Below are 285,851 nucleotides of genomic sequence, written 5' to 3'. Positions count from 1 at the left end.
TACTAATTTCTCCTACAAATTCATTGAGCCGAAGCATAAACTTTAGCTTGTTTTGTCAGAGAAACTCCTCTCCCACTCCGCTACCGCTCGCTTCGTCCGCCATTACGCTCTGCCGAAAAGAATTATGGGATAGGTAGGACGGGAAAGGATCCACCACACCCATCCTTCCAATTCGGGGAAAAGGAGGACGTATTTGTGGGCCGCATTTGAAGGATCCTACGAATTTGGACAGCCTTCGTCGCGGCGCTGTGACGTAACATCCTTCAAATGAGTACTCCGAAGGATGCAGACCCTGAATTTGGACACAGCCGAGGTGTTTCAGGTCTCGGGAGACTAGTGTAAATTGACCAACAGCGCCATCTGCTGGTTTGGAAAAGAAAGTTGCTCAATTGCACTCGTGTGAGAAAATCTGCCTGTCGCATTTGTGAGAAAATCAAGCCAAGTTTCCTCATAAAAAGGCAAATGAGTCTCACAGTTGTAACACACAATACATATATTTGTCCATACCTCTGCATTTTCTCTCAAATAGAGTTTTGTATTTGAAAATCACTTTGCGTTTGTTTGAAAGTCGAGTTTTTCTTTGCAAAGCAGATTGTGTTTATTTGCAAAACACTGGATTTGTTTGATAAATATTGGCACAAAAATCCCTCCATACAGTCAGTCAAATAACCGCATTGTCTGACGACTGTTAAAATGTATATCCTTTTAGGGATTTTGCTCTGTCAGAAAGATATGGTTTGTGTGTTTTCTCCTGATTCCTTGTTGTGTGTGTTAATGACCAAAAGTAAGTGTTTCTTTATCTTGTATAGTGTTGTTAATGCTGATTAAGATTATTTGTCGAGTTGTTTATATATAAGATTAGACAGATATCGTTTATGTAAACAGTAGGGCTGTATACCAAATATTTATATGTAGAATCGTCATATTTAACTCATTAATGCGATTGCGAGATATTTCTGCCTAATTCAAATGCTAGTTAGTTCAGAAGTGTGGTTAATCTGTCAAATTTACACTTAATGTTTCTACGTTTACATATGCTGTTTAGTTTCTAAAGTTTATATGCTTAAGGATGTGCATTATATATGTCTATTGCTTTTCAATACTGCATACAGTTTTATACCTGATAATTTACATGTGATAATGTTATCCTGTTTGTTCTAAATCGCTCAATTTATGTAATTTTATTTCTCCTTTCCTTTGTTTAGACCACACACACATATAGCCACATGACCATGCACAAGTTCGTATAGACCAATGGTAATCCGTACCAATGTAACCAGTAAACATGTTGGGCATTAAAGTACATTAGCTGGAGTTCCTGTCTCCGTGTCCTTACCGACACTCCATGGCGATGACCAAGTATACTTAAGAACAAGCACAAAGCTTTAAAAGTAAGCAGGAGTATTTTAAACTTGATACGATAGGCCACTGGTAGCCAATGCAGATCAGCTAGAATAGGGGTGATGTGGGCTGAACGCTTAGTGCGGCTGAGTTTTGAATATACTGTAATCTAGCAATGGAGGTAGCTGGCAAGCCAATGAAAAGGGCATTACAGTAATCGAGACGGGATGAAACAAAAGCATGAATGAGAGTTTCTGCATCATTAGTACAAATGAAAGGACGGAGCTGGACAATTCGTCATAAGTGAAAGAATGCTAATTTAGAGAGAGAGTTAATGTGAGACTTAAATGAAAGAGAGGGGTCAAACATAACACCAAGATTTCTAACTATACTAGATGGAGCAATTAAAGTGCCAGTAATATCAGAAGTAAAGTCAGCGGGAACTTTGGTGGTAAGTGATGGAGTACCAATAATGATGATCTCAGTTTTATCCATATTTAGTTTCAGAAAATTAGAGTTAAGCCATGTTTTTATGTCCTTCACACAAACAGAAATTTTGTCAATTTGGGTGGACAGGGAAGGCCTGCATGAAGATTTGCATGTCATCAGCATAAAAATGATAGCTAAAGCAGTGACTCTGTAGTATCTGACCCAGTGGTAAAATATAAATAGTAAATAATAAAGGCCCAAGAACGGAACCTTGGGGGACACCTTGTTTCAGGGGGGCAGTAGGGGATCTAAAATCCCGAGCAGAAATGTAAAACTGTCTATCATATAGGTATGAAGAGAGCCAGGAAAGAGCAGTACCAGATTTACCCACAGATGAAAGTTGAGTGATGGGTAAATCATGAGAGATAGTGTCAAAGGCAGAACTGAGGTCTACTAACAGAAGTAAAGACAGAGAACCAGTGTCGCAAGAGAGTAATAAATCATTAACTACCTTTTCAAGGGCAGTTTCATTGCTATGTTGTGGACGGAAGCCGGACTTTAAATTGGACATTAACGGCCTTAGAGAGGCCTTATATGGACAATTTCCGACTGAAACTATTTCCGATAATTCCGATAGCACGTGAATGCAGCATAAAACACGTGTTAAAGGTTTGCTTGGAGAGCATGTTTTTACTTGTATTCACATTCAGTTTGCTCAATTCATTGTTGAACTGCCCTTTTAATCATTTATTGAAAGACATCTGACATGAAAACAGAAATAGCAATACTTTCTTAAATCCTTAGCCAAGAATTCTGAAGATGAAAGAATATGCTTTCAGAATTCAGTATTATCCAGATAAAGTGAAATGGAAAGAGAGAGAGACTCCAGTAGGATATTATCTGATGTCAAATTAGGAAGAGTAAATATTTGTTTGCTGGTTTGTTCATTTTAGTTAAGTCAAGTCAAGTCACCTTTATTTATATAGCGCTTTTTACAATGCAAATTGTGTCAAAGCACTGCACAATATCAAAAAATAATGTGTCAATAAGTTTAAATAGTGTCTTTGCAATCAGGTCGACGATATCGCTGGAAATGAAGTGTCCCCAACTAAGCAAGCCAGAGGCGACAGCGGCAAGGAACCAAAACTCCATCGGTGACAGAATGGAGAAAAAACCTTGGGAGAAACCAGGCTCAGTCGAGGGGCCAGTTCTCCTCTGGCCAAACAAACCAGCAGTTAGTCCTCAAGGACAGATTGAGTTAACTTAGATGTTTTACTCCACTATTACCATTGGTCAGTTGTTGCTTTATGTCTGTAACCTTGACATCATCCTTTGCTTTTATTATGTTTACACTGTTAGGATAGAGAAAGAGATGCTGGTCACACCCTTTTAAATAAAGTCTTTAACCTTTGAGCCCTGAGCCATGAGTCATAAACTCAGTCATGTGATACAAGGCAGACACTGCGCTGTTTTACCGACTTATTTTATTTGTTTTAGTTGTTCTAAATGATCTCTTTTTAAAAAGACAAATACTGTATAGAGAAAGCAGCTGCTGTTTGTCACACAAGGAGGTTTTTACAAATGCAAATGCAAAAACAAAATCTCAGTAATTATAAAAAATTACAAAATTAAAAGCACAAATTAATTCATGCTTGTTATGCTGTGGTTTTGTCAAATTTGTCATTTGCAGAACTTTTAAAAATTTGTATAATTCCGAATATTTTTGTGGGTTCTGACTTTCAATGAAATTCCAATATCATCTCTCTCTCTCTCTCTCTCTTTATAATAGCTTTTGGGTAAAACAGTAAACACAATAACACCAACTTGGCATTAAGACAATGCTATCAAGACAGATTTAACTCAAACTGATATTTGTTCTCAGGTTAGGTGTTAATTGCAATTGATTACAATAGCTGTTGATCCTTACCATATGCTGTTTCACAAATTGTTTTGTGCTCCATAATTGTTTATGTTATCTGTAATTATGTAACTAATAACTGTTTACATTTTGCTGAAAAACAGCAATATAATATGCTATTTAAAGACAGGTTCCCACTGACACCGCTTACCCCTATGGTCAACTATTCAATGTTGAAAAGTAGTAAAAAGTGTCAGGTTTTTTTGTTGATTATATGTATTTTATCCAGTTGTGGAATCAAGTGAATAGTTTTATATAAGGCTGATAAAACCATGATTTATAACTCCTCTAGTCGTTGATGTTTGTGTATCATAAGTGACAGTATAGCAGTATGCACTGGAAGAGTTCACTGTCTTTTGTGATTGCGTAAGAGTGAAAATGGGTTAGTCTTTGGTGGTTGATGAAATCATTAGGTGTGCGTCATCTGTTGTAGTATCTGATGAGTTAGCATCTGGTGTGTGAATGTGTGATGTCTTGATGAGTACATGACAGACCAAATCACTGAATGGTATATGTAAAAGCAGACAGATGTTTCATTTGCATGGACTTTGTACTCATAAAGTCACTCTCGCTTGCAAAGAAAATGCATACGTCCTTCTCTATACAATTTCTCATGATTATCAGATACTTTTCTAGTGAAATAAATAATTTAATCAAACCAAAACCCAGCAAAAATGTCTGTGTTCTCTTGCCAGGAAGTTTAGACAAGCTGGAGAATTATCTGCTAAGGGTGTGTCAGAATAAAGTGTGAGTAATGTGTTGTCATGAAAAAGGCTTGCGCATAGACTGAAAACACAACAAGTGGTAACAGAGCAGGTGTAGACATAGGGGTTATTTGAGCAGCCACGCCTGAATCATAGAGCAGCAGTGGGAAAGAAAGAGAGAGGCGTTGGCTCACCTCTGTGACACATCCCTAGCAATACCTGGATGTTCTGTAGAGCAGTTACTGTATAAACATATGGCTGGATAACGCAGAACTATCCATGCATGAAAGGTTGATTCAGGTCCAAATTTGTTATAATTAAAGGTGGTAGCCATGCCATCTATAAAATTTGCTTATTACTTGAGAAATAGTATTGAAATACATGTCTAAGATAGATATGGAATTTGGGTACTTATTTTTTGATGTAAGTACATAATAGTTAAGGCCACTTAATATAAAGTGTGACCGGAATTTGTGGTTGAAGTTAGAAAAATGACTGAAATCATGTTAATCCCTGCCGGCAATCTGTGTCTTAAAGGAACAGTTCACCCCAAAATAATAATTGTCATCATTTTCTCACCCTTCACTTGTTCCAAACCTGCATGAGTTTCTTTCTTCTTCTGCTGAGCACAAAATAAGCTATTGTGAAGAATTTTGGTAACTAAACAGTTGATGGTTGCCATTGACTTCCATAATACTTTTTCTATACTGTGGAAGTTAATGGCTACTGTTTGGTTATCGACATTCTTCAAAATATCTTCTTTTGTGTTCAACAGAAGAAAGGCACTCATACAGGTTAGGAACAAGTGGTGGGTGATTAATTGATGACAGAAATTTCATGGTGAGCTATGTCTTTAAGGGGCGGTTACACTATACTTTCGTTCCCTTAGGCTCATCTGATATGTCATATGCCACGCCTTGAGAGTAGACAGGAGTATAGGCGGCTACAGTCAGGGAGGAGTGAAAGTATCAAGATGAACCGTTCTTACTTCTCATAGTGGATCAGTCAGACAGATATCGTGTGAGTCATGCTCATGTGCTTTCATGCTAATACATTGGATATTATTTAAATTCTGTTGCTGTTATATGAAAATAAATGTTTTTAATTGAATTGTTTAATTTACACCCAAAGACATGTTTTCCGTTTTGTGGTAGAAATTCCCCTTCGCACCTGACTTCAGCTAAATTGTGTCTCCCAACACTGAAATGATCCTCAGGTGACTTTTCTGACCGCAAACCGTGATAGCTCTGACCGCACTGGAGAACCAGGCCTAAGACTATTCAATTAAAAATCACAGCTATCCAATGCCTGAGAGAGTCTCACTCTGAGTCGGGCGACGTCTCGCCCCCTGTGAACATTATCACTTGGGACTAAGGTCTGTAATGTTCAACTAACCTGCTGCGCAGCAGTAACCAGACAGACTCCAGACAATGCCTTTGAATATGCTTTAACCACAGCCGGGAGGATCTCATTTCAGTCATAGAGAATCTCCCAGCAACCAGGATACAACAGTTTTATAAGAAAGTGAAAGTTGGAAAATGAGCCTATTTTCAAAAATAGTGGAGTGTTCCTTTAAGACTAGTTTTACAAATTAGTCACCCAATTTTTTTTCTTTAAAACTGGTTATAATTTTTTTTAAATTCAGTTACACAAAAGTATAGATTCGTCTAAGTTGAATCCAAAAATTTGACAAAGGCTCTTTTATAAGGAGTCCAACTCCTTTCTCTACCTGCTAAATGGCCCAGCACAATCTGTGAAAGATGTCACTGCCATTCATCACTTGACCATGCAGAACGTAATCATCACTTAACCAAACGATAACACAAACAAAGTGGTGGGAAAGAGCAAGCGGGAGCTGAGATTATGTCTCCTGACTCCTACTTACCCTCTAAAGGCCACACCACCCCTGCCACATACCCCCACCGATCTACACACCCAGCCTTTGGACAATCTCAAACTTAAAGGGCTATATCCACACAATGGCATGCTCTATGCAGTGGAGCCACTGGAGTGAGGCGTGGTTGTCCCGAGAAGTAGTGGAGGGTCACCTACCCATGACCCAAGCTGAAGCCCAGAGACTTTACTTCCACTCATCCAACGGCACATTTCTGTTCGATGTAGCAATTGGTGTAACAGAGTGGTAAATGCCATCATTTCCTTGGATACTGGCATTAAGGGGAATTGCCAATATCTTATTCAATATATTCAATTATATCTTAATCAATATTTCTTATCCAGTTTCAAACTAATTTTGCTGTATTTGAGCCATTTGTAAAACCTAGGCATTGCAAAACTGCAGTTTTAGGTTCACTTCTGGTCTGAGCTCCATCCTCTCTTTGATTGTTGTCGTCAACTCCGCTTCCTCCCTTCAATGTTTTCAGGAAGTTGAGATGGTAAATTTTCCAGTCAAACCACCTCATAATCAGCCTCCCCCACTTGCTGTGTGACCTCAAAGGGCCCTTGCAACTTGGCGAGTGATTTAGAGTTTAATGCTGGCAGACACAACACCACTATTGTGAGGCTGGCTTGACTTTCTGACAAGACTGGACTCTGTCTTGTCAGGAAGTTTCACTCCGGAACTTTCACAGAAACAATAAACAGTGCAATAAAGCAAAAACCTAGCAAAGAGATCACCAAGCAAAGGCACACAAAACCATTCACCCAATAGTCTCTGCTCACTCATCCTGATCCTCTCAATAATTCCTGCCTTAAAAGAAAGATGTGACACTTGGGGCATAAAATTAGCATTTTTAATTCAGCTAAGATGTCATGAAGCGACACTTATCTTCTTTTGGTCATATATCTTGACGTGATATGTATTCACAGCGCAGAGTTTATCAGACTTGAACTTTGCAGTGAATTTCACATGAACTTGCGTTTTCTGTCTCATGCATTCATGTGCATATGAATGGAAGTCAGTAGGCTTGTTTGGGATGAGTAAAATCTGCACTAAACCAATCGCCGGTGATCACCAAGAGATGCATAACAATTAGAAACGTGTCAGAGTGTGGTCCATCGTGCTCTGATGTCATGTCAAAAGTCCACTGACTAAAGGTATGATAAAAATGATTTGCTGACAACACAGCTTAATGCTCATTGGTTTAAACAATTGTGCTGTTTTGTTCTATTCCAAAACTCTGACATTTATAAATATTCCTAAATATACACAATGTGACCTCTGTATGAAATAGGTAACTGTAGGTAAACATAGAACTAATTTTTAACGTGTTTTATTTTTACACATACTATAATATGTATGATTAGGTCCAAGATTATTCATGTCAGTGAATAAATACATAGCTACATATTAATCATTCATATTCCTAAACAATCTAGTGGTATAATTTTCATCAGATGTGCAGGTTTTGGGTTCTAATCTGTCCTCGCCAAAACAAATTCACCTTATTAAAATTAAAGATGTTCATCAGTGATCGTATAAGAGGAAGGACACGTTTGTGTGTATTTGGTTGTGTGATTTAACCGGAGTTAAGAGTCTCTGCAACATTAAGCAATAGATTTAAGCGCTCGTGTGTGAAGAGCCACAAGAGAACGTTCTGTGGCAACCAACATTCAGCATGATTTCAAAAACCACAGATTCCAGCGCCAGATCGCATCTTATTTAACAGAAAAAAATGTTTCATCTGCATTATGTACGTCCATGCCACGAGATGTTCAAAAAAGTGGTGGGGACAATATCAACCCTGGCAATAATGGTGGGGACATGTCCCACCCATAAATTATGCCTATATGCACTCAGCATGTCTGGCATGTCTTTGATGACCTTGGCAGGTCAAGGTGGCAACTTAAGTCCCATTCTAGTTATCCCCAACCATCCCCTTCAGTTTGTCCTCAGAGGCAGGATTTGGGTGGTTCTTTCAAGCTTTGACTTGGGTTGAGGCGTCTGAGGGATGACCGGCAGGCCTGCTGTTTGTTCGTAAATTGGTCTAGCCATCCGTACTCAGTCAAATCTGGGGCTGTTGAAGAAATTTGAAGGAATGACAAATAACAAACCCGACAAGAGGAGTTAAGTTAACTAGTCTAACAAGAAAAGTACTAAACGAAAATTCCTGACAAACCAAATATTATTATAAATAATAATATTATAAAAAATTGGTGAGTCAAAATAACATTTAAAGTATATAAAAAAATCATGCTAATGGGCAAACACTGTTTATAAATGAACACTATTTCACCATTATCGCCAAAACTCGAAACTGCTTTCCTCAACATATTTAACATGTTTCTTTATGGCCAATCATTGCTCAAGTTATTGAGATATTCAGTTAGGACTTGTGTGTGTGTGTGTGTGTGAGAGAGAGATAAAGAGAGAAATCAAGAGAGAGAGAGAGAGAGAGAGAGGGAGGGCGCAATAAACAAAAGAGACACAACAATACAACCTCTGAAATGACAATAGGCCTATATTTAATCAGGCATTTTTTACTAAATAAAAAAATTACAGACTGGCACATTCATATAAGTAGTGTTGGAACACTGGTACCCCAACAGACAAAAAATTCTTGAATATCCAAAGAGAAAACAACACAATAATAAAATAAATGTTTCATATTTTAGAGTAAAAGCAATTAAACCAAAGGCACTATGTTTTCCAGTCCATACGCAGAGAGAGTGTTTAATTGTTGTGTTTAGTTCTATTTTGTTGATATTCAAGAACTTTGACAGTATAGTCAAAATACAGTAAAAAGTGGTATGTGAGGCCTGGGCGATGTTCGTTTCTTGTTTTGTCATGCTTTTCAAGTGTTTACTGTATGTGAACGGTGGCAGTCTTAGTCATTACATTTATAACTTAGGCAAGTTTGTTCATGCTCAGGCTCTTTCCATAAGTGCAACAATTAACTGTACTGAAAGAAATGAATTCAGAAAATGATTAAGGGCTTGACTGGTGTGTCTGTAGGTGTGTGCCACTCTTGTTAAACGAGATTAAGAGAAACACTGTGTTCCCAGTCAGAGATAGTAATCTGCAAGTATGCACACAATGACATTCTCTGAGATTGTTACGGGGTAAAAAAAAAAAAGGTCTAGCTTTTAAGAATTTAAAATTGAAATTCAATCTGAAAACAATTATACACATTTCTAATTTGACAGAGAAGTGTTTATATAGCACTTTCTCAAAGTGGTTTACAGAAAACATCTCAGTTCCCTATAATAATATAAACAGAAAAAAAATTAAAATAAAATAGAGCTAACTCTTATCTCACTGTGCTCTTTGTCTTATCTTTGTGTTTAGTTGCAGAAAGTTAACTGACATACACACATTCATGCTCTATGCAAACCAAGATGCTGCTAATTAATTTGTGAGTATCTAGTGCTTTTGGGATCTGACAGAGCATTTCGACCCCATACAACTGAATTGAAAAGATGTTATATTGATTATCTGCACAAGCTAATTAAAATATTCACTGTGTTAAATAATAATGGGCCCAGCAGTGAGCCCTGTGGGACACCACCATATCACATGATGCCTGGAGGTGTGTACACAATGCCACATAGTTGTCCTTGTCCCCTAAGTAGGACCTAAATCAGAGAAATACAAAACAGATAATATTCTTATCTATTTTGCTAATCGTGCCTGGAGCCGAAACTATGTCAAAAGAATGAAATTTAAGAATGACATACACTCACAAGAAAATAACTCACAACATCACAAAACGACTTCTTTATAAAGTGTGAGCAAGACTTACACATTCGATGACTAAGTTGAACATTTCTTAAAAAAAAAAAAAAAAAAAAAAAGCATAGGGGCATCATAGTAACAGTTTTCTGCTAAAGATTAACAGGTAATACATACAATTATAAGGGCCAAAACTTGAGAGATCTTCAGCTGGTCTTTAAGTGTAACCGAAGATTAATCTGATTAACTGAAATTGAGTTATAATTTTATTTAATATCTTAGCATTTAAAACTATAATTATTGAAACCAGAGTTCACTGCAACATAGTAGGCTATGTAAACAATACTGTGTCAACATGCACAATAAGAACAGGTATGGAAATAAAACAACTGGTTGGTTGAGATAAACATGTGTAAGACACTGTTGCAAAATGTCATGGGTAGAATGCTACAAAAATTATATTGTGCATGTTGACACATAGTATTGCGTACATACTATGCTGCAATGAAATCTGGTTTCAATAATTATAGTTTTAAATGCTGAGATATGAAATAAAATTATGACTCAATTCAGTCTATCTCTATCTTTGCCACACCAAATGGTAAATTAATGCAATATGACATTATGCATTGTACTTTTCATTTGTCAAACCGGCTAATGGACATTTACAAACTTTTTGTGCTACCACCATTTTACACTTTTTTTCCCAAGTTTAACCTGTCAAGAACCTCCCTGTAATCACAGAGGACTGTAAAGGGTGTGTGAGGCTGGGTGAGGTGGGTGTGTCGCTCTACTGTGGACAACACACACACACACACACACACACAGACAGAGGAGAAAGTCTCTGAGTTTGAGTTTGTGTATTTGAGTCAGACAGGGCGTGCTTTAGTCAATATTATTTGTATAAATAATATTTATACTTTTTTATATTTATACTAATCTATGCTTTATGCTTCTTCTGATTCCCTGCTATCACGTGCCATTTATTGATACAATTTGACTTTTTACAGATGTGAGATGTACATATTTCCCATTTCACTGATTGTTATGATATGGGATACCTTCCACATACTGTTCAGTCTCTTTGTCCCAAGATAAATAAATAAATGACATATGAATTCTTAAAAAATGAATCAATTCATCAAAAATAAATATATAATTAATTAAAAATTATTTATAAAACAAAAAAACAAAACAAAACAAAAAACAGCTCCAGCTCTTGATAGAATGCATGTGCAGCTTGCTGGCTGAGGTTCAAGTAGTGAAGAAAAGAAAAAAAACGTAAGAAAAGAGGTGCCATTTTCATGCAACTTCATAAAAAGTAACAATTTTTAGCTTTTGAAAGTAATGAAAAATAAATAAACGTGTGTGTGTGTGTGTATACATAGGCCATACAGTAGTATAAAAACAGAGGTTAAATTCACAGGACATCTTCAGCTTTTGTAGTAAAAGTAGTAAAAAAAAACCTGTGAAAAAAAATTAAGCAGGGAAAAAAATATAAATCCTATGAAAGAAATCCGTGGGAAAGTGAGGATGACTGATATCGCGCCTCCTGAGCCGCGCCTCATGGGAACTCTCTCAGGGAGAACGCGCAGGTGTGGTCTAACTGCAAAACCGGAACTACCCAGAGCGCAGCGGCCAGTATCCGCGCAGTCACCGCCGCGCAAAGACGCGCAGCAAGAGCAGAGCAGGAGCACTTCCATAACTTTGCTTGCGCTTTCTTTGTTTGAGACCGGTCACAGAATTTGTGCTGCAGTCTGCTACAGAGATGAGTTTGTCCGGATCTCAGACCAGACTCCACATGATCGGCCGCAGATCCAACTCCCGGCCCGATCTGACCGCCGTGGGCTACAGTTTACCCCGGAATGAAGGCGCGCAGTACTACGCGAGTGGAAATGGATACCAGTCTGAGTTCAATGATGGCTATGCGCAGACAGTTACACAGACATTCTCCAGAAACTCACAAGGAGGTGGAGGAGGGGGAGTAGGACAGAGGTAAGTTTCCATTAATAAATTATCAAGTGTTTTATTGTTATTTATAAACAAAGTATGCTATTAAAAATTAAGAAAATATCTTATCAGAGCTATAGCATATAAGTTCATTGATTAACTCTATACTTACGTGAACAATTGTTATATTTGTATTAGATTTATTTTGGTGAAATTTAGTGAAACATCCGAGAGAAAGTTGATACTCCATTAAGTCCACATCTATAAAAGACTAATATTTTAACGTTAGCTAAATTGGATACGCCATACATGGCCATTGTGTATATGGGTGCATTATTGTTATGTGGTCACATATCAAACAGTGCTTTCATAAAATTGTTGTGCATGTGTATTTGCATGTGTACTTTGCATGTGCATGCATTAAAATGATTGGAATTCAAAATGTAACCTGGCTTGTTTGTTTTTAACCACAACATGTTAAATACTATTCCCCTTTGAGAATATGTTCTGATCTGTCTTTTAACTGCATGATGGTTAAATCTATTCAACAAAACATTAAACATTTAAAATACCTTAAATGATTAGTGATCTAATACATGAGCTGTAACATTTTTATAACAATGTAATATTTTTACTGTATTTTTATTGATTTCTTTTTTCTTTTAGCATGTCATCCATGTCTGTTCAAAAACGAGCTCAGATGCTTTACCAAGAGTGCATGGGCTACCTGAACCGAGCACAGAACATCCTAGAGAATGTAAGTGTCATTTTCACACATATTTTGACACAGTTTTATGCATGCAACACACACACACAGCATTTACTGCTTTCCATGTGATTCAAATGTTTTTTTTCTGTTGTTTTCCTGCAGATGGGACCAGCAGCTGAAGTGGATAAAAACATGAATGCGGCAGCGGCTCTGATGGAGCAGATGAATAAGTACGCCGTGGACTTACGCAATGCCGGTCAGCCCAATGAAATGATCAACCGAAGGTACCTGCAGCATGCGATTGTGTGTTTTCACATAAATAAATGAAATCTGTTTGTATGCTGACACATAATACACACTTTAGCACACAGCCCAGCCCACTATGAGCAAATTAAGTGTCAGTAAACAGGAATATATTGTGAAATTTGTTCAGCAGCAATGGGTGTTTCTTCAGCTGTGGACATTTTTGGGATTGTAGAGTTATAGAAAATTATGTTTCTTATGTGTAGTTACACATTTGTAATAATAAAGTTGCAGTTGAGTGCATTCAATATATATTAACTTTAAATGTTATATCAAATAACACTAGAGTTACTGTTACATGTGCTTTAGTATGTTAGTCAGCACTTCAAACTAAGTGTGCTTCTTTAAAGCACAGCAAGCACGGCATTTCCATTTCCTATTTTTTTATTCAGTTTAACTTGATATACTTGAACTAAAATTAATTTGAAAAAAAAAATATGTAGAAATATTTAGAGGACAAAAGAACTAAAACTCTAACTTAAAATGAAAAAAATATATATATATTCATAAAAACTATTATAGTATCTCAGTGGTACTAAATAACTAATAAGTAAATTATTAGTGCACATTTAATGTTTATTAAGTGGACATCTTTTTCACAAGGGAAAGCTCATTTCACAGCTAATATTTTCAAATTTTTTGCACACATTTAAAAATAAAAAACAGATTGATTTGAATTGGTACACAATTAAAACACTTGATTGCTTTTTCTTCTACACAATACAGTGCATGTCTCATAATTCATCCCAAGCATGCTAGTCACTGACACTGTTGTCCCTTTAATAATCAAGTATACACTATTTTGAACACACATGGTCTTGGCGGAAATTACATCACAACTGAGAGAAAGTCGCAATTGGTCTTAAAAAGCTATTCACAATGATAATAAAAAGTTGAAATCTCTTGAGTTAATGGGACATAAAATACCATTTGCTGAACACCCAGATATTTCTGATAAAAAAAAAAAAAGAGGATTGCAGTTTCAAAGCAAAGCATCTAATCCTCGTTCTGTCTTGCAGTCTGGACGATTGTCACGCCTTTCACGCAGAAATTCGAAGCTCCATCACGGGCACCACTCTCAGGAGGACCGCTGGTGGAGGCAATCGGGTCATCGCGTCAGAGGTCATCGCATGGGAGGACCCTACCAAGAGCTACCAGGAGGCAATGGCATGGATCAACCAGAAAAAGGTCTGTCTCTGGGCCACAGTTTAAAACAGCACACCTGCTTTTCTCTTGCACAACAGTCTGTTCAAAGCTAACATTATGTGTGAGTCATTCACTGGAAATATAAAGGAATATAAAAAAACTCAATAACCTGAGAAAAATTCTCAATCCATATACCTACTAAAAATAAAACAATTTAGCTGATGAGGAACTTAGCTGTTGCATTGTTTCATCACATGGTGCATTTATACAGAGAAAACAGTAAGATGAGGTTCATCTAATGATCTATAACCCTTAATGTTGTCGACACTAAATGTGACCCTGGACCACAAAACCAGCCGTAATGGTCAATTTTTCGAAATTGAGATTCATGCATCATCTGAAGTCTGAATAAATAATCTTTCCATTGATGTATGGTTTGTTATGATAGGACAATATTTGGCTGAGATACAACTATTTGAAAATCTGGAATCTGAGGGTGCAAAAAACTCTAAATATTGAGAAAATCGCCTTTAAAGTTGTTCAAATGAACTTCTTAGCAATGCATGTTACTAATCAAAACTTATATTTTTGCTAGGAAATTTACAAAATATCTTCATGGAACATGATCTTTACTTAATATCCTAATGATTTTGGCATAAAAGAAAAATCAATAATTTTGACCCTTACAATGTATTTTTGGCTATTGCTACAAATATACCCAGCGACTTAAGACTGCTTTTGTGCTCCAGGATCACAAATAATTCTCGCAATGCACAATTTTGGGTACAAAAAAGGACACAAAGCTAGAGATGTATAAAGCACAGCTCATACAGAAGTCCCTTTCAAACCGAGCAACATTCTGTTGGTCAGTGCACTCTGAGAAGAAAAAAAAAGGTACAAAAGCTGTTATTGTGGCTGTTACTTTTCAAAAGGTACACTTTTTTTTACCTTATTTACTGCTCAAGGGTGTATTTTAGTAACTTAAAGGTACTAAATATAACATATTAGCACCTGAAGTGCACATATTAGTATCTAAATATCTATATTTTGAAAGGTTACCATCAGAGTGAGAAGTTTTGTACTTTTTTTTCTGAAAGCGATTCGTTTAACCAACCTAAACATGAGTGTAATCTTTGCGGCAAACCTTGTTTTGCTCTCATGCAAAGCTCCTGTTGGAATGGCAAAATGTTGCTGAGCAAAGGTAAATGTAATGCAATTTAATGGCAATAATCTCAGTCTCAGCTATTTTTAGATATCAGCAGTATTGTGTGTTTTGAAAAACTAAAAACACGTGTTCATTTTGCGGTGTTTGACTACTGTAGATTGTGTTACTAGTTTGTTTGGCGTACTTTACCATCAGTTGTTGAACTTAAAGGGATGGTTCTCCCAAAAAATCAATATTCTGTCAACTATCATTTGATTAATTGCTTTTTTTCTGTTGAACTCCAAAGTAGATATTTTGAAGAATGTTGGTAACCAAATAGTTTCTAGTTCTCATTGGCTTCCACAATCCTTTTTTTCCAAGCCAGCAACTGTTTGGTTACCAAACATTCTTCAAAATGTATTCTTGTGTTGAAAAGAAGACAGCAATTCATACAGGTTTTGCACAACTTCAGGGGGAGTAAATGATGACAGAATATTTATTTTTGGGTGAACTATGACTTTATTTACACAAAAGGAAAATTTGCAGATAAATACAAGATATGCTCTACTGACATCAGCTATTTTATATGTGCACGATAAACTTCCAGTGTAAGTGCGATATCATCTCCTGTGTTCGATCTTGGCTCAAACCGTAGAGGTTTTGTTGGAGCTTCTCTTTACATGACTACCAAAGCAGATCTGTTGCCCAGTTTGTCTCCTGAGCTGTCTGGAAAACAGCAGTGAGTCGAGAAGCCTGTGATTTCTCACCCTGCTGAAAGATTTCGTACAGCCCATAATGACAGCACTTCCCTGGAATTTACTCTCACACCTCAGCCTCCTCCTCAAGTCCAGGCCGGTTCAGTGCCTGTGAGTGGAAGCAGTCAGGCTTATCTCACATTCGGATTCACTGAGATCTGACGCATTGCCAAAGAGAGAGGAGTGTATCAGACTCCCTGTGTTGACAGTAACTTGTTGTTACTTATGATGGAGTTGTTTGACGCCCACACCTACAGCAGGAAACACACCCGGCCACTTTCTGTGCCACTCCCACTACACACACACCCGTTTGAGCACTTTCCCTTTAAAGCAAATGAGTGGCAGAAAATGCAAGACAGGGCTTCTGCGGGTATTTAAAGGTCTTCATTCGCCCTTCCACAAATTAAGGCCTTAAAAGTCGTAAATCAGAGCAGAAAGTCTTAAACTTTCATGCACTGCAAAAAAAAAGAATGTCATCTTCTTTTTTTTGTTTTCAATCCAAACATCCTTAAATCAAGATATATTTACTTGAGATGCAAAAGACTTAAAAAAACTGAGCAAAATTAAGTTATATTAGTTATGCTTGAAACAACAACAAATATCTGTCAACAGGGTATGAAAACTTGTTTTAATGAACTTTAATTACTTTGTTTGGCAGATACTTGGCAGATGTGTTCTTGTTTTAATCATAATTAAAATTCCACAGGATACAAGACATGTCTTTTTGCTTCTCAAGTAAACATGTCTTGATTTAAGAATCTTTAGACGTTCGCACTGGAAAACAAGACAGAAATACTAAGAAAAACATCACTTTTTTTCAGTGTGGTCAGAAGGCACAGTAAAGTTACTCCATATTCTAATGTTTGGGAGCAGAGATGTTCAAGCCATTATTTATTTATTTATTGTTAAAATTAATTTTAGACATTTACACTAAGAGAACATATTGATGCATTTATTTCCCTTAATTGTTTTTGGGAACACTTTAATATAGGGACCAGTTCTCACTACTCACTACTTATTTTCACGCCTATTATTGGCTGTTTATTAGTGCTTATAAAGCACATCTGCATGAACATATTCTGGCTTTAACAACTACCTTACTAACTATTAATAAGCAGCAAATTCTTGAGGCCAAAGTTGTAGTTAATGGTTTGTTAATAGAGAGAATTGGAGCTTAAAACAAAGATTTAACCATTTTTCTTTTTTGCTTGGTCTTAAAAAATGACCTTCAACAAACTTGCTGAAACCTTGCAAGACTTGTTTGCACTGATTGACTGAAGTTAGATCTCTCTGCCTCTTTCTTTAGCTGGACAGACTGATAGATCCTCCTCACATTCACTCAGTGTTGTGTTATCAGGCCCACTCAGGCTCTTTGCTTGTTTATTGGTTTTATTTCTTAGTAACCAGCAATATACTGCACACAAATATTGCATGCTTATCATCTACCTATGACACACACACACACACACACACCCCTGCACAGTTCAGCACAGTTCAGCACAGAGCACGCATTGTTTCGCCCGAGCAGGAAGGAGGGAGGGAAAAAAACAGGGAGTGTCTGGAGCAAAAGAAACCAAGACAAAAGCAGTGAGAGTGACTGGTTCAGAGCGGTTTGTGTTCTTATCTGCGCTGAGCTCTGTCAGGACGAATACTTCAAACAACTCCACAGTCACCAAAACAACAGTGCGGCCCTCCTGCGGACCCTGATCCAGATTCCCAGACATTATATAAGCAGTCACAAAACTGATCTGAGATCAGCATGAAAGAGGCGCTTTAGTCCTCAGCCGACGGTAATGATTAATCACTGCCACCTAGAGGCTATAAATCACACTAATTATTAACTTTTCTTTAAACATTTACATGCTTTCAGACACAAGTGAAGAAAATCATGTTGTGATTAAACGGTGAGCTTGAAAGTGTATCATTTCTGCACCAAATGGAAATACAGAAGGAATGGCTTCCCAAAACAAGCATTGCACAATGTCTTGTTCAATCATAACCTACTGGGCTGTTGTGCAATACGTTTTTTTTTTAATCCTTTCTCTATTTTTGCTACATTAGTTCAGATGTGTCTTATGTGTGTTGTCCCAGTGTTACGAGGAGAGACATGGATCTAACTGCAGCTTTTATTGATATAATCAGGAGTACAGGAATGCGTGAGGAAACCCGTGGAAATGGAAAGAAAGACAATAACCGACAATGAGCTGAGGAAAAGGAAGGCTATATATACACATGATAATGTTAAACTATCACTAGACACAGGTGAAGGTACTCTCTAACTAGGAGTGAACAACAGGAAGAAGCACAGGAAGTGAATATTACACCAACAGAAGCTAATGTTATCTATTGTTGTGTTGTGTCTCATTTATACTATGCGCTTAAAGTATGTACTCTTTATGTGAAGAAAAAGTGGATACTTTTGAGATTTGAGACATAGGCGACTGACAGGTCATAATTGCATCTTTAAAAGTCCGTTTCACACATCTGCCATGTTTGTAGTTTGTGAGCAATTTTTATTCATGTTTGTAATTCTGAACCAAATTCTAATTCGAAGCAAAATTGTGGGCTGGAAGTAAGCCACTGGGAGTAATTTTTGTGTGTGTGTATACTCAAAGATGGAAAGTGTTGGCTTGAAGATTTATGAGGTGAAATAATGCTGACATTGCTGTCACACCCACTGGAACAGGTTAGGTTCACAGTTGCTGTGGTTTATCACATACTGTTAGTTTTTGAAACAGAAAGTTAACTTAACTAACCCTGCTTTATACTTTCATTTGCTGTTTTGACCATGTTTGACCATATGAGGAAATGTAACAGCATTTAAAATGAGGCGACTCTCCAGAGGACTGTAAATGAGTTGTGTTTGTGGGCACATGTCTGAATGGGTTTGTGTGTTTGTGTGCTGCAGAGACTCATCGAGACCGCACCCTTCGGTGAAGATGCAGAGACCATCAGCCAACAAATCCTCAATCACAACAAGTTCCAAAGTTCAGTCCAGAGAAGCCTGGAAGTGGACAGAGCTCGGGATGAACTGGTATGTTGTGTGCACCGCTAACACAGGCCTGGGTGACTGGGGGTGTTGTTGATTCACACCGCACCGACAGTCAATTCAGTGAATAAGGTAGTGCACCACTCAGAAGAGAACTGAGAATGCATTTTACCGGTACATTCAACTAAAATTTGAATTTGAATTCAAATGTCACTAAAATGGAATGACATTCAAATAAATTGACTTAATAACTGTTTCGAGTGTTGTTTTATAATATATTTCATTGTAAGAATGATAAATATGTACTAACAGAATCTTTCTGCTTCAGCTGCAGAGCAGAGAAAAGGCCGGACTCCACGCTCTGGACCAAGAATGGGACAATTTACAGGTCAGCTAATGAAACAGCTCTTATTTCTCTTTATCATCTTTAAAATGTTTCCGAATCAACCGCATGTGATTCAATGCAATTGATTATGTGTTCTGTTTTTTAGACATTTGCCCCTGATGGTCAAACGTTTTGACACACCTGCTCATTTTTTAAATTTTAGATCAATTGCAGTCATCACACTATATAATATAATATAAATGGGAATATTATGTAGTGACTATTTTAGACTGTAAATGTTTGACAGATCAGTACTCTCCAGTGTCTGTGCTTCTCTCAATCTGATCGTTTCTTCTTTCTTGCGTGTAGAAAATGTCCCATACGCGTACGGCTCAGCTGCGAGACCTGCAGAACATCATCGAGGAGATCTCCGGAGCCATCATGTGGGTCAACGACAGAGAGGAAGAGGAGCTGGTGTTTGACTGGGGCGATAAAAACATCAACAACTACATCCCACAAAAACAAGAGAGCTACTCGGTGAGGAGGCACGCACAATCATCAGAAAATAATACACAGCAATGCAAATGATCACAAATGAATATTGAATTGGTATAGTGATTTTCACAATACAGATTGTTTCAGAACAGCTTTTACAGTAAATGCATGTATCAATGAAACAATGTTCATTGCCCTACTATTTGAGCTACTTTCCTGTAGCTCAAATAGTAGAGCATGGCGCTAGCAACGCCAAGGTCATGGGTTCGATTCCCAGGGAAAGCAAGAGCTGATAAAATGTAAAAACTGTAACTTGAATGCAATGTAAGTCGCTTTGGATAAAAGCGTCTGCTAAATGTCATTTGACCCTAATGAACTGAGAATCTTTCAAAGTGTTCATTAAAAACTACTGCAAACTTTAATGTAAACCTATTTGTAAAGAGTTAGCCAGTTTACATTTCTTTATTTGTATACAATTATTAATTTAGCGGACACAAATATATGGAAAAGAGAAGAAGAATGACTTCTTCAGGTGTTGTTTTATGTCTCAAGTGATCAGGTCGACTCATTAAATTCTGAATTTTGCTCAGTTCTGAGATACATGCACTGATGAAATACAACATCAGTGTACACATGGGCAAACATAAAAAACAATCCCATTCAGTGAAATTAAGACCATGAAAAAAAATCTAGTCTTAACGATGCCAGACAGTTATTTCCTGTCATGTAAATGCCTGATGATTTTAGCTTATAAAATACATCCTTCCTGCCAGAAACTGATGAGTGATCTGGAAGAGAAAGAGAAAGAGCTGAATAAACTGAAGGCAAAGGTGGACGTCATCCTGAGGAACCAGCACCCAGCATCTGACAAGATAGAGGTGAGGAAACATTTTCAAGCTCAACTTAGAGCAATGACGAGCTCTGTGACAAACAGTGGCAGTGAAAACTTGTCTCATTCATGCTAAGACCTCAAAGAAGTGTGCTAATATGACTTTGTCTGGCACATACTAAAATTTATCAAATTTATGATATATATTTTGTTTCTGTTTAAACAATGGTTTATAATTTTGTACAAGGAATTCTGCACATCACTGCAAATAAGCACTTCTCTCTGTTTTCTGTTCAGGCTTATATGGACACACTGCAAACCCAGTGGAGCTGGTTACTGCAGATCACCAAGTGCATCCATGTTCATCTGAAGGAGAACGCTGCTTACAGCCAAGTAAGGCTTTGTCTTTTGGTGCATATAAATATATATATATATGTATATATTATTATTATAATTTTTTGTTTTAAATATTTTTCAGCTTCAGTTAATTTTATTTAAAGTTGTAGTAATTGTTTGGTGTTTTTGTTATTTTTTTAAATGACATCTATTCATTTTATTTCAAATAACTTATATTAATTATAATATTAATGTTGTTTCAGTTTGAGTTTTAGTGCATCAAGTTAAACTAAATTAAAAGGAGAAATGTTGCAAGCAACTGTTTTATTTTATTTTAAGTAACAAACATTTTTATGCTAAAAAAAACAAAAACCGCTTGTACATGCTTAAGTGTTCAAATGTATTTAAGGGATTTTTATAATGGTCAGTTTTGTTGTAAACAATTCTTAGAAAGAATCAATAAAGATAAGATTGGTTGTCTTTTAAAAAAACAAATATTTATTTATTTTAAAAGTATAGTGAATAATGCCGCCTTAAATTTCTATTTGTTTTTCACACTAAATCTTTTGGCTTCAGAGGGTTTGGAATATATAGTACACAAGGTGTATGGATTGCTTTTATGATACTGGCAGTATATGGGGATTTTTGTGTTTGAAAGCCCCGGTCCACATTATTGTAATTGCATGGAAAATAGCAACCAATCCTTTATTCAAAATTTCTCTTTTTGTGTTCTATGGAAAAAACAAATGAATACAGCTGTGGACCTGAAGGGGAGTAAAGAAGTTTTATTTTTGCTTTTGTAGTTCTTCAAGGAGGCCAGTGAGACGTACACCAGACTGCAGAAAGACCACGAGAGCATCCGTAAGTTCACCTGTGACAAGAACACACCTCTGGAGAATCTGACAGAAATGATCAAAAACCTGGAGGTGAGACCGCCACGTCTGATCAGATGATCCCAAAATCAAACACCTGTCGAGCTGAATCTACAAATATTAAACACATGATGTACTACAATGTCATTACCTGCTGTATGTAAATATGATGTGACTGCACTATGCTAATACTGTGTGCACAGAAAATGTTCCCGTTCTTCATCAGTGTGTAAATAATTGTGCGTGTAGAAAGAGAAAGAGAGGATCATGGAGAGTAAGAGGCAGGTGCAGACGCTGGTCAGCAAGTCCAGGAGCATCGTGTGTCTGAAGCCTCGTAACCCAGAGGAGAAGAGCAGCGGCCCGGTCATCGTCAAAGCCCTGTGTGACTTCAAACAGGACCAGGTCAGTCACTTTCACACACACACTGATGATGTCTCTTTCTTTATCTGACCCTGGAGCACAAAAGCAGTCTTAAGTCGCTGGGGTATATTTGTAGCAATAGCCAACAATACATTGTATTGGTCGAAATTATAGATTTTTCTTTTATGCCACAAATCATTAGGATATTAAGTAAAGATCATGTTCCATGAAGATATTTTGTAAATTTCTTACCGTAAATATATCAAAACTTCATTTTTGATTAGTAACATGCATTGCTAAGAACTTAATTTGAACAACTTTAAAGGAGATTTTCTCAATATTTAGATTTTTTTGCACCCTCAGATTCCAGATTGTCAAATAGTTGTATCTCAGCCAAATATTGTCCTATCATAACAAACCATACATCAATGGAAAGATTATTTATTCAGCTTTCAGATGATGTATTAAAAATTGACACTTAAGACTGGTTTTGTGGTGCAGGGTCACATGTAGTCATGTGTTATTCAGAAGGACTTACAGTGATGTATTTCCCAAGGCTGGAAACTTGGGAAATAAAAAACTGTCTATTTTCATTACAGATGAATGAAAAGTCTTTAACTGGTGCACAACTAGCTTCACTTTTAAGTTACACAATGCCTCTAAAGTAAAAAAAAAAAAAAAAAAAACTGTACAGTAATAAATTACAAATATGTGACCGTGTGACCGCTCATCAGTAGATTTCTATATTAACATGCCATTGCAATGTTGATTTATGCAATTTATGATGGCATTTACACTAGAAACCACATATTAACTGCCACTTTGTTGCAAATCAACATTTTGTAACTATAGTAATCTAATATGACACGTAATTTAAAAGATGATGATTAACATTTCCATTACTAAGAATTTGCACGCTGTAAAACCATTTTCTCTTTTAGCATTGTCAGCACGTGATTTCTCAACAGAGTACCAAAAAAAGTGTTGTTTTAACCAGTGGAAAGACTTAAGAAGTAGGAGGACAGTTGAAGAGTAACATCTGTTATTAAACATGATTGTCAGTCCCAAATGCTGGAAAATCACTGAATTCAATAATGAAATGCCTTTAACTGAAAATCTTTTTTTTTATCTTTTCATTTGACATTATTGACACACTATTTTCCTTTTTTGATATTGTGCAGTTGCTTTGACACAATTTACAAGCGCTATATAAATAAAGGTGACTTGACTTGACTTGACTTTGTTAAAGGGACAGTTCACCCAAAAATGAAACCCCTGTCAGCCTTTCACGACTCTCATGTTGTTCCAAAGCCTTAAGACTTTGTTTCGTCTTCAAAACACAAATGAAGTTATAAAGTTTCCGTCCCTCCATTCAAAGTCCAAGTCACCAAAAATGTAGTGAAAAAAAATGAAATTAATCCATATGAAACGAGCTGTTTAAACCAGGTTTTGTGAATAGACATGATCGCTTTATATGATGTACATAAAAGCCTAAATTATATTAGTTCAGTAAACAATAACAGACGCATACATGGAGCACATCAAATGCGGTAAATAAGCTTCTGTGTTTTCTATATTTCATGAGCTTTATGGATTTTCTAAGTTTCATTAGAGGGACAGAAACCTCCGATAGATTTCACTAAAATTATCTTAACTTGTGTTTAACCAAAGTCTAACGGGTTTGAAATGACATGAGGATGAGTAAACGATGACAGAATATTCATTTTTGGGTGAACTGTCCCTTTAACATAGCCATTGATTTGATTAATGCAGTTGCGCTACCTCAGTTTTTAGGGAGTTAATTTGGTTATAGACAATGTTTAAAGGTCTGTATTTTTACCACTTCTCATGTTAGGATGAATCACTTCCTCATTTGTAAGTCACTTTGAATAAAAGTGTCATCTAAATGAAGAAACACCATTTAATTTACCAAACTGCAGTGTCATTTTCAAGTAAACACAAATACCTTGATTAGTAGTTTCAAGTGTCATTTAAAGCTAAACCCAGAAGCAGGAACATACAGTGTATTTATGCGAAACGGTATGAAACACTGAAATGTCGTTTGACTTTTACAGAAGGGCATTCTGAAAGGGAACGAAGGTATCCTGAAAGATAACTCTCAGCGCAGTAAGTGGCTGGTGACTGGACCTGGAGGACTGGAAATGCTCATCCCGTCTGTGTGTCTGCTCATCCCACCTCCAAACCCTCTGAGCATCAGTCTGGCAAGCAAGTACGAGAAAAACACGCATGCACACAGATCATAGTGCAACAAGACATGCACTGATTAACTGCTTGCTTGACAGGAACGAGCAGTACTACGAAGCCATCATGTCCATCTGGAGTCAGCTGTACATCAACATCAAGAGTATGATCTCCTGGCAGTACTGCATGAAGGACATTCAGTACATCAACTCCCTCACACTCTCAATGGTACGGATCAGTCTTTCACTCTATGCTTTTTACTTAGCATTATGTTTCACAAATGTCTCCATCAGTTTTTGCATCTCATTCCCTGTCTGTTTTAGCTGTCCCAAATGCGTCCTGAAGAGTACCGCAACATTATTAAGAACCTGGAGCTCCACTACCAGGAGTTCATGCGTAACGGTATCGGCTCTGAGATGTTTAGCGATGAAGACAAGAGAAAGATGGAGATGCAGTACGCAGGAGCTCAGTCCCTTTATGACCGGCTGGTGATCCAGCTGCCCAACTACAGTAAGACACACGCACACAGCATCCAGACGCACTTTATAATCAATACACATGAATGTCTTGGCATGGATATCAAACCCATGTGATGTTTGCAGAGGGACTTCAGCGGTTAATGTTTATTATTAATCCAGACATTGGGTCTGTAGAAGAGATCATGTCTGATTTTGATTGCTCAAAAGTTGCTATTACTGAAGTTCATTGATTGGCTGTTTTCTACACAAATGTCAGTCTACCGAAATAATCTTTTTACTTCACTCACAAACACAAATAGACAAGTGACATAAATTATGATTTCATGCAAACATCTGCCTGAATCTGCAAACGGATGTTGGATGCATGGAAATTAATTCATCTACACAACATAACACTCATTGTTCAACTTCACTGGAATTTAGCAGATCTCCTGATAAAGCTTCAGATCACACATCTGTCTTTTTTCTTAGTTCATTATAGTTATTATAGTTAACTAAAACTGAAAATAAAATTAAAACAATGAAAGAAAAACATTTTCATTACTTGAAATAAAATGAACCTTAACTGAAATAAATAAAACACACACACACACTTTTTTCCAGCTAATTTTAATATAGCTCAGCTAATTCAATTTAGTTTAAATTAATGTAAAATAACTAAACTAAAATAAAAAACTGAAGAAACCCCTGTAAAGACATATATAAAAAAAAACTACAAAAAATTGCAAAAATGCACAACAAAATAAAAAAACTAACTAAAATTAAAATGAAATGGGAAAAATGTAAAAAAATTAAATAAAAATAAACAGAAAAAAAAAAAAAAAAAAAAATATATATATATATATATATATATATATATATATATATATATATATATATATATAATTATAAAAAATAAAATATAATTTCAAGATATTAATAAAAACTATAATAGTATCTCAGTGATACTAAAATAACAGTGGTGCAGGCAAATTGAGACCTAAAAGTCAATAATATTAGGTACTAAAACTATTAACGTACTCTTAAACAAGAACTAAAAAAGATGCTGGACATATTTCTGTGTCTCAAGTGTTTCCCTCGGGTCCTTCACCCTGCCTTCACACATATCTTTATCTTACAATTTAATTTAGGACAAAAATGAGCAACTAACCACTGTTCAGAGTTCAGCCTCATTCCTAAACATATAATTGAAAATTACAGGAGGGAGGTTTAGAGACTATATGGCCATCCCTGCTTTAGGACACCTACATTCATTCACTGTTGCTTTACAGAGGAACCAGCCTAACTGTTGTGCTATTGTTTTGTCTCGTAGGGGAGAATGGAGTAAGAACAGAGGTGGGGAAGGTGGTGGAGACAGATGGGAAGGCGGTGGTGACTAACGGGAAGCTGGTGAGCTCCGGGCTGAACGTGAGTGCCATGTCAGATGTGAGTGCTCTCAGACGCAGGATGGAGGCGGCGGAGATGGGCTTGATCCAGCACCTCCACGTGCCTCTGAAAGAGAACAGCGTAAAGGAGTGCTCCCAAAGACTGGTGCTGCTGCAGGTACAATCAAACACAAAGCATCACTGCTAATGCCCTAGTCTATTAGAACAATTACTGATGATAGTTATATATTATAGACACAATCTGACTTCAAATGAAAACTCTGTCATCATTTACTCACCTTCGAGATCTTTCAAATCTGTATTAGTTTCTTTCTTTTGCTAAACACAAAAGAAGATATTTTGAATAATGTGGGTTACTGAATGGTTGACGGTAGCCATTGACTTCAGTGGCATGGAAATAAAATACTATGGAAGTTAATGGCTAATGGCTTGTTTGGTTATCAATATTCTTCAGAATATCTTCTTTTGTGTTCAGCAGAAGAAAGAAACTCATTCAGGTTTGGAACAACTTGAGGGTGAATACATGATGACAGAACTTTGATTTTTAGGTGAACTGTCCCTTTCATGAATAACACAAACAGTTGTACTTTCCAAAATCTTACTGAAGACACCAAGTGATCATTGACAACACAGACTGGAGAAAATAAGTGAACATCTGTTAAATCTTCTTTAAAAGCTAATTAGAGTCCAAAAACCTAAATTCTGCCAACCTCATGCTCCCAGAAGACCTTAGTTTGACTTTAGAACACAAATGAAGATATTTTTGAATAATCTCTAATCATTTTTGTCTATGCATTGAAAGTCCATGCTACCTAAATGTTCAAGTTTTAAAAATGCATAAAGCATCTTTCGGACTGTAATGATTTATTATGGGGACAAAATGAAATTTCAACATATACAGGGGCTAGTCTGTGATTTATTTTTATTTTTTTTATTGGTGTCTAAATCCAAAATGTTGATTTCTTTCAACACACACAGCTGAATTCACTACTGATCTCTGAGTTTACAGGAAGGGATCAATTGGAAAATCATTTCTAAATCATTTTGGCCACTGCCACTTCATATTGCAACTGAATTTCAAAAAGTTTGTCTTCAAAAAAATCCAGTGCATTTAGTGAAGCACGTTATAACATATTAAAGAGTTTTGTTGAGAAATTCATGTTAAATGCATGAGTGTTAAAAATCAGTTTTTTGGATGTTTACCTATGAGAAATGAGAAAAGTGTCATTTTCCAAAATGGGTCGACCTTTTGCCAAAATATATTTCTATAATGGAATATCAGAAAACAGAACAGAATAATAGAATAAATGACAGAGTGGAAAGTAGTCGGCCTATTATAGTGGTATTGTTAGATTGGGGACTTTGATTAAAATATAGTTTTGTTTTCTTCTCTCGATTCATACGAGCTAGTTTTGAGTTTAATCAGTAAATTTGATCTTGAAAACGATCTGTGTCTGGTCTGTATCGTCAGGGTGTTCATCATGATCTGGACACTATCCGGGACGAGTATCAGCGTCTGAGGGAGAAGATTTTGCGAGAGCTGGAAGGAAGCACTAACACAGAGCAGGCCGTTTACCTGCGCTCTGAACTGGACCACATCAACCAGAAACTGGGCAGCCTACAAAGCTTCTCAGGCGCTTATATCCAGAGGTAAGAACAAACAACCAGTATTGCATCTATTCATTTTTTGATTTTGTTCTCTTCCTAAGCCTGCTGTGCTGAATGTCTGGTTATCTACAGGAGACACTTTACTTATATGCTTATAGTTACTTAAATTCATTCTACTAACTATAAGTAACTTTGCAACTACATGCCAAGTAACTCTCACTAGATTATTAGTTGACTGTCAGGTTATGGTCAAGGTTAGTAGAACAAGTCGGCATGTATTTACAGTTAGTAGAATGTGTGTTGGACATAAATATAAAGTGTTAGCAGATATCAAGCAGACAGTTTACTAATACTTTAATAACTGCTAGTTGACATGTATTTGCTTATAGTTAGTAGAATGTCTGAAGTGGACTAGTGGAATAAAGTCTTACCTTGCTAATCTAATGGCATAATACTCAATATTACACTCCCATCTGGCTGTACCCAAAATGCACATTGAAATGGATTAGGTAAAAAGCACAGTATGAACATAAAAAAATCTGAGACAAAAGTGGACAGGGACAGTGTGATCCTAAAGAACTGTTTTTTTTTTCCACCTGATTTGCTTTTTGCTCCACTTCTGGGGTCCGATTTTGGTGCTCATAAAATGCTATTTGACAAGTTCATAATTTTTAATGGGGTCTGCTGGAATATATTTACATGACTTAAAAATCAAAAATCATTATTCTTCTCATATTGATCATTGCTGCAGCTCCTCTTTTCATGCTCTGTCTCTTTAAAGCCAGAGTTTCTGAAAAGGTCTGCTCTGATTGGTCAGCTGATTAGAGCAACTCAGAAATATAACATCCCTTACTATAATTGGGTTTCATCTCTAGCTTCATTAGTAGCTGTAAGCAGTATTATATCTATGGTGACTATGGCGTCAGTATTGGAAATCCATAAATCCATACAATGTTTTTTTTTTGCTCTTGCAGCATAAATAAGCAGCGTCTCCTTGACATCTAAGATCCAAGAACACAATATACAATTTCTCATTCAATTGACCTATAAATGGCTTACTTATAGGTGTTTATGCCCATCAAGGTGTGACAGGAGAAGGTATTAGTATGAGAATTAATTAGCAGTAATCTCAAAGGATTTGTCTGTGTTTCCAGGCTCACTGCTCTTCAGGCTCTGTTCCAGAACCTCCTGCAGGCTGAGGACATCATTAAAGTCCATGAGGCTCGCCTCACAGAAAAAGAGACTTCTTCTCTTGATCTGAACGAAGTGGAAAAGTACCTTGTGACTCTTAAGGTGAACTTAATATTTATATTACGATTTATGTTTATATACCTGAACTCTTAATATGACCCTTTGTCTTTTTTTTCCAAAAATGGCTCATCTTGACTTCTGACTCAAAATGACTGAGCATGTCACTTATATATTTCTATTTGATTATGTCTTGTGCCGTGCAGACGATGAAAGCAGAGCTGGAGCAGAAGAAAGGTGTTTTGAAGGCTATGGAATCTGAGCTGTCCAAGGCCGTGCAGTGGAACAGTCAAATAGACAAATCTTTCCACCAGTGTGATGTTGACCTGTCCAGATACGCAGAGCTCGCTGGACAGATGACTGACCGGTGGCGCCGAATTGTGGCTCAGATTGATAGCAGGTATGGAAAAAATGCTGTTCTGGCAAGAATTTCCACATGCACTTTTGGGATGCACAATGGTGAAGAAAGAATCACCACCATAATTAGTATTTATTCTATTTTTTGTGCTTGTTTGTCAGAGCATGGGACCTTGAGAAACAGGAGAAACAGCTGAATCACTACAAGCAAACCAACTCCATGATGAACAAATGGATTCAGGAAACACGTCAGCGCCAAGATGCCCTCCAGATTACTAAATTCAACAGTCTGGACAGTTTGATGGACCACCTCAACCAGCAAAAAGTCAGTTCAACACACTCCCTATAAAATACCCACGTTTCTGTTACAAAGTCTAGTGAGGTGCTTTTCTAGATGAAATTATCACATTGGCAAGATCACTTTCCAAAAGGTACTATTATGTACTTTTAAGGTACTAATATGCACTCTTTAGGGTTAAATAAAGTAAAAAGGTGTGACAGCTTTTGAACTTTTTTTCTGAGTGTGCGACAGAGGCACTTTTCAACAGAGGCGTAAAGAATACCTGAAAAGCATACTTAAATAATAGTAGAGATACTGTACAGCGAAACTGACTCCATTATTTACCAATTCTAAAACCACTTCGGTAAAAGTCTTAAAGTCAGTATTTTACTTTTACTGAATGTAGGCTCAAAGATGCACTAGAGAAATGCCAGTGAAAAACAAGAAGCAGCTGATTTGTGAAGACAGCAATCACGTTATTTCATAAAATAGAAAAAAAACTGAACACCTCGAAGTTGAATTAAATTAAGGTTGACAGCAGCCACGTAAACACTTCATTTAGTGCTTTACACCACTATTTGAGCTCATGTTTTGTAATATGCATTGTACAGTAAGTACTTTTATTCATCTTAATTTAAGGAGGCTCTACTTCTGTTTCTTAAATTGCTTGTTAAATACCTGTTAATGGTATGAAAGAAAAGTACATTTCTGTATAAAATACTTTGCTTCTTAAACTTGGCTACTTTGCTATTTAAAGCGACACTCTTTTGAACTATGGCCTCTCAGTCGCCAAAGATAGAAATACAAAAAATGCGTAGTAGTTATTTTAAGTTAGTTGTGTCATGGAGTTAAGTCATGGAGCATCAAGTCCCTCTGACAGTAAGGATTTCCAACAAATTGTACATAAAAAGGGCCTTTTGAATAAGTATTATGTGGTTCTGTGGTTCAGATAGTGAAATGTTTGGCCGTAGCACAATTTTAAGAAAGCGAATTTTGGATTTGAGTGAAGATTGCATATAATATTTAATTGGTTAAACTGTTTTGTCAATGAACAGGCGCTGTATTCTGAGATAAAAGGAAAGAAAGAAAAAGTGGAGGTTGTGGTCAAAGATGCAGACACATGCGCTGCCTCCATAAAGGTGAGACTTTTTTATTTGGTCATTTTTTTTTATTGGTATTTTGTAACAAGTATATACAAGCAGTGGTGAAGGCTCAGATCTCATATAACTGTTTTTTCAGGACTATGAGCTCCAGCTGGCATCCTACACTGCAGGACTGGAGACGCTGCTCAACATTCCCATCAAGAGGACTATGCTGCAGTCTCCATCCACTGAACTGAGGCAGGAGGTAATCATATTACATCCAATATTTAAAGATTAGGTTCACACACAGTACAAAACATGATAAATTAACATCACAGTTCAAGTGATTTATTTTGAGTTTATGAGTGCATTTTCTATCTTCACTGACTTATAACTGTCTCACTAAAGGCGGCAGAGCTGCAGTCACACTACATAGAGCTCTTGACGCGTTCAAGCGACTACTACAAATTCCTTGGGGAAATGATGAAAAACATGGAGGAATTAAAGGTAAATTTTGTGTCTGATGTGTTGTGAATATATCTTTCCAAATAAACTTCTAAATCAGAGCTTCCCAAATTGGAAACCCCATTGGGTTCATGAGATGCCAGTGCCAAACAGCATGCACATTTATGATCAATATTAATTTAGATTTTGTAGAAATTTAAGAATAAGAAAATGGAAACATAAACATGCAAAGATGGTGTGAAATCCAAAAATTCTTTTACATTAAACGTTTAATTGCATGAAATGGGTGGTGATGGCGCAGTGGATAAGACACATGCCTTTGGTGTGAGAGACCCGGGTTCGAATCCACTGTGAGACACCAATGTGTCCCTGAGCAAGACACTTAACCCCCTAGTTGCTCCAGAGGCGTGCGACCTCTGACATATATAGCAATTGTAAGTCGCTTTGGATAAAAGCGTCAGCTAAATGAATAAATGTAAATAAAATAAACTGAAATTATATATAAATACCAGGTAGTTGACTTGGCAACATTTCTCATTTTAATTTACTTTAACTTGATGTACTAAAATAACTAAAACTGAAATAAAAAAAAATAAAAAATGACAAAAGCAACAGCAAAATTACTAAAACTTAAACTGAAAATGAACCATGTAAAAATAAAAACTTTATTAGTATCTCCAATGATACTAAAATAACACTGTTTAGGAGTTCAACAGACAGAAGGTTGTTTGGTAATCCTTGAAATATAATGTAGAATGTTTTCTTTACATTTACAAATAAATTTGTTTGAAGGTTATTTTTGTCACCTGTAACAATTTTGTCACCTTATTTAGGACACTACAGATTGTTCACTACATAGTCAAGTTAAGTTAACAGGTTTAGGATTAAAGCTGAATATTAGAGCTACACTTTATTTTGATGGTCCCCTTTAGAAATTCTGTTGACTAGAAGTAACTTTGAAACTACATGTCAACTAGCAGTCATTAGAGTATTAGTAGTCTGTTAGGTTAGGTTAGTATTAGTAGTGTTGATAGCAAGTGACGTACATATAGGAAACACAAAGGAAGCTCAATGTTCAAAATGCTTTCTTAAAAGTGAGAATTTGCAATGCTTGTAAGATACTACCACTATCTAACACTATTCAATATGACCTTTTTTTTAGATGCGGAACACTAAAATTGACCTTTTGGAGGAAGAACTAAAACGTCTCAAGGACAACTTTAAAGATCAAACACAAAAGAACAAGTCACTGGAGGATAGTCTGGCTCGCTTTCGGCTGGAGCTGACCCAGTCTAAAGAAGAGCTTATGTCTATGGAGGAGATCAAGAGAACCCAGGCAAGACAATGCAGTACTACTAAGGAAAGCCTGGACAGCACCCAGAATCAGCTGAAGAAGTTACAAGATGAGCTGTCCCGCCTCACCTTCCTCGTCGAGGAGGAGAAACGCAAACGCAGGCTGGCTGAGGAGCGATACACCAACCAGCAGGAGGAATATGAGCTCGCTGTCCGCAAGAGACAGACAGAACTGGAGGAGCTCAGTATGTCCAAAAGTCAATTTGAAAGAGCAATCAAAGAAAAAGAGCGGGAGATTGAACGGCTGAAATTAAAGCTGGAGGATGAGGCCTCCCGGCGCAATGCAGCAGAATTAGAGACCTCAAAGGTAAGAACACAGTTGAACCAGGACATTAATAGCCTAAAACAAACTTATGAATCTGAGATCCACATCACCAAGACCAGTGTGCTCAAGACAACACAACAGAAGGAGGAGGAATCGTCAACTCTGAGACTTCAGCTGGATAGGTTAACCTCTGAGAAAAGAGACCTGGAAGAGGAACTCAGAATGCTGCGGCTTTCGTTCTCCCAAGTCGAAGCGGCACGAAGGAAAGCAGAAGAGGATGCTCATCAGCACAGGTCTTCGGTAACCGAGGGGAGCAGGTTCAAGAAGGAACTCGAGTCACAGATTCAGGTCATAACGCGTCAAAGGGATGAGACTGAAACAAGACACAGGGTGGAACTGGCAGAGGCCAACAGAGCTGCTCAGGAAAAGACCCGTGAGATTACCTTGCTGACCCAGAATCTCCAAGACGAGACCAGGCGGAGGAAAGCCTTGGAAGTTGAGAATCAAAGTCTCAGACAGTCTCAGACTGAACTGCTCTCTAAGCACACTTCAACCACCGAGACCATTAACAAGCTAAAGGTCTCTGAGCAAGAGCTACTCATTATAAAGCGAGACATGGAGACGCAAAAGAAAGAAAAGAGCACGTTGGAACAGAATGCCATCCGGCTGCAGAGTCGCGTCAGTGAACTGCAGATGAAGGTGAACGAGTTGCAGGCTGAACTGGAAAAGGAGAAGAAGAGTAATCAGGATGAGCTCACAAGGAGGAAAAGGATTGAATCCGAGCTGGAGAAGGTCAATCAGATGTGCCGTGAATACACCACTACCATCAACACTCTACGGGTCCATCAAGAGCAGGAAAGTACCTCTGGACGCAGGTATGAGCAGGAGCTTCGCAATTCGAAAGATGAGTTGGAGAGAAGCCAGAAGGAATATAAAATCACAGTAGAGAATCTGAACAGAGTCAATGCCGAATTGAAGGCTTTGCAACAGCAGCTTCTGCGGGAACAAGCCCTTGTCCGTGAGGCCAATCAACGCAATGATTCCCTCTACAAGACCATAGAAGACAAGAGTCGCGTGCTAAATGAGAGCACCAGCGAGATCGAGAAGTTGCAAAGCCTCACCCAGAATCTCACCAAAGAGCGTCTGCGGCTGGAGGAGGAACTGAGGACTATGCGACTAGAGCGAGATGATGTGAAAAGAAGCCTGAGCACCATCGAGAGTGAAAGCGCTTCCCGATTGTCTGCCATTCAATTCCAGTTACAAACCAGCAATAACAGAGCACTGGAACTGCAGGGACTAATCAATGAACTGACTAAAGAGAGAGAAAATTTAAGGGTGGAAATTGCCCAAATCCAAAAGCAGTTCTCGGAGGTATTTTTTTTTCTGAGCGACATCAGTTGAATCAAAAATACATCACCAATTTAAGCTACATCAATATGGCTTTGCTGGATAACACTTTACTGCATAATGCTTTACCTTTGAAAGCACACTTTCTGCATAATACTGCATGGTTACAATCTTCCCACAAAAAGCTTTTTTAATATTTACTTTGATAACATAAATAATTTTTGTTGTTCTAACTATGTTTGAATCAGTATGGTGTTGGTGTAATAATTATTTCCTTTGTTAAATCCTCTAAATGATTTATAATGTGACACAGTTCGTCAATAAACCATTTCTCTTTTATGTTCACAGACATCCATGATGATCCAGCGATCTGATGCCAACTACAAAGAAATTGTGCAAGAAAGAGATAGTCTTCTAGTCAAACTGAAGCTGTCACAACAAGACAAAGACAAGCAGCAGCGCTCCGAAGAAGAGCTCCGGCGCATTAAATTCTCCTTGGAATCTGAGATCAAACAGAAGCAACGTCTCCAGGATGAAATTGATAAAATAACCAAGGATTTCAAGTACTGGAAAAGCCAATACGAGTTAAAGGATGGGCAGATCAGACAGAGTGAGGCAGATCGAGACAAAGTACAGAGAGACAAAGCCTCCTTGCAGAGTGAGATCCAAAGATTGACTGCCGAGCTGAGGAGTCTGGAAGAACGCTACAAGAGTCGTCTTCAGGTCTCAGACAAGGAGATTTCAGAGCTCGTAATGAAGAAGGAGACTTTGGAAAGGGAATTGAAGTTGTTGCAACAGCGTGTTGCATGTTGTCGGTGTACACAAACCAGTCAGTCTGTCTCTGATAGTAGCAGTAAGAAAATTACAGTGAAAGGTCTCCGTGGTGAGGTCTCACTCACAGAGCTTGTAGAATCCAACTTGCTTGATCAGACCGATTTGGATAAAGTAAACCGAGGACAACTAACAGGGAAAGAAATTGAGGACAGGCTCAAATCGTACCTAGGCGGCTCTGATTGCATCGCTGGTATCTACGATGAGGCCAATGATAGGGTTTTGCCCTTTTACCAGGCCATGAAAGATGGTCTGCTTCGGCGGGGAACCACCCTGGAGCTCCTGGAAGCCCAGGCGGCCTCCGGTTTCATAATCGATCCAGTCAACAATGTCTGTATGACAGTGGAAGAAGCATGGAGGAGAGCTCTTGTGGGAAAGGAATTTAAAGACAAGCTTCTGTCTGCTGAAAAGGCTGTGACAGGATACAAAGATCCTGCAACAGGAAAGATCATCTCACTCTTTCAAGCAATTGCGAAAGAGATCATAGAGAAGGGCCATGGGATTAGACTGCTGGAATCTCAGATAGCCAGTGGCGGTATTATTGATCCTAAAGGAAGTCATCGGATTGATGTGGAAGTGGCTTACAGGAAAGGTTACTTCGACCGCGAAATGAATGAGATTTTGGCATACGAGGGCGATGACACCAAAGGTTTCTTTGATCCCAACACCCATGAGAACCTCACATATCTGCAGTTGAAAAAGAGGTGCATTAAAGACCCCAAGACTGGGCTTATACTGTTGCCTTTGAAGGACAAGAAGAAGCCAAAGCAAATGACGTCTCAAAAGAACACACTGCGCAAGAGGAGAGTGGTTATTGTAGACCCTGACACCGGTAAAGAGATGACCGTACGAGAAGCGTACCATCGAGAGTTAATCGACTATGACACTTTCCTGGAGCTTTCGGAACAAGAGTGCGAGTGGGAGGAGATCACTATCGAAACATCTGACGGCAGCAAGCGTTTACTTATTGTCGACCGCAAAACCGGAACCCAGTATGACATTCAAGAATCCCTAGATAGGGGACTTATTGATAGACAAACTCTGGACAAGTACCGTGCCGGGACTCTGACACTCCACGAGTTCGCAGGTCTGATCACAAGTAAAAGAAGTGGTTCTGAGCTTTCCATCTGCACCAGCAGTCCTGAGGATGTTGCTACTTGCAGTAGTCCAACACCGATTGCGCCATCATCTCCAACCATCCGCAAACGTTTTGCTAGTGTAGCCATTACGCTCTCCCCTCCATCTGATATTTTGGATGACCAGAGCCCCGTGGGAGCCATTTTTGATACTGAGACCCTAGAGAAGATAACTATCCCCGAGGCACAGCGACGTGGAATAGTGGACAACATCACCGCTCAGCGGCTCTTGGAAGCCCAGGTTTGCACTGGAGGAATTGTCAATCCTGCTACTGGCCAGAGACTCTCCCTGACGGATGCTGTACAGCAAAGCCTTATCGATGAAGACATGTCCATCAAGCTAAAACCAGCACAGAAGGCTTATGCCGGTTTTGAGGATGTGAAGAACAAGAGGAAACTTTCCGCCGCAGAGGCCATTAAGGAGAAATGGTTGCCTTACGAGGCAGGACAGAGGTTTCTGGAGTTCCAGTACATGACGGGTGGACTCATAGAGCCAGAAACTGGCCGCCGGGTGAGCATTGAGGAGGCCATCCGAAGAGGATGGCTTGATGGCAAAGGGGCACAGAAGCTGCAGGACACGAGGAACTACATTAAGAACCTGACTTGTCCTAAAACCAAACTTAAAATCTCGTACAAAGATGCCATGGATAACTGCATGGTGGAGAACAATGGCATGAAGATGCTCCAGGCTACTTCGATGTCTACCAAAGGCATTAGCAGCCCCTACAACGTGTCCTCGGGAACAAACTCTCGTACCGGATCCAGAGCAGGGTCTCGTTCCGGCTCAAGAAGTGGATCACGCAGAGGCAGTGTTGACTACACCTCTTCGGTTGCTTACAGCTACATCTCATCTTAATTATAGTGTAATTCCTATGCTTAGAATGTACAATTTACATTTAAGAATGCTTTTCTAATCATGAGGATATAAGTAGGCCTATGGGTTTGGGATACAGAATGTAGATTAACTTCTTTTACTAGCGCTGATCAATAGTCTTGGGTGTTTAAGATGTTTTTAGATTTTTATATTGTCAGTGTATTGGATTTTTGATTATTTACACATGGGGAATCTTAGATTTATCATGACATTTAACAATGTTTTCATTATTCCTTATTTGGTTTATTCACTATATGTTTTCTAATATTTTCCTTTGCATGTTTCATTGACATTTTACATTTATTCATTTAGCAGTCACTTCTGTCTAAAACAACTTACAAATAAGAAATGTAACAAGCAATTCATCACCAGCATTATCTATAGTTTAGAAAACCATATTGAAACAAGTACTTTTTTATTTGAAACATCTACTGACTTAGTATCAACATGAATCTACTAATTTCAAAGTGGAAATCTGATATTTTTTGATATTTGCTTTTAATAATCTGATCGTGTTTATATGAAGCAATTTCAACAATAAAAACAAATTATAAACTACCATTCTCTCTATTACTTATTACTACAACAGTCTAAATTATTTTTATGACACCACATCTGAAAATTTCCCATTACTCTTAATGCATTTTTTCATAGGCATAATTTGCCTATGATACAGGTGATAGTGATACAGGTCCCAACCACTTTTTGTCACAGATGATTTTATCGCTACGTACCTCTGCCTTTCACAGTCAAGTCCTCTTAACACTTCTGTTAGAATCTGACCGCTACCTACAACCAACAGAAACAAATGAAGCATACAGAAAACCAATTCAATTACATTGGTTGCAGCTATCCTATAAGTCGCCAGAAAATAAAAGTGCAATAGAAAGCCAATCTAATTATTAATTGGACAAATTTGTAATGAACACACATCCACATGACAAGTAGGTATACATTCAACAATCAGCATGCATGTGCAATTTAACAAAAAGATCAAAAAGGAAACCAGAAAACAATGAAAAAACTCAATTCTACTAAACAATTATAAATCTTAGAGATCCCAACAATCGAGATCTCTGCTTCAGTATCATGAACACAAAGCAGCTTGCTTTTTGAGCAGAAAAATGAGCTGATATACACTGTGCAAAACAGCTCAAATATGAAGAGGATAATGACAACAGACATGAATAACATCATGAAAGCAAATAAAACAGCAAATGATTACAAAGGCAGGAAAGGAAGACTGAAAAAATAATCAATTTCATTCGTGTGCATCCATAAAATAGTCATCATCCATATTTTCATTATTTTAATTATGTATAGTGAGAGAAATGATTTGGCACCACCTGTGAATTATGTTTTAGCACCTTTCATCATGAGATTGCACCTTAAGCAAATTTGTCTGAATCATCCTTACTAATAGGATATGTTGTCAACCTATAATATTGGCATAACATAACGCACACTTAAGTAACATGAAAGGCCTATATCTGCATGTCATTTACAGTAATATATAATATATTAATTGTTACACTTTGTGTGCTATCATCATATATCCAAAATACATATTACCCAAATTCACAGTGACTCAGCTTTTATCTAAAAGGCATCTAGCGACTCATTTCAGTACAGTTCAGATTATGAGCATTAAATTTGTTCATATTGTAAATAACACTTAATATTGGGTCAATTTTGAGTTCAGACAAGACATACATACAGATACCTACCTATTTAAGCATTCATCCTCAGCTATAACATAGTAGAATGTGAAGAAATTAAACATACAAGATTATACTTCATATATTCTGAAGTTGATACAATAACATCACATGTATTAGGACTGTTCAGCTCGAGCTGTCTACAGAGGAACTGTGGAGCTTCTTGTAGTTAATGATTAATATCAGCTCCATAAAGCACAGTAATGATGCAGCAGTACAATCACTGATTATCTGCTGATTTCAGTATAGTAACTCTAGAAACAGTGCAGTACATATACATTTATCTGTCATTTGTTCAGCAGGGAAATAGCTCATACAGACTATTGAAGTGGCAATAGCTCAAAAGGTACATTAAATGCTGTAAATGTGATTACAGCACAACCTAATATGCACATATAATAACACTGAGGCCAAGATAAACTGGGTAATTTCCTGTCTGAAGATAAATGGTAAAGTACAGGATGTCTGGCACGCAAGGGTCAGGCCCCTTCTCTGAAAAGCAGTCGTTTAAAGGAAGCCTATTTCTTCAAAATAAAAGGCGTATGATTTCATACATGTATATAAATAATCAACAGTTCAATGGAACCAATTTTTATCATTTGTTACGGGATAAAATAGACAAGTTATAGTCCGAAAACGCATTGTTCTAATTGTTTGATACAACAGCTACGCTGCACAATCATTTTAAAAATACTTTTATTTTGTAAATACGCATAGCTACGTCACTCTGACGCGTGACATATTACATCACTCTGTCCGCGTGCACGCAGCCAGTCACGTAGCTCTCAACCGGCAGAGAAGGACAGCTTCACAACACCAGAAAAACTCCGAAATAGGTATGTTATAAACTTAATTTAATAGCTGATATATTAAAATGTTACAGTTTAATAACAGAGAGCGACAGTGACTTTGTGTGCTCTCAGAGACTAATGTAGCTCTTGAGGAAATGTCGGATATTTTAATTGAAAGCTGATAATAAGATGTAAACAAAAAGACAGTCATTGATGTTTATATATTATTACATATGTATATCAGGTTTTAAAGTAAGAACTGTGTGAAATCATTTATTAAGTGGCCTGTGTGCATCGTTTGACCTTCATATAACATGTCTTTAGTGTCACTTTAGTTCAACAGATTGATTTCCTTCAGCTTTTCTTTCATGTGTTCTTTAATATAACACACACATTACCTAAAATCATGATTATAACCTTTTTAAATAATAATAATAATAAAAACATCTTGTTTTACACTACAATATGGTTCAGAATTTCTTAATACCTGTGTGTCTGTAATAACTTAATACTTTACTAAGTTATTGGCCAGTTTGATAAACTGTCTGATATTAAGCCATTTATTTGATTATTTGACGTGGCAACTTACAAGCCTGTAAAATATAAGTGTGATAGAGAAAGTTTCAGAAAATATCTCTGTGGAGTTTAATTTATCACAACTAACATTTATTCAATATTGCCTTTTAGCCAAGATGACTGCCGTGGAATATGAAGACAATGAATCCAAGTTTATCAGAAAAGCCAAAGAGAATCCATTTGTCCCTGCAGGTAACATCATTCACTCACATGTGCTTTATATTAAAGTACAAAAATGTTAAACATTAACGCTTACAATGTCCTCAGACGTGTATACCCTTCTGTACATATGTAATATCACCTTAACTGTTTTATATATATCACATTTCATGTTTTTTAAGGAATGGCTGGGTTCTTTGCCATTGTGGCATACAGACTGTTCAAACTGAAGGGCAGAGGAGATACGAAGATGTCAGTCCACCTGATTCACATGCGTGTCGCTGCGCAGGGCTTCGTGGTGGGAGCGATGACTTTAGGTGAGGTGCTTTGCTAGATTCACACACACATCCCTACACTTACAGAGAAATGTACTGTTTAATGCAATATTTTGTTTCTTTGTTTGCAGGGGTGATCTATTCTATGTACAAAGAGTACATTCTGAAACCTCACCAAGCACAGAAAGCGTTAGAGCAGAAGGCATTGGAAAAAAAGTGAAGACAACCGTGTTAGATTCCTGCGATTAACCTTAATACCAACTGTTAAGGTGTCCCTTTGTATTTACTGCTAACATAATTTAGGACTTTTTTTTTTAAGGGAAAAAAAATATTTTTAAACTTTAAAGGAGGTTTGTGTTTTCATTATGTTGCCTGGCATATTTAAGAAACATTGTACAGTACGAGACAGAATTGTAGCTATATTGCTACCGCCAACTACTATTTATTTATCATATGAGTAACAAACTGATGAAAACAATCGAAGATGTTTTTTTGTTACTGAAAATACTAGTATAACTTCTGCTAAATGCTGCTGCTCTTATGTCAGTGTCGTGCCCTTATTTCAGCACAGAGGTGTGGCATTAAAACCTTTGTACCTTGAAACACAAGATTCATTCTTGTATCATTTAAGTCAATAAATGAAAGAAATTCCAGGATAGCATCCTTAACAAACCATCATCTGAAATTTTACAATGCACTGAACGTAATATGGGGACTTGACCACTGCTAAATGATTAACGGTACTAGTTCTGTGCAGATGTAGTGCTGTTGTTACAAACAGGATATTCAGCAACTCTGTTTTCGCTCTATCATTTTTAGGTGAGTGTCATGAGGAATGAGAGGAGCTTGTTCTTGTAGATTTATTGATCGATTGTGTTATCGTGTGAGATAATTATTGCACCTTTTTTCATATTTCAAAACAGACACAAATTGTACTTTTAGAGTGATGTATATTTTGAGGATCTCAGCTACCACAGTGTTTCTTTGCCAATAAAAACTATTGTAATTCCAATAAATTCTTCTGGTTATTTTACACTCAAGTGTTACTGTGATTGTGTGTGTCTCACATTTTGTCATACCATACATTATGTCAGTTTTCTGTATTTTCATTGTAATCAGTAGTGAATGAGAGAAGTTTGTTAAGATTGAACTGCACACAATGTTCTTACAGGCATTAACTAATTAATTTACTTAGTTCATATAAACCATGAAGAAATCTATTGAAACAGCCCGTCACACACATGAACTGCAGCCAATCATTTTCTGCTTTCTGTGTTTATTATATTTAATCATTTGACAAGACAACAGGTGACTAAGACGCTTGGCAGAAATGCCTGATACACCTTTGGATCTGTAAAGACCACAGAGACTCGGGGCCAGTTGAACTCAATCAAGGGACAGTGCACTAGCGCCCCCTGCTGGCCTCGATAACAAACGACGTTAGGTTTGGACCTCTCTACATAGATCATGATGCTTAGTCTGTAGTGTGTAAGGATATACTGAATGTTATTTTAAGATATTTTGGACTTGTTGGTCTTTCTTTGCTACCATCTCAATATCACTGAGATTCGGACAAAGATGAACAAACACTTTTCCAGGATCTGAGACTGATTTAGCAATAACAAAAATAAGACCAAAGCACACAGGACAAACAAAACAATGTGGAATAGATGTAACGTACAATGACGCTATGCAAACTTTAAGGACATTCTAAAGGTTCTCCAGATTCTTAATTTAATTTTTTTTTTTAAAGAACTGATCACTGAAAGTTTCTTTGGGAGCCAAAATTGGATTGGTGTGAAATCCCCCTTTGAACCTTTATTTTTAAGACTGCAATGCCATAGAAGAACAATTTGACACACTCACACATAGATTGGATTCTGAGTAACTCAATCATATCTCAGTAAAAGATGACGTGAGTATCAAAGGTACTTTCAGTGGACGGTTTATGGTGGATAATGTCATGGATTACACATCTGATAACCGGTTTAACCCGGAATCAACTGCAAATGTGAACAATGTGTTTTTTTTTTTCAAGCCCCTTTAACACAGGACCACTATTAAAATGAGAAAAACTACACATTTTTTTTGATGTAGTGTAAAATGTTTATAGCCTGAAGACGGAAAACAATTGATGAAAATCACAATCAAGATTCATGAAAAACTGCCCCATAACAAACAATATAAAATTAGTTTAGGATATTTTGGACTATTCAGAAGTGATTCATGATCCTAGCTTTATATTATTCATAGATTTCTAAAGCATTCAACACTGAGCATGAGTTCATCTTTGGTACTGCATTTTTATTTTCTACAGTGATTAAAAGTCTCTATAAAGGTGGCAGCCGTTCTATTAAGATGTTAAATAGCACTTCCCGTAGATTTAACATTTCTAACATTTCTAGGAGTTATGTGGGGATGTCCTGACTCCTGTCTCGCTTCCTGTTAGTGGGTCAGTTTTGTTCCAGACAAAAGAGAATTCAAGAGAACTCAATCAGCTGATAACACTGCACTCTTCTTTCACAATTAAAGTCAGATTCCTGTAGCTACTGAAGTAACCGATGAATCACCGAGGACATCTGGTTTCACAATATCAGTCATGTTATTATATCCTTTCATCATATGCATTGTTTTGTGTGTGTGTTTATGTGGTTTATGAGGACACATATTTGTGTAATAACATGACAGAGGTATGGGGTGATAGAAAATATGGTTTGTACAGTTTAAAAACCATTACGCCTATGGAGAGTCCCCGTAAACCATAAAAACAAAGTGTGTGTGTGTGTGTGTGTGTGTGTGTGTGCTTATATATTGCTATTTCACAGGACTGGAGGAGACCAAAAGGTTCTTCAGCCGTGATTGGTTTATGAAGGACCGAGGAGCATAAACAGGCCTAAAGAGAGAGAGCCCTGCTCATGCTTCCTGTTGAATTTCTCTGTTTGCAGAGTGTTTTTGTTGTTCTGCCGGCTTGCCTGAGTTGCATGCTGGTTTGTGTGCAACTTCTTTCCTTTGTATAAGATATGTAGGCCTACATTATTATAAATATCTAAAACTCTTTTCCACTCTTCTCTCTCTCTCTCTCTCTCTCTAATAAGGATAATTTAGTTATTTATTTTAGGCTTTTGTTGAGTGTTTTGGACTTAATAATAATAAAAAAAAAGATTTATGTTCTTTCAAAAAGGACTTTCTATGAAAAAAATAATTTTTTTAATTTCTAATATGTGTATATAGACATGCATTAAGCTCCCACTATTATACAGATGTTTGTGTTACATTCGTGTTGTTATGAATTATTTGTAAAAAGTGACCTATTATTGTACTACTAATAAAACACAGCCTAGCTAGATGTCCAGTGACTTCCTGTCTCATCACGCACTTTCCGCACGTTTAGAAAAAAGGTACAAAAGCTGTCACTCTTTCACAAGGTACACATTTGTACCTTATATATCCCTCAAGGGTGCATTTCAGTGCCTTGAAGGTACATATTAATACCTCAAGTGTACATATTAGTACCTAAATAGTACATAGTATTTGAAAAGGTATCTTTTGTACCTTTTTTCTCTGAGAGCTTGGCAACGCGTTTCCAGGGAGACGGTCTTGTTTACAAATGGACGGGAGACCACTAGCGTCTATTAAATCACGGACTGTACTCTCTTAGCTCTATTTTTGTGAATTTATTTGAACGATAACCATGTCAATGTCTTAACTAATTTGATCGTAATCTTTCTTAAGTCGTCAGGTAAGTTTTTGTTCAGGTTAGGCTTGAGAATCCTCTCCCGACTGTAACGTTAGATGTGAATAGGCTAGTTTGTACATTACGCTAATAAGGTTAAACGTCGTTAATATGTCAAAAATAATCGACATTGCTTTAATATTATACATATATGCTTTATAGGAGTAATAAATATGTTATTTCTATTGTATTGCATTTTATTTGCATGTCACAATGCAGCTCACAGGGGTTTACAGATTAGAATGTATAAACATTAACACAGAGTAAATATAATACTAAATAAAATAACATAAAAGGACAAAAAGTGCTTTTATAAACAAGCCTGCAACAGGCAACCAATGCAAATGAGCCGAAGCAGGTATAATGTGCTCTCTTTACCTGGATGTATGGATGTTTGTTTCTTTGAAGCGTGTTTGGACAGATCTCATCTATAACTGCATTAGTTTACATAATCAAGCTCTCATGCCATTTGTCAGATGTGTCATATTGTCTCTGATCTCTCAGTGATGGATGGTGACAGTGATGAAATAAAGGAGCAGCTGAGGCTTCAGTTTCAGGCTCTTCAAGAGCAGCAAGCGCAGCGCATCCAGAGAAGACTGGAGATGAAGAAGACAGACTCAAACCCTCCTCCTCTCAGCAGTCTGGACATTATAAACTTCACAGAAGAGGATGATGACATGATGGATCAATTTAACGCAAGGTGACACATGAAACATGAGTTCACAGAGCTGCTATCACAGATATAATTATTAGGGTCATTATGAGAACAACATCCTTTCAGGACAACAACACAGTCCATCCTGCCAGAAATGAGACCTAATTAAATTATTCATTGGTAATTTAGCAGTCTGCATTGAGTCCCCCCCCCATCACTTTCATTTAAAATTGTATTACCTCTGCAAGGATTTTCCTTCTCTAATTTTTAGTTATTCAGAATTACATAACTACAACCCGAATTTCGGAAATGTTGGGATGTTTTTAAATTTGAATAAAATTAAAACTAAACGACTTTTAAATTTAAAAAACGTCCCAACATTTCCGGAATTCGGGTTGTATATAACACACACAAACATGCACACATATTTACCATGTGTTAATTCAATATGCGGTGTGTATTATTGAAATAGTAATTGTACGCTATTTCAGAGTGAAGGAGAATGAAAATGAACAGCTGCATGATCATGTGAGGGAGCTGAGAGATGAGAACGGCAGACTCCATAAACTGCTGAGTGAGAAAGACTTTGAGATAAAACACCTGAAGAAGAAGAGAGAGGAGGAAAGATTGGCTTTAGCAGGTAAACAGTGCACCATTTCTATTGCTAGTGGCCCAAAAAAGTTACAACTCTTACGTCAGAATATGTATTCCACTGTATGTGGCATCTGCAAAACAAATAATATTCTAAAGTATTTCTCTTTACTCAAAGATTCTAAGAGTGCATGAAGTCAAAGTATATTACTACTATTTTTTTATAATTTTGAAAGAAGTCAAAACTCACCAAGGCTGCATTAAAGAAAGAGAAAAACAATAAGATTGTGGAATATTTTATTGCTTCAAAATGTAATTTAGTCCTGTGATGGATTCCAAAGCTGAAGTTTCAGTAGCCTGTTATGCTGATTTGATGGGTTTTATCAATGTTGAAAACCATCGTGCTGCCTGCAATTTGTGTTGAAATGGTGACCACTTTTAGTTTTAGAGTTCTTTGATGAGCAGAGCATTCATTTGAAATGTAAATCTATTGTTACATTACAAATGTATTTACTGTCACTTTTGACCAATTTAATACATCCTCGTTTAGCAAAAATATTAATTTTCTTTCAAAAACATTTAGAACTTTATTGTATAGGTATATCAAAATATATTTTGAAACATGTTACTTGTCATGCCATCCTAATGCAATGTCATTCATACATTAAATGCAGTGAACAAATATTTTTTGAATATCTGTCTGGTATATAATGAGTGTGTGACAACCTCTTTTGTGCTTTCTTTGTGAAGGTACTGCTGGTCTGGCAGGAGATGCAGCAGCAACCAAAATTGTGGAACTGTCGAAAAAGAATCGAGAATTAGCAGCTGAAATAGAACGAGAGAAGACCAAAACTAAACAAGCAAACAATCGAGTCAAAGAACTGGAGAAAGAGGTAAAGATAAAACAGAATCGCTAACTCCTTTGATTTTAGATACATTTTTTGGTGCACTGTGCACTTCTCAGTGTGGTGTTTCATCAATATCATTGCTGTTTTATTAGCTTCAGGCCACATTGTTACTTAACCCTGGCAAGAAGACAACCAAAAAGCAGGATTTAAGGACTGTGAACGACCATCTTGAAGTAATATTGTGTTAAACATGTTCATCATCATTTGGTGCATGATTAGACATTTGTAACTGTTTTGAATGACATTATTCTCAATGTGTTGAACAATGTAGAACAGCCCGTTAGTAAAATCCCTGCAGGAGAAATTATCTACAGCCCAACTCAAAATGACTGAATACCGCAACCAGATCCAGACCTTTAAACAAGAGTTAAAAATAGCTCACAAGGTTTGTTCACAATAATACCTGTCATTTTTATGAACTGGTTTCAGTAAACGTAATTTTTAATGGTGATGATTTAGTGGAACTGTTTTGTCAGGTGTTGAGCTGTGAGGTTGGTGAGGACGTCAATATTCAGCAGATACTGTGTAACCCAGGAGGCTGGAGAGGCCGTTCTCAGCAGATCCTCGCCCTTCAGAACAGAGTGAGTCCTCAGAACATGGCCGGAGCCTGCATGCTCAACTTTTAATTGACTGATTTGTTTTAGATACTGATTATTCACTCATTTGTTATACATGTTAATCAGCTTTCATGCATTGAGAATGGCTACTCTCTTTTGAACATTTTCACAAGCAAAGCAAAAGTGCTGTTTCATAATCAAAATTTATTCTAACATTTGTCATTCAAAATAGGCTTTTTTTACCTTTTCATTCAGAGTTTTGAGTCTTTTTTCTCATAATTCCCCCAAAAAAGTCAAAATTGCAAGATATTGTGAGATTTGCCAAATGTAAACTTGAACTACAAGAAAGAAGAGTTTTTATCTCACAATTCTGATTTTATATATTGCAATTTTCTCACAACTATCTCACAATTTAGACTATTTTTCTTGTGATTCAGAATTTATATCTGACTTTGTTTCTTGCAAAAAACACAGAATTGTGACATATAAACCCAAACAACTGTGTGTGCATGTATTTTCTTTTCCACCATGGAATAAAAAATTAAAGGTAACTGCAACTTTTTATTTCACTATTCTAACTTTTGTCTTGCAAATACGAATTTATATTGCAAAATTCTGACATTTTTCTTTCAATCTTTCAATTACAAAGAAATGCTGTTTTATAATAATGATAATTCTTTTATATTTATTCTAAAATTTTTCATGCAAAATGGAAATCGCTGCAAAAGTATCTAAAAAGTCGTTATCCACTAATCACAAACTTATTGATACAGAATTAATATTTGCTTGAAACAACCATTCCATATGGAAAAATATGGAATCCATATTTTGTTTCTGCTAAAGGATGAAAAAAGATAAAGATAATTGTCACTTTTTATCTCACAATTCTGTCTTTTTTTTTTCTTGCAAATGTCTGAATTGTGGGATTTATTCTCTGAATTCTCTGAAAAAGTCTGAATTGTAAGAAAAAATGTTGCAATTACCTTTTTATTTTTTAATTCCGTGGCAGAAACAGGCTTCCATGTTTTCACCCATTACTGGAATTTGCTCTGTTGTATTCATAGGTCACTTGATACTGTTAAACATTTTATACACTGAAGGTGCGAGACCTGGAACAGCAGCTGAGCCAGTCCAGGAAGAAGCTAGGTGACCTTGGCCTGGAGGAGGAGATCACGGGAACGGGAGGCCTACTGAAGACTCAAGACAGAAACCTCAGCCACATCCGTCACATAGAGAGGGAGAGGAAGGAGACACTGGAGGTTGTGCATGTTGATTAAACATCTTTATGGGTCTAATTATGCTATAACATTTCACATTTCGATAATGACTTGTCTTTGCAGAAGCTCACAGTGGATTATGAAGTTCTGCTTGAAGAGCACTCAGACATGAAGAAGAAACTGGAGGCCTCTAAATCCAGGAACAAAGTGTTGAGCACAGAAGTCAAAGCCCTGAAGAGCCAGATCAGCACTCTGCTGGATAAGGGCAAACACGACGATGAGCTGGTCGATGCCTTATTGGTAACAGATTCATGAAGTACTGTGTGATACCCTAATAAAAAAATATTACATTATATATAATGTATATAATATAAATATATACACTATTAAAAAAGAAAGCTTCCAAAAATAAAAACCCCCTTTTGGATTCTCCAAAGAAACATTCAGTGAACATTTCTTAAAGAACAATTCTTTCCTTAGTGTGAAGAACATTTAAAAATCCAATTTTGGGGACAAAACCTGACACATATGACTTGCAAGCTGCTAAAAGACACCAGGGTTCTAGATTAAACAGTTCACCCAAAAATTTGCTCAGCTGCTGCAACAATCGCTTTGCATAACCAAAGAATTTTTGCACAAACTGTCAGAAACCATCTCAGGGAAGCTCACCTGCATGCTCGTCGTCCTCATCGGGACCTGACTGCAGTTCCTCACCGTAACTGACTTGAGTGGGCAAATGCTCACATTCGATGGCGTCTGGCACTTTGGAGAGGTTTTCTCTTCATGGATGAATCTCGGTTTTCACTGTACAGGGCAGATGGCAGACAGCGTGTATGGCGCCATGTGGGTGAGCGGTTTGCTGATGTCAACATTGTGGATCGAGTGGCCCATGGTGGCGGTGGGGTTATGGTATGGGCAAGCGTATGTTATGGACAATGAACACAGGTGCATTTTATCAATGGCATTTTGAATGCACAGAGATACTGTGACGAGATCCTGAGGCCCATTGTTGTGCCATTCATCCACGACCATCACCTCATGTTGCAGCATGATAATGCACGGCCCCATGTTGCAAGGATCTGTACACAATTCCTGGAAGCTGAAAACATCCCAGTTCTTGCATGGCCAGCATACTCACCGGACATGTCACCCATTGAGCATGATTGGGATGCTCTGGATCGGCGTATACGACAGCGTGTTCCAGTTCCTGCCAATATCAGCAACTCCGCACAGCCATTGAAGAGGAGAGGACAACCTGATCAACTCTATGCAAAGGAGATATGTTGCACTGCGTGAGGCAAATGGTGGTCACACCAGATACTGACTGGTTTTCGGACCCCCCCCCGGACTCCCCCCGATACAGTAAAACTGCACATTTTAGAGTGGCCTTTTATTGTGGCCAGCCTAAAGCACACCTGTGCAATAATCATGCTGTCTAATCAGCATGTTGATATGCCACACCTGTGAGGTGGATAGATCATCTCGGCAAAGGAGAAGTGCTTTCCTCAAAAAAACTCCTAATTTGCTGCTTATTAGTAAGTAAGGTAGTTGTTATGGTAGTTATGTTTCGGTATTGGGTAGGGTTAAGGGATCCGGAATATGGTAAGGCAGAATTAAGCATTAAAGGGATAGTTCACGCAAAAATGAAAATTCTGTCATCATTTACTCACCCTCAAGTAGTTCCAAACCTGTATGAATTTCTTTGTACTGGCGAACACAAAGGAAGATATTTTGAAGAAAGTTTGTAACCAGGCTGTCTTGGGGCACCATATGGAAGTCAATAGTGCCCCAGAACTGCTCTGTTTCCGACATTCTTCAGAATATCTTCCTTTGTGTTCAGCAGAACAAAGACATTCATACAGGTTTGGAACTACTTGAGGGTGAGTAAATGATGACAGAATTTTTGCGTGAACTATCCCTTTAATATGTGCTTTATAAGTACTAATAAACTAAGTACTAATAAGTACTAATAATACATCATGCTAATAAGTAACTAGTTAATAGTGAATAGTGCTCCCTAATCTAAAGTATTATCGCATTTTTCATGAAATCTAATGTAAGACATTGAACTGACATTATTGTAAATAGTAATATACTGTAGATATTCTTGTAAATAATAGTAAACAAACAGGAATAGCAAACAATATGTATGAACCAGAAAGAACATAAAATTCCAAACAGACAAATGACCTCTTACTCCCCCTCCAACACAAGCAGGTGATATTGAATAATGATTTGGCAGGTGATATTAAATATCTGAGCAGGGCTGATCTCTGACTCACTCCTCTGACAGAAGCAACAGGCGAAGTGGCAGGCCATGCTCGGGCATCTAAGCCAGAAAGGCTCCCAGCGTGAGGAGACTCAGCAGGGCCTGGAGAGACATCTGCACAGCGAGGCCCAGCAGCACGCCTCGCTCATCCAGCAGCTCAAAGCCATGGTCTCGGAGAAGGAGAACAAGGTCAAAGAGCTGGAGCAGGAGATCCAGCAACTCGCCCTCATGGTATGACACGTCTGATCACATCATCAGCGCTGTTTTCTTTCTCCTGCTTATGCATGTTTTGTGTGTCTGGAGCAGAAGCAGTCGGAGTGGAAGAGTCAAACTAACATCAGGCCTTTGACATCACGACATGAGAACAGCAGGGAGTCAAACTCCGCCAGGTATTTTCATTCTTAGTCAACAACAAATAAACTGTGATTTTTTGACCAAACATTTTGCGGACAGACACGCACTTCCTACAGTCTGCAGTACCTCCTGCTATCTAATACAGCAACGTGAGTGAAGGCATTGCATGTTATTTCAGAGATGCACAAGCAGCCTGTCCAGAATGTGCTGCTAAAATCCCAGCGCTCCAGGCTCAGTGTGCTGAGTATAAGGCTCTTTATCAAGCTGCCAGTGTGGAGAGAGACAGACTTCTGGAGCTGACCAAAGTACAGCAAACCAGGTAGGACAGAATCAATAATTATGTTATTAATAACTTTCTTCAGAACATCTTCATTTGGGTTCCATGGATGAAAGTAAATGGTAAATGGGTTTGGAAAGGGCATACGTGTATGGTGTCCCTTTGAATGCTGTTAAAATTCACCCAGTGTTACTAATACCATCTGACTCTGCTTAATAGCAAGCAACATCGTGTTATGTTGAAATCATAAACTTAGAGCAAATAATGTACCAATAAATAAGATATAAAATGCACGTCTGTCTTTCAAAAGCTTCAACAGTACCTATGTCAGAGATTCCCAAAATGTTTTGTCAGCCAAAACCCTTAAATATTTACTTGAAGTCCCTCTGAGATTTTAAGTTAATATTTCGCATTTTCACTGTTCTCTGATGTTGGTTAATTGTCACATGACATTCCAAATTATATAAACATGACATAATCTTTTAATTTGACTTTGTAGCCTGTCTATAATAATAATAATTATTATTATTATAAATCTTCACATTCAAATTTTAAAATCCTCCAGCTTTTAACATTTCAAACCCTCAAGCTTTTTTTTTTAGCAAGATCACACTTTATTCTGCATCAAACTATACAGTTATTTAATTAAATCACAGGATTTGATTTGATACTTGCAGTAAGCTATATCTTGATTATCGTGTAGTTCCCTCACAAAACCCAACGGCAACGGGTTTTTCATGGGAATGGCTGTTTGTCTTAATTTATGCTGCAGCGAAGAAGAGGCGAAGCGCCAGTGTGCAGAAGCTGAGCAGAAACTCAGACTGGAATGGCAGCATTCAGTCTCGCTGGAGCAGCAGCTGGAGAAAGCCAAACTGGACTTAAGGAAAGAAGCGAGTCTGCAAACGTCTAATCAGAGTAGAACAGGTTCTGTATGACCTCATGTAGATTGAATTTGAATCATATTTTTCATGGTATAGGAATCTCACTGAAACCAATGTTACATTATAAAATCCAAGGTTCATTGAATATTTCATGAAAGAGCAATCTCAAACTGAAATCAATTGGATTTTCTTGGCCTGCTGTAGGAAGCTCGGGCAGCACTCTGAGTTTCCCTGACAAACAGGAGGGTTCGTCTCCCAGAAGCCCCTCTGATGTCACCCGTGATGTTCAACTTAGTGAACTCAAAGCACGGTACGCCTTTTCTTTCTAAATGTAGTATTCACATGTACTAAACATATTTCAACAACTGGAACTGGAAAGAGTGTGTCGAAATAGTGTCATTCTCCTCTGGCCAGACAAAATCCGCAGTTTAAATCTAGGCTAAAGCAGAGTCAGATTGTGCAAAGGACTTGGTTCCTGTGGTCTTGTCCCGATGGCCGTCTAGGAGACAGGGTCTTCACTGGGGATCAGTCTCTGGGGCTCATCTAGTTATCCTGGTCTCCGCTGACGTTCAGGGCTGTAGAGGTCATCTCTAGGAGCTGATCCACCATCTGATCTTGATACGGACTGGATCCATGAGGCTGCAGTGACCATCTGATCTGGATACAGTCTGGATCTGGGTGGCTACGGTGACCTCGGAATAAGAAAGAAACAGACTAATATTAGCGCAGATGCCATTCTTCTAACGATGTAACAAGTACATCGGGTGTTTTGGGAAGTGTTCCCGGTTCCGGTTGACCTAATTAATGCAGCCTAACAATCCTTTAACGGATTTGAATTATAGAAATGCGATAGTGTATTATGTGTAAGACAGGTTAAAGAGATGGGTCTTTAATCTAGATTTAAACTGACAGAGTGTGTCTGCTTCCCGAACAGTGTTAGGGAGATTGTTCCAGAGTTTGGGCGCTAAATAGGAAAACGATCTCCCGCCCAGAGTTGATTTTGATATTCTAGGTATTATCAAATGGCCAGAGTTTTGAGATCGCAGCGGACGTGAAGGACTATAATGCGATAAGAGCTCACTCAAATAATGAGGTGCCAAACCATTCAGGGCCTTATAGGTAATTAGCAAGATCTTAAAATGTATAAGATGTTTAATAGGGAGCCAGTGCAGTGTTGACAGAACCGGGCTAAAGTGGTCATACTTCCTGGTTCTAGTAAGAACTCTAGCTGCTGCATTTTGAACCAGCTGGAGTTTGTTTATTAAACGTGCAGAGCAACCACCCAATAAAGCATTACAATAATCTAACCTTGAGGTCATAAACGCATGAATTAATGTTTCTGCATTTGACATAGAGAGCATAGGTCGTAATTTAGATATATTTTTAAGATGGAAAAATGCAGTTTTACAAATGCTAGAAACATGTTTTTCGAAGGAAAGATTGCTATCAAAAAGTACGCCTAGGTTCCTAGCTGATGACGAAGAATTTACAGAGCAGCCATCAAGTATTAGACAGTGATCTAGGTTATTACATGCAAAGATTTTTGGTCCAATATTTAACACCTCTGTTTTTTCAGAGTTTAGCACTAAGAAATTACTAGTCATCCAGTTTTTGATATCAACTATACATTCTGTTAGTTTTGCAAATTGGTAAGTTTCATCAGGTCGCGAAGAAATATAGAGCTGAGTTTCATCAGCATAACAGTGAAAGCTAACACCATGTTTCCTAATGATATCTCCCAAGGGTAGCATGTAAAGCATGAAAAGTAAGGGGCCAAGTACTGAGCCTTGAGGTACTCCATACTGCACTTGTGATTGGTTTGATACCTCTTCATTTACTGCCACGGATTGATGGTGGTCAGATAAGTACGATTTGAACCATGCCAGTGCACTTCCTCTAATGCCAACATAATTTTCTAGTCTATTTAAAAGAATGCTGTGGTTGATAGTGTCAAACGCGGCGCTAAGATCCAGTAGCACTAATAGAGATATACAACCACGATCAGATGATAAAAGCAGGTCGTTTGTAACTCTAATGAGAGCAGTCTCAGTACTATGATATGGTCTAAAACCTGACTGGAAATCCTCACATATATAATTTTTCTCTAAGGATCATCTTTGTGAAGATACTACCTTCTCTAATATCTTTGACAGAAAAGGGAGATTCTGTAATTAATTAATTCTTTGGGGCCAAGTTGTGGTTTTTTAATGAGAGGCTTAATAACAGCCAGTTTGAAGGTTTTTGGGACATATCCTAATGACAATGATGAGTTAATAATATTCAGAAGAGGATCTATTATTTCTGGAAGCACCTCTTTTAGAAGCTTAGATGGAACAGGGTCTAACATACAAGTTGCTGGTTTAGATGATTTAAACTTATAGGCTATTTAACGAACAAAAATGCTCCAAATGTTTTTCTAAATTAACTTAATAAAAAAACTAAACGAAATATAATAATTTTGCCATTACACACTACTGTTTCGGCTATTAAAATAGTTCAGTTTTGTATAAACTGTTTTAGAAGGGGGAAAAAAAAGACGGGCTCGGGTCGGACTCGGGCTGGTAATTCTGATAAGCTGTCGGACGTGGGCCGGGCTAGGGCCTAAGCTTTTTGGGCCAGGGCCAGCCTAGGGCCTAAATGTTAGGCCCGTGCAGGGCTCTAGTTGACCTACAAAAAACAGTTTGGTTTCAAAATGACTTCTGCTTGAGTTGTGCTTCACACATCACAAAACTATTGACAATATATCATTGACCTTTTGGCCGTGAAATGCTTTTGAAATTTCGTTAATGTGATGGCACCTTCCTGCTGCTAGCAAAACCTTGCAGCTTTACGCTGCAAATTTACTGGACACTTGCACTCGCCTTCATTTATTGAAACTGCCTTTATGTTGAAGTGAAATGATGGTCACGCTTGACCGTTCAGTATTTACCTAGGTTTTGAAGTCAAACATAAAACAAATGCATCATGCACATTAAACAGCACACGCATCTGATGGGTCACTTTAAACTGTTGGCTTAGTTTGAAGCGCTTAATATAAAGCACATCTTATGCGTGATTAGGAAAACATGGATCATGCACTTTTCCTGCAGCAGCTCTCTCTGTACACACTTAACTTAGGTCACTTACATGATAGCACATACTAGCAACACTATTTGGGTATCATTCATGTAGGTAGAATAAATATAGTGTTTTGTCACGAAACTCTAGATGGTGTAATTGATATAATCACATTATTATTCACATGGTGCAGCTGATTGGATTCTTTTTGCATCAGCAGCCAATGAGCTTGCTGCTCAACATTCAAATACTCGGCTAGTGTTTGCTGTAACAGTTGCAGTGCATTTCAGAAACCCTCCACCTTCCCCAGCTCCACCTGTATAGATCTACTATAGTGTGATTCATGTATGCTATATGGGAGTTGCTCTTTCGCAGTAGCAGCAGCAGCAGCATAGCAGATCTATTCCGGCAAGACCTCCATGTACATTACTATGCTAAACTCTCAGAGAGTTGAAATGACAGAACTAAGCAGAATGAGCCACATGCTAAGTTAAAACCCTTATACATAATATGAACAATTGAAATAGTGATGCTCTGTCAAACTGCTTGCTCCAGACCAGTAACTAAATGCTATTTTTTGTGTGTTTTTTTGTCCATACAGGTTGGCACTGCAACTAGAAGAAAATGAAACCTTGAGAACCGCTCTGAAGAATGCCTTGAAGGAAAAGAAAGAAGGCTTGCAATTCTACAAGGACATGCTGGCGCAAGCAAAACAGGAATTCCAGCAGGCCCACAGAAAGCATGAACAGGGGACTTAGACTGGACTGATGAAGGGTTTTTGCTAACAAACACAGATCCCTGAAGGACAACACAGGTCTTAAGGGGACGCTCGCTCTGTATGTTGCCATGTTTGCTGTTGACAACACACACACACACATGCACATACAAAACAGAAGAATTGTTTCATGAGTCTGATCAGCATTGTTAAGACATGAGATATGAATGAGATATGATACATGTTTCACTTTTTAGCTAGAGGAGCACTTGTGCAAAGTATAGAATAATAATGAGATCCTGTTTGTTTATTAACGGTAGGAATATTTTAAGAAATTATCAAGGTAAACCAAGTGTTTTTTCTTTCTTTTTGGCATTCAAAAGTGGAAACAATCTTTCCTGCCTTCTTTTCTGACGCACATTGCTCATTAATATTTAATTTGTGTGTCGTGGTGTGAAACCAAAAATGAAAAGCAAACCCAAAATAAGCTCGGCAGAATGTGCACCGTCCCCTGCTCAAGCGATACATGTGCGATGACTTGACCCCTCGCTTACCGTGTCTCTCCTCTTGTTTGCATTTAGCGTATCAGCCGGCGCATTCATGCTGCCATACATGAGTTATTCTCTTTCCTATGTGGCCGGAGGGGGTTTGAGGCCTCCCCTCCCGACGCTGCTCCACCACGCTTAATTTAAACCTGTGGCTGAAGCAGTGTGCTCCTCTTGAAACAGCGCACTATTTCATCTTCCCAGAAGCCTGAGGGACACTGGCAAGCCCAAGGCTGTTGCGATTGCACGCACCACAAGACCAAAATATCATCCAGGATTGGAAATGATGGAAACAAAACCTTATTTACAGTGAAGAAATAAAAAGAACTTGTGTTTGAAATGAGATTGTAGATAACAGATGTTCAACAAGAAAAGGGACATTTGACAGCTGTAAAGGCTGGCGTGGCGCTTTAAAGGGACAGTTCACCAAAAAATGAAAATTCTGTCAAAACTTCCCTTGTTAAAGAGAAGTAAAGCATACTTTTCAAGAGTGTACTTAATATGGGAATAATATATTTTAAAAGAATATACTTGAGTGCAAGCTGAATGTTGGGTTTTCAGACATTTAATTGCATGCTGTTTGTAAAATTAAAATCTATTGTAGTTTATATTTTAAATTTATGCAGTTAGTTGAAATGAGAATTTTTTGACCCACTTAAGTAGGACGTAATCTTAACCTTTATAAGCAATTTCAGAATTACTTCTGTTGTCTTAGAAATATGGTTAATTGTATTGTCAAATGTACTGACAATCATTTATGGCAAACTAAAATATATTTAATGTCATTTCTATTGAAATTTGTATGTCTTGTATTTAAATGTATTTGTAATTATATTTGTAAATGAATTCAGGTCTTCTGAAGAGACGTAGTCGCTTTATATGATGAACAGATTAAATTATTGGCTTTTATTAATTTGTTGATTAATTTAACATTGATCAACACACAAACAAAGAGCTCGTCAAATATTGTAAAAAAGGAAGATCAGCCATGCTTGATGAAAAAGATCATTTGTTCTTGTTTTTGATGTGCCAAAGTTTTGTTTGCATGGACTTTGACAAAAACGATGAGAGAATATTACAAATATCTTACTTTGTGTTCTGAAGATGAACAAAGTCTTATGGGTTTGAAACAACACGAGAGTAAGTAAATGATGACATATGTCATTTTGGGATGAACTAATAACCCTTTTACTTTTGCAAGAAATTGCAAAGCTCATATATGTTTCTCGAGTGACCACTCAGTTGTCAACAAATGGTGTCTAATCCAATATATGAATTAATATTCACTTTTTTAGTTAAAGATTTATTTTTGGTTTCATTGTGACAGGACAGGAAGCAAAGGGGGTAGGTGGTTGGATTGGGAAAGGTCCTTGAGTTGGGACTGAAACTTGGGACGCCCATAGCACAATGACACTGTATGTCGGCGCGCTGCCCACAAGGCTATCGGCGCCAACAATATTAATTTTTCAATAATATTAAAGCTGGTAGAAATAGTGTAGTATCAGCCAGTGCAGTGACATGCCTGAAGATTTGAAGTCCACCGCAGCTGTAAAACCCACGATCAGCAGTTTCTGCATCTGGCAAAGCCATTGTGGTAGTGCCACAAGAATGTCTCAGAAACAGTAACATTTCTATAGGCCTGCATGCTCTTGCATTTCCAATTACAATGTTTTAAACATAAAAGCTCTGTTCCAGAATCGAGTGAGCTGTTGAGATGACACTTTTAAGGCATCATAGTGCCCAAATCATGTATTTTCTGTTTTGCTTGCACAAGATCTCAGGGTGTCGCTACAATAACAGACCGACATGCTATAACAGACTATTGGTATTTTCATGTTTTCCTGTATCCTGGAATAGTGAATACAACTTGACATCCACAATCCAAGCAAGCATTTATCATTGACTGCTTCAAGTTATATCAGGCCATGCTACTCTTTAAATGCATGACTAAAGAAAACCAAATCCCCTTGTTTTCTGTATATGATTGATAGGTGATAAATCAAAGAAAACTGAGTAGATAATCTGATCATAAATTTTGGTTTGACTAATATATATATATATATATATATATATATATATATATATATATATATATATATATACACATATTGGTATGAATAAGTGTTGCTCCCCCCCGAAAACATAACTGTGGCTTATCACACCTGAGTTCAGTTTCTCTAGCCACACCCAGGCCTGATTACTGCCACACCTGTTCGCAATCAAGAAATCACTTAAATAGGACCTGCCTGACAAAGTGAAGTAGACCAAAAGATCCTCAAAAGCTACACATCATGCTGAGATACAAAGAAATTCAGGAACAAATGAGAAAGAGAGCAATTGAGATCTATCAGTCTGGAAAAGGTTATAAAGTCATTTCTAAAGCTTTGGGACTCTAGCGAACCACAGTGAGAGTCATTATCCACAAATTGCAAAAACATGGAACGGTGGTGAACCTTCCCAGGAGTGGCCGGCCAACCAAAATTATCCCAAGAGCGCAGTGACTACTCATCAAAAAGGCCACAAAAGACCCCACAACAACATCTAAAGAACTGCAGGCCTCACTTGCCTCAGTTAAGGTCAGTGTTCATGACTCCATCATGAGAAAGAGACTGGGCAAAAATGGCCTGCATGGCAGAGTTTCAAGACGAAAAACGCTGCTGAGCAAAAAGAACATAAAGGCTTGTCTCAATTTTGCCAGAAAACATCTTGATGATCCCCAAGACTTTTGGGAAAATACTCTGTGGACTGACGAGACAAAAGTTGAACTTTTTGGAAGGTGTGGGTCCCATTACATCTGGCGTAAACGTAACACAGCATTTCAGAAAAAGAACATCATACCAACAGTAAAATATGGTGGTGGTAGTGTGATGGTCTGGGGCTGTTTTGCTGCTTCAGGACCTGGAAGACTTGCTGTGATAAATGAACCATGAATTCACCAAAAAAATTAATTCTACCAAAAATATCCTGAAGGACAATGTCCGGCCATCTGTTCGTAACTTCAAGCTGAAGCGAACTTGGGTTCTGTAGCAGGACAATGATCCAAAACACACCTGCAAATCCACCTCTGAATGGCTGAAGAAAAATAAAATGAAGACTTTGGAGTGGCCTAGTCAAAGTCCTGACCTGAATCCTATTGAGATGCTGTGGCATGACCTTAAAAAGGCGGTTCATGCTCGAAAACCCTCCAATGCGGCTGAATTACAACAATTCTGCCAAGATGAGTGGGCCAAAACTCCTCCACAGCGCTGTAACAGACTCATTGCAAGTTATCTCAAACGCTTGATTGCAGTTGTTGCTGCTAAGGGTGGCCCAACCAGTTATTAGGTTTAGGGGGCAAGCACTTTTTCACACAGGGCCATGTGGGTTTGGATTTTGTTTTCCCTTCATAATAAAAAACGTCATTCAAAAACTGCATGTTGTGTTTACTTGTGTTATCTTTGATTAATATTTAAATTTGTTTGATCTGAAACATTAAAGTGTGACAAATATGCAAAAAATAAAATAAAATCAGGAATGGGGCCAACACTTTTTCACACCACTGTGTATATATATATATATATATATACAGTCAAACCAAAATTTATTCAGACACCTCTCAACATTTCTCACATTATCAGTTTATTTGCTATAGTTTAGAAAATGGTAATAAAATATGACAAGAATTTAGAGTTAAACTGTGTCAGAACAAATCCATCTTGATAATGTCAGATAACTTTGATAGAAAGGTATGTAACACAACTATCAATCGGCTACTTTGTTGGCCACCCTTAGCAATGCTTAATTTTGTTCAGTCTGTGGTGTAAAAAGTTTGCATTAGCAATTAAAGAAAAAAAAAAACACTTAAGCAAAACATGGCCAAATCAAAGTGTCTGACTTATTTTTGGTCCCAATTTTTTATCAGTTTTACTGGTAGTCCACTGTATGAAGAATTTTTTGGGTATTATGTGTCACAGTTTACTTCTTGCTATCCTCACTTACATAAATGAACTATAGTATCCTGCACCCACTAGTAAAAATAAATAAATTAAATCTGGTGTTTAAATACATTTTTAGACTGTATATGTTTACGTTTATTTTTATGATGCACAAGATACACAAAAATTCTTTCATTTAAAAAAATAATAATATTAAATTTATTTTCCAAAACATTACTTTAAAAAAGTATTTTTAAAAATTGTGAAAATCAACGTCTATAAACAAGTCGTATTCCAAATTTGAGGTTGATATCTCAAAAAATGAGCTTTCAGTAAGATTTTTTTTCCCACTATATGAAATTCAAGGACCATGTAATTATTTTTAATCATGTTTTTGTTTTGTGTGTGTGTGTGTGTGTTCACATAACAAGTGCCAAAAACCCCTACTATGAAGAAAAAAAAAAAAAAAAAACGTAACATTTTTCTTTCAAACATGACCTAAGAAAATTACCGTAAGTTTTGTTTTTAGGATTAGAGTAATTCAATATTTTCATTGTCGGCCCATAAAATTATATTGACCTCTCTATATTACTTACTTCTATTATATTTTATACTATTATATTTTATGAATAAATAATAATTTAAAAAATACTTAATATTTTACTACATGACAATGTTAGTTACAAAATGATTTCAGTACTCGTTTCAAAACACTTGGTACAGTACAAAACATAAGAAGGCTTTAGGAAACCCATCACTTTGAAATATATGGCTTTAAACCAAACAGATTGGCATTGTTTTGCAGGACTCCAGTAGCCCTGAAAGGTTCAGATTTATTCCCGAATACCCAGCAATAACCCACTGAGCCAAATGCATACTTGTGTCAACAGCGTGTACGTAAACAGACTCACCTATCTGTCATTCCATCTTTGAATGGGTCCTTTCTCTGCGCCGCTCCTCCAAGGTATTCCCTCGTTCCAGACCAGTGCTTCCTCCACACCATTGACTACATCCAGGAACTTGGGTAAATAAGTCCCCGCTGTGCAGGCAGAGGTTAAAGTGGACTGTGCCAGTTTTGACAGCGTCGTGAAAAAGGTGAGAGCAAATCACAGCCGTGTGAATACATGCATTCATTTCGCACCGTGATTATGAAAGAAATCAAACTTTAGCGTGTTGGTTAACTGAAGTGTATCAGGTCACGTTTTACACGATGGTTTCCAGGCTACATTGCAATTACAGAAAACATGTAATCAGTATGCAATCATTAATTAATTAGCTTGTAATTAAAAATGATTGAATGCTGTACACATTACTGCAGTCATTAATTGTAGTCACATGCACAGTGTTTTACATGGACACTGTAATCAAGTGCTGGGAGACAAACAAATAAAAAACCTGGGCCTACGTCAAGCACTAGTTGTTGTTCTGGCATAAAAACTGCATAATGAATTAAATGTACGGTTATGCTGTTTTAAGCACAACAATGCATAAACAAAACAAACTTTTTTTTTATTATTATTTTATTTTTGTTAAGAATTTAACAGTTTATTGAACCTTAAAAAAGTTTGCATTTGTGTAACATATTACTTTTATTGTAGGCTTTTATGGCTCATATAATAGTGAGGAAAAACAGCACAGTTTATTTAGAGGCCTAAACAGAGCAAAAATATGCAATTTGGTGCAGATGCTGATATTTATAAGGCCAAAAAGTGATTGTAATTGTAGCTTATATACTGTAAATCACTGAGATCTTTATAACAGTAACTAATATTACATAAAATAACAAATATCAGTTACTGTCTTCCAATAATATGTCTTAGTGAGATTATACTGTATTTAAATGCTTAGTTTTATGATCAAAACATATTATAATACAATGCACAAATAAACAAATGAACAAATAAACGTTCCTCAAAAGCCTGATGATTATATTTGAGACTCACATGAGCATAATTTTTTTTTCTAAAAAATAATGTATGGATAATAAAATAAAATTGCTTCAAGTGTTCATCACATTACTAATAATAGGCCTATATTCTTACGTTTTAAAAATAAATAAATAAAATCAGTTAAGATTTAATTCACAGCAAAAAGACTCATGAACCATGAAGGGAGATGTTTTAAAATAATGCTAAAATGTATTTTACTTGCTAAAAAGTATAAACTGATAGTCATACGTCAGAAAGCATGTAACTATTGTGTGCAACATGTTTTTCAGCAAAGTTTTGATCATGTTGAGGCCTTAGAAATTTGCATGTCAAACATGATACAGTCAGCTTTATAGGGTTCATAGCCGTGTTGGTCATTTTAAACTGAAAAATAAGTATGCAGATCAGAAGCTTTCTTCATTTTCTGATTGATTCCTCTATTAATTTTACCAAAAATTAGCAAATGTCACTTGTCATTTGAATCGGTGCTGTGACCATTGTTCTAACCACAAGATGGCAGCGTATATCAAACGGGAGAATCGTCTATCCGGCCTATCACCGGATCCCTTAATTAGGATCAAAATAAATGATGCGCCACATTAGTGGAGACTATGGGTAAGAGCTTGCATAAATTACATCCTCCATGCATGCATTCGTCTGGCTGTTATTACTCGTTAAGCCATGAGTGAATTTGCATGAGGTTATGAAACACGAAATACACAGAGTTACCGCCAAACAAATTACTAGTACACTGTAATGTCCCATAGTAGCAGAAATGTTATTTTTCTGACCTGAAAACATGTGTAAGTAGCACAATAAACTGCCGGCGTGGTGTTTGAGAAGCTGGGCGTTCAGACGGGCACCGCGGGCTGTGATTGGGGCTCTCAGTGGCACCACAGCGCGGCCCTCGGCATTACGGTTTGGCAGCGTGTTTTATGAGGGGCCTTCTGGGTGGCAGCTTATGCACGACTTTAACGCAGATACGCTGTTTTTCCACAATCCCACGGGTGTAGCTCTTTCTTTAACTCAATTACTTTTAATGAAACCATTGAAAGAAAAGGGTCAGTTCCTATTACTAGGCAATTTAAAGGAACTGTGGAGAGCCCCTATTTTTGGACGCACGAAGCATTCTTGATTCATGTGTCTGTCCTCTCAAAGCTCCTTTCCCATCTCTCTCACGCGATTTTTCCATGACACACTTATCTCAAGATTGCTCTCTGTGGTTCCAGCGACTATGAATCTGAAATTGGCCTTGAGACACTGATTGTAAAAATAAAAGGTCCACATGAAAACTGGATTGGATCTATCGGAGAGAACGTCTGCCAGTACGTCAGTGTAGCTAACAGAGCACCAATATACAGACCGGCTGGCCTTCGTGTGTCTGTAATCCAGAATCATTCGAGTGAATTATAGTTATTAAGCACCATCTGGGTTTTCTGGGTCTGTAGCATCACGAGGACATCATGTTACAGGTGCAGCGGGTGGCCGGGAAGTGTAGATCACTGACTTTCCCTCATCTGCCAAGACTAACTCTAAAGAGTTGTTTAGAGACATGACTCTAAACAAACAGTGTCCAATCCTGCCCCTGGAGGGTCAAATATCCTGCAGCGTTTAGCTCCAACCAGTTCCAACACACTTATCTGGAAGTTTCTACTGAGTCTGAAGACCTTGATTAGCTGGTTCAAGGGTTTTTAATTAGAGTTGGGACAAAACCGCAGCACAGCGGCTCTCCAGGAACAGGTTTGAACACCCCTGCCCCAAATCAACCAGCTTCATTAAGACTGACTATAAGAGAGAGTGGGGCTAGTTATCACACGCATGCTTTAAAAGCTTCCACACATTATTAGTCACTACATCAACACTATATAGAAAAGGAAATGTACCAAAATTCACAAATCTTTGGAAGTTATCAGCTAAAGATAAAGATCGTTTTTCATCTCAGCTTTTAGCATTTATTTAAAACAAGAGAAATCTGCTATTATTTGAATCTCCAATCTGTTATAACAGTTTAAATAGTTTATCTAGAAGACATTAGTGAGGTTTGAATCCCAGATGCACAGATGGGTCATGTTGTCACACTGTGTTACTGCTAATTCACATACTGTATATAACTTTTATGAATTCTATGAAGAAACCACGAGGGACAGGTGAATAAAGACTGAGTTGAGAGCAGGAATGTTCAGAAATTATTATTTCAAGAAAGCTTTCTATATTTTTCTCCTTTTCTGAGATCGAAGTGTTGTGTGAGTTTCTGAATGTGTTTTTTCGTCTGTTTGCCCACATTGTTTTGATCTTTGCTGTATAGCTGTGTTTTGTGTTCACTGTCATACTCTTATTATTATTTTTTATTATTTACAATTAATAATCCATATGAAAAAGTTAGGGTAACACTTTATTTTAGGGTCTCTTAACTAGTTGCTAATTAGCATGCATATTACTAGAATATTAGCCATTTATTAGTACTAATTAAGCACATATTAATGCCTTATTCTACATGACCGTATTCTACATCCCTAATCTTACCCACTACCTAAACTTAACAACTACCTTACTAACTATTAATAAGCAGCAAATTAGGAATTTATCAGACAGCTTACAATGTGCCCCAACTATGCTAGTGCTCACACTTCTCTACCTTTCTTTTAGGGTCTTAAACTTATATAATTGTACCAGACATGTGTTAAATTAATGTGCAAAAAGCCAAACTTGTTGTCCCTACTTGTTCAGACTGACTAGTGTATCCTGAAAATGTGCTTATCCCAGTCTAAAAGCAGCAGCTACATTATGTGAAGCAGAATCATACGCTCTGATGTATTATCTGACCAAGATAGAATCAGTAATTCAGAAGAGGCACGACATTCATGTCTAATTCCACCCCTCCTGCACCCCTCTTTTCATAACAGCGGTGCAGGTTTGGTTATTAGCACCCATCACGTAATCCCCAGATCTTAACATTAGCATGACATTTGGCTGTGTTTATTCATTATCTTCTCTTACAGCTCTCAAAGGGAGTGGAGAAAACCTTGCCAGTCAAGCTGTGGAGATGTATAGGCTGTAACCAATAAGCCGCTGATGTATTCCTACCACATCCTCTCTGCAGCATGATCACGCTCTGAGAAGATCACAGCCCAGAAATGTCAGATCCCTTGAGAGAAGGATGGAAAATCCAAAAGTAAAGAACAAATTTGAATAGCAGATTCTCAGACTCATCAATACTTCTGAATGAACAGATGGAGATATTGCACTGGGAATCAGATAAGGAGGGATCTTTTAATAGACAGCACAATTGGTGGGATGATACATTGTTGTTTTTTGCTATTTTTATTAAACTTAATGTTACCATGAGGGTGTTCTGTGTGGTTGCTTACTGGCCAAGTCACAACTTTTATCACCCACCAGGTGAAAATAGCAACTCGGAAAAAGTAATAGCACACCTATCCTTAAGAAGAACCACAATTTGGAGGAATCATTAATGGCCATAGCACAGATGAGCGATATTCATTGTGAAGTTTGCCTTTACAAACAGCACTAATGATGAGAATAATGAGTTTCCAAACACTCATCCATCTTCCTTTATTTGACCAACAGCTCGTCTGATGTCAAACCGATGATTGACAGAGAGATGTTTTTCTGATTGGAACATGAGCAGGTATGTTTCAGATGCAGGTGCTATCTCTCAGGACACTTGTTTCAGTGATGTCTGTCACTTCATGTGTAGTATTATGTGTAGTTTTCCAAAAATAGGGTTTCTTAAGTCATCCTTGGCAGTACTTTAGTGTTTGAGACGCTTGTAAATAATGTTATGCGGCCTGCGTATCATCGCAAGCAAAATATTAACCATCTTCAACCACAGTATTTCTTGCACTTCACTGAATAAAAAATAAATAACTGCAACTTTCTCAGTCAATTTTGACTTTTTCTCTCAGAATTGCTTATAAACTTGCAATTGCAAGTTACAAAGTCAGAAATGCATAATAAACTTGCAGTTTAGAGTTATTGTGAGATAGAAACTTGCAAGTCTTTCCCCCTTCAGAATAATTAGTAATTTAGTACTTGTTATCACTCAGAATGACTCGCAATATCGAGCTTATACCTCATAATTCAGAGAAAAGAAGTCAGAATTGCCAGATAAAAAGTTGCAATTACCTTTTTTGGTCCCACATTATATTAAGTGGCCTTAACTACTATGTGCTTACATTTAAATTAATAATTTGATACAGTGCACTCATGTGCACATACATGTTTTTACATTGTACTATTTAAAAAACAAACAAAAAAAACCTTCTAATCACACTGTTGACCCATCCCTTACACCGTAACCCACCCTTAAACCTACCCATACCACCCTAACCTGTCCCTAACCTTACCCGTATCCCACCTCAATAACAGTAAAAGTGATTTACAATACAAATATGAACACAATAAGTACATTGTACCTATTTTTTCATGTAAGTACATAGCTAGTTAAGGCCACGAAATATAAAGTGAGACCCATTTTTTGTGCATTAGTTACATCTTGTATTGACTGTTGTAATTCTCTTCTCAGTGGTGTTTCAGAAAGCTTTTGTCTAGAATTCAGCAGCCCAGATCATTCCATGATCACCATTGATTGAGCAGTCCTTAGAAAAATCCACTGGCTTCCAGTTAAATGCCAGATTCAATTAAAAATGTGTATATTTACAGTAGCACCATCTCTCACTGAGCTTCTTCATGTGTAGTCACTCACCCGATCCCTATCATTAAGGTATATTACCTCTTGTTGCACTTTCTGTATGTTTGACTACCATGGGATGTAGAGCTTTTAGTTCCAAGTCATTGGACCACCTTACCTCAAGATATATGCTTATTCAGTTGGATATAGTTTTTTTTTGTATATTGTTGCATATCAATTTTTTGCTCATGTATTTTATTCCTTATAAAAAAAAATGTATTGAAAGGCATGCATAAATAAAATGTATGCTACATTTAAACATAACATTTGATCTTATAAAAAAAATCAAATATAAATTACACATGTCTCTCAGTGGTAGCAGGTAGTGTTGATGTAATATTTTTTTAGTTCATCTTATCTCAGTTAGTATGCAAAGACAGTTATAAATAAGCCATTGCATACCGAGTCCACCAACACAAAGATCCATTTAAGTATATCAGAAACCTCAATTGTATTAAACTGGAGTAGAACATTTGAGAGTGTTTTGACCAGCTGAACTATTATAAATGGAATATTATAAATATTGACATTTTTGGAAAGGCTGCTGGTGATTTATTGCTGCAAATCTTCAGACTTCATTTTTACAGGTTATCTCCATTTCTCTCTCTTTCTCTCTTTCAGTGATTCTACTCACATCAATATCTCATTTTATACTGGTTTTGTTTAAGTTGTGTATAAGTGGTAATAAATGGTAAAATACTGTTAAGCTGTGCAACTTTAGCACAGAAAATAAATTAAAAGAGCAGTCATGAGTCATATCCAGTGCTGTATGATTTAGGCTTTGCATAGAGATATGAGGCTTATAATAGAAGTATGACGTATGAATCAAGTCTGTCACAATACTCTCACACTTTTGAAGAATGGTAAATTAAATCAGCTAAATGTTTATCTGTTCCTGTGTGGGTTAAGAGCTCTGTGTACAGAATAAGGTCAAATTCAGTTGAGAAGTTTTCATTGACAATCACAGACCAGTGGCTTTTACTTTCTGTCAGGCAGGAATGATTTCTGAGTTAATCGAGTCTGTTTTTAAGTTATATACTGATCCATAAATGCATAAGGTTTTGATTGAAAGGGTGAAATAAAGCTTAACTTTTAAATCTTGTGCGGTCGTGATTTGTGTCAGGCCTATTCTCAAGAGTTTGATTGCATATAACCAGTAAACAGAGCTGGCACGTATGTGTGTGTGTATATATATATGTGTGTTAAATGCACAGAACACAATTCTTCATCAAAATCTTCATCCAATACGTGCATAATTTCATATCGAAGAAAGTGATCAACATGTTTTGTATTGAAAATGGTAAGCAAGCACTGCTTTGTTTATCCGCAGTCCTAGTTCTGGTTTCTCTGGTGAATACTGACTACTGCCACCTGCTGTGAATGTTATTTCCTCTCATGCAGGTGCAGGATGAACGTGCTAATTGGCCGTTGGCTGTAGTCTTTGCAGTGAGATCAGTTGGCTTGGTGTGTCACGGCCTTTATGAGTCAGGAGGCTTGCAGAACTACTTACACAAATGCTCATTATCATCAGGTTTCATCTGAACTTTCCTTTTGTTACATTCTAAACAAGAAATAGATGTGAATGAAACAAATGTTTGAAACAAAAATTTATAATATATTTTAAATTCAAAAAGTATATTTCATTGAGCTTTAATTTGGCCAGACAAGTTTATTTTTGCCATATGGGTTGTGTAAGAAAACATGCTAAATTAACTTAATCTACCCTCTAATAATAATTTGTGTGAAAAGGAATATACTGTAAGTTGTTGTTGTTTTACTGCCACTCGAGTTCTTTTCAGCTGGAAACTGCACTGAATTGTATGTATAGGTAGTTTTTGCAAAAATGTATGCAGAGGCATGATTTTCCAATGAACCTATGTTGGAAGAAAAAGTCAACATTTTCCAGTAAACATTTGCTTTGAGTAAACTGTCCTTATCCCAGTGGAACAACTGTGTTGACATGGTTATTGGAAAACCTGTTGCAGCAGATAAGCATATGCGTAGCAAGCATCACACATCAACATGAGTGTGTGATCAAAATACAGAGTGTGTTACACAATTCCTCTGATCCACTTGTGTCTTTCCGTGTAAGTCCCTTCCCCCCACGACTCTTGTAACCTCTCCGTGCACCGGGCGGCAGGGCTGTAAACGACACCGGGGCTATTAATTAATTAATGGCCTTTAGCTGAGCGGCTGGCTCTCTGGGTCGGGCTCAGGCAGAGAGCGTAGTATCTCTGTTTGCAAGCATTAGGACAGCAAGAGACCAGAGCAGCATTCATGTAGGGGAGCTGGTGGCCGTTTCACACTGAACGTCCATCAATCACCTGCACCATTGTGGTCCTGCGCAGTTTTCCGGGCAGAAAGAAGCAGCAGGGGGAGGGATGAGACGCGGGAGAAGAAGAGGGAAAATGGCGATGGAGGGGCCTAGGCATCAGCCGCCTACCCTCGTCCCATTGCTGATGAGCGTGACGGCTGTGTTGATCTCTCACCACATCTTCAACGCCGCTGCACAGATACCAGACCCTGAGGTAAGAGCTGCTTAGATTTTATGGCCTCTAAACTGCTCCGTCTTTTTTATTGAACAGGCGAGCGTGAACCGCTTTTAATTTTTATGGCACTGAATGCATTGAAACAACGGCAGCGTTAAAAACACATCACATCCTGCCATAGATTTCTCTATCTACACCTCTAGGTTAGTGCTTATGGTGTTTCAGAAACATTTATTAACAGTTAAATGCTGTTGTACAGTTATATAGCTATTAAAAAGCTATTTACAGTGAGTGCAGTAGTGCAAGGACCCTCTGTTGCATCTGTCAGACAAGAAGACAATACTTTGCCTGAATGAAATGGAAATTGAAAGAACCAAGGACACATATTTATGTCAACCCGCTCAGATGATAAGCAGTCCATTAAGAAGAGCGAGCGCTGTGACATTAGAGGTCAGTTTCATGAAAGGTCAATTCCATACAGTTCTCAGAATGACTGACAGATAATAAAGAAACAGATTTGTGATGTGTATAGGAAACGTAGAGGATAGTTTGTTTCTTTTATTTCGTTCAAATTGCTGAAAGAACTACTGGAATAGGGGATTTGGATAATGGCTGACTTAAACTTCAACTCTGAAGGACATTAGTCATAAAAGATCTTACCTGCAGTATCTTTCTGTAGGACAATGCTGCCGCTAGCAGAATTATAAGTGCTGGCTATTACTATTACTTACTATTAGAGATTTGGGTAACACTTAACTATTCTGTCATTAATGCACCATTACAGAGGAACAAATGAGTAACACAGCATTCTAGTAACTTCTATTAACTAACAACAGACCATGGTTAATGAATTAGTAAGTAACAGCACTCAGTTGAATCTGGAAGATCACTATTATCTCATTAATAACCACTATTTTTTCATACAGAGAATTACTATTAAAACGTGTGGTTTCATAATTAATGTGAATAATGCATTACACATAATTACTTCGGTTACACTTTAGTTTAGGGATCAGTTCTCAGGTAGCACTTTATTTTACAGCCCTGTTCTGCGTGTGCATATGTACTTATTATAGCGATGGTAATAACTAGGTACTAACCCTGAACCTACCACTACACATAACCCTAACCTGGGTACCTTGTACTACCAGTACTTTCTTGGGTAAAGTGTAAACCAAAGTGTAACCAATTCTCACTATTAACTAGTTGCTTATTAGCATGCATATTACTGGCATATTGGTAGTACTTCTAAAGCACATATTAATGCTTTATTCTGCAGGACCATATTTTAGATCCCTTAAGCAAACCCCATACCTAAACTTAACAACTACCTTAGTAACTATTAATAAGCACCAAATTATTTTTGAGGCAAATGTCATCATTAATCGTTAGTTAATAGTGAGAGTTGGACCTTGGAACCAAATCAGAAGTCTGCTTTTACCTATTGATTATGAAAGTGGTTAATGTTAAAGTAGTGGTTAAAATGTTCATTTGTCCTGCATTAGTTATTGATTAGATTCACCTTAAAGGGGTCCTATTATGCCTTTTCACTTTTTGAATTTTAGTCAGTGTGTAGTGTGTATGTTTGGGCATAAAAAGATCTACAAAGTTACAAAGTCCACTCCAAAGGGAGATATTTCGTTTTTAAAAAATCCCTTTTCAAGAACTACAACGAACGGCTTGTTTGGACTACAAAGTTTCTTTCCCGTATTTATGACATCACAAATTGTAAATCCCGCCTACAGAAATTTGAAAGGTTGGGTAACATAGTCTCATCCCAACTCGTCACATATTGACGCATGGTTTTTGCGTCGCTTTTCGACGTGAAGGGAAGGTAATTTTTTTAAATAGGAAACACTTAGCGTATATTAATCATTTTTAAATAAATTATGCCAGTACTTGCATCTGCCTCCTATATCTTTTCTTTTCTTCACAGATGGTAGGTTTAGGGGCAGGGGTTGGGTAAGTCACTATTTTGACAGTTTACATTCAAAAATCACACCTCTACATATATGCAATAATGGCAACCTTATTATGACGATAAAATTCCCAATAGCGCGTTAGCATATCGACGCCGAAAAATTACGCTTCCCTTCACGTCGAAAAGTGACGCTACAGGGGTACCTTGAGCGTCAAAAAGCGACGCCAAAACCAAAGTGTCAATATGTGACGACTTGGGATGAGACCGGGTTGGGTTGGGGGGTGGGGAGCCCTGCAGGTTTCAAAATCAAAACCCGGGGCTGATGTTTTTATATCACTGTATTTATGATGGAAACCAACTATTTTCAGAAAATTTTGGATGTCATTTTCATTTCATCTTGCATGTAATGTCTGATAAAACAGCATTTGTGAGTGGAGCTCTGCTTTGTGTACAGCCTTACCGGGGAAATCTTGATCTCTCCCGCTCCAACAGCACCTCCTGCTGGCAGAGAATTCATTTGCATATACATGCCGCCACAAATAGTGGTGGACTATGGTATAAATAAATTCACCTGTATAACAGTTTCAGTGCAATTCATGTATTAAAGAACAATAAACATAATACATATTACCGTTGCACTTATCTGTACATAGTCAATGCAGTTATTTTTAAGCTGTTGTTGACATCATATCTAAAACGTGATTTAGGCAACAAAAAAACAACAAAAACATTACCACTTTAATATGTCTTGCAATTTTCCTGCGTGCAAAGATTCTGAGCGATCCTGTTATTCAATATTCTCTGGGTCTGAACTGATATGGCAATATTGCAAGTACTCCAGAGTGCAATCTGGACGATTGGCCCCCAATTCCATATTGTTAATTTTAAGGTTTAAATATTAAGGTTTTTATTCCCATTATCCACTCATAAAACCCCAGATCACGCTGATGGGATATTTGGTATTATTGTCTTATTTGTCACCGCAGTTATTCTTTAAAATAAAACCATTTGCAGGTTTGTCCAATGTTTTACTGAACTACAGTGAATTATCATCGTTTCCTAAGTTTGTGCTTATCCACCCATCCTAAAATAATGAATATGGGCAAAGAATAATATACAAATAGGCCTATACAAAATAGACAATGTACAAAATAGCAAAACACACAATATATAATATAGACAATTATGTATAGTTATGCACATATCATAACTGTACATACATAATTGTCTATATTACATATTGTGTGTTTTGCTATTTTGTACATTGTCTATTTTGTATATTTGTATATGATTCTTTTTATTATCTGTGTCTTGTCTTCTGTTGCACTGTGGAGCTTCTGTCACTAAAATAAATTCCTTGTATGTGTAAACATACCTGCCAATTAAGCTCATTCTGATTCTGATTCTGATTACAAAACATCTAAATCTCAAAAATAGTGGATCATTTTTATCAACATCGCCCAGCTAAAACTGCTCAATGACTACTTCGTGTAGCCTACTGTGAAAAGTGCAATAATATCTGACTTCATTTAATGTGCTATAGCATAGGTAGGACTATATCATGGCCACAAATTAAGAATTTGTTCCCCAGACTTAATTTGTGAGCCGCTCATATTACACAGCTCTGTTCTGCCCGAAGTACTCGGAGATGCCGCTACCAAGTGTTTGACAGGAACTTAATCTTAATTTGTCATAAATTTTAAAAAACAACAACACACATATGCTAATTGATTCTAACTGAAATCGCTGTTGTTAGTGATATAGATATTTCTGTAGTACAGCCAAACAGCGTAGATCATTCATAAAAACGTATATAAAAGAATGCTCATGCGCAAACGTCTACACCAACAAGCTCTGCTGTATTATAAACCAATGAAATTGTGGGTGGGCGGAGCGACACGTGTCGCCCCACCTTAATGTGTCGCCCCGCCCCATCGTCCAGGGTGCACTCTGAGGAACTTGCTGTTTTGGCAAGGGGCGGGGCAGTACTAAAAGCTGTTTACCAATCACAACGCACTGGGACAGCGGACCAATCACAACACATTTAGTTTTTCGAAAGGCGGGCCTTCATCAAACCCAGAACTAATCGAGCCGTTTGTGTCAGGCTGGGGAAAAAGGTATTGTAATAATGTAAATTATGTGAAAAATAATTCCACCAAGCATGAGAGCATGTTCTAGTACACCCCCAAAACAAAATCAAGACTTTGTAAAAGAGCATAATAGGACCCCTTTAATTACAAAACTGTATGTAGTTTCTTAGTGGTTCTGGGAGTAATGAGCTAATAGAGAACTACTACATTCAGCTAAGCGTTATTATTTACTCATTCATTAATCATAGATTCTAGTTAGTAAATTGTAGAATTTTAATATTACTCATTTGTTATTTTGTAGTTATTCATCAATGATGGAACAGTTCTAAAGTGTTACAGAGATTTGAACAAACCCCTAACTGTAAACATGAAAGACAAAATGAAACAGTATTTTGACAATTTGACTGGATAAGATTTGTCTTTTATTTTTTTAGTCTAACATGAAATATAATTGTGCACAGTAAGGCCAGAAAGAGGGGTCAGTTTTGACTTTTGAGCTCATGTTCACATTTACCTTTGCCCTCTAACTCGTCCTAGACTGACATGAATGATACTTCAAGTCATTACATTAGAATTATTTACTGATTGATTGATTGCATGGCACAAAATTAAACAATCACACAGACTTGCACTGAAGATAAGACTCTGGCATAGGGACCAGAATATTTTATTTTGACTTTAGCCACTTAGCCACAACCTACATGTAACAAAAACATCCCAGATCTTTCTAGAAACCGCCTAGAATACCTAGCATTGTGACAGTGATCTCTGCATGGGTGAGATCCACTTACATTTTCTTGAAAATGTAAAATCTAGTTAGCCTAAGAATGTTAAAACCATTTTGCACTTTACATGTGATCTAATAATTTACTACTTTGCAGTGTCACGTCTCTATTACAGTGTGTGTGTTATAAATCAGGGACACATTCCAAATGCATAATACATGCTTGTTTACATTGTTCCCTGATAATGTGATATTGTCAGTATAGGAGAGGAGGAAGACAGCAGCTGTCATAAGTTTCAATGACTGCTTAAGGACATCCCGTTCATTACATCAAGTAGAGCATTACTGTTGCCACGTGAGAAATGGTCATCTTTGGAACAAATGTTAGCTGGAAACATTTACAGCTATCATTTACAGTCATCATTTCACACATTTTAGGGTCATCATTCGTGTTTTACAAAACGATAATCATTTATAAATGAGATCTAAAATGTCAGTTGACATTGTCAGTGTTTGATTTTAAATGCACAACACTGAAACAATATAACACAATGAGAATTTTAATGTAATGTTACATTTATTTAAAAATTCTAAAAAATGCTGCGTGAGGAAGCTGGGTTGATTTGACCCAGTTTGGGTTGATAATTGTTCATAATCAGTGACCCAGCAGTTCTGGGTTGGGAATGGGGTTGTAAAAAGGAGCGTGCTGATAGCACTTCACTTCTCTGTGTTCATGGCACTCATGACAGGAGTATGTCTGGAAAACAGAAGAAACTAATCGAAGTGAACAGATGACTGGTGAGCGTGAACTAAAAAAGATGGCTCTTGAGAGGAGTGATTGAAAAGGCTTTAATGCTGTCGATTCGCTACAATACATGGTTTATTCCTGAATTTCAGTTTTTTTTTCAATTTTAGTTTATTACTGGCTTTCAGTTTGTGTGTTTGTTGGCGGCACTCAAAGCCCGAGGCTTTGGCCATTGTAGGAGTATTTTCATTGGCGAAAGAAAAAATAAATGAAATAACTGGTCTGATTTGCTCTTAAATGTAAATTATTCAGTGTTTATTCAACAATGTTGAGTGGCCTTTTATTGTGGCCAGCCTAAGGCATACCTGTGCAATAATCATGCTGTCTAATCAGCATCTTGATATGCCACACCTGTGAGGTGGATGGATTATCTCGGCAAAGGAGAAGTGCTCACTAACACAGATTTAGACAGATTTGTGAACAATACTTGAGCGAAATAGGCCTTTTGTGTACATAGAAAAAGTCTTAGATCTTTGAGTTCAGCTCATGAAAAATGGGGGCAAAAACAAAAGTGTTGCGTTTATAATTTTGTTCAGTGTAAGTTACTTATAGTCAGTTGAATGTGTGTTGGGAGCATCAAAATAAAGTGTTAGCAAAAATGTATTTTAATGGTCTGTTAAATAGTTCAAATCGAATAAACCGTTGAACTATTTTTACAGTAGCCTACCTTGACGAGGCCTCTTAAAATGGTGCTTCTAATGTGAGACAACGTCTGAACAAATATTTGTCCGTCTGACAAATAGACCAACAAATAGAAAACAGTGCAGATGAACCACAAGGCATGCTAAATGCCTCTGTCAGTAAAGTCATACAAATACAACATCGGTTGTTCTTGAAGGTGCTGGCAAGCACTTAGGAGACATTTACATTCATAACTGATAATACTACAGGGTTCTTCCTAGTTGACTTTGACTGCAGGTGTCAGTCGTACCATTTTTCTACTCCCACTGCTAATTAAACACTCATTAAAGGGTCAATTATCCAGGTGCCTCCAATTTTCTCTGCTGGTACAATGTTTAACTCTAGTATGAAACAGCTTAAGGAACACAGATATGGTTTGGTGCTCCGGTGGAATCAGCAGGCAATCGAGTCAAATTGGAAAACAGGATGACATTCATTCATATTTATAGACATCTATAAAGCACCATGACCGTAGAGATTTGTTCTCGTCTGCAGGGAATCTGTGTATTGTAATACACACAATTATATAAGTCATTTCATGTTAGATCATGTCATGCTGGAAGAACAAGTGCTAAACATGAGAAAATAACAATGAATTCTCTGTTTTTATTGTCTTCATGCTATGCAATACACTATACATGAATATATGTGTAATTCATTTTACAGTGCACATGATGGATGTGCAGATGGTGTCTGATGTCTTCGGTTGCTGTTTGTCTATAGAGTTGTTAAGGATGATACATCAAATAAGAGTCAATTTTATCTATATAGGACAGAAGAGAAGGGACACGATGAAGTACATTACAAATAAATATATCAATATGTGATCTACTGCCAGCTGAACTCTCCAAACAGTCTGTGCCACTCACAATAGCGATTGCATCTCACGATTGATTGGCTGTCAGCAACATTGAATGACCCAATAAATCTTTACATCTAACAGGTCAGTTTTTTTCTGCCTTAATGCTGATATTTTACAATGTATTTTTTGTTTGTTTGTTTCTTTTCAAATACTTATTTTCACTTAAAAACGGAAAAAAGAAGGACTATATTTGTTTGTTCACATAAAAGCACCAGTTAAGTGCAGTTTTGGTGGTTTTTTTCACTTCATAAATAACGACCCAATTTCATAATTTCTGGCAAGTTTAGAGTAGATACTAAATTAAACTAAAATAAATAAATGTTAGGATTAGAATAGTCTGACTTTTGAACAACGTTTAAACATCATATGAAATCATACAAAACAGATTTTAGAGTTTTGTACATTATAGATTTTAAAAATCATGTAGATTTGGAGGGTATTATTATTTTTATTTTATTTTTATTTTAAATTGAAAAGTTAATTTTGGCAGTTGGGGAGAAGGCAGGGGCATGTTGTTGTGATAACTAAATTATTATACTTATTGGTGTTGTTATTTAATAATTCCAGGGTTTGAAATTACACTAAATTAGATTTCAGCCAAATCTTCATTATTCAACACAACATTTATGATAACTAGCTAACTAACAACCAGCAACATTTAATGTAAATTCATAGTCTATAATTATTGTGACATCTCTGCAATTAAAATACATGCATAGTTTACTGTACAAGAGATTAAATTCTTTGTAAAAGAAAAACTGTGGAAACTTCTCCACGATACTTGAACAGCCAGGTTGTTGAGGTTGTTCTATGCATCTTATAAAAGTTACCACAGATTACCATCTGAGACTCACTACTAATCTAAGACTCATTATATATTTGTATAATTAATTATTCATAATTTTCATATATATTTATAGAATATGTTACTGTAAAATACCTTTGAAATGTTTCTCCTTGTCTGGAACTAAGCTATTTGGTTTTAGCTGAAAGTATGTAATACTGAATGAAAATAAAGATTACTAAGTCACAAACTATCTGACCGATACCAATTTAGAGGCCATGCAGGTCTGAAGAACAGAAATGACTTGGTTAGTTATAGAGGGAGTAGTATGAGACGTTTATATCAGTGATATTTATTATCAGCAGGAACGGGCTCAGTACAAATCCCTGAGGTACTCTGCTCTGCTGATATTACACAGTGAGTGAAATAAAAAGGATTTCTCTGGTTGAGATATTAATCTTTTAATCAGACATATAAATCTTTGCTCCTAGGCTTATTCTTTGTACATATGTACACACTGAATCCACCAAGAGTTTCTGCATCTATATTGTTAGCTTGGTTATGCAGTTAAGTGGAGAAACACAGGTGCCAAGCTATGAATGTCTGCATGAGCTTTCAGCACACTGTGTCATAGCAGGCGACCATGTGAAAATCTTAGGCTTTATTGAATAAGACTGAAACATCAATAGTAATTCACTTTTAGCTGAAGGGACATCTGCCAACTCCAGCCTCACTGGTGGAAATGTCACCCTTTATCTAGCAAAAATAACATGCTAATCAGTCAATACTAAATACTAATGGCATGATTTTAGTGCTTTTTGCTAAGGCAAGCATCACTATTGTTTTTGGTGACACAGGGTTAGAGATTTGAACGAACCCTTTACCCTACTTTTTAAAATTTATTGTGCATCTTTCACATATAATAAGATTGTGCAGCTTGATTAGGAGAAATATGCTTTTACTTTTTTAAATGATCAGATTCTTTATATCAAGTTGAAAACTAGTTGAAAGTAGGCTTTATTGATTTCGTTCAGTAAGTAATCAGCCAGCAACCAACCAGGGCTGCATTTCCCAAAAGCATCGTAAACCTAAGTACATCGTAGGCCCATTGGCACCAATGGAGCTAAAATCAGTTTAGACTCAGGAAGCTTTTGGGAAAAGCAGCCCTGCACACTACAGAGCACAAGAGTCAGGTTCCAGAAGTAAAAATGCCACCCATTTTCCCCATAGGGAAATAGATTTTGAACAATAACTTGTAAATCTTTAAAGACAGACCTATACTGTGAGCTCCGAGGCTGTTAATAGATGATACATGCGTTTGTTGAAGTCATCAGTTTGCGTTATTTCAACTTATATTTTAAAGGTAACACTTTAGTATAGGGACCAGTTCTCACTATTAACTAGTTGCTTATTAGCATGCCTATTTTTAACATGTTGGCTGATTATTAGTATGCATAAAGCACATATTCTGCATGACCATATTCTACATCCTAATCCTACCCAATACGCAAGCTTAACAACTACGTTACTAACTACTAATAAGCAGCAAATTAGGAGTTTATTGAGGCAAAATTCTGTTAATGGTTTGTTAATTGTGAGAATTGGACCTTAAAGGGAAAGTTCACTCAAAAATGAAAACAATGTCATTAATTACTCTTCCTCATGTCGTTTATGTCGTTTAAACACGTAAGACCTTCATTCATCTTTGGAACACAAATTAAGATATTTCTGATGAAATCCAAGAGCTCTCTGTCCTTCCATAGACAGCAAGGGAACTGAAACAATGTCAGGCCCAGAAACGTAGTAAGGACTTCAATAAAATAGTCCATGTGACATCATTGTTTCAACCATACTTTTACAAAGCTGCGAGAATACTTTTTGTGCGCAAAGAAAACAAAAATAACAATATTATTCAAAAATTCTTCTCCTCCAACTCATGTCTGGATTTGGAATGGAATGACATGACGTGGAATGACATGATGGTGAGTAATTAATCAATTAATTAAAATTTTTGGGTGAACTTCCCCTTTAAAATAAAGTGTGACCGTTTGAAATAAATGTGTTTAACATAAGTATAGTGAAAAACTACATTACCCAAGATGCTGTAAAGAAAAATTGACCAATCAGAGACCAACTGTGCCGAATGAGTACTGAACTCCGCCTACCATATATGAAACATCTTGAATGCTGCAATCAAGCCGGTCTCCTTACACTCTCAAAACACATACATCTTTGAAAATCTATGCATATTTTGAAATGAATTTAAAATATAGTTTTTCTAGATTTTTCTATATTTAAAATCAACTTCAAATGGATAGTTTTATATTTCTAATTCGTTTTTAATTCGATTGTCTTTCGCAATGCTTCATTGTAGTTTTTTCCTTCCTTAAAGCTGTTAAGTACACAATCTTGTACCTTTGTCTTTTTGTCAAATTTTCTAATTCTTTTTTTTTTTTTTGTGTGCCTCAAATAAAAGTTTATAATTGTTTGATTCACCTTATTGCTGGTTGGTTTGGTTTATGGCTTTATAACAATTTTTAAATCCCCATTGGATAATTGAACAGAAAAAAATACTTCTGGAACCTGCAGGGCTGAAAAAGTGGGTAGGCAGTAATTCTTTCTATAGCATTGTGTGTGTCCTGTGCAAACACTGGATACAATACAGGTGTCAGAACCTTCACAGTGTGCATCACTATATTCATGTTTTACTTTCCACCTTCACAAACTTAGATCTGTTTGTGGGTGCACTATACAGTACTTGTTATATGCATGTGTCAAAAGGGCATGTAACTCCTTGGCAGATTAAAGTACAGTCATGTTGGTACGTGACATCTCAACATACAAGACCATCATCCAGAAACGACCATCATCTGGTTGTAACCACCAGAACTAGTAGGACCTGGTCTCCAAGCTGTCTTGAGGTGACAGACTGGAAGATATATTTTTTAAATCACAATGTGAAGACAAAGAGAGACAGTCATTGTATGACCAACCACATGAATTTTGATTTGGACAATACAATTCTCATGAACTCATGCACTGCTTCCTTCAGTCAAAAGCTTTGTATCAAGGACCTCACAGATTTATTAGCAGTGCAATATGACCTTCAGGCCTGGGCACTGGGGACAAGTGAAATGAAGTCTGTCTGCATGTATACTGCAGGTATAATAGTTCAGGAGTGCAGAATCATCAACATGTCAACACTGACCCAATCCCTGAATCCAACCTTCCACCAGTGCTTTGTACTCTATGACATAAATACTGAATTATTTACACAAAAGTAACACATTTTCACCTTAAAGCTACTGTCACACATGAAGTCTGCAGGTGTCCTGAACTTGTCAAAGCTGGAGTTAAGTATTCAAAAGTTTGGAATCACTATGTAATGTGTTTTTGAAAGGATCTGATAGTCATAATGATCAGGGATGAGGGACATTTCAAATGCTGTAAATGCACGTTTTTGTTTGCTGTTCTGCAACTTGCAGCAATGACAGCTGTGCAGAAAGCAAGTTTATTGAAATATTCATGTGAAATATTTTTAAATCCCATCCTGCTTTTCAAGAAATGTAAGCATACTTTCAGTAAAGGCACAGTTCAGTAAGCAACACAACTATTTCATATGTCCTAATAATAAGAGAGATTTCCTGGGCACTAAATTTACATAATGATTTTTAAGGATTATGTAACACAGCATTTTCTGCTGAAAAGGGGACTTTTGGATAATGGATATTCAATTTTACAACTTGTAAAACACATAAATGCAATTAAAAGTTTTTTCAAGTGATTAGTGTATTTTTTAGAAAATCCAATGCTACATTTCTGAACAGAAGCATTAATCTTAATAATCACATTTCAAACTTTTAAAACATTTTGAGAAATACAAATAGTTAGATTGAAACTTCAAGTTGCATATGTTTCAGTGCTCAGACTTTTTTTGACCAGCGGAAATCTGACTGCTTTACAATAACATACATCCCATAAAACCTTGATATATTCCCTCTGATCTCTTATTCGTAAAGACAAATATTCAATGAAACCCCACAATTAAATGATTACACAAAAATATAAAACATAAAACGCAGAAAAATAGCATAAATATTTTAAATTATTAAGTTAAAAAATAAAATTGAAAAACACATTAAAACATTGTCTTTTTTCTTTTCTTTCCTGAAGCTACACAAAAAGGTTGCTACTGAAACATATCCTGTTCTGATTCTGATTTTGTTAAATAGACTGAGATGTGCTGGTTTATCAGATAATGCAGTTTTGTGGTTTAATGCTTATTTAAAAGGAATAACTCAATGTGTGCAGGTTGAAGGCTGCAAATCAGAATTATTGGATGTGGTTAAGGGAGTTCCTCATGGTTCTATATTGGGGCCTTTGTTATTTACTATCTACATAAATTGTGTTAATGTTAACATTTACAAAGCAAGTTTCCATTTTTACGTGGATGACACTGTTATTTATTGTTCTGCACCTACAAAACAAGAAGCTTTGAGTGATTTGCAATCTGTTTTTGATATCATTCAAGCAAGATTTTATATTGTAAAGTTGAGAAAACAAAATTTATGATGTTATCAAATTCTAGATCTATGCCAGACAGTTCGATTGCCCTCCAGACATTGCAAGGAAATTTGTGTCAGAGTATAAATATCTGGGCATTATAATTGATAACACATTCAATTTTGGCTCACATATTAATTATTTGAAACAAAAATTAAGGAAAAACTTAGGGTTTTATTTTAGAAATAAGTCTTGTTTTTCATTTTATGCAAAGAAGAAACTTGTGTCTGCGACATTCTTACCAATTCTTGATTATGGGGATGTAGTGTACCAACATGCACCATCTTATCTTCTTTCCTCTTTAGATGCTGTGTATCATGGTGCCTTAAGGTTTATCACTGATTGTAAACATTTACCACATCATTGTACATTATACAGTAGGGTTGCTTGGTCCTCTCTTGCTGTTCGAAGATAAATGCATTGGTACCTAATGATATATAAGGACATTTTTTTTATTTATTTTTTTTTTTTTTTGACCACAGTATCTCTGTTGTTTGATTCAACAAAAAACAGTTGGTAATTATTCACTTTGTTCACAAATGTATTATAATCTGAATGTACCCTCTGCTAGAACTAATTTGGGTACTAAGGCTTTTAAATATGCTGCCCCTTCGGGCTGGAATTTTTAAGTGGTTAAGTGGTAAATCACTTTTAAGTGGTTTGGAGAAAGACTTGGAGATTTGCAAATGTTTCTAATGGCTGTATTTTTAGCGACTTTCTTTTTTTTGTGTAGTATTTTGTATATTGTATGTGATTGTTCGTATTTATCAATTTGTGCCGTCTATCTTGGCCAGGACACTCCTTAAAAAGAGATTGTAATCTCAGTGAGTTTTCTTTCCTGGTTAAATACAGGTTATAATAATAATATCCAGATCCTTCAAAATGCATCTGGATGCTATAGAATCTCTCTATTTTTATTTTTATTTTTATTTTGCCACATGCTTCCACTTTCCCCATCTCTTTGTCTAAAAATCACTGCAAGCAATTTACAGCCTCTCTGTTTCTACCTCTCTTCTTTCTACTCACAATCCGAAAGTGGTAGTTTAAAATCTTACTGTGGTTCTTAATCACAGCTACTGTTGCCATTTCAGTGGTGCAATTACCTGGATATTGCAAGAGATGCAGGAAAAAAATAATAATATATATATTTTCTTTTATCTCTGCAGCTTCTGCCAACAGACCCTCCAAAAAAGCCAGATCCAGTCACTTCAGAATCAGTGGTGTTTTGGGGCCTTCGATTATGGCAGGTTGTAGGCATTTTCTCCATGTTCATCCTAGCGATCAGTAAGTGTCTAAAAGAAAAATCCATCATTTACTATAACTATTTGTTCACTCTGTTGTTCCCATATTCTTTATTTTGTGCTTGGAACACAAAAGGTATATTTAGCCACTCTTTTCAATATAATAAAAAGTGAACACTGGGGCTGTCAAGCTCCAAAGTGACAAAAGAGCACTTTAACTTCAGAGGACTTGGGATATAGCACACACATATGTTTTAAAACTTAATGAAACCTATGCAGTATCGTTTCTGAAGCTCAAAAACTCCAGTCTCCATTCACTGTAATTGCATGGAAAAGAGCGACCAGTATATTATTAAAAATCCCTCTTTTTGTGTTCCACAGACGTAGTTTACATGTTATTTTTAATGATGATTATTGACATGAGTGTGAATAAATGATGACAGAATTTTAATTTGTGGGTGACCTCTTTAAAATGGCAAGCTATGCATATATTTGCATTCAGAATTAACTTGAATAGATGTCAAAATAAACACTTAATTGTTTGCACGTAGTGAATCACATTAAGCCATTTATGAAATTCTCCCAGAGCAAAATATCAATTACAGAACAAAGAGATATGAGATGCTACCTGTTGTGAAGGACAACTCTCTTTCAAATGTTTCACAGCTTTTCTTCCTCATTTCACAGTAATAACACTGTGCTGCATCTTCAAATGCCGAATTCCACGAACGAAAAAAGAGATAGAGGCTCGGCACGTACAAAGACTAGCCGCGAAAACGTATGCCAACACACTGGAGACGGTGCCCGCCCTCAACGAACTCACAGAGATGCCGGCAGGTAAGTGCTAAACAGCCTACTCTCAGATAATAGAAATCTGATCATCTTATTGTCTTATTTGTGACCGTTTTATTGTTTTTGTCTGTTATGTTGGTCCTTTAAGTTCACATTATCCCATTGTGTAAAACTCCCAGTACAATATACTATCTATTTTACGTAAATGAATCAATACACTGCTGTGAATAGTTAATTAACCTATACAGACAAATTAAAATGGAAACATACATTAAAAATATTTTAAATAAAGATATTTAGAGGCTATTTTAAGCTAAATGAATACTAATAAATACAATAGTAATATGATCTAATGGTTGATCCCTTTTGACCAATAGGTGGCGCTGCACTAAATCTAAAATGACCAGTTTTGATTTTGGGCCAAACTATTCAGAAGTTTTAATCAAAAATGTGAATTTTTCCATATCTCCCTATCACTAGGTGGCGCTGTGCTGAAACTGTACAGGTAGCCTCAGGTCATGGTTATTATAACACACATCAAGTTTGGTCTGAATACACTTAGGCGATGCGGAGAGATAGCCTCACGTCCATTTTGGCGAGCTCTTCATCACATTTGTTCATGCGTTCTGGTTTGCATGAAAATCAGACAAACGCTTAGTAGGAGGTCAAAAATGAAGAATGACCTTCAGTACTTTAAGAAAATTTGTCATTGAAACATTTTAATCCGCAAAAATTCTAATTCTGTGGAAAAACATTACTGCCTGGTATTGTCCCTTTGGTAGAACCCCCCACCCCCGTCTTGCTGGTGTATAATAGTTGTCACACTAAGCATGGCATTGGATATCTGGCCAAACAACTCTTTATTCCAGAAGTACTATTCTTTTTTTATTCCAGAAGCCGCATTATTCTTTTTACACATTTCTTCTATATTTTCCTGCATTTAATTTCAAATCTATTCTTTCAGCTGATGTGTCTGATGTCATCTGTCTTTTTCCAGTGCTATTACTCTTTCCCTTTGTTTATGTGTATTCTTTTCCTTCTTTTCACATCTCTTGTGTGTTTGCTCAGCTCTTGCGGAAGCGTCAGCTCTGCAGACAGTCTCTGAGCAGGTACAGGCTCGTGGTAGTGGACAGCTTCCTGTGGTCAGGGAAGAAGATGAACTCCTCAATCCAGTCACTTAGAGCAATGCGCTCGAGCTCTGCTGTTCTTTCTGCCTGCCTGTCCTCAGCCTGCACTCCTGGATGCCTTAGTGTAGAAAAAACTATCAAGACTATTTATGATGAAACTGGTGAAATATGCTGCTTGCAGTCTCTTTGCCTGCGATTAGAATCTGTTGTCAGTAGGTGCAAGTGTAAGATGCAAGTGTAAATGTAAGCGAATCCTTACAAAATTCAGCCTTAGGTGCATCTATATTAAGTATAAAGTAATTAATGAGTAAAAAGCACATATCTTTTCATTTTCCTTCTCTGCGTCTGTCTTTTAAAGTCAACCTGGAATCAGAATTGATCCCATTTACTTTCCTAACACACATTGCTGGTCTTATTGTACATGATTCATAGATGTACAGTTTTCCAAAGAAAAACTGTGAAGAACTTTGATGTGCCAGATCCATAAACTGGACCACTCTCACTCAACTAAGATGTTAAAGGCTCACTTAATCTGACTCTGAAGAAGACAATCAGGGATCATGAGCAAAATGAACTTTGTTGGTCATATATATGGCCAGATTTGGGAAAGCTTGACACATTCAATTCATATCCAAAGTTCTGTCATGAAACTCTAGATGTATGGAGCTATCCGATAGGTCTAACTCAGTCTGACATAATGACATCATCATCACATGGTGTAGATTTATGTTCAAAGTAAACATATTATATTAGTAAACAGGAAATAAAATAACATTGTCGATGCTGCAAAGTTCTGTGATTATGAACCGATCACATCTTGAGCAATACTGTAATAAGTGAAGCAATCCTTGACATTCTCTATACAGCCATTAAAGTGCAGCATAAGAACATAACAGCCTTACTTCAAGGATAACCCACTTATTGAAACAAATAAGGTTTCTTTGACAAATAAACTCATGAATTCCCTTGACATTAAAAAAGTGAAAATTTGAGGTATTACTGAGGTACATTTTGCAGACTGAAACCATGTAAGAATATAAGAGTTAGTTTTGCTTGTATCACTTGGCAGCTTTGTAACAGCACATAATATCTGAGTAAATAATATTAACATGTCTTGTATTTCAGCATAAATCACACTATCAATCACAGTTTTAAGCTGCACTATATTGTGGTGTCACATAGATCAATGCTAATGTCAATATTAATGATGACACACAAGCCAATGATAATGTCTCTTTTTCTGAAAATGCCTTTTGATGCATTGTCTATAAAACAAGCGCATATTGTTTTCCAAACACAAGAATGGCTTGTGAATTCTGTTTCATGTTGACTTTACTTAATCCTGTTGGTAACAATTTATTTTAAGGTCCATTTCTCACTATTAACTAATTATTAACTACGACTTTTGCCTCCATAAACTCCCAATTTGCTGTTCATTAATAGTTAGTAAGATAGTTGATAATTTTAGGCATTGGGTAGGATTATGAATGTAAAATATGGTCATGCAGAATACTGTATGTGCTCTATAAATAAACAGCAAATATACTAGTAATATAAATGTTAATTAGAAACTTGTTGATAGTGAGAATTGGTCCCTAAACTTAACTGTTACTATTCTGTGTGTCTGTCTCTGCCTTTTTCTCCTGAATAAATAATTAACCTCTATCTTTCTGACAAAGTTGGTTTATAGAGTGTATTGATGTCTCCTATAAAAAAAAAGAAAAAAAAAAAAAGAATATATATATATATAAAATATATAGTTATGAATATTGATATGTTAAGTGATGCATGTAGCTGTATGGCTCTAAGCTGTGTGTATCATGAGAGCTCTGAATGATCTGTAAGCAGTTTCAGCAGTGATTACGCATGATCTGTATTTCTGTTGACTGAACCAGCGGTGAAGATCATTCGTGAATTAATCATTCTTGTAAGTCGGTTCTTTCTTTCCAGTGAATTGGCCAAACGGATTGCAAAACAGTGTGAAGTGGTTCACGTTAGTTTGGACCGCTCTCTCACTGAATCATCTGAGGTGTTCAGTCAGTAAAACTAATAGGGAAATAGAACTGGATGAAGTGGATATTCACCTACAAACTATTACAAACTATACTGCTGTGCGTGTGAATAACGGATTTTGTGACCCTTCTTTTCAGTTGTTTTTCCAATGTGAACATGCACTAGATATACTGTACATCTTTGACCATTTTGTTGCTTTTTGCCATTTCCGAGTGGATGAATATTTTTGATTCAGTCTCCAGAAACATTCTTTATGCAACTATGCATATGTGAATCCTTGGCCGAAGCAATGCAACAAGTTTTATTTCCTTAATACATACAGTACTACTTAACATACTACCATAGCTAGCTATAAACTTGTCAACCGGTTTAATAAACCTCATCCTGCTTATTCAACTTTTCTGCCATGAGAAAATGCTAATGCTCACTACAGCGTTGCTTGCAACATTACCTTCCCCTTACTAGTCATATACAAAACTGAACTTGTACTGCTATGAATGATAAAGTTCTAAGGGCTAAAAGCCTACATATATTTGCTAAACAATAATTTTGTCGGTTTTTAGGATACTAAACTACAGACATGGAAAGCCCTCCTCAAGCATTGCACACAAGTTTTACATTGGTCCACTGTGGCACTGTCATGTTGTGGATCGTTTTTGTCAAAAAGAAGAATATCTGTAGCCTCATTATTTCAGTAGGATCATGGTTGATAATGCATTCTTTGACAGACTGTAAATAGACAAAATATTTTAACAGCTCAATGGGTCTCTGAAAACTGCAATGTGCATGAGATGGAACTCAACATTGATGTTCCACCTGCGCACATGAATGAGGTGTGGAGAACTGTACGCACACACAGTGCCAAGGATAACGCAGTATGTTTGAAACAAACAAACCCACTGATGCTCGCACTTACCCACATGAACTCTGACTTAATTATATTCATCATTAGAGCTAAAGACATTCTAATGGGATTCTCCCAGATACCACGGAGACCATTTAGCACAGGAAGAGCCCCTCGTCAGGCGCCGTACGAATGTTCCTTACGTTCATGGATGGAATGAACCACACACTTGTGGCTTGATTCTGTGGACACATGCATTTTTCACAGGCAGCTATGCAAATAATGTCAGTGGATTTCCACTGCGGCTACATCTGGATTAATTAAGTCACCCATAAAAATGTGATTTGAATATAATTTAGAGAGGAGCATCCTGATTGTGCGGTTTGCGATCAGAGTACATCTTAGTGCTTAAAGAGCACAAGGGTATATATGTGATCAAAACCTCCATTTACGCTCTTCACAGTTGTTTGTTTGTAGAAAAAAACAACAACAAACGCATTTAATATTAACTAATAGTTTTCCCTCTGTAAACTCCTACATTTTTGCTTACTGATAGTAAGTAAAGTAGTTGTTGTTGTTATTTTTAGTAAATGTAGCGTTAAATATGGTCATGCAGAATAAGGCATTAATATGTGCTTTATAAGTACTAATAAACAGCCAATATGCTAGTAATATGCATGCTAACAAGCACCTAGTCAATAGTGAATAGTTTTCCCTAATCTAAAGTGTTTTCAAAGATACTATGAATTTGAATTTGGGGAAACTCTTAGGGACACATTTTACAACGCATGCATTTTTTAATCTAAAAGTAATTCACAAAGCATTTTATTTTTGAAATTTGGTTTAAATATATCCACTAATTAGTTTAATTGATACAATAGAATTATCCATGAGTGTCTAGCCTTGATTATATTCTATTTATCTTAAACACACACACACACACACACACACACATACACACACACAAACACAAACACACACACACACACACACACACACACACACACACACAAACAAATCAAAATCTGCTATGGTGTAATTAAATGTAACAAATAATGTAACAATTTATCATCTTTACTGAAGAAATTGAACAATGTATTATCAAACTTTGATATTTGCCTTAATCTTTTAAACAACTGTGAAGATAGTGATCAAACTACATTTTATAAAATGACCTTTCAAGGTCAGTAATACATTACATCAGCATATGAGAGTCAAGCCGAATCCGTGGCAACATTCAAAAGAGCTGAAAAGTCATCTCTTCCTTGAGCACTTAACTGCATAAAAATGCTTTCAGTTTTCGTTAACCCCTCCCTGTTGTAGCTTATACTATTCTGAACTAGTGTATGTGTAAATGTCACTTACTTAACAGTATTCTATTGCCAAAATTATGAAAAAAAGGGTCAGTCAACAATATAAAACAACTGAAATTATTCAAATCAGGAATGCATAAAATTCATGCATAAAAAAATGTCCGTCAAGTAACGTACAACTTCCTGTTTCCATCGGGAACTAAAACGTTGAACTATGTTAATTAACAGTGCGGTCTTTCATTTGGATTGGTTTTTATTCTTTTTAGCATGCGGTGTGAAGTATTTCACTCTGTTCCTTGATCATTCTGATTCAATTTCAGTGATTGAAGAACAAATTTATACTCTTGTGCATTATGTATTATGTACATGACATACAGACAGCAAGCTGAAGCCACTCATGCCTCAATTTTCTCCTTCTTTTTGGAAAGCAATGACGTAGTCATCTGATAGTGTGGGTTTTCCAGGTAATGCATGCACTCGCTGTACCTCTGCTTCCCGTAAATACTACCATATGTTTTGTTCGTTACTTTTTTGACAAATTATATTCAAATTATGTGGATTTGAAAACAGATGGATCATAAGGTAATAATTATTTATTTATTAGCCAGCAAGTGTTTAGTGAAATTATTGTTTACAAGTGTTCTATATCTATGTTTCTAGTAACTATAATATCCAACTAAATTATTATTATTATTATATAATCATTACATCATCTTAAAAAAAATCTGGAATGTGTTCAAATAAGCTGAGGCTTCATAACTGTGGAGTTTCTGAAAGTCAACACTGTTGGTTTGGGTTTGTGTTTCCATTTAGAATGAAAAAAAGAAATCAAATAGTTCAGTGGTATAAATGTTTATTTTAGTTGCTTTGTCTCACTTGTCAGGCTTGTTCTTGGTATCTAAGCAGTAGATTGTTGTCACAAAACTGCATTAATATCAGTTTGAAAACTTCTAAGCTTGCAGAAGTGTTCGCAAAAGTATTTCATTATCCATGTTTACCCTCCACGCTTTTAATGAATTACCCAGAGCATGACTTTTTTCAGGCCCAGAACCACTGGAACAACTGAGAAGCAGAGACAAAGAGTCGTCTCATTAATTCTCCAAGACCGGCCTTCACACTCCTTACTAACACTGACATTCAATCTCTGACCTTTCAGCTCGGAGCCCAAATCATTAACCTCACAGATGTCTGCCCCACGCAGGTTAGACATTATTTCATAGTAAATTGAAGATATAGGAGCCATGGAATCCATTTAGGTTGTGCAAAATATTATCAACAGAAAAACTGTAGGTGCATGAAAATGTGTTTAGAGTAAGGGTGTAGGAACCATTATTATTGTTGGACCCCTGCACTTTTTTAATGTTTTCCCAAATCATTTACGTATATCCCCCTTGTTAAATAAAGTATAAAAGACTGAACTAAATTTTGCACATTCTCGCTTGGTCTGCAATAGTGTAGTCTCGCGTAGCCAGACCTTCAGACTGATGGCAGAAGGTCTGGGAACCTTGGGCGCTTTGAATGGCCAAGGCCCAACTAAGAGGCCATATGACTGACAGGTAAAGCAACCAATCGTGTTTAGTTTTGTTCCGCGTCATGTTTCGGGGTGTGGAAATGTCGCCAAAATAACAGACCAATGTGTAAAACTCTTTGACATATTTTAAAGATTCTGTGACGCAAACTTTAAATATTTCACATACTTTCACAAAATACAGCATTTAGTTGACCCTGATAAGCGCTCGTTGTCACAGTTGCAAACACGACAGCTTTCTTCTTTCGGGAGGGCGTTTGGCTTCACGACATCTTTGTTTCCAGGCGGAACGTTAAAGAATGCGACATACACATCTCCCGGAAATCCTGTATAATCTAACCAATCCGATTTCGACTTCGGCCAAGGGATATGATTAGATGAACAATTTATGATCCCATGCCTTCCACAGATGATATAAATACAGAGAAATACCACCATTTAGACCACTTAAAACTAATTGTAATTGCTATCGGGATGGGAAGAGACTTTCAAACAGCATAACAAAAAAAGTTTTTGAACCAATCCCTGCCTTTAATTATATCTAACAATGCACCAGTTTTGGAGAAGAGCAATGACTTTTAAAGATGACTTCAGTTTTCAGCTGTGATGAGTAAAGTTCTTACAGAATTAGACACTGCGACTTTTTACGTCTTATGAAACCATTTGGTTAATTGGGTCGGATTGCTTTCTCACCACAAGTGAACCACATAGTTTTTCAATTATGCCTAGATCACCTCGTTCATGCCTGTTTTTTTCTGTGGATCCTATCGTGATTGCTGTGTCCATATATGCCGAAAGAAACTGAAGTAAGGAAGAAAACACCCTGTTCTGAAACAAACAAGCCAGGTGTGAAAACGACTGGCTGTTCACTTTGAAACAGAACTTGGTTTGCAAGAACAATGTGTAGCGTGAAAACTGTCACGCAGACTCCAGAAGCGCATCGCAGCACTGAACCTGAGACTGTTTGTCTCTCTGAGTTCAGCTGCAGTGGAGCTGTGGCATGATTCACATGACTGTGAAAGCAATGCAGACTCCTGTCCTCACTTGTTCAGTAACCTACTAAGCATTTGAGCTGAAACGACATCATTAGTTCCTGGAACACATGTAGAGGATGATAGTGGTGATGATTTATCTTGCACATGAGTGTGAGTGAGCACTGTGTGTAATCAGAGAGGCAAATTAACTTGCTCATAATCAGCTGTCTAATCAAATGAGACCATTTTTGAGCAGCAGCAACTATCTACATGCAACTCAAGTGTCATTCATATTACACATTCTCTCTACTGCACACATAGCAAAAACTTATTTGATTAATGCATTTTACTGACCTTCTCTGAGTAAAACCTTCAAGCTTCAAGCTTTTATCAAAAAAAATGATATAAAGCTATATCAAAGTTTGTCTTTACTCATAGTTGTAAGATTAATATTAATGTAAGCCAAGCACACACTGAGGTTACAATTAAAGGTCATTTTTACAGCCTTGTGTTACACCAAAAGATCTTTATTTATTTTTTTCCAGTGAAGTTACTCAGCTTGTACAGTACATGTACTGTATTTGTAAAATTGTGCTTCAAAGTTGAAATAAATACGTAAATAATAATAAAAATAAAAAGTGTGGTAACACTTTAGAACACTTATGACTTTTCCCTCAATAAATTCCTAATTTGCTGCTTATTAATAGGATATTTAGGATTAATTGGAAACAATTTAGCCAGGACACAATGTTACAGTAAGAATTTGGAAATTGTGTTTCAATTTCATGAAAATAGCATTGACATAAAAAAAGTCACGATCTTCTCCTCACAATGTAATGTAAATAATCAAGAATCAGGGATAAATTATGCAAGTAACACTGTGTACACTGTATAGAGATGTAATATTTTCCATGCCTTTCACTACTCTTTCATGCTTTTTAGACATGAACTGTGGGATTTATTGTTTTGTTCTGGGTGACTGTTGCGCTAATAGCGGCTGAATGAATGGAAAATCTGTGTCAACTGCAAATTACAGTTTTCAGAGACGTGCGATGACACGTCGCATTGCATTTCTACACCTTTGTGACAGACAGAATGGACACGTTAAAAGCCAATGTGAGCTTTCAAATTGCTGCTTCTGCTCTGTGTTTGGAAATATACACACATTTTTCCATCGGAAAAAATGGTTTGAATCCAACATGTTTAAATGTGATAAATGTGATGCTCATTGAAACTTACAGTGTTTCATTCATTTGTTGAGTTCATTACTTTAGCTCAAGTTTTGGGTCGCACATCCTTTTCCTGTCTAACATGTGGATTCTATCATGTTTGGTCCAATTATAAAAGCATGCTATTAAACATTACAAACATATTATTCTTTTGAAAGGAGCATGTGTGTCTCACAGAGCTTGTACACATTGTAGTATCAATCATCTGGTAAGAATGGCCCCTCGGAGCAGGAATGCGCTGGGATTGTGTGCATAGGGTGAACGTGCGGGAGGGAAAATATTACAGTTGGAACATTTTCCCATAAAAATGTTTGATGGAATTCAGAGCAGCTGCAGAACGATTGAGACGATCTCAAATCTCTATTAGCGAGAAAAGGCTTTGTTAAAATCTGAACATACACTTGCTGAATCGTCACACTTTTGTAATATAGATCAATGTTAGCATATAGATCAGGGTTCCTCAAATCTTGCCCTGGAGGGCCAATGCGCTGCAGAGTTTAGCTCCAGCCCTGATCAAACTCACCTATCTGTGATTTTCTAATGATCCTGAAGACATTGATTAGTAGCTCAGGTGTGTTTGATTAGGGTTAGAGCTAAACTCTGCAGGAAAGTGGATCTTGTGGGCCAGATTTGAGGATCCCTGATATAGATATAAAAGGTTGAAGAAAGCTGATTGTATGTTTTTGAAAATGCTGTAAGTGCTGTAAAATCGTCCTTTTGTTGCCTGTGTATTTCTGATTAGGGCAGAAACACAATCTATCTGTCTTCAGTTCTGCTCTCAGCCGGCTGATCAAACTGAAACCAATTAACTGTCTGCTCCATTTGGAGATCTTTCTTAACATCTCTACCAGTGTTTCTCCAGTCTGCTCAATATGTTGTAGAGAGCGTTAAAGGAAAGATGTGTAGTAAAATATATTTTTAGACAGAAAGAAAGTTGGTAACACTTTATTTTAAGGTGTCCTTGTTACACAAATTACTTAATTTTATAATAACAATTAATTACGTATAATTACATACAGTTAACCCTAACCATATAGTAAGTACATGAATATTACTCAGTACTTAAATGTATAATTACACTGTATTGTAACAAGGACACCATGAAATAAAGCGTAATCATGCTGGGTTGTGGAATTTTCATTGCTGGATGCATATATCTGTATTACAAAACAGACATACTAAAATGTGACTGGCATCCAGGAGCGTAACATTGCTTCACACACAAGTAATGTAAGATCTTTACATCGTAGGACAATGGAGGGCAATTCTCACCTTTAACTAACTATTAACTATGACTTTTGCATCATTGAACTCCTAATTTGCTGCTTTTGAATAATTAGTAATACAGTTGTTAAATTTAGATATGGGGTAAGGGATAGTAAGGCATTCATTTGGGCTTCATAATTAGGCCTACTAATAAACAGCCAATATGCTAGAAATATGCATGCAAATAAGCAACTAATTTGAATAGTGAGAATTGCTCCTTAAACTAAAGTGTTAAAATATTTCATGAAATATATCAGTACTGTTGACAGAATCCTGATCTTTCTCTCTTTCTTCTTTGGTTTAGCGGCTAAGCCTGAGGAGAAGGAGGAGGTGCCAACCGTTGCAGGCAAGGTTGATGCAGAGAAGGGAAAGAAGAAAGAAAAAGAAGGCAAAAAGGAAGGCAAGGGTGCAAAAGAAGGAAAAGAAGCGAAGGGAGAAGAGAAGGATGAAACCACAAAGAAGAAAGGGGAAAAGGGGGAGAAAGGAGAGAAAGGAGCATCAAAGAAAGAGGCATCGGATGGAGGGAAAGGTAAAAAGGGAGGTGGAGAGAAAGGAGGAGAGAAAGGAGAAGACAAAGGAGGAAAAGGAGGTGGAGCCAAGGGCACTGCCAAGAAGCCTGCAAAGAAGTGAACATTATTCACCTTAATGGTGTGTGCTAAATTTTCATTAGCCATTTTTTATTTTTTGTAAGAAAATGTATGAAGCACATTTACAGCATATTTATTTTATTGTAAATTGTAAATATTGTCAATAAATGATTCTCTGTTAATTATACATTTTCATTTATTATTCACATGATACACATGATCAGCACTAAAATACACAACACCGGTGTACATAGAAAAGTTAGTTTGCATTTATGTAACATAACATATAAACATCAACAACAACAACAAATCTACTTTTCCTTTTCAAAAATATTTTAAAAGAGGTCCACTGCAGAAAGAAAGCAAGGAAGGTTTTTCAGAATATTCATTTTTGGTCAAAAACACTTCTATACTGAGGACATGAAGAATGGCGGGATGTAATAAAAATATGTAATAAAACACACGAGCAAAGCAGAGATATTCAAAGCAGTAAAATAAGATCAATTTCTCGACTGTCATGAATCCTCAATATTGAACAGAAATGCACATCCATCATTCAAGCAGTTATTTTCAAATCAATCCCTGTTAATATCTAAAACAAACAGTCTCAAATGTTATTGAGTACCAAGGCATAAAAAGTGAAAAAACAGATGACATTTTATAAATAATACAACTGAAAATTCTACATTTAATGGTAAAAATTATGAATGATTGAAATGTTGTCATTTTGATCTGACCTCAAATTCAAGTTCAAACGGTTGTTATGTAAAGAAAAGCAGAATGCATATGTATATATTTTGTTAAAGTTTATTTTGTCGAGTAATGGTTTGAATTTAGCAAACATGAATTGCTTGCAATATGAAATATGAAAAACTATCTGAATTTAGGCTTTTTTTCAGCATCTGTACTGCTGTATACTGAACTGCCAGCATATAAAATCATGGATTACAGTCTTTCCATATCAGTATTAAATTCTAAAACATATGCAGAGGAACATTTAGCTCATAACTGTGTGGACACGTGTAAACACAATATTGACATATATACATGGAGTAACATAAAGCAGCATTATATTATACATAACAGACCATGAGCCTCTAAACCTACAATACTGACTTCAGTTTGTTCTTCCTTATGGCTGTAAAAAAATGAGATTCAGCTTCTCATCTACAGTAATGCATGACACATTATGATGAAACGATTGAATGTAATGTGAGGCAGTGGAGTGAAGCATGAGCAGGTATAATAAAAGCCTTTTTCAGGATGAAGACTAGATGTCAAAAATATGACAGTCATTCATTATACGATAATGAGGATAATGTATAATAATTTATAGAGGTTTTCAGTGAACGGCTCTTATGATGCCTTTAATGGAGATCAAGAATTCCCTGAAACAGAGCATAATGATGCTGTTAATTGAATTACTCAGAATGAGAGGCGTATTTTATTCATTCATGGCCTGACACTTGAAATATGACATCTGAAAAAGAAATGAAAGTAATATACTGGGTGCTGCCAAAGGATATTTTGTAAGGCAATATAATAAACTTAATTAATGCGTTATTAAAAAAAACACTTAACAGATCAGTATATTTATGAAAATATTTAAATAATTCCCGTTGAATGCAAACTGTAATAATCTGTTAAATGTTATGCCATGCAATAATTAATAGTGCTATACTGCAGGGTTAAAGATGTGAATGCACACCTTACTTTACGTGCTAAATGTCTGCTTATGCATAACTCATCATTTATTGTTTGTGCTTCAGATATGAATGACGCCTCATATCATGAGGCTGGTTAATAATTGCTTATGTATTGCTTATGCATGATCAGACAATGTGACGATTTTCCACTTTGGATGATAAAAATGGCAGCAGTTAACAGTATTATAATCTATGCTAAATTACAATGTTAAGGCAGCCAAAAATGACCCTGAAAATGAAAAATGCCGACAGAATTGATCTTTTATGCTTAGTATAGTATGTGTTGATCCTTATAACAAAATTATTTGACGTTTCAGCACTGGCAACAATCACTTCATCATCACTGGCAATAATGCAAGCTTGTACTGTATAAATCTACACAGATTCAGAGGGAATTCACTCATGAAGAAAAAAGACAGTCTGGCAAGATTTGGCAAATCTACTGATTAAACACATTGATAAACAAGACACAACCGCTCAAGGCTTAGAGACATATAAATATCACGTTCTACTAACAAAAACCTGCTATCATAACACAAAGAGTGTCCCTACTGGCAGTTGCATCTGTAAATAACATTATGTTAGTGCTGATCAAAAGCTTTTTATATTTTTAATATTTTTTTTTTTTTAATATGAGTGTCTTATTTACAATTCATGGTCCACAGTGCCATATATTTCATATGACTTGATCCTGAAGCAAACTCACCGTTCTTCATCTAAGGAGGTGATGTGCCAGCCTGATAGCACCGGCTTTGTATGTTCACAATGCGTTCACCACAATTTTTGAAGCCAAAATCTGTTCTCATCCTCCGAATACTGCTGGTGAAGATGGCCTGGTGCCTGTAGTAGCTTCCAGTCTCGCAAGAACATTGTGGCTCATTTAAAAGACACGGATCATATCTGGTCCATTAGGTCCAACTGTACATCTGAGATGGTCCCACAACCCAAATTGTGAGGAAATCCTGAGAAACAAAGGATTTTCTAATCCTTCAACATTTTTCATTGTCTTTATTAAGGTTTGTGAAGTCACATGACTGTTTCTCTTTCCTCCTCCACCACCGGGATGGTTTTTTCCGCTTGGAAGTTCTTCGAAGGTTCTTCCTCTTGTATATGGAGCTCCTGTCCCGAGGACGGGATTGAGTTCTCAGAGACCGAGCCGTTCTTCACGTATCCCGGGAGGTTACGGTGGCCGTTGAGGGAGACGGGCCCCAGGCGGGTGTTGAGGTGCAGGGCCAGAGGGCCCCGTGCGGTCACGTTAGTGACGCTGGTGTGAGACACCATGGGTCCATAGCTATACGTGTTACTGCCACTCCGGGCTTTTCTCTTGAAGTCCAGAGCGAGCGTCCTCCGACTCCATGACTTCTTGATTTCTGCTTGGACCTAAAGAGTGATAAGAATGAGAATAAATGTGAATAAAACAATCAGATGGGAAGTAACTGATTGCATGTAATCTGGATTATGTTATCAGAGTCTAAAAATTAAATACTTAGTAGTATTACATTTTAAAATACTCATAATCAGATTACAGTTGTTTTTTTTATTGATTACATATTCACACAAAATAAATTATTTTTAATTTATTGATTCTTCCTAATTCTTCTTTTTCACCTTTTACATTTTCCTTTCTAAAATAGCCTACTGCTAATATGCATTCAGAAAATCTGTCAGTTTTGTGGACATTTACTCAAAGACCAGTCACTAGTCAGGTGGCCCCGGCATTTGACCACTGGACTAACAAAAATCGGTGTTTTTTTCAACATTTCACTGACGATTGGTTAATTTTCACATGACATGTAGGTAAGCAAATAATTTAATCTTTTTTTAATAAGTGCTTTATTTTAATTGTTGAATTATATCAATATGGTACAACATTATCCTATTAAAATCAATGTGACAAGCAAATGAAGTAAAAAATAATCTAAAAGTAATCTGATTATATTACCTAAAATGTGTTAAATAATGGATTACGTGACTAACGTCTCGGTTACGTATGTAACGTCTGAATCCGACCGAATCCAACTCCATACCGAGAAAAAAGATCCTCTGTGTCGGGGAGAGTTTGCTCTTTTCCCAGTTGACCCGAAGACCCAACTCAATGAGGTGCCGGACCACCAGGTCCCTGTGCTCGCACAACTGATCCCGAGACTGTGCTAGTATAAGCCAGTTGTCAAGATAGTTGAGGATGCGAACACCTTTCTCTCTGAGGGGAACAAGAGCCCCCTCCGCAACTTTCGTGAAGATACGGGTGGACAGGGACAGCCCGAAGGGCAGGACCCTGTACTGCTATGCAAGTCCTTCGAACGCAAACCACAGAAATGGTCTGTGGCACGGAAGGATCGACCCATGAAAGTATGTGCTCTTCAGTTCAATCGCTGCAAACCAATCTCGGGGACGGATGCACCCGAAGATGCATTTCTGCATCAACATCTTGAATGATAATCGGTGAAGGGCCCGACTCAAGACATGCAGTTAGACGCAAGACACGCAAGTAGGGGCTGTAAAACCCCCATCATCATATCGGCTGGAGGAACTGGCTCTATCACGTCCTTCGACAGTAGGACTGCGATCTCCGAAAGCAAGAAAGGAGCATCAGCCGCCTTCACTGATGTGAAGCGGATGCTGCTGAACTTGGGGGGATGCTGGACGAACTGAATCGCATAGCCGAGGCTGATGGTCCGCAGAAGCTAGTGAGACCGCCAAAGGATACTGCTGATACGCTCCTTGAAGAGGGCCCAGCATGTTCATTTGACAGCTCAACTGGTTGTGGAGTGCCAGAGGAGCGATGGTCCCTCAAGGGTCCCTGCAGCCAGGACAAGAACCAGATCGAGGCAGAGGCAATGGAGCTCTGTCCCTTTAGGGTAACAAAGTCTGGCCCGCTACTCCGAGATGATTATCTTCCCGCATGAGAACATGACTCATCCACGAACGCCACCACAGCGTGCTTAATGCCCAGGCACGTGAGGCAGCGATCGTGACAATCACCCTGCACCAGCTAACGACTGCATCCAGAAACGCACAGGTGATACGTTGTCTATAGCAACACGCTACGTCGTCTTTAAAAAGACGCACCCGTGAATGCTCTTTTAGGGAAATGTTCTTTTAGCTGCTGAAGTGCGCAACCCACTTGACACATGAACGACCACCGCTGAAGCGCCGTCCGCCAACACAAAAGTTCCTTAGAGCGCGTTGAACTCGTCGTTCATATAATTCGGAATTTGTGAGTAATCTACCCATTGCTTAAAACAAGTTGTTATACCTTTTTCTAAATTCTTAATACCTGCAAATAATAATGAAAGACAGACTCAAAGGTTCATATTCTGGTCAAGCCTAGTGATTTTTCTTCTGTAAATAGGAGATACACAATCTTGCCATTTTTAAGATACACATTTACTGCTTCTTCACAGTCACTTAAATTAACCCATTTATTTTCATTAATGTTCTTGACAACAGCACACTAGAGTACAATGAACTGCAATATGTTTATGGACAAAATAACATGATTCAGCCACAGGTAATCACAGATTATTCTTTTATAAAACAGCAGAATGTTCTTAAATAAGAGGAAAAAAAGAGTGCCTAAAAATCTCTTGTTTGCCATTGATCAAATAAATGCACCCAATAAATAAATATAGCTATTAACAACAATGCATTTACATCACCAGTGGATGCACTGTGAGCCAGAGAAAGAGAACAAAAAGAGTCATTTTTACTATTCAGTGAAGAAAAGTTAGTTTAGATTTAGTTGGGAAAGTGCATGATTTTAAAGGGTCAAATTTTGAATGATTACTTCATTTAATGTATCAGTAACACTGTAATATAGTACATTAGTTAACATGAACTAAGAATAATTGTTAATATTTTTAACACTTTATAATACTTTAGTTATGTAAATTTCTACACATACCAATTAATTTGAATATTAAAATAGTGATGTAGGATCATTAAGAAAGAAATAACATGATCTAACAAATATTTCAAGAGTGTTACCAACAGTTATGTTTAGGATTGGGGGCTGTTTAAGAGAATAAAACCCTTAAATGAAATGATCAAAGCAGTAAATTGTTTCTGGAAATTAATAAAGCAAATTGAGAATTTAATAGTAAGTGCAATAAAATTGTATAAATTGCTATTACTAACAAATAGATAGGGTCCTAGGACTGTGGTCCTGAATCTGTAGTCTCCAGTATTGCAGGCTCATGTTTTAAAAAAAATCCCCAGCACTAAAACACAAACTGACTGGGTAGTCTGTCTAGAATGTGCCAACATAAGCGAAGTGATACACACAGTGAAAATAATTAATTATAAACAATTATTTAAAAGTTCATTCTTACCTCTCCATTGCAGAAGCAATATATAATTGCAACAAAGAATCCCTGGAAAATAGAGCATCAATTTAAAATATAATTATACATGTAATAATACAATATTTTGGTGTCTTTGTACAATTTTAATTGTGTACATATTTTTTTGAAATATTACCTGGAATGAGTTAAAGAGCATTTCATAATGCATCTGGATTTGCCATGGCACCGCATACACTTCTGTATAGGGCATTGCCATGAACACAATATAGTGAACCCCAAACAACGGCATGAGGACCAGCGTCGACTTTAACAGCTTTCTGTGGCATAAAGAAAAAGAGAACACAAAGATTAATAACCAAAGTATATAGTTGGGGTCAGTAGGATTTTTTTTTTATAGTAATTGCCACTTTTATTCAGTAAGGATCATTAAATTGATAAAACAATTACAGTAAAGGCATAATAATGCTACAAAAGATTTCTATTTCAAATACAAGCTATTCATGGTTTCCACTTCAGCAAATTAGAATGATTTCTTAAGGATCATTTAACACTTTTTAAAAATATTATATATTTTTAAATATAATATAATAATAAAACTTCTATATAATAAAGATATGATATTTTTTTATATATTAAAATAGAAATCAGTTATTTTAAATATTAATATTATTACTGTACTGTATACTATATTACTGTATTTTTGATCAAATGCAGCCATGATGGACATAAGAATCATCTTTCAAAAACATAAAAAAATCTCAAATGGTAGTGTATATTTCAGATGTTGAAATGTAAACAAAATAATAATAATCTTACCTATACTGTTGTCTGGTGTCACATCTTCCTGCATTTGTTTCTCTAAGTTTTGTTGCCAAGACTCTAATTATATTCAGGAACAACAAAAAATTTACCTTTGGGGGAAAAATATATACACTAATTTAATAGATCATAACTGATACATAACTAACAGACAGATGAAATAACTGCATTAACATTAAAGCAACTGGAAGACAAATCAATATTATATTTGCAATTTACTTGAGACACACGTAAGTTCAACGGATCTTTGTCAAATTTGTACACAGTTGACAGTTACACTTCTCATGATTTTAAAATCTAAAAACATTTATCAAAATAATTATGACTACTTATGAATTTCTTTTTCATTTTTATTTACGGAAACTTACAACAATTGCTGTCAGAATAGGGATCTGCACTATCCATTTCAGGTTTCCTGCACTTAAATCCCAGCACCTGTAGATCATAAACCAGATCAGTCACTTTTAGAAGGCTCAATAATAATATTTAATATTTAATAAATAGTATACAAAGATACTGTGTTTTATTTCTAGAGTCTTTTGCAAAAGTCCTGAGCATGCATACATTATTTACCACATAGAGAATATTTTATTTGTTCTACAAGCTGAATTGATATTGCATTCCTGTATAAATGGTAATATTGATTTGAAACACTAACACTTACTCAGTGTCAGCGAGAGTGGCTCTCACACTGGCCCAGATGGCCACAAACATCGCAGGAACACCTGTTTAATGAAACTTGTTTAGTGAAATCCTTAGTGACCTTCAATTTCAAATTGCTACATACAGAAGAACCCTCAGGGCTTTGATTTCTGTATGATTTCCAGTGATTATTGCAAGTAATTAAACCAATAAATAATTGTATTAGTTTATTTGTTCTTGTATTGTAATTAATAATTAATAATAATAATACATTAAAAATATTTCATTCCATTTCATTGCATTGCATTGTATTATATTGTTGAGTTGGTGGTGGTGACAATGCTATCAAATCATTTATATAAGTCTGAAGTACTGGCCCAGCAGAAAAAACTCTATAGTTGAGCCTTGGCTCTGCAACACTGGTATTAGCAACAGAGAAGTGGCTTAGCTCCACAGCATCCACATTGTATGCGCTGTGCATGTTCAACTTTTCCACACAGTGTGTACAATGCAGGAGCCGTGGAGTCCAAAGTATATCCAGAAAAGCAGACACATTTACTGCCGTCTCCAAAAGATATAGCACATGCCACTGTTAGCAATTAGCAATACCTCAAAGTACCTGTTGCTGTTCTTCAAGAATAAAATTAAAAATCAGTTTGATACACAAATTGATAGCCCAATTGATTCAAGATTTTTTATTTGTCACATACACAATTATACAGAGTATAACCAGCAGTGAAATGTAGGTATTTTCTCAAGAGACCACGCTGGATTCTTGGCTAAAGTGTCCTGGAACAGGTTAGTGTAGCGGTTTCCAATGTCCAAAAGTGTTTCTATGTTATAGGTGATCAGTGCCGACGTGAAATGTGTAAAAAGAGAAAGTAAAAGTAAGTAAATTAAAGCAAAATCTAAGTGGAGCGGCCTGTACGGCGTCCGAACACAGCGGCGCCATTTTTGCCAATTGATAGCCAATTTCAAATTAATTGGAGAAGATGTTCAAAGAAAGCATTAATTAAATCTTTTGTATGATTTGGTGTCTGTAGCCAGAAGCCAAACAATTATGCCCTACTGTTGTGTATTAGAAATGAGTTTACATGAAGAAGATTGTTTACTCACCCCAGCCAATCAGAGTAAAGCCCCAAAGGTACTTCCTGTCTGAGAAGAAGGTCATGAAGATAAGGCTGTGCAGGTACAGGCCTTCCACCAGAATCCAGTAATAATTAGTCGCCAAGAAGTACAAGAAGAGAGTGACAGCCACCTTACAGCCAATCTTGAAGGGTAAAGAAAAATCGATTCAGCGCATATTGATTAGATGCATGTGTGCCTATTTCACCTTAATTTGGTTTTGAGATACAAGCTACGTGTAACTTGACTCGCCCTCAAAAATCTAAATGTATAGCTAATAGAGAAGGACAATTTAAAAGAGTTTCTAAAGATGATGTGAGTGGTTGCCTCTGTGCCTTGAGATGAGGAAACGAGATGTGGCGTCAGTAGCTAGTGCTATGGGAAACTACCTTTCTCCAAAAATACTGTGCCCTATTGAATCACACCCGTGTCTTGGACTGGCCAATGGCGTTCAAATCATGTCAATCCAAATGTAAGAAATGAGGAAAATAAAGCAACCTCAATAGAATGGCGCCAAAGAGACCGTTACTGCAAATACAGTAGTATACAGCAATTATTTAAAATACAGTAAGTCCCTGTATGTGGGGTCTGACGTCACAGAAAATTCCCATGATGCAAAGGGTATTACTGTTATTAACTGTAAAGGGAATTTGCAGCATCATACTGGGTGATATACAGTTAATAACTGTAGAAATGACAGAAATGTCTAACAGTGTAGTTGTTAAGTTTATGTATTGGGTAAGATTACAGGATCTAAAATATGGTCCAAGGCATTAATATGTGCTTTATAAGTACAAATAAACAGCAATATGCTACTATAAGCAACTGGTTTATAGTGAGAATTGGTCGCTATACTAAAGTGTTACCAAATTACCATAAGTGAAATCAAATAGCAAGCCAGCCAATGATGTGCAATTAAAAATGACAGCATTAAATATTTATTCAAATATTTGACACACTCCAATGCCATTGGCCAGAGTGAGACACTGGTGGGATTCAACAGGGACACAGTATTTTTGGAAAATGGTGTCTCCCCCTAGCATCAGCTACTGACACAATGCAGTGTGAACCTCCATCGAAAGGGAACTGGGCTGCTGCTGGATGACTCTCTATTATATCATAGTCTCTTTATATTCATGATATTCATGCCAAACGAGAATATCCATAATCTTTCCTGTTGCTAGGTATTGAGCAACTACCATAGTTACTATAATAGTCTTAATTATAATGTTCAATTAAAAAGGAATTTATTCACATAAAGCTTAATTGAACACCCTGTTTCCTGGTTACAAAAATATGTGAAAATTACAGGAGGGTCTTATAGTGGCAAGTCAACAACAAATGTCTTCAGAGGATAACGATGCTCCCAAACTACTACTACTATGGCAACAACACAATGTGAGTTTCCTCTGTTATGGGCTTCGTTGATAGATATGATTGTATGTGTGCTGCACTTACAAACTTGGTTTTGTTGGCAGGAGGGGCTTCTGTGATGGATTTGAGATCCTCCACAGTGATGCGCTCCATTTCCTGCAGAGCGGCACCAGAGTACAACACCACATCTTTCACAAATATACTAACGGCCCTCAACATGAACGATACAAACAGGTGCATGTGGATGTAGTTTCTGGTGCAATGTAGCCGCCTGAAGAATGAAAGATTAAAAAGAAAAATGAAGTCAAACAGGGGTTATTTCATAATTAGGTGTAAACAGTGTGAGGTATCAAGGTACATGCAATCACAGACCAGACTTTGCAGATTAGTACCATACAATAGCAGATACTTGGATACGTGTGTGTGTTTAGTTGCTCTCCATTGCCATTTCACAGAGGCTAGAAGAACAATACTGATCTTAATTAGAGCCAGATGAGTCTGCCGCTGACTGTAACACATTCTTTGGATTTAAAAGGTTCAGAAAGCACAAATGTTGAAAATGAAGGGCTCAAAAAGTAAGCTATAAAAACAAAATTGCAAGCATGTGTTTCCCAAATTCCCTTCGGTTTGTCTACACTCTCTCAAACTAGTTTGACCGGAGCAAGTCTATTAAGTAAAAGCTCCTCCAGATTTGTTGCAGTCCTCTGAAAAAATGATTTTTAAGTATTTGTAACATTACACACCAAATCCCTTATATTACACTGTAAATATATTTGTGCAGGTATATTATAGTTTGCCCTTCAGCCACCTCTACCTAATGCTAACCACATAACAATAATATAAAAAGTTATAATATAATGCACAGTTATAATGTAAATATGCACAGTGACAGATGTTTTAGTTATAATATACGCACTATTGCATGGATATTCCCAACTCAATTAAGTATTCAATGAACCTGAAAAGATCCATAAACATTTGTACATTTCTACAGTTGTTCACGTGTAAAAATGTTTGCGTTTTAAATGCTGCCAACAAATCCATCCTGTATGTTTCAATGCTTATGCTAACATACAAAACTATACATGTGCTAGAGCCAAATGCATACTGTATGGTTATTCATGAGATCACATTAGCCATCGGAGCTAATGTCAAAGGGCACTTTTGTCTCAAAAGGATACAGTATTGATGTCAACTAAAAGACTACAGGCACCTAAATGTCTGCACTAAAATGCCCCATTCATTCAACACAGAGGGCAAACAAGATCAACTCATGAGAATCACTGATCAATTTGTGCTATTAGAGAACAATTTCAAAAATGGTTTCTGAACCTCCACTGGTCAGTAATAATTGTGGGTGTTTGTTTTGGTCCAACACCAGACAATCGCCACAGATTGTGTGTGATATTTTAAAGATAGCATGGAATCAAAATTACAATTGTAATTTTCTTTTGTGATCAGTATCCATTCAGTATCAGTATCAGTATCCATGTCATTTCTTACTAATTCTCTGAAAATGCACACTTCAGGTGTTCAGTCCGGCCTCTTTTTTTTTTTCAGCCAGGCGTGTTGAAATATGAAACCTTTTGGGTTTATTTTTGTTATTCCTCTCGCTCCTCTGGAGAGGTTTAGAGCAGCTGTGTGGAATCGCTTGCCTCCTCGTCAGTAGACTAACTGCTGTTTGACCACCGTCCCATTGGGAACTATTGATCGGGAAGCTCCAGAGAGCCGATCCGTGTAGATACTGGCTTCTCAAAGCATGCCTCAAACACTGGAGCTAATGTCTGAGAGTCACCGTGCTGCATGGCTGATGTCCTGGAGCCCATGCACCTGAGACCATACTACTGACACTGTGAGCGCAGAGCATGGAAACGCTGGCAGCGGATCAGCAGCGGCCCAAACGGGCCCTTATTAAAGTCATTTTCCTGATCTGCACTTCCTGGTGCCCAGGCAATGGCTGGCTCTTAACAACACGGAGCACTGGAGCCGAGTCAAGCTAATCTGGTACCTGTCAGCAGCTCGTTCCGCACACGACCCGACCCTTTATTTGAATAAGCCCGCTGGATAAATAACGAAGGGAACCTCTTTGCATTAATTAGCAATGAATATGGAACGATTGAACGCTAAAGTAATAAATGCACTCATATGTCTTAATATTGAAAAAGGGCCAGTACACACGCTGGGTCAACTATTAGAGAAACATTCACTTGATGCAGTTCATTTGGAAAACCGATCGCTTCAGTCAAGTCAAAACACAACATTTTATTGAAGTTTTAAAAGTAAAATAGTCACTTTCAGCACACTTGCAAAAAACATTAACTCCTGAACCACTGTGCCTTATTCCTGAAACACGAGCAGGACGTGCCATTCAAAGCCATTCATACATCAAATGTGACAGTTTAGGTCAAATTTGGCATACAGCAAATACCGTATTAATTTGCAAATTATTCATTTGTAGTTAATTTACAGATAAAAAATGCATTGTTAATAAATTAATAGGATATGTACAAATAGTAATTTCTTCATTCATTGCCATTGTAATTTACAAAATCATATTAAGTGCTGTTAATCGATTAAAAATAACTAATCAAACCTTTTTTTAATTAATCATAACCTCACATAATCATAATTTCACATTATATATATGAGCTCAAATGCAAAAGCCTCTAAGTGCCATTTGAAATTTTCTTCAAAAATGCATTTTTCTCAGGCTCCTGTGTTTATGTTCAGTTACTTCACTTTAATGGCAATGCAAATAACCTATTCATTGCCATTAGAGTGAAATTACTGAACCTGATAAAAATGCTCATTTTAGAAGAAAATTAAAAAATGGCACTTAGAGGCTTTTGCATCTGAACTCTTCATATAAACTTTGCATTAATGCAATTAGCAATTAATGTCTGATAAAGATACCTTTAATGTAGTATTTTCCACGATCTAATCTACAGTGATAACTAATTACTCCTGATACCATTAACAACTGTTGTACTACTGGTTTAAATACTGTATGTCAGTTAGGTTGATGAATGAGGAACTCATTATTTGTACATACTGTAGCATAATAATGTATTAACATAGGGACAAAAGTTTATAAACTATGAATTAACTATAATAAACTAATAGTTTGCTAATGGTTTATAAGTGCTTTGTTACTATAAACCTATTAAGTATTACTAAAATGGGTTTTACAAATGTTTTACACAAAAAATTGTTCTGCTCATGTCTCATGACCATAAAAGCACACATCTCAACTCAACATTAAAAAAAAAAAAATTACTCAAAGTCATTTAGTTTATTGTAACTCATTTCTCCGTCAAACCAGAGTGTAAACATTGGCAGCTAGCAGACATTCAGCTGGAGTCTTTGATAAATGCATCTACATGAACCAAGTCTACATGTGGATATCATAAAACTTGCATCAAGTAAACAAATCTAGTCAACAAAACGGGGCATGTATATTGTATTTAGATTGTAGCCTGAGAACCCTGATTAAGACCAATTTCACACTTCTGTGGTGTTCAAGCAATCCAAATGTCTTTGTATTTATTGACAGATTGCAATATTTGCAATATATAAAAGCAACTCTGCAAAAAAGCATTTTGGCGCTGAACTCTCAATTTGCAAGACAAAAGTGAAATTGCAGGATATGAACTCATAATTAGAAGAGAAAGTCTGAACTGCAGATTATAAACTTGCAATTGTGAGGAAAAAAGTCAGCATTGTGGAATATAAACTCGCAAATGCATGAAAAAAGTCAGAATTGCAAGATATAAATGCTCAATTCTGACTTTCTCACAATTTTGAGTTTATATCTTGCGATTCTGACTTTTTCATGCATTTGCGAGTTTATATATCGCAATTATGATTTTGTCTATGGCTAATTGTTTTACAAAAAAGTACTACTTATTATTAAAAAATGACTAATTTCTGGTCTTGAATCAATGAAATTTCTGCGAAATACTTCTGTTGTTCAGCAGGAACAATAGTAGTGTTAAATCTGAAAATGCTGGCATGTTGCTGGCAAGTTCTATGCAAGAACTCTATGAATCAAAGAGAAAAATAATAAAACATGTAAAACAGAATATGTTTATGCATAGACGTCTTGTTTGATATGCCATTTTTGTCCAAGCAATATAATTTCTGCACAGCCCCCAGACTAAGGGAAACTATTGCTTTTTTAGATTCTTCATTGTGAAGGGCTTCGTCAATCCTTTCTATGAAAACAAGGAGGCGGGTTTTTCTTACCGAAAGTATCCTAGGATGACTGTCGCCACCATAAGGGATCCCAGAGAGATGGAGTAGCCCACCGTGTAGATCAGGTAAAGTCTGTCAAAAACCTCCTGAGAATAAAGACAAAAATAAGAAAGTGAGAACAAGATAACTGCACCAGGAACAGAAAGGAAAACAGCTGTAGGTCTTGGTGTTCAAGCAAGAATATCAGAATGGGCGTATAAAACAGACAATCATATCATAATCAAATCATATACTGAACATGCATCAGGACTGACAATTGAAAAAAATGTCAAATAAAAATAACAGCTGCAATTAGCATTTACATTTAGTAATTTAGCATACAATTTTATTGAAAAGCGACTTACAAATGAGGACAATGGAAGCAATCAAAATCAACAAAAGAGCAATGATATGCAAGTGCTATAACAAGTCTCAGTTACCTTAACACAGAGTTTTTTTTAATTATATAATACATAAAAAGAAAACAAATAGATAGAATACAAAAAGATTAGACAAGCTAGTGTTAGTTTTTTTTTTAAGAAAACAAGCAGTTAGTAAATTAATAGATTGCAAGTCTAAAAGGGCAAGTTTTTTTTTTTTTAAAGAATAGAATTCAAATAGAGAGTGCTAGAGTTAGAGAGTCAAATAAAGATGGAAGAGATGTGTTTTTAGCCGATTCTTGAAGATGGCTAAGGGAACATTTAATGTAAAAGTCGATGAAAGTGATTTGGTGCCTCTTTGGGATCAATAAAGCGACATTCACGCAAGCTTCTAGAGGCACATAAGTCTGAAGTAATGAAATTAGGTAAAGGGGTGCAGAGCCAGTGGCAAACATTAATGCCTTGAATTTTATACGAGCAGCTATTGGTAGCCAGTGCAAATTAATAAACAGAGGTGTGATGTGCATTGTGCATGCATTCTGGATTAGTTGCAGAGGTTTGATAGAACTGGCAGGAAGACGTGCCAAGAGAGCATTGCAATAGTCCAGCCTGGACAGAGTAAGAGCTTGAACAAAGAGTTGTGAAGCATGCTCCGAAAGAAAGGGTCTGATCTTAGCAGTGACGCCTGCACATTTTCTATTTCATTCTCTTTGCGACCTGTTTGTGCTTCTCCCCTCAGGCAGACGCTACAGATCTCTGTGCACTAGAACATCTAGGCATAAAAACTGTTTTTCCCCCATGCCATCTCCAGCCTAAACAACTAACACAGGAATTATTCCCTGTGTCCTGTAATTCATTCCCCATCTCTAATTATTGACTCTCTCCCTAGTACTTTGTAAATATATATGCATATTTTTCTAAACAGCTGTATATATAGAGTAAATGAGGCACAAATCTGTACATAAATCTTCTGTTCCAGATTCTTACACATTATTATTATTATTGTTAAGTCTTATTTAAATGTGTCTGTTCTCATGTCAGATATGCATGTATGTACCAGAGTTTCTTAAAAACCACAACAGCTTGGCGAATAAATTCTGATTCTGATTATCACTGTTTATTTTTTAACTACGTGAATTAATCATTTGTGTGTTTGGGACATTTAAATGTGCAATATTTCATAAAATAGTCGTAATTCGTCAGCAATGCTGCAAAATGTAAGCACCCTTGTTATATCTCATACAGCATAAATGCATGAATGAATGAACTGGCCAAAACATATCTGTGCTAAATACATGTTATAAACAGTGAAGCTCGATTAAATATATATTTTTAAAAGTGAAAATGTGTTAAGTTTTAATCTACATATACCAAAGTATATTTCAAAATGTATTTTTGGGGCAGGAAAATACATTTCCAATCTTGCAGTAGCCAACATTTACGTTAAAATCAAATGTGGATCAAAAACCCTACTACAGTGTGCTTTTATGATTTTAAATATATATTTATATTTTTACAAATGGGTAGAAAAAAAGACAGAAAATACATTTACATCAATAATATATTTACATATTTAATAAAAAGATTGGGCCATTTTTATTTTTGTAAATTTTGAAATATTTAAAACATATTTAAAAATATGGGTTAAACCGTGATTAAATTATTAGAAAGAAAACAAAGACACTCTCACCCAAACTCTATTATACTCAATGACACTGTCTGCACTGCTCAGTGAATCTCTTATTTATTCTTGCACTGTGTTAGTTATGATGATGCATTCATGAGAGTGCAGAAATTGAGGAAGATCATTGAATTTGTTTGCTCAACAGACATGTTTGCAATGATCTATGCTTCAGAGCAGCGACATTTTACTCAACAAGACATCTAAATATGATATCTATAAGAAGACATATTCATTTAAACTAAAATCAGGGTACAATGGGTAAAATTCTTTTTTTTTTTAATGATTTTAAATGATCAAATTATAGTTTTTGTTGTTATAAAAATCCTTCTAAAATTGTAAGTGCACCACAGGAAGTATTATGTAAAAAATTAAATTTATGACCCCATGTATTTCATAACATTCATAACACTGGCAGCCCTAACATGCTTTTAAAAGCATATCTTCTATTTTTAATTGGACTAGTTGAAAATCTGGAACCTTTTAATTATTTCTTCATCTCAACACAGTATATTATGAGCTTGTCTGAAACAATCCCAGTTTCTTTATGTTTACTGATATTTACACCACATGAAAACACATGCCAGCGGTGTCTAATTTCTGTTTGGGCTTAAACTCAAAGCTCAAGCATTCGCATCTTTTGGCGTGTAAACAATAGCAGAGCTGCTGAAGGAATTACCTATCCAATCTCTGCCTTCGGCGGTTTTTCCGCTAGAAGCGCAACTGTTTATTTGGAGAGCAAGCTGACACCCGGTGACTAAGGTGTCTGCTCTCAGCCTCTTGTGAAAATTGTTTGTCTTGAAGTTCAGAGACTCGACAAAAGCTGAGCGGTGACTCTTTCAACTGCCATTACTTCAGGCTGTAGGCAGCCGAGCAAGTTCACATCACGACCGCACTGACTGAGCGAGCTGGATCAGTGGTCTGCATTAGAGGAGAGCAATCTGGACCTGATAGAAGAAGAGATTATCCAGCTGTTAACATTTAGCATGAGATGTGATGGCCAAACCCAGCGCTGTGTTTGTGCTGTTGAGTCGCTGCACTCCAAAGCGTTTCATTTGCATGGATGAATTTCTCAATAACTGCAGAAGTGGCTCTTGGGATGTGAGAAGCAAAAAGGCATGACCTCAAAATATAGATCTCTACACTCATCCAACCGTGTTACAGATCAAAGGAAAATATATTTAAAAAAAGTGGCAAATAAAAAACTGAAAACCATAATTGACTATTTGAAAAAATACTTTTTGTGCGGTGAGCAACCAAGGATCTGGAAAGCAAATCTGGAAGACTTTTGTGAAAGAATTGTTATGAATATGAATAAATTGATCCAGAACTAATGATTGTAAATGGACAGCATGCTCAGAACTGTATGATGGATGAACAAATGAGATATGAGCAATGATGCATAACAGTAAATGTCGGAACTGAATTTTAGCTAATTACCTTAATGATCCACTTAATCAGGAAATTCACATAATACAGAAAAATTACTCATTTTGATCTATTCATGTCAAATTGTGGAACTAAAGATGAGTGGCATGACCATAAAATATGTAATATTTTAGACTTTATTATCCTGTGGTAGGTATATCAGAGCTATCACAGAGTAAATCAGTCATTAATCCGTCCAGGCCATATATTAAAACATATAAACACAAAAAGGTATATTTTATACCAATGTATTTTTAACCAATTTTGTATATTTTTAAATAGATTTAAAAAAAAATATATAACTTTTAAAATAATTTAAAAATAGATTTTGCCCTACATATATTTCTATACAAGAAAATAAATTAATGTCACATATGTCAAGGGTTTAAACTAAATATAATAATAATAATAATAATAACAACAATTAAAAATTTTTTATAGAGCTTCACTGTTTTCAATATATATTCAGCATATATTTAAAATATATCTTGGCCAGAAAAAAAGAAGGAAAAAATACCAAGTTAAAATGATTAGTATGGCCCAGACCTGTATGTGATCTTACACTGAATGCAGTTGCTGGCAAACATGATGCAGACTATGACTATGCGTGTCACGAATCCGGTGGTCTTTTGTCTAACTGCCACAAGAGGTCGACTCTCCATCATATTGGCTCTCACACCACACAGACTGTCATATATTACCCTGGACTGCATTTCCCAGCATTCATTGCGCACAAGTACACACAGCTGTTTCAATCACACACTCACACCTGAGAATTATCACACAATCCCACACCCTACTTAAACCATGGACTTCCCCTTCCTCTCTGCCGAGTATTGTTCTGCGTATAGCACTTCCCAAGTGTTGGATGCCTTACTGAGCCATTCTGTGTTCTCTAAGTTTAGTTTATTTTGTTTATAGTCTCGTTTCCTGTTCCCCGCCCTTGTATCGTGGATTTACCCTTGTCTCACCGTTTTGGACACTGTGTTTACCCTGTTTGGATTATTGCTCAGGTTATCGGTTATTACTACCCCTCTTCTCAAGCCCTCTGGATATTGTTCACTGATCGAGGACCCACGCAGGCCCTAGGATTACTCTTGTGTCTTGCCCGTGCCATACCTGTTTTGCTGGTGTTTTGACCTTGCCTGTTATTTGACTGTTTATTAAAAAAAGCTTGCAAATGGATCCACACGTCTCGCGTCTCGTTCACCCCGTTACAATGTGAATGACTATGAGAATGCAGTAATATGTTTCTAAAATTCAACATATGAGGGCACAAAATGCTCTTTGTCTTACCTTTATATAATGTGATATAATTTATCAAAATCATATGAGCAAGAGTGTTGTTTTTCTCCTGAATGTCTGCATGACTGAATCAATGTGCTATTGATTTTATACAATAGTTCAATTAACAATAAGTTAATATTTATCAATATGTTAATATTAATAAATAATGTTTTAGACACAATATTGCTGACAAAACCTTTCTGAGCAAAACAATGAATTTCGACAGAAATACCTGCATCGTATTCAAAAAATACCTGCAGTCCAGTTCAGCATGCACATTCCTCTCTGCGCACACACACTTTTCTGTGTAAATTACTCATTAAGCACAAATTCTTATTCACAATAATAATCTGGCACAATTTGCATTGTGTAATTATTACCAAATGAGGCAGTAGTTATACATGAAAAAATATGTTTGCTGCTTGTTCAGTGTACTTAATTAAAATGAGCTAAAGTAACACAATTGCTGAACATTGACAACTTAATTTTATTGTATTAAATCCATGTACAGTATAAGCAAAACTGAAGTTTACTTCAGCCACTTATGTTGTGACTGACTCATTTTTGCTGCATTAACAGAAACTGGGAATTAGATGTTTAGTTTACAGGATTCTTTGCATAGGGCTGGATCAGGACAGTACTTTTTTATGTGTTTATGTCAGGGGAAAGTTCATTTGTGCTTGATATTTAAAGGAGTATTTGTGGTTATGATTGTGCTGAAGAGTGGAGTCTGTGTTTAGATTGTGGGCAGTTCCATGATTAAAGACTATAGTGTGTGTTACTGCTCTGAATGCGCAATAGCTGTGCTAATGTTAGTATGACTTCTTACTTATTTGTTGAATTTGCATGCAAACATGTATTCTTTGTTATCTACATGTTATCGACACAGACTCTTTTAACATTACTGCACATTAAACACTAACAGGCTTCTCAGTTTATGCAAAAATATCTACTCGAATATACCAGAAACTAGTGAAGGAACTAAAAAAACATACAGAATCTATTTAAAGTAACAATTTGCACTCCGTTTGTTTGGTTTGGTTTCATGTTGAGTAAAGAGTACCTAAATTGAACAGCTTTTAACACACTAAATTAGGTCTAACTAACATATCTTAATAATTATTAACTAATTACTTATAAGAAGTAGTATTAACTCTGGATCGTTAATATGGAATTGTTACTACTAATTAAATAATATGATTAATTAAACATGAAAAAAATATTTCTGTGATCACACAAAATTAATTCATCTTAATTTTAAACATACACATTTAGTTAAATAGTCTATATATATATATTTAAAGTATCATTATTACTATATCAGCTCAAGTACATTTCCTTGATTCCAGTTTATTCAAGTCTGTAATTTTGAGGAAATGAAAAAAAAAGAAAAAGAAAAAAAGAAACTGTTTAAGTATTTAATGTTTAATTATGTGGTACATTTAGAAGAGTCTCTGCAGTTTAAATAATGCATTGAAGTAAGAAATTATTTGTCACTTGTAACCCAGTGTTTGAGTGAAAGGATATTTCAAACAAATATCATTTTAGTCATTGCCCAGGAACATTTCCCTGCATTGCATCAATTTCTATGTTTGTTTGCTTCAATGTAATAGGTCAAGTTGCCTACATAATTCCTTAGTGAATCGGATACCAGTTCAGTCAGAATGTGCAAGAAAACACTTATAGCAGACACCATGAGGAATACAACATGAGGCATATTCTGAATTAATCAGCAGATGATTAGAATTTTTAGTTTTGGGTGATGGTACTTTAAATCAAATTTACATATTCAAAATGCTTGATGATGCAAATTTGACTTCAGTTGATAACAGCAACTGTAAGGTGGATGGTCTTACCCTCTCTTGGCTCTCGTTATAATGGTTGAGGTATTTGGCGCACTCGCTGTAATTAGCCCAGGTTTTGTTGTTATTTGACGCCAGCTCCCAGGTCCCATTGATGTCACAGCGCCGGTACGCATGTCCTGTGGATACAGCACAACATATACTCTAACAAAGCAACCGTGCCTTCATTTAGGACATTCGTGTATTGAGTTCTGAATCAGACTGACAGGATAGAGCCACAGTGGATAACATTATCAATGTTTGCCACTATTAGCATCAAACAGTGCAACAAATATGGATTCAATTATTGATAAAAGGAATACAATTAAAAAAAACAGCCACCACTGAAGACATATTTGAGTAAGATGTCCAATTAGTGTTTTCATGTGCAGGTCTCTAGTGTAATTAATGGATCTCTAAAGCTCTACTGCAAACACTGTTTAGCAAGGAAGCTTGTTGTATGGAATGCAGTTTGAATCATTATTCAAATTTGCTCAAAATCTGTTATTAGCACTGTTAGAGAACCTCACCTATTACAATAGAGCGTTACATTATTGTGTTAATTCGAGAATTAACAAAATACAACCTAAAACATGTAAATGCAAACATTAGAAAATATACTTTTTTATGGAAAGTCACGTGTTAGGTGCTTTTTGCATCAAAAAGTATGAGAGTTTTTCAGCCTTTAGGATATTCGGTAACACTTTATTTAGGAACCAATTATATAAGGACCAATTAACTAGATGCTTATTAGCATTCATATTACTAGCATATTGGCTGTTTATTAGTACATATAAAGCCTATATTAATGCCTTATTCTGCATGACTATATTTTAGATCCCTTAATCCACCTCATACCTAAACTTAACAACTACTTTACTAACTATTAATAAGCAGCAAATTAGGAGTTTATTAGGTTTATTATGCTAGTTAATAGTGAGAATTGTTCCCTAAATTCTACCCATATTTCCATCTTTTGTGAGCGTTGTAAACAAATGTTTAAATCAGATTCAGACTCATTCTTCAGGTTTTGGAAATTACTCTTTGAAACAAAGGAAATAGGAAATAGGTTCCCAGGAAATAAATGAGTGAATGAATGAACTTGCAAACAGCTCTACTTGTTACTTTCCAGCTGTCTGATTGCATAACACCCATTATATGCATTGTGTTTCTTCCAACACTGATAACTGTTGTAGAATAGCAGTGTTTCCTCTAGGATTTTTCCCAGCTGTGGTGACAGGACTATTTCCCATGGGCCATGCCCCCTCCCCACCCAAGAATCACTTGCACTCAGAGTTGAATTTATTATAACTAAACAAGACAAGTAAATAGAAAATAATAAAATATTAATCAATAAATTAATGACAATCAATAGCAAAAACAAAAACAAGATACAGTTTAAATTTGTAATAATCTATTCAACTGTAAAATAACACTGACCCATACTCGGAATTTGTGCTCTGCATTTAACCCATCCAAGTGTACACACAGTAGTGAACATACACCGGGAGCAGTGGGCAGCCAATGCTGCAGCGCCCGGGGAGCAGTTGGGGGTTCGGTGCCTTGCTCAAGGGTCTCACCTCAGTCAGAGGGGGGAGAGGGTTGTTGGAGGTGGAGAGAGTGTTGGTTATTCACTCCCCCACCTACAATCCCTGCTGTACCTGAGACTCGAACCCACAACCTTCCGGTTACAAGTCCAACTCTATATCCATTATTTAAATGAGCAAGACTCAAAAGCACATGCAAATGATACATTGCGTCATCTGTCATCGCGTTATAAGCACAGAACCTGCGGGAATGAGTAGAATTATTATTACTAGCCGCAATCCTGCGCCGAAATTCAAGTCCTGCTCTGTGCTCTCTGCTAATAACCTGACTGTGAATGATGCGAGCGGCGTCAGTCACTATGATATTACTTAGAAGCTGCAGCCGTGGCGGGGATGATATTTGGTGTGGCGGCCCACCACGGCTGAATGAATTTAGCAGAAACACTGAATAGCACCACTCTACTCAGTTACAATTTTTAAAGCTACAGTAGCAATGTTTGTATCTACCCAGGCTCATTGGAAATACGTGCCTCTTCCTAATTTCAGCAAAACTAAAAAAACGTACCTATACGTACAAATTGTTGTAGTTTCAAGTTGAAATGAACACTAGCGGCAGTAAAACTCCAACAATTTTTATTCCTTTTCACACAAAGTATGATTTACAGGGCCAGAGTTTTGAATAAGAAAGCATAATTTTCACACAATTACTTGCACAATATTATGTTATGACTTCAAATCTCACAGCATGAAAACTGATAGTTTTGAACATAAGCATCACATATACAGCTTCATATATATGTGTTTTCTAATGTAGTATGTTTCCTCTGTAGCTCACGTGATGCAGCGTTGCACCTGTGAGGTCAAGCGCTTTGAACCCTGTTAAATGCCGGTTCGACATATAAGGAATTAAAATGGCAGGGTTGCATCAGCAGAATACACGCCTGTACCAATGCGTGTTTTAGTGCCACTCACTGGACATTCCACTTTGAAACTGCTGCAAAACGTGCAGTAAGGTAGTATCTGTGTTGCAGAAACGTCGCTGCAAGCACATATTTCCAATGAGCCCGGGTTGGTTTGGTACCAGTTAGCCACAGGTCAGCGGCTGCAAGCTCACCTTTGTGGTTGAAGTCATATATGTACTCTGGGCAGGCAGTGGACACCATCCTTCCAGGCAGTCCCTCGGGCCAGCAAACGATGCCATCCCACTCTGGCATGCAGTAACCCTCTATAACACAAAGCAGGATTGACATTTAGATAGAGCGAACTCCACTCCACCACTCCAGAACCTGCACCACCCACCCACTCCAGCAATACATGAATAACCTCCTCCACAATCTGTGGACAGAGTCAGAGAGGATACAGTGTAGTTGACAGAAAGCTTCTCTGGCACTTGGACACATTTAGCTGAGTGACAGTGCTACAATCTCTATCTGCTCGATATACTCAGACTGAACAGAAGGTGTCAATCTCTGTAACAATGCATAGCTTTCAAAGCACTGTTATCTTGTTTGCCCTTCACATGCATGTTTCTATTGTAGTTGAAAGCCAACATTAAACAGCATTCATAACCGATTTTATTTCAGAAATCTGATGTGAAAATAAATCATAAATCATTGAGAATTAACTGGATCGTGAAAAGCAGTCCAGTACAAGAACAAACCCTGGGTTAAAAAGTCTTTTTACCTTAAAGTTGTTACAGTTATAACATTTCATGCTAAAAGTTCATGAGGACATATTTTTTATGAAATTTTTAGTGCTGCACAAACACAAACAAAAAGGGTTTTGTGTTGCCTTTAAAGACACAGCTTCAACAAAAGCCCATTTTCCACCTTGCATTTCAAATGCATCTCTTGTGACCACTTCTGTTTGTATCATTGAGACACTCCAGTCTAATTTAGTCAGGCCTAACATTACATTTTCAAGTAGGCTATGGAGAGTGTGGCACACAAATACTATTGACTGAACAAACACGTTACATGGAATATGAGTCATTGGAAAAGGAAATGAATGGAAATTAATACAGGGGTAACGATGGTAACCACTGTATTTCTGCTTGTTCAAAAGTGCCACCTACTGTCAGAGAGTGAATTTGCATTTTTATTCATCCAGTCTGCTGATTTTGTTGCCGTCAGTGTTGTAAAACACAGTCCTAAACCACTGCCTGGATTGACATTTCATTCTGTAAAGTTAGGCAGTTTTGATTTATATGCTGTTTAATACTTTATGATCGGGTTATATGCTTACATACAGTGTGCGAAGGCTTGTGTCTGCTGCTTCTTCACTGTGTTTTGATCAAGACCTTCATTACTCGTTCAGAAGATGAGTAATAGCGCCTCCTAATGTATACCAGTGAAAACACGGAAAGTCGGAAAAAAAGTTAAATGCATTTTCCACAGTGGACAAAACCAAAAAGCTATAGACCCCATTTACATCTGTATTTAGCATTGTCCAGCAGTGAAAGGATCAACAAAAAATTTAATCTTTTTTTTTTTTTTTTTCACCAGGCCCTACAAACAGAGCATTGAAGGCATTTAAGTGTGAAATGTCTCGCACACAACCATGACCTCTCTAGTATTCCCATTTTTCTTAAAAAGTCAAAAGTTCTCAAGTCCTACAGTAAACTTATACATATATATGAATTTACATTATACATACAGTCCTATGGATGTGCCTAAAGCCGAATACCTTATTTGGAAATTTACAAAAAATGAATAATGCATGCTACAGAGCCCCTAAACGGACATTGTTAGGTTTGCTGCGGTAGTTGGTGTTACACGGTGTTCGGCCATACTGTGAAAATCCAATTAACAAAATGTTGCAAGGGCAAAAATAACAAATTTTATTGCTTGGGCTTGGTTGAGAAGACATTTTATATTAAGTCTGCACAAATATATTTTAAAAACATGAAATGAATGGTTATTTTCAAATCCAGTCAACATTCAGAATGCTAAATGTAAAAGAAAAGAGAAAGTGGATATAAGACAGGGTATGTCAAGTTCAAGTCAAGTGGCACTGAATAAATATCTGTACTTAGACTGATATTTGTATTTGTACGTTAGACTGAATTTATCAAAACGTACATTTAAAAGGTGTAAATGTTTTATTTAAAACATATATTTATACACAAATGTACAACATATATAAAAACTTTGAATAAGCGTTGTATATGTCGGAGGGAAATTTAAGTGTAGGGAAAGTGGTCTTTCACCTTGTTCAATCCATAAAACACTTAATGTCTAAAGCTATGTTACTATAATGAATTTTAGCTCATTTTGGCGTGTTGTATATTTTTTTGTGTTTCCGTGATGTGAAAAGATAATGAAGAGATTGCGCGTTCTTTCTCCATTATGCTTAATACGACTAAAGTTAACCTAAATCTATGAACCGTGTAACTAAATGTAAACCACAGTATTGTGCTCATTTGAAGTTAACATGGGCGTGTTGAATGGGTTTTTGATTGTGTAAACTTTTGCAGTGAAGTAAAAAAAAACAACATTAAACGCCACTAACAACCAGCAACGGTGAAATGTCGCTCTCCTCAAACAGGGCGGATTTCAAATTGCGTTCCTGGTCTCGTGAATGGCGCTTCGGAAGAGTAGTTTGTCGTTCCAAACGAAAATTAAGAACTAAATCGTTTCAAAGGCTGTTCAAAGCGTTTCAGTCTAGGTGCTGAATCAGTAGTTCCTGCACAGGGTCTGGGAAAGACCGTGGCTCAGTAAACAATTAAGACAACTGATCAATCAATTTGTAAAATGCCACCACTGGTATTTATCAACAACAGACAGGACCGTTATATTTTTATATTATTTTTATGCTACTTGAGGTAACTTAGCCCTATAATATGAAACATACATGTTCTATTACAAATCCAGTCAGCATCAATGCTCCCTGTTGTGCAATGGATTGTGAAAAAAAGGTTGCAACTTCTGTTTTATCACAAATTTTATTAACTTATATTGATACATTGTAAATTATGTAAAAGGCACAGATGATAACAAAGTTGCACTGTCCCAAAAGATTGTAGTATAAATGTGCTTTTTTTACTTGAAGCATATGTTCTCTTTTCCATTTATTTTGCTGTCAGAGTGCACCAGAACGCTTCATTTACATGTTCAATTAAAAAAAATTCAATTTTTGACCTCTTGTGAGTTTGCAGGTATGTGTATAAAGAGCAATATAAATAAAGGTGACTTGACTTGATTTTATATTTTATTTATTTATTTATTCATTTAGCTGACGCTTTTATCCAAAGCGACTTACAATTGCTATATATGTCAGAGGTCGCACGCCTCTGGAGCAACTAGGGGTTAAGTGTCTTGCTCAGGGACACATTGGTGTCTCACAGTGGATTCGAACCCGGGTCTCTCACACCAAAGGCATGTGTCTTATCCACTGCGCCATCACCACCCCTTATATACTGTAACACCTGGTTCAATTTTTTTTGACTTCTGCCTAATTTTAAAGATGTAATTGTGAACAGTAATAATATTTGTAAATGTTTGTTTGCTGACATTTTGTTTAGCTTGTTTTTTTTTAGTTCATTAAACAAAGTTTAAACTGAATTTTGCAGTTGTATTACAGATGTAATGTTTGTCGACTGGAGCTTTAAAGGGATAGTTCACCCACAAACGAAAATTTGTTGTTAATTGTAGGTGACTTTTTTCTTCATTCCTGTATGTTTAGTTTGTATGAAAAATGTTATAAATGGAGATTGTTATTAAATAAAGGCTATTATGTGTTATAAAGTGTGTGTTTTTAGTGATTGATAAACACCAGTTAATCATTTTTAATAATTTAGTTAAACTATAAAAATATATGTTTATGTAGTTCCCCAGCAATTTCTTATGATGCCCAAATAATAAATCTTAGTTGAGGTAACATATAAAACACAGAGTAAACGGTTAAATTTTAATTGACATAACTTGCTGTAGTCTTCTAAATGTTTGACCAATTAAAACATTTGGTAACACTTTATTTTAGGGTTTCTTAACTAGTTGCTTATTAACATGCTAGAATATTAGCCATTTATTAGTACTAATTAAGCATATTAATGCCACATGACCTTATTCTACATCCCTAATCCTACCCAATACCTAAACTTAACAACTACCTTACTAACTATTAATAAGCAGCAAATTAGGAATTTATTTAGGGAAAAGTCGTAGTTAATAGTGAATAGGTGTTCCCTATGTGTTACCAAACATTTTAGTTGAATGGACTATAAAACTAGCTCACTAAAGGTTGAGCCAACTAAAAAACACAATTCAGATAACACTTTGAAGTCAGAAATTGACTGAACGTAAAATTTCTGTGGAACTAGTTACTAAATAATAATTAGTTGAAACCGCTTGAACTTTTTTACAGTGCATGCTGTGGCCGAATTACATCATCAAAATGTGGACTTTGTGAGGTTTTAGGGTGTCGTTTTGGACAGACCCACAGAGTACGCATGATCACGAATTCAAAAACGAAAGTGAAAAGTGAGCATGCATTCAAAAATGATTTTAATACTCTGCATAATGATAGAGGCTCCTTGAAGCCCGCAAATTATATACAGCACAATTAACCAACTATATAATTGCGAGAGAATGCAAAACCATTGAAACATTTTTTTCCTCCCATCTCTCATGCCTTTCTGAATAAGGTATTGAGCTTCGGGCTCATCCTTATACAGTACATCTGCTTACAATTAGATATGTAATAATATTGTTGACCACATCCCAACTTCAATAGCAGCAAATGTGAATCTGACAGTGTTTTGCAGAATATCACGTACGTACACAATAAATACATTTTATCAAATGCTTAATTGTATAATGTAACTGTCACTGTGCGCACAATGGGGAGGAACACGAGACGAGGATGAAATGTTGACATCAGGGTAAGACAAGGCAGGGCTGACACAGACAGGAACACCGGGGAGTAACAAGTAGACCAGACCAAATCAAACTGAACAGACAGGACTATAAATACACAGGATAATCATAGATAATTACTAAAACACAGCTGGACAAGAATTAACTAATAATCACACTAAACAAGGACAGGAAACAAACGAAATATGGAAACATGAGGCGGGAACACACGACACAGGACTGACAGTAACTAGGTATCTTTAACTAATATACAAAGTAAGACTGTCTATGCATTTTGAGATCAAGTTCAGTGCGAGTCTATCAGTGAACTGAGTTCTGCATCTATTATATTCAATGATGCTAACCACAATGCTTAATGAATTTCTTATTTACATTGTTTGCACTGTTAATTATGATGAAAGCATTTGTGAGAGTGCCAAAAATTAAAGGTGAGATCATTAAATTCAACAGACATGACTGTGATCAGCTACAATGCTCAGCACTGCAACCTTTTATGGGAATAGATCTAAATATAATATTATAATCAACACTTTTCATTCTTAGTTAATCTTGGCAGGTGCAAAAGTATTCAAAAGACCTCCAAGTATAATATTTTGTTTAGATGCCAGCTAATCATAGCAGTGGGTCTTTACATTGAAGTTTTAAAATAGATCCATCCATTTAAACAGTGTTCAAATCTGAGGACTAAAATCTGGGCAGAAATTGCCATTTATTTCTATGATGGCAGTTTTTGATGAAATATGACAAATTAAATGTAAAACAAAAAGCCTGCAGTTCTATGTGGGACGACTAATCCAAGCTAATGATACTAAACTTTAGCACTGTAAAGTTAATGACAGATTGTGCATGACATATAAAGTCTTTAGCCTTATTTTATCACCCCTTGAAATGATTTATTTCTGTATTTGATGTAATTATAATTTTGGTGGATTGCATTTTAGTGTGATAATGACTTCTATTACACATGTGACACCATCTTTAAAACTGCAGAATATACAGCAAAATCTCAAACATTTATTGCAACTTCTTTTCTTTGTTTCATGACATACTTTAACTTGGATAACACCAAAAGCACAGAGCAGCTTCTATTCCAGCATAGGTAACAATGGTTCATGTCATTCAACTCTCTGAAAATGAAACAGTGTAGGAACAAAAGAATGAAGCTAAGATTTAGACCAGCTACATTATTTCCAAAGTCTGTTCTTAAATATAAGTATGAAAAATGGCCACTTTTGATTAAAAAAGTCTAAAGGTCTGGACATACATTAATGACAATATACAATATCTCAAAGTTTGGAATGAGTCTGAATAAGGGTCTCAATGATTGAAGCTAACACATTTATATGCACTTCTAAATGCTTTTCGATATTAGCAATTCTTTTTGTGCACAGGCAGAAAAATTGTCAGGGTTCTGTCCTGGCAGTAATGTCTTTATTGACTTTGTGTGTCAGTGTGTGTTTTATGTACGAGCACATGGCTTTTTGTGTTGCCCATGTGCTCCTCTTGTCTGTCCTCCTTGTTTCCCTTTACCATGCCCATTTGTTTAGTCCTTATCTAGTCCTCATTTGGTTCATTTTCACTTGTTCCTTGTGTGATTTCCTTCCTATACATTATTTTCCTGACTGTTTAGTGCCACACATTTTGTGTTGCATCCTTTGTGTCCCTTGCCGTACTCTTTTGCTTTTTAGTTTTATTGCCTTGTCCAGTTATTTTGACCTGTCTCTGTTTGTGTTCTAGCCATCAGCTCAGTTAGGCCAGTGAGCCAGCTTGTTTATCCCAGCCTTTGGACTGTCCCACCAGGCTCTGACCCCTGGATTTGCCTGTATGGACTGCCCGCTTATTTATGACCCCTGTCTGTCATCGACAAGTCCTGCTTCAGTCCCTAAAGTTTCCTCTCCACCTGACTTTCAATCACTCTGCCTGCCTGATTATCAACCTGTCTGATATCAACAGATCGCTGTCTGGACTTATCACCTGGTTTCAATTCTCATTTGGCTCTCACTCACTTACAGTTATTTCAGTTATTATTACTGTTGCAGAGCAAGTATTGAGACTTGCTACTGCTAATACATCCACAGAAATGCTCCTGTTAGCATGTAATACATTAAATAATCTGTAGCACATCTAGACAAGTGGAGCTGGGGGAGGTGGAGGATTTCTGATACAGAAAACACAGAATCAAACCATTTAACTGTTCAGTAGCAATCTCACTGGCTGCAGATGCAACTAGGGATGTAAATGGGCAGAAAATATCCTGTAAAATTTCAGCCTATTTTCCGAACGTTTCCGAAAATTTCCAAATTTTTCCTAAAGTTTCTACAAATTCCTGGCAATTTTCAAGAAAAGGACAAGAAATCTGCCCCTTTGCAACCCTAGATGCAACAGACACCAATCAGCTTGTGCCATGTAGTAAATTATGTGATAGCTATCAGATTACATGTAAAAGACTTACCAGTCTGTGCCACCTAGAAATTCATGACTGAACTAGATAATACAGAGACTTGCTACTGGAAATACATATACAAACACACTTTTGTGAAAATGCAATACATACTGCTTCTGCACAATTAACTTACATGAAAGCATCCTAAGAACATCTAGACAGGTGGAGCTGGGGGAGTTGGAGGCCTTCTGATGCAGAAAACATTGATTCAAAACATTTAATTGCTGATCAGGAAGATCTTTGGCTGTAGATGCAACAGAACCCAATCAGCTAGTGCCATGTAGTAAATTATGTAAAGCACCTATCAGTCTGCTCCATCTGGAGCTGGGGGAGGAGGAGGGTTTCAGATAGTGTGCTGCAAGAGTTATAGCAAACACCAAACCAAACCATTTAACTGTTGTGCATCAGGCTCATGGGCTGCAGACGCAACAGAGACCAATTAGCTCGTGCAATGTAGTGAATGACAGCTAGTAGATTCTAAAGGATGTAAAGGATCATCCTATAACCCTGCACTATATAGAGTTTAATGACTGAACTAGATAGTTTGGTAACACTTTAGAATAGGGAACACTTATTCACTATTAACTATGACTTTTCCCTCTATAAATTCCTAATTTGCTGCTTATTAATAGTTAGTAAGGTAGTTGTTAAGTTTAGGTATTGGGTAGGATTAGGAATGTAGAATATGGTCATGTAGAATAAGGCATTAATATGTGCTTAATTAGTACTAATAAATGGCTAATATTCTAGTAATATGCATGCTAATAAGCAACTAGTTAAGAGACCCTAAAATAAAGTGTTACCGATAGTTCTATCATGACAGCTCTCGGAATAGTTTAGCATGATGACATGAGACAATTTTAATGTATTTTGTTGTGGAGGAATAGACCTGCTATTCATGCTGGTGCTATTATTGTAAGTACAGAGACTTATCAATACATACACAGACAAGCTGCTGCTGCACAAACAGCATACATGAAATTACCCCCCAACAAAGCAGGAGAGAAAATAAAATGAAAAATACAAGCCAATATAGTATAATATATCTGAGTATATAAAACAAGCTGCTGCATCAATAGACATGCATATATCCCCACACATGGTATGGCACTAATCAGGACAGGACAGGATAATACAGCCCTCAAAAACAAGCAGATCTACTGCCAAGACATATGTACAGCCACTGCTCCGACAAGCAATGAGAATAGCATTAACGCTAGCTATGTGTGATTCGCAGCATGGTTTAATGCTACACTCTTTGAAAAAAAAAAAAAAGTACAAATCTGTTTTTGGGTGAACTATCCCTTTAAGGACCTTACAGCCTGCGCCATCTAGAGTTTCATGACAGAACTAGATATTTATACTACGTAAAGCTTTGGTTGAGAATTATCTCACTCTTGGGTCCTCTCTCCCCACAGAAATGCCTTTTTGTTTTTTTCCACATTTTCTTGGCAACGCTAGTATTTCTGGCTTTGCTTTCAGTCGCTGTTATTGAAACCAGCTGCCCCCAACTTGCCACAAATAACTAGTTAAGGATAAATCACGGCGTATGGCTTTACTGCAGATTCATTATTTTCCTATGCCTGTAATTAAAGATTTTCAGAGGGAAAATCAAAGCAAATGATGGAGCTCATTTTATATGCCTGGAGACCAGCTTGTCAATTTTTCGCGAATGTAATTAAAGGAGAGTTTCAGACAACAGGCCTGTTTTGCAGGACACTTATCCTGGAGGGAGTGCGCCGTGTGTGTTTCACATTTCCAAAATAACAATAGCCAAATGTCGAAGTTTTTTTGTCTTATATATAGAGCATTAAGCCGCAGACCGCCTCCAATAGCCCAGTGGTTTCAGATATAACTCCACACAGAAGCATCACATATACAATTTCCCAAAATCCAAGGTTACGAGGAAGCTATCATCGTCTCTGATGAGGCTGTGGCTATTGATGATGTCATTTGGGGTTTCTGAATAATATTTGTCTTCTCGCCCCCTTCTAGCATGAGATTCGGGCCTGGCCCGAATTGTGCCGGCGTTTTGATATATGAAAGCTTTTATAGCAATCTGGTGGTGTTATTTTACACCCAACCGCAAAGTTTGAGCGTCAGGCTATTTTCACACACAGGCCAGAGAGTCTCAGGGCTTGTGGAAGCCACATCCCTGCTCTGTGCGACCCAGGCTGAAACCTCAGTGTCTCTCTCAATGGGAACCTTGTTCATGCCCCGCCATGGAGACTTGGTCTTAACCGAAGCACAAACGTACAATAATAACAAATAAGAGCTGTGCAGTACAGTGAGTTCTGAGGCCAGGCCTTGACTTGAGGTTGGGCTCTGCCACCTCCAGCCTGGACTAGAATAGATAAACCGACTCAGCTAACTATTTGCTGAGCAAACAATCTCAGATACCCACGACGATGCGATGGTCTATTAATAGTTGGCTCGACGGTTAGTGAAGAATGCCACATGAATTGCATATAAAACTTCAAGGGTGGTCTCACAAAGACATGGTCAGGGGCGAGGCAAAGCCATTGCTGAATCAATCCTCGTGTCTCTCCTCGTTCAGCAAGATGGAGGGATGTAGCGGGCAGCCGTTTCCTTTTGATGACGAATTCTTGAAAATAGACTTGCTTTTACTGCTACTCCTGTAGGAAATCTCCTTAATGTGCTATGACATGCATTTATTGTACTTGGGCCAGAGATGTCTTTGGCAATTCCTCACAAAAGCAAGAGAACACTGAGCAATGCTGAGACAGTGGTGACAGTGACGAGCGCTTAGTGCATCATTTGAGACAAAAGGGAAGGGAAATTCATCCGTCTGTTCTCCGTGCTAAATGCTGTTACAATCCCAGATGCTACAAGAATTTATAACACTGTTGAGATGATAAAACTCACACAATGATCTGACCTGCTTTGAAAGACCTTAGGAAAATGAGTAAATAAACTTCAACGGATTTCCCCTGCTCAGGGAGTAGGGAGCAATGAACACTGTTTAGGGAGCATGTCAGTCAGAACACAGTTCATGCACGTAGCTCTCTTCTAACGAGCTGGTTATGTGAATCAGGTGTGTTAACTAAGCGAGACATGCAAAATATGCAGAGCTGGGAGCGCGAGGACTGGAATTGGGAACTGCTGGGCTACATCATGTGTCATTCACCGGTGAGAAAACTTCATAGCACAGTTAGTAAAAGCACTACAATACCAGGAAGGAAGATCGGGTTGTTGATGTTTGCCTGCCATTCTCGCTCTGTCTGCACAGCGTTCGTGAACGTGCTGATGACGTATCCTGTCTGTGTGAACAGGGTGCGCAGAGGTATGCAAATACATACGTTGACAAGCAGGTAGGAAAGCCAATTAAAATGCTCGGACCGAACGTTTTGATTGGACGAACATTTCTTGGTCCTACACCTTCCACAGAATATATAAATACAGATAAATACATTTAGACCACGTAACTTAATGACTGCTATCAGGATGTGAAGAGACTTTCAACCAGAATAACAAAAAATGTTTCTGAAGACAATCACCTATTGAACCTTTAAATGCACATAAAACCGATCATAGTGAAACAGGAATATCTAAAATGATGAAAAGGAAAGATCTTTTAAAAATCTAAGTTGAAAATCAAATTGGTCTCATAAGTTTTGGGGAAACTTTTCCACGCCCTTGAAAAATGTCAAATGTTTTAACCATAAATTAATGCAGTTTTTCTTACACCTTGCATTTAAAAATGCATAAATCTTCATTCTTTTTAAAATATCTTTCAAACACATTTTTCAGGTGTTTTTTTTTTTTTAATTAAACAACACTTTTAATTACACAACAAATATAAATAATCATTAAAATATGTTGAAATTTTGATGTGAATTTGCTGTGACATGACAAAACATGCCACTGCTACTTTGTTTTTCATGCATGTGAATCAGGGTTCCTCAAATCTTGCCCTGAAGGGCTAGTGCGCTGCAGAGTTTAACTTCAACCCTGATAAAACTCACCTACCTGTGATTTGCTAATGATTCTGAAGACAATGATTAGTATGCTCAGGTGTGTTTGATTAGGGTTAGAGCTAAACTCTGCAGGAAAGTGGATCTCGTGGGCCACATTTGAGGATCCCTGATGTAAATGGTTGATAGAGTTGATAGAGCTCTTCTGAACTTTCACTCAAGAATTAATAAGAAATTAATAAAAAAATATACTTTTGCTATCCAGTTCTAGGTTTTTCACTTATCCTCAACAATACAAGTGTCATATGATTCTCTGGGCTCAATATTTATCAAAATGTTGAACTTTATTATTTGGATGGCTATAACAGGGTCTTTTAAAAAATATGGGTAAGTTTATCCAAATGCCTATCATTCTTACATTTTTAAATAATGTTTAATAATGCATCTTTTTAAATATCATAAATCATCTGAAATCTGATAATCACTGCTTGCAACTGCTTGTTTTCTTTCATTTAAAAAAAATAATTAATTAATAGGCCCAGATAAAAAAGGCGAAAAGTGTGACATAATTGACCCAAATACAAAATTCTCTGCAACCATTAGCAGTCACATCTGGTCTCAGCACTCCAGAAGCAGCAAAAAGACATCATGCATGCTCTGTCTCAGAGGTTACACGCTTAGCCTAATTTCAATTGAAGTTCTATGATCAGAAAGACGTGTGCACCCTTCCAAAAGGGGTCAGAAAACAGCCACCAGAAAGAGCGCAGAGTCATCAGGTAAACAGGTCAGATCTGACTCACCCACCCAACACAGGGCCGAGAGCAAAGACCAGATCGCAGGAAATCTCACCCAAGATCCAGCACAAATAACATCACTTCACATTATTGGGATGCCTTCATAATTTTCCTTTTTTTTTCTCATGATGATTTTTGTATGCATATGTAGTATTCTGAAGATGGCACTGGTGACAACAACAACAACAACAACAACCATTTACTATTTACAACTGAACTTTATATATACTTAAATTACATAAACATATTCTGTCTATTTTCTTTTCTTTTTCATTCACATTCATTCATTCATTCTTAACTTCTATTTTGCTTCCTTCTTTATATTCTCTAACCGAATATCATGATTTAAAATCGCAGTTGAGCTATTCTATTAATTTACTGCATGAAAGTGGAATTGTTTCTAAATTCTCTGAACAATGGGTCTGAATGCAGTTACTGAACATCCTGAACAAACAAAAGTATTTGTAAGAAAATGTAAAAAAAACAACAAATAAAAAAACAAAATGCATTCATTTTCATCAATCCAAATTAATCCAAGGTTTCAGCTTCTACAAGTTTTGTTTATATGAACCCTACATTTGCAACCTGATTCACATATTTGTTTACAAGTGCATTACATGTATTCCAAACAAAACTTGATCATATAATAAAATGATCATATATTATTTTACTCCTTCAGTCATGCACCTCTGAGATGTTCAGTCACTTCAGTATACTTGACTATCCTCAAATATATTTTATAATCTCTAATGGAGTCCGAGACCATGTTAAAAAAACTGGGATTCAACATCTAATTTAAATCTGGGAATAAACTGAATATTTTAGGTTTTTGAAGAATATAAAACACAGAATAGTTATGACGTAATATAAACAAGCATTTAAGACATTAAATATTTGACAATGAGCAAAATCACAAAGGCTTCATTTTTCAAGCCCCAATTTTAAAAATGCAATATATGCAAGTGGTCTCAGACTTCTGGACCCCACTGTGTATTATAATTATTCCTGTCTGTTATTCATCATTTCATATTTCTGAAGAAATCTGCAAACCAAAGTAAATGAGACATTGGAAATGAGTGTAAAAGCACAGCTGTCCATCTTGGCAGTGAGACGAAAGAGATGTCGGGAGGCATTAGGTGTGACAGAGCTCAGAGGAGCTAACATTGACTGCATCTGAATGAGATGTCATTTGAGCGCCAGATCTCTGCTCAACATTAGCGTCCAGCTGCATTGAGACCTGTGGCCTCTAATAGAAGATTTAGGAGCATCTACTCATAAAGCCCTCGTCATAACCCTCTGCTGCTGGATTAACTCAAGACTAAGTTCTGTTGAGAACAGCTCAGCACTGAGCTGGACTGCCTGCCGTTACTGCATAAGCACAGCCGTGGCCAAATCAATCTTCACTTCCATTTCTTTTTCATTGAAATAAACCAGCTACTACTAAGAAATGTGTGAATTTAAACCGGGTTCTCACTTTTTTAACTAATGAATTTCCACGATTTTGCAGTCAGCCGTGAATACTGGATAAGTAGCAGTGTTGAGTCTAAAGCATTCCAGTAATTTAATTACTTTTCCCTTGAAAAAGTAAAGTAAGGTGTTACTTTTTATTATTCTGTAATTTAATCAGTTCTGATGTAATTGCATTAAAGGGATAGTTCACCCAAAAATGAAAATGTGATGTTTATCTGCTTACCTCCAGGGCATCCAAGATGTAGGTGACTTTGTTTCTTCAGTAGAACACAACTGAAGATTTTTAACGCAAACCGTTGCAGTCTGTCAGTCATGTAATGACAGTCAACGGGACTCACCCACCTACGTATCTCTCAAATGGACCATTGACACTCCTAATTGAGATTGCAGATAGAGTGTCAATGGTCCATTTGAGAGATAGGTGGCGGTAATGCACTTATAAGTCTGCGATCCGCTGTAAAGCAAGAAGAAGACGCGTCACGCGCCAGCTGACAGTTGGACCGTGCGGCAGATTAGAGGAAAAAACTATATAAATACTGTTCAGTTTCTTGCACAGACCGATCGTTTTGTGTCTTTAGACCTCATTGTATCGTCACGAGCCACAGGGTTTAATTTGGTTTTGTCTGTGTATGTTTTTTTTTTCTCTCAAAGCCAGAGTCCCATTGACTGACATTATATGACTGACAGACTGCAACGGTTTGAGTTAAAAATCTTCTTTGTGTTCTACTGAAGAAACAAAGTCACCTACATCTTGGATGCCCTGGGGATAAGCAGATAAACATCAAATTTTCATTTTTGGGTGAACTATCCCTTTAAATACTATAATATTTGTATATAAAACAATAATGGATTTATCATCTAAAAATGAATCACAATCTAATGTTAATGTTTGTTTTAAAGTAACTTTCGCCCATTAAATACTTTGGTCAGTTTACTGAAGTATTTATGCAATTTATATTATTTATCTGAAAGAATTAAAAGAGCAGTTTCATGTCACTCCTTGTCAAAATTGATATGGGATTTAGAACGTAACTTGTAATAAATAATGCAATACTTTTTAGAGAAATTAATTAGAACACTGTTGAACATGTAATTAGTAAGTATTACTTTTTTTTGAGTAACTTCAGAGTTTGAGACCCAAGGAGATTGAGAGAGAGAGAGATTGCACACAAAAAAAAGCAATATCCAGCTGATGATGAAATACTTGACCAAAATGTTGGGTAACACTTTATTTTAAGGACCAATTCTCACTATCAAAAAGTTGTTTATTAACATATTGGCTGTTTATAAGTACATATAAAGTACATATTCTGCATGACCATATTCTAGATCACTTAACGCTACACTATACCTAAACTTCACAGCTACCTTACTAACTATTAATAAGCAGCAAATTAGGAGTTTATTGAGGCAAATATTGTAATTAGTTAGTTAATAGAGAATTGGACCTTAAAAAAATGTTGACCAAATGTTTTATGATTTTTGAATAACTTTTTAAAATCAATTTTGTTAACACTTTGCAATAAGGTCTCATTTGTAATAATTAGTAACTCTCTTAAAACTAACAATGAACAATATATTTAATTTATTTAATTTATTTTTTTATTTAATATAAATGTCTCTTCAATGTCTGATATGCGATGGGAAAAAGAAAGACCTGCAGTCTGCAGCATGTCCTCATACCATCTGCTCACAATAATGTAATCTGCCTAGAACAAACACAAAAGCCTAAAAATAAAATAATGGCTAGTAGTTACTATCTGGCAAAATACATTACTACTTCTGAAAAAAAAAGAAATCATAAGCATATGTTAAAACATTTTATATAAATATGAAAATAAATATGACTCTTATTTGAATTTGAAATCCTTAAACACGCATAGTTATTTGAAGCACAGGATGTCTTGCAAATGTCTTGGAAAAGTACTCTTTCTGTGTGACTAATGTGCTGCAGCTTATGTCATGTTTCATTACGGCTTGAATCTGAGACTGAACACTGAAATGTCCAACACATATTCCCATTGTGTGAGAACTGACTATTGAGAGTCTGACTTCCAGATTCCTCAGCATTCACTCCGGCTCGGACATAAACATCCTTAACTGTTTCAGGCTGCGAGACAGAAGTGACTTAACGCAAGTAAAATAAGCCTGTGATGAGAAGACAATAATACAGCAGTCTGGCTATGACAATAGGCCGCCAAAACGGTTATTTAAAATGCGTTTGAGACGGGGCACCAGAGAATGAAGTGACCACAGTGAAAGGAAACTGAGGTTACCATAAAAATGAAAGCCTTTCACACACTCTATTCCCAGATCTCTATTTAGCGTGGCAAATCACCCAAAAGGGATTACACACAACTGCGCTATGCTATTTTCCAGGGAAACTTGAGGCTACATTTAGCAGCTCTTTTCTGCCAACATATCTTTCAGACAACACGACATTAGGTCATTAAGCAAGGATACGACACAGAAAACTGTGATTCAATAACTCATTTATATCACCACTGGTAACACTTTATTATCATTTTCATTCATAAATCATTAAACATTGTATAATGTGTTTGTAGATGTTCACTAATAAACTTATTGAACATTACATAATGAAGCAAGAATAGAAATGATTTTAACTAATCTTGTTTTCAGTAGTACAATAGTACAATTCCTATTAAGGTACTAAATAATTAACAGTAAATGTTTATAAACGATGAATAGATTTGACTAGATTGGGTACTGCTAAAGCAGTTAATTAATAAATGATTTGTAAACAGATGCGAGTAACAGAAAAAAATGCAAATATGTCAACTTTACAGACTCTGGTTATGAGATAATGAATCATGTTTTAATTTGATATTTGATTTGTAAAGTTTACCACATCAATATGTCAGCATAAATTGTGTTTCAATTTGGCAAGATTAAAAAAAAAAAAAAACATTTTATGCAAGTAAAGAATGTGACAATGTACCAAATACAGAACCCCGTAGATCAAACATATAACATAAGAAAAAACTAAACAAAACACTAAGTAAAGGAGGTGACAATATCTACATGTGCCAAAATGCAGAAACACAGACAAATAAACATATATACTGATGGCCAACATGACAAGAACGTTCTGATTAACTCCTATATATGCATTCATATGTCTGTGAGCATACGTGTGTGTGTGTGTGTGTGTCTGTCATTGTGTCAATGAAGAGGGCAAGTAAAAATAATAATATTAATAATATTAGTTGTGAATTATAAATTGGTGTTTAATAATTTGGGGGGGGGGGGGGGGGGGGGGTTCCGATGCCCCCGTGGCTACGGCATATCAGAACTTAACGCCCCAGCCCATGTCACGGGCCAGGGAAGGATTCTGCTGGGCAACAGGGCCCAGAGCAACCCCCCCAAACATCGGCCATCCCCGGCCACTAGTTTAATTCTTGGGTTTTTCCAGTAAAATTTGATAATAATTGAGTCTAAAGATTTAAACCAGGTGAGGGTGGGTTGTGTTGGGATCATTGAGAATAAATAGTTTAGTTTAGGGCAGCGTTTCTCAAACTGTGGGGCGCGCCCCACTGGTGGGGAATAGAGATGTGACAGGTGGGGCGCGCCAAACGGGAGGAAATTTTCCTTTTTATGCCTTATATGGTAACGTGAGATCAAATCTTCCGGAATCTGGAGCAAGACCACGCACTAGACTAGAGAGTGACTGCGCGGTGTCAACATGTCATTTCAGTTTCATTTTTGTATTCATGGTTACAAATGAAATGTTTAACCTTTTGAGCGGTATCCGGTTTGGTCCCTATATGGGATTTTTATTTCTGTGCTCCTGAGAGTACGGTCCCAGATATGGGATTTAGAATGTTCAGTGACGTGACATAACTGCCAGATTCAAATTGTGCTTTCGTGCGTTGGTTGGTGCTGAACCAGAGAGGGACGCGCTCAGCGCTGTCATATATCACAACTATGCATTGTTTTCAACCTAATAATGTTTATTTTAGGTTTCAGACATTTAAATACACATAAGCACTAGTAAAACAATACATTTGGAGTTTGTAAAATACACACTGATGTCTGTGGAAGCAGCAATAACAATCTATTCAAATATAATTTGACGACGTGTGTTATTCACATCAGACAAACATAGTGGAAGTAACTATAAAGTTTACTCTATTCTTCTCGGAGTTCACCGGACACTTTCTTGCATGTACTTCGGGAGAAACTGATGACAGACAGGACTCTCTGAACTGAGTCGCAAAGAAACATGGTGGCGCCCATCTCACGTTATAGATCAAGATTATTTATAAAGGTTTTTAAACGACCGAACACACTAACTTACACATTTTTGAGAATCGGAATATAAGATAGTTGATGACATGGTAAGCAACTTTGTGAATATTTTGAAATAAAAAAGGAAATTAAGGCGATCTGATCATACAGTGTTATTGTGGCTGCGGTGTGTCACGTGACAAATATGACGCATCGCCATGGAAACATTAAGCGGGAATGTTATAAAATAACAGTCACCTTGAAAAAAACAATTGCAGCCACTAATGCAGGGATAACCTGCCGAATGGATTTCTCTTCTTTTCTTTTTACAGATTGCAAAGTGGCACTTTTATATCTTTTCTATTTTTGAAATTAGTAAAAATTTTGACAGCTGCACTTTTATTTTCTCTATTTTTTTAATTTCATGCAAGTTATGATGACACAGCTGCACTTTTATTTTCTTTATTTTTGAACTTTCTGTTATTTTATGTATATAGTTTGTATTTTAGATACAACTTGTTACTCTGATACTACTTGTTAGTTCAATAAATTGGAACATGTTAAGCTTGTTGCGCATTTCATTAGCATTGTGTTGGGGCGATGGGGGCAGGTGGGGCTTTAAAATTCCCCCTTGTCTAAAGTGGGGAATGACCAAAAAAGTTTGAGAACCACTGGTTTAGGGAGTATAGTCATTTTGATTACTGATATTCTGCCCATAACGGATAAGGGTAAATTTATCCAGCGTTGAAGATCATCATTTATTGTTTTGAGTAATGGGGTGAAATTAAAACTAACCAGCTTTGACAGCCTGGGGGAAATATGAATGCCTAAATATGTGATGTGATTGGTGCATAGAGGGATAGGTGATGTCTGGGATGTCACATCCAAGCTATTGTGATTTAATGACAGAATGGAAGATTTACTCCAGTATTCAGAAATGTTCGAAAATGAATCAATACGTTTAATTGTTTCTTGTAATGATGATGAGGGATCTTGTAAATATAGTAATATGTCAGCTGCGTAAACACTGATTTTGTGCTGTATGTTTAATGTTTGAACTCCTTTAATGCAGCTGTTTTGGCGGATGGCTGCTGCTAACGGTTCGATAAAAATGGTGAATAATGAGGAAGAGAGTGCTTTGTCTAGTCCCGCGGTGCAGTGTGAAGATACGTGATGTTAGTCCATTAGTGATGACAGTGGCTGAAGGTGCTGTATAGAGAATTTTAAACCAATTAATGAATGACTCCCCAAAACCAAACCTCTCTAATGTGGAAAACAGGAATTTCCAGGTGACCCTGTCAAAAGCTTTTTCTGCATCCAGATGGCTTTTTGCTTTTTGAATTGAAAAATAGTACATTAAGTTGAATAGTCTGCGTGTATTGGTGGACGCTAGTCTAGCTTTAATGAAACCGGTTTGATCTGGGTGTATATACTGTGGCGATGATTTTAATGTCAGCATTGATCAGAGAAATGGGACGGTAGCCTGATGGTAATTTTGGATCTTTATTGGGTTTGAGAAGAAGTGAAATTGTGGCAGTATTCATATTATTTTTCTTTGGTGTTCATTCAGTTGTGGCAGATTGATACTGTTAAGAAATGAGTTGATGTCATTTTTATTTGGGTCTTTTTCTGAGTATAATTTGCTATAGAAATTGTGAAAAATTTGGTTGATATCTTCCGGTGAGTTGGTAGATTTTCCTTCTGGGTCTGTAATTACTGAAATCGTTGCTTTTTCCTTGTTTCGTTTGATTTGATTTGCCAAGTATTTACCAGATTTATTTCTATGATGACATTCTTCTTGTCTGAGCCTATGAATCAGGAATTGAGTATGTTTACTGATTATTGCATTTAATTTAAATATATATTCTCTTAATTTATTTTGTGTTTGGTTATTTATATTGATGTCTTGAAGTTGAATTTGGCAAGATTTTGACAACATTTGTAAATGTAAAAAGGTGCATTCGATGATTTATAAATCATTTTAATCCGTTTAAACAGTCAGTTTATTGGTATTTTTAAGCGTGCAAATGCACATTAATCAATAAGCTGTTAATTAGTGTATAACATCTGTTCAAATTATTTGTAGATTTTTAAAAACTGCATGAATTGAATTTGTAATGACATTTTAAGCATTTTATTATAAAGTTATTCATTCTTTCATGTTCAATAAGTTCATTAGTAAACATTTACAAGCATATTATTTCACAGTTATAGCTATTTGAATATATATTAACAAATGATCTGTTAAGAATTAAATCATTTTTGTTAATGACTCATTTGATTAAAATAATTTGTGTTTTTAAAATTGCATAATCATTTATGAATTAAACTTTTAATAATAACATTATTATTTTACATTAACTAATGATGCATTATGTAAGGAATAATTGACGACGGGCCGTTGAATTATTAGAAAAATAATGCACACCCGAGGTGGTGATGCGGCCACGACGCGAAGCGGAATGGCCGTTACACCTCGGGTGTGCATTATTTTTCTAATAATTCAACGGTCCGGAGTCAATTATTCCGCTTATACTACGGTTGCCACACCTCAAGACATCGATCAGATTATATATTTCAAGGGATTCGTCCGGTTTTTCTACTTAAATCGCTATTGTGAGTAGGATTATTTCTTCCGCATCTCATCCAACGACTCTTTTGCTAGTTCCAAAACGTCATTTTAAAGCTGGCAATGGAGGCTTGAGCCGTTGATAGCAGACTAATGCAGTTAATAATGAAGTTATTAGAAAGAGAGCGAGAGAGACAGAGACACAGAGAAAGAGAAACAGAGAGAGAGAGAGAGAGAGAGAGAGAGAGAGCTTGTATGAATTAGGCTACCTCTGTGTGTCCCTCAACAGTGTTCTGAAGCACCGTCTCTAAACTGTAAGTCTGCTTTAAGATGCAGCGCTGTTATTACCTCGCTAGTGAGAAATGTCATGTGTAGCCTTTAAGTTGCTACACTAGGCTAACTGATAAAATCGTCAGGGCAGCGCTGACAACAGAGAGATGGTAGTATACGTTGTGTCAGGATTATTGATTTATTACCCTCATAAAAATTCCACCCCCCTCCCATAACTGCACACCTGTTTGTACACCCCTAGCCCCCACCGTCTCTAAGCGGCCATTTTATTGACCTTATGGTGAACTTAAGAATTTATGACTGTGTGTGTGTGTGTGTGTGTGTGTGGGGCCAATGTTATGTGCTTTAAACTTTAAATGATGAATCTGTGTTAAATGGGTAAAGGGATATTTTATTAAAGTGTTTTCACATACACATCAAGAAAAAAAACCATCAAACATGTACGTAAAACGTACAAAGACTGTTTATTTCCCTACAAGTGTAGACTTAAAACAGGAAAAACGTAGAAAATAAAACCAAAAAAGCATTAGATACACTATCTTAAAACTAGTTGTTTGACAAAGTTAAATAGAAGTGAGCGCGTTCGTTTAAACCTATTTTGCGGTTTTAAAAAGTTGTGAGTTTAAAACAGATACAAAGTTAGATAATATAGATTCGTTTTTATCTTACGATGGTACGTGTGTTTTTCCCTTACAAGTGGACACTAGTCTTGTTAAAACAGTTTTAGGAAAAACTAAAACAAATAAAAAAGCATTAGATACGCTATTTCCTATCATTAGAATTTAAAACTATGTCCTTTGACAAAGTTAAATAAATAGAAGAGTTGCGAGCGCGTTCGTTTATCTATAACAAAAAAGAATCGGATGCGTTAGTTAAAACAATAAGATATTTATCAAAAAAAAAACTATGTCTTGCTCTTTTTTAAAGTTTGACTTTATAACAGACATAAAGTTAAATAATATAGAGACGAGTTCTCTTACCGTGAAGTGAAATAAAAAATATCAGACCGTTAAAACACCAGCATAAGATAGCTGTAAAATCTTCTCGCATTACAATTGAAAACCTAGCATTTGTCCCAACTTAGAAAAGTTAAACAAATGTCTATCTTACGCAGCGTCCGTTTACACAACCTCAGGCTTCTGTGTCAAAACTGAGAATGAGCTGCGGGCCGCTGTCAGGACACACCCACAGCACCGCCCTCTAACGCTGTAAGGAGAGTCTGAAGATTTGCATGTTAAAGAAATTAAAGTAATGTTTTAACATTAGAACAAAGTTATTTTATAAATATTTTACATTTCTCAATTAATGAAACCGTTCACCATTCATCATAAAACTTTTCACTTTAAAAGGTTACATAACCTTCTTGTAAACAAACGCCCCACAGGGGAAAAATGTTGTTTGTTTGTCTTATTTTATTTTAGTTATTCACACTTAACACCTTTTATTTATTTACTCTTTGATATTGTCAATCTTAAAACTTCTAGTGTGCTGCGTCGGTTAAAATACACGTGCGGGAAGAAACTGAAATGATAGCAAATGTTTTGGATTTTCAGTCATAATTAGAGGGGTGGTAAACTTTTTTTTTTTTTTTCTACAACATCTTACGAATGTAAATGTATGTCTCACACAGAGCGACCGAATGAGAAAGTGTGCTGCGCGTCTGGTCGCACGGGCACTGAAACGGTGTTATCTGATCAACGTTGTAAAATAGCTAAAGTTTCTGGGGATTCAACTCATTTGCAATCTAATGAGTTTTTGAGGGGATCTGGCGTCGTAAACTTTGTTAGAACGCGGTCCATTGATTAAAACAGACGGTGTTTCTAACATGTTCAGCGATCAAAGCATCTCTATGGCATCTATTTTACGATGTGCACCTATGCGCGTGTGTCTGTGCGTCTCTGTCGAAGGTTTAGACAAAACTTCCCAACCCGGTCAAAGGAAGTGTAGTTGAGAATTGAGTATTTATAATGTATTTATAATCTATTCGAATGGTGGGGTTTAAATTAACGTTCAGGAAGTGATGAGATAGAAAAAGAAGGCGATAACCACAAACTTAAATAAATACAGGTCCCCAAAGATGACGATTTTAATAAGACGGTCTATAGGAAAACATTCTTTAATTTACTTCATTTACCTATTATTTCTTTGTTTCACTCATATATTTTTCAACCGTCAACACAAACACACACACACACACACACACAAACATTCAACATATCTACACGTAAACATCCACATAAACAACCATACAGTTAAATATTTAAACTTATGATGTCTCATACAAACCTTTTTTAAAGAACGTTTAGAATCACACTGGGTATCTTTACAAGGTGATGAAAAGCAGCATGATTAAACAATGATACAACTTTTGTTTTAACAAATAAGTTTAACCTAAACTTATAACAAACCTAAAATCATGATCCTTTAGACCAGAGCAAGGATTAGAAGCAGTCAAACGATCCTCTGAGTAAAGCAAGACTCTTACAGAGATTTTTCTTTAGGAATCGGACCTATATTAGACTGAAAATTACTTAAGGTTGTCTGGAACAAAAGTATAAGGTCCCACAAATGCTTCTCAGGATCTTTACAACAGATTAGACTTTCTTTCTCACCTTAAAAACGGTATTATTAACCGCAGAGTTTAAATGTAGCATTTGTTCACAGTATAATGTTCTATTAAAATAAAAACAACTGGTCTATATAGGTTTATCTGACTAAGATTTGATCAAATAACTGATATAAGAAACATGCAAATATTTGATAAGTCCATCTTATCACACCACAACCTGATGTGTCTGATGGTTTATGATGATATCTTACTGATGCACATGTGTTAAGTGTCTGTAAAATAGTTTAAAAAGTCATATTTTTAGCTTTCACGTAGGATTTGTGTCCACGCTCAAGTGGTTTTGTGTAACAGAATCCTGAGACAAATGAAAACAGAATGCGTGAAAGGGTTTTCTCTTTAAGATATTTGTAATGACAGACTAAAAGCTTTATAAAACAATCGTGTGTATGCATTTCTCTCGTACATGTATACAGTAACCGATGAATACACAAAACAGTATTAATACATAACCTCATAAATTCAGCGTAATTCTATCATATCAATCAATAATAAAAGATTTAATTATATACCGTATCAGACTTTCTCTTCAAAACACAAACTTTCTTAAGACTTTTTTAAATGTGTTGAACAATCGGTTTTGGGGGAAAACAGTATAGTTTTGTGTTTCTATTTTAGGATGCTTGTAGTTAATCCCGTCTTTATCTAAAATATTTTTGTATTCAAACCGTCTCACGCACACACACACATGTTGGTTTTAATGTTTTCTGGGGACTCTCCATAGGCGTAATGGTTTTTATACTGAACAAACTGTGTGCGCTATTGCCCTACACCAACCCTACACCTAAACTTAGCCCTCACAGGAGACTTTGTCCATTTTTAGATTTTCAAAAGAACACCATTTAGTATGTTTTTTTTTTTTTTAAGCCTTTTGAATTACGGGGACATAGGCAGTGTCCTCATAAACCACCTTCATATTGTAATACCTCTGTCATACCCACGTCATTATACAAATTTGTGTCCTCATAAACCACATAAACATGCACACAGGTACACACAGCTTTCCCGGTCAGCCGCAAATTGCCAACAATATTCTTAACTTTGTTTTATCATTCAGCTGTAGCTAAAACCTATAACGGAGTTATACTATAGATGCTGAAAGAGCTCATTAACCTGTTTAACTCTAAAAATGTTAACAATGTCGCTCACGAGTAGTTTAACAAACAAGGGTACGCTCATAAAACAAGTCTGGAAGCGATTTGAAGCATTCTAACAACAAGTACAACCGCTGCAGAAAATAGCACCGCAGTAGGCTAAACTCTGGATGTGATATCGACCGACTTATCAGATGTTCAACATATTATTACAAGGTCTTGCTTATAGTTTATGATGAAGCTAGAAAAATATAAGAACACAACCAAATCCTAACGCTATTTCACGAAATAACGCAACAACGGGTGCTCCGTTTCAACATATACACGTCAAATCTGTTTTACCCTAGTATATCCTATTCTTCTTATATATATCTATCTATATATATATATATAGATATATATATATATATTTGTTTACGCTAAATAGCTACGTTTTAACAATTCTTTTTGTTTTTACAAAGATGTTATATTGAACGCGTGTAACTAATACCTCCTTCAAACGTTGCGGCCTTTCAGGTCAGCGAACCACAATACCCAGCATACACCTCAGACTACAAACGTGGCCGTCGGGGATCCATATGCCAAAATGCTCGTGCGTGACAGCGCTCTAAACCATAGGACTTCTGATTATACGGGTGCACAGATATAAAAAGACACGCATTTCCACACTTTTTGTGAAGTACACGCACCTTTCCGTGTTGTGATGATGTAAACCCTTTTTGTGGTCTCTGTTAGCGACGTGAAGTCCAATTCATTTCTGCGAAACGATTCTTTCCCACAGTTCGGTTCAGTGATTCGGTTCAAATAACCAATTCTTTGTCTCATTAAGTCGTCTCGCTGTAATCAAAATGGGTGTGAAAGGTGGGATAACATATTAACGTGATGTTTTGGTACGTGTCTTACACAACTGTGCGTTACTTAACGTTTTTATTAAGTTTTAATATAAAAGGTAATAGTCTGTTAACAATTTTGATGCTTTTATTATGAAATCGTACAAAGAACCACTAAAGTACGCACTGTTTGTTAACACGGAATACTCAAAATAATAACCTACTACGAGGTTTATTTACAGCATGCCGAATGTAATACAGTTAAACAGAAACATTACAACATTTCAAACTTGTTAAACAACAGCTTCAATACATTCCTCTTATGAAAACGATTAAAATCGAATGCTGTCAAACAGAATGTTGTCTGCAAGTTCCCGACGTGTAAATTACCAACAAGTTCTCAACATTCTCAATATGAAAATATGTTCAAAACGCATAAACATCCATCACGCATATAGTTTGTGCGTCGATTTAACACGTTCTGTACATACGATCAAAAACACGACCGACAGACAGACAAACCCTCAACGATAGCTGAGATGGATCAGGAGGGAGGACAAAATTATTATTATTCGTCACAATAACATACCGGGTCCGAGAAATTTGATACCCTTACTACAGATTTTGCGACATTCTTTATTCTAGTTGTTATTTTCCTCTTATTCAATCATAAACCTGCAAGAGTTAAATTAATTGATAACATTTGAACAAATTCTCTAAGTGAAAAAATGAAATCCTGTGTTTTACGTTCAGATTTGTCTGATCGTTTTGCGATATTGCATCATTCTGTAATTCGGGTTAACGGGGTTAAATTCTCAAAAGAAATACAACAACGATTAAATGACAGTCCTTCTACATGACACCGCTTAAGACTAAACAACACTAAAGGACATCTTTCTGGTCTGTCTACGATGTGTACGTTCACAAGACAAACCTCCACTTCAAATTATTTCCCTTGAGGCGTTTGTCCACTGAATCTTTTTCAACACAACGACATTAAACATTAAAGAGTGTTATCGGTCACTATCGCCATCTTCTGTGAGTCAAATAAAGCAACATCTCTGGCGTACCTAAGCATCTACAATGCGTGCATGCGGTAAACATCTTTGTTTCTCCACTTCTGTCATTTTTGTTAGATGTAATGCAAACAATATTTTGAGAACTATGATGTTCCACGCTTTGTAAAGGTTATAGAAAGAATTCAAACATAATTTTTACATAGGAATTATCTTTGCGCAAAGCCGATCGACTAAAAATCATTGAATTACAAAATGCAAAACTGTATACACCATTTAAGAAAAATTGCTCTAATGCCTACAGAATACAGAAATCCGCCTCTTGATCTATTGCGACTGGCATTTTACTAAGTCAGACGATCGGCATTACGGATGACGCGGCTCACATTTTGTTTGCTGGACTGCATATGCCATTACGCTGTACTGTAGGTGAGACTCTCCCTCTGAGAACCATCAGCATTCGGTGTTTATAGAAATAAATGAAAATTAAGAAAAATGTATTGTGAGTGTTTGACTAAGTCGGTATTTCTTTTTTAGGACAATTATACATCTATTTGATGTGAGACTTCATTAAGGCGTACTGTTTTACACTTACAGCTGCAACGTATCTCACCATCGTACTCAAAGTTACACATTCAGTAAAGTCTGAAGTTGTACGCGATCTTGAAAAGGCTACAGACACAAAATATTAAGGATTTTTTATGCTTCCTATGTAACTCAAGAGTCCGAGTCACTAAGAAAATTATCATATGAATACAGAAAACCCACTCATGATCATCTGGGTTTATTTTTGTAAATGTTGTTTTAAATTACTTTTTTCTTATAACAAACAACTAATACTGAAATCCTCTCTTCTAAATATATTGATACCACTCTATACTTTTTCATTGTTTTTTAGATGAAGACTATTCTCTGAATTCGGTCAATCATGTCGCGACTGCTTGCCGGAAAACATGAACAAATGCATTATAAGATAATAAAAGAATAATCCTTGTACAAGAGTTTGTTTAAACCGAGATTGTGATGTACTGCAGATCTTTTTCTGCTCTGTCTACAAAGCGGCCATCAGACACAAGCATCCCCCGATCTTACCGTTTCTCCGTTACATGTACATCTATGTCATTTAGAACACAAAGTTGCACATTACAAATTGAAGATGGTGTGGAAACACTATTTTCTTTGTACGCGTCTCTAAACAGGTCTTTAATAAATAAATCACAGACGTCATGTAGTTGAATTCATTGAAAGGTGCGCATTTTTGGCCGTTTTAGACGGTCTGCTCCAGCACACAGACGCGTTTTAGGTATTCATCTGACCAAAAGGTTTGATCCTGGGGAAACACGCACAACAGCGGCTGTGTTTTGTCACGATTGTCTTCATAATTGATCCGCTTTTATTAAAACAATGCAGTGCGAAGTTACTGTATTCAACAGCACGGTCCCTTGAAATATTTTAGTATATTTTTTCCCCCCTTCTAAATATCTTAACATGTATTTAGCTTAAATATTGTTTGTTAAGCGTTTACAAAGTTGTCATGCCTGTCGTTGAATTTTATAACATATATTTCACCAAACCTAAAGGACAGAAAATTAGGTTTAGCATAAGTCCGCGTTTCAGCTAAAACGCAAGAGAACTGAGATTTCTTCACTGAGATAATCTACAGAATGTGAAACAAACTCATTAGAGTTACATTAGAGTTTTGGATTCTAGCGCATGTCGAATATTGTTTGTTACTGTTTCACAGGTATAACACCTCATTATTTGAAGACTCATAGGCTGCTGTATAAATCACAAAGTTTTCCACTGTAGTAGGGCGACTCTGAAACCAGACCAAAAATAAATAAATTAGCTTGAGACTTAGTCGTAGCAGTATGACAATTGTTGTTTTTATCTTTCTATGATTTGTTTGTGTTGTTCCGAACCACGGTTTCATTTTACCTATTGTATCGTCATGTGTGATTGTAAAAGTTTTGTCTGTGAGTGTCTTGTTTTTTTTTTTACAAACAGTACTGCTGTAATGTTAGCGAACTCTTTGCGTTCGTCAATATTTATGCAAATTTGCTTGATGAAATAAATATACCCTCTTCATTCACAATATTGTATCAGGTATAAGATACAAGATCCTTTCTTATTAAATTGATAACAAACAAACAAAAAACGTACTATCTGTACCGCTTAAATAGTTACCTTTAAACGTTTTAAATAAAGACATTTTTATGAAGTCAGAGAACAGAATAAGGAGTTGTGACAACCTTTTATTTCAACAATATATCGTTGAGTATACAATCATACATTGACGAAAATGATCAAATTTACAAACAAGCGGTAGTAACGACATTATACCGGTGGTCTAGCCAGAAAAGAAAATCTCTGCAGACAAACATGTTTTGCTCAAATATAAAATCAACCAGCGATTCAACAATTTCACACGTTATAGAATCACAATTTTTTGCAGCCAACGACGTGCATAAATCTGTTATGCACGTACACAGACAGAGAACCTCGTTAATGTCCATTTCATCCTCACATTCGGACGTTACATCCAGAATTTTTCTGGTTATTAAAAAGGCAGACTCTTTGCCGGTGAGAAACATGCTACTCAAATCAGGCCATGGGTTATTTTTCAGGCTTCTTACAATATCCATTTCGTTCTTGAGATTTTTTACACGCTCTGTATCCCCCGCACAATCGTGATTCGGATCGCAAGCATGCTCGATGACCGTTTGCATCAGTTTGATCATCTGTCCTCGGTAATGCGGTTTAACAGCGGGATCTATGACGTCTTTTACAAGACACGTTTTTCCAGTACCGTAGTCGGACTCCAGTCGCACATCCGCAACATCGCCAGAACTCCGGTCACGATCCATTAGCTTTTGCACAGCGTCAGACGATTTTTCAGAATTCGATTCTTTCCAAGAGATACGTTTTGTCCCCTAACCGATATAGAACGTTGTCCCCGTTTCCTAAAATCTTGATTGACCGTTTTAATCCGCGACGGTCCTGTGGAATTTCGCTTTCAGTTTCCGGTTTATGGTTCAGATCCGCCGAGGCGTTATCAGTAGAAACATTGCGGGGGGGCGTCAGGCTCAGATGAATTGGATTCTTGAAGCTGATTCTGTCGATCCATGTATATAACGTTTTGATTGTTTTTGGTAGCTCCGCCGTCTGCGCTTTCAAACCTGGTAGCAACGCCGTAACTGAGTTTGTCAGGCCAGTCATCGACGGTTTTAGATTTCGGAACCGCCCTCAACCTGTTGGCTGGTGTACAGGGTGGGTGGGGTTGTCGCCAGGAATTCCTAAACATCGGTCACGGCTAAGATAAGTTTTTTTGTTTGTTTGTTATCAATTTAATAAGAAAGGATCTTGTATCTTATACCTGATACAATATTGTGAATGAAGAGGGTATATTTATTGAATAAAAAATAGCAGAAATATCGAATTATATGAACAGCACAAAACTAGCAAGCGTAAGGCCTAACAAATACAATTAGGCGGGGGAAAATAAGATAAGGATGGTGAAACTGCGGTAAACAAATTCAAGCAGAAAGAGCGCGCAAAGTCATGGAAACGTAAAAATTGTTATGGTTTCAAAGCTTAACGCTATGAAAACACTTTGCGGTTTATATCTCACAACGGCGTGAGGAGACCTAGAACAGTAGCGCCGTTAAACATGTAGGTAGATGAAAAATGTTGAATATAAACTAGAATGCAGCTCTGATGTGACTTATCTCAGTAATAAACAGTCGTGTTTGCTAACTAACTATTGGGATTTATGTCGTGTTAAAACGCATCGGTATACTGCAGATGAGGACAAAAACTGTTTACCGCACGTTTTCATAAAAAGAAGAACTAAATTTTGAGACATCTGTTTTCTGGGGTCAGGCTTAAAAGACAGACGTCGAAAACGTGGGTATCAAAGCATTGGTGTGGTCAAAATAAAAAAGACATAAATCGTCCCACCTTTTACTTAAAATGACGTATCAGCTGTATGTAAGTCATTTACCTAACTATTGTTTAGAGACATACGAAAAAGAAACACGTATCTGCGTATGTACTGTGAAACGCGTCGCTTCAAGCGTAATAGTTAGAAAAGTTTGAAGTGAAATAGTCGTATGTAGCTGACAGAAAGACACAAACCCCCGTTTTTCGTGCACGGGTTGTCTTGTGAACGCACGCATCGTAGACAGACCAGAAAGAAGTCCTTTAGTGTTGTTTAGTCTTAAGCGGTGTCATGTAGAAGGACTGTCGTTTAATCGTTGTTGTATTTCTTTTGAGAATTTAACCCTGTTAACCCGAATTACAGAATGATGCAATATCGCAAAACGATCAGACAAATCTGAACGTAAAACACAGGATTTCATTTTTTCACTTAGAGAATTTGTTCAAATGTTATCAATTAATTTAACTCTTGCAGGTTTATGATTGAATAAGAGGAAAATAACAACTAGAATAAAGAATGTCGCGAAAATCTGTAGTAAGGGTATCAAATTTCTCGGACCCGGTATGTTATTGTGACGAATAATAATAATTTTGTCCTCCCTCCTGATCCATCTCAGCTATCGTTGAGGTTTTGTCTGTCTGTCGGTCGTGTTTTTGATTGCATGTACAGAACGTGTTAAATCGACGCACAAACTATATGCGTGATGGATGTTTATGCGTTTTGAACATATTTTCATATTGAGAATATTGAGAACTTGTTGGTAATTTACACGTCGGGAACTTGCAGACAACATTCTGTTTGACAGCATTCGATTTTAATCGTTTTCATAAGAGGAATGTATTGAAGCCGTTGTTTAACAAGTTTGAAATGTTGTAATGTTTCTGTTTAACTGTATTACATTCGGCATGCTGTAAATAAACCTCGTAGTAGGTTATTATTTTGATTATTCCGTGTTAACAAACAGTGCGTACTTTAGTGGTTCTTTGTACGATTTCATAATAAAAGCATCAAAATTGTTAACAGACTATTACCTTTTATATTAAAACTTAATAAAAACGTTAAGTAACGCACAGTTGTGTAAGACACGTACCAAAACATCACGTTAATATGTTATCCCACCTTTCACACCCATTTTGATTACAGCGAGACGACTTAATGAGACAAAGAATTGGTTATTTGAACCGAATCACTGAACCGAACTGTGGAAAAGAATCGTTTCGCAGAAATGAATTGGACTTCACGTCGCTAACAGAGACCACAAAAAGGGTTTACATCATCACAACACGGAAAGGTGCGTGTACTTCACAAAAAGTGTGGAAATGCGTGTCTTTTTATATCTGTGCACCCGTATAATCAGAAGTCCTACGGTTTAGAGCGCTGTCACGCACGAGCATTTTGGCATATGGATCCCCGACGGCCACGTTTGTAGTCTGAGGTGTATGCTGGGTATTGTGGTTCGCTGACCTGAAAGGCCGCAACGTTTGAAGGAGGTATTAGTTACACGTGTTCAATATAACATCTTTGTAAAAACAAAAAGAATTGTTAAAACGTAGCTATTTAGCGTAAACAAATATATATATATCTATATATATATATATAGATAGTTATATATAAGAAGAATAGGATATACTTAGGGTAAAACAGATTTGACATGTATATGTTGAAACGGAGCACCCGTTGTTGCGTTATTTCGTGAAATAGTGTTAGGATTTGGTTGTGTTCTTATATTTTTCTAGCTTCATCATAAACTATAAGCAAGACCTTGTAATAATATGTTGAACATCTGATAAGTCGGTCGATATCACATCCAGAGTTTAGCCTACTGCGGTGCTATTTTCTGCAGCGGTTGTACTTGTTGTTAGAATGCTTCAAATCGCTTCCAGACTTGTTTTATGCGCGTACCCTTGTTTGTTAAACTACTCGTGAGCGACATTGTTAACATTTTTAGAGTTAAACAGGTTAATGAGCTCTTTCAGCATCTATAGTATAACTCCGTTATAGGTTTTAGCTACAGCTGAATGATAAAACAAAGTTAAGAATATTGTTGGCAATTTGCGGCTGACCGGGAAAGCTGTGTGTACCTGTGTACATGTTTATGTGGTTTATGAGGACACAAATTTGTATAATGACATGGGTATGACAGAGGTATTACAATATGAAGGTGGTTTATGAGGACACTGCCTATGTCCCCGTAATTCAAAAGGCTTAAAAAAAAAAAACATACTAAATGGTGTTCTTTTGAAAATCTAAAAATGGACAAAGTCTCCTGTGAGGGCTAAGTTTAGGTGTAGGATTGGTGTAGGGCAATAGTGCACACAGTTTGTTCAGTATAAAAACCATTACGCCTATGGAGAGTCCCCAGAAAACATTAAAACCAACATGTGTGTGTGTGCGTAAGAGAGTTTGAATACAAAAATATTTTAGATAAAGACGGGATTAACTACAAGCTTCCTAACTTAGAAACACAACACTATACGGTTTTCCCCCAAAACCGATTGTTCAACACATTTAAAAAAGTCGTAAGAAAGTTTATTGTGTTTTGAAGAGAAAGTCAGATATGGTATATAAATTAAATCTTTTATTATTGATTGATATGATAGAATCACACTGAATTTATCAGAATCAGAATGAGTTTTATTGGTCAAGTATGTTTACACATACAAGGAATTTGTTGTAGTGACAGAAGCTCCACAGTGCAACAGAAGGACAGTAACAGGACAGGACACAGGTAATGAAACAAAATAACAGGAAATAGCCAATAACCAGTGTACAAAGCAGCAAAAAAAAAAAAATAAATAACACAATATATAATATATAATATAGGCGACTATGTATGTACAGGTCAAGTATGTGCAATTAGAAATGAGAAAATAAAATAAGTGAGTTTGGTGAATGGATAATGTATTAGTTGTGTGTTCTACGTTTATTTATTGAGTGTTCATGAGATGTATTGACTGAGGGAAGAAACTGTTCCTGTGTCTGGTCGTTCTGGTGCTCAGAGCTCTGTAGCGTCGACCAGATGGTAAAAGTTCAAAGAGGTTGTGTGCTGGATGTGAGGGGTCCAGAGTGATTTTACCAGCCCTTTTGCTCGCTCTGGATAAGTACAGTTCTTGGAGAGTGGGGAGGGTTGTACCAATGATTCGCTCAGCAGTGCGGACTACCCTCCGTAGTCTTCTGAGGTCAGATTTGGTATGAACTGAACCAGACAGTTATTGAGGTGCAGAGGATGGATTCAATGATGGCAGAGTAGAACTGTTTCTGTAAGTCCTGTGGCAGGTTGAACTTCCTCAGCTGGCGAAGAAAGTACAACCTCTGCTGGGCCTTCCTGACAATGGAGTCAGGAAGGTTATGTATTAATGCTGTTTTGTGTATTCATCGGTTACTGTATACATGTACGAGAGAAATGCATACACACGATTGTTTTATAAAGCTTTTAGTCTGTCATTACAAATATCTTAAAGAGTAAAGCCTTTCACACATTCTGTTTTCATTTGTCTCAGGATTCTGTTACACAAAAACCACTCGAGCGTGGACACAAATCCTACGTGGAAGCTAAAAAGATGACTTTTTAAACTATTTTACAGACACTTAACACATCTGTATCAGTAAGATCTCATCATAAACCATCAGACACGTCAGGTTGTGGTGTGATAAGATGGACTTATCAAATATTTGCATGTTTCTTATATCAGTTATTTGATCAAATCTTAGTCAAATAAACCTATATAGACCAGTTGTTTTTATTTTAATAGAACATTATACTGTGAACAAATGCCACATTTAAACTCTGCGGTTAATAATACCATTTTTAAGGTGAGAAAGAAAGTCTAATCTGTTGTAAAGATTCTGAGAAGCATTTGTGGGACCTTATACTTTTGTTGCAGACAACCTTAAGTAATTTTCAGTCTAATATAAGTCAAATTCATAAAGAAAAATCTCTGTAAGAGTCTTGCGTTAATCAGAGGATCATTTGACCGCTTCTAATCCTTGCTCTAGAGCATCATGGTTTTAGGTTTGAAAGATCTAAACGTATTTGTTAAAACAAAAGTTATATCATTGTTTAATCATGCTGCTTTCCTCATCTTGTAGAGATGAAAACATAAATAGTACACATCATAATAGTCTAAATGTTTAACTGTATAGGGTTTTGTTTTAGTGTGTGTGTGTGTGTGTGTGTGTGTGTGTGTGTGTGTGTTTTATGTGTCTTTACAAGAGTGCAGAGATTTTAACATGTTCAAACTTGAATGAATGTGCAGCTTTCAGTGCAATAGTTTGATTTGCTTCGGCTGTAATAGGTTTAAGGTTAAAACAGCAAGACTTAAAGAGCTGTCTTTCGCAAAGAGCTGTCTTCAGCTAAAACATACACAATCCAAAAGATTTACAAGTTTTGTGTTCTAGGTGAGAAATTTACACCAATAAAGGTTCCCACGAACGTTAGAAAATAACATGTAACCCCTCTGGCTGTTAAACGCCTCGGGTAAATAATTTGAAACGTAGGTCTGTCAAATGAGTAAAAGTTCAGTCATACGTTTCGAAAACTTTTCTGAAGTAAAAAATTATGTGTTTGTCACAAAGACATCCAAAGAGTTATCTACTCGTGAGAAAACCACTTGGGACCCGTTATCATCAGGCTATTTTAAAGAAATTGAAGAATAAAACTAAAGTTTAATTTAAAGACAATTGACATCATGACTTACTTTAGTGACACACAAAGTGTTTAAAACTTTTTAATCATGTTTAAAACTGCCGGTGTAATTATTTTACTGAAGTTTTAAGTGAAATGTATATTTGTTCTTTTACACTACACATACTATCTACAGTGTAGATTAAAATGAAAACATTTCTTAAATGACGACAACAAGTAAAAACAATATATATGATTTTGCTCGTATTTAAAATTTAGCATACTCAGATTTGTGCGTGTGTGTGTGTTTTCTTTATCTATCTAATTTAGGTCCAATTCCTAAAGAAAAATCTCTGTAAGTGTCTTGCGTTAATCAGAGGATCGTTTGACTGGTTCTAATCCTTGCTTTAGAACATTGTGGTTTTAGGTTTGGAAGATCTAAAAACTTATTTTTTAAAACAAAAGTTATATCATTGTTTAATCATGCTGCTTTTCATCACCTTGTAAAGATACCCAGTGTGATTCTAAAAGTTTTTTATTTATAAAAGGTTTGTATGAGACATCATAAAAGTTTAAATATTTAACTGTATGGTTGTTTATGTGGATGTTTATGTGTAGGTGTGTGTGTGTTTGTGTTGACGGATGAAAAATATATGAGTGAAAAAAGAAATAAAACTAGGTAAAATGAAGTAAATTAAAGAATGTTTTCCTACAGCATTTTATTAAAACCATCATCTTTGGGGACCTCTATTTGTTTAAGTTTCTGGTTCTTCTTTTGTGGTATCTCGTCTCATTATAAATACACAATTCTCAAGTACATCTAACTTCACCAGACGTGTGTCATAAAAAGCTTCCTTTGACCGGTCGGTGAAGTTTTGCCTAACCTCCGACAGAGACGCACAGACACACAGGCAGGCGTGCCTCATAAATGCTTAAAGCGGATATCCTTTGATCGTTGAACATGTTAGAAAGACCATCTGTTTTAATCAATGGACCGCGTTCTAACGATGTTTATGATACCAGATCCCCTCAAAAACTCATTAGATTGCAAATGAGTTGAATCCCAGAAACTTTAGCTATTTTACAAGGACTCTGTTGATCAGATAACACCGTTTCAGTGCCCGTGCGACCAGACGCGCAGCGCACTTTCTCATTTGGTCACTCTGCGTGAGATGTTGTAGAAAAAAAAAGTTTACCACCCCTCTAATTATGACTGAAAATCCAAAACATTTGCTATCATTTCAGTTTCTTCCCGCACGTGTATTTTAACCGACGCAGCACACTAGAAGTTTTAAGATTGACAATATCAAAGAGTAAATAAATAAAAGGTGTTAAGTGTAAATAACTAAAATAAAATAAGACAAACAAACAACATTTTTCCCCTGTGGGGCGTTTGTTTACAAGAAGGTTATGTAACCTTTTAAAGTGAAAAGCTTTATGATGAATGGTGAACGGTTTCATTAATTGAGAAATGTAAAATATTTATAAAATAACTTTGTTCTAATGTTAAAACATTACTTTAATTTCTTTAACATGGAAATCTTCAGACCGGTCTCTCCTTACAGCATTAGAGGGCGGTGCTGTGGGTGTGTCCTGACAGCGGCCCGCAGCTCATTCTCAGTTTTGACACGGAAGGGAGCGGTTATCTCACGGAGGCCGGGTAAAATAGTCTGGTCTTTTCATTTTCTAACTTTCTGTCAGTGCAGCTAATGGTAGACCGCAAGATAGACTTCGACAAGTATCTTATGCTGGTGTTTTAACGGTCTGATATTTTTTATTTCACTTCACGGTAAGAGAACTCGTCTCTATATTATTTAACTTTATGGCTGTTATAAAGTCAAACTATTTTTTTAAAGCAAGACATAGTTTTTTGATAAATATCTTATTGTTTTAACTAACGCATCCGATTCTTTTTTGTTATAGATAAACGAACGTGCTCGCAACTCTTCTATTTATTTAACTTTGTCAAACGATCTAGTTTTAAATTCTAATGATAGGAAATAGCGTATCTAATGCTTTTTTATTTGTTTTAGTTTTTCCTAAAACTGTTTTAACAAGACTAGTGTCCACTTGTAAGGGAAAAACACACGTACCATCGTAAGATAAAAACGAATCTATATTATCTAACTTTGTATCTGTTTTAAAGTCACAACTTTTTAAAACCGCAAAATAGGTTTAAACGAACGCGCTCACTTCTATTTAACTTTGTCAAACAACTAGTTTTAAGATAGTGTATCTAATGCTTTTTTGGTTTTATTTTCTACGTTTTTCCTGTTTTAAGTCTACACTTGTAGGGAAATAAACAGTCTTTGTACGTTTTACGTACATGTTTGATGGTTTTTTTTCTTGATGTGTATGTGAAAACACTTTAATAAAATATCCCTTTACCCATTTAACACAGATTCATCATTTAAAGTTTAAAGCACATAACATTGGCCCCACACACACACACACACACACACACACACACAGTCATAAATTCTTAAGTTCACCATAAGGTCAATAAAATGGCCGCTTAGAGACGGTGGGGGCTAGGGGTGTACAAACAGGTGTGCAGTTATGGGAGGGGGGTGGAATTTTTATGAGGGTAATAAATCAATAATCCTGACACAACGTATACTACCATCTCTCTGACAACGATGCGAAGTGATATGGAACTGTAATGCGGTCAAGAAAGCTGCCTGGAACTACGTTCGCCGTGCGTTTCCCTGAAAATAATTGCACACCTCAGAACGTTCGTCAGCCAATCAGATTCAAGCATTCAACGGCCCCGTAGTATAATCATTATATAATGTTCAAGTTTATAAGTAAACATTTAGAGTACACGAGCAATATCTCATATTTGTAGCTATTTGAATATAAACTAAGGATCTTTTGAACATTATATAATGTTTATTAATGAAAGATATTATAAAGTGTTACCTCAGCACTCAACAATGTTCACAGAAGTCTCACAATGGCAAATGTTTTAGTAAAAGCATACAGAAATAAGGTAAGAAGGAACTTAGTAGGAAGACTTGAGGGCGGCATATTCCCAGTAATATATTACTTCCCAGTATTGTTCTTTCAGTACAATGACAATAAAGATATTGAATTGAATCTGAAATTGACAGGTTTTGTTACTGAATGTTTTCTAAGACAGAGAGCATTTTTCCTGTGTGTGTGTGTGTGTGTGTGTGTGTGTGTGTTTTTAAAGCAGGACGCTGACAGACAGCTGCCTATCTTGGTAAACATCTTAAATAACGATGTGTCAGGGCAGTGTAATAGAAACTAATGAATTCTGTTGGCTTTGGCTCTGTCTGAGCCAAGTGTTGCTCAGATATCCAATTTAATCAATGCCAGTTCATTTTAGCCTCATCCTGACTGCATGTGTCTCAGTCAAGCGCCTCGGCGTCGGAGGCCTGACCCCAGATCACGTCCCTACAGACACACATGTATCGACAACTGCTGCGTTTATCAGATATGTCAGTTCAGCCATGCTAAATTGACCTGAGAGTGAGTATAACTGCACTCTAGGTAGTGCTCAGTGACAGTGGACGTCTATGTTTGCCACCCTGGACAGATTAGTAGTCTGTTTCTCTCAATTTTGTTTATTTTTAATAATAGGACATTTTTTACTTACCAGTGATTTTATGTTTGGACTTGATGACTCGCTCACATTTTCGTTTTGCATTGAACAGAAGATAGATTTGTTCTTCTTTAGTGAGGACATCATCAGCATCAACCTGTACAGAACACACAAAATATATAATTTAATATATTCAGAAATGATTATCATGGGTATAATTTACATTTATGTGGGCATATTGGTTAATATTTACCTTAAAACACTCAATGTAATAATTCATTGACAAATGCTCTAAATAATTACAGTTTATGAACTCATCCTTAATTCTAACTCATATTTTATGTGAGATTATGTAAATTCATTTAATTGAATATTTGGTAACAATTTACTTAAAGCCACTATAATGCATTTAAAGGTGTTCATAATGTGTGATGTAATGCATTACATAATTTCATAAATAATTGTAACCAAAGTTAAAATGCATTAGAATATTTGAAGGTTTGTTTGTCATGTGTTTTAATGCGTCATACATTCTTAAAAGTGTACAAATAAATAGATAAGTATTATAATGTATTTTAACTGTGTATAATTCATGAGATTATATAATGCATTATAAGGTACATTACAAGGCATAATTATTGCATTAAAACTACTTTTATAATGAATTATATAAAGAGTCTTTAAGTAAAGTGTCACTGAATAAATCTATATATAATTGACAGAATGACAGAATATTATTTATGATTAAATAAAATATACACATAAAAAATCAGGAATGCATCGTTACAGGGATTTTTTTATTTTATTATTTTAAAATTGTGTTAGCGTTACACTGAAAAAAAGAAAAAGAGGGAAAGAAAAAGAAAGAAAGAAAGAAAGAAAGAAAGAAAGAAAGAAAGAAAGAAAGAAAGAAAGAAAGAAAGAAACGGCAAGTAACCTTGAATTAAATGTTACATTTTAAAGTAGAAAGACTTAAATATTTTTTTTCTTCTAAAATGGACTTCAATAATCGTATAATATACAATAAAATCAATAAACAGGTTCTATAAACAGGTTCAGTATACTTAGGTTTTAACTGCAATTTCTGAATGTGAAAAACAATACCACCCCAGAGTCATACTACATTCACAATCATTAGATATCTCACACATAATAAACAATATTAAAGCATTTTATTTAACTTATTTAAATATTTCATTAAAGACATATAGATGTGCTGGGGATATTTGTGGTTGCTTAATGGATAGCTGGGAAGTGTGTGTCACCATATTCATTAAATGAACTATAATTTCATTAACTGCATCATAAACTTCAGAATGATATGGTAAATTCAGTTTGGCCCATGATGGATACAGCAGCCCCCCAAAAAAGTATTTGGACACTTAAGTCAGACTTAAAAATGTATGACTGTATGTAGGAAAGAAAATATCACAGCAAGCCCTTTTGGGGAAAGATAGCACAAGCACATGTTTCAACAATAGATATACTGTTTATCAAAATTAAGATAAACGTATGGTGATACTTTGTGGCTGTCAAACACTAGTGGAAAATGTGATACATTACTGTAAACCTGTTCTTACTCTCCTCTCGACTTTTGAGTGAACTTGAGGGCAACTTACTACACACACTCACTGCACAAAAAGAATCAGTCACACTAGTTGATTAAAAGTAATTGCAATTCATTTTAAATGTATAATAATTTAAAATGATTAGCATCCCCATGACTCTAAACAGGTTTGGAAAATGGATAGATGAAAGGATTATTAAGTCTGGTTTAATACCAGATGCTTTCTGAGGTCACTCTGCACTTATTTGAACTGTACATTTTCTGAGAGATGTGAAAAGATATTTTGTTCCTCTAGTGATGAACAAATCCCACAGCAGTCTTATATCAGGGAGACAAACACAAAACCAACTCTAAGCTTTGAATAAATCCAGCTATTTTTATCTTTTTAATATCAGTGCACAGTCCTTGCTAACAAAAGCTTTGCCAAGTAAACAAAAAGAACAATATCTCTGTAGTTTATGCACTTCATTTCCCAGCTGGGTTTTGGTAATGGAAAGTGCTATAATATATTCTTATATCCAGTCTGTCACAAAAGTGCAAAGTTTACTTTTAAAAACTTATTAAAGATATGGTGATTATTAGAATTAAATTAGATCTTTTACTGAGCGCCTAGACAAGCGCTAAATAAGATTTACAGTGGTGTTTCAGCTGAGTAGCAGACATGATTCATCCGCACTAAGATGTGATGCCAGTGTAGGTGTGACTTGAATTTGGCTTATTTTCTCTAAAATGTCTTCTACTGTTGCCAGAAACGCCATCATTTCTACACAAGAACAACAGTTTTTCAGTGGGACACCTGGAATTATCAAGGATACCCCAGTTGGTGGAAAGTAACTAGATGGAAGTTATTGATTTTTGATTTTCAGTGCTGCATTTCAGTAATATTCAGATGTTGACCATCAGAGCTTATACTAAACTAATGCTACAGTTTTCTTTATGTTAGATATCATGTTAGGTACAGTTTATTCAGTCATGCTAATCCACTGCAACAACAGAAACAAGCGTTCTTTGTTAATATGTTTAGTTTTTTCGGCTTTTGTATTTTATTTCCTTCTTTAATGCATGACGTGTCATAATAACTGCCAACTCTGAAATATGAGTATACCAATTGCACTTAAAGGCAGCATGTCTGTCCCACTAAAACGGCCAAAAAAAACATATTTACTTGAGGGTGGAGTTTTGTTTCACAGATTTTTGTTTTTAATTTTTGTTTGGATTCCCTAGACACAGACACATCTATTTTGGTCGATCGGTAAAAGTAATTTTCACAAAAAGCTAAAAATTAATATTTTGTAAACTTTTGGACTGATTAACATGGCCCCCAAAAGTGACGTGTAGAAAAATATTGTGGTCACAAATTAAGAATTCATTCCCTCCAAATCATGGCAACATTGTATATATATATGCACACACCAGCCACTTTATAGGTACACCTGTTCAATTGCTTGGTAACACAAATTGCCAATCAGCCAATCACATGGCAGCAATTCAATGCGTTTAGGCATCTAGATGTGGTGAAGACGACTTGCTGAAGTTCAAACCGAGCATCAGAATGGGGAAGAAAGGGGATTTAAGTGACTTTGAACATGGAATGGTTGTTGGTGCCAGACGGGCTGGTCTGAGTATTTCAAAAACTGCTGATCTACTGGGATTTTCACGCACAACCATCTCTAGAGTTTACAGAGTTTCAGCTAAGAACAGGAAACGGAGGCTACAATTCGCACAGGCTCACCAAAATTGGACAATACAAGATTGGAAAAACGTTGCCTGGTCTGACGAGTCTCGATTTCTGCTACGACATTCAGATGTAGGGTCAGAATTTGGCGTAAAGAACATGAAAGCATGGATCCATCCTGCCTTGTCTCAACGGTTCAGGCTGGTGGTGGTGGTGTAATGGTGTGGGGGATATTTTCTTGGCACACTTTGAGCCCCTTAGTACCAATTGAGCATAGTGTAAACGCCACAGCCTTCCTGAGTATTGTTGCTGACCATGTCCATCCCTTTATGACTACAGTGTACCCATCTTCTGATGGCTACTTCCAGCAAGATAATGCACCATGTCACAAAGCTCAAATCATCTCAGACTGGTTTCTTGAACATGACAATGAGTTCACTTTACTCAAATGGCCTCCACAGTCACCAGATCTCAATCCAATAGAGCACCTTTGGGATGTGGTGGAACGGGAGATTCGCATCATGGATGTGCAGCCGACAAATCTGCAGCAACTGCGTGATGCTATCATGTCAATATGGACCAAAATCTCTGAGGAATGTTTCCAACACCTTGTTGAATCTATGCCACGAAGAATTAAGGCAGTTCTGAAGGCAAAAGGGGGTCCAACACGGTACTAGGTGTACCTAATAAAGTGGTGTGAAAATGGATTGTGAATACAGCTTCCAAAGATAAAAATAATATTCATTACACTTTAGATTAGGGAACACATATTCACTATAAACTAGGAGTTTTTTCCTCAAACTCCTAATCTGCTGTTTATTGATAGTACTTTATTGTATTGATAGGTACTCATGCAAAATAAGATATGTCTGATATGAATATGCTAGTAGATGCATTCTAATATGCAACATGTTAATAGAAGGGCTGACAGTCAATTAAAATTTTAAATCAAATTAGTTACATGGTGCGGCGATTAATTAATCTAATTAATCTCTTACTAAAATTGGCTGTGAAAATACCCACAAAATATTATTTAAAGCTATTATTGTGTTAAATGAGAAAGTATCAAGTAGACATAACAAATACTAACTTTAGAAATAAATATTTTATTTGATTCAACATAAAATGTATTACACATAAATGTTTAGGCTACAACGGCCTAACATAAACTATGGAATATAAAAGATATATATTCTCAGTATTTTTTGCAATGCAATGAAAGTCACTGGTAACCAAAACAGCTTTGTTACCAAGTCTTCAAAATACCTTCTTTAATGTTGCACAAAAGAAAGCAAGTCGCGTTAACACCTTAAACTGACAGCCCTAGTTAATAGTGAACAGTGTTCTCTAAACTGAAGTGTTACCAATGTTATTTTTGTTTTTTTAAAGCTGCATTCAAAATCCATTTGGCTCAAATACGTGAGGGGGCCCGTCTCTTTGAATGGGCATGAAGCCTCTGAACATTTCCAATCAAGATCTGAGCTGAGAGAATTCACCACAGCCATAATTAGACGATCTCTTTTCTTGAACAAGCTATGATTATGGGAGAACCACCTATTTAAAATCATCATCATTTACCCAAACCAAAAGAATGAGATATTTATAGATGACAAATGGCCAAATCAGGCCCTTAGAGATTATAGTATGTCGCCTGCAAAGTTTGTTAATAATGTCAGTGTCACTGCTTATAAGATCAAATTAATATTTCTTATGTTGACACGGAGAAAATGAACCCTGCATTTGATTGTCCACACTGATTACGTCCAGCTGAGTTCCAGTTACTGTTTAGATTGCAGTACATTGATTTCCTTTTGAGGGAAGGTGTCAGTGCCTGATAGACCTGCATGGCTGGAGTTTCTTTCTTTGCATGTATTCACTGGTTCTGTTTAACATAGCAGTACATGTGAAGTGTGCACAATATACAAATTTTCTGTATGCACAGAATGAATGATAACTTACTCGATTTGCTGTAATGTGCAATTAGCAGAGCTAATTTGCTGGGTACTGTATCCCGCAATACAATGTGCTCTACCTGACAATCCATGTCCAGCAAGGAGGTCAATATAATACCCAGACAAATACTATCCATTAGCCTTCACATTCACCTCAATAGGGGCTTTTGCACCGCGTAGTTCTAGAAACTAGCCAGCAGGGTAGTCCCTAGAGAACCAATCTCTCCCTCGGGCCGTTTTCCTAGTTGTATTCACACCGGCAGCAGGAACTCTGAAGTGGCTGACAGTGATGTCTTTTTGCGTGGCATTAATGAATGTCAACAACCAGTGAATGGAGGATGGCGTGATCAGAGCTGTTTTTGCTGTGTGCCGTGGGTTTCGTGATAACAGAGATGGAATGTAAATGCACAATTTACGCAAAGCCACCCAGGGCATTGAAAATTAGTCTTGGATGGGTGTTCCAGCATGACAATGACCCAAAACACATGGCCAAGGCAACAAAGGAGTGACTCCAGAAGAAGCACATAAGGTGGCCTAGCCAGTCTCCAGACCTTAATCCCATAGAAAATCTGTGGTGGGAGCTGAAGGTTCGAGTTGCCAAACGTCAGCCTCGAAACCTTAATGACTTGGAGAGGATCTGCAAAGAGGAGTGGGACAAAATCCCTCCTGAGATGTGTGCAAAGCTGGTGGCCAACTACAAGAAACGTCTGACCTCTGTGATTGCCAACAAGTGTTTTGCTACCAAGTAATGTCATGTTTTGCAAAGGGGTCAAATACTTATTTGACTCATTAAAATGCAAATCAATTTATAACTTTTTTGAAATGTGTTTTTCTGGATTTTTTTGTTGTTATTCTGTCTGTCACCCTAACCTAGCATTCAAACTATAGACTGATAATTTCTTTGTCAGTGGGCAAATGTACAAAATCATAAGGGGTTCAAAAAAAAATTTTTCCCCACTGTACATATATTTAATTTGTGACCAGCATTTTGTTTTGTTCTCTCACCAGGGTAGTCACTAATCACGCAACGCTGACGTCCTATGTCATCTGGCGGAAGGGCTTCCAGGTACCACAGTCAGCGGAAGTGAGAAAAAAGTTTATTGCGTTTTAAATATGGATATGTACCTTACAAAAACGCATGAATTCGCTACAGGAGGCCTTTTTTCTATGAAAAAACATGAATGGGATTTTTTATAGCAGCTGAACCATACTGCAGCACACTATTGAGAGAGACCTGAACAGAAAAAGTGCTGAAGGTTGAATCCGGATTCACAAGAGTGAATATTTCATTATAAGGCAGGCTTGTTTTCATTCTTCAAAGGTATGGTATATCATTTTTGGGATGATAAAGTACTTTCTTTTATCTACGCATAATATTTGAGTGGAGAAGCAAGTCATTCTTTTGGCTGATTTCTCCTGAAAAGACTAAACACTGTGGCTCTGTGGAGCTATCAAAAAACTGATGAGCCCTACACAGCGAACCTGCCTCAACCAACGCTGTTTATTCAGTGAATTGTAACTGTTATTCTAATGCTTGCAATGCAATGAAGTATGTAGTTATTTTTGCCATTCCAAAATACAGAAATGACACACTTTATTTTGAATCAGTAATGTCAGACCATAATTACTGTTTGTATCCGGGTCAATATTGGGATTGCAGTTTAAAGCAATGCAAATGTTGCTCTTATTTGTTCTGTGTATCCTGAATTGCACCTGATATTTGATATTCATGAAGAAATATAATTAAAAGTTGCATGAGTGACATTCTTACATGTCTTTAAGACATTAATCATGGTGGATAAATATGAAAATCTGAAAGTTTGACGTGCATGCAATAGCACTAATTTAGGCATTTTCTTTTTTTTTTGTCTGAAAACATTTACCTTTCACAGACAGTCAACATTTTATACTTGTATAAGCACAGTAGCCAGACAGGGTTTCATTAAATTAAATCACAATATTTTCCAAATGGCCAGGCCAAAATCCAAAACTAATGACATGAATAGCATGTCTTTTATCTTATGACTGAATGGTTGAGTGACTCTCGACTCTACTGTGCACTGTTTGGATATTATAATGAGACCACCGCCTCACAGATTTTTGTTACTGAAATTTTAAAAAGGTAGCAAAATCAGAGATGATTAAAAAAATCTATATCTTTGGAAAAGAAAAGAGGACATAAATGGAATGTGTTTAAATTGCTGAAGGTCCATTTTCATAAAATATCTTAGACTGAGAGTTAAAGGGAAATGTAATTAAAACGAGATTCGATTGAGATATATTTGTAGGAATATTGGAATGTATGGCCATTAAAGGAATAGTTCAGCCAAAAATGAAAATTCTGTCATTTATTACCCGAGAAAAAATAAATATACTAAAATGTACAGTATTTAAAATACAATTATGTCATGCTAAGCATACTACAAATGAATTTATATATTTATCTACTTTAAAAAAATACACTGGAATTGTACTTTTAGAATCAATTCTCACCATTAACTAGCTGATCTATTAAAGATCTATTAAAATATGAAAAGATATCTCATTATAACAGCAGAAAAACTGTCCACTCTTTATGTAAAAGACATCACATCATGTTCTAAAGAATGGCAGAAAAATCCAGGTTTATCAAAAATGTGAAATGGCTTCAATAAACATGTTATTACGCTTTTTCACTTATTCAACTTCAATTAATGTGTAATGTTGCTGTTTGAGCATAAAAAAGATCTGCAAGGTTACAAAGCTCAAGGTCCACTCTAAAACAAGACAGTCTCTTTAACAGAAAACACTTGTCAAGAATTACAACAAACAGCGGTTTGCCAATCACAAAACACATGGCCAGCTAACCAATCAGAGCATGTTTCATATTTTGGAAGGAGGGGCATCATCATAACAGTACCTAAACAGTGTGTTTGAGATAGACTGGGAAAGGAGGCGCTGCAATAATGTTGAATATTTAAAATGTGAAAATTCTCACTTATTCTAGTGCAACCCAAAAACAAATCAAGGCTTAGAAAAAGGGCATAATAAGACACCTTTAAAGAAAAAAATTAAATATATAGCCCATAATATGATCTATTTCTAAGATAAACAGGACATTTATCTGCAAGAAAACAAATGCGGAGCAGGACTTGATTATATTCATCAAATAACTGATTTGATAGAAAAAAAGTGGGCGTCACATATCACAACAGAGCCAGATGTTTTGAGGAAGGGCTTGTAAATGCTCAAAGTAGGCCGTTGCCCCTGCTGGTGGATGCTGTAACTACACCATGACCAGACAGTAGGGGATCAGTAAAGAAAACCTTCCTCCTACAGTAGTTTCACCAGCTTCCTCCTTTCTAACACAGACAGACTAGACACGCATGTGAATCATCCAAAATAAATAGTAGTCAGCCAACCAAAATTGTCTGCTTCACAGTGGCAATCATAGTCTCCTTCACAGCATCCTTTCCAGGCCTGTTTTTCCAGGCTGGGAATTTCTGACGCCTAAATCTCTGACCCCATTGAGTGGCAGCATTTGTAACCGTAATATTCTATCCATCAATATTTTCTCTTTTCTCAAGTATGGAGGTAAAGGGAAGTCATATTTTGGGCACTGAAAGGGTGTTCAGAGGAAAGACATGTATGGCTACGCACAGTAAACAACCACAAATGGAACAACATTTTGCCACAAGCAAACACAGGATAGACATAACTTGTTTGGTGTTCTACAGTAGATGGGGAATATAGAATATTCCAGAATCCAAACCAAACAGCTGAGGATAGAAGACCATGATATAAATTTGCTCAGTGTTGACGTAACGTTATGCAGAGGTTAGTGAGAAACAGCACACTAACACATTTCATCAAATCTACATTTAGCAAAATAGCAAATAGAGAAGCATTTAGGGTAATATTTATGCGCACATTAAGACCAATGTGCATTTACTTTTAAAATGTTACACATTTATCTAAAATTTTAAAATGTAACATTTTATTATAGGTTAGCATGTGCAGGACAAATGAGTTATTATAGGAAATAAACTGACACATTTGCTAATTTAGTTGTCATGGCACAAAATCCATCTTACTGCTGGGGTCTGGGGACAATTAACTGAATAAATGATTGACCATGTAAAGGGAAATTTATTCTGTGACTTATATACAGGCATATGAACATAAACATATTTAATTGTCCATAATTTATTTGAGGTTAAGTCTTAATAGCAACTGAATGATTTTTATTTAATTACAGGTTTTAATGAATAGTGAAGATGCCTGAAATGTCGATCTAACTCATGGAATTATTGAATATGATTTAGTATTACATTTAAAAAAAATATATCACTAGTAACAACACGCCATTCTGGGCCAATATTGAGGTAATCTTTTCATAAAAAAAAAAAAAAAAAAAATTGTTTTTACTCCACAAATCTAAAAACATTGATGTGTCCTCAGATCCCTCATTAACAAGGACACGCATAAAATAAGGAAACATTTGAAGCGTTTGGCCATTCATTTACACGGCAATGGCATTTTGGGGGCCTAAAAATGCAAAATTTTGAAAAAGGGTTTCAAAGTCTTAGAAAATTATACATTGTATGGATGTTATAGCCTCTGTGTAAATGACAAAAACAGGAATTTATGAAAACAGTGATGTCGTGTGCATACATATTACATGTTTAGTATGTAGGTGTCAGGGTTTTGGACGTGTTTTCCATGTTTCAACCCTGTCTTTGTTCCTGGTTTTCCTTATATGGTCTTTTTCCTATTCTTGTTTAGTTTGATTGCCTTATGATTCCTCCTTTACTTGAGATGATTCCTGGCACCTGTGTTTGTTAATTATCCTGTGTATTTTAGTTCCTGTCTGTCCCTTGGTTCTCTGTCGGGTCTACTTTGTCACCAGTTATGTTCATGAGTTTGAAACTTGTTCTATGTTAGATCATCCTTGTTGATCAAGAGAAAAAATTAAGGTTTCTTTCCCCATCTTACCTTCATCATAGACATAATATTGATTTTGACAAGTCACAATAAAAGAGTTCAAAGACTTCTAGAAGCAAGCTAAATGTATTGGTTGCTTAAATGTGTTTTTATCTTATTTTTCCTTTTGTTAACACTATTGGTTGGATTAGTGTAGGGTTTACAGCATAGTACATTATTTTCAAATGTGATAAACCATTAACTTTTAAGGGTAAAACTTTGGTAACACTCTAGAATAGGGGGCACTTATTCATTATTAACTATGACTTTTCCCTCAATAAATTCATAATTGGCTCCTTATTAATAGTTAGTAAGGTAGTTGTTAAATTTAGGTATTGGGTAGGATTAGGGATGTATAATAAGGTTTTGTAGAATAAGGCATTAATATGTGCTTAATTACTACTAATAAATGGCTAATGTTCTAGTAATATGCATGCTAATTAGCAACTAGTTAAGAGACCCTAAAATAAAGTGTTACCAAAACCTTAGTATAGGGACCAATTCTCACTATTAACTAGTTGCTTATTAGCATGCCTATTATGTTTATATGTATATATGTTGTTTATTAGTCCTTATAAAGCACATATTCTGCATGACCATATTCTACATCCTTAATCCTAACTACCATACTAACTATTAATAAGCAGAAAATTAGGAGTTTATTGTGGTAAAAGTCATAGTTAATGGCGAGAATTGGACCTTAAAATAAAGTAAATACTCCTAACTTGCTGCATATTAATAGTTAGTAAGGTAGTTGTTAAGTATGAGATGGATTAAGGGATCTAATAATACTGTAAAGCTGTTATACTGTAAATCTGCTTTGACACAATCTGCACTGTAAAAGGCTATATACTGTAAATAATGGGGACTTGACTTGATCTAGAAAAAATGTTCATAGGGCATTAATATGTGCTTTATAATTAGTAATAAACAGCCAATATGCCACTAATATGCATACTAATAAGTAAATAGTTAATAGTGAGAATTGGTCCTTTAAATAAACTAATAAAACATTACCAGACTCAAATTCATGAAACATGCAAGAGTCCATATGATATCACTTCACAGAAATGTTACCACAGGCCCATTTTTCCTAATGTTCTGCTCTTGTTTGCCAATTATTAAATGTCAAATTAACAGTTTGTGAATTCATCATTTGAAGGAGTCATTACAAATATCATTGGGTGTATCAGGGTTTGACTGGTCACCTGGGTTGGCCTGTCAAAACAAAAAGGCCTGAAATGAAAACAAGATGCTTTGTCGAGATACACGGTTTCTGTGAGTGGCTTTATGTTACGGGGTCACTCGAGTCCGACCTCATTTACTACACGTCAACTGCTGCTTCCTCAAGAGAGTAACAAGCAGTCATCAAACTCGTCTCGTCGATGGCATTCCTGAGCCTAATTCAATCAGATGTATATCATCCCGGTGCCATTCATAGCTGGCTTAAATTACTCAAATAATATTAAATTGACGCAGAACACAATGCAGGTCCTGCAGAGATACAGAAATAAGCCATTGGCTGTGAAGTGTTCCTCAATTACACTAAACAGACCTCCGATTGTGAGGCCAATGAGGCTGGCAAACAACGCACAATAACTGGCAGGATACCGATCGTCTTTACCGCTCTATCAAGATACTGAGCATAAATCGGGATTAAGCTTTCCCCAGAGGCGGATCACAAGTAATTAGACTGCGCCTCACAATTATTTCTGAAAACTGTTCCCTCTCCATTGGCTTAACTCCCAGCCACCAAAGTAAACATTAGAGTCAAGGGGGAAGCTAAGATATTCGAATTTATAGCATTTCATTCAAAACAGTCTTCTTTTTGTTAAACAGCGCTGGAGGCAGTCCAGGAAGAAAACGAGAAAAATACACAGGGTATAAATACACAAGGTTTTTGCACACCCTGTGTTTGAATGACACCATGTATTTCTGTCTCAAAAAACGAATGTGTCTTTTCAAGGAAATACCTCAACTAATATTGAGTTTACTGTATTTAGGCTTAAGAGAGTAGAGGATCCAGCTTGGCACTGTGTCACGTTATGATTTTATGAATAGACTGCTGACTCTGCTTGACTCGTTAATACGAACACAAATATAGTTTCTGCAGATCTGTATGCTGTCATACCTCATTAAGTTAATATTTATAGCAGTATTTACTCAGTGGTATCATAAAAGTAATAATGTGATTGTAACGTGTTGTAGAGGAATAGTTGAAGTGTGGCTTTAAATGCTGCTTGTTTATTAATAAAAACCATATCCAGAAGTTCCAGGACCAAAAACCACAGCATGACGGTATACTAGACATATAAGACATGATACAATAAGAACCGGCAGGGACTCGTGAAGGGTGTTAGGTTTCTCCCGTCACTACAAGGCACAACTGAAACACAGGCTATAACATGCACAGTAAGGGAGGAAGTAAACAAGACACAGGTGAACAAAACCAAGGAAACAGATCAAACACATGAAAGGAGGTCAATACAACAATTGAACCAAATGTGAATTAAATTTAAACATAAGAGTCCTTGGGAAATACAGGAACACAAGAAACTTGACATATGTTGTGTTACCATATTTCCCTTGTATATAGCCATATCCATATCCTTATATGTATTAGGCTAAAAGTGATATTGATGAAAAAATTCAACGGACATGTTATGTTTCAACTACCCACACTAGAAGATTAGGTTATCTTCACAAAAATGTACCATATTAACCACTGTTTCCACCAAAATAATACAATAGCGACAGCGATTATTACTACAACAAAACTCTGGTAAGAAAAAAAAATAAAGAAAAAATGGTTTGTACTTTTTATGGTTTTATAGTAGTATGTTTTTGAAGGAAATGTGAGGGTACTTGCCCGAGTAAAAGTTGCCCTGGCGTAATATGTTCTGATGGTTGCTTGCTGGCTCTAATAATAAAAAGTGCACCTCCAACATAAAATAATAATATTCTAGTTTATAGATTCCCATGTCCCTCTTTTATAACAGCTTACCTCTCTTCAACAAGCTGCACCTACTGTATGGCATTTGTGTGGAAACAATGATTACTACAGCACCTTTGTGGGAGTAGTGATAGTGTGAATGTTTAAGCATCAGAGCATCACATTTTAAATAAAAATGCATAATTCCAGGATCTGGAAATCATAATGTCTTAATGCTGGAGGTGCCGCACATTTCAGAACATTTCCCAGGATCAGTAACCATTACTGTGCGGCGGAGAGGGTTTTTGGCTATAGCTATTTGCAACAGAACATGGCAGCACTGTTCACGTTAGCCACACCAGACCAAGCAGTGGTCAAGCTTTTGCATCACCACTATGGGCAAATACAGTTAGGTTCCAAGATGTTTTGTTTGTCATCATTTCTGAGAAGCAAACTATGTACACAATATTTGCGGCCTTCAGTTTTTGGCAGTAATAAAGCAGATATTTGCTGCTGAGTTGACTTTACTGTGGTCATTGGCAATTTTTGTTCAAGCTTTCCCAGAACAATGGAAAGAAAACAATCAGCCAGAGAGTCATGAGACATGTTATTTTATGTTCTGAACTGAAAATTATAGTTAAAAAAATTCCTTACACAATAAAAGTGGTACTTGGTCCACTAGGTGAAACCATTCATTAATGTACCTAATCTTCAGACCAAGTCTGCAAAAATCAGCTTTAAACCGAGTTTAAAATTGCAAAACAAACTCAGTTCTCTATAATATACATCACTCATATCTTACAGTTCTTGTGTTTCATGTGCAAAAATGCTAATTTGTTCACTTAGAAATTTAGAACTTGAGCATTATGAACAGGCTTCAGGTTGGCTTTCTTGGATTGGACAACAATTGGAGACAGAGTAAGAAGAAAAGGGGTGAAAATTAGAGGGGGCGAGACAAAGAGGAGTGGGACAAGAAGAGAACAAAGGTGTTGACCATCAGGTCAACCATAATTTGAGTTTTTAAGGAGACTGGGTACAGAATCCAGCCTAACCTAAGTGTCATCCTGAAATGAGAATAGGTAAGTAAACTTAACTTAACTCTCATGCCATATACAGTACCGTAACATTTCATTGCATACTGAATGAAATCTTGCACCCTAACCATGCATCATGTTTTTGCAGTTGCAAGATGATCCTTCACTGGAGGAAGAAAGCAGTTGTTGACAGCAGAGCTGGAGCAACACATGGTAAATATGGTCATAGCAAACAACAGCATCAACAAATCATCACTGACAACACAACAGAGGAATGGATTAGATCCATCCAGGTGTGTTGCCCTCTGGGACAATGTAAGTTTCCATCGGACTGCTCTGGTTTTATTTAGTTGATTCATTGATGCGCAATCTGCCACTATAATGTCCATATTTTTCATTTCAATAGAAGTCGGCATGTGAAATGCAATGAAAATGATTTAAAAAAAGAGTGTAAAAATATACTGCACATGCATGTATATCCAGTATTTGTGCACATACATGTATGTGTGAATTCTGTGAACAATCTCCTACTCACTCCACTTCATACAGAACATGCAAAAGACACAAGACAGTTGTGTTTTACATGTATCGCATTCATGTAATACATATATGCATGTTTTATTATGGTTATTCATGGTTGACTATATTTATTTGTAATCAGACCACTATTTAGCTGAAAAACAAATCAACAAATCAATTCTAACCAGTCATAAAAATTTGAATTTACCAAAAATACAGGCTACAGAACGCGACGTATGAAGATCAGGAAGATGATCTTTGTAAGCTGTGAATAGACAGACAAAGGCAAAATTAGAAACAAAATGCAGTACTGTGCAGACCTCTCTAGAAATGTCAAAAGCGGTCATATTAGGTTCAGTGCCATTGGCAAAAAACAAAAAAAAGGTTCATTGCCATTGGCAATAATGTAGTGATGCATGAAGGACTACTCACAAAGATGTCACTTTCAAAATTAAGCGGTACAAATATGACAGATAAAGTCAAAGCAAAACTCCTAAACCAGTAAAAGTTAAAGTATTAACAAAACTGCATCCTGTGATCAGTGCACAACTTGAGAACTCACCATAAAAAGATCAACAGTGTGCAGACATAAGTCCTGTGTCCCCCTGACTGACCCTTAAAAGAAAGAAAATGTTTTCATCATGCTCTCATTTCTGTATTATTTTCATTCTTCTATGAACCACAAAAGGAGGTGTTAAGCAGAAAGTTTTGCTCTTTTCCAAAACAATGAAAAAAAAGTGATTTATACTGCCAAACTGAAAAAAGGGACAAAAACTTATGATGACCTATTTTAAGACTGCTACATTTACACGCAGTACTATGTGATATGTCTTCGTGCAAAGACTGTAGCATGCTGTAAGTTCAGGAATAAATGCAAAATTGCTATTAGATCATTTAACTTCAAGTTCACTTATTGATCGATTATTGAATAATTTTTTTTATTTATACTGTAATAGAGACTTAAATGTTGGTTCCTCAGTTTTCTGCCTTTTAAAGATATCAATCATACTGAATACTTCATGGTACTGTTTTATTGCATTTTGAGTTTTGTAGTATAAATCACTTTCATATTCTACTGTATAATATACAGTAGAAACCTGCATCTCAGACATTCTGCAAAACATCTTGTGTTTCACAGAAAAAAGAAAATAACACTGAATGCAGACTTGTAATTGACAAACCATTGTACATTTTGTAACAAAGTGGTACAGTGAGGAGAGTGAGGATCTAATCGCAAGTAGTGCTTTATTAACAAAAACAAAACTGAAACACAGGAATTCACAGCAAAAGCACAGCACAACACAACAGCTTATCCCAAAAACAAACAAACAAAAAAAATGACAAGACTATATTAGAAACATAGGGCTATTAATATTCTGAAGAGAACTAAACAAGAAACAAACCTATCTACCGGAAATACTCGCAGGAAGAAACAGAAACAATGGAAACCAAATGCACAGAGTTCAAGAAGACTTCATCTTAAGTGTCTTTTGGAAAATAGGTATAATATGTCATAATTGGAAGTCCAAGGCAGAACTGAAGAAGGTGGAGACCAAGGTGACACCAAAGGATTGAAGGATCAAGTTATAGCGCTTTTCCACTGCATAGTACGGCACGGCACGGTTCAGTACAGCTCACTTTTGGCGGGTTTTCCACTGGGTACAGTACCTGGTACTTTTTTTAGTACCACCTCGGCCGAGGTTCCAAGCGAGCCGTACCGTTACTAAAACATGACGTGTAAACTCTGCTGGTCACTGATTGGCCGGAGAAAATCATCATTACTGCGTCACTGAACTTGCGACACGAGACACAACAGACCCGCTAGATTTAAATCAGCACAGCCAGCGAAGGATCGGACGCAAATTTTTTGTTTGAAGAAACGCACCTTTTTGTATCAACCAAAAATGGCTGTTTCGTGGTCTATTGAGGAAGTACAAGACGTTCCTCTCGTTGATAGCCGAGGAGCGGATCCAGCGAGAGCTTGATGGGGCGACGCGGAATGAAAAAGTTTTTCAGGAGGTCGATAAGCTCTTGGCCGCACACGGCTACCACCGGACTTACAAACAGTGTAGGGACAAGTTAAAAAAAACTGAAGAGCGACTACAGAAGCATAAAGGACCACAACAGCCAGAGTGGTTCAAACAGACGATCGTGGAAGTGGTTCGACCAAACGGACACAATCTACGGAGGTAGACCAACGAGCAATGGGAGGGAGGGTGCCCTGGACACGGCCACGCCGTTGTTGGAGAACACGATCGAGGATGGTACGTTGTGTTATGTTATCTAAATAAAACGCTTGAAATCTTAACTTTACTGATTTTATTGACCGTCGATTCCTATTTTATTTAACAATTTCACTGTAAAATCATGGCGTAATGAAGCACAAAGTCCTAGTAGCTAACAGTTATCAGGGGTAGTGCTATTGTTCATGATGTTCATGTTTTTTGTTTTGGTGTGTAATTTGACTGTTTCAGACTCATTGTCCACGATCGATTCACTTGCACTTTCTCCATGCAACGACGACTCCTCTTCCCAAGCGGTGCTAGCAGCGTCTCCACCACGCCCGCCAACACCATGACCATCAACCTCCAGCTGCATGACGACACCGCAGCGTGTGGTAACAGGTATAATACAAATTTGATATTTCATATATTATAGTATGTACAAATAGGATATCACAATATAGGATATATATCATTATATACTGTGTCTCATGAATTCCTGTTGCTTACCATAAATACATTATTGGTAGCAAATGTGATAAGGTAGATATTTTAAGGATGTTATTATACAGTTCTTTCATAAATTAATTTATACAAAATCACATTTCAAAATAATTACTCCCATTTTTAACTCTATTTTCTTCATTTTGGTCCAGGCAAGAGGAAACGGAGCCTGCATCATCAGGAACATCTTGCGGTATTAAGAGAGATGCGGGTGGCAGACATTCAGCAGCAGGAGCTGAACCGTGCCCAGAGGGAGCGCCACTTGCAGGTGGCACTTGAAGAGGCCAGACAGGAAATTAAAAAGCAGTAAGCATATACACATCTTACTATAAAGGGAGCTTTTTATGGAAATAATAGTGTATATTAGTTTTCTCTCATATGTTTCGGTATTTTCTTTCTTGACACCATGGCCTAACTTTTCCTTCCTTGTTGTTGGTGTGCTTTCAAAAATATATATTATCCCTTCTTCTTTTTTTAAAGAGGAGAAAGGGCAATGATGGAGCTGGAAGATCGGAGGACCAAGGTGGAGCCTGGGGATCAGAAGTCTGGAGTGGAGTTGGTAGGACCAAAAGGATGGAGGACCCTGGTGGAGCCAAAGAGGTAAAGGGCCAAGGAGCAGCTGAAGGCCCCTTAGTCCATGGTGAAGCCATGGTGAGACTGGTAGGATTGAGTGATTATGGTAGAACTGAAATGATGGAGGACCACAGTGAAGCCAAGGGATCATAGGACCCAGTCAGGGAGTCAGAGGGTTACGGTGGAGCCAGAGGGTCAGAAATTCCAGGTTTGGACCACGACTCAAAATACCACAGTGGATATGGTGGGCCAGGAGACCATGGTTGCACCAGTGAATCTGGAGGATGAGGGAGAGCCACTGGAGCAGGATGAAGAAGTCAGGGAACTCCTGCTGGAGTCAGTGGAGGAAGAAGGGCTATGGACCTAGTTGGGAGTCATCCATGTCAGGTGGAAACAGTGGAAGAGGAAAGGCCAGGGAACTGGACAGAATCAGAGAGTCATCCATGCTGACTGGAAAAGGTGGAAGAGGAAGGTCCAGGAAATTACAGCGAGGTAAGGATCTAATCACAAGTGGTGCTGTATTAAAAAAACTCTGGAAAACAGGAATCCCCAGCAAAAACCACAGCATAACAGCAACTAAAAAAAAATAAAAATACATCAAGACAATACTGGACTAAAGCAAACTGAAACATAGGGCTTTTAATATACGGAATAGTGAGAACTAAACAAGAAACAGGTGAGCACAATTGGTAACTACAGAAGCACTGGAAACTGGAAACTCAGCCACTGGAAATATACACAATAAGATGAAAATGGAAACATTTGGAAACACAAACACAGATAATATGTGACACATTTTTAGATGAACTGCATGTTTAATCTAAAGTGAAAAGAACCAAATAATTTATCTGTGAAACACGAAGAGAAAAACCACCTAAATTCAATTCAATTCAATTCAATTTTATTTGTATAGCACTTTTTACGATACAAATCGTTGCAAAGCAGCTCTACAGGAATTTAAGTTTCCACAATATATTTATATATTGCAGAACCTTAATATGTTTGACTTATGGCAAAATTTGGTAATTTTGTATGTTGTCTGAGCATTGGCATCCTCCGAAGTCCTCTGAGGGGTTGGCATCATCTTTCTCAGGTGTTCGGTCATCTCAGATCATTTAAGGGTTGGATCCATGGTAGTAAATTAAACAGCAGTAAATATTTACACATCTTACTATAAAAGGAGCTTATTATGGAAATGCTAGTGTACATTTGTTTTCTCTAGTATATATTTGTTTTGGTATTTTGTACTTCTTTACACACTGGCCTAACTTTTCATTCCTTGTTGTTGGCTTGCTTTAAAAATATCCTTATTTTTTTTAAATAGAGAAGAAAGAGAGAGGGCAGTGATCTTGTAAATTATAGCCTTGCCATCGTGTTTTTAATGGCACGTCCACAATCTGGAAAAGACATGAATATGTTGCTTCTGACATATTGCACCACATGAATGTTCGAGCCGAGCAGCTTCCTGGACCTTATGAAGCCTGTGAGTCAGTGCCACTCCTCCTCAACTGTGCAATTTGCATTTGATGATAAAAAACCACAGACCACAAGACTGGTTGTCCCTTGGAAATGCTTGCAAAACCACATTCTGACTTAGTGCAGCATTTAGTTCCCTAATTACAGTCTTGTCTTGGCCAGATACGACTCAAGAACGGCAGCTGAATTTGGTATGGAAACATTGTGAGTTGTGCACTCGTGGGCCAGAAGTGGAATTTTTGTAATTGAAAAAAAATGGGTGTTTTTATCTATTATATAAGATATTTTAATATACAGTATGTTTTCTTGTTGAACACTGCCAACACAGCATTTTAATTTTCATATAAAGCTTAAAAACTGGTTACATAAAGTGCAGAGTGGACACTAGGAGTTTTGCAATACGTTAATGGATATTTACACCGTGTCATTCATTTGTAACTGCCCAGACAGGGGGTGGATGTTTGTATGTAACGGAGGCCGAATTGTTGTCTGTGTGCCACCAGCACAATCATTTGCACACATCTGTTAACCTGTATGTGGGCTCATTATAGCGATCTTAATGCAATGACAGAATAACCCCATCTAGATTATGGATTAGAAGAGATGTTTTTAATTCTCTTAAGTGCTATCTATTTTTGGATACTACAGATGTTACGCTCTTAACCAAGATGCTAACAACGCATTAACATAAGATAATGTTTGAAGGACTTTTATGGATGCACGTGCACGTGCACACACACACAAACACACACATGTTGGTTTTTGTGGTTTATGGGGACTCTCCATAGGCGTAATGGTTTTTATACTGAACAAACTGTGTGTGCTATTGCCCTACACCAACCCTACACCTAAACTTAGCCCTCACAGGAGACTTTGTGCATTTTTAGATTTTCAAAAAAACAACATTTAGTATGTTTTTTAAGCCTTTTGAATTACGGGGACATAGGCAGTGTCCTCATAAACCACCTTCATATTGTAATACCTCTGTCATTATACAAATTTGTGTCCTCATAAACCACATAAACATGCACACACACACACACACACACACACACATGCACAGATGGTTTTAATTCTTTGCATGTTATAATGTCTCCAAGCATGCCTTCCCAGCATATCAGTATAAACATATCTGAATTCTGTAACAATCTCGTTGCTTTTTTTGTAGTGTTGACATATGAAGCAATTTCGTAGCTGGACACTCTGATAAATACGACACGTAGTCTGAAATTGCACCAATTTTAGTTGTACCAAATGAAATGAAAGTAAAGTTGTCTTGATGTCAACAAAAACAGTTTTCCCTCCACTGTTATCTTTAATATTGTTTTTCTGAATCATAGCTTCTTGCTTTCTACAGCTAGTAAAACTGATGCTTTCTGTCTATGCATCACTTTTCAAGTTAAGAAGAGTTGAGCAGGTGAGCATTGAGCAAGACATCAGAGCATTTATTCTGAAATATTACAGGTGCATTGTAATGGATTCATAAAAATTTCAAAGGCCTGAGGCAGGGGAGTGAACAGACAAATTAAAGGATTTGGAATATGGAATAATGTGCATCAGTTAATCACTCACAATAAGATCAGATACTGTATCAGCCTAGAGGCTACTGTTGTTAGCATAAGTTAGCATCTTCATTATCACATGCGAAGATGTTACTAGTTTTTGCAACCACCTTCATTAATGCCCTGACAACTACTTCAAGCCCAGAAGGCATGTTTTACAGTGTTTCTCCTTTGAAAATGAGTGCTAATGTAATTAGCCATAATATAAACATAGCCCAAGACCAAAACATGTACTCTAATAAAGCTCACTTCTGTATGCTAATGTAGGATTTTAATGTCATCTGAAGGTCCTTAGCTGCAACCATATCTAAAATGCAGTGTGAAATTACACCAAGGCTATGCTGTCACATCCTTTTAGTTGCACCTCTGGCATTCTAACAAATAGCCAGTGCCAAATGACATGAAGGCTTAAAGTGCCACGCAGCAAATAGTAGGAAACACCGCCTGATATCATTTTGCAGCAGGAGAATGTCAAGCAAGCGTCAACCCAATTCATGCTGTTATCAAGGGATCTTCGTTGCCCTTTGGTCGCTCTATGGCTGCTGTCAGACTACTGCCTACTCGTGAGTGTCAGAACTGAATCTGGCTGCTTCCTAACACCGTGCTCGTGAAAAGCTTTTCAGTGTAAAATGTGATAAGATGGGTTCTGAAGACTCTTTGCCACAGCTTGTCTATAGCCAGATACGACGACACCTTGGTAGACTTTATCCTGTTCACTGTGTAGTCTAAACGGGATGGATAGATCTGTGTGCAAATCATGAAGATTATAATTCAAAGCGAACATTTTAAGCAGTCTATTCTAATTCTAATTTTAAAAGGTGTAATTACAATCTCATTCAAGCTCTCTTCCGATTTTCCACTCAAATCTGTTAGATGATCTTTTAAATATGGCCCCTTTAAAGAGATGATGCTCCTTAACTGGCCCATAAGTATAACACCCTGCTCTGGAATGATCATAACATAACTCATTTTATTAGTTCAAACTAATACTTATGTTATATATAAAGTATTATATATGGAAATTTAAGAACTCTAGATTTCCCAGTTTTTCATAAATGCAGTACCTTCAGCATCAGAAAGATTAACTTCAATTTATTTCATTCTTAAGAGCAAGTTTCATAATATTTGCAATTCAAAAAGAGTCGAATTTCAAAGGTCAACAAGTAAATTATGAAAATGAATGAATTCTGACCAGACTAATCACAGAGAACATAGTACGTTGTAAAATAAATAAATAAATAATTTGTAATAACAATAATAATAATAATGGCCCATATTGGAAATGAAACTGTAAGATTTAGTGTTCAGTGATTTATTATTTTTTTTGTTACTATACGAAAACACACACACACACACACACACACACACACAAGGATCTGTCTGTATGAGTCACAGATGCGATTTGAACATGTAGTTAATACAGAATATTGTGAATGAAGCAGTGGCGGCTGGCCAATAGAGGGTGCTAGGGCGCCGCCCTTCCTGAACCACACACACAAAATAATAATTATATAAATTATTTAAATGTATATTTGTATGATGTGATATATTAGAAAATCTTCTGTGAAAAATATGTTTTCACCATCACCATATGACCTCTCTGCCTGTGAGCACGTCTCAATTTCAGCTGAGGCGTGATCGAGAAATCGGCCACAGGAGGCGGGTCTTTGTAGAATTTAGTCAAATGCTGATTCAAGATATAAATATATTCAAGATGTGACATAAAATTTAGCCAATCAGCGTCCTCAAATCTTAACTGAAATGGGCGATTTTTCTGTCCCCCCAAGCTGCTAAAATCAAGGCTGGTCTGTAGTGGCGCAATTTTCAATTACGTGACCATGGCGGACTCAGGTGTTATTAATTCCGGACACGAACCCAACTCTGTACAATCTCTACTCCAATGTCCGTTTGAGAGGAGAACTTTGGCAGAAAAACTGAAGGTAAAGGAGCTGGGTCCAGATCAGCCTGACCTCTTAATCAGACAGCAGACAAGCGAAAAAGGGAAGAAGTACACGCGAAGCATCTCTTCCCGTTGGTACACCAAAAAGGCCTGGCTATGTGAATGCGTCCCTGCTAATGCCTTATTTTGTTTCCCGTGCTTGCTGTTTAAAGCAACTGGGGCAGATCCAGCATGGAGAGTTGCGGGAGTGAGAGATATGAAGCACCTGTCCGAGAAAGTAAGAAAACATGAGAACACCAGGGCACACATGGATAATTCCGTCAAACTAGCCATTTTGGGAAGAGTAACCATCGCTACTCAGTTAGACGACGGCCACAGCATTGCGATAAGAAAACACAACGAGGAGGTGGATAAAAAGCAGATATATTTTATCCAAGATAATTGATTGTGTTAAGTTTTGTGGGGCTTTTGAGTTGGCCTTGCGTGGGCACGATGAGACTGACTCGTCAGACAACCCTGGCATTTTTAGGGGTTAAGTGGATTTTGTTGCCTCGCTAGACAAAATAATATAGTTTTACTTCCATAGTATGCAAAAAAGTAAATGGCTACCAGCAACTGTTAGGTTACCCACATTCGTTTTTGTGTTCAACAGACGATTGAACTCTTATAGGTTTGGAACAAGTGGAGGGCAGATTTTTATTTTCCGGGTGAACTGTCTCTTTAAGAAGACAGCAGTGCAAAGCTGACTCAGTTTTCAGCTGGTCTGTTTACAAGTGCTGCAACACTCTGTCCAAAGGTGCAGCCTGCTGTGAACTGGCAGAGGTCAGAAGAAACAAGGAGATGCTCTGCGTAAGTGTCTGATTGGAGCCGAGGAACATGAGCGGAAGGACAGAGAGGAGAGCACTCAGCGGTGAATAGTGGGCATCCCAATGGGAGTGAATCAGAGATTGCTTAATTATCAGGAGGTGTCTCTAATCTCTCATATATATATATATATATATATATATATATATTCAGCTAGTTCTTCAAATCATACATTTTTATCATACATGCCCCAGGTCAACACAATATCTAAGACTAGATCAACACAGATAAATATTGTGTGTTTTAATGGCAATTCATAAATTTCTAGATGAAGCAAAAGTAATTTAATAAAGTCTAAAGTCACTAAAAGTAAAGTCATCTGCAGCCATTGCAATCACATGTTAATCAACCTCAACAAGTATGAATGAAATACAATTAATTTATTTCAGCTGCATCCAAAGAGTGTTATTTTCTGAAATGACACAAAACTGAATAAAACCATTATAATATCAAATTAGTTTAACTTTGTTGAGGGAAAAAATGTGATGGCAATTTATTCCATGAATTCATGGAACAACTGGTGTTCAAAATTTTGCGATCAATAAGATTTTTAATGTTTTTTAAAGAAGATTCTTATGTTCATCAAAAATACAGAAAAAAACAGTAATATTGTGAAATATTATTACAATTAAAATAATGGTTGTCTATTTTAGTATACTGTAACATATAATGTAATATTCAAAAGATAAATATTTTCTAACGGTACAAGTCTTTATTACTTTTTAGCAATTTAACACATCCTTGCTGGAAAAAAAAAAGTATTTCTTTAAAAACAAATGACTAACCCCAAAAGTATCACAGGTTGTATATGTCTCTCTGACATTTTCTGAAAAAGCTGACCTGACCTCAAAGTAACATTAAAATACATTGCTTCCATAATATAGCATGTTTCAGAGTGAGAGAAAATCTTGGGTGGGACTTTGGTTTGTCCATCGGGAATTGATTGGATCACGAAAAACTGTTTGCTGCAAACTAAGATGGAGCCAAATGGTTGGAGGCACTGAAAAATAAGAGGGATCTCTTACTTTGTTTGTCTTTTGACTTCATGAGGAAAAGCAGATTGTGTGTGTCAGTGAGAAGCCGTGTGGAGGAATGCAGGTTGTGGCACTGATAGTGCAGCATTTACAGCACATGGTCTCTGCATATATTAACCGGCAGTCACAAGGGCGCGGGGCACTGGATAAATGAACCCCAGTGTTTTGCTACATCGTCAGCAGAGCTCACGCTCACACTTACCTAAATCACAAACCTTCACTCACAGCAGCGCAGTGCAGCGCAAGTCCAGAACACATTGGGGCTACGATAACTATTTATGATCTCCCAGAGAAAGAATAGGTGTGCTATCACCCTGCATTACAAAAACCCACTGCACAGGTCTACCTTCCCTGGGAAAGGCCTCCTACATTACAAAACTTGCCACTTTCCTCAAGCACAAAAGCTAGAAAGAAGCAAGGGTAAATAACCCAAAAGTGCTGGTGTCGAGCCAAGAGCATTATATAGCATGCTGCCCAGTGTTTGCATCAAGGCCTTCCTGCTATCTCAATATTGAATCACTTAGTATTTTTCCCGAGCCGTATTGAGTCTCCTGGCTGGAAAATCTAGAGCAGTGAACTGCATACTTACAAACTCCCATAAGCCCCTGAGGTTTGCAATGAAACTAATAAAGGTCCTTTTAAGAATCCCCCACCCAGGCCCTCTGCACCCCCTTCACAGACACCTCTGCCAAGAGTTTGGTGCCGCCTGGTGAAGAGGCTGTATACCTCCAGCACCTCAGATCCAGAATGCCTGATAGGTATTCGTTGACTCGAATTCTTCTTGCCACTAGAGTAGGAAAAAAAGGTGGAGAAGCAAAAGTTCATGACTGCGAATTTTCACATGGTAACACTACTCTGTCAACCTGGGAGTTGTGGAATGCAGAGCTGCCTGGAATTCAGGGGCCGGAACACTGATAGGCAAACGCAGGAAAGAAGACAACATTCACAGGGGATTGAGTCCAAGTATGCCATTCTGTCTGAACTATCACCTGCATGATCTACTGAATGGATGGCTGGAGTAGAGATAACTACATCAGTGTTTTAGCAGCTTGTGGCTGTGAACAAGAAACATGGGTACCAACAGATTAACCCGCTTGGTGCTGTTTAGCATTACTGAAATATATAATACTGACTTTTCTAAAGTAAATCTCATTAATGCGGCTGTGTGCTGTTTATGCTTTTTAAGTTGCTGGTTTTGAATTGCGCTATTATGCCCAGGGTCTAAAAGTAACACTTGCCAAGTGCCAAACGTGAGTAAAATCAGTGTTGGTAATTATATGAAACCGTGTCACTCACCAGTTGGCTGCTAACTTTTTTTATTAATTCTAACGATGAGAACATGATATGGTTTAGCATGATTATCAGAATGCAAAGACTGGGTTGTAATTATATAAATATGTACTCTGTTGCTCTGCACTGTGATTTTGTCACATGAGCAGCTCATGATAGTGTTTTCAGTGTCTCATTCGCAGTAAATGCTGCTCCACGTGAACTTCATCTCTGAGTTTGAGTCGCTAATAACATGCATTTGAAAATGTAACATGCGCCAAACATCTTCCCATGTTTGGAAAGAGAATGGTTTATAAATGTTTGTCAACTGAATGAAAGAATTTCAAAAGAAAAGTTTCCCTGCGGTTTTCTGCCAAAATAAATGCTTTTAATGTGGTTTAATGTTTGAAAGCAAAGACAAAACAACCATAAATATTTGTATTGTAATTGTACTGTTATATAAAATATTAATACCATTGCTAATAATACTAATATTAATATTATTAATGATAATAATAATAATAATATACATTAAAATTATTCTGAAATACTTAATTTACTTCAATAGTATTATAGAAAAATTCTTCACTGATTTGTTTAATTGTATCATTTAAACAGCTCAGCTGGAACAGCATCCAAAGAGTAATGTGCGTGCGTGTGTGTGTGTATGTATGTATGTGTGTATGTGTGTGTGTGTGTGTGTATATATATATATATATATATATATATATACACACACACACACACATAAATATAAAATGCAATTACAATATCATAAATTCAGGTAACAAAACTGACAAATGAAATGTGTGAGATAGTACACCAAGCAGCAAAGTGATGGCTAGAATTCTCTACGGTTTATCAACGCATCTTGACATGTTTCCCTAGTATCTAAAATGACTATCCTCTTCACACAATCCTTCTGTACATCCCTTTGAAACCTGTCATCTGCCCACATATGGCACACATCATCTCAAACAGACACAGAAAAAAGACAGATTCCTTTTAATAGCAGGTCTATGCAAAAGCATAGCAAAAGTCAGCTGCCTCCTACTTTCTGAGATAATGATCCTTGTGTCTTGGCTGTGTGTATTTTCTTTTTTTTATTTTTATGTCGTTTTTCACACTTGGTTCAATTGCATGGCCTGAAACTGAGCTCAACTGCACCATCCTCCTCCTGCCCCAACAGATCTCTTTTCACATTGTACTTCTGGGTAACAACCATGGTGTGTTTGCATCATCAACATGAGTAGCACTGTGAAAACTAATGGCAGCTGTTTGCCACTGCAGCTACTTAATGAGTCAGGAGGCCAGTTTAGCTGTATTATTGAAGTATTTGTAGTAGAGCTGTTAGGCGATTAAATTTTTTTGTCTAATTAATTACATGATGTGCTGATTAATTAATCAAATTAATCACAAATTACAGTAATTGCACATCAAGGCGGAAAAGTCATTATTATCATTATGATGTTAAATGAGAAAAACATTGAAAAGACATCACAAAAAAAAAAAAAAACACAACTTGAAAAATAAACTTGTTGATTCAATTCTTGTTAATTCTTAAGGCAACAATGTGGCCATAACATTGTTTTCAGAAGCTTAAAAAAACATTGTTTAAGGCCAAAGTATACTTCGGTTTTAATGCATATATTAGAGTCTGCATACAGTATGCGTGACAAAAAAAACAAACAATGTGCCTGGGGTACTTGTGACACTGATTCCAGGTATCCTGAGAGGATAGGCAATATAATTATTACATTTCCTACATTTCCCAAACAAAACAGAGCAAAATGTCCCTAGAGAAAAACGTTAATTTTCTTGTTGTCATACTCTAAGTTACAATTTTCATCTGCTCAAGCAGAACGTTAATGTCATCTTGCGTTTTAGCAAGGTATCTCTGACTAAAACTAGCTAACGTTAAACTTAATGAGTTCGTGCTAACGCACAAACCTAAATAGCTAACTGTTCTCGCGTCTCGCACAGTGTGTCAAAAACACATAAACGAAGGTCTACATTTCAGTGCCTCTCCATATTAAACTGGTTAAATGTACATTAATTTAATCGTACCCTGCGATACATGAACAGTGTTGATCCTGCATGTTGTCATCCGCGATCGTGATGACCATAATATGAGACTTCTCTCTGTAAACCCTCGCTTCGAGTTACCCATCATATTTATTTTAAAATATTTTATATATCCCTCCATGGAATATTTCATTCCCACTTGAATGGTGGCCTTCTGTGTCCAAACATCGTGGGACAAGGTTTTCACAATAACAGCTTTCATTGTAAGAGAGTGAGCAACTCTGTTTGTTTGTCCGAGGGAGCAACCGTAACTAAGGGGGGGCGGGGCTTACCGATTGGTCAATTGTGTGCATACCGTATGGTAGCATATGCGTAAAAAAATTAACTTGGGCCTTTAAGTGGTGTTTAGGTATATTTACAAAGACTGTTCAAAGGTGGCATGAATGCATTTACACTGCAATAAGGATTGCATAAACAATGTAATAAAATAGATATTCAGGTTTTTGAAACATGAATATTGATATTTTTGTTTTGTTTTTTGAAGTGATACTCTAAATTTGGAAACTAAAACCACTGGTAGGTGGCAGCAAATCACTGTCTTAATGTGTTAGTGAGTCATTCAGTCATTGATTTCACCTACTTGTTTAAATGGCTGGTTCATTCAGAAATGAACCAAGTGACTGCCTTTATGAATCACTGACTCACTCCATTCATTCAGTATTAAAACACCAGTGTTAGTTGCTTGGAAAGGCACAGTGCTTCTGCTTTCACTGGCAAAACTGAGTAAAAACAGACAATGTAGTGACCATAGGCGGAGTTTGGGGGGGGGGGGGGGGGGGTTCATAGATCAGAGCCAATCGATTTTGTCAGATCTATGAATACAAAAATATTTTCAGATTGTCTCATTTTATTTGCATTATCTTATTTTAATGAGTATGTTAAGGCTAAATTATTTGTAATTAATGTAAAAAAAAAAAAAAAAACCTACTCTCACAACTCGCGAATCTCAAAGTATCGCGTGAGTGGACTCTCTCCAGCACAACCCAGACACCCACAAAAGCTCATCGTAAGCTTAAAACAAAAAACAAAAAACAAACAAAAAAGCCTCATTTAGTGCGCACCGAGAACGAGCATGAGACTGGCTGCAGTTCCTCTAACGGCCACTGGTGTCAGTAACTGTTAGAAATTTCAGAACTTACGCAGTGCTCCTTTAAATGAAGAAGAAAATATATAGGCTATAAATCATTGAAAATGTAGAAAATATGGTATATGCAGTGTGCAAAAAAAAAAAATAATAATATGGTATATACGGTGTGTAAAAAATAAAAAATCAGAGCTCATGGTCTACCGGTAGGTGCCCCCCCAGGCAAAAATGTGAAACTCCGCCTATGGTAGTGACTAAAATGTAGCACAATATTAACGCTCAATGTTTATTGAACTCTGAGTGTGCAGATATTCAGGAAAAAAAACCCCACTCGTGCTCGTGTGATATTGCTAAACTATATCATATGATATTAATGTGGAGCATTAAAATAAAAGCAGTTCACTTCTGTATGCCAAAATAGATTTCGCTCATATTAACTTTAACTATAAATGAACACAAACCGTATCCTAACCCACCTTATAAAGCAGATCGTTGGTGGACACCCAAGATCAGAAAAATCGACTTGGGTCCACACCTATGAGTGAAACTGCCTGAGAAAACATTCAGCTACGTTATCAGTCTACTATAATTTCTCTAAATATGTTTTATATGTTTTCAATATTTACGACAAACTGGATGCCCCCAAAAAATCATCAATAGCCAGCAAGGAGACGTCAGTATATAATGCATAAAAGAAATGCACGAGTCCCTTTACTCACAGCTCGGCACATCATGGACTCCGTCCAAACATCTGACAGGTAAAATGCTTCTCGTTGAAATATTTGTGCTAGCTGTGTCACCTATTTAGTTTGCTGTAAAACTGGCATTGAGTTACTCACACCCCAACATTCTTTGAGTGGAAAAGGTGTGGGGAAAATCCTCGCAGAGGTCAAGAGAAGTCAAGTAAACAACATTTTCCTGAGTCAAATACCGCCGTCGTATTGCCTTGCCACGCCAGTGAAACTGAGGCCTTAACTATTAACACGAGCATTATGAGCTCTGAGTCATGAACTGCTGCCAATACATGCTGTATGTCAGTCCAGAGACCGGCTGCAAATTTGGAATATTTCTCTAATTGTCTCTATCATTCAGAAAGAAAGATAGCGCTTTCAATTGAGGTATAGTTCTTTCCATTTACTTTTATCCTTTGCAAGAAGTATTTAGCTCTCATGGAGGAATGTTGACTCCTTAGTTGGTGTAAGCTTTATGCACACAGATATTATTGTGCTTGTTGTGTTCTTAGTTTTAATGTGTAGAAGGCGCTAAGGCAGAGAGGATGGCAACCTTCAAAACTCCCTTTCCACACAATGGTAGCATTAACCCCTAATCATAGACAGTGCTTTCTTTGCCCCGATGCATATCCATTCACAGAACTGTATACATTTTGGTGAAAGCTGTTTGTGACACAACGATGAAACATTTAAGGTATACATGAATGCTTGGTTGAAAGTTCAACATTTCCGAATCATGTTTGGATGAGATTAGCACAATGCCTAGTTCAATCTGGAAATGCTTTTGATTATGTAAATAATGAATACGACAAATCTTAAAAAACAGTGTTATAACTATGAATTTGAAATTATGCAAATAAGGGGAGTTTAAACAACACCATTTTCAACTAAAAACTGAAAACGTTTTATGGGTTTCGTCTGCTCATTTACACAGCATCGCCATTTTGGGGGTCCTAAAAACGCAAACCTTTTTTTTGAAAATGATACCCTTATCACTTCAGTGTAAATGACAGGTTCTGATCGTTCAATCCTTGATAGATTATGAATCAAGAGTGAAAACATTCAAATGCTGCATTTTTGTGACAGTTTCCATTTATGAAATAGAAATGATCACCCTGCCACAATTATTCTAGCCAACTAAATTCCCTAATCTAGAACTTTAAGTAACGTAGGTTTTCATAAGAATGATCAAAAATGCCTGCAGAGGCTGGAAACGTTTTTAAAAAACACTGACAAGGAAAGAGTTAATTAACTATGTGTCAGAGAGTCACCGCAGTCACGGCAGTCTCCACCAACGACACTCACCAGATCCCAATCCCCTGATTTCTGAGCACCGCCATCTGTCAGCACTAATCAGCAGCACTATATCCCTGCACTCCTCCCGTTCACTCACTGTCTGGTCTCAAACTTTCCATGTTGACTTACCTGACCCACTTACCTTTTGTCTACTTACCAGTTGCTCTGGATCCCCTGGAAAAGGAAAAAGGACATTCACACTCAGATAAGCCCCTAGAGACATTCCCATTCCCTGCCTGCTTACCTGGACATTCTGCTCATCTCATTCCCCCTGCTACTACTCAATAAACCTTTTGATTGTATTGCACTTACCTCTGTGTCTATCTGCTGACACTATGGTAAAGACATATCTTAATTATAATGATGGATTGTCATTTTACTCTAAATTACATTTACTTTAAATCAGAATTTTAGCATCCACGTAGGTATGAACAGCAAAGACTCACAGAGTAACTCACAACACCCTAATTTGCTTCCATCTAACACCTGAGATTTGCAGTCAATATGAAAGGTCGTTCACGTCTCTGGTCAATGACAAAACAAGCATGAGCAAGTAATTAGCAGAAGAGGAGAAATTATAACATGTCCTGAAGCTCCTATAGCAAGAAATTGTCTGTCCTATCCCGGTTTAATGTGTAGCATCAATTATAAATGAGCCATTGGTAGGCTGATTTCCTAAAGAGTGTACGTTATGTGAATTTGTGGTGCTTTCAAAACATTGTTTAGTTTGTTTGACCGCTCCAGCCAGTCCACCACTGCATATCGGAGTTTGAGGAAAGAAGTTTCTGTTTTTTTGACCAATGGAGGACTGTGTGAGTTCTCAGGAGACCTGTTTAATCACCTGTGTGACTAACAGTACCAGGATTTAACTGGACATGCCTACAGGGACACCATTTTGAGCCTAAAATGCAATTAAAGCCACATATTATGGACACACTGGTTTCTCCCATCAAGTGTTCGCATTGCAAGGTTGCAAGGCATGAATTCAGAAAAAAGTCTGATTGCAATCATGACAGTTAGTACCTAGTAATAGATGCACAAATGGAAGGGCCACTCAGTGGGAACTCTTCCTGAAGGTCAAAGCTGTCATAGTAACTGTGCTGATAAAGTAAAGTGATTTGCACTGTCAATTTTCACTCTCAAATCCAGCTGAAGCACATTCAGAACACTGTAAGAACAGATCAGACTCCAATGTTTGTTCGGTGTGAAGAGCTGGGGAAGAAATATGGGGGGGGGGGGGGGGGGGGGGGGTTGAAAGCCAACGCGGATCAATTTGTTCACTGTCTTTTTGTGTAGCCGCAATGATTCCTGTTGTACAATTGGATGCTCAGTTCACTTAAACTCGGCAGTTTTTTAGGCCATATGTCTGGAAAAGATAGCAATGTATGGGGAAAAAAAATGTAAACATTGTTCTGCATACTGTATAAGATGCTTATGAGTAAGAAGAATACAGAAGAAACATAAAAACAAAATGCAGCATCTTCTGTTGCTGTAAAAAAGTTTTGAAGCTACATTAGGAAGCACAGTGGCTGCAACGATAATGCAATTCAAAGATAATGTATTCATTCAAATAGTGTTCATGTAAAGGTGCAGATCTCAGCAAAAACATATATTAGACATGCATGAGTAACACTCAATTATTTTAAAGAGCCTACAGTATGTAAACAAAAAACTGCATACAGTAGATATGCTCTGTGAAATGAAGAAATCATTAGAATATTTATGTCACAATAAATATAATCTGTTTTGTTAAACGAGGGTTCAAACCAACACTACATCATGACTTATACTTTTAATTTGTAAAAGAAGCTAATTTTCTTAGCAACTTAATTGTGACTGCTGATGTATCCAAGAATATGCTTAAGTTTGACATTTTTCCTTGTTGCATATATCTCAAAAACGCTCTTTTGAAGAAGAAAGTACAAATCAATCAATCGTTTGTTCAAAGGACTTCTAAAAACTTAATTAAAAAATGAGAATTTGGGTAATAACAACAAACTCTCTGCACATGTGCTTCAGTTTTAAAGGCAAAAATAACAGGACAGATTAAGTGTGTGTAGTGAGGCCAGTATCTGCATCTGTTGCAATGGCAAAATGTGTCCAAATTATGTAAAAAGTCATTTTAAAATGTATTTCTGGATAGCACTTTACAATAAGGTTAACTATATTAGTTAACATGAACAATACCTATACAGCATTTATTAATCGTAGTTAATGTTAAGCTCAACATTTACTAATACTGTACATTAAAATCAAAAATTGTATTTGTCTACATTAGTAAGTGCACTAACAAAAACATTTTACAAAGGTTGATAAATGCTGTAAAAATATATTGTTCATTGTTAGTTCATGTTGATTAATGCATTAACCAATGTTAGACCTTATTGTAAAGTGATATCCACCCATGTACCACACAATGAAGTTTAATTCATACATAAAACACAAAATACATGCCAGTAGTTGAACAGCTGGCTGGGTTATCATCAGATTATCAGATTTGATGACACAGTACTGTACAACCACTGACCAATGACTGAGAACTGACACTGAGGATGTCCTAATATGTTCAGTTTAATGAATGAGACTTTTGCCTACACATTTCAATGCTTTTAGTACTTCTTCAGAGCAGGGCTTATAGGAAATCAGCATGCAGTGCATTTGGTTGTTGTAGCAACTCCACACACTTGCTGCAAATCAGAAACTGCATTGTGGCTGTCTGATCGTGCCGTGCTCTACACACTCACTATGCCATAGTAATTTTATTCTTTATCAGGCTTATCTGTTATTCCTCAAGAACAAAGAGGGAGTGCATTTTTTTCTATGATTCTTTTGATTTTGCTATTTATTTTGAAGTCATTATCCGTTCCGAATAAGGCATTCAGCTTCAGTCACATTCCTAGCATAGATTTATCTGCCAGCATGACTGATTGACTCATTTTAAGCAGTCAATAATAAATAATTAAGTTTAGTTAGGTCAGAAGACTTAAACATAGAATCTAATCTAAAGTTGATTATAGTGTGAATGAGTGTGAAATGATTATTAATAAAAAGACAACGCATGCTGACACCTGAACCTATACCACACCAGCTGTACAATTTCAAAGCAAATATTGATCTATAACTCACACAAGGGTTGTACGGTAGCCCGATATTATAATAATATAAACATATTTCATATACGCATGCAGTGCCACAGTATTTTCAATAAGGTAGTTCATTAAAGTTGGCTTGAAATGAAAATAAACGCTATACATTTTTTAGATACATATTATTAATCTTAATTTAAATGATTCATTATGCAATTGTATTGGATTATTTATTTTTATTTTGAGATGGGAGACTTCTCTTTGGTGATGACATTCAACAACTACAGTTTTTCTTTTTTTCTGATGATTCATCACACTTCGATGCACGTCACATTATGGAAAAAAGTAGCTGCCGCTACTTCCGTTTCATCACGACTTGCAGCTCAGACTCAGACCTTTATTCTTTGTGCACAGTGCTGTAATAAGACCAGTCAAACCAGATATTAGATGAAAACTCAAACAGAACGAAACAACGCAGGAATCTCAAGATGTGTTTTTCGAAGATTAAAAAGTCTGAAATTTTTGCACGTTAAAAAATAAATACGACCTCATGTTGTGCCAGTCACGTTTACACACTGCCTCCGAAATCTTCATCAGTCATAAAAAAAATTGGATCAGATTCGATTTTCTGCGTTTTCGCATCCGTAGCATGCATTTTGATAGGAAAGGATGAGGAATACGAAAAACGGTGTGCAATGACCTTTACTCTTTTTTTTTTTTTTTTTTTTTTACTTGACAGAGAATCACATGGTGAGAAATGCTGAAAAAATACAGACAAACAGGCAAGACTTCTGTCTGGTCTTACCAAATAATTAATTCCACAATGTACAGCTACTGACTTCCAAAGTATTGTTTTCTTTACTATACAGCTGAAGTCAAAAGTTTACATACACCTTGCAGAATCTGCAAAATGTTGATTATTTTACCAAGTAAGAGGGATCATACGAAATGCATGTTATTGTTTATTTAATAAGATATTTCACATAAAAGATGTTTGCATATAGTCCACAAGAGAAAATAGTTGAATTTATAAAAATGACCTCGTTCAAAAGTTTACATACACGTGATTCTTAATACTGTGTTGTTACCTTAATGATCCACAGCTGTGATTTTTTTTGTTTAGTGATAGTTGTTCATGAGTCCCTTGTTCGTCCTGAACAGTTAAACCGCCTGCTGTTCTTCAGAAAAATCCTTCAGGTCCCACAAATTCTTTGGTTTTCCAGCATTGTGTATTTGAACTCTTTACAAAAATGACTGTATGATTTTGAGATTCATCTTTTCATACTGAGGACGACTGAGGGACTCATATGCAACTATTACAGAAAGTTCAAATGCTCACTGATGCTGGGGGGGGTGAAAACTCTTTGAATTTGAAGATCAGAGTAAATTTAACTTATTTTGTCTTCTGGGAAACATTTAAATGGCTTCTGTAGCTTCTGAAGGGCTGTACTAAATGAAGAAAAAATATGATACTAATAATAAAAATAAGAAAAATTATGTTCAAAAGTTTTCACCCCCCAGTGCACGTTTTTGTGACAAATGAGGACATACATTTGTATAATGACACAGGTATGACATAGGTATTACAAGGAGAAGGTTAAATCATACAGAGTGAGTTTTTTGGGGGGAAAGTATAAATGTACAGTTTCCTGTGAGGGCTATGGCACATACAGTTTGTACAGTATAAAAACCATTATGCCTATGGGATGTCCCCACTTTTCACAAAAACCAACATGTATGTGTGTGATTTTTTTTTTTCTCCCCTAAATAGCTTTACCATTACCTTATCATTACTTCGAGATACACAGCTACACAGACTCACTTATGATTTATGAATTCTGTGTCTGGCTCCTGAAGCACCCACATGTTCAATGATTGACTAGTGCCCAGATCTCACCTCCTGCAGGGAGTAAGACCTGCAACATGACCTTTTGTTATTGTCATTCTGGCTAAATGTGAAGCCTGGGTGATAGGTCACAATATCTGTCTCCAATGACAAGAGAATATAGTGTCCTTACTGTTATTCTGTGGACAAATATGCATGCAGCTGAGTAGCAAAGTGACAACTTAGTCATACGCCAGGCATTAGTTGCATGCCATGGCTCCTGAGAAGTTGCATTTCCTCTTTAATAAATGCAGGAACATAGTGAGTCACTTCGTCCAGACAACATTTTCTGTAATAAGGCATGCTGGGTGACCCACTGAGAATTGTATTGTATCTGATTGTAACTGAGTGGTTCACCTTCAGAGTATCCGCAACTAGATTGTTGCCCTTTAAAAATGGGCTGCATGAGCAGTCAAAACGGTGCGCTTGGATGATTTTATATTCCATACACAGTTGGAAATAAAGGATTTTATCAAAATCCCTTAAGAAAAAAGCAAGGTTTATTGTCAGATATCAGAAGTTCTGGCCATTTGATCACTGTTACTGTTCCATTGAGGCTGATTGTTAGCAATACTGTTTTATTTCAATTATGCTCTGAATACAGGTTGTGCTAGAATGGTGTCTACAATCATTCATTTAGTTTGTTTAGTTGTTTCAGCCGACCTGTTTCCACAACTTAACTAAATGCATGGTTGCAGGTTGAAAATTCGAATTTATTAAAGTAATTAAACCTTTTAAGTTACAAATGTTGTTTTGATTAGTTCTGTTGTTTATATTAATATAATATATAATAAATATAATAAATTATTATTATAATGCAGGTAACACTTTAATATAGAGACTATTAACTAGTTGCTTATTAGCATTATTAACATATTGGCTGTTTATTAGTGCCTATAAAGCACCTATTCTGCATGACCATATTCCACATGCCCAATCCTACCCAATAACTAAACTTAACAACTACCTTACTAACTATTAATAAGCAGCAAATTATGAGTTTATTGAGGGAAATGTTGTAGTTAATAGTTATTTAATAGTGAGAATTGGTCCCCAAACTGAAGTGTGACCAGCTTTGTTTTCTTTCTTTCTTTTTTTCACTTTTACTCTTGCACTACAGAAAGCAACAGTTTGGAAATCTGTCTGTGAAAGAATGTATTTCCATCTACTGAAGATGAATCGTAACAGCTGCTTTCCCTCATTCATTTAGAAAGGTGCCATAATCTCTCTCTCTCTCTTTTCCAGGGACTCTCATTTGATCACATTCAAGCTTTACGCTAATTTATTTGGGGTGCATTTTTTATTACATTATACAGCATATTATCATAAATTATGCACAGCAAGTTGCATGCTACAGTTGCATTGAAAACATGAAATATACAGGAAATCAGTGATTCAGTCATAACTACTTTAGGTTATAATGTAATTGTCATATACATGCACAGCTGAAATTCATTCACTATTGAAAAGACAATGAAACAATGCGACATCAGTACTTAATGCAGTTATAATTCAGCATTAATTTACAAATCTAAAGGGATAGTCCACCTGAAAATGAAGAATCTGTCATCACAAGCCTGCACTGACTTCTACACAGTACAGAGCGAAAAAAACAAAACTATGGAAGTTATGTTTGGTTATCAAAATACCTTGTGTTTAACATAAGAAAGAAACTCATTAGTACAAAGGCTTTTTTTGTTTGGTGTATATACTGTCACTCCATGCAAACAACTATAAGATCAGCAAAATATTGTATTAGTGGAATATAAAAAAAATACATTTGAGCTACGCAAGTTTGGTTTATTTTACCCAAGGAAAATATATTGTGACAGTTCTGTTAAACCTGCAGGAAAATCACATTGGGTCAATGTAATATAAAATGTTAATATTTTACAAAATCCCATTTTAGCAACAAAAGTGGTTCTGAAGAAAAGCACACTGGTTCTGGTGGATAATAAATAAAAAGAAAAAGAAAAAAAAAGCCATATATAGCAAACACAATATCATAGAGACTTGATCTACTAAGCAACCACTTACAACACCAATAGTGACCACCTAACAAAGCAATGTCCTAATAGCACTCAGAAAACCTTAGAAACAGCACAGAAACAACCTAAAATAAGATCTACTCACATTTTCTACAGAAAGCTAGGGTATTTTAGGTAAGGTACTTTTAGGCACTTTTCAAATGTAAGCTCTATTTATCACCAACAGCATCTCATGCAATTAGGAGCAGCTCCAACATATTTGAAGTGGCACCTTATTATTTATTATAACATAGTCCAACATAAGTAAGCTGTAGGTTCCTTAAACGGCAAATCAGATGGTGGACCAGATTCTGTACGTCTCCTTTGAAGATGAAAACATACTAGTGCAATTTTGGAAAATGTGTTAGATATTAATTGCACAATCCATACGGCTGTATACACAACCCATTCTCACTCCCAAGGCATCAAAACCTGAAGCGCAGTCAAACACCTTTAGTGTCATTATAAAGATGCTAAAGTTACCCCTAGCCATCAATATATCAACAAACTAGAAATTGATTTAAATGAGAAACCTTTTACTTCAATAGACAGATGCAAAGGGCATGGGAAATTTATCTAAATGATTATTTGAGTATAATTTTGTTATGCCATATATGTTGAGGGTATGGTTTTCAATTTAATTATACTGAAAATGTTATTTTCACCATTTTTGAGCACCTAACCAGACCTCTACTCCTAATTCTAACCATTTGTCAATATAAAACAAAGGATAAAACAGGTACAACTACAGTCAAAAAAAAAAAAAAAATGATTGCTTTGTGAGAGAAACAGACTCAAATCTGACGATCACCGTCTTCTTTCACCATAAAACCCAAATTACAAACACATTCAAAAATTGCCGTCTGAAGAATCATTACATCAGCTTTGATTGTGAAACACCATTGCCTCTCGTGTCGCATGAATCATTACATCATGCTAAAGTTCAGATTTATCTTTTGAATGAGATGTGGCTGCATTAACAGAGTGGGATTATTTTTAGCAATTAAACATTTTGGTTTCGCTCAGTTCCTCGCAAAGATATTTCATGGCTTCAGAAGACTTGGAATGCACCACGACTCATTTACTTTTGATCAGTTTTTGCATTAAATAACTGTGACTGTACTTTTATCTGCCTGTTATGTGTTTTAAATTGATAAGTGTTTAGGTTTAGGGTATCCTACAGTCAATACAGACCGTCGCCTGGGGCCCCAACATGCCCCCGCAGGGAGATATACATTATGGTTTTAATACAGTTACTGCCAAATACACATTCTTTGTTCTCCATTGACAAAATGCAATCGGCACACCAGCATACGGCACAAACAAGCAGGAGAACAAGGACCTCAACTTTTAAAACACAAACCACAATGATGATAATAACCAATAATAGTGCGAAGTATAAAATAAGTTTTCAATCACCAAATGAAAAATAACTGATAATATGTTAAATAGCAAGTGACAATAAACACAGTATAAACAAGTGCAACAAACAGTAAAACATATCGTAATCTGCAAAACTGCATTCATGTCAAGTAGCATCACCGGTTTATGGTGTACCATATTATTATCCAAATATATTACAGACCTTCCTTAGAAGTGCTCAAGATGCCACAAATGCACAAACCGGGCCCCAAAAATGATTACTTTGTTGCTATTTGAGATTCTTTCTGTGTTTAAAGCAGCATTTGGATGGCAGAAATGGTGCTTCTGTTGGCAAAGTCTCACCCTGTTTTATCAGGAATAATCTGGGCATTGTATTCAAAGACTGTCAATACAAAGATGCAAAAAATCAAAATGAAAACGTGGCCAATTAATCAGTACATTAACCCAACTAACCTGCCTATTAAAAATCTGCTCTCTATGAGGTATAAAGGCTTTCGTTATTTTTTAGTTTTCTTTTTATTGATTTAACTTCAGTTCACTTTTGCTCATACTTCTGTCACACTTTTTGTACACACTATTTATGTACATTAATTTTGCTGCACTAAATAAATGTTTATATAAAGTTCATTTATGTGAGTGGTTGACAAAGAATTTCAAACACTCAAGTAACACATTTAAAATTTAACCATGAATTATGCAATACAATTATTATACAATGGCATTAATCTCTTCATGATTTATTTGTATTTTCAATATTTTTTGTCAGATCACTTTTTAGGTGAACTGATAAAAGATGAAAGGTGGTTAATAGCACCTAAAATATACTCTAATCTTTATGCATTCACATAGATTTTAACTTAATGTTGACACTTATTAATGACTTTTTTTCAGTGCTTTCAGTGCTTTTTTCTTTTAGGTTCTTAATAGTGACATGCAAGGTGCTTGACCATGCTTCTTTTTTTGAGAATATTTTAATGAAATATACAGTGATGACTTGTTCGTAAAAAGCAACATCCTTTACCTGCCACATCACTGAGAGTCAACATCCATCACTATTGTATCAGGAGTCCCTTTTGTATTTAATAAGGGCACTCTACCAAGGCATAAAGAGTCACTGCTGTGAATTTATGCACATAACGTGTGTATAAAGTCTTATATTTTGCTCTGCATCACATCTGCGAGCGCTGATGAATTCTGAGTATTATAATGTTTTGCCAATGTATCATAAGATATGTATCACAGGATTTCATGATGAGTATCATAAGGTTTTGCGCTCAGGTTTATAACAGTAAATTAGGTTTATATTGTATCTAATATGAATCATGAGAATATCCAATTATGATATGTTCAGCCAGTGGAAAATACGAGAACATCGACTCTCTGTAAGCAGAGTATTTTAATGAGTCTTAATGAGTTTAAAGAAATGGCACATGCTGGTGGTACCCCTAAATATTACGTAATATTAAATAAATAAAAAAAATCACCATGTATCCTTCATTCTTGACAGTCTTCAGTAATAAGTGTTACTCTGGGTAAAAAGGGCAGGCAGCATATCAGTAAGCGTCTTGAAAGACGACCGTAGGACCAGAAAAAAGAGAGAACGAAAGAAACTAAACTTACCAGACCATAGACGAAACTCAGCAAGGTGCCGCAAAAGACCAACCCTAAAGTGTGCAGGATCAGCGTGGCTCCCATCCCGACAAGTTGACGCAAACTGATGTAAAGCTTGAATGGGATTTCTCTGATGTTTACGTTAAAGCGCCGTCAAAGATCCAGTCATTTCGCTGCTGTCCGCTCTCCTCACATTACATCGCTTGCTTGTAAAATTATGAATATTATCTCACGGCTTTTCCTCGTCACAGATCTGCAGGCTCGATTCAAACTGTTCCCAGTCTCTCTCTTTCTTTCTCTGCATCTGTCTGCCTTTTTCTGAAATTACATCCACATGTCAGAACTATTTATGTCCTGCTCCTTCTGCGGTAGGAAGTTCAAATGATTCTTTGTGGAGCAGAAACCGACACTTTATTTTTAGGTCTTTAAATTTCCCTTCAGCCTCGCTGTAAAAAAAGCGACATAATAAAGCGGTGTCCCTCAGGCTCAACCTTCATTTTTCTCTCAGGACACATCAAAAAACGGCAAAAGAAACTGTTTTGGTGGAGCGACGTGGTGAGTCTAAGTTACCGAAATACACACTGAAGCCGCAATAGAGAAAATAGCCGGGCTTTTGCTACTTAGTAGCTATAACAGACTTAAAGCGCAAATGCTGTCTTCAGTGAAACATGTCATGAAAAAACATGATTCCTTTTCAGTTTTGAAATAAACTGAGCTACACTGATATCTGACAGCTGCATTAAAGCGACGATACAAATGTTAGGTAACTGTGACAAAGAAGGTAAATGGGATTTTGTTTAAAGAAAGACAAGTCAAGTCGCCGCTCAAGAACTTCAGTGTGGCTTTTAAGATTATTTCTGCGCAAGTTTAAAGTAGTCCTCATTGCCTAAACGGCTCCAGACGGCACCCGTCGCTCAGCCTCACTGAAGCTCTGAGTGTAGTCGGCTACATGTTGAAGACGCGGATACAAAGAGGCAGGTATCGCTGACAGGCGTGAAGGATTTTGATTGGCTCACGGGGAAATGTTGAGGGACTCGATTGGCTGACGGTCTCTAGGGTTTCATTACACCTCGACTCAAGATGACACGCGCTTCTCGCCCCTTTTGCACAAGCTTCGCATTCAGTGCTGTACTTTATGTTGGCAGACGAGCGTTTCTTAGCGGTTCGCGTCGACACCGATGAAATTATGCAAATACAATGCTGGATAACATTTGGATTCAAATTTTCGCTGGCTTCTGAAATGCATCTTTCAGCAAGGTTTTAATATTTGCTTTTTCATTGAAAACATTCTTGAACAGTCATACAGTCCACTTATGATAACATATTGGTTTACCCACCTGGCTTCATTTATAATATTAATTTTTGTTATGTATACTTTTGTATGACACACACAAACTCTCTCACACACACACACCTTTTCTTGGATTAAAAGATCAAGTTGCATTTCAAGTGCATCTGTATAGAGAATTAAAAGCTTTGGTAATTAGAATTTATATATGGTGGTACCATGACAGTGTGTTTTACATTATTTTCTTCAGATACACTTGGGACCCTTTTGAGTTGAGTCTGAATGCTTATACGTTAATAATAGCATGCTTATCCTTCTGCATAATTTGAGGCATTTGAAGTACTACCCTGGAAATGATTTAAAGTATTAGTGATGCTTGACTTGATGATAGTTCACCCAAAAAGGAAAATTCTGTCATCATTTGCTCACCCTCAAGTTGTTCCAATCAGAAAAAGGGAGAAGAGGTATAGTAGGGGAGAGGAGTGAGAATGTGTGTTAGACTGTGCATTTTTTGTTTTTTCCTCTTACACATGTGGAACCTATAAGCTTATTTCTGCCATGGAATATAAAGGGCAATGGGTAATTGTGACGTTATCTCAGAATTCTGACTTTTTTCCTTGCAATTGTGAATTTACAGTATCTCACAATTCTGATAAAGTCTGAATTGCAATATGTAAACTCTCAATTCCAATATAGGTCTGAATTGTGAGATAAAAGGGTCACAATTACTGTTTTTACTTTTTTTTTTATTCTGTGACGGAAACAAGCTTGCATAGTAACCAAAGGCCATGTATGTTGGAATTTTTGTTGATCACTGGCATCAGCTACCATGGGGCACCATCCACATACAAGACTCACCCACTGGAAGGTTCAAGGTTCCAATTGAATTTCTGCATAGGGGATCCTATTTGTTCTATTTCACATTCTATAAAGGAATGTCTCATTCAGTTTTAGATAGTATGTTGCCAAGAATGAACACAATGTAAAAATTTAAAAGCACAATGTTAAAAATGTAAAATGGCTTTCAGATGAAGGTAAACTGAAGGCTAAATTGCAAAAAACGTACTTGGTTACTATCGTAACCTCGGTTCCATGAGATACGGAAGGAGTACTGAGTCTTTGTCTAAAGTCGCTATTGGAAAATGCCTTTTTTCTCCTGAACTGAAGTCTTATTCAATCACGCAGTGAAACTGCATAGCCATTGGTTCATGTAGTGTGTCAAAAACGAACCAATGCTCGGCAGAGCTGCACGAGCCTATGGTGACGAAGCCCGCCAGAGCCCGCCAGAATGGGTGGAGCCATCTTGTTATATAAGTGGCCGTTTCACCAAAGGATCCTCAGGTTACTTCGATTGAAGCAACGACTGAGTTGTGCAGCTACCTAGCATGGCAAGGTACGTAGTACTCGTTCCGTATCTCAGGGAACCGAGGTTACAAGTACGTTCCCTTTCGATACTTAATCATTCCAGATGACTCTTGCATTTCCGGCACTCCTCGGACCGAAAGCATTCAAGCAAACCAACCAGAGAGCTTGAGCGCGACGCGGTCAAGGACTCTCCGTCAGAATTGTTCCCATTACGTAGTGTGTCCCTACTTAAGCAGAGAGGACGCTGGCCTGTAAGGTCCAGGTTATAAAACCTAGCAAATGTGGACGGCGAGGCCCAAAACAATATTTCCAACAAAGAGTTGTTCCGATCAACTAAAAGGGGCGGAACGCTCAAAGTAACTCCTCAAAGCTCTGAATGGAGTGGAAAGCACTTTGGGCACATAACCCTGCCTTGGTTTCAGGACGACCTTGGAGTCGTCGGGCTCGAATTCCAGGTAGTCAGGGCTAATGGAGAGTGCCTGTAGGTCTTCTGCTCGTTTGACTGACGCTAGTGCTAGGAACAGAGCAGTCTTTAGCGACACTGACCGAAGGTTAGTAGACTGTAGTGCCTCAAAAGGAGGGCCTTCAACACAGTGGGCAAGTCCCATGTAGGGACAGTGAGGGGCTGAGGCGGATTCAGCCTCTTGGTACCCCTCTCAAAGCGGACAACCGAGTTGTTCCTGCCCACCTATTGGCCTGCTATAGGGGCGTGGGAGGCTGCTATAGCTGCTACGTACACCTTGAGTGTGGACGGCGAGCGTCCCTTATCCAGCAACTCTTGCAGGAAGGAAAGAACCACTGATAAGTCAGAGGTAGACGGGTTTTCACCATGGTCTAGGCACCAAGTGGAGAAAATAGACCACTTAAGGGCATAGAGGTGTCTTGTAGACAGGGCTCTGGCCTCAGAAATGGTGTTTAACACACGCTCCAGGAGGCTCGCAGGCTCCTGACGAACGGCCAAAGGTGCAGGGCCCACAGCTTGGGCCGAGGGTGCCATATTGTCCCGTTCGCTTGAGAGAGGAGATCCCGTCTCAGGGGAATGGGCCAAGGGGCTGCTACAAGCAGTTGAGTTAGCTCTGACAACCAGGGTTGGTTCTCCCAAAGGGGGACACCAAGAGAACCTTGTGTCCTCGTTCCTTGATTCGCCTGATAATCTGATGATCGGGGGGAATTCATAAAGGAGGAGGTTGGGCCGATCGTGGGCCAACGCATCTCTGTCCTTCGAATAAGAAGTTGGGCAGTGAGAGTTGTCTTCTGAGGCGAAGAGGTCTACCTCAGCCTTGCCAAAGATCTCCCAAATCCTCTGAATCGTCTGCAGATGGAGCATCCACTCCTCTGAAGGGACATTGCTCCAAGATAACATGTCCGCTCCCCGGTACAAATTGCCCGGTATATGTGCTGCTCTTAGCGAGCGCAAATTGAGTAGAGCCCGTTCCAGAAGGCGCTCTACTAGAATGAAGAGGTGCTTCAAGGAGAGGCCTCCTTGTTGATTTATGTAGGACACCACAGACATGCTGTCCAAGCGGATTAGTACATGGTGTCCCTTTAGGTCCGGGAGGAAGAACTGGCAGGCTCAACATACTGCTAGCATTTCCAAGCAGTTGATGTGGAACCCTTTCTCAGCCTTTCTCCTGCAAACCATTCCCATGGCCACGCCCTTCTCCATCCAGCGAGGGTTCTTCCAGGGAGCTAAGGCTGTTACACAGGCCTGGCTCACCCTGATATGTAGGCATCCGTGACGCCATGCATGGGACGGAACCTGTGGTTTCAACCAGCGCTGAAGGGGCCACACGTGAAGCAGGCCCAGCTTTAGTGCTGGCGATGCTGCAGCCATCAGGCCCAGCATCCTCTGAAACGTTTTGAGAGGGCGAGTGGCACCGATCTCGAAGGAGGCCGCGAGTTTTTGCATGGCCAGAGCACATTCTGGTGCGACTACGGCTCTCATCTGAGCTGATTCGAGAACTGTTCCCAGGAACGATATCTGCTGGCTGGGGGACAGCGTCCTCTTGGTGAAATTGACCCTGTGTCCCAAGCACTCCAGGTGGCGGATTCCCATCTGTCCTAAAGGGAAAGAGCCGTATCCACGCACTTTGTAAAAGTGTGGGGGGCTAGAGACAGTCCAAAGGGAAGGACCGTGTACTAATAAGCCACTCCCTTGAAGGCGAATCTCAAGAATCGTCTGTGATGGGGGGCTATCTGGATGTGAAAGAATGCTTCTTTCAGGTCCAGATAAAAGAACCGGTACCCTGTGCGAATCTGCGAGAGGATCTGCTTCAGCATGATCATCCTGAACGACCTCTTCATGAGGGCGCAATTCAGGTGTCTGAGATAAAGGATGGGCCGGAGGCTGCCATCCTTTTTGGGGACGAGGAAGTAACGGCTGTAGAAGCCCGACTCGCTCTGAGCTGGAGGAACCCTTTCTATAGCTCCTTTTTCCAGCAGATTCATCACCTCTGAGTGCAGAACGTGGGCGTTCTCGCTTCGCACCGAGGTGGAGACCACGCCACTAAAACACAGGGGTCTTTGAGCGAATTGGAGTGAATAACCTCGCATTATTTTCCCCCTAACCCACTCTGACACTCCTGGGGAGGCCTGCCAGGCCTCAGCCCGTGTGGCAAGGGGTTGAATAAACTTGAGTGACCAGCTGCACATGGGCAGGGCACTCGCGAGAAATGGAAGAGGAAATTTGCTCTCTTTTTGAAAATGTTTTTTTTCCCCACTATAACAGCGGGTGGTTGCTTGGGCGCTTGTAAGGGCCCTGTATTCGCAACAAACACATTTCCCTTTGCACCCGGGGTTGAACAGGGTGATAGGAGGTTTAAGAGAGGCTGTTTGGGGGGGTGGTCCAGCCGTGGCGGGACTTGACCCCCTCCTCTTCCGGTCCTGCAGATCAGGAAGGCGCCGGGTCCAAAGCCATCTTCGGTCGGGGGCCCTGGCGCTTAGGAAAGGGGTGGCATCCGGAACGCCCTCGCGTCTGCTGAGTCTTGGCAGGCTGAGGGGCGGGGGCGGCAGGCTTCACGGGCTGCTGAGTCGGCATAGACTTAGGGCGACTAGGAGAAGCTGCGGAGCTGGAGCGCTTTGGCAGGAGGTGTTGCATGGCCTGGGACGACTTCTGTTTCTCCATGAAGTGTTCAGCAAACCCTTAAACCTCCGGTCAAAAGAGGCCGTTGGGGGAAATCGGGGCATCAAAGAAGGGGACCTTGTCTGCATCCTTGATTTGATGCATCCTTGACATGATGTTCGTCTGGCTTTCTGTCGCGGTCCGATCTTCTGTAACAGTTCGTGGTTGTAGATAAGAGGCGCACGACGAAAAGTGAAAACAAAAGAGTTATCTTTAATAAGCAGCATCAACACACTTAGAACAATGTTAACTCAAGATTGGGCAAAACTGAGGACTTATAAAGGGAGAGTAGCAAACAAGGAAATTAAACAGGTGATGACGATCATTAATTAACAAAACTAGGACACGAACTAAAACAGGAAGAACCAAATATGGGCAGAAAGGAAACTAAACAGAAACAGATATGTTACAGAGACATGACAAGTAATGCAGTTTTTGTAATGCCATTAATTGTTATCATTTTGACAGTCTATGCACTATGATTGACCATATGTTCCTATTGGATAGAAAACCAGTGCCAATGTTTTGACTGAATTACTCAATTTTGAATTGGGTTTGCTGTGTTTTGATAGTTAATATATGTAGAAAAAGGTATTCAGCATTTTAAAATGTTTAAAATTAGTTTTTATTTATTTAGTACTTTAAATACTGATAAACGCTTGTTAGCAATTGAAAAAAACTGTAATAGGCTATTACAACAATTTCCACTTTAACAAAACTGTACCATTTCATTTTCTAGTTACTGTATAACATTTTTGATGAATTATGACATTATCACTCACATATATAGTAGGAAACACATAAATATATTATTAGAATTGAATATTCCAGATTGATTGTTTGGTACTTAACCATTCATTCATTCATTCCCGTCTTTACCCTGTTTTGTCCCAGACCCAGTAGGCTATAAGAATCAGTGGAAGATGAGTATGTTTGCTAAATTCTGCTATTAAAACCACATCATAAACTGTAGTTTCTCTATTGTCATCTGTAAAATGTAACCTTGAGGTGCATGTTTTTCAGTCTTTTCAAAACATTGTGCTTTAATTTAATTTTAACATTTTCAAAATTATAGCAGACAAGTACTGAAATTTGGGAGTTTCATTTGAATAGAATATTTTGCACTGTAAATGTGCCTCTGCAGAGGTTCAGTGTCATGTTTGAAGCTTACAGTGCTTATTTATGGTTCTAAACTGGGAAGTTTTCATGTCAAATGAGCCATTATCGTTTTCCAAAAATGGTATCCTTGCAGGTCCAGTTTAAGAGGAAAGGGCATCATTCCACCACACGTTATTTAACACCTCCTCGTAATCCTCCACAGCGAGACTAAACCCCTGCAGTGAGGATCTAAAGGCAGGCAGCAATTTCATTTTCCTATCATACATGCCACACACATTTCTAAGCCTGTATCATTATAGTCGATATTATAGTCTCCATTAGTCCCTATATTGCCATTGAAACAGATAGCCTCTGATCTCTGCCTGCCATCTGGCAACATTAAAATCCACCTACAGCACAAGTCCCTGCTAAGCGCAAAAAAAACAGCGGCATGCTGCAGCAGAGAAGAGCAGATGAGCATTATGTGATGACAGTGTTAAGCCTCTCTAAGGTAGAGAGAGCTGTTCATTTCTGAAATGAGAGAGTCAGACCATGGTGGAAGTAGCTTTTCAAATGGACCTCTTCTGTAATTTTTTGAGGGGAATGTATTGCTTATAGGTAATCCCTGTAATAATGTTTCATTGATTGTTGTTGAGATTTGCCAGATTGAGGTTTTATGTCACTCTGAAGATCACAGTTATGATTTCTAACAAAAGCATCAGTTTGTTTCACAGTCATTTTACAGGGTGAGTGGAATCAATTCAATTGTAAGAAAATGACTTTATTTACTACTACTACAAACTACTACTTTTTGTCATTGGGATATCAAGTTGTGCAACATTTTTGCCCTTATGCCCAAAAACGATCAAAATGAAAATGATTAAAATGAAATGTATATAATTACAAAAAGTATATTTGAGTCATTGTACTTATGAATTGCATTTTAAATCCATATATATATATATATATATATATATATATATATATATATATATATATATATATATATATATATATATATATATATATATATATATATAGACAGCAAAATCTCATTGGCCCAAAATTCAAAGTATTACATGTCTGTACATAAATTGTGCATAGTTACGCATAGTGATAGACCGTATAGGTTTTACTCAAATTTGGAAGGAATTTTGAATTTGATTAAACACTTATTGACAAATCTCGTAGCCATTATATCATAAATCCTTTTCTTAATCTACTTTATTGCGAGGTCAGGTATTCTGGATCTCTTGACTCCAGCCTGGTTAAAGACCAGAGTTTTGCCCTCTGCAGAACCATCTGTGATCACTGAGCTGGAAGATGAAAACAATGGGCCGAGGTTCCTGGCCTCGGCACTGACGCAGAAGGGCTCACCTGAGTCTCCTGCAACACATCCAGCCTCAGCATACGCTCCTGACGTCTAAGGGGGTTAGTTATATATAGAGAGAGATTCTGTGTGCTGCTCTGAAAATGCCATCCTTTTAGTTGTTTGCTGTGACCTAATGCAGTGGAGAAATGTTTCCATGTCAGAACACCAATGAAGTAGCTTGTGACATCATGCATGTCATTTACTGTATCTTCACCTTTGGCTTTGAGGGATACTGGATTCCAGTGCATTGAACAGTTAAATGCCAATTTATACGGCCTAAGCACTGAATGAGCACAGTGCCCTGTTGTTTCCATAAGTATTATTATTTGTATTTTTCAGGGCTTCTGTGGCTTCAAAAACATGAAAACTTGCACAAACGTCAGACTCATCGGCCATAAGGCTCAGACAAAACCTGGACATGTAGGGGCATGGGCATGTAGCACCCCCTTGAATGCAGTAAATTCACTTATTCGCATATACACAGAGCTAGTAACTGATTACATGTAATCTGGATTAGGTAATATTAAAAAAAATTATGTAATAAAACTAAAATTAAGTACTTGTAATTAGATAATCATATTTTAAAATACTCATAATCAGACTACAGTTACTTTTTTATTGATTACATATTATTCACGCAATAGGGTAACACTTTAGAACAGGGAACACTTATTAACTAGTAACTATGATTTTCCCCTCAATAAACTCCTAATTTGCTGCTTATTAATAGTAAGGTAGTTGTTAAATTTAGGTATTGGGTAGGATTAGGGATGTAGAATAAGGCATTAATATGTGCTTAATCACTACTAACAAATGGCTAATATTCTATTAATATGCATGCCAATTAGCAACTAGTTAAGAGACCCTAAAATAAAGTGTTACCATAATTTATGTAAAAATTATTAATTTGAATTTTATATTTTTACGTTTTCATTGATAATTGGCTTTTCAATAAACTCACAAACCCCCTGCAGTTTCTTTATGCACCCCATTTTGATAATGTAATATTGTGTATAATGCACTTCATGTTGTCAACAACAACAAATGGAATATATGTTCTTTTACTTTGCATTTTTATAACAATATGGTACTAGATTAAGTAAGTAAGTAAGTAAAGTTTATTTATATAGCACATTTATCTCAGCAGAGCTGACCAAAGTGCTGAACAAAGTCAAAGATAAACATAAAATAAAACAGATGATACAGTAAAACAATACAACATAGTTAAATCAAATTAAAATGCCTGGGAATAAAGATAAGTTTTCAACTTCATTTTAAAAGTTGTAATAGAAGGTGCAAGACGAATGTCCAGTGGCAGTTGATTCCAAAGACGAGGGGCAGCAATCGAAAAAGCTCTATCACCCTTTGTTTTTAAACGTGAACGCGGGACAACTAAAAGAGCCCTGTCAGAAGATCTTAGAGATCTGGAGGATGAATGTAGAGTAAGATGATCTGTGAGATAAGATGGGGCTTGACCATTAAGTGCTTTAAAAACAAACAATAAAATTTTAAACTGAATTCTAAAATGAACAGGAAGCCAGTGAAGAGAGGCTAAAATTGGTGTAATGTGATCAGTTTTCTTAGTCCTAGTCAACAGCCTTGCAGCAGCATTCTGTACCATCTGTAAACGTGCGATGGATGACTGAGGAAGACCCAAATATAATGAATTACAATAATCGAGACGGGAGGTAATAAAAGCATGAATGACTTTCTCCAGGTCATTAAAAGACAGAAATGATTTCAATCTTGAAATAATCCTTAACTGATAAAAACTGTTCTTGACAACTGTATTAATTTGCTTAGTTAAGCAAAGCTCAGAGTCCAGAATGACACCAAGGTTCCTGACCTGGGAAGAGACTGAGGAGAAATGCTTGCCAAGCTCCTGTATTAAACCACTTCTTAACTTAGGGGGGCCAAAGATGATTACTTCTGTTTTGTCTTCATTAAGTCGAAGAAAATTATTAGACAACCATTTCTTAATGTCCCCAAGACAGGCCAATAAAGGTTCAATAGTATCGCCAGCTTTCAGTGGTATGTACAACTGGGTATCATCAGCATATAAATGAAATGAAACATTATGTCTCCTAATAACATCCCCCAATGGTCGCATATATAAATTAAAAAGAAGTGGCCCCAAAATGGATCCTTGAGGGACCCCACAGACAATAGGAGCAACAGATGAAGAGAACTTACCCAACTCAACAGAAAAAGACCTGTCTCTAATATATGAATTAAACCACTGCAAAGCAATACCCCCAATACCAAACAAATGCTCTAACCGGCAGAGGAGAATATTATGATCAACTGTATCGAAGGCAGCTGTAAGATCGAGAAGCAGCAGTACTGAATTTTTACCACTATCAACTGCAAGTAAGATGTCATTGAACACTTTAAGCAAAGCTGACTCAGTACTATGCTGTGCAGAGAAACCAGATTGAAGAGGTTCTGTTAATTTAGCTTCATTCAAAAAGGAAATCAATTGTGAATATACAACTTTTTCTAAAAGTTTTGATAAAAATGAAAGCTTAGAGACAGGCCGATAATTGTCAAGGCAACCTTCCTCCAAGCCCTGTTTCTTAAGCAAAGGTTGAACTACAGCATGCTTAAAACATTTCGGGACTACCCCAGCAGTTAGAGATGAGTTAATCAATAACTGAATGGAATTACCGATTTCAGAAAAAGAGGCCTTAATAATCTCAGAAGGAATGACATCAAGTGAAGAAGCAGTTGTCCTCATCTTATTGACCAAAACACCAAGTTCCCCCAAAGAAACACTTTGAAAACAAGAAAAGGAAGCCGGACTAGCCAGCGAAAACAGCGACAGATTCTCCTATGTAAATCAAAGTGATGAACCAGATAGGTCAGAAGTATTCTAAAAACAATCAAATTTATATTACCTGAAATGTGCAGTGTAATGGATTACGTTTCTAACAATCTTTGTCATATAATTGGAAATAAGTAGCAAACTACAAATTGTAAGTAATCTACCCAACTCTGCATATGCACATTGTCTTGCACAGCACTGCAGGTTCATAGAGCTGCCAATAATAATATGAGTACCATCAAACATAGTTGCAAACAGAAATATAGAACCAAGGCTACCAAAAAAAAAGGGACTATCAATGACAAACAGAGCCAAAAGAAGACATAGAATTCATATGGGATATTAGAAGTAGCACAGAAGTTGTGGCATGCAAGATTCGAACACCCAACCTTTAGATTGGAAACCCAGTTATTCAGAGGGTCATGAAACTGCATATTACAGCACCAGTTAGTTTCCACTACAGTTTTGAGTGGGCATGGTGAGCTGCAGAGTGGAGAGAGACAACACAATAACAGCTTCTGATGCAGTCAGATTTATTTCATTCTCATCGAGTTAAAAGCATCAAAGGTTGGCACTAATGCATGCTGCAGTTTACCACTGTACGCTACAATATTATGCATGGTTTTTGAAACTGTAAACAAATATATGCATATCCTGTGATAGTTATAATTGTAATGGACAAATAAATGCACAGCCCTTAGCATTTTTACTCTGCTTTGAATATTATACCAATTTCTCCTACAACTGAAATTAATGGGTGCTAACGTCACCTGATGATGCCTCTGTTAAAATCGAAAAAAAAAAAAAAAAAAAAAAAAAAAAAAAAGGTAGTTCAGTGCTTCATGACCATTTTACACATGTTTGTCTGGGTGCAGCAAAGAAATACAAGCGGAGAATGAGTACCTAAAATATTTTGCTACAAAGTTGCTGCTTATTGTGGTGCATTATACATTGAGGGCAATCATTTGTCTTGATGCCAATGAGAGCTTGGTAAGAACATGCTCCCTAAGTGAGAACAGTTTACTGCTAACCTGAATGTTTAAAACTTAATCGGTTTCATTAATAACTATACTAACTAACTATATTGGTACTGTTTTCACAGAAAGGTGTACATTTTCAAAACTCTTAGTATAAAAATCCAAATGAATCACACTTGTAGCACCACTAATCTTTTGTTCAAAACCTGATCTCACGACTCATCGCTTTTGGTGAATTAAAGATGTTACAATGAGACAGGATATGGTTGTTGCTTTAGAAAATGCACGTACTGTACATTACCTAACATAGGCAATTGGCATGTATATATGGTCTGACACTCTGACACATACATACATTTCTGTGAGATAAAGTTATGGATTGGGTCTGAAAGCTTAGACATAGCACATATGGGCCAGTAGGTGACACTCTTCCCTTCTGAAAGTGCTAATCTCTGTAACATAACAACATCTCTGGAAAGTGTCCCACCACCTGCTGTGCCAGGATCAGTGGCTTTACCCTCACCATCCTGAGCACAGAGCCCAAAATCAGCAGCAGAAACAACATTATCCAGCACAGATGTGACATAGCTTGGGACATAACACACAGAAAACTGTTACATACTGTGACCTTTACTAAACAACAGCCCTTGAGCCTTTTATTTCAAAAGTGTGCACATTTCTCATAAATTGTTTGTCTTTTGATGCTATGCTAAGCTAACATACTTTAAATACACCATGTCAATAAATATTAAGTATTTATTTAAGTGTTTGGCATGGTTTAATAAACACCACAGTGATAAACACCACTTTATTTTATATTCCAATTCTCGCTATTAACAAAAAAATAACTACGACTTTTACCTAAACTCCCAATTTGCTGCTTATAAATAGTTAGTGTGGTAGTTGTTAAGTTTAGGTATTGGGTAGGATTATAGATATAGAATATGGTCATGCAGAATATGTGCTTTATAAGTACTAATAAACAGAAAATATGTTAATAGGTGTGTTAATAAGCAACTAGTTAATAGTGAGAATCGGTCCCTATACTAAAGTGTTACCCACTTTTAAATGTAATTCAACATTAGACCATCTATTTAACAACACTCGGTTCGACCTGGCCAATTTAGAAAGGATGCCACCTCTAAATTGGGACATGGCTTGTTTTTCTAAAGACTTTAAGCTTGTATTGTGTTCCCATTGCTTCTGCTTTCACTTCCTGTGTGTCCTTCCTGTGTTTGAGTTTGTTCCCTTGTTTACCAATTAGTCTCACCTGTCACCCTGCTGTATAAACGCGTCTGTCTCTGGCTCAGCGCCAGCCAGCAAATGCAGATTTGAATTTAGCAGCTGTAGTGATGTGATGCACTGAACGCTCCAATCACACCGATGGGATTGTAGAATATAAAAAAAAATAATATTTTTGTAAAATACGATTTTTTTTTTTATAAGCTGCATTCAAAATCCACTTGGCTCAAAAATCTGAGAGGGCTTGTGGTTTGAATGGGCATGACGCCTCTGAGTGTATATAGAGATATATCAGCTTAACACGTAACACTTGAAGGAACAATGAGATTGTCGCTATATTTCCTATTGATACTATTTTTTTTTTTATCTGTATCCGTTTTATTCATCTATAGCTATTTATTTGGTGCTGAGATACCAAGATGAAAACTTAATTAGGGTAGAGTGGGGGAAAACGCCCCCCCACTGTTTTTCCCAAAATAACCACAATATAAAGTCAAGATGAATTTTTATTGTAACTATGGACTACGTTGACAAGAGTGATGTGGTTTTCATCATGAAGCTTACACTGGTGATGTACCGAAGAGAAAACGGATTTCACACTAAATGATTTCATTTTCAGCAGTAAGAAAAAAAAAGTGTTTGAAAGTTTGTCGTTTTGTAGAACATCACATTTATATATGATATGAGAACAGTAGGGCCTGTAGATAGACAGTACGTGTTATTTAATAAAAATATAATTATATTTTCAGAATGACTTTTTTTTTTTTCAAACATAGTGTGTGGGGTAAAACGCCCCCAGGGGGCAATGGGCAATTACTGTAGTTATTCTGTTCTGAACATCAAATCCTTTGTTTTTCCATCAAATGAATTCTAACTGGTTGATTGAATAACAATATTTGGACTTTATATTTAAAAATTAACTCAAGTTAGCATCACGTAGCTAGTTAGCTAGCCAGTTATCATCAACTAACATTTATTTATTTAAAATAGACTATTATAATTTTGTAATTCATAATTTGATTATATAATTTTTTATTTTTGCGCTAAAACCGCCTGTAATCTGATTTAGCTGTAAATGTTGAAAGCAAATTGCTTAGACTGGGGGGCATTAAAACACCCCCCTGGCACAAATTTAATTTTTGCTAAAAATCTAACAACATGACAATTCCGGCCATTTGTCATACTGGGTTTATAATTTATGTCATTGCCCACTCTACCCTATAACAAAGACTCACCATCCAAACAAAACATGCTTGTTGTTTATTGTAGTGTAAACTCCTATATACTGTCATTTGTATCTCGATAAAATCTCACATCAAATCAACTCAAGGGCTTTTCACATGTTTCACTATCACACTAAACCCTGGGTTTTCTTCATTCTAACCCTGCTTTTAACCCCAGGTAGAGGAGTGTTTAGAAGGGGTTTAGATCCTTAGCAAAGGACAGGAGTGAATACAACGAGAAGTGAAATCAAATCTCCTTCACCTCCTCAAACGGTTGAGCTGACAGGGGAAATGAACAGATCACTGCTGCACTGAAGGACATGTTCTGAGAGGCAGTGCTAATTGGCTTGAGTTAATTTCAGATCGTCTCCCAGCTGCAGCAATGACTCTGTAGATCAGTGCGGTCTGAAGAACTAGGTGTGAAAAATCAATTGTCAAAAATAGGGTTTAATTAATTCAATCCTGAGGGTATAATATCTTTCTACTTCAAAATAAAAACTATAATATTTACTCCACAAATGTAAAAGTATGTATGTGTCCACAAATCCCTGATTTGACTCGCTAAATCTCACAAATGTCTGCATTTAGAAGAAATTACAGTACAAAATTAAAAACAGCATAGCCATTAATCAAAAGAGATGACATTTTGTGCCATCTATGGTCAAAAATAAATAAATAAATAAACCCTGTGTAAATGTGAGAGTTAAGATCAGAATAAATTATATAATTCTGGAAAATTAATCATCCTTCATTTCATGGAGTTAGATGCATAAAGAATGTTTAGTAACACTTTAGAATAGGGAACACTTATTCATTATTAATTACGACATTTACCTCAATAAATTCCTAATTTGCTGCTTATTAATGGTTAGTAAGGTAGTTGTTAAATTTAGGTATTGGGCAGGATTAGGGATGTATAATAATGCATTAATATGTGCTTAATTACTACTAACAAATGGCTAATATTCTAGTAATATGCATGCTAAAAAGCAACTAGTTAAGAGACTCTAAAATAAAGTGTTACCGAATATTTTAGCTTAATCATCACTGCAAATAGCAACAAAGTAGCACTGAATGCTCTTTTGGCCAGTCTAATTGCTTCCGAGTTGTCCTCTGCATGCATGCTGCTTCTCGCGCTCTTTGCATAACTGCCTTTGTAAATTGTTTGCTGATCCCAAGCAGCTGCTTTTAGACATGAAGGTCACTTCAGAGAGGGTCAAATGACAATTGTCATTGTAATTCAGCTGCACTCCACCCAGGGTTCATACCAAGTGAACAACAGGTCGTTGCCAAAATAACTTTCTAAACAGATCTTGCATGGTTTACAAGCTTGTTTTCTGTGGTCTCATGGCAGGCATGTTTAAAATGCATTCAGCCCTGATCACCTGATATAGTCTTTGCACAGCCTGTGTTGTTATGCAAAGCTGGAGCCATTTATACCTGCGACCGGCACACACTTCTTTCCTTCTGTGGCAGGTTGTGCTGGGAAGGGAACTTTATATTAAGTTCACAGAAGTGTCAATAATGGCTATCCTGTGTAATTTAATTGGATGTTCTTAGAATCAGTTCATTAAGTTAATTTCTATACAGGCAGAATAAAATACAGATCAGTTCAGCTTGAATATTATGTATGAATATTAAATAAAATGAACAGCCAGTGCTCCACACAGAGATCTGATCATCCAGTCTTTCTGGAATGACATGAAGGAACAGAACAAACTGAGACAGACTAAATCCAGAAGAACTGTGTTTCCAAGAAGCTTCAAGAAACCTACATGCAAAGCCACAGTACTGTTAATTTAATATTTCCTAAATGTTATTATCACTTTATTTAAAGCCTTTATAAACAGTGCATTATATGAAAAAATGCATTAATTATGCCTTGTACTAACCCTTATAATTCATTATATAATCTTATGAATAATTTTAACCACAGTTATACATTATAATACTTACCTATTCATTGTTACTGACACGATTCACTAGGAGCAAGGAACGAGGGTGCGAGGTACTTCAAAACATAGGAGTCTTTAATAGTCCACACACGTAGGCGCACAGGAAACACAAGGAATGACGTTCAGAACCGACAAACACTAACAGAAGGACTGAGGCTTTTAAACACAGGGTAATCAGGGAGGAAGACGAGACACACCTGGAATCAAATTAACACTCAACATGAGGGAGAAACTGGGTCACATGGAACACATGGGGAGCAAAACACACACAAAACAGTCCATACTCCTGACAGTTACACCTTTAGAAAGTATAACGCAATAAAACATGATAAACAAACCTTCATGTATTATAATGCAATTTAACTTTGGTTACAATTATTTATAAAATAATGCATTATAGTGTACATTGTGAATACCTTTATAATGCATTATGCATAAAGGCTTTACGTAAAGTGTCACCGTTATTTCTATATTTTCTGCATTGTTGCCACACTGTATTTACTTAAAATGGCACAACCGTTAGTTAACTGATTATTAGTTATCAAGCAGTGCAAATTGTTTTGTACAAAATGAAACACAAACTATCATCATAGCCTTGAGTTGAATCAGCTGTGATTCCTCACATTTGCAACACTTAAGAATTGTTGGGGATATTAAACATTTCTTAATATTAATATAGAACAATGTATTTATAATTACATTATTAATGGATTGAGCCTTTCAGCAAAGAAAGCTCCAGGGTTACTGAGCTTTACTGTATGACTTTTGTAAGTCACGTTCAATTCAACGTTCACGTAAAAAAAAAAAAAAAGACTGCTTCCCAAAACAAAGGATAGCATTTTCTTACTTATGTCAAAAATGAAGCATAACTCTGATCCAATTTCCTCATTATTTCACTCTTAATATAGACATAAATTCTGAATTTAAGAATCAGTTTTTGTTTTACTCTCATCCATTTCACCCCCACTCATCCCTACAATCAAACAGACTGCATACATTATCATAGTTAAAATCATTTAGTGTAGGCAGTAATTACTTATACAGTGATTATACATGAGGAAATCATGGCCTATTTAAATGCAAGCAAAATTGTTTTACAAAAGAAACGCCCCATGTTAACAAACAAAGAAAAATAGGTTATTCAACAACCATCGAGCTCTAGTACACGAATGCCACATTTGCAGTTATACACTTAAACTGATTAATTCCTTTGTAGTGTGTGCTGCAAAATAAAGTTAAGATTAATTTAATAGTAATCTGCATGGAGATCACCTGAAATGCACAATATTATTTAAAGTTTCAATTTTTAAAACATTAGAGGTCTCTTCGAATATAAAAGTTCAGGAAAAACATCCGAAGATAAAGTTGATACTTAAATGCGACATACTGTACAAGCCAATCCACACTTAGTTATGTGGGCAGAGCTCTGACACAGCTGCTCCTCAGACACCATGAGTCTCCTCTCGCCTCCTCTGGTGTCTCCTCCTGCTACTCTGTGCATTAAAGATGGGAAAAAATGACGACTGAGCAATAAAACATTGCTATAATGAGTCTTAAATGAGATTACAGCAAGACATTAAAGATATCTCCCATGCTTCTCATCCTGTTTTCTTAGGTTTGACTCTTGAAGGCTTTTTATGAGAAACTTCAGAGGCACTGTTAATGCTAAAATTGGAAATATTTGAGAATATTCTGAGCTTCGGAAAAGCAACCCACAAGCAAAAAAGGAAAAGCTTCTGGGAAAACCTCAAAAAGTAAAAAAAAAAAAAAATAGCACCATTAAAATTTAATATGTAATGCAACTCCCTATGTTGAATATATTGTAATATTATTATTACTCTCTTCAATAGGAGCTTAATTTCAGTAGTGTTATGCAAAAAAGTACTCATGATCAAAATGTCTGAAGAAAGTATTTAATCAAAATAACTTGAATGTATCAGTTTTGCCATTTCTGTGGTAATTATAATTTTATAATAATCAGAAGAAATGTCACACTGCACAGATTTCTAATGGTATCAAAAATAGGCTTAATTGTATGCATGCAAAATATTATATTCTTTTTTTATTTTGATGTCTGAAGGCCTTTTTGCAAGAATTACCCAGGTTCACCTGTTTCTTTAATCAACTGCTTTCTTTAGCTGATTTAGATTTAGCTGTTATAAATATGGATAACTGTTGAAAACATTGTTTTGTGCTATGTGGGAAATATCTAGTTAACAACATTTATTTTTGGCATGACCCAGGAAATTATTTATTTATTTATTTAGATACACTTTAACTTGGTTTTAATTAGTGTTCTGCTCCATTTACTATAGAAATTAATTTTGTATTATTACTTTTTGATTGGCAGAAAATCCCTCAGAGCTTCTGAATACAGATGAGTAATAATCTGCCAATTATAGCACCACATATTGTTTATTTACATTCGACTATGAAATGCATGTTTTTTATCTCTACACTCATACAAATTAATGTTAGATACAAAAATTTGCACAACCTTATTTCATAGAAGAATTACAGAGTTCTTTAATGAATCTAAATATACTGGTTGTTGTAAATGTAAAGAACGTTTTAATGTCATATATATATATATATATATACAGTATATAAATCCCAGGTTTCTAGCTAAATGAACAAACTCTTTCGCCCCTATGGCCAGTACAGATGGACGAGAGCTTCTGTTGTGAGAGAACAATGTGTCTCAAATAGAAGCCATTGGCCATGTCCTTTTACGGCATTCCTCTTTGTATTTGGCACCTTCCTGGGACAAAAGGGGGCGGGACATACCTGTCAGCCCGAGGATAAAGTGCCCTCCGGCAGCATGGAGTCCTGTACCCAGAGTGTGTCTGACCCTGTGCTGTCTCCATCCGTCTGTGTTGCATCGTAACCATCAACATGGCCCCCAAGAAGAAGGAAGAGCCCAAACCAGTTGCTGCACCCAAGCCCCCAGAGCCTGAGCCCCCCAAGGAGCCAGAGTTTAACCCAGCTGAAGTCAAGGTACTAACATCTAAGTTGTTGAGATCCACTGCAAGAGATTGACTTGAAATCTATTCACTTAGTCAGGGAAGACTGCAACCTATCAGTGGCTTGCGTCTTTTGTGAAGCATTTAGATGCCGACAAATGGAAATAGAACTTCCAAAGGAAATATTGTGAATATTTGAGACTTAAAACTGTTCAGTTGCATTTCTATCAAATTGAATATGGTGTCTAGTCTGACTAATGTCAATGTAACCGCTGGTCTGTTTGGTGTACACTGAGCAATTAGTCTTCTATTAATTATGATGAAGACCAAGAGAAAATTAAAATGTAGTTGTGCTATCATTCCTGCTAATTCTGATCAAAGACTTCAGGACACTTTCTTGCAATTGATTGGCATTTGTTTGTTTTATTAATTCTAGATTACAAAGTTCTTTATTGGCATTGATGGTTACATGAAGAACCTTTAACATCCATGGAATCTTTATATTGCACAAAAAGTTCTTTAGAATATTAAAATGTGCTTCATGCTAAGAAAAAAAAATAGTTTAATTTTAGAACTGCTCTCTAAAATGTTCTTTTAGGAAACAAATATGGTTCTTCTAAAGCATTACTGCGACAGCTCTGTTTTTAAGAATGTAGAGTTTATTGATATCAGCTCATCTACTGAATGTCCTGATGACAAATGTTTCCTTCTCACAGACAACTGCTACGCTCTTGTTGCTTTCATTAATGTCCATGAGCTATTTTAAGCAACTTCAGAGACACTATTTAATGCATCCAAAAGAACAACCTACAGAATCATTGGCTTAGCATCTACAAATGCTATCTTCCACCGTCACTGCTTGGCAGTGTGTTGTGCACATATTTGTTTAATCTGCAGAGTTCAGAATTGATTTGAAAAGCCATTTGCTTGAACTAAACAATTGTCAGTGTTTGTTTGGCTATTGTCTGAGAATTCGGCATTCTGTCTTTCCCAAATCCAAATGTTTTAGCAACTCTCAGAAGTTCCACGTATTTAAACACAAAACATATAAATACAACATAATACCAAGTGGTGTATCACTTTCCAAACCTTTTGTTTTTTTGCAGGTCAAGAAATATTTGGATTTCCTAGTGTAATGGTGGAAAACTGACAGGGAAGCTCAAGTTTCAGGGGAGATATTTTAGTGGTCAACATTGCCACTCTACACCCCATTTCCATAGTCTGAAATTTTGGGGTTAGGAGAAGCCGTAATATATATTCCAAACCATTGAGGTTTAGGCCACACACAATGTGATTTTGATTACGCTGCTCCAGAATAGACCACCCAAACTTATGGAATTGTTCATTCTGAAGCCTTTGCAGATTCACGATTTAGATGCAGTATTTCAAATGAGCTCTGATTACTGAGAATGATCATTTATGGTAACTCTATAATTTACTGCATCCAGTGGCATTGTTTTTGTGATGTTTCGGTGGGCACTATGCATTAACAATATGCATTAACGATTCAGTATCTCTGGACAAAATACAAAGTTATATCTATTAAAATGAAGCTGCTTTGTTAGGTTGCAAAGTAACGGTTTCATTTTTTGGCATGTTCCCATTTTCTAAGGCCATAAAAAGCATCTTGTCAGTGCCATGCATTTGCAGCCTTCAATCACTGTCTAAGTCTGCTAACCCTGACTGATAATAGTTTGCGCTATTATGACAAAAGGGGTATCAGGTTTACACCCGCAGGGCCACACGCACCCTCTGGCTCAAGGTTGCTCATAAATTCTTTTGGACAATGAGTCACAGGACAAACAGGATTGAGTTTGAGTAACCAGAGCCGTGTGAGTGTGCATACATTTGACAGCCAGAGGACGGGTCACGCCTGAAGGACAAATAGCACCTAAACATTAATCATTTTGATTTATTAAACTTCAGAGTTTTGCATGATTATTTATTATTTGATTTTTTTTTTTCTCTTGGCAGCTCGAGTTCACTGCTGAGCAGATTGAGGGTAAGTGAGATTTTTGTATGCATATCAATATTACTTAAAAAGGAAGTTTACAGCAAATAAAGCTGTAATTACACTGCTATTGTGTATGTTCCAAATAGATAAATTAATTAATTACATCTGATTCAGCCTTTTTGTTATGTTATTATATGTTATATACAGTAAAAAAAAAATACCTAAACAAACTTTAAAATATACACTTTTGTAGATTTTAGATTTGATACAAGAAACAAAAAATATTTCAGGAAATTTAATTCTAATTTTTTTTAAAACAATTTCATCTTATACAATTTTCTTTTACATAATTGCATTTTTTATGGTTATTTTTAAATGCCATAGGCAAAATAACACTATACTATTATATATATACTATAAAAAGTCAATGTATAAAAATGTATTTGCATGAGTTAGCACCTTATAAATACTGATTAACATATCATACTGATAAATATATAATTTCAAGGCAACTTTGCAGAAAATTAATGTTTATACATTACAGTTATGAGTGATATGTTACCAGAGGTGTCAAAGTAATGCCCATATGCGAGAAATGTACAGTTCTAAGGTTATACAAATCATGTTGGTAACCAAGTAGTTGACACTAGCCAATGACTTCCATAGTATTTTTTTCCACAGTATGGAAGTCGATGGCTACTGTCACCACAGGAGATAATTCACATAGTTTTGAGTTTGGCAAAAAGTGAAAGAATGGAATAGAATAAAGACTCAACACTGTATTTCCAGGACAGAGATCTAACACAGACTTCAAACTGCCAGTGATGTAAAGCATGACCAGTGTAGAGGGTTCATGTCTGCTGGAGTGTGAGAAACTCAAGATCAACTGACGTTTTCTCTGCAGATTTCAAGGATGCGTTCCAACTGTTTGACAGGACGCCAACCAACGAGATGAAAATCACCTACGCTCAGTGTGGTGATCTGATCCGGGCTTTGGGTCAGAACCCCACCAACGCTGAAGTTATGCATGTCTTATGCAAACCCAAAGCTGAAGGTGAGACCAGAATCTGTCCCTCAGATCTCCACGGTCTATAAATCTAAAATGAACATATGTCTGACTGCCCGCTCTCAAATGCCAAGAGCCAAACTGTTCAGCCCGATCATGCCACACAGATTCAGCTTGCTTCTTTTTTTGGCAGAAATGAATGTGAAGATGCTGGATTTTGATCAGTTCCTGCCCATACATCAACACATCTGCAAGGCCAAAGATCGCGGCACCTTTGAAGACTTCGTTGAGGGCCTGAGAGTGTTCGACAAAGAGGGCAATGGAACAGTGATGGGTGCTGAACTCAGACACGTCCTCGCTACCCTGGGTAAGCTTCAACATCTAAAATAATCATCATAAACTAATTTAATATATGCGCATTCCTGTGGTAGTACTTTTTTTGCATTAAGATTTGGTTCTGTCACTGTAAAATCGAGATTCCATTATAGTTTTCAATCACTTTTTATTTTTATATATTTTTTTATGTTATTTTACTTTTATTTTTTTGTTGGCTATGTTTTATTTGTTTTAGTACATCAGGTTAAACTAAATTAAAATATTACCTTGTAAACCAGTTAAAAAACTGTTTATATTTGACTTTACTTCAGTTAATGTTCATTTTATTTACTAAATAATATAACATTTTTGTTTTTTTATTGTTATTATTATTATTATTAATATTATTCATTACTATTATTGTTATCATTAATAATAATAATTATAATAATAAAACAAAAATGTTATTTTGTTTAGTAACTAAAATAACATTATTATTATTAATATTATTATTATTATTATTATTTTAGATAATAGGCCATTATTTATAGATGGATACTCAGATACTCAGATATTAAATACTCAAAGAAATATTTTTTTGTCTCATTATTATTATTATCATCCTTAAAACAAGATACATTTTCTTGAGCAGCAAACTTTGTAAGAATCCAATATTTTCATTGAATCAATTGATAATATTTAAATACATTTAATTCATCAAAATCATGGTTTTGACTGGATTTTTTCTATAATATAATATAATATAATTATAATCTAATCTAATATAATAAAATAATTCTCAGGAAGAAAAACAGCACTACACTTTAATTCTGTATATTATTTTAAAAATAATAATAATTCCCCGTAACTTCAAATGTGGACATATTTCAATGCTAGGAATTCATTGGCATCAGACTAGCAAATCCAAAGACAAGATGACAAACTGACACTTTATAATCACACAGAACGGTCACCAGAAGCCAGTCCTGCTTTCACTCTGGTGAGAATATGTGCTTGTGTCTTCTCTGTAGGTGAGAAGATGAAGGAAGATGAGGTTGAGCAGCTGATGGCTGGTCAGGAGGATGCAAACGGCTGTATAAACTACGAAGGTGAGTTTGTACACAATTGTACCCCTCTGTTCAGCTGTTTCATTCAATGTCAGTGTGTCCAGTAATATGTGCTACCTTATAAATTAACATCTGTCATCATCAGACTGATAACATCACAGTTCATTTCTATTCTGTAGAAGTGATAATGAGAACAATATATTTGATCTCTAATCAGAATGCCATTGTTTTCTTTACCTCTAGATGACAGTGTTGTCTCAACTAGTACAATTTTTAAATTTGGATGTCTATTGGGCTCAGAATAGTATAAACAAAATATGCATTAGCACAGAATATTGATTTTGATTTCCCCCCCACAGCTTTTGTAAAGCACATCATGGCCGGCTGAACAGGTATAACAAACCACTCTGTTCCCACTTTGTCTTAAATGCATTGTTGATTGATTGATCTGTTTATTTATTAATATTTTGATATGTTGTTTCAGTGTGCATTCATCACTAGATATTTAATTCAAATCATTTCACTCTATAAAGCACTTTGATTCTCATTTTGATGCATGTGCACTGAAAATTATTATTAGTGTCGATTGTTGATTTTTTTTGTGTGTGTATTTTATTTTCCTTTTCTTCAGATGATCAAGACACTTCAATTGAGGATACAACATAATGTCGATTTTATTTTCTTTTTTACATTAAAACCCACACAGGTCTCTCTCAAGCGTTCCTTTTTGTGTGGCTCCTCAGTCTGTTACGCATACATGATTCCATCATCATAACTGCTCGTCAATTAAAAAAAAAAAGTTTAATAAATGTCACGCTTGGTTTAAACTGCCTCCTCTCTCTGAATCCTTTTCATCTCACTGAAACTCTCAGTTGTACTGGAATATCTGCATTTAGAGGTGTGATGTTGAGGAGTTAATGACATGGCTGATTCTGACATGTTTTCACTAAAATAATAGTCTATAGCCGCCTGTCTGGTGATAAGATGATGATGTCCTGTCTCGATGGAGTGGTTACTGACACAACCAGTAAACAAACCAATATAACAAATTAGACTCTTGTGCTGAGATTTGCTTTAAATAGCACGTGAATGCCACCTTTTTCTAGCAAGCCTACTCCCTGTAAAAAATAAAATAAACCAGCATATGCTGGTTAGGTATGTTTAAAAGTTAAAGGTTTCAGCTGCTTCTTACACTGCAAAAACTCTTGTTTTAAGAATTAAGACTCATTCAATTTTACTTAACCCACTGACAGATCATTTTACTTGTTTTAAGCAAAATCCACTTTTTTTTTTTTTCCTGGAAACACGACTAAATATCTTGTCATTTTGCTTATTTAGTAAAAGTATCTTGATTTAAGAATGTTTTGATATTTTGACAAGAAACAAGACAAGACAAAAATACTAAGTAAGATTTTTTCTTCAGTGTAGCTGGTCATGTGCTGGTCCTGAGCAGGAGCTAGTTGCGATAGATAGATAGATAGACAGACAGACAGACAGACAGACAGACAGACAGACAGACAGACAGACAGACAGACAGACAGACAGACAGACAGACAGATAGATAGATAGATAGATAGCCCAGTGGTGATATTCTCCTTTTCTGTAGCAGAGGAGTTCACATCTACCCTTGATTTAGCACCCTTGTATTAACTTGCATTCACAGGACGGACCCTGTCTCCCACGGTCCAGAAAGGTGTGAAGTAATGGGGGTGTTCCATTATCCTGCCCCTGCGCTCTTACATCTCATACACTTTAAATTGGTTTCATAAAAAAAAAAAAAAAAAAATGATATATTAGAAGTTTTTGAAATGTGCTAGAGAAAGGCTTTTGGCTTTAACTTTTACAATACTTTATTTTACCATTGCATCACAAAGAAAGTTTAATAATCAATAACAATAAATACAATACATTATAGCTTTTGACTCAAAAATAAAGCCAGTAAACTTGTTTTTAATTATTCGATACCAAAGATACACTAATTCATCATCATCAATAAATAAAAAAAATGAGCTTATGAACCACTTTGTTGTAAACATTGACACAATATTATTATTTTGTACAATCATATTCGTTTTTAACTCTAGACTTCATCAAAGCTTTAAACAGTACAGCCCTTACTGACCTCTCTTCTTTTATGGTCAATTGAATCTGCATTCCAAATAGTCAACGTTGCCTGACCAATAAAAAAAAAAGTCCACAAATTTTGGAGAAATCCTGCCAAAAACCTCAAAAATATTCTCTAGAAGACATCTCAGTCTATGAAGATCACAAAACATATGGAATACAGTGTCTGATACATTTCAAAATCATAACTGAGATCAAATATGGTCAAACTTCTAAGTTTATTGTCAGATATTCTTATAATGCATATTCTTCAATCAAACAACAAAGATTTGCAAAGTTGAATAGATTAACAAATGAACACATCAAAGCCTCCTATTTTCATTTATATGTTCTTATACCTCTTTTCAAGGCAATATCTTTGAGGAAAAAACAATTTAGCAATGCATTGTATATCTCCTGATCGCTTTGGCATTGATATTTATAAATCTCCTCCTTTTTTGTATCTATCCTTCCTATGAAAAACTTCAACTTCACACACATAGCCTACTGATCACTTACTGACATCCAAAAAGACACGTTGAGTTGGTTTGTATACAAGATGTAAAAATATTTAATGCAAAAATAAACAGAATCACACAGTTCATTAAAAAAGTGGCAAAAATAGTGCCCTCCATAAGTATTGGAACAATAAAGACAAAATTGCTCTGTTGGCTGTGGAGTCAAGACATTTGCAAATATGATTAAAAGATGAATATGAGACAAAACTACAGAATGTCACATTTTATTATTAGCCGTTTCAACACATACATGTTTTACCAAATAAAAAGAACAGCACTTTTAGAGTTCATCCCACTCATTGATGTGAGCATAACTATTGGGACAGTTGAACATAAGGTAGATATAAAAGATTAAAAGCTATTATTTAGTTGCAGATCCCTTGCACACAATCACAGCAGTGAGTCTGTGACCCATAGACATCACCAGACTCTTGCTCTCATCCTTTGAAATACTTTTCCCAGCCTTTAATGCAGCAAAACCATAAAGTTGATTTAATAGTTCTGTGTTCAGTCATACAAAAGATAAAGAAACTGCCCAAATAACCTAAGTAGAATGCATTCATGACAAGGTAGCTCAATTAAAGAAACTGACATACTTTCACAGAATAAAGTCTGGTTATAAATTGGCACTGTTACCTGAAGAGTATTAAAGACGGGCCAACAGCAGCAGAACTGGGGAGAGTTCAGACTGTCTTCACACTGCACTGAAGACGAGCTGTTCTTTCTCACTGAGAGCAGCAGGTTCAAGAACACCAGGAACGCTGAATTCCAGCAAGCAAGACACAGACAAACTCTCCTGTATTTTGGGAGAGAAGGAAAAGTCTATCTACCTGGCAGCACAGTGTGTGTCCTGCTGCCATCATATGAGAAAAAAACGACTGAACCCTCTTTGCCCTTTATCACTGCACTCTGCAAACATTTAATTGATGATTGTGATAACATATACACTTTTAGTCAATTTAATACATCCTTGCTGAATAAAACTATTCATTTCTTTAAAAAGAAAGAAAGAAAGTAATATACTGACCCCAGACTTTTGAACAATTTTATATGTTTGTTACAAAAGATTTCTATTTTGAATAAATTATGTTGTTTTTAACTTTTTATTCATCAAATAATCCTGAAAAAAATAATCATAGGTTCCAAATATCAAAAAAAAAAAAAAAAAAAAAAAAAAAAGGAAAAGAAAATTAAGCCAACACTGATAATAAATCAGCATATTAGAATGATTTCTGAAGGGCCGTGTGACACTGAATGGCTGATGGCTAATGAATGATGAAAATTCAGCTTTAGATCACAGGAATAAAATACATATTAAACAGTTATTCAAACATTTCTCACAATATTAATGTTTTTACTGAATTTTAATCAAATAAATGCAGCTTTAATGAGCATAAGGGACATAAAAATGAAAAATATTTTGAAAGGCAGTATATGTATAACAAGGGCATGTTTGTGTAATATGTGATTTATGGTTTATTACTTTGGAAGCATTGTGCTGTTTCACACAGTTATGTCAGTGAAGCTCATTTGAATGAGAGAGAGAGAGAGTATTATCTAATTTAGCCACTAGATGGCAGACATGCATCATACACAAACTGGAGACTCAAGAAACCCTTAACTGGTTCGGTAAGTAAGTGCAAAAGAAAAGAAAATGCCTTACATTTAGTTTAACATGTTAGAGGTCATCAGTGTAACCAGTTCTGTAGTATTCAGAACTTAAAATAGGTTTAACATTCATTTAAATTGAATTGTCAACATTTGTTTTTTTTATATTCTGCTTGAAAAGTGATATTGCCAGCATTAAGTAATAATGTTAGGAGGCAGCCCCCAGATACATTTCTCCACGGTCTTGTCTTTTTATGCATTCAAAATCAAGTTGAAATAAAACAAGATCACATAATAAAACAACCATAAAAGATTGATCATAATAGAAAATGGCTCATGTTAACATCCTTTCTGGGTCAGAAATGGGTCTGGGTTTGAGCAATGACTGCCTGATGTTCTCAACACCTGAGATTTTACAGCTAGAATCCACTGCCAAGATGCTTTTACAAACAGTGACAAACATAAGAATGTAGATGTGTATGCATTAGTGAGTTCTGTGCATGAGAGCCGCGTTACATCAAACACACAAAGCGTGCTGTCCTGATGGCTCATTATGTCAGACCTCAGGCTCTTCCTCTGTGATCAAGGGCACTGGCGTTTTCACTCAAAGTCAGCACATCAGGTTCAAAGCACACGGAAGTGTCCTTTACGCTTTGGTCTTTCGGTTGATAGGCAGTCTAATATGGCGTATAAACATGCTATTAAATGAACAAAAGGCCTGGATTTGTAACTTGTCATTGCGGATAAAACAATGTGGCGATGCTTGTGGGCTTTGTTTTTGAGGCCTACAGTGTGTCTGGCAAATGGGGATTATTAACTGCACAGATTTATGCCACAGTTTTAAATTCTCTGCTTTAAAAGCATGTCTAAAATGCAGTCTGGCTTTTAGCCCTTCTCTCCTGAGGCCTCACAGGATTACAGTGAATAAATGCTCTTTTGTGTGTTTGTCAGAGGAAGATGTGCATCAAGAAAAAAACAGATACTGTAAACAATAGAACTGCATGTAGTGATGTGGAAAGTATCAAATTATATCAGTGATGTTTCATGTATCAGATTTCTATAATTTGGGGTAGCCTTCATTTCACATCAGGAGAAAGGTGTAAAAACAATCTGCTTTTCTCAGTAAAACAACTACTTTCAGTTGATATCTGCTAGTTGCCAAGTGTAATCATTATCATTTTGTTATTACAAAGAAAAAGATGTTTCCAGCTGGTGAGATTGATAACTATTATGTTACAGACAAACTGTATGGGTTTACAGGTAACATAATTCAAACTTTTGACTCATAATTTCAATGACAGGCCTTGTCTGGTCAACCAAATGTCATTTTCTTGATCAGTTTCACCTCAATATTTCAATAATATTGATCAGTAATAAAAATCTATTATATTTATTTGAATTAAAATACACTGCAAACAAAATCAATGTACCCAACATTGTTGACAGGCAATGAATATACTCCTAATATACTGCGGAAGAAAATGACATGATGCTGGTCACATGGTTTTATTTTTCATTTTCAGGGTGTGTTTGTTGAATTGATTTGACCATCTATTTTTCTAAAGTATTTTGATTGTATAAACAACTTTTATATATATAATCTTAACTTTAACATTTTTATTCAGTATTTTAGGCTTTAAAAAGCAGACTTTGAAGTAACTGTAATTTTAAATCAATTTAAGGCAAATTCAAGTAAACTGAAATACAATGTGTGCGCAAAATACATGTATGCATTCTCTTAATTAGTAAAATATGACATTTCTGTAGAAAATTGTTAGAAAAAAATATAATTATCACCAATGGACATGAAATGAACACTAAATTATAAAATAACTCATAACAAAACTGTTGATTGGACGATTTAAACTCACATTGCATTGTCTGCATTCACAACAAAATGACAGTTACAGGTAAATTAGTTCAAGCAAAAGTGAAAATTCTCTTTTATTTTAGTCACCTTCACTTCATGTTCATACTCTTTGTGCTAAAATTCATCATGCCAGGTTTGACATCAAAGACACCAAATTTTATAACGAAACATGTCCAAATGTGAATATGTTGAAGTGGATGTGATTGAGAGATTATCAGTCTGCTTGCTGAGGTGTAAAAACAAATCATAAATGAGCATAAATGAACATAAATGCTATCTTGTTCTTAGACTGACATTTGGGATTTGGCCAGAATGTTTCAAGTCAATATGAGTGTCAGGGTTTTGAACCCGTTTTGCCTTGGTTTGCCCCTGTTTCTGTTCCTGTTTCCTTATTTGGTCATGTTCCTTTTCTTGTTTAGTTAACCCTCATCTGGTCAAAACGACCTGAAAATGATTTTCAATGATTTTTTAAAAATCGAGCATTGATCGTTATGATCTGAGACTTCTTGACTTTTGTCACACTTGCACCGGGAACACACACACACACACACACACACACACAAAAATTGAGTGGATTTGATGATTTTATGTGGGTGTCAACAAAAAGTAACAAAAGTGTCCCTTGCGGGTCAATTTGATCCAGACCCAAAAAAGAACAGAAATTATTAAAAAAACTGCTGATTTTTTAAATAGAATTTTGTCACTTTATCACAGAGCACACACACACACAATGTAGTCGATTCAATGATTTTATGTGGGTGTAAAAAAAATGTAACCCGGCCATAGGAATGTGGGATGGGGGGGGTAATTTTTGTTAATTATCCTGTGTATTTAAGTTCTTGTTTGTTCCTTTCTTGCTGTTATTGGGTCTACTTGTTAGTTACATGTGTTTGTGCAAACTCCTATGTTGGATTATCCCGTGTTTTCTGTTCAGTAAAGACTGTTAAAGTTTATCTGTGCCTCCAGCATGCTCGTTGAAAGACACATCGTGACAATGAGTCTAAGCCTGTCATAAACAAAACTTGTACCCGGATGCCACTGATGTCATTGAGCTTTTGCTCTGCACTGCCGTCTGGGTCTCGTCAGTTAATCCACTAGAGTTTTTAATCTATCCAGTTGGGTTTTTGCAGTATGTTTGGGTCACGGGTGAAGAATCATTCTCCAGGCAATGCTTCTGCTACTAAAATAGCTTCAAACTCCAGCTTATACTCCTTTCACACTGTCAGTGAATGCTGTATATAGCTAAGGATGACATGGATGCTATTTCATTAGATAACAAAATATCAAACCAAGTCGTCCCTGTAACATTTTCTCAGAATTTACATCATCTGAACCATTTTTGCAACGACAACCAAATGGGTGTTTATTTTTAGCTGTACAGTATGAAGTCAGTTCCCCTCAAGTTGCTAAATTTTGCCAACCAGAAAGTGTTCAAATATCCAGTAAACCTCCCAAGTGTCTTCACTTTCCAAATACATCCTACATGATATGTCTGAAGTGTATTTAAAAGTATTCACACTTGCATTTATTGTTACAGAACATGGCTAACATTAACATGTACAAACTGTGATAATGCCTTTAGTTGTCACAAGCCAGTAAATGTATCAGATGTCCTGTTAATGGTGAGAGAAAAGGTGAATGAAGGATGAATTCATGCTCCATTTCCTTTCTGGCTAAGAAAAACTCACACAGAGAAATCAGCTATGAACTACATAACTTGATACTCGTCCTCCCAATATACATCAGTGTCTAGCATCTTATTATTTTATTCAATGCATTTTTACAAACCTGTATTAATATCCATGTTGATTCTGATCCAATTTATATTATGTCAAGGGGTGTAACATGCATTGGAAAACTGAGTGATAAAAAAAAAATGGTTAAAAAAAGTATTGTTAAAATGTGAAATTGTGAATGGATTTGGTACATTTAAACTGAGATCTCAATTTTGATTTGAGGTCACAGTGTAGATGTACACTTTATTTCTTAGAAGAATGTTTTTTTTTTCTGTTTGAAATCAAATCTGGCAATTTGAAATTTCAGAGCATAATATCATGTGAAATTTATTTGCATTTATGCAGTTCTTGTATTTGGGATCTTTGAAACCCAATATTATATTTTTTTGTGGAAGACATTTGAAGCATATTTTCAAGACATTTTGCTTATATAATAACTAGTTCTCCCAAGTGTTTTTAACATGATACAATATTGTCTGTTTAGAGGCATTAAAAAGAAGTCTCCTGAATCCTGCACAGAACATCAGTCTGATGTAATCAGGAACTAATGTTGGCTAATGACTATGAATAAAGTGTCATGAGACAACAAAGGCTCTTTCTGAGATTTTGCAATGTTTTATATTCAATCAGAGCAATAACACTGATTATAATGTCTATGTACATTATTTACATCCTTTATTTCACACTTTTAAGGCATTTGGGATTTTTTCATTCCATTACAGAAAATAGATTACATACAAAGTTTTATGGCAGAAAATCACACAAATAAACAAATATAAAACATGATATTAAAACATTCTATAAAATTAATTTCAAATGAAATGAAATACAAATATGTATTAGTCTTTGGCAAATATACAGTATTATTCATGAGAAGAAAGGTTCACCCTCTATTATCTATACACAAGTCATCTGACCAACTAGTTTTTACATATTTTTACTCAAAGGTAAGAAAATCACGTATCAATGTACACTGTTGATAAAGAATTGGAAAAATGCCATATTATTGACCTTAATAACACTTGTCTAAATCAAGCTTCACACAGCGTTTGAAAAATCAATTCATTTGAAAATAAAATCATGTCTTTCCTCATATAAATTCTATTTACATGTATGAAAGATATGTTACACACTCACACACATCCAATGGCCATGTGACTATTCCAATATATTATGAGTTCTGTGTGTCTTTACGGAAGTATTATTCTTTGTATTATTTTAAAAGCAACAAATAATGTGGATTTTAATTGGAGAGCAATAAATTCAGTCATGTCTTGCTACCAGACAATGTGTTGTCAATATTATTAGGATTTATAGAAAAGATCCTTAAGTATTTTGCAGATCACAGACTTCTTTTAAAAATAATTCAAATTTATGAAACTAAAACTAGATTCATTCATTCATTTAATGTTTTACATTTAATACATTTAAGTCAACGTATTAAGCCATTTACACTGATTTAAATTTTTGAGACCCAAAAGGATTAGTTATCATGTGGCTCCCTATGGTGGAGAACATTAGTTCCCTATCAGTCGGTCACTCCGAGTCACGTCGGTGACTGACGAATTGGGATCTCGATTCGAGAGACCAATCTACTTCGAGTGTAAACTAAACGAGCCAATGCACATTGGCATGCAATAATTGCATCCAGCTGCTTCTCGTCACAGCACGAGTAGGCAGCAGGTGCAATCCATATTCAGCTTTTCGCTTCGGAGCCGAGCCATGTGTTTCCGGTTGCGGTCGATACCTGGCACCGGATGACAGTCATGATCGCTGCATCACGTGTTTGGGCATTGAGCATGCTGAGGCAGCCTTCGTGGAGGAGTCATGCTGTCATTGTTGGAGTTGCGGTGTTACGGCTGAGACTCCAGTACACCAAAAAAGGTGGAGTCCCCTTACCTATGCCCCGATCTAGTCTCTCTTCTGTTCCACAGAAGAGGGCTACTTCGGTGAATAGACAGGGTAGCCTGAGGGTTACAGTGGGGATAAACCCGCCGAGTGACTCTCTGTGGGCCCCCCATTCTTCTAGCACACCGCAAGCTGTGGAGCTTCCGGGTGAAGGTGCCGGTTCCTCGTATGGGGGTAAGGGTGTTTCATTCAGAGCTCCCCTGGATGATGTTGATAGCGGCATCGGAGGGTGAGCTGGACTCTGGGGATGAGGACTTGTCTGCGTTGCCCCCTTCCGGGAGAGTAGCGTTGTCCAAGCCTGACCCAGAATTAACGGCTATGCTTTCCCGGGCTGCCAAGACGGTCGGGCTTGAACAGAGGTTAGATGATTGGTATATATGGGCGGCCAGGGCTAAGAGGTTCTCAGCCCCCCGTTCCGATGCCTTTCTTCCCGGAAATGCATAAGGAGTTGACCAGGTCGTGGAAGGCACCTTTTTCTGCCCGAAACCTCCTCCTCCCTCACTACCCTCGATGGTGGTGTAGCCAGGGCTTACGAGGCAATCCCCCTGGTGGAGCGCACAGTTACGATGCAATTGTGTCCAAGGAGCGCATCCACCTGAAGGGGTAACCCGCGTCTCCCATTCAAGGCCTGTAAGTTCTCATCTGTTCTTATGGCCAAGGTTTACAGAGCCGCTGGACAGGCTGCCTCTGCACTGCACTCCTGCAGGTATACCAGGCCAAGGCACTAAAGGAGTTGAACGAGGGTAGTTCTGACCCAGGGCTGATGCAAGAGCTGCGCACAGCGACCGACCTCGCCCTGAGAGTGACGGAAGACACTGCGCGCTCCCTGGGTCAGCACTGCACTCCTGCACTGCACTCCTGCAGGTATACCAGGCCAAGGCACTAAAGGAGTTGAACGAGGGTAGTTCTGACCCAGGGCTGATGCAAGAGCTGCGCACAGCGACCGACCTCGCCCTGAGAGCGACGGAAGACACTGCGCGCTCCCTGGGTCAGAAGTGTGGAGAATCTTTTGTTTCCTTGTCTTTTGTTCTGCCGCTGCCTCCAAACCATCAAAAAAAGAGCAGTTTCAACCATCTCTGGGTTCCAAAAGGGAGCGGATGACGCTGTGTCATGCTATGCCTTGCCAGCATCAGCCCCGTCTTTTATCACCAGCAGGCAGCCGGGCCCGGTTCGAGGACGCCATGCCTTCTCCTGTGTCCCGTGCCCCCTACCAAACCGTTGAGCCAGGTAGGTGTTGCACCGCACACCCAGACTCCACTTCGGGACACGATGCCTTCCGAGTCGGGTCCCTGTCTTCCACCATGCTGCCCCACTGTGGGTATGTCTGTGGTTCCTCTGGTCCAACTTGTATGGTTTCTGGGAGCCTGGTTTGTGCTCCCCAGCCCATCTTGCTGGTTCATTCAGACCGTCAGACTCGGCTATTCAATTCAGTTCGCTCCGCATCCCCCCAAGTTCAGGGACATCCAGTTAACTTCCGTGCTGACCAGCGATGCTCCTGTTTTACAGGCAGAAATTGCAGTCCCCTCACAAGCTACCATTCAAAATGTTTATGCAGAAACGCATTTTCGAATGCATCCATCCCCGAGATTGGTTTGCAGGGACCTGAATGATGCGTACTTTCATGTCTCGATTCTCCCTCGGCACAGGCCGTTTCTCCACTTTGCATTCGAGGAACAGGCATATCAGTACAAGGTCCATATCAGCTGTCCCTGTCGCCCTATATCTTTATGAAGGTTGCGGAGGCGGCCCTTGTTCCCATGAGAGAACACGGCATTCGCATTCGCATTCTCAACTATCTCAACGACTGGCTCATTCTGGCTCAGTCGTGGGATCAGTTGTGCGAGCACAGGGACATGGTGTTCAGTCACCTCAGCCAGTTGGGACTTCGGGTCAACTGGGAAAAGAGCAAACTCTCTCCAGTGCAGAGGATCACTTTTCTTGGTATGGAGTTGGACTCGGTCAACCTGACAGCGCACCTCACAGAGGAACGTGTTCGGTTAATGCTGAACTGCTTGAATTTTCTCAAGCGCAGGACGGCGGCCCCACTGAAACAATTTCAGAGGCTCCTGGGGCATATGGCATCCGCATCCGCAATAATTCTGCTTGGACTGCTTCATATGAGGCCGCTTCAACGCTGGCTTCACGGCCGAGTCCCGAGATGGCTGTGGCAACGTGGCATGCACCAAGTGATGATCACTCAGGCCTTTTGGCAAGCTTTCAGCCCGTGGTCAGACACTGCATTTCTACGGGCAGGAGTTCCCCTAGTACAGGTGTCCAGGCATGCTGTTGTGTTCACGGATGCCTCCACCACAGGCTGGGGTGCCATGTACAATGGCCATGCAGCTTCGGGGTTGTGGATGGGCCCCCATCAGTATTGGTACATCAATTGCCTCGACTTGCTTATAGTACGTCTTCAAAGCACTGCTACGAGGCAAGCACGTACTGATCCGTATGGACAACACTGTGACTGTTGTGTTCATCAAACACCAGGGTGGTCTACGCTCCCGTCGTATGTTGCAACTCGCCCGCCATCTCCTCCTATGGAGTCAGAAGCATCTGAGGCCGCTTCATGCCATTTACATTCCGGGCCTGCTCAATTGTGCTGACAAATTTTCACAGCAGCATGCGCTTCCGGGAGAATAGAGACCCCATCCCTGGGCGATCCAGCGGATATGGAGATACTTTGGAGCCGCACAGGTAGACCTGTTTGCCTCTCCAGACACGTCCCATTGCCAGCCGTTCTTTTCCTGACCGGGGGAACCCTTGGCACAGATGCACTGGTGGACGGCTGGCCCCAGGGCCTATGCAAGTATGTGTTTCCCCCAACGAGCCTACTTGCACAGACACTGTGCAAAGTCAGGGAGGACGAAGAGCAGGTCCAGCTAATTGCACCTTACTGGCCCAACCGGACCTGGTTCCCGGAACTGATGCTCCTTGCAACAGCCCCTCCCTGGCACATTCCTCTGAGGAAATATCTACTTTCTCAGAGATGGGGCACCCTTTGGCACCCGCGTCCAGATCTGTGGAACCTCCAAGTGTGGTCCCTAGATGGGATGCGGAGGTCCTAGGTGATCTACCCAGGCAGTGGTAGACACCATCACTTCGGCAAGAGCACCCTCTATGAGGCGTGCCTATACCTTGAAGTGGATCCTGTTCGTTGAATGGTGCTATTCTCACCGGGAAGTCCCCCGGAGATGCCCGATCAGAGCGGTGCTTTCCTTCCTCCAGGAGGGCTTGGAGCGAGGGCTGTCTCCCTTCACCCTAAAAGTGTATGTTGCCGCAATCGCCTCACATCATGATCCTGTAGACGGTGATTCTTTGGGGAAGCACAACCTGATCATCGGTTTCCTGAGGGGCGCTAAATCCTCCTCGCCCGAACCCCGTACCCTATTGGAATCTCCCTCTGGTGCCTATGGCATTTGCAGAAGGCTCCTTTTGAGACATTGCAATCTGTAGAGCTGAGAACTCTGTCAATAAAGACAGTGATCTTAACTGCGCTTGCTTCCATCAAGAGGGTAGGGGACCTGCATGCATTTCGGTCAATGAATTGTGCCTTGAATTCAGGCCGGCCGACTCTCACATTATCCTGAGCCCCCGGCCCGGATATGTGCACAAGGTTCCCACCATGCCTTTCAGGGATCAGGAAGTGAACCTGCAAGCACTGCCTTCGGAGGAGGCAGATCCAGCCCTAGCTTTGCTCTGTCCCATTCACGCTTTGCACATATATGTTGACTGTATGCAGAGCTTTAGGACCTCAGAGCAACTCTTCATCTGTTACGGAGGGCAGCAGAAGGGAAAGGCTGTCTCCAAGCAGAGGTTGGCCTCAGGTTGAGAGCACACTCGACAAGGAGTGTTGCTTCCTCCTGGGTTTTTGGCATAAGGCGCCTCGCTGACAGATATATGTAGAGCTGTGGGCTGGGCGACACCAAATACGTTTGCTAGCTTTTATACCCTTTGTGTAGAGCCAGTGTGTACTCGCCTCAAGTAGCCAGTAAGGCCAGAGGAACTGCTCGATGTCTCGCTTGCTGCGCCACTGGATGTGTGCGCTTATTCTGCTCTTCTGTTCAGTTCCCCCACAAGGCGAACCCTGTGGAGGTTCGTGGAGGTTCCTCCATGGTATGGTTCCCGTCTCAGTGAGCCCGTGTCTTTCCCTTAGCAGACTCCGCTCTGCCGTCCCTGCCGGTATTGACTCCCTCCTAGCTGGGCCATAGCCACCTCAGAGACATTCCATTTTTTGTACTGCCCTTGACGTCCAGTCCATATGTGTAATCTCCACATGATACCTCCCTGCAGGCAGGATGTGGATTCTGCAGCGTCCCCGGGAAGGACACGCTTTCCCAGTGTTATCCAATTATCGCATGCCAATGCGCAATGGCTACTTTAGTTTACACTCAAAGTAGATTGGTCTCTCAAAGCAAGATCCCAATTCGTTGGTCACTGACGTGACGTCTCGGTTCCCTCCTTCAGGGAACGAGGGTTACATACATAACCGAGACGTTTATTTTGGCCTTTATCCATCATTTCCATTGATTTAACTGATATTTCAGAAATGGTACATCTGTACCTGACATGTACAAAGTTTGGTGAAGATCTCATGAACGTCCTAGAAGGAGTTTCTTGAAAAAGTTAAAATGGCAGATAAACATTATGGGAAAAAAATGTTGGGCTTGATGCAAGTATTCACAATAAATTTACTACTACTTTGACTTTAGCATGCATGGAACAGAGCAAAAACAAAGTTGCATATGATTTTGGAAGATTTGTTACATTTCACTTGTGAATGTCCATTTTCATAATGGTCGGCATTCTGTTTTGACATTACCAGCTGCTGAAATTTGATTGACTGCTGGCGGTCATGTATGTTGAGTTGTCCAAGTGATTCTCAAACTATGTTACATCTCTAATACATCAATATCAATACAATATAATACATCTAATTTCACTGAGCAACGCTAGCGTGGCAGCACCAAACTCTACGGTCTTGATCGGGGTGCATCGGTGCCGGGCAGATCAATCGGCACGTGATACCGAAGCGCTGTGGGAACGATCCAAAAGCATAAAGAGCCATCTGACTTCCAGTCGCTCCTGCGGTGCACCAGTGACACGAGCCAACCGGTCCGCCCGGCGCTGACACATCCCGAACAAGCCTAAACACCATCAACAATGGTGGAAGTTGCGCTGCTATTGATGTTCATGGCTTTAAGAACCTACATAGACATCCAAAAACAGCGAATGCCAAGCCAGTAGATGGCAACGTCACTTTGTAAAGAAACACTATACAAATTCCTATAGACTGAACACGTAATATGTATGCACATGACCTCACCATTTTCACAAATTCACATTTTCGTAGTTTACACAGAGACAGCAAAGCCTGAGACACACTGTACGATTTTCGGCTGTCCCAGATGAAAGATTGGCATCGTAAAACAATGATTGTTTGTTTCACGATGCCAGTCTTTTGTCTGGGACAGCCAAAAATCGTGCAGTGTGTCTCGGGCTTTGCTGTCTCTTAATTTTTGTATGGGAAGTTTTCCGTGTTTAGTTGAAAATGTTGTCATGCAAACCCCATAATTTTCAAATCTTTGAAACTGCATTAAGCTGGACTAACATGATTAAGGGTGCTTTCAGACCTGTAGATCGTTTGCTTTTTTCCGAAACAGGGATTAATTTGTTACATTGTTGCATTTTCTTCTTGGTTCGGTTCGCTTTCACACGGCAACATTGCAAAGCGTACCAAACTGTCTTTATGCAAGTCACATGTGAGTAAAGCTGTCCTCTTATTGGTCAGAGTTCACTTGTTTACATTCCTCTGCGTCATTCATCAAGATGGATTGACAAGTTTGTTCCGTGGGTTTATTGCGGCTTTATAGCTGTCCTGGCAAACGCAAAACGAATGTAGCTGCCATTCCTCTCTAATATATCTATCTATATATAATTATATTTTCACTATATATATATAGTGAAAATATAATTATATATATATATATATATCTATGAATGCAAGTGAGATATATATATATTATGCAGTTACAGCCAGAGGGAATCGAGGCTTCGTCAGGACAGCATTCTTGTAATGCGTGGAGAAGAGTAATTAATTTCTCACTATAAACAAACCGCTCCAGCGTTCGTTTGAAAGCGTGCCGAGACCACCTCTTCAAGGAGGTCTCGGTACGCTTGTTTGGTCCGCTTTTGGTGTGCACCCGAGTGCGATTGCTGCTTTCTCACCAAGAGGGAAAACGAACTCTAGTGCGATTCAACCGAACTAAATGAGGCAGGTGTGAAAGCACCCTAAATCAACACTTAAATTGAACTTTTTCACAGCATGAAGTTGGTTAAAAGCTCTCACCCAGTAATGTAAACCCGGTAAAAGAAATTCCAGAAATGTTGAGAAAAAAGGTGATTAAGCAGTGTGGAAAGCATTACAAAGCAATTTCAAAAGCTGCTGGACTCAGAACCACAGACCTTACTTTCCAATGAAAAAATGAAACCTCAGCACAGTAGCAAACCTACTAACTAATGAAACAAACAATCAAACAAATAAATAAATAAAGTTTTATGAAAATAAATAAATAAATACAGTTGAACTATTTGCAGACAGCTAAGCCTGGGGCCACAGGACAATGCTGGGTGGTCCGGCTTGCCAATTTTGATTTGGTAGTCCAAGGCTGGACAAGAAAAATATCCTGCTTGCACTCGTCCAGATAATGGCAGTGAACAGCTACCACATTCAAGCTTTAAAAAAGGTGCAAAAGTATCACAGAATGTTCTCATACTATATTCTGTATGTTCAAAGTGTTCTAAATGCAAAGTGAAAAAACCCCCCAAAAAAACAAATTGATAAGTTTTGTAAAAGATTTGTAATAATCTTGACCTCGGCTTCTTCTCTCCAGTACATGATTGCATATTTATGAGACTATGAAGTTGAAGCACCAGTTTGCTCCAATGCACACAACTAGCACAATCTGTCCCATCCCTAGGAATGATCCCTTTAATGATCACTTTAAGGATGGAGTATTATGCAGAACGGTGCCAGTTTCAGATGGTTTGTCTAGCTTCAAAGTGAGAGGATATCATGAAGCACTGGCCCTTTCAAGTGTTAAAAGTACGCTGTCCAGGGTGAGATGTAATTTGCATTGGTCTTGGATGAAGGAAGTTATATGAGGGCTCCATTTGAAGTGAGTCTGTTGACTGTGAGCAGTGAGTGGCCAACTGAGCACTGCTGGAATTGTGTTGTGTGAGGCAGGCTAATGACCAGCTGATGAGACGTACAGTGGGTTACTGCAGATATCAGACTCAACGCTGATGTTTCACCAGCGCTGGATAATGTTTGGACTGGGTAGCAGAGGTTGCCATATCTGCTGCTGGTGTAGAGATCTGGAGACTCTGAAGCCAAGTGTAATTCAGATGGTGTGGACTGAACTGTAGACCAGGATCCTTTCATTACAGAACTGATTTGCCTGATCAGTCTGCTGAGAATAAAAAAAACCTATGCAGGGTCAGAAAGCTCTTGGATGTCATCAAAATGACCTTAATTTGTGTTCCGATAATGAACGAATATCTTACGGGTTTAGAAAGACATAAGGGTGAGTAATTAATGACAGAATTTTCATTTTTAGGTGAAATTTACCTTTAACTCTTTCCCGCCATTGAAGGAATTTTACTTTATTTAGGCGTGGGTCAAACTAGACGATTTTCAAATCTTAACCGATTTAAAAAATGGTGGAGACCACAGACTTAAGGACAGTTTCAACCACAGTTTAACATTATAATTCTCCGAACGCACACACTACATGATTCGGCCAGATGGCGAGACCACACACCTGCCGACTATAGTATCATTTTCATAGTGAGAGGAGATCTCTCTGAAACTCGTGAGATCAAACATGACTTGCTAAGAAAAACAAATGGAGGACGATTGATATTTTGAGTTTTGTTTTACGGGAAGAAAAAACAAAGGAGAAAAAAAGAATATGGGTGATCTTTCTCAAAACTCCACTTTCGTGGCATGTTTGGACAGTAGCTGCAACAAACATAAAATAAAAGCAATAAAAGCATGCAACATCTGGTTGGTGAAGCTTGATTGCTGATATCAAATGTTTGATATTTACGGTTTAAGACCAGGGACGCTCCGACTCGATCGGGAGCAGTTAAATAATTGCAATGACACCACACAAATGAGGATTTTTTTAACAAAACGTTGTTGGCAACAAGCCTCGAATTGGGCCACGCTCCCCTGATTGCTTGGGGGTGCTCAAAATCAGGCTTAAAACTTTCAAGTGTGTGGCCAGCCTTAGGACACAACACTTCCCTGCCATTGAATTTTCCAGCTTTCCGTGTTGTCACTGTTATACTTTACGAGGCACTATTAGACATCTTCTGAAAGAATACTGAATCTCTGCATATGTAAGCAGATGCATACTGTATGTTAAATAATGTGGTCATCAAATATTAAACAGCATATAAATCAAAACTGCCTAACGTTACTGTATGAAATGTTGAGTCAGACAGTGATTTACAACTGTGAAGCTTTAGGGGTGTTGATGGACGTGAACTACTCCATCTGTGTTTTGATTAACGATCTAAATCTGATCCAGACATAGTCTTTGACAAAAATTTGATTTTCTCAGCTTTTTGTTCAAAATGTTGATTTTTTTTGATGAAAAAATGCATGAAGCTAGAATAAAATGTTTTTTGTTTGTTTGTTTAAAAGCACATGATATGTTTTTTTTCTTTCTTTCTTTTGACATAATGCTCGTTCAGAAATTCATACAACAAAATATTCTGGGGACATGAAAGTTTTGTGAAATGATCAAAAATGCTGACGGCAGCTGGCAAAAAAAATAAAAAATGTTGGCAGGGAAAGAGTTATATAAAATGAAACAGATGCTAGGGTGTTCTGGGTGGTTGTCCAGAACAATCACTATTGAGTGAAAAAAAAAAAAATCATCATTTCTGTTAAAACCCTTCAATTCAGGGCCTGTTCACAAAATTACATAGACATATAAATTCAATTTGCTGCTTGTCAGAGGAGACACCCACTACCATCAAAGGCCAAAAACAATCAGTATCTCATGCCACTTGCAGTCTAACTGTGTGGCTGAATTATAATAGAGGAAAAGCTATTGTGTAAAGGTCAGACGGCTGTGGTCTGCTTGATGCTGTGAAAGCTGATGCGGGTGGGGGAGGTGGGGATGGACATGGCTCTCGCCACTCTGACTCGCAGCGCGTGATTGTCCTGCCAGCGATGCCAACGCTTTCTGGCTGCAGAACGTACCTATAAAGAAAGAAAGAAACAAAAAAAAACATGAAATTTATAGTATTTTACTTTCAGCATTTTAACTTGGCTGCACTGACTATGGAGGATAATCTGCAGAATTCCATTAAATGCAAATGGTAAAATATACTCCAATCTGTTTTTGTTTTTTGCATTTATTTAAAATGCACAGCACATTGCTATATGGTTGCTAGAATGTTCTGAACCTAGTTTCACAAAAGCAACCAAAGCTTAAGTAGATTGCATCTTATGACTGAATCTTACATAGATTTTGATTCATTTTAATTTTGCCACCTGTTTAATGCAGTAAATGTTTTTTTTTTAATCTAATCAATTAAAAACAATGTTGCATAAAATATCTCTACCGTGAGCACTTAACTGCATCTTAATAAAAAAAAAAAAAAAAAAAAATCTATGCATTCAGTTTTACTTAATCCCTCCATGCTCTTGCTTGTTCTATACTAAAACTAAGTCCGAAACTTTGTATTACGAGCACTTGTTATTTGCCTCTTTATGATGAATTGCTTGTACATCACTTTGAAAAAAAGCATCTGCTCAGTGAATAAATGTAAATGAATTAATGCAAATGTAAAATAAATTAATGTATAAATGAATTGGTAAATAAATAAGGTAGCCTACAATGATTTGGTTATGGCACAATTTCTGAGATACCTTTTTAAATTCAGAGAAATTTAAAGAAAAAAACAAAAATTGGGACCAAACATGGTATGCATCTATACAGTAACAAGAATAAGTTTGTGAACCGTTTGAAAATATCTGGATTTGTAAATTGCCTACTCAAAAAAATGTAGGGTCACTGGAATGCTAGTAAGGAGTAATAAAGCTATCTAAGCATGCTGGAGCTTCTTCTTCGTGTCACAATTATAGACAAAATCAATATGATTAATTACACACAAACAGTTGCATTCTCATTGACAGGGCAGACTGGAAAAAAATAAGTAAACCTCTGTGTTACAACTTCTCAAAAGCTAATTGAACTTAATTGAGGGGATGTGTGGATTGCACAGGTGTCCTGCCCAATAAATAAAGGCACACAAAGCCTGGTTTCTGATACATTTGTTGCTCTCAAGAAATACTAGTTAATGTGTGTCATACAAATAAGCAAATGGTCCAAAAGCAAAAACAGTTCAGAAAATTTACTGAAAGTGCACAACATTGTTTTAGAGGACAGATGGGCACTGGACACCAACAAAAAAAATCTCTCCCCAATTGTGAAGCATGGTGAAAAGAGCATTGTGCTTTAGTGTTGTTCCAGGGATTGGATGCTGTGCAAGCACTGAAAAAAACAATCCATTGTTTTAAATCTATGATTTATCAAGCAATTTTACAGGGGAATGTCAGGACAGCAGTTCATGACTCAAAGCTTTGGAAAGGTTGGGTGATCCAAAGCACACAAGTAAATCAACTAAAGGTTAAAAAAAAAAAATGTTTTCCTGGAGTCCTGACTTTGAGCTAATTCAGATGCAATGGTATAACCCAAAGAGAGCAGAGCTTTCAAGACAACCTAGAAATATTAATAAAATGAAACAAAAGATTTTTGGGGAGAGATGGTCCAAAATAATAAATAAGCAGGTTTTTCTGCTAAAAGGGAATTGACAAGTTATTAAATTCAAGAGTTGGTTACTTTTCACACCCTGCACTGACAATGATTATTCACTGTATTCAGTAAAAATGTGAAAAGTACAACCGTTTGTGTCTTTTTAGCACATTGGTCGCACCATTATTGTTTCTCCACGTCTCCCAGCTACAACTTAAGATGCTTTTCAAAATCCCAGTGGGCCACAGAGCACCACTCACTACGGGGAAGTCGTGGCCTAATGGTTAGAGAGTCGGACTTGTAATCCAAAGGTTGCGGGTTCGAGTCTCGGGCCGGCAGGAATTGTAGGTGGGGGGAGTGAATGTCCAGCGCTCTCTCCACCCTCAATACCACGACTGAGGTGCCCTTGAGCAAGGCACCGAACCCCCAACTGCTCCCCGGGCGCCGCAGCATAAAATGGCTGCCCCCTGCTCCGGGTGTATGTTCACGGTGTGTGTGTTCACTGCTGTGTGTGTGCACGTTGGATGGGTTAAATGCAGAGCACGAATTCCGAGTATGGGTCATCATACTTGGCTGAATGTCACTTCACTTCACTTCACAAATAGTTGTTAACTTCTAATTCGGTTTGCACTGTGTAGTGTATAAGTTAAAAAAAGAATTAGATATGTTCCTTTCATATTTTGACTCAATGCTACATTAGCAGTGGATACAGTAACGCCCTCCAGGTGTGAAGATGGTCTGAAGCCCATTTAGAATCATGACAGTTTGCAAACTCCACCCACCGAGGCACTACGTCTCCAGGGCCTAAAAAACACACGCCTGTGCCATCACTCAGATTTCCCTTCTTCAGGAAGATGGTCTATATATCTGTGCTTTTTAAGAAGCCTTTGGATGATTACTTCATTATTGGATATCATGTTTCACTAACCCACATTGAGGAGAGTTTTATCATTATCACAGCCACGGTGGAATGCAATGCCTTTTTGAAAGTGTGTGTCTCAGTGGATTTTATATGAGAGAGGGCACTCACAATAAGTATTATTTAGTTTTTTCTGTTTCCACATGAAATTCAAGAACTGACTGTTCACCTGCTATTGTTCACTGTTCACCTGTTCACCTGTTCATTAAGGGCTCATCCACACAGAGATGCGTTTAGCTGTACACATAAACATTTTGTATCGTATCGCCATTTCGTCCAGACGGATCTGGTGTTTTGGGAGTCTGAAAGCACTATTTTTTTAAACCGGGTCCCAGAGTGGATAATCTGAAAACGACACAATTGCATTTCGTGTACAGCCAACCTGTATATTTTGTGAAATGATGATGTCATCACCCCACGTCTCGATCCTAGTCAGACACTGCTGCATCACGTAACAACAACAACAACAACAACAATGGCGGACTACATGCTTGTGTTCATGCAGTAGAAGCTACTGAGCCAATTAGCTTTACTAAAGCAAAATCTTCTTGTGTGTTGTTGTGTTGGGTTTGTACACAGTGAGCAAGGTTTATGCGCATGCTCCAAGTCTTCTTCTCCATTTTTAGTGTATCTATGTGGCAGAATTACAGTGCCACATACTGGTCTGGCATGTATACTACATCGTTTTGAGTCGGTTTCAGTGGTTTTGTGTGGACGCAATATATTTCTTGAGATGAAAGAAAAAAGGAAGGGGGGTAAGACAGGTAAAGCTCTGGCTTTGTGTGGATGTGGCCTTAGTTAACATACAGATTAACTGGCCACATTTTTGCCTTTTTTTTTTTGCATTTTTATGTTGACAGTTTCAATTTGTTGCCAGATTATTCTTGAAAAATTGTGACAAGTGTTTGGCGACAGAAGCACTCTTTCTGCCATCCAAAGTGACTGAAATAAAGAAAGAATCTAAAATAGCTGTAAAACGATCCTTTCTGTGACCTATTTTCTGATTTTCTTGAGCACGTTTGAGTAAGGTTTCAAAATTATGAATAATAATAAAGTAACGTCTCTAGGTTAGGTATGTAACCCTAGTTTCTCGAGGGAAGGAGACGCTGCATCCGAGAATGCTAGGGGAATGAGATGCCTATGCCGCCAGACTGACAAATCCCTGCCCAGTGTGGATGGAGCACAGCTAGGGTGAAAGAAAAAAGGCCACAAGTGGCTAAAGTGGGCAGGGCCTGCGTCCCAAAGGCCAACCTCTGAGAAGTGAGTCTTGATCCCCAGGAAACGGGAGAGCAGAGGACTCGAGGCTATGGAATAGCATCCTGATCCACCACACAGTAAAAGCTCTCTGGCCCGGAGGCCTCAGCCTCTGTAGGAAACATGTAACTAGAGGGTGTCTACCCACTGACTGGCCACCAAGAGGGGCGCGGTAGGCCGGTAAAGCCGCCACGTAGACCTTTAGGATGGAGTGGGTTAACCTTGCAGAGGAACAGGCCTGCACAAACTCCAGAACTGTACCAATCGAGCAGTTGACTGGGTCGAGCTGGCAACCTCTGCACCATGAAGTGAGACTTCCACTTCAGGGCATACAATTTCTTCATGCTGTGGAGGAAACGTGTAACTAGGGGGTGTCTACCCACTGACTGCCCAACAAGAGAGGTGTGGTAGGCCAAGTTGCCACCAAGTAAACCTTCAAGGTGGAGTGGGTCAACCCTGCGGAGATTCGGGACTGCAGGAGCTCCAGAACTGTACCAATCGGGCAGTTGACTGGGTCGAGCTGGCGGTCTCCGCACCATGAAGTGAGACTTCCACTTCAGGGCGTACAGTTTCCTCGTGCTACGGCGAGCGGAGGCCTCTAGAACTCTCTGAGTGAGAGGAGGCCTGACGATACTCACCGAAACAGTCGAGCTCTTGGAGCGGAGACCTCTGCATGATGACTCTCTAGATCGAGAGGAGGCCTGCTACACTCCATACGCTGGAGATCTTGCAAGGAGACTCACACCACTCACATAACTGCCCCCACAGGGCTCTGGCAAGCGGAGGCATCTAAAACTCTCAGAGCGAGAGGAGGCCTGACGACACTCGCCAAAACAGTCGAGCTCTTGGAGCGGAGACCTCTGCATGACGACTCTCTAGATCGAGAGGAGGCCTGCTACACTCGTACACTGGGCATACTCCTAGCGGTACTCTGGCGAGCGAAGGTCTCTAAAACTCTCAGAGCGAGAGGAGGCCTGACGACACTCTGCGACCAGTCGAGCTCTTGGAGCTGAGGCCTCAGCATGACGACTCTCGAATTGAGAGGAGGCCTACTACACTCCACACACTTGACGTCTTGTAAGGAGACTCACTTAGAGCCTACTACTCACAGATGCTGTCCAGGCGGAGCTCTGTCGAGTGGAGGCCTCTAAAACTCTCTGAGCGAGAGGAGCATAACGACGCTCTAGAACCGAGAGGAGGCCTGCTACGCTCCACCCGCTGGGATTTTGTGAGGAGGCTCACCTGGGGCCTACCACTCACAGACTGTCCCAGCGAAGCTCTAGCAAGCGGAGGCCTCGAAAACTCTCAGCAGCGAGAGGAGGCCTACAGCGCTTGCAGTGACCGTTTCGAGGGGAAGAACCGATATTGGTATGCTTTGCCCCCAAAGCAAACCTCACGAACCCCCTGCTAAGGGAACCAGTCTCCTGAAACTGGCCTCTGGTGTAATCAGAGCGGCTAGTCCGGTGCCCTGGAACGGCACACCGGCAGGGGATGACCGAACTAGCAGCTCTAGAGACCCCCAAAGGGGTGGTGAGCATCCCAGCTCTGCTATGTTTCCGGGCAGAAGAAACTGGGATGTATGCTTGCTGGAGATCACTGAGGCCTGGAACACCGAACGTGGCAGGGTTGGCAGACCGATCTCCTGAGGGCAATGAGGAGAGACGGGCACCGTATACCGCGGTGTACGCCGCTCTTCCCCAGCGGGGCCTCCCCTCATAAGTCCTGGGCTATATGCACCAGGCCTGCCTCAGCCGAAGTCTCCTATTGAAGCGACTGTCCTCAGACCCGCGTCATCTTCTAGGAAGACTAGACTGGTAGAACAAGAGCCTGCAAGGTAGGACCCAATGAGACACACTTGGCAGGGGCTCCCACACCGCCAGGTGCCTCTGGAGACTGGCCTCTGGTGTAATCAGAGCGTCTAGCTCGGTGTCCTGGAATGGCACATCGGCTTTCCGCCTCGGCGAAAGCGGGGCCGGCACTGCGAGGAATGCCAAATGACTGTGTAGGGACAAACAACACTAAATAAGTTTACTCACCACACAGGTCGACAGACACACTAAAGTAGCGGTTGATGAATGACAAAAGTTGATGCCGGTTCCACCTCACGTGCTTTTATGCTTCCTGGCCATTACGTCACCTGCCCGTGACGTCTCGCCCATCCTTTGGACAGATTACACTTGTATCAGAGCGTGGTCACGCTGGAGACATTCCCCTAGCGTTCTCAGACGCAGCTCGAGTTCCTGAAGAGGAACACTCTATACCAGCAATGTTATGAATTTTATCAGGATTTTTGTTGTGGTTTGTCGTCAAACCGTTACCGTTTCATCCCTAATTTAAACCCTCCTACTTGTAAACACCTTGTAAATCTTTAGTGATGTCTAGTGGGGTTCACAACTCCCTGGGTTAGGAACCACTGTCCTAGATGGTGTACCATGGCCTTTATTCAAGTCGCTTGAGTCAGCTTCTGTAAGAATTCTGACAATTTAGATGATCTTGTTATTGGCCCTGACATCCCTTAAGAGGATTGCTGATTTACATCCCTAATTGACAAGCCCATCCTGTATGAATTTTGCTCCCAATCAGATTGTTGTTGTTTTTTTTAACAACCAGAGTTTACCAATCAAAGGTCGCCTCTAATCCATTTCACTCTCAGGTTGTGGTGTTGAGATATTTTTTTCTTCGACCTTTGAGTCAAAGGAGGCCGAGAGGCTGCACAGGCTTTGTCTTGTTAGAATGTTATTGATTATGTTAACAGCATGAGCCAGTGGCATAAATCTGTTCAGTTGTTTACTTGTTTTGATGGTCACAACAGGGGTGAATGACGAATGTCACAGTAGGTTAAGAAAGCGATTTCTCTTCCTTGAGGCACTCGCTTTCTTTGTTTCCACTGTTACATACATTAGGGGGAACTTTTATACATATTGTGAAAGAATATTGAATGTCTTGATCAAAACACAGTGAAGAAGAGGCAGAACCAAGTCATTGCATACATTTGGGCAAAAAAGTATTTAGTCAGCCACCAATTGTGCAAATTCTCCCACTTAAAAAGATGAGAGAGGCCTGTAATTTTCATCATAGGTACATTTACATGTATGCATTTAGCAGACGCTTTTATCATGCCAGGTCAAGGAGTTTTACATGAAACGCTTGTAAAAATATGTGCTCGAAAAAAGATTTGGACGATCATATTACAGGCTTTTCATTTTAAACCTGTCTTCGTTTAATCAGTTAGTCATGAGAGAGGATGTTTTTGCTTCCATATAAATATTATTTATGGGCAAACAGAGAATGAGAGATGACACAGTGACAGTTGGTATTGACATGATTTGATTTGATGTTGATGGTCTAGATATTTAGGATGAGCTTGATGAGTCATCTTGAGGAAGAATATTCTCCATCTTGCCTGGGGTCATAACAAAAATCCAATTATTACCCCAAATACAGATCAGATATGAAGAGAGGTCATCAGACTGCAGAATTCTACAGAACATTCTAAAGATACACAAATTAAAGAATAAACAAATGCTCATCAGGCAGGGAACTCAAATACACATACTGATTCAGCTCTAAATTACATAGCTTTAATTAGCTCATTTGTGTATATTTATTTATTTATTTATACAATAGTTATTTTTTGTCCTTTCCCAGCAGTGCAATATGCTATTGATAAAGACAATAATTTCACTGTTTATATCACTCCACTTGTTGTATTTCTCACAGCGAGTGTCTTGGCAGACACCCAAGTCCACTATAATTTTATAAATAATAATGTTTTTGTGTCAAGGAATGTAGTTTTAAGAGTTTTTTTAGGCAAGAATGTAGTTGTTTAGACTTCAAAATGGCCATTGAGCGCTCATGAACTCACCGAGAGCAGCCTCACCTCGCCAGGTCTTCTGGAATTTTCCGCTGACTCTTATGTCTCTACAGTAGTTAAACATGAGATATAATTTATTTTGGCTAAATCTAAAAGAAGAGCTTTTGTCTTATTAATCTGTCCCAGAGCTAATAGTTTTGGCTGAGGGCAAAATCTCATCACGTTATATTTTATATAAATTTAATGCTGTATATCTGAGCGTCGCCTTTGTACTTTTGACTGACTTGCCTAGCTTTTATATTGAAAAAGACTGAAACAGGGTTCTAAACAAGGAAGTTATTTTTACAGCCAACAAATGCACTGAGCAGCGCTGTCATCTGAAATAATCCTTAACAGAGAAGGGATAGTACAACAAAGATATCGCTTTCCTCAGCGGATATTCAAAATAATGTTTTATTGTAAATATGTGATTGAGCTGAAGAATGAATGCTGTATCAGATACAGGTAATCACACTCACTCAGTCCATCTTGAAGGAGTGGATTGCAGATCTACAATGATCTACAATGGCCCTCATAAAAATGTTAATTATAATATTTCTTGAATAATTATTTATCACAGTTACATTTATGCATGTTAGAAAATAAGTTGAATATGGCTTTAGTCTGCCTTGTTACTCTCTAAGAAGCTGACCTCATTGTGTGTGTGTAGTTAATCATATTTGATAAGATTCAGGGCAGAGCTCGGCAACCTTGAAGTACAGATAAGTTTTTTCTGCGTATGTGTGTGAATGTCTATCTTTGCAGCTAGATGCTGAGAAAGAGCTCTAGGAGGAAATCATCTTTTGCCGTCACGCTGATGCCCAGGGTAACAGATATACGTCTCTGGAGAGACCTATTGCGTCTGAGTTTTACGTCCATGTGTGGAGATTTTCTAAGTTTATCTACCAACCAGAATCTTGCTTACCTATGTATTGACTTAATTAGTGACCTCTGTTAGAGTATAACTATTGGTGTCTAGAAAATGTACGCAGAGTGGCCTACGAACTCCATTGCGAGTGTTGAAGCTGACTTCTGCTGATGAAACTGCAAACTATTTTCTTCAGTAAATTTTTAATTAATTAATCGCATCTCTGACTCCTGGTCTTTGTTCATCATACCTGGTCCTTGGGTTTTAACTGTGATTCCCCAACAATCTCTCTCATAATACTTGACTCTACATAATACAGTTAGCTTTCAATACAGTAATACAATAATTTTTAATGAAGCAACTACATTTTTTACGTCATAAAACATAAAACCTAGTTATGAGATGAAATGACACGGGGCTGATGGCTGCCTCAGTGAAGAAATCTAATGAGTGATGATGCAAACATGTCCTGGTGACACATACCTTAAGCATCATCAGCCAATCAATTGCCGTTTTTCTATAGGCGTCAGACTATCACATTCCCACAGCATCAGCTACTGATGCATATGTAATCCCCTGTTCAATTACTAAATATTTTAGCTAACTTGATAATGCTATACGCTACCAATAAAAGTGACTCCACTTAATTTAAAAAAATTTAATTCCACAAATTTTCTCCCACAATGCAGCAATTTTAATAATGTGCACACATTCTATATGTGAGCCAGCTTATCTCTACACACACACACACACACTAACACACAAATAATATCAGTTTGACCATTTTGTTTTGACATAGAAGAGGGAAATCTCTGGAGAAAATGACAGATGTGTCAAGTGATACTGATATTAAGAAGATACCGTTATAGGTGACTGAAGAAGCATTCTATTTGTAATAAAAACGGCCCTATTAAAAGAGAGCAGTTTGCAGGGTGTTGATAGATTGCTCTGCTCCTCTTGGTGTTTGTGTACAGAGAGTCAGTGTAAATAGCCTCCCACATAATAATAGACTAGGGTGGCATAAAACAGATAAGGTGAAGGGGTGATATGGCTGTGGAAAGGGCTTGTATATTGATAGTCATCTTCCATTTCTGTCCAACCATGAAATTAAACGCATCATTGACTCACCTCCCCATTAAGAAAGCAGTAAAATACCGACACAAAGAATCCCTGTTAAAAAAAAAGAAAAAAAAAAGTCATCAGTTAAACAGTCACCTTAATTAACAAAACATTGCTAAATGCAAATAATAACATTTTTTAAATGTGACAATTACAAGTTAATATGCCATTGTGATTGACACAAGAAACAGAAGTCCGTAGCTCTTAAAATGTAATGTTTTCTGCCATTTTCAGGATGTAAAGTGTCAGAGTATGGTGGTTTCACAATGGGTCTTGTACCACAGGGATGTTCTCACACAAAAAAAAACCCACCACCACCAACAACAACAAAAACACTCCCTGGAACAAAGCTCCATCCAAGAATAATTGGCACATGTTGCTACTAAGGTGTCAGCTCCAGTTCTGAGGACTGACTGAAGCAGTTGCTGGGAAAAAATGTTCTCGGGGAAACAAAACTATTTTCCATATTGAAGCCCTTAAAATATTCATGACAGCAGAAGAGGAGATAGATTTCAGACCACTTCAAACTGAAAGAGAGCAAGAGATCCCACTTAAAAGGTGACATAAGACCAATAATGTTCCCCAATTCTCTTGCACAATGTCTTTCCCAATGACATCTCTACAGTTCTTACTGGCGTAAATGACAGACACGAGTAAATAGAACTGCAAGTGGCAATTACAATACCCAGCACCCAAGGAAAATCACACTGATTGCATAAAAGCAATGGCTCATGCATCATCCGATGTACGACTCAAACCAGCAACCTTTCTGTTATTAGGCTTAACCTAATAACTAATAATTAGAGCTTTACTCATTGGACCAAACCTCCCACAAGTTTGGCACGTTACAGAGACCAATTTGAGTAGGGATACATAAAAGGATTTAGAGACATGGCACAGTTATCCTTATTTCTCCTGTTGTCAGAAATAGAAAGACGCATCCGCTTGCTGTTGTCAACTTGGCGCCTCCAGTGTAGAAAGATTCCCTGATTCAATTGGGTTTTATTTGCTTTTGATGTTATGTGTTGCGTCATTCACATCCATTGTAGACAGAGTGTAGCTACGCTTTCTGTTTCACTTCCCGTGAAAACAATTTATAGTTTCTAGCATTCAGACATAATGTAACAGAATATGTGATCTGTGCTGACAAAATGAGTTGGAATGAGCACATTTTCAAAAATGTTATTTTTATTATCACATTTTCCATTAAAATACCTCCAAAATGATATATGACTTGTTGGAATTCGGACAAAAAATGACAGCAGTTTTTTTTTTTTCAGTTTGAAGGCGATAGAGTCAGCAGAGTGGATTTTGAGAAAAATCGAGTTAAAGTTTTCTGAAGATTCCAATACAAAATCACTAAGCAACGTTGTATATTTTCCTCCAATTCTTTTCTTAATAATAATTACTATAATAATTACTATATTATTATTCACAATATAGCTATTTTTAGGGGCCAAGCACCGAAGGTGCGTTGGCACCTATTGTAATCTTTACCGTTCTTCTTCTTCTTCTTCCATTTCTTCCACCGAAAGTCAATGGCAGCCCATAGAACCGATTGCGGGAAAGTTGTAAAATTTGGCACACTGATAGATGATACTGTCAATAGTAACCACACCAAATTTGGAGTCTCTAACTCAAACTCTATAGCGCCACCACTTGTCCAAAAATTCAATTTTGAAATGCTAATAACTTTTGAACCGTAAGCCACAAAAATTCCCTTTTCCTCTGAATCCTTGGCTCAAGCCACGCCGAATCAAGTCCAAAATTCAAAAATTGTAAGGTTTAGTTTTTTTGCTATCTTCAATTGTTCGTAAAACCTACTTTGTCGAACTCGTCCTAGACGATTCCTTTGATTCTCACCAAAATTGGCTCAGATCATCTACAGACCATGGAGGCAATTGACACGAAACTTGGTCTATGTTATAACAAGCGTGGCATGAGCCTACGTGCAGTGTTTCGGCGCTGTGCCACCTAGTGGTCAGGAGATATGAAAAATTCATATTTTTGCTTAAAACTTATAAATGATTTGACCAAAAATCACAAAACTGGTCTCATTGGATTCGGAGCATCATGCCGAGTCCAACCATATCCAATTGTCTCATGTCAACCATTTTGGGTCATGTTGAATTTTGTAGTAAAATGCTATATTTTACGAACGAATTAACGTATCGTTACGAAACTTGATATGGGTCATCAGCACGATGCCCTGAAGGAGCCTGAGAAGTGTCGAAGCACCGCCACCTAGTGGTAAAATCTAATTTTCACATGCTTATAACTTTGGGTGGGGTTGACTTATTTTCACAGGAGTCACCTTTTTAGACTCCTGAATCATTCCCGAGTCCATCGATACCAACCTTCCCAGGTTTAGCCTTATCGTTTGTGCTACGTTGCATTGTAGCGCTTAAAAAACACCTGGCAATATCTTAGAAACCGTTTCTCTGATTGACACGAAACCACCGTAGAAAGTTCGAAAACTTAGCGTCCCAGTTATACACCAATGCCCAATTGCCAAAATTTTGATAGTAAGTGGCACAAAAATGCAAACAAACTCAACAGTCAGTCATTTTTCATCTACTTACACATGTATAGGTCTATAACTCCAAATCAAACTTAGATATTTTCACCAAATTTGATACGCATATGTATGGGCACACTCTAAGGACACGTACAAAATTTGCAGGTATTGTGCCTCTTGGTGGCACTATAATTGAACAAAACATGAAATTGCCATTGACTATAATGGAGTTTTATGATATAAAATGCTATATTTTACGAATGCATTGGTGTACCATTCAGACCATGACCTGAAAGTACTCAAAATGTTTTCAGACAGTGCCACCTTGTGGTCAAAAGTTATAATGAAATGTCAAATAAATGCTTATATCTTTCTGTGAATTTTGCCTATTGTAATGAGACTGATATTTATAGATTCCTTGGGTCATGCTCAGAACAGTGATACCAATGTTGCCATAGTCAGCCAAACTTCCTCTCTGCCCTTTTGATTTTCTTTAAAAACCTACTTTTTCGAACTCCTTGTAGACTGTTGGTCTGATTTTCACAAAAATCTAATCATATCATCTTCAGACCATGCTGACAAAAAGTTATGGATTTTGTGTTGATAGACAAAACAGTTTTCACATACCACAACAACGAATTTGAGTTATGATGCCAATATGACAATTGAGGCCGTATCTCTGCAATGCTTTGGCATATTGACACCAATCTTTGTGTGTGCCATTGTCAACTCACACAGAACACACCACATCGATATGATGACAGTGTCACCTGTTGGTCAAAGATGACAAGTCATTCCATCATATTACTAATAGTTTTAAATGATTTTTCAGCGATTTGGACTATAATAATCTTAAAATGGCTTCAATTACTCATTGCTGCAGTTGGTCTCATGCTTTCTTCCGTAGTGCTTGGCCCCGTAATTGCTGCTTGCAGGTATATTTTTATATTATCTTTGTTATTAAAAATAAGAACAAAGATGTAAATAAATAGTAGTTTAATCAAGAGCAGAGAGTGATTCCGTCTTTTCTTTTAATGGATGATTAACATTGAGACAGATCTAAATTAAGACCTACTGTAATGCATGGATCAAATATAATGTTACACATCAGATTTTTCCCAGCCATTAACTAAACGTTCATGCAAGACATAACAGATTATGTTTGTGTATCTCGCCAAGACATATTTCACAAAAAATGTACTTTATAGGGAGATTGCGCTCTCTCGGAGGGGCACGTCTTATGCATATGCTTTGCAAATGTCAGTTAGCGCAATCTTTTTTTTTTTCATCAGCATGTGTTTGAAAATCATATTTCACTGGTTTGGAGTCCGTTTGGAGATGTTTAATCAAGAATTCTATATGAATATTCACAAAGCTGGAATGCAGCGCTTTGCAACAACAGACCTAGGCCGTTTCTCAATACCAAGTTCGCAGAGTCTGGACTTCCGTCCTTTCGAGTTTGGACTTGCCAAGTTCGACTCAGAAGAACGAACTCTCGAGGACGGGAGGACGAACTGAATTCTGGGTTATGGCCCGTATCAAGTCCGCACAAGTCACCTCTCGATGCATCCTCGGTAAAAGGGGCGGATCAAGAACACATCCGGGGATTTGAACTGGACTTGGCTAGATGTGAACTTTGAATTGGAACAGTACTTGGGCAGCGACTGATGACGTTTCACAAGTCCACAAGAACACAAGTACAGACAAGTACGCATATTGAGAAACGGCCCTAGTCTCAGCCTCAGATGTCACGCCCACAGAACGGTGGCTAAACGTCTGATGCATATGGCACACTTAGCTGGAAACACTTCAGGAGTTTCGAAGTCGTCGTCGGATTGGTTAGATTATACAGGATTTCCGGGAGACGTGTGTGTCGCGTTCTTTAACGTTCCACCGGGAAACAAAGATGCTGTGGCGCCAAACCCCCTCACGAAAGAAGAAAGCCGTTGTGTTTACAAATGTGACGACGAGTGCTTATCAGGATCAACTAAACGCTGGAGTTTCAAAGGTATGTGAAATATAAAAAATTTGCGGCATAGAATCTTTAAAATATATCCGAGAGTTTTACACACTAGTCTGTTATTGTGGCGACATTTCCACGCCCCGAATCATGACGCGGAACACAATTAAACATGATTGGTTGCTTTACCTGTCAGTCATATGACCTCTTGGGCAGGCCTCGGCCATTCAAAGCGGTAAAAGTTCCCAGACCTTCAGCCGTCAGTCTGGCTACGCGAGACTACAACAGACTTACAACTTGTGGTGAGAAGTCAGTCATCCAGTGAGCAGAGAAAAAGGTACTCCTCTCAGAAAACGTTCAAATAAAGATCATTTTAGATATTTAATTATTACTTGGATCATTGGGATCGCTGGAAGAATTTTTGTGAAAACCTCAAATTCGACCAAACCTACACTTTTCACTTTTTTTGCCAGTAGCGCAAAATTAGACCATGCACATTCCGACTCATTTTGCCAGCACGGGTCACATATATTTTTTTTCTTGTTGTTTTTTCTGTTGGAAAAAAAAATATATAAAAAATGCATCCCTTTTTCTGATTGGATTCAATTTATGATTTTTTTATGATGAAAAAAGTTCTAAAGGCTTTTTTTGTTTTGTTTTTTTACGTGAATTATAAAATAATTCATATAGCTTTTTTTATTTTTGGGAAATGGCGTGCTTTAAATATATATACATATATGTGTACACACACACATTCTCTCTCTAATAGTAGTAATTATTATATAGTAAAATATATTATAAATAAAAAATATAGTCCTAGTTTACACCACTGTTAAAACTTTGGGGTCGGAAAGATTTTCAAACAATTTTGATAGAAGTCTGCTCACCAAGGCTATTAAAAAATATTTTAAAATGTATTTATTTCCTGTCATAGCAAAGCTCTGGTCCTCCAGTGTCACATGATCTTTCAGAAATCATTTCAGAAATATATGCTGATTTGATGATCAAGAAACATTTATTATTATTATTATTATTATTATTATAATTATGAGTTGGAAATGTGGAAGTGCTATGTGCCTTATGATGCTGGTATGTTCCCCGTCTTGCAATGGACCTCCACACGCTTTTTCTTTTTTTTTACACAAAATGGACATACGACTACAACAAATCCACTTCATACTTACTCAGAGAAGTATTTTCACCAATATTCAGCTGCTAACATATAAATGAATGCACGCATGATAGCACTCTTCCATCATGTTTGGACTCAGTACATGTGAATTCATTGCCAAAGTATTCTGAGAAGTGTCACGTGTGTAACAGATAAAACTTTCAAGTCACCATTTTAACCAAACTCTCTTCATTTCCCCCTTATTGTAAAGTAATGAAGACACTCTGTGCTGAGTCTCTGTCCAGTGAGAAAACACAATAACAGACACAAAACGTTCTGTGCTTTCAGCTTATGAAGCAACAACACATACTGAACAGCATGTCTTTACTCTGAATCACAGAGAAACATATGCTGATTGACCAGGTTCTCAAGCCTCTGGCCCTGAGAGAAGACAATACAGACACATCTGCAACAAAGTCAAGCTCCAGCTAGCAAACCATCACTTCAAGGTACTTTCATCAGCATGTTCCAGATTCTTAAGGACCTTCTGCACCCACCGCAGGGCTTCATCTGCATGCCCCAGATCACTATGACCCTCTGGGTGCTCCAGGAGATCAGTGCTTCATATTCGAAGTTTCATGTTTAACGGCCATCTTTGATTTAATACTTTAATGTGGAATAAGGTTCTTCCCATTATTACTCTGTGAAGAGAAACACAGTTTTATCTTCCCATAAGATGGTGTAACTCTAAGATGATAACTACATCTAACTTGTGCACTTTCCATTCATTGTATTCATTTAGAGGTTGTGAGGAGTTAGAGCCTCTTTTATCTGTCTTTTACATCTGTAGAATATTTTACTACATTTGTGTCTGTCTTGTGTTGAGAAACAGTAAGAGCCTCATTAGAGACACATTGTTCAATATCTCACAAATCTTTCAGATCTCACAAATCAGTCAGTCCGCTGACAAGTCTCCACAAATTTCCATAATTCCATTTTTAATGAAGCAATTATCTTGAATTGCTACTGTACTGATAAGGTCAAATTCATTAGCTAGGTCCTGAGGTAAAAGGAGGAAGAGGCCATCTGACACACACACACACACAAACACACTTCAAACGACGTTTGACCAAAACTATGCAAATTACTATGTAGTTATATAAGTCCCTCTTTGCATTAGCTGTCTTAACATATAGAAGTATTTACATAAAAAATGATATAAAATGCTTATTGTGTACATCTTATTATTGTATATACTTTTAAAGCACCTGCATGTAATTATACTGGTGACAAGACCTCAAAATATATCTTACATATCGCGGCCCATAGAAACAGTCGATAATGAGGCATCTAGGCACATCTATCTATGGAGCATACTAAACATCAGCCGCGAAGCTGGCTAACTAGAACATTATTAGGAAAGGCGATTTGCAAAGATTCATAAAAACCCTTATACTCCCTTCTTCTGAATAAAGTTGGATCACGAATGATTCGCACGAACATAGATGCATTTAGGCAGATCAGGGATCGGCGAATTCCCTTCAAAACTAAAGTAATGTTAATCCTCTGTGTCTTCAGCAGCTCAGATTTCGGGAGTAAATGATGACTGCTATATTCCTAGTTACATCCAACAACAAAACGCCTCAATCGCTTAATTGGAGACATCTTGTCTTCCCCTGCACTGGAGGCAGACAGCTCTCAGCTCTCTCAGGGCGAGTTTAAGGTAAGACAGCCTTGTCAATCAACTATTGTGGGAGGGGCCTGTACAGAACTATGTCATTCTGACAGGGCTCTCAGAACAGCCTGATTTGAGAAAAGGAATTTTAAAATAGGGATTTAAAAATAAAAAACACTGGGTGTATTTTTATCATTATAGGATGGATGTGTACACACAATTCCAACACACATTTATGTTCAAACAACTTGAAAAGTGAATTTTGCATCCGATGACCCCTTTAACCCTACCTGTATCCCAACCTTAATGGCAGCAAATGCGTATTTGGCAAGAGTCTTATTTGGCAGATGCATATTTGGCAACAAAAAAAAGGATGTACAGAGTATGTATTGTATCGAATGCTTAATGTAAGTGCATAGAAGACAAAAAAGTGCAGGAATTATTGGAGTTGGTTTGCTGAGTTAGTCATGAACCCAGAGCAAAAACAAGACTGCATAAGAACATATGGCTTCATGTTGTATGAGTGAATGAGAAAGAATGCAAATGAAAAGGCTACAGATGGCAACTGCAATTTCGATCATAACACAATATGTTGTAGTGCAACAGTTGAGCTTGTTTTGGTGCACTTCCTCACAACTAGTTTACAGTAAATGTAAAAATACTGTATATGAATGACAATGTAAAGTAAGAATTTTATATTGAACCAGACAATGCCTTGCTAGGGCTGGGGTTCAAAAGACACTAAATATACAGTAATATTATTGCTTGGACTGCACTGACACTAACAGACAAGAACTAGGCTTGATGACATAGTTCTTGTCTTTTGTAGAGTTGTTTTATAGCTGAATCGAATTTGTTGCATAATTGATATATTTTGCATGTAAACTGTCAAACTGATTTGAGCTGAATAATAACAAATTTCTTCTGCTTATATCTGAATTGAACTTTACACAGTTATTGAACTAAACCAACAGTAAACTGACTGGGGCTGAATAATGACACTTTTATTGTTAGAGCTGCTTTACAACAGAACATGTATTTGTCTCATATTTGAGGAATTGTGCATCATGGATTCTGTTATTTTCCTGTTTATTACTGTGAAGCTGCTGTGGAACAGTTTGTATTGTGTAAATACAGCTTATTTGAATTGACAGAATGTACTTTTACAGTAAATTATTATTTGTTTTTTGTAAGGACAAGACACCTTATAATTTACAGTGAAAAATATATATATATTTATATGTTTTTTTCATTTTCTACTTTCTACTTCTACAGACTGTTTATTTTAAAATAAAATAAAAATAGAGGCTTGCTGTGTCATTTTACCACACACATTGAAGGAAATAAATAAATATCTAATAACAAGGGCCTTGACTCCCACATAGCCATTAATCCAGTGACGGGCAGCTGATGTTGAGATGCTCTGTGTGCCTACACTTTTGCTGCATATCAGAGTAGCAAACTCTCGCCCACTCTACCTATTGACAGCAAACTGCAACACAGCAGAGCCATACTGGCAAATTATATAAATATGTTATGATATAATTTGCTTTAGAAATTTGATTAATTAGTAATATGCCACTAACAATGCTGTATAACGAAAAGATGGTGACAGAATCAGGACTAATTGAAAGCTGCTTTGTGATCTTGCATCTACTTCTTCCTTTTAATCTTTATTTATATTTGTCAAGAGAGCACAATTATTTACAGTTAAAAAGAATAATTATTTTAAATTTACTACTTGTTTTCCCTTTAATTTATTTTAATAAGTGCATCTTATTTAATCTAATCTTCTTATTTGAGCATGAATACAAATAAAAATAACATAAAATGAAATGTTTACTAAATTAACTTTACCATATTTCATGACACTCAACATATCCAGTTTACATTGGTACACTGATTTATATGCTGCTTTTTTTACAGCAGGGCTAGTATAAACACTGAGGAAATAATTATCACTATTGTTAGCGTATTCTCTCCAATGTAATGTGCTAGCCCATCTACATAGGTCTTCTGATTCCACTAATAATTTTACTTTGTGGGGAGAGTTGTGTGCTTTTTAAAATATGAAATAACTGGGTTCCATACTGAATGAATGTGTTTAGTGGATCCTCTAAAGACAGCTTCCCATCGCTGAGCCAGAGCGAAACTGCTGCTCGTTTGTTTGATTTGCAATCAAGCAGTATTCTTCTCTGGACCAAAACACTTGTGATAGTGGTACCTGCAGCTGTACGGCTGTATCCTGTGCGCACCATAAGTGCATACGTTTTCCCTGCAAATATTTCTGCAGTTATTATGTGCGTCTCTATAATTTGTGAATTCATCATTCTTTAGCGTCAGTTCTTTCTTTTCAGTGAATTGGCCAAACCATTCCCATTGAACCATCTGAAGTGGTTTCTTAGTCAGTAAAACAAACGGTATTTAGATACTTAAACATGGTTTCTGGTTTGAGCCCTGAATGATTTAGTCTAGTTACAAATGTTTTTAGCGTGGAACTAAAAACATTAGTGGAAATATGATAGGAATTAAGAGTTAGTTGTTTAAACTTAAACACAGCTCTGTTGCTGTTTACAATACGTGATGCTCAGTCATTTGCTATTGGCTATTAAATTATTTTTTAACTATAATAATAATATATTTTGTATAAAAATATATAAAGTAGTTACTGCACTTTGCCTTTGTAGGGAAGTGTAGCTAAAAAAAAACTTTAGACTTTTAGATAAGTCAAGTATACTTAAATGTCATTTTAAGTATATTTCTGAGAAGTACATACAGGGGCGCCGTAAGGGGGGGAGGGGAGTTAGGACGATTCTAAGGGCCCAACAAAAGGGGGGGGGGCCCCCCGAGGGGGAAACGTGATTTCTACCGAGGGGAACGCTAGAGCCCTGCATTTCAGCCCGGCCTGACTTTTTTACACCTCTTTTTTACACCTCACCTTGGAAGACGGATGGGGAATTGGAAAGGCTGAACGGCATAACGAGATACTCATAGTGGCCAGTAGGGGTGATGAAAGCCGTCTTCCATTCGTCACCCTCCCGGATACGAACGAGGTTGTAGGCAATCCGCAGGCCCAGCTTGGAGAAGATGCGTGCCCCACGGAGTTCCTCTAGCACCGCCGGGACCAGGGGAAGGGGATACGTGTGTTTCACCATTTCGGAGTTCAGGGCTCTATAGTCAATGCATGGCCGCAAGCCCCCACCCTTCTTGCCCATGAAGAAGAAACTTGAACTTGAGCTGGAGATGTGGAAGGACGAATGAAACGTTGATTAAAAGCCTCCTGGATGTATTCCTCCATAGCCTTGCACTCCGGTATAGACAGTGGATAAACACGACCCTTAGGGAGTTTTGCACCAGGCAGCAAGTCGATGGTACAGTCCCATGGCTGGTGAGGTGGTAAATGAGTGACCTCTTGCTTACTGAAGACATCCTAGAACGCCACATAATCAAGTGGGATCAAGGGTGTCTCCAGAGGTTCTGGACTTTCGATGCTGGTGGAAGGAATCTGGGCGGTGAAGGACCGACCGAGCCATTGGGGCAGAACCGACAGGCAGTAATGGTGGCAATACTCGCTCCAGCGAGTAACCTCATACGAGTCCCACCTGATTTCTGGAGAGTGGAGAACGAGCCAGGGGCGTCCCAGGATGACATCCACCGTGGGTCCCTCCAGTACCAGAAAGGTGATCTCCTCCTCATGCAAGGTGCCGATTTTGAGTTTTAAGGGAGGTGCTCGAAGCGCCCAAGCGGTTTCCCTTGGATGGTTTCAACTCGGAGCTCCTGGGCTTGGCGGGCTCGGAGCAGATGAAGGCGGTTTAGAAGGTCTTGAGAGATGAAGTTCCTCGAGGAGCCCGAGTCGACAAGGGCTGGGACTGTAACAGCAGCATGGAGTGAATAGTTGCACTGATAACAAGGAAAGGTAAGCAATGGCTGGTTCTAATTTTAAAGTGCACGGTATATTCGATGGTGGACATGGCACCCTGGCGCAGTCGGAGCAGCTGGTCAGACACGGAAAGGTTTCCTGCAGCGGAGCCGAAGACTTCTTTGAAATGGTTAGTGAAAGCATCGTAGGAATTGATTATGGCAGTATTGGCATTCCATATTGCTTTTGCCCATAATAGCGCTCGGGCAGAAAGGAGAGAAATCAGAAACACTACCTACGTTCGGTGGGGAATTTTGCTGGTTGCATCTCGATGAAGAGCGCTACCTGGCGGAGGAAGCCGCCACAGTCAGCTGCAAGGATATCCGCGGGAGATGGAGTGCGTGGATCCATGCAGGTGACTGTCTCAGGTCCGATCTTCTGTCACAAATGGGGCCAGACACAACAGGTAAGTGAATAACAAGCAGGTTTATTGAATAGCAGGAGATGGGAGATCGTGGAGAGCAATGGCAGGTGAGTGTGAATACTGAAACCAGTCCCTTGAAAGTTGCGCTGAATAATGCGAGCTGAGGAGTCCGGGAACGAGAGGGATCAATGCGGGAGATTCACTGGAGTAACTCTGGCGTGTATTTCGTAAACTGGAAGATAAGTATAAACAAGTTAGTAGTATAAGGGAGTCAGGTACAGTTTGCGGTAGTGAACGGTAGACCAGACGATGATAGACTGGGTGCAGCGTGCTTTTGAAGGTGACTTGATTGAGGATCGGCAGGTGCGCGTGATCAAAACACAGGTGAGTGAGATCGGGTGTAAGTGGTGATTGATGATTGTGGTGACGGTGGAGACTGTGACTGCGTGACTTCTCTGACACTGATTTTGTACGTTTGCCCACTTACAAAGAAATTATCAGTCTATAATTTTAATGGTAGGTTTATTTGAACAATGAGAGACAGAATAACAACCAAAAAATCCAGAAAAACACATTTTAAAAAAGTTATAAATTGATTTGCATTTTAATGAGTGAAATAAGTATTTGACCCCTTTGCAAAACATTACTTAGTAACAGAGGTCAGACGTTTCTTGTAGTTGGCCACCAGCTTTGCACACATCTCAGGAGGGATTTTGTCCCACTCCTCTTTGCAGATCCTCTCCAATTCATTAAGGTTTCGAGGCTGACTTTTGGCAACTCAAGCCTTCAGCTCCCTCCACAGATTTTCTATGGGATTAAGGTCTGGAGACTGGCTAGGCAACTCCAGGACCTCAATGTGCTTCTTGAGCCACTCCTTTATTGCCTTTGTGTGTTTTGGGTCATTGTCATGCTGTAATACCCATCCACGACCCATTTTCAATGCCCTGACTGGCTTCAATGCCCTGGGCGTTTTGATTTTTTCCCCACTGTATGTGCATTCAGTAATTATGTTCGCCTATATACTGTTTCTATATACTGCAGAACATTTAAAAATGAAATAATAACCATTACAAACATAATGTAGCTAATTGCAATTTCAGCTGAACGCCTACACACTTGTCCTGTTTTAGTCTTGTTATCTTTCAGTTTCTAGTTATCAGTTTCTAGTTCTGAGTCTAGTTATAGTCTTGCCTTGCCTGCTTTCCTGTGTTCAGATTCTTGCCTGTGTATTTTGAATTACCCTTTCGTCTCGCCGTCCGGACTCTGCATAGACTATTGCAGTGTACCTGGATTATCTCTGTTTGCCTTGGCCATTGGATTACGTTCGTCATCGTTTGACCCACGCCTGTTTACTGGACTACTCTTTTTTTCTTGCCCTCGATATACCTTTGTGCCATTGTCTGACCCTAGCCTGTATTGGCCACGTCTTTGAATAAAGCTTTGCAAATGGATCCGCATGCCTCTCCACCTGTTCACTTCGTAACACTTTATTGTTATTCTATAATTCTTTCTTGATAATAATACTTTCCAGTGAGTTTTAGGCATGCAATTAACTGTTTGACCAAGATTCATGTTGGTAACACAGACTGAATGAAGAGTTTTGAAAAAATGGCTTTACTTTTGGTCAGCTATAAGGTACTTAAATTTAACTATTTTTTTTTTCACCAACATTTTCTCTGAACTGCAGTTCTAGAAATGTGATAGAGAGAGCAAGACAGGCATGAAGATCTTTGTAAAGACATAATGTATCACTGACCTGAAAGGACTGTAGAAATGAGTTGAAATATATAAACACAATTTGAGATATGTCATCCTCGCCTGGGTTCACAAAGAACAGCATGTATGTGATACCAAGTAAAGGCAGAAGCACTAGAGTTGCCTTCACTGCTTTCCTGCAGTCACAGAAAGAGAGAAAATGGAACAGTGAAGGAGAGGAGCAAAAATTTTAATTAGATTTATGGCACATAACTGATTTGACACATTCCCTAGCTTCAAATACTGATAAAACGTATGATAACTATTAGCCATGTCAGTGATAATAAATTCACACCAATCAGGGCTTTTCTATATTTAAACTAAATTCAGATGTCCCAAATGTAACATGGTTGCAGACCATATAAAATGTAACACTCATAAAAATAAAGGTTCCAAAAACGGTTTTTGTAGTGATGCAACAGAAGAACAATTTTTGGTTCCCCAAAGAACCTTTCAGTGGTCAGTTCTTAAAATAACCTTTTTTGTGGGGGGGGGGCTTTTTTGCAAGGAAGGCTTTTATAATCTAAACCTTTTTCCACTACAAGGAACTTTTTGGGCAGTGGAAATATTCCATGGATGTTAAAGGTTCTTCATGGAATCATCAATGCCAATAAAGAACCTTTATTTTTAAGAGTGTACAGTGTAACATTTCAACATCTGAAGGTTAGGTACATCAAAGGTACATAAAAACATGGAGTTCCTGCTCTCCCTGGTCAGGTGTGAACTGCAGAGCAGCTGAATTTTGATTATTGTTTGCTATAATGACTGTGTGCCAGAGATGTCATGCTCCAATAAGCTCTTCAAATGGAATCATTTCCATTCCATTCCAAACCTTTAATTTCCTGTTACCTTTAAATACAGTAGTTTGTCTATAATGTATAATTTGGCCTCTTATCAAATGTGACAACAAAATATGGCTGTAATGGACATTAAGCAAGCAGAAGAGAAAATGAGAAGAAAATCTCAAACTATGATTTTCAGAGTGACTGTAAGAAGTAAAAAAAAATGTGCACTGTTCAGCAGCAGCTCTAATATTTTATATATATACTTAGATATTTAAAGCTAGGAAAAAGCAGACTAATATTTCATTAGTATAATAAATCACTATGCTAGTGTTACAATATTGCTTCTACTTCAGTCTCGCACTACCATAGTTCTTGCTCACACATCTCTTTCTGTGTCATTGTGCCGCTTCAGAGCTGCCTACTTAAAACCCTGCCATATTGACATAAGTATATACAAGATACCTCTGTACACTGAAAACACCTTTTTGTGATAGGCTACATCACGTTTCCCTTAAATCTTCTGTTATAAACCCCACCACACAATTTTAAACAAAAATGTAATCTGTATGTTTAAAGTTTTCTGTTTTAATCGTGTAGGCTATACTGTATATTATTTGAATTATCAGTGCAAACTGCTTTTTGCATGCACTTTATAAGATTGTGTCATTCACAAACTATTCAATATTTACTATTTAAAAGTGTAATGGTTGCTACACACCTGATTATACATGAAATAAGTTCTATTTATACATGTTTTGTTGGATGTAACTTGACTTGTATTTTGCAATACCTGATTTATATTTAAATGACACCACTAATGCATATTTTCCTTACTGTCAATGTATTATGGTTTGTGCAAGGAATATAAAAGACCATGTATGCTGGGTTAAAAATGTCAAACAATAATAGCAGTAACTTCAATAATATGAAGTATTCTTCTGAAAGCAAAAGCAACCCACACACATAAACAAAAAACAAAACAAAAAAAGCATGTGCTTTCATCCACTTTGCCAACATTGTATGGCAAGTTTGCCACAGGTTAAGCACAATTGTTTTCTTCTGAAAATGTAAAAATATAATTAAAGTTAGTAAGTATGGGTTCTGATGAACTCTGAAATCCGAGCAACAATGAAATTCTAACCTTTTTTAGAAAAGAGCATTAATTATACATAAGCTTGTCCTCAAGACTCAGACTCACTCCATTAATACTTAGCAAATCAAGTGAAACGCCACAACAAAGTTTGCAAATGCAATCTCAGCAAACTCAGATGAAAGGTCTCATTTTATTCCCTGCTCTGACTGAAGTAAGTATTGCCCTGAGATACATTCACACATTAGGAAGTCATGCTTTCAGGGCAAAAGCAAAAAAAAAAAAAAAAAAGAAAATCTAAAATGGTAGACTTAAATAGTGGAAACACTTAAAAGTCCTGAAACTTTAAATCCTCAATCCTCAAAACCAAGTAACCTCAGGTGACGTGACAACACTGACTTGTATAAAGATAAAGATTAGCTTTATTGGGTTTAGAACAGATAATGGGTTTAGTGTCTATAGTGGCATGCAGAGAAATCTAGATCACAGTACAAGGTTAAAAACTTTTAATCAGGTAGGTAGGTGCTGTTTTCCTTTATCTATGGTAAGGCATTGAAAAGAGTGCATTGAAACCTTTATCATCCTTAACAGTGGGGTTCCTCAGGGATCTATCGTTGAGCCTCTTTAGCTTGTACCTGAACGATCTTCTAGAAGCTTGTCCTGATGTAAATATTCAAATATATGCAAATGACACTGGGATTTATATACATGCTAAAATTAGAGTACAGGTGGTGCTAAAATTATCTTCTGCAATGACAAAAAAAAATCTGATTGGCTTACTCAATTCTGTCTAGTGCTAAATGCCCAGAAAACCACAAAAATATCACTACAGATGCCAGTAAAATGTACCTGAATTCAGTGATATTTGTTTCTCACTTTCATATTGCATAATATCATGGTCACAAGCAGGAAAGTTTTGAAAGGGTAAATAAATAATGACAGAGCATTTACTTTTGGGAGAACTATTCCTCTTCTGAACATGAAACAGGATTTCATTCAGCCTGAGCCTACACATCTTACTGCTCTTGCCCATTACAGTTATAGTGAGTAATAGTTCTTTACCTGTATTGTATTGTTTCAGATGTGGTAGAGGCCCTCAGCTTTGTCATTAAAATGCGCACAATGTTGAAAAGGAACACAAAATTTATCTATATCGGAGAGAAAGAAAATAGATGTGGGTCAGTGATTGTGCATTTTCTCGAAATAGTTTGATGTTTCTGCGCATAACATGCAGTCATTTCAACCTGTGGAGAGCTCATAAAGACACTAGTAGGTTTTGCCCCTGCAGAATGGCTTACATTAAATACTGTTATTATAATGCTTTTACATGAATGGAACAGATTCAACTTCTTAGCTAGCAACAGGCCAATAATTCTCTTAAAGCTCAAGTGCTAAAAACAGCAAATCTTGCTATCAAATTAAAAGCTGATATCCTGGAAAGGACTGGCTTAATTATTTGCTGATGTTAATAATTCTTCAAAATCGCATTGGGTTTTGCATTTACATTTTGGCCATCTCAGTCTTTGTAATGGTTTAAGAGTTAATTTTTGTTCACTTTCTTTCAAATTCTTCACACTGTTTCTCTATTTGCTGGAGGAATTGACAACCACAAATCAGAGGTAAGCAATACTTACAAGAAGAACTAAAATCACAGGCCCCTGATAAATGTAGTCTATGTACTTTCCAGGTTCCTTCCCAAACCAGCATCTGAAACACAAAGATTTTGTTGAGTGTGTGGACTACTTATAGTTTACCATTTATATAACTCTGTGCTTTTGCAGAATAATAGAGAACCTATTTGTTTACTAAAAATAATACTGTTACACTTAAAGTATTAAAAAGTTGGACAATTAGTCTCAAGAAGTACTGAAATAGTAGACATTCAGTTCTAGTACTATTCCTATACTTACTACATAAAGTTATTTGGATAATTAAAAAATATACTTGATATTTACATAAGTTTACTTAATAAAATTAATTTTAAGTGTACTTCTTTTTTTAAGGGTCCTATGACTTCTACGTAATCAGACTTATTTTCACTTTGCAGATGATAAAACGGTTTAAAACTCTTATAAAACTCTTATAGACTTGTCTATAAGAAGAGCAAGGGATCAGAGTTGAGAGACGAGAGTCATCTCAAAACTGCATAGCAATTCACTTACAACGATTCAAAACACCAAAGTGTTGAGGCAGTGTTTATTTTTCCAATTCCGTTTTTGGGTTACTCTTTATTTTAAGGTGTCCTTATTACAGTGTAATTATCCATTTAAGTATTGAGTAATATTAATTATCTGCATGTACTTGGTATTTGGTCAGGGTTAGGATTAGGGTTTGGCTTAGGTTTACTTGCATGTAATTATGCATAATTTGCTGTTATTGTAATAGTAAGTACATGCAGGGGGGTCATGCACTCATTATTTTTGAGGGGGCACGAGTTGGGGGGGGGTCGTCATGTGACACACAGCAGCCACAACAGCACTTATGTTTTATTTATTTTCCTTTTTATTCGAAACAAACGCATTAACCATATCATGAAATATCTTGATTCTCACCTTTATAGATTATGTTAGCTGATCTAGTGGGCGATGGTCAAAGTAACCTAATAATGTAATCTATTAAATATGGGTGTCATGCCATAACATATTTTAATACGACTGACTTTATATTTAATGTGAATTTAACATTAAAACTTAATGTGAATAAAAACATTGTAAATTAGGCTACTAATCATAACACTTTCCGTGTACAGAAAGAGAGCAAAGAACACTTACATTATAAAAGAAAATTTTCACTGACGGTCTAGAGTTCAAGCACTCTCAAAAACTCCCAATAAAATCACTGAAGCTGTTTACACTATGAAATTAATATCTTACTTACATATTCATACACACATTTGCACTTTATTGTTTCTGACGAGAGAATTCGCCAGAAAGAGATATTCAGTCAGCGAGCAAGTGATGAAAACATCGGCATGTTAGTGATGACTCATCTAAACACCTCTGATTGGTCATTGCATTCATAAACTCAACAGCATTGTGTGTGATTGGATTAAAATACGCAGTCCTGTAAAAACGCATCTCTGGCTTAGCGCCAGCACAGATTTGAATTTAGCAGCTGATGATAGATGCACTGAACTATGGAAGAATATTCAGGACTTTTTTCAAAAGGAAATGCAAATTGTATTTTCAATTGCGTTTTCCACATGTGGGCACATAAATTGTGACAAAATCCAAATCCAATTGCAAATCTTGCATTATCTTTTGCATTTTCGCTAAAGTGGACTATCGAAATAAAGTTTAACCGAAATTCCACAAATTTCCAAGTATTCTAATCATAGGCTGATTAATTGACATCTCTTGCCAGATATACTCTACAATTACCCTGTTCAACGTTTTTTCACTCTAATCATAAGCATTTCTTTCTGCAAATCAGCAACTTACTGTTCGTTTTCATTGTACAGTTTTCCAATGGCCCACGCTATAATTATCGGACACGGTATACCTGAAAGAGAGAAGATTGCATACAATGGCAAATCACACTTCACAGACAGCAACTGAACAAAAAAAAAAGCGTGAAAATTAAACATTGTTTTCCCATAAGGTGATTATCTATTGAAATGTACTAAACAGCTGTGCCATTTTTGTGTACAATATTTCAGTGCAAAAAGCGTTTTATACCCCAACCACCCACAGCTTAATCAGGCACTACATGCACTGAACCCTGCGCTGTGGGAAGTTTGTGTGATTTTTTAAATATGCACCTCATTCACAGATGTCAGCACTATTTGCCTGCCACAATTAACACTGAGCTATTACTGCCCCCAGAATGATGGATGAACAGAAATGCATTTGAAAAATGTGAATTTCTTTTGATCATGGCATTCATAAAAAGATGATCAAACGGCAGAAGAAGAGTGTTAAACACTGGCACTTTTTATATTCGTAAACTGGGAATTGCACCCTGCTGATTACATGTAATACCATTTTTGAGCATACTTAGGCCAATACCCAATATATAGTATGAACTTGCATGCAAATAAACAATGCTATGCAAGGGCACAATTCTCTATTGTATTTTAATGAATGTTGTGAAGAAGATGAAACGATATTGAACAAAAGCATTCTCTGAAGTGTTTGATCACACACACTGTAGGTCAGTCTTATTTCAACAAAGCCAGATTAAACAAAGGGTTGGATTATGCATAGTGTTTCAAGGCCAGTGATTTCTTCACCTAAATGAGCAGGGAGCAAGAGATCATGAATTTATTAGGAATTTACATGGAGGAGCCATTAAACACATGGCTGCTGAAAGTCCCCAAGAAAAAGCTGATTTTTCAACCTACAGTGCAAAATTTGTTTAACAATGACCAGCAGGCTGCTAACAGACCACATCAGATATTGACCCAGAGAGATTGTCATGAATTACTTGAGTCTATGTCATCAAACCTATTCATTTTGCAAAATGCAGCTGATGCCAGTAAGCTCTCAACGATACTGGCAGCTTTTTAATCGCATTCACGTGTATCACTTTTGCATGCCTATGCATTTCAAAACATTTTCACATTACTTAAAAAAAAAAAAATAACGTTAATTTCTATTCCTCTGATTCCTTTACCCCCACCTGCTGGCTATTGGAAAAAACTTGATTCAGTAATCTCTCAATATATTTGGAATGGTAAACGCCCCCGAATTAAATGATCTACTTTACAGCGTAACAGATCAGATGGGGGCTGGTCCTTTCCAAATTTTTAATTATACGCTGATTCCTTTACTCTTCGTGCACTGTCAGCCTGATTTAAACCAAATGTGTCAACCTCACGGTGGGCTATTGAAGAATCTCTTGTTTCTCCACTCAATACAGAGCATTTGGTTTTTGCTGGTGTCTCACTTAGACAATGTAAACTTCGTTTTGGCCCTATCATAACACATTTTATTTCTACTTGGAGAACGGTGACCAGGAAGATAGAGCCAAACTTGAGGTGGCATCGTCATTTACCTTTGTTCCATAATAATAATTTTTTATCGGGTAAAAACCCATTTTAATATCCAAAATGGGTTAAATGTAAAGTAAATTCCTTTGGTGACATTTATGATGATAAAGGCCTGAAATCATTTCAAGATATTAAGGCTCTCTTTAATCTATCAGGAACCTTCTTTTTCATGTATCTTCGTATTAGATCAGCGCTTCGCACATATGGGGTTCCCTGGGATCCTCCCCACTGATAATTCTGTTATATCTGCTTCAGTTATTTACTCTTTTCTCCTCAAACAATCATACAAACCATTATCCATAACAACTATCTTGTCTAGGATATCAGTGGTGACTTACAAACTTTGTGTCCCAAATTTGGTCAGAAAATAATCACATCATCCTCAATAAACCCAAACCATCAGATGATCCATTGGAAATTACTACATAGACTCTATCTGTCCCCTTTAAAACGCTTCTATATGTATGTGTCACCTTCCCCAAATTGCAATTTATGTCCGCCATTAGTCAAGAAACAGAGCAGGGGTCATGATGATCACAGCTTGAAGAGCATTCTAAAAAACAGCTCACTCAAAGCGAATCTCATGTTTTAAGTTATTTCAAATTTAATTTAAGTTGGATGTGACTGAAAATGATAGTCTGAGTGGGTGAGTTGTTTGCTTTGTAATTAGTTCCTCCATTTCCACTAATTAGTTTGACTGATTCATGCCAATTTACAAACTTTTTTTTCTAGGCCGTTCACTGATCGGGATGAAATCATTTAAATAATAACCTATGTGGTTTACTTTATAGAAGAATTTGAAAAGTGTCAAAAAAAAAATCCAATAAAAACTGAGGAGACCATGTTCTCATAACTATAAATGACTTTTCATTTCAGACTGAATTAATTATTTTCACTAAATTTGACACTTATGTAAGGGCTCACTCTGAGGGCACAGAATTTTTTTTTTTCAGTAAACAGTGTTCTCTGATAAGCTAGCTGGGTAGATTACTTATAAATTGTAATCCGTTACTGATTCCAAATTACATCACAAAAATTGTAGTCAGTAACGTAATCCATTACATTACACAATTTAGGTAATATAATCAGATTACTTTTAGATTACTTTTGGATTACTTTTGACCTAACTCATTTATCACATTGATTTAAACAGGATAATCTTGTACTATAATGATGTAAAAATACAAAGAGGGAGAAAATATATTCCTTTCACTGTAATTAACAACATGAAGTGCATTAAACATTATATTACAAGGTTTCCCAAACTGGGGATCATAAAGGAACTGCACGGGGTTTGTGAGTTTAATGAAAGGCTAACATGTAATTAAATCATAAAAATGTAAAATTAAGATAAATCGTTTTAAAATAACAATCAAAATAATTCACTTACTAAAAAATAAGAAATATTTAATGTTTACCTGCATGCCATATGACCAATAACCAACATCAGAGAACTGAGAACATGCAAATGTGATACTTAAAATATTTATTTTAAAATCTCAAGGGGTCATTGATTATGATTTCCCTTTTTTAACTTTAGTTAGTGTGTAATGTTGCTGTTTGAACATAAACAACATTGGCAAAGTTACAATGCTCAAAGTTCAATGCAAAGGGAGATATTGTCTTTTACAGAACTGCTGATTGACCACCCCTTTAAAGTAAATATATCAGGTGAAAGAGACAAAAGGTTTGATAATGTCTGATGTAGAGCTTTATCAAACTATACACAAAATAATTTCAAGAGAGCACATTCCTTAGCAGGAGTTAAGACTTCCCCTCCCAGCATCTGCATTTGACTAGCTGGCCGATTTCCTGCCCTAAATCTCCTTATCTCAGGAGACCTCTAAAAACCAGGAGAAATTTCAGGGAAACATCTGGATGAATTCCAGAACAGGACTTCACTGTGGCTTTCTTATCACTTAAACATAATTCAACCAGAAACAGGACAAAGACCTCGGTATTTGGACATGATCTCCTGACCGTTAACGCATAAATTCAATGATGCTATTAACCAGGAAGACCTTTTTACGATGAGACTCTGAGCTTGAAGTTTTATAGACACACACCCAAAAGTGACATTCCCATGACCTCCCGTTTCTCTCCAGCATTCCAAGAAACGCGCCTTTTCTTCTCTTTGGCAGAACAAAGAAAATGAAACCTTTATAAAGTATTTCAAAAGGACAAGTAATAATCGTCGCTGCTATTAAAGCCATATACTCCAGAGACAATATATATATATATATATTCAGGTTGTATTTTATTGTCATTTATAAGCTGTAATAATATTGGAACCGATGGTAGTTTTGTAATCTTTTGATGTATAATCTTACCCTGTAAACAGGTCACTAGGGTTTAGTTTCATATGCTTGGTGTGAGTGTTTAGAATGTAGGATGTTTTAAGTGATGCCTTAACCAGATAGCATATAAAATTAAGGTATTTTCTTCGTGAATGCCAAATACCTAATGATTGGTGTTGAACGAGAGCTGATTTCATTGGCAAGAAGTCTTATTTAAATTAACTTTTATCATCATAATGTATGATTACAACACGTATAGAAATCTGCTTTCAATAGTTTCTTCATGTGACAAAATAGCTGAGCAGATAATGTATGCACGGAAAGAAGCCATGCAGGGCGGGGCTCGGCCCCACAGGAAGAATTCGATTGGGTCAGTCGCCCGTGGGTGGATCCAGAATCGGGTCGTTTAAATGGACACAAGAGCTTTGTTCATTGCTGCTTGCTTGCTCATGCGCTGACCTGCTTGAAACTTCGGCTCCTCATCTGATCGCGCTGTTAAGCGCTCTCAGCCATATACCATCTGGCAAGTAACCACTTCATCAAAGTTACGAACAAAGAAACTTTAACATCTGAAGCCATAAGAACTTAAACAAACTTGCTAAGCGCGTAATTACGTCACCGAGAAGGCAACCGCCAATTACAAGCGGGCATCCCCAGTGACATCACACAATGACGACTTCAGCAGCCATTCCGCAGCCGGGGTTCCCTCAACCAGGAAAGGAATGAAACAACCCAGAGCAAGTACAACTATCTTCATATCTTACTGAAGCTGGCTGCATTCATCTTTAAAAGTAAAGATAAAGTTCTCTCTGTGGCATCTAGTCAATAGTGTGTCCTCTACGTGGCATATTAAGTACCTTTGCAATGTTCAAATTATTTGTGATATTCACAAGAATCACATGAAATACTGAAATGTTCCAAATAAACCAAAAAGAATAGCCGACTACATTTCAGCTTTCTTATTCAATGCAAATTGCAGATGATTAGGCCTTTCAAAATAAGCAGACTTGTGTAGAGAAATCAACTCACACCATCCAATGAAGAGGAAGACCCATTTTCGAAGCATGTCTGTGGAATATGTCATCACAATAGCCGTGTGAAGATAGCAGCCCTCCACAAACATCCAGAAAAAATTGGTCACCACAAAGTAATTATAGATTGTTGTCATAAGACGACACCAGGGCTGTACAGAGAGAAAGGGACAGGGTGTTAATTGAGGTGAATATAAGGATGTTTTATAACACTGCAAACCTTTTACAGACTTAAGGATAAAATAAAACCTTTTATAGGTCATGAAACAACCTCACGTCTTAGGTTTTTCAAACATTTTAAAATGTGTTTTATAAGGTGCTATAACTTGAACTCATGGAAACAACATCTATCAGTTTTGGACTGTACACTCAGAAAAAGGTACAAGCTGTCACTGAGGCAGTACCGTAAACTAAGAGGTACATCTTTGTACCTTATTTACCCCTAAGCGGTGCGTGTTAGTACCTAAAGTGTATATTTTGAAATGCCATTCATCAAGGCTATTTATCTGTCTTTTGCTTTGGAAAGCACTCCTCTCATGTCACTCTCAATGAACAGTCATTTTTAGTCTAAATTAGCATTGTATGTTAGAAACATAGAAAAATGAAGTATGTTTGACTTTTGATCTCTTCTCTTCACTGTCAAATTACTTATAAATAAATATGCTGGAAGACTCTAATGAGGCACTAGATACCAGCAGACTAAAATAACACTAAAGTGTTTTTACATTGAAAAAATACCCCATGCAATACCTTCAGTAATACAGCAATACAATATTGGTGAGGAATCGTTTGGCAATGTTATAAATGTAAATGTTAGAAAGCTACTGATGGCTTTACATACTAATACGCTGATAAGTCAATTCATAAGTGTTTCATACCTCATTCTTCTCATAAATGTTTTCGTCAATCAGTTGAAGCAAAAACCACATTACATTCCTCAGAATGAAAGTCGTAATTAAGTTCCAGTGGATTATGTTGCGAAGGCATCGGATGCTCCTTGAATTTGAAAAGATAAATCAATGAAACAATCATTTCAGCAATTACACTGTGACACAGTTTTAGCATTGCATGAGCTGATTAAGGACTTATATATGCATGAATATGAATCTGTGCAAAGAGGAGCCAGAGCCAGAGTTAGAACTCTGAACATGTATTTAAGGAAATGTTCAGTAACACTTTCTATTCATAGGCATATTTAAAGATTATGCGTTTAATTTATTTTTCAAGTGTTTCACCTGGGAAGTGGAAACACTGTGACTATGGTGCTATCAAAATATTGTGGTTTGATGAGCATCACATCAGCAACCTTAACTCATGCAATTAGAGTAAATAATGACATAAATTGTCCTTTAGCATATATATGATCCTCATTAGAATCTAGGTTTCCTTCATTTTCAATTTTTCCTTCATTGAATTAGCATTTCCTAACTTTAAGCACGGCCTCAGCACAAGGCATTACTCACACTCTACACTCTCAGAAATAAAGGTACAAAAGCTGTCACTGGGCCAGTACCTTTTTAAAAGGTACACTTTTGTAATTATTAGATTCAAATATGTACACTTTAAGTACTAATATGTACCTTTGAGGTACCAAAATGGACCCTTTAGGTACAAAATGTACCTTTTGAAAAGGCACCGTTCCAGTGACAGCTTTTGTACCTTTATTTCTGAGAATGTATGGTGATGAAAATGAACCAACACACTTACCTCAAGCACAGAAAGAGAATGAAGGCGATAACGAGAGCTCCAACAGATATACAGTGACCAAAGTAGTTGATGATGAGGGCTATCTTGTAGTGCATGGGGTACTTCCTCTGTAAAAAAAAAAAAAAAAAAAAAAATTATTAAAGAAGGAACTCTTTGTCCTAACATATGAAATGATAATAAATGATTGCAATTATGGCACAAATCAATAGTTGTTACTCCGAGACCAATATTTTATGGAAGCTTCCAAAAGACTAAAAGAGAAACAGATTAATTTCTATATTTCTCCTGAGTCCTTGAATGAGGTCACAAAACTGTGACAAAGCACTAAAGGCATCCAATTGTCCTTTTGCATAATGCTTGCACGCAGAAGTCATGTGAAGTGAGAAGTAAGATGAAGACTATATATCAGTTACACAGCATCCAATACTATGTATATGCTTACTATTTTTTATGTCAAATACGCTACTCCATAACATGCGATGATAGAAAAATAATTGCGCCAAATGGATTACATTCCATATATATATATATATATATATATATATATATATATATATATATATATATATTATTATTATTTTATTTAAATCTTGTTGACTTATAAAAGACCATAATCAAATTTCATATATTCACATTCAAGACCATATTCAAACATGAAACAACAATAGAGTAAACATTGCAGCTGGTGCAGAGGACAATGCGAGAAATGTTATTACAGCGATCCCTGTTGGAAAACCAATTAAACAAAGGGTGTCAAATTTACTGTAACTCACTTGACAGCTGTATTTAAAACTTTATGCAAAGGCATAAGAAAAGAAAGATTCATTGCACATTTACCCACCTTTTCCTCTAAAATGGGCTCACAGTTGGAGTAGTTACTTTTCATTGCCCACGTGCCATTGTCCAAACACTCTCTGTATGCAATTCCTGCAGAGAGGACAATGAAAGCAGAAGTTCATAAGTCAGTGTAGTTCTTAAAGCCCAAAAAGTGTCTTTTAGTTTCTGTGCATCTCCTTGTTTAATTGTTCAGTGCTCATAATAAGTTCAAATAAATGGTTAGTCAAAAACTTCTTAGAAGAAAAGGTCCTAACTCAAGAACTTGCTGAATGCACATGTACTTTATAATATAAAACAGCTTATTGGAACTGACTCATTCAAAGTTTTACCCTATTTCAATGGCTGTTGGCTCGGTCTAGAATAAACCTTCCAGTTAAGAGTTCACCTATTTGATATGTTTTGATATGTTGGCTATTTGAAAATGAAATATGCAAATGCACAGAAGGATTTACTTCATTTCTTATTCCTAGGTGTTGATTTGAATATCTCAGAAAATCCAGCATGCTTAAATTGTCTTTGCGCTACCATTTTTTCCCACTTCATGGAAAATTTGTATCTCTTTTCCAAGCTGCACTTGTGAACTTAATAAATTAGAATTTTTCAAAATCCTGTTAATATGCTGCATCTCATTATTATGGTAATTTTAATAGAGACGTCAGAATTCACAAACAGTCAGCTGTTTTTATCCATACTGAATGAAGAAGAAGTCACTTATTTTTCAGCTTTTTTTTCAGCTTGTTTTGCCAAGGATTATTATTATCATTGATTGATTGATTGATTGATTGATTGATTGATCACTTTGAAACAGACAATCAAATTTGATTAATCAAAATAGGATTGTTTAATCCTATACATTATATATAAAACCACTTGAAAAATATATACTGTAAGCACAAAGCAATCCAAGCAAACATCAAATCTTCCCATCTCATGATTTTCCCGTTAGTGTTGTATTAATGTAATATGTCATTTGTATTAACTCTCGGCAAACTCCTTTACATCTTAGTATTATAAGAATCTAGAAAGTTTCTCCCTATCACCCAATTAAATTTCATATGCAAACAGATTATTATTGCCTTGCTCACCTCCATCTTGACATCTTGACACCTAAAAAAGATCACAAGATGATTCTGGAAGAATTAAAAGTTTGTGAAGATGATACTGAGCTAAAAGTCTCTGAAGGACCCCCAAATCGTCTTTACAATTCCCTCAAAAGGGTCTGCACCAAACTGGGTTCTCTCTCATTAAAAATAAACAAATAAATAAATAAATAATGAAAGAGAACATTCATTTTCATTCAACATATCCAGAAAATAGATTTATTCACGTTTCGGGCCCAAGACCTTCATCAGGCATATACAAATATACTACTACCACACAATCTAATTAAAAAAAGAAAACAAAAATTACAGCAGGTACATTTATTTTGTATTGACATAGTGAACTTGCAAAAATGACAGTCCTCTAATACTATTAGCTGAATACATTAATAAATGTTAACTGACATTGACCATAAATAAATGCAAAAAGAAATAAAACAAAATAAATGTAATGTAATAAAGGCCAGGATTCAGTGAAATATCTTTACAATCCTCCACGACATCATTACATCCATCATTCTGTGTGTATTTTGGTTTCTTTCTGTGGATTGGTTGCAGGATATGACAGCAACTGTCTATGTAAAAATACTAATGCTGCCAAATGATTAATCAAAATAAAAGTTTTTGTTTGCATAATATATACGGTATGTGTGTGTACTTTGTACATTTATTATTTATGTATAAATATACACACATACAGTATATATTTTTGAAAACATGTATATGTATTTGCATGTATATATTTATATTCATATAATATATATTATATATATTAATTTTATTTTTTTCTGAAATATATACAGTGGGGGAAAAAAATTAAATAAAAATATTTGATCCCCTGCTGATTTTGTATGTTTGCCCACTGACAAAGAAATTATCAGTCTGTAATTTTAATAGTAGGTTTATTTAAACAGCGAGAGACAGAATAACAAAAAAATCCAGAAAAACGCATTTCAAAAAAGTTATAAATTGATTTACATTTTAATGAGTGAAAAAGGTATTTGATCCCCTATCAATCAGCAAGATTTCTGGCTCCCAAGTGTCTTTTATACAGGTAAGAAACTGATATTAGGAGCACTCTCATAAAGGTAGTGCTCCTAATCTCAGTTTGTTACCTGTATAAAAGACACCTGTCCACAGAAGCAATCAATCAATCAGATTCCAAACTCTCCACCATGGCCAAGACCAAAGAGCTGTCCAAGGATGTCAGGGACAAGATTGTAGACCTACACAAGGCTGGAATGGGCTACAAAACCATCGCCAAGCAGTTTGGTGAGAAGGCCCCATCAGGGCCAGGGTATTGAATTCATATTATAAGAGGACTTTGTACTGTGAAAATATCCTGCAAGTTTCATACTGTAGCTTAAAATGTCCTTTTTCTTAAAAAAAAAAAAAAAGCCATTTATTCAGCCAAGCTCCAAAAATGGCTGATTTGGATATTGTGTTATCCAACACCCACTGCATTCAGTCACTTAATGGCTGAAGCCTTGTTCACATGTGGAATTCCTGCTGTCGCTATAACGATAGTTGTATACTGCACATTTGGACATATCTTTAGAAAAGATCACAGATGATATGGATGGTAACGCTGATATCATTTTGATTTGACTAGGAATTAGTGCTTGTTGCTAAAGTAGTTACATTCTCCAGCTAGAGAGTGTATGAATTATATGAATTACAGCTGTGCTAAATCATTCACCAAATAAAAAATCTGTTAAAGGTGGGGTATTCGATTTCTGGAAGCGAATGTTGATATTTGAAATCACCAAAACAAACACGCCCCTAGCCCAAAAGGGTCTCACCCCTATTTTGATAGCTCAGCCCCACACATACACAACGTTATGTGAAGTATACATGAATAAATAACTAATCATTTACTAATGATTTATGATCATTTGATGATTTACAACAACATTTTTTGATTATTTAGAGCACATTTGTGACATGTTAACATATCACTTTTATCTACAGATTTATATTATGTATAGTAACTGATTATTTCATCAATAATGAAATATTTTAAATGACTTTTAAATGAACTTTAATATAAAGTGTTAACCTGTGAAGCAGAGGGAGATACCAGCACTGAGTATCTGTGCCTTAAAATGGATAACTTGGAGAGACTGCACCAGACAGCTGGATGGATCTTGCCAACAGGAGGGTTTAGACACAAGTGCTAGGTGAAGTGCCTTGGGCAGCGACTCTGGGCAGTGACACCATGCTATTACGCATAACTTCGATGCAAGCAATAAGTAAATCCTTCAAGTTAGGTTTGTCTCATCGATTTAAGTTAAGTCTGAGAAAGCAAATATGATTTCATTGATAAAAAACTAATTTCATTGACAAAAATGTGTCCGTAATTATGTAATGCATTCAGCTGATGGGAATTTTCGTGTAATCCATTGTACTCACTGTGATAGCAATGTTTAGTTGCATGTGCTGTCTATGTTGTTTAGCACTCACTACACTAAATCAATAATGCAAATCAGGTAAAGCTGCTGGTTATAAATCTGCTGGTTATAACACTCTTCTCCGTAATTTGATGAATTACTGATGCAACTCTCTTTTTAAACAAATGTCTGTGACATTATGATAAACAAGCAGTGCTGACCATTGTGAATGAAACACATAATAAACCTAATTATAAAACACAGAAAGGAGGTATCATCAGGTCACTATGAGCAAACAGAGATATATTTTACTATTACAAATTCACATTGAGAGCAGCGAAAGGCTTAAATTTGCCTAGGAGCCCTCTATTATCCTCCAGTGTGAAAGTCACATCAATACACTGAACAAAGTTACATGCTGTGCAAGCTCACAGGAGGAAACAGCTAAGCACTGATTTGTGATCATAAGTAGATAAGAGATATTGGAAAATCCACATTTATATGCATGCAGTGATTTTATCGTTAAGTCATATTAATGTGCAATGATAAAACCAACTGCAGCTGGAGAGAGATTACACATAGATCATACTGTATTCAATACTGCATGTCTGCTCCATGTCTTTTGAACTAATGTTTCAAGATCTGAACATCATGAGGTCATGTTAATCATGTACATGCACAACAATCAGAAACTATTATTTTTTTATTAATGGATGATATTTGCATCCTACAGTTTGGTATTTTTCAGTGGCATTTATTGCTGATTTATAAGGACATTATAGCACGCTGTCAATTTATGTCAAATACTGAATTAATGTTTAAAAAAAATAGCCTATATTTCATTAAACTATTAAATATAATCAACATAAAGTAAAACAGAAGCTGTATGTAAGGTACAAGTTAACATAATAAATGCTCTTTAAACGCATAAGAAATAATTGGGCCATCTTATGTTCGATTTTACCAATGTTGTCTACCATCGCGGTAGAATTTAATGAATGAATGTATTTCAAATTATAAGAAGTGTTTTCCACATATCCTGTGTTTTCAGATAACAGACAATATGATAAATATGCAAAAAGTATGCAGTTGTTATGGGAAATCTCTCACACAATGTTTCACCAAAAATCGCAACTTTTCCATCCAACTCAGTACATCATGTTATTTTAAGGCATATTTATTCAGATAAAATAAGTTATCCTTGAGGACATACATTTGTATAATGGCACAGGTATGACATGGGTATTACAAGGAGAAGGTGACTTATGAGGATATTGCCCCATGTCCCCACTTTTTAAAATGCTTATAAATCATACAGAGTGAGTTTTTTTGGGGGAAAGTAGAAATGCACAGTCTCCTGTTATGGCTAAGTTTACGTGTAGGGTTGGTGTAGGGCAATAGCACATGCAGTTTGTACAGTATAAAAACCATTACACCTATGGGATGTCCCCATTTTCACAGAAATAAATGTGTGTGTGTGTGTGTGAGACAGAGAGAGAGAGAGAACTTCACTGTTCTGCTTCATTTCACACATTAAGGCAAAGAACATGTGGCAGGGCAGATAACATTGTCTGCAGAAGCACATTTGGTGAGCAAACAATTGGCTAAATTATTAATATCATGTAATTTGTATTTATGGGCGTTTCTTCAACTAGGGGCACTTTTAGGCTTGTGAAGTTGAATAAAAAAAACTTGTTCAAAAATCACGTAATACAATCTCATAAGTTTAAATAATTTGTCTAGTTTTAAGGTCTGTAAGAGGACAAACTTAGATTACAAGAGAAATTGTTAATATTTTACATTTTTTCCGACCTGCAATGAACAAATGTCATTTCCACCACATCTCAATATACAGCTGTTATTTAAAAACATAATAACTTATGCCACTCAAGAATTGTCTAAGATCATTTTTGTAACTAGTTTATTTCAGTTTTTCCACAATGTACAATAATTATACATTTGTCAATGAGATAAATTAACTGCCCTAAGGACCAAATGCTGAACTGTACACCTGTCACACTCTGAAATTTAATATTGGTTTGGGCAAGAGCGTATTAGAAAATAAATATCTTGAATTTTTATATTAAGTAGAGCATGATCTCGTAAATTGTGGATACATTTTTAATGTGTGATGAGAACTTTTTAAATATTTTTAAAAAATGTGTGTGGTGATGGAAATGACAGGGTGGTGGTGGAAATGACAGGGTGGTGGTGGAAATGACAATGAATTAACGTGAATGTAGAGAAACAGTGATATTTATTAGAAAAACTCTTAAATCATTACACTCAGAAAAATCAATTCACAAAGTCATTAAACATAATCACAATTGTTTTTAGTGTAGTGCTGAGTTTGATGTATACAACTGATTTGTCTCACAGATGAACGGTTACAGTGCATACTGTAAATAACTGACACAACTGATGGCAAGGCAAAAATATAATGATGCAACAAAAAAATTAACACTCATCTTCTGTAAAGAGCAACTGTAAAGAACACCCGAGCATTTGGTAGGTCCTTCCCTCTAGCTATGATGTCATCAGCTCTTTTTTCACTGCTGCTCCTATCCCATCAGCAGGGCCTTTTCCGTGGCCAGCCTCCAGAAAGTTCCAAGTCCCGCTTTGACAGATCTGCAATTGCTTTTACTACTCCTTTTTCTTTTTTCCTCAGGTATCTCTCCCTGTCTCTTTTAAGTCTTTCTTCATATTTTATAGGGTCAGCTTTTATTTTGTCCCTATAGGCCTGTGACCTTTCTTTTGTTGTCTTAGGTGGCATCTAAATGAAATAAATTAATCTAAAAGTATAATTTAGAAAAAAATAATATCATAATACAAACCAGATTCCAAAAAAGTTGGGACACTGTACAAATTACGAATAAAAAAGGAATGCAATAATTTACAAATCTCATAAACTTATATTTTATTCACAATAGAATATAGATAACATATCAAATGTTGAAAGTGAGACATTTTGAAATGTCATGACAAATATTGGCTCATTTTGGATTTCATGAGAGCTACACATTCCAAAAAAGTTGGGACAGGTAGCAATAAGAGGTCAGAAAAGTTAAATGTACATATAAGGAACAGCTGGAGGACCAATTTGCAACTTATTAGGTCAATTGGCAACATGATTGGGTATAAAAAGAGCCTCTCAGAGTGGCAGTGTCTCTCAGAAGTCAAGATGGTAAGAGGATCACCAATTCCCCCAATGCTGCGGCGAAAAATAGTGGAGCAATATCAGAAAGGAGTTTCTCAGAGAAAAATTGCAAAGAGTTTGAAGTTATCATCATCTACAGTGCATAATATCATCCAAAGATTCAGAGAATCTGGAACAATCTCTGTGCGTAAAGGTCAAGGCCGGAAAACCATACTGGATGCCCGTGATCTTCGGGTCCTTAGACGGCACTGCATCACATACAGGAATGCTACTGTAATGGAAATCACAACATGGGCTCAGGAATACTTCCAGAAAACATTGTCGGTGAACACAATCCACCGTGCCATTCGCCGTTGCCGGCTAAAACTCTATAGGTCAAAAAAGAAGCCATATCTAAACATGATCCAGAAGCGCAGGCGTTTTCTCTGGGCCAAGGCTTATTTAAAATGGACTGTGACAAAGTGGAAAACTGTTCTGTGGTCAGACGAATCAAAATTTGAAGTTCTTTTTGGAAAATTGGGATGCCATGTCATCCGGACTAAAGAGGATGACATGGTATACAATGCTGAAAGGTATATCCAAGTTCTAGAACAACATATGCTCCCATCCAGACGTTGTCTCTTTCAGGGAAGACCTTGCATTTTCCAACATGACAATGCCAGACCACATACTGCATCAATTACAACATCATGGCTGCGTAGAAGGAGGATCCGGGTACTGAAATGGCCAGCCTGCAGTCCAGATCTTTCACCCATAGAAAACATTTGGTGCATCATAAAGAGGAAGATGCGACAAAGAAGACCTAAGACAGTTGAGCAACTAGAAGCCTGTATTAGACAAGAATGGGACAACATTCCTGTTCCTAAACTTGAGCAACTTGTCTCCTCAGTCCCCAGACGTTTGCAGACTGTTATAAAAAGAAGAGGGGATTCCACACAGTGGTAAACATGGCCTTGTCCCAACTTTTTTGAGATGTGTTGATGCCATGAAATTTAAAATAAACTTATTTTTCCCTTAAAATTATACATTTTCTCAGTTTAAACATTTGATATGTCATCTATGTTGTATTCTGAATAAAATATTGCAATTTGAAACTTCCACATCATTGCATTCTGTTTTTATTCACAATTTGTACAGTGTCCCAACTTTTTTGGAATCGGGTTTGTATAAATATAAAAATAAAAAGTATTGTAATTTATTATAATATAAAAAGTATTACACAAATCTACTCTTGCAATCTATATCAATTGTACTTTGTAACCATAAATGTCATTTCCACCACATGCTGTCATTTCCACCACAGAGGGCAGTGTGGTGGAAATGACTGTGGTGGAAATGACATTTCTGTAGTTTTTCATGACAAGATGGAAGATAGCTTCACTGATTAGCTTTGAATTAATACTTAGCATTTAATGTATGCAAAATACTCTTATTTAACTTAAAATTTTTAACTTTTTAAAAACACCCTTGAAGGTACAGCATGTTTGGAAATGACGTAGAATAAATATATTAACTGATCAAGCAATATTTACCTTGATTTTTCTTCTTTTGTTCTTGATGAAAATTTAAAATTGCCTCCCTGTCCAACATGTGCTCTGATGTCTCTGAACATTTCCATAGAAACCACCTAAACAATCTCTCACCCAAACTTTTTAAAGGGACATTACAGTGTTGTGGTGGAAATGACACCAATACTGTGCGACAGCTATATTTTGTATAAAAAGTAATATTGATAGTGGTTTCACATTAAATACTATAATGTATTTTAATTATTTTACTAGTGCTTAATTTAGGTATATTAATAGTTACCAGATAAGTCATATTTTTTAACTGTATTTTCATTGTTGAAGTTAAAAAGCCTGGGTGTGCGACAAGGAGAAAAGAGTGATTTTGATACCTATAAGGAGGTTGAAAAGTATGAAAAAATCATAATAGAGAGGTAGTAAAAAGTTTTTAAGGAGGTTTTATTGTTAGTTTGAAAAAGAAAGAGGAATTTGTCCAAAATTATATGTATTTTTAAAAATATGACCAAAGTACATAAAAGTGCCCATAGTCTAAGAATCACCCTTATAACAAATGTAAAAATAGCTTTGAGAGGAAGAATGCCAAACGCTATAGGCTGCATGTCCTTTAAATCTTAAAAGCTGTGAAATGTTCAAACATAAATGATAAAATATCTATCTATCTATCTAGCTATCTAGCTACTCACTGACTCACTTTGCAGAGCACATTTTCTATATATATATATTTTAACTTTGACTGAAGGACTAACAGATAAATGGGTTATGCACATAAATGCAAAGGGTCGCACCAACCTTATCCTCGGACGTTTTTAATGAACAGAAAGCAGAAAGGAGCCACTTACTAGTGGTGTTGTATTTGACGCCGTTAATGTACTCTGGACAGGGTCGCTCAATTATCCGTCCAGAGTTACTTCTTGGCCAGCAAGTTCCGATTTCATCCGTGGTGGCGTTACAATAGAGACCTTAGAGGAAAATACAACCGGTGTTGATTAATGTGCATTATAAGAGCTGAATAAAACCAATGCGCCAACAGAGAAGGTAATCCCCACCGTCGACACTCATCGACGCGAAAGACGAATTCTCGTATAAAGTGTCCTGAAAAGCATCCATAAGAGTACAGTTGGTGTCGCCGAATTCCTCTATGAAGAACTGAAAGAGGGACGCATCCATGATTACACTCAAGTAAAGGCTTCAGTGGGTAGAAGAAGCGATGAGTCTGCCTCCCTGTCAACTTGATACAGTTCTGTCTCTTCTTCACTGATGACAAATGCTCCTTGAGTGCGTGTGACCGCGCGATTCAAGCAATCCTGGGGATTGTTTTGTGCGCGCGTCCATTGACAGGACCAGGGTGATGTCATGATGAAGTGTCGAGGATCAAAGCGGCCGCTCTATCAAGATTTCCTTCTAAAGACTCCTTTTCTTCATTGCCCGTTAACGTCCTAAGATATTTTGTTATTAATGTTTGAAATGTTAAGATAATCTGCATGTCCACATATTTGCACACTGACACAATTTTCATAATTCCGGCTCTATATGCCACCAGA

At 37.0% G+C, this 285,851-nt stretch overlaps 7 protein-coding genes across 8 annotated transcripts; 5 read left to right on the top strand and 2 right to left on the bottom strand.

The window, feature by feature from the left end:
• Nucleotides 1-11,625: 11,625 nt before the first annotated feature.
• dspa (desmoplakin a) lies at nucleotides 11,626-37,700 on the top strand. Of its 2 annotated transcripts, none has more exons than XM_079435620.1 (24): nucleotides 11,626-12,016; nucleotides 12,638-12,728; nucleotides 12,843-12,964; nucleotides 14,003-14,171; nucleotides 18,937-19,062; nucleotides 19,346-19,405; nucleotides 19,712-19,879; nucleotides 20,611-20,715; nucleotides 20,964-21,059; nucleotides 21,806-21,928; nucleotides 22,124-22,276; nucleotides 24,310-24,464; nucleotides 24,538-24,664; nucleotides 24,760-24,946; nucleotides 26,228-26,457; nucleotides 27,772-27,950; nucleotides 29,063-29,201; nucleotides 29,363-29,556; nucleotides 29,676-29,838; nucleotides 30,849-30,932; nucleotides 31,033-31,140; nucleotides 31,284-31,382; nucleotides 32,503-33,000; nucleotides 34,654-37,700. In XM_079435620.1, exons 1-24 carry the CDS (start codon nucleotides 11,790-11,792, stop codon nucleotides 37,126-37,128), a joined length of 6,078 nt encoding a protein of 2,025 aa, XP_079291746.1. In that variant the 5' UTR covers nucleotides 11,626-11,789; the 3' UTR covers nucleotides 37,129-37,700. The 2 variants fall into 2 exon arrangements, with proteins under 2 accessions (XP_079291746.1, XP_079291745.1); XM_079435619.1 differs by having other exon boundaries at nucleotides 32,503-34,329.
• Nucleotides 37,701-39,599: 1,899 nt separating this feature from the next.
• On the top strand, nucleotides 39,600-41,716 carry higd1a (HIG1 hypoxia inducible domain family, member 1A). The gene is made up of 4 exons (XM_079435278.1): nucleotides 39,600-39,700; nucleotides 40,343-40,423; nucleotides 40,573-40,707; nucleotides 40,797-41,716. The coding sequence occupies exons 2-4, from the start codon at nucleotides 40,348-40,350 to the stop codon at nucleotides 40,883-40,885; spliced, it is 300 nt and encodes a 99-aa protein (XP_079291404.1). The 5' UTR covers nucleotides 39,600-39,700; nucleotides 40,343-40,347; the 3' UTR covers nucleotides 40,886-41,716.
• Nucleotides 41,717-44,261: 2,545 nt separating this feature from the next.
• On the top strand, nucleotides 44,262-57,218 carry ccdc13 (coiled-coil domain containing 13). The gene is made up of 15 exons (XM_079436081.1): nucleotides 44,262-44,404; nucleotides 44,903-45,098; nucleotides 45,545-45,693; nucleotides 46,395-46,537; nucleotides 46,645-46,725; nucleotides 46,824-46,937; nucleotides 47,029-47,133; nucleotides 48,210-48,368; nucleotides 48,450-48,626; nucleotides 50,620-50,826; nucleotides 50,902-50,984; nucleotides 51,128-51,268; nucleotides 51,999-52,150; nucleotides 52,312-52,417; nucleotides 55,766-57,218. The coding sequence occupies exons 2-15, from the start codon at nucleotides 44,905-44,907 to the stop codon at nucleotides 55,920-55,922; spliced, it is 1,968 nt and encodes a 655-aa protein (XP_079292207.1). The 5' UTR covers nucleotides 44,262-44,404; nucleotides 44,903-44,904; the 3' UTR covers nucleotides 55,923-57,218.
• Nucleotides 57,219-69,358: 12,140 nt separating this feature from the next.
• Nucleotides 69,359-94,853, top strand: LOC306881614 (uncharacterized protein; the record flags this gene model as incomplete). Its single annotated transcript, XM_079435781.1, has 4 exons — nucleotides 69,359-69,505; nucleotides 83,063-83,180; nucleotides 83,825-83,974; nucleotides 94,528-94,853. 4 exons carry the CDS (start codon nucleotides 69,359-69,361, stop codon nucleotides 94,851-94,853), a joined length of 741 nt encoding a protein of 246 aa, XP_079291907.1.
• Nucleotides 94,854-94,940: 87 nt separating this feature from the next.
• pth1r (parathyroid hormone 1 receptor) lies at nucleotides 94,941-198,670 on the bottom strand. The gene is made up of 13 exons (XM_079435377.1): nucleotides 197,747-198,670; nucleotides 156,559-156,661; nucleotides 118,292-118,402; nucleotides 115,646-115,770; nucleotides 109,026-109,120; nucleotides 104,865-105,051; nucleotides 103,398-103,551; nucleotides 102,304-102,364; nucleotides 102,008-102,074; nucleotides 101,637-101,731; nucleotides 100,996-101,137; nucleotides 100,848-100,889; nucleotides 94,941-97,896 (listed from the first exon to the last, which is right to left on the bottom strand). The coding sequence occupies exons 1-13, from the start codon at nucleotides 197,819-197,821 to the stop codon at nucleotides 97,543-97,545; spliced, it is 1,611 nt and encodes a 536-aa protein (XP_079291503.1). The 5' UTR covers nucleotides 197,822-198,670; the 3' UTR covers nucleotides 94,941-97,542.
• Nucleotides 198,671-216,980: 18,310 nt separating this feature from the next.
• On the top strand, nucleotides 216,981-222,861 carry LOC306881333 (myosin light chain, embryonic-like). The gene is made up of 7 exons (XM_079435378.1): nucleotides 216,981-217,199; nucleotides 219,140-219,167; nucleotides 220,024-220,173; nucleotides 220,319-220,492; nucleotides 221,472-221,549; nucleotides 221,867-221,899; nucleotides 222,139-222,861. Exons 1-6 carry the CDS (start codon nucleotides 217,098-217,100, stop codon nucleotides 221,893-221,895), a joined length of 561 nt encoding a protein of 186 aa, XP_079291504.1. The 5' UTR covers nucleotides 216,981-217,097; the 3' UTR covers nucleotides 221,896-221,899; nucleotides 222,139-222,861.
• A 17,525-nt stretch (nucleotides 222,862-240,386) lies between these two features.
• LOC306880889 (corticotropin-releasing factor receptor 2-like) lies at nucleotides 240,387-285,477 on the bottom strand (the record flags this gene model as incomplete). Its single annotated transcript, XM_079434691.1, has 12 exons — nucleotides 240,387-240,527; nucleotides 250,108-250,149; nucleotides 263,402-263,537; nucleotides 266,338-266,423; nucleotides 266,910-266,982; nucleotides 268,716-268,776; nucleotides 273,592-273,745; nucleotides 274,472-274,589; nucleotides 275,301-275,407; nucleotides 276,142-276,227; nucleotides 285,150-285,269; nucleotides 285,357-285,477. The coding sequence occupies 12 exons, from the start codon at nucleotides 285,475-285,477 to the stop codon at nucleotides 240,387-240,389; spliced, it is 1,245 nt and encodes a 414-aa protein (XP_079290817.1).
• Nucleotides 285,478-285,851: the final 374 nt, after the last annotated feature.

The sequence above is a fragment of the Barbus barbus genome (genome assembly GCF_936440315.1).
Source record: "Barbus barbus genome assembly, chromosome: 15".
In the NCBI taxonomy this organism is placed as follows: Eukaryota; Metazoa; Chordata; class Actinopteri; order Cypriniformes; family Cyprinidae; genus Barbus; species Barbus barbus.
Note: the sequence above shows the minus strand (reverse complement) of the source record. Positions and strands in the feature narration are given on the sequence as shown.

What these genes read in the sequence shown, in the direction of transcription:
- LOC306881333 (XM_079435378.1), top strand. Translation starts at nt 217,098, where the DNA reads ATGGCCCCCAAGAAGAAGGAAGAGCCCAAACCAGTTGCTGCACCCAAG. An exon ending in CACTGCTGAGCAGATTGAGG is followed by an intron (nt 219,168 to 220,023) that starts GTAAGTGAGATT and finishes TTTTCTCTGCAG; the next exon opens with ATTTCAAGGATGCGTTCCAA. An exon ending in ATGCAAACCCAAAGCTGAAG is followed by an intron (nt 220,174 to 220,318) that starts GTGAGACCAGAA and finishes TTTTTTTGGCAG; the next exon opens with AAATGAATGTGAAGATGCTG.
- higd1a (XM_079435278.1), top strand. Translation starts at nt 40,348, where the DNA reads ATGACTGCCGTGGAATATGAAGACAATGAATCCAAGTTTATCAGAAAA. An exon ending in GAATCCATTTGTCCCTGCAG is followed by an intron (nt 40,424 to 40,572) that starts GTAACATCATTC and finishes ATGTTTTTTAAG; the next exon opens with GAATGGCTGGGTTCTTTGCC. An exon ending in GGTGGGAGCGATGACTTTAG is followed by an intron (nt 40,708 to 40,796) that starts GTGAGGTGCTTT and finishes CTTTGTTTGCAG; the next exon opens with GGGTGATCTATTCTATGTAC.
- dspa (XM_079435619.1), top strand. Translation starts at nt 11,790, where the DNA reads ATGAGTTTGTCCGGATCTCAGACCAGACTCCACATGATCGGCCGCAGA. An exon ending in AGAACGCTGCTTACAGCCAA is followed by an intron (nt 21,060 to 21,805) that starts GTAAGGCTTTGT and finishes TTGCTTTTGTAG; the next exon opens with TTCTTCAAGGAGGCCAGTGA. An exon ending in AGCATCAGTCTGGCAAGCAA is followed by an intron (nt 24,465 to 24,537) that starts GTACGAGAAAAA and finishes CTTGCTTGACAG; the next exon opens with GAACGAGCAGTACTACGAAG.
- pth1r (XM_079435377.1), bottom strand. Translation starts at nt 197,821, where the DNA reads ATGGGAGCCACGCTGATCCTGCACACTTTAGGGTTGGTCTTTTGCGGC. An exon ending in ATATGACTTCAACCACAAAG is followed by an intron (nt 115,771 to 118,291) that starts GTGAGCTTGCAG and finishes CTGTATCCACAG; the next exon opens with GACATGCGTACCGGCGCTGT. An exon ending in GCCACTCTCGCTGACACTGA is followed by an intron (nt 102,075 to 102,303) that starts GTAAGTGTTAGT and finishes TATGATCTACAG; the next exon opens with GTGCTGGGATTTAAGTGCAG.
- ccdc13 (XM_079436081.1), top strand. Translation starts at nt 44,905, where the DNA reads ATGGATGGTGACAGTGATGAAATAAAGGAGCAGCTGAGGCTTCAGTTT. An exon ending in AGTTAAAAATAGCTCACAAG is followed by an intron (nt 46,938 to 47,028) that starts GTTTGTTCACAA and finishes CTGTTTTGTCAG; the next exon opens with GTGTTGAGCTGTGAGGTTGG. An exon ending in GTCTAATCAGAGTAGAACAG is followed by an intron (nt 52,151 to 52,311) that starts GTTCTGTATGAC and finishes GGCCTGCTGTAG; the next exon opens with GAAGCTCGGGCAGCACTCTG.